Below are 288358 nucleotides of genomic sequence, written 5' to 3' on the forward strand. Positions count from 1 at the left end.
TGCTTTTCTCACCTCTGCATATTCCTTTGATGAAGAGGGCTGCTCAGCACTGATTGTTTTAGTCTTCTGGTCTGGCTCTGTCATGCCAAGTTGTAATGAATATAATGCAACATATCAATTAAAGGACAAAAGATCCAATAAACACCAACAAATTGCAAATTTCTGAATCAATGATTATATGAGGAAGAGATACTATTTTATTTCACAGCTGAAAGCATGAAATGGCTTATTTTGAACAGAGTAAACATGGGACATAGATTAATTATTTCGAACCTACAAAATCAGAAACACTAAGCTAAAAAGAAATCACTATGGAGAAAATACCATTGGGGCAAGATGTTCTGCTTATATTTAAGAATATTATTACACTGCTTAATAGAACAACAGCAAAAATTATGAGGTAATCACTGTAAGCAATAAGACAAGACCTTGTACAGTTGATATAATTATACAGATAGAGAAATGACTGTTCTTGTTTATGTGAGCTAGATCTTCATTGTGTGTAATCAGGCCTTGAGGACAAATTATGAAGCTTATGCAAGAAAAGAGTAACTAAAATACAACAAGAAGGAGAACTGACCATGAATTCAAAGGTATAAAATACAGGGTATGTTATGTAATTCCTAAGCAGAAGTAAGAAGATTTCAACATTTTGATATGGAAAACTAATAAATAAGTTACGGAGGAAAAGTGAAGCATGAAATGAGCTGACACAAGAGCGTGGATACATGCTAATTAAATTCACTCATAAAGTGAAGAAACATAATCAACACAAATAATGAATGGTTACAAATTAGAATTAATACTAAAAGAGCTTATAGCCTAGACTAATAGAAATGAGAAGAAATTTCACTTATATGGAAATGTGTAGTTTTGTGCTTAGGAACAAATAACAACACTATGTGCTAGAACCTCAACAGTTTTACATGACAGAAGAAGAAACCAAAATATACTCATCAAAGTCACGTTTTCTAAGAACTGCTGACCTGAGGCACTTATGAGGAAATAAAATATAAGCCTAAGCTGCCATCAAGAGATTTGTTTTCAGTAGAAGTATTAAAATATTTTTGCTGTGTGAAACTTCATCTGGAATACTGTATAAAAATATTAATTGAATCTGAAAAAGATGCAAAGATGGGCTCTTGGAACGATTAAGAAACATATTCTTTATTCAAGGGAAAGCTTACAGAACGTGACTATTCTAGCCCAATAAAATGAAAGCTGAAATGGGCTAAGATTGCTCTGTACAAATGTGCTACTCTGGAAATGATCATTGGATAAAAAGGCAAGTGCTGGCAGAGAAACAAAGGTATACATTGGTAAATGCATTGAGACTGCAAATTAAAGGACAATTAAAAGAAGGTTAGAAGAAGCAAAGTACAACTGTGTTAAAAATGGAACACACTCATTTTACAAAGGTACTTCTGTGACCCAGTGCCTGTGATAGCTGGGCACCAGAACCATGAGCCCATCAGGCTCCCTTTAGTCCTATATTTGTAACAGGGCTCCCGTCCTACAACTTTTTTTCAGCCAGTCTGCTGTTTCTAATTGAGCAACAACTTTCACACCTTTAATATCTGGTTCCTTTCAACAAGTCTATCCTGTACAAAATCTGTTCTTTACTGAGCTGTTTTATTTTAATCATATGATCCAGACAGCCACATTTCTTAAATGATGTGATGACCTAAGCCTCACACGATCAAGTTGTAACTAAGCTTCCGTCTTTCCTCTTAAAGAACCAGTCCACCCTACAGCACTCCGCACAGATATCAGCCATTCCTAGCAAATGTTCTTGTCACCCACAGGTTTATTGCTATACTCAATGTACTAAAATGCAATTAAATGTATTGATATGCCAAAATGCAGTTACATCAGAAAATTTCAATAACAAAGAAGAAAGAAAATATCAAACACAAGTATCACTAATATTGAGCTGACAGGACTCAGCACAGTAGCCAGTACAGTTAAGAGGTGTTTTAGTCAATTTTCTCAAAATAAGGAGTATTAAATTAAGTTTCATACTTTGGATCTCATGACAGGTATTTCTGCTGCTTTTAAGTGACGCAGCAAGAATGCAGAAAGAGAAGTCATGTTTGTGTGTAGTCATGCAGTAAAAGATAAGAATCAGCCAACAGGAATCTTCAACAAAGGGAAATGCAAAGCCCTGTACTGAGGAGGAATAACTCAATGCACCAGTGCAAACTGGGGACCAACCAGGTGGAAAGCAGCTTCATACAAAAGGCCCTGGGGATCCAGGTGGACAGCACATTGACTGTGAGCCAGCAATGTGCCCTCACACCAAAGAAGGCCAACAGCCTCCTGGACTGCATGAGGAAGAGCATTGCCAGCAGGTCAAGGGAGTGGATCCTTCCTATCTGCTCAGCACTGGTGAGACATTTCTGGGGTCCCAGTAAAAGAGAGACTGGGACATACTGGAATTAATCCAGCAAAGGGCCGTGAAGGTAATCAAGTGACTGGAGCATCTGTTGTGTGAGGACAGGCTGAGAGAGCTGGGACCGTTCAGCCTGGAGAAGAGGAGGCTCAGGGGGATCATAACGGTGTGTATAAGAACCTAGTTGGGGGAGTGAAGAAGATGGAGCCAGACTCTTCTCAGTGGTGTCCAGTGATAGGACAAGAGGCTACAAACAGAGATACAGGAAATTCCATTTAAACAAAAGAAAAAAAAAAATATTTTTTTTTTTAATTGTGAAGATGGTCAAATACAGGCACAGGTTGCCCAGAGAGTGTGTAGAGTCCCTGTCCTTGGACACTCAAAACCCAACTGGACAAAGCCCTGGTGAACCCACTCTAGGTGGCTCTGCTTTGAGCAGGGGAGGGTGGACTAGCCAATCTCCAAAGGTCCCTTCCATTCTATGATTTAGCAATTCAGTAATCTTTACGAAATATACATTGTAATCCTAATAGTTGCTACTGAAAATCAAAGAATTAGCACATTAGCATGGAAAACATACAGAAGGTAGCAGGATGCATTCAATTGCAAACAATATATTTGTTACCCATCCAGTTTGTACACCAATACTTAATATGTGTTAAATATATTCAGGATTAAATTTTAAAAACACTCAGAACATTAAATAAGTATGCTCAATCATTTAATTCATTAGTAAAAGACAAAAGCAGCACTTCACCAAAACCAGTCTTAGTTCTTTGGAGAGTAAAATTGTAAATTTCCTCTCCTGAGGTGTTTGCTCTGTTTTGAATACAAAGATATATTTAAATATTCTAACTAGCTTTAACACACAGCTGAAAATAAGTTCCTGGACTTTTTCTAAACTGGTTTAACTACTTTTGATCAGACCCTTATCTTTGAACTGTAGTACCTCAAATTAGAAAACAAAGTTTCAACTGTATTAGTTACTGCTCATACAAAGCCCCAGTTTTGAGCTTCTGTAGAACTGTATCTTTTGTACCACGTCACGTACAGAAATAAGTTTGCAAATTCCAGCCTATATTACTGTGGCTGGAACGCACTGTGGCTTGAGGATAAGAGCTGTTAACACTCATAACATCATAAATACACCCTTTATAAACACCTTTTGTAGGTATGGCTGTTAACTCCTATCAGCGTGAGCACAAATGAAATATTATGGGAGTGTAGGTTTGCTGAACAGAAACTGCCTGTGCGCACACTTCTGGCAGCACAGGAAGTAAAGATTTTTGTTGACTCATCTTTTCACTAAATGGATTGCATTTAGCAAGAAATAGAAGTGAGCCTCGCAGGTACCTAGCCTGTGGTAAATACATGCCTTAGTTTATGCAAAAAACCCCACTCTTCATAGTATGTCCGCAGCTGACTGAACTAAAGATACAGGCCTATTGTTTGCATAAACCCAGTTCTGTTTCTGAGGTATATAGTGATGAAGTTATGCACAGAGAAACAAAGTTTCTATATGAACACTGCTCCTGTAGCATGGCTGTCATTTCTAGTGACGCTTCATGGTTTTGGTCTGGCACTTGTCCTCTCTCACTTCTGCCAGTGACTCCTTTTTCAGTTTCCAAAGCAGGGAGTCTGGGGAACCTATTCAAGGGCAGTGGATGCAAAATTAAAAATTTCTATGGGTCGGCCAATAAAAGGCACAAAGTGCTTACAACTCGTGGCCTAGCTTAAAATTGGAGAGATGCAATGAGGAAATCTCTGGAAGATTCCTGTGAATGAAATAACTTGCTAGTATTGCTTAGAAATGTGCACCAATTTAAAGATATGAACTGCATCTCTTTTTTTTTTTTTTTTCCCCTTTCTGATTGTGAGTATGGGGGTGTTTGTTTCGTACTCTAACAGGTAACAAACCAAGATTTGGCCTTGCAGGCACTTGCAGTTATTTACCTATAGATTTCTATAACCTTATGTGACACTACCTCTTTGTATTGGGTAATAGAATTTCAAATAGTTTTTGTTTTTTAATATTGGCTAATGCAAGTCTATGTTGGGTTTTTTAATAATTTGTTCAGGGTTCCCAGACTACAGCATGTTTGTGTTAATATCTTCTAAGTTTTTCCTGTGATGAAAAATTCACAATGCTACCTTGAATAACCAGTTTGGTAGGTTCTTCAAGAAGCAACCGTATGTGACTACATTAAAATGCAAGTGCATCGTGATACTATGTCACTATGATGTTTTCCTGATGATAAATAATTTAGGAGGGATAAATTAATTGTGGCTTTGAAAGAGTAATCTGGAAAAAAAATCAGATCGTTATGTCTCACAGTATCCCCACAATTTCTGAGGCTGAGATCCTGAAGAAGTTTTGCAGCATTGTAAACTCATGCTGTATCATTGCGATACTCTGCTTTATCAATATATTTTGTCCTACTGCAGTGTAAGACTGCTTCAGACAGATAATTGTGCATTGCAACATGTTGATATTTTGAGTTCACTGAACAGAACTGTATACTGCACCGATGATCAACACAAACCGACAACAGTGTGCTCCGAATACTGTATTTTACGTTCCGATGGCATCTGAAATAATTTTGTGATACTGTACTCTGCAGTGTTGCTATTAAGTCAGCTTGTGGTAATGCACATATTTGATGTATGATGAAGGCACGGTGATCTTTTCAACAGAGGTATGGAGGTCATAGAACCCACAAAACTGAAGAAAATCTCTGACTTTTATGTTGTGCTTTGCCACTCAGTTAGAAACCACACTCATTAGGTATTTTCAGCCTACAGAATACATGCTTGATAACATTTACATCTATTTTTATGGCTTTCCCATATTCTGCCAAAAAATTTGGTAATTTATTATAGACAACATTTAAAGCCCTGACATTTTTCAGCTGTTTTCAAAAATGAGACTGGACAAAATACACTGCTGTGCCCACAGTGAAATATTACTACTATCTTCCCCATTACTTCCATTTAGTGTCACAGGCACATTTTACAAAGTGACTTCTGAAAAATGCAACCAAATTAAACTTCTGTAATAATTTGAGAATACTTAGGTTCTAGGTTTAAGTAGTATGGAGTAGATAAATAATGAGAGTACGTATCTAGCAATAAGGATAAAAACATTATTTTAAAAATAATTTTTGAAGTCATTACTGGAGGCTGGGACAACCCCTGGCTGGAGGATGACAGGATCAAGTGCAGCATTGCGGAGAAGCACTTGAGGGTACTGCTGGATGAAAAGCTGGACGTGACCTGGCAACGTGTGCTTGCAGCCCAGAAGGCCAACTGTATCCTGGGCTGCATCACAAGAAGCGTGGCCAGCAGGTCAAGGGAGGTGATTCTGCCCTGGAAACATTCAAGGCCAGGATGGACAGGGCTCCGAGCAACCTGATCTGCTTGAAGATGTCCCTGCTCCTTGCAGGGGGGTTGGACTAGATGACCTTTAAAGGTCCCTTCCAACCCTGACGATTCTATGATTCTCTGATTATTGAGTGTCTGAGGATTATGTGAGCACAGCTCCCATTCTCATGGCCTGGACCAGGCAGAAGCCATTCTGAAAAAGTAACATGCAGTTGCATAAGCAAATACTTTGTTTGCAACAATTCTCATATAATACTTTATATGCACTGTAATCTGAATTAATATGGGTTGTGTAAGCTTATATAGGGTATTTCCTAACTTTTGAATGCTTGATGGTTTTTTTTTTAAGCTGATGCATGTCCATCTGTGCAACATTTAGTTGTGAAACAAACAGCATACAGTGAGAGGGCATGGCATAATGGCATGTTGCTTTGTAACCTAGCAGTATTATTTGGTAACAAAACGGTGAGGTAGGTGGAGTGCAATGATTTTTGTAGCACAGATACAATGGGTATCAAGAACATGCTGATAATATTGACATTGTGCGTGTAACACTGCACGGAGTCCTCAGGCATTTGGCTTGTGGGTGCAAGCTGTGAAAAACATCTCCAGCATCGCTGCTGTGGAAATGCCAGCTCAGTGGGAACGGCTCACCTCTGGCCCGGGGGTTCTCCAGCTCCCCTAACAACGGGGCTCGCTTTCATGGTTGCTTTCTACAGCATCAGTTGTTCTTGACCTTTCGTCTGGTTTCAACTGGAACTGATTTAGTATCTCAAAAAAATTTTGAGAAAAATTTTAAGAAATTTCATAGGAGCAAGTGGAATCACTGTGGCAATTGATGAGTTGGTCGCTATCGCATCTCAGGTGTCAGACGTACAAAGCAGCCACACGCATGCACCCGCACCCCAGGGGGATGGGCCCCCGTCTTGCCCGTGAGTGGCGTGAAGCGCCTCGAGCGGACACGGGCGGGCTCCTCCGGTGGCGGCCTGCCCCGGGGTGGGTACAGCAACGAACCAGCCCGCTACCAGGGAGCAGCCTCGCCGGGTGGGCCGGCGGGGGAGGGGGCGGCACAGCCCTGCAGAGCCGTTTCGCGGGGCTGGAGGCCGCTACGGGGCGGTTTGGTGCCTACCGCGCCGCCCCCGACAGTGGCCAGGCTGCCCCTGCGGTGCCAGGCCCGCGGGCAGGTCGCACGGCGGCGGCCGCTGGCGGGAAGCGCCCGCGAGGACCCAAGCACCGCGGGGGCGGGGAAGGGAGGAGCAGGGGCGAGCGCGCGAGCTCGAAGCGGCGGCGCAAATCACAGCCGCTCCCGCCCCGCCCCTCGGGCCCCCCGCACGCGCCCAGCCGCCCCACCCGCCGAGCCGCTGCACTTGGGTGGGGCTCCTGGAAGCCGCCGACCAACCCCCGGCTTCCTCGTCCCTTCGAGCGGCAGAGCAAGGAGCCAATAGGCGGGCGGATACCGTGTGCGTAGTGGCCAACGGGAGCGGCTCTTTTAGGACCGCTGTCCGAGCCCCTCAGAGCGGCGGGGCGCGGTGTGGGGAGTGGGGCAGAGAGGATCGGCGGGGGGCACTGCCCGGAGCAGGTAGTGGCCGTCGGAGCTGCGGCGGGAAGTCAGGGCGAGCTGGCGCGGCTGGGGGCCACGGGCCGAGCCGCTCCATCCTCTCCTGCGGTCCGTGAGGGGCGCGCGGAGGGAGCCGGCCGCCGCCGCGCGTTTCCGGGAGGCTGCCGGCGAGGGAGGGGGGGTGGCGGGAGCCGCCGGTGGGGGCGGGAGGGAGGCGCTGGGGACGGGGAGCTCCGAGGCGCGTGGTGGTGGCGGGCAGGCCGGAGGCTTGTTGCGGGCGGAGCAGCTCGTTTGGCGGGACCGATGCTTAGCAAAGGGAACCCCAAACGCTTCTCCAGGCGGCTGTGTCTCGCGTGGGCGAGGCCGAAAGCGCCGGAGTCCGCGACGGCCGGCTCCACCTGCCGCTGGGCCCGGAGCCGCAGGGTACCACCCATCTCCCCCCGCCTCTCCATCTGCTCTGCCCTGCCATCGCCGCATGGGCCTCTTGCGAGCAGCCGGCTCTTCCTGCGAGGCGGCTCGGGCTTCCCCCAGCTCCGGCCGTGCTGCCACAGTAGTTCCCCTTTCCCAGAGCCCGTGTAGTTGCGGCTGGTGCAGATAGGCTTACAGGAAAAGGCCGCGAGTTTCACTCCCGCTTAGAAGAATGTATGAGGAAGAGAACCGAAGTGGTCCGTTTCTTGGGGCCCAAGAACTGGAGTCCCCGTTCGGTGTGTCCATGCATCAGGAAGTAGTAGATGGCGAGCTGGGATAGCTCTTAGTGCAGACCCCGACTCTGGGTAGAGGCTTGGAGTCCTGTGGAGCAGGAGCTGCGTGGGTCTAAAGAAAGCCTTTCTTGAGCGAAGTTTAAAGTGTGGCCAACTGCAGAGATCTACTGATGGGTAGCAAACTTGTATTTGAAGCCAGTTTGAGTCCCACGGAGATAGAAACCTTTAATTTCATTTAACCTACTTCACAGCTTTAGCAACTGAAAGGTTTTTTTGATACTTTAATAAATGTTTCAATAATAATTAAACCAGAAGTGGAGCATGTAGGTGTTCTGCTGTCTATGATATCCATCTGTACTGTAGCAGGTTGGAATTTCTTTACCCCAGACTTCCCCAATTTGTGTGTCGTGTCTGTGCTTCATAACTGAGATATACATAATCTCCAAATTGTTGAAATAATGCTAGGTATGTATTTCTAGGATCTCTATTTTTTTTTTCCTTGTTTTTTTACCCTCTCCTCAAATATAGATGGCTTAGGTTCTCCACCCAAAACCTCTTACAGCTGGATATGAAAGATTGCCTTTGCATGTATTTTTTTTTTCTTTTTTAAGTTGGAGGACTATAAAGTAATATGCAAATCTAGATCTGTGACTTTCTACTGCAAGTAATTAGTCTTTGTTTATTTACCTTATGCTGGACTGCAGGTCTAATGACGCTTTACTAGAGAACATGATTTTAGCAGTAAAAGCACAGTGGGGCAGTTGTTCTCCGTTAAGTTTGACTCTAATGTAGAGGTATATGATAAACATTTTTCCTTGGTATAGTTACAAGTAACTGATACTTGTCGATATAAAGTTAAAAGTTTAACTTTTATACTAGCGAAGGATTTCTTCTCACTTGGTTTTGTTCCTAGGACTTTGAAAATGTGCAAGGTATCTACTAGCCAGAGGAGAGCAGAGGGTATCATGAAGTGTCAGTTTTATAGTGCAGCTCTTGACAGTATGCCATGAGTCTGCTTAAAAGAATCATCTTTGAAAGCTGGGAGTAACGAATGTCTTGAAATACCTGTACTAACACTTCTCCTGCGAAAGGAGAATCAGTCCATGTATAGAACCTCTTAGCTCCTGAGAGGCCAAACTGAATTTCCTCCTCACTGCTGTAAAGCAAAGGGTCCTTTGTCAACTTTCGGTTTCTGAGTTCTCGCTCTTGTAGGAACTTGCAGTTTCTCACAAGCACCATGCTTCCAGTGCTTGGAAGGGATATATAACAAATCAAAATGGTTATACGGCAATCTGGAAAGTTTAAGCAAGTGCTAGGAAAAGTACTAAATGTTGTTGAAGACACGGCTGTGTCACTTAAGTGATTTCTGGTTTGGTTAGCTTCTCCAGCCAGAAATTGTGTGTGTGTGTTTTGTGTGCGTGTTCATTTTTTTTTTTTTTTTGTCATAAAATAGTCAATGTTTGAGGAGGGTCTGTATTCCGTACGGTATACCTGTTACTCGCCTGTAGGAAGCAGAGCTGCTGGGTGATTTAAAGCAAACATATACTTCTGAAAAGGGCCAATATAATCAGAACTTGTACTTGGTTAGTTTGTTACTTTGTCTGTAGGTGGGGGACTTAACTCATGTAATCCTATAATGACTGCGTGTAGTTAGTGTCTTCACACATCCATAGTGTTTCTCCTAGTTGCTAACTCTGAGCCTTGCAGCAATTGGGCAGTAATGCAGTCCTCCATCTAGGCTTTATTTAGCCGTAACACTTTAATAAAAGTTTGAAAGTTGCAAACAGTCCTAACAAATACTGTCTTTCTGAATAGACTAGGTATTTGTATTTACCGCTTTTTTTTCTGAGTGTCTCCAGGCTGGGAACTCCAACTGTTCTTTGCTTTTGTTAAACTCTTTCCAAACTTTCTCAAAGAATGTGTGACTCCATTGATGTTCCCTGTTACTTTTGCCCTTTGGGTGTGGTTAGAAAGGCTATGCTTAGTAGATCTTGCTGAGCTGCTATTTCGTGTTGGTAGCTGTGTGTTCACTACATCATGCCAGCCTTTCCACGTCATTGTTCAGCTTGATGTTTGTAACTTCTTAGGGCTTCTTGTGCAATAGGTGTAACTGATAGATCCAAATAATGCATCCATTAGTGTAAACAGGACTTAAGATTGGAGCCCTTAGCATCTACATGATCACTATGATCTACATGATCCACAGGAGTGGAGCGAATACCTCTGCTTTTCTAAGAAGAAAGAGAGGCTTCATGCATCCTGTTTAATTGTCCTGTTTGTAGGACAGATAGACCATCTGTTAGTAGAACTTGCTTTAACTATGTGTTTAAGCTATTTCTAAAGATAAGAAAGTTGTGAAAATGAGATTTTAATTTTTTGACAGGATTTTTGTATTTTTCCAATACACGTGTTGGAAAAAAGGAAAGGTAAACTCTTGTGGCTTTGGTTGTGGTGTGGTGGGGTTTTTTTTGTTTTTTTTTTTTTTTTTTTATAAATAAGGTGATTAGGCTTTAAATACAACTTGGTAGAGCAGTTGTCAGATAAATTAGGTTTTTTTAGACTTCAGAAGAATTATTGGAGATTTCTGCGGGAACGTAATGGGAGAGATATTTATTGATTTGCATTGAAAAGCCATTGAATTGCACCATGTTAAGAAGTTATGTTGTTTGAGTGTGGTTTTGAATGAAGAACTTTGAAATAGCTGACTTGAACATTAAGGAGTCAAGTTCTTGATTACAGTTACAGAGGACTTGACTGTAATTTTAATGGAGAGTTCTAAAATCTTAACTATTTTTACCGCTGTTGAACAATCAGCTTGCCAGCTGTGAGTATGCTTCCTATGGGTGCCCTTTACTACAAAGGCACTTAGAAGTTGAGATTTGGTGAAACACAATCAAGGGCATGTAACGATTTTCTTACAGAAGTACAGTTAGTAAATTAGTACTAAACATTCACATGTATCTAACAAATAATACATTGTGGTTTTTTTCCCAAGTAAATATTTCTTAAACTACCTGAAAGTCTTCAGTTGAGAGGAGCTGAGAGCATCAGCAAGTGATCATTTTGGATTATCTTTTTTCAAAAGGTAAAGAGAAAGTAGAAGGAATCTGGAGGTGTTCCTAGGATTTCAAATTCACTGCATAATATCTGCTGTAAAATGTGACTCAAGCCTTCTAACTCTGTAATAATATGTAAAATTTAAAACAAGGGAGGAATGAGAGTTGGGTGTTTTCTTTTTGATTAAATATTCAGACTGTAAATGCTTTGTTAATAAATCTAATCGTACATAGTAAAAGACTAACTCTGATGGCTTGTCTTGTCCTTCTGATGTTTTGAACACAATATAATTGCAGGTATGGTTTTTGGGTACTTATCTTTGTCCTGTCAGATCAATAGGGGAATGTGAATCTGGGTTTTAATTACCTTGATTTGTCTCACCTGTGAAACTAGACAAACTGATGAACTACTCACGTGCTGTTTGTTTCCCTTCCCTCTATTTGGATTTTGGCTTTCCAAAATACTTTGAACCATAAACCTCCCCCACACATCCCTTCCTAGCAAAATGACAGTATCAAAGTAACAACTGGAGCAATAATCCTGCTGTTACTGCTAAGGCTTTTCCTAGTGATAACCTGGACTGGATCTTGACGTACTTGTATGAAGGCTAATTTGATGCCTTTGGCTTATTTTCTTAATGCAGTGAATAAGAATTGAGTGATCTTGTACCTTCAGCAGTTTATGTGGCAGTCAACTGTGTTACTCTGTTCATTATGATGTAGGTAGGTTCTTCAGAGTGGTTTTACTTTCCTTTCGAGGTTAATTCGAGGGTCATGATTTATGCAAAGTAAGAGCCATGATTTATGCAACTCCCTTGATAAACAGTGTAACCAAAAGCACAAGTGAGATTTCTAATCAACCTAGATAAAATGATCTGGAACTATGATCCTGTTCAGTGAATCTTGAATCTGCCTGCCTCTTGTTTTCGTAAAACTTGTTTGAAAGCTCTCTCTGGATGCAAGCGTTAAACATGTTTCCACGTGAACTGGAGATGGAGCACAGTAAATGTTCTTATGTGGGATGTGCTTTACTGTAGTAGCTTAATTCTAGACTGATCTATGCCTTCTGTGCAACTTGGAGAAATTAGGTTAATTATATCAAATGAGATGACTTTTTCCTTCAACGTGCACATGAACACTAAGCTCAAACAGTAGACAATTCAGAAAAACATAACCTATAGCCTAATTATAAAGAGATAGTAAAGGAGAAGTATTGCTTTTTAGAAGCCAGTCTGATTTATTTGTGGACGTGAGGCTATACACTTAGTTATGTAAACTTTGACTGAACTATATTAGTTACTCTAACTGGTATTGTGTTTCAACAGAGAAATTATTTTAAGGAGACAAATCTCTTCATTGGTAGGAGTCTCTTTGAACATCTTAAGGATTGAAGAATATAACTGTTTTGAAATGTTGATCTCTAATATACCAAATGTCAGCCACAGGTTTGCCATATTCCACAGACAACTCTGGGTCTTCTGGTGGCACTTGACTGCAGTTGTGGTGACATAAGTATAATCTTTCAAATTGATTTAGTTTGGTTGAGTTTCACTTGTTTGTAGAGACTGTCAATAAAGGCATATTTGGTGTACAAGAGAGAACTTAATATTACCCTGAATGCACTCCAGTTACTTGACTGGAAAGTGTGTAGCGAGACGTTTAACATCTGGCATGCTACCAGTCATGAGACAAAAACTGGCTAGCTAATATTTAAATCAGTGGACCCACTTTGATAGTTCTTCAGAACTTAATTGTTTTAATTAGCTTCCAAACCTGGCAATGTGTTTTCCAGCTCCTGGGGATGTGTTAATTTTTCTTGGCAGATTTATCCTGCAGGGGACTGTGGCTTACAGCTAGGAAAGAAAATGACCTTGCAGAGGGTAGATAAGAAGTAGATAAGAATGGATAAGTTTGTCTTTCTGCTAACTGTGGGAAGAATTCCAAATCTTCCACATGATTGTGAAGTTTGGAATAGGTATGCTTTAAGGTTAACTTACACCAAAAGCGGTTTACAAGAGGAAATGCTCTGTTCCATCACTTCAGTTTCTACTCGTCTTCTAAAGCGATATCTTTCACAGATAAGGTTTCTCAATGGATGTAACCTTGGACCGTGAAGACAAACAAACTATCATCCTTTGGTGATATGCTGGATAGTTATTGTCCAAATAGGGCAGATCATTGACCCTTCTGGTGGCTGAAAATGTGGACATTCTGCAGATAGCATTCATTGATTTACTTTTGTAGAAACAAGGCACCAAATGAAATGAGACGTGATATGACCCAGACCTGTCTTTCTGGCAGTAACCTTGTTTAAATGAGTTAAATATTACTTCCTTTGTTGCCTGAATCTCTCCAGTTCTTAGACTTTTTTTCTGGTTTGCTGTAGTGTCCTTGCAATGTGGCAATTGAAGCTCTATAAGAGAGACTTCTGTAATGATTTTTTTTTTGTCAGGCATGGATGCATGCATATGTGGTATTTAAGTATTTGGTACATTTGGATTTGATTTCTAGATGGACTTCATCTCTGTAAATAAAATGTTTCTTCTACCTTTTAGACCTTTTTCTGTTGTACTGCTGCTAGTACTAGGTTCAAGTTGTCAGAGAGAAAGGGGGAAATTAGTTTATCAGGCTGTATTTTTATAGAACTTCGTGGCTTGTTGATGACGCTTGAGAAGTTGGGAAATACATGTTTTCTATTTCCTGTGAGTGATAATCTCAATATGATTGAATTTGGAAGGAGCATGCTGTTGACCTAGTGTTTGCCAGTGATAAACTAGAAAACAGACCATTTAATCTCTAAGAAGGATATAACATGCACACTCATTCTAGTTGCTGGATTTACCATTTAAACATTCAGTGGAACTGCAGCAGGCTTTCCTGATACTTGGAAAGCAAATCTTTAAGCATCTTGATCTGTATTGGGACAAATCTCAGAATCGAACTGTTTCGTGTTAAAAACAGAGTTGTCCTTGTTTTGAGAGCTATAGAGACCTTTGTTTGAAGCAATGAGTTAAATATTGCTACAGTAACTCTGAAGGCAAACAGAGCTGCCATTGTTTGCTCCGTAATAGCACTTGCTCAGCCTTGGACACTAGAATTTTTTTACAGGATGGGGAATGCTGGCTAAGATCCTGGAGTGTGGGGTGTATGGTGGGTTGTTTTTGTCTTTTTCTTTTTTTATTATTATTATTTTTTTTTAATAAAGTGCTTAGGAGCTCTTGATTTATCAAAGGATAGCACCCTTCAAATAAGCAGTATCTTCAAAGTGTCACCATCGGCTTAGCCCTGTACCTGTGAATTCAGAAGTATCTTAGCATCAGTTTCTCTGTAGCAGCTTAACAGAAGCTTCGTCTACCAAAGGCTGTTTATCCCTACAAGTCATCTGGTAATTTTGATTGTCCCTGTTCTAGAGCAAGAATTGTTTGCAGAACTGTTATTAATCCTTTCAGCTGTCAGATTTTTTTTTTTCTTGACTGTTATTAGCTCAAAAAAGTAGCTACATTACAGGGATTCAGATATTCCAAAGTGTAGATTACAATTTTGTATTTGGTAGGAGTTATCTGTCTGCATGTTTTAAAAGGTAGCTGTTAACAAGTCATTGGATAACTGGTGAAAATACATATTGCTTGTTAATAGCTACAGTTCAGCTGTTGCAAACACGCAACAAGTTGCACTCTAAAAACTAGCTAAAACAGTTGCTGACATTTAAATATCAATGTTAGAAGGCTAATTTTGATTTTGCTGTTAGGTATCTTTTTCTGAACCTACTGCTGCCTGTTATCTACTTATTAACTTTTTTTTTAAGCACAGTTATGATGTAGTTCTTCAGTAATTTGCTGCCATAGAGAACTTTATAAGGTAACATAGGTAATATATACCTATGAGATATTTCAAGCTCACCAGTGACTTTAGGAGTTGCCAGCAATGCTGTGGTAACTGGCATGAGGTTCTGCATTCTCAGAGAAGGCAGGGAAAGGTAGGTGGAGAATGGGAGCATTTTTGTCCTTTCCTGCAGTTGAGATAACATTTCTTTGTAGTAGGGCAAAACATAGGCTGTTTATTTCAGGATTTCTTCATTCACACCTAAACTCCATACATGCTTTTTGCCCTTAGCTCAAATTTGGAGCTTCTATGCAGTTCCCTAGCAATCCCAGTATTTATTGCTGTAACTTTGGCAGCACTGTATAATTCTGAAAAGGTCACCAGTCCTCTTCTAGCTGGAATGTTCTAGAGCAATGGAAGTAGAAGACAAACAGTGTGGAAAATCGCTATGAATAAAGTCTACCAGAGGCTAGTTGTTGGAGAGCAGGGTAGTGAGAAATAGTGTTGAGAGTTTCTCAAAGGAAGCATTTCTGTAAATCCTTTAAAAAAAAAAAAAAAAGCTTGTATACATATTGGTGTTGCTGCATCTCCAAGTGTGAATGTATTTGTGTATATTCATGATTAACTGAACTGTTTTCATCATTATACTTAATCATAGCTTTAGATCTGGATGTTTTGTAGGTCTGGTATTCTGTAAGAGTTTCAGGAGAATAATAGAATTATTTTTTATCTGATATCAACCTCGTGCTCAAAAGAGTATGGTCAGAAATAACTAAAGCAGGAAACTTTCTGATCTATTCCAGCTTCTAGTTTTCTTTATATCGTATGACCCTAAATATTGTCAGATTTTTTCAGTTAGCTAAAAAGCTGGACCATAGCAACACAGATACTTCCACTGTCAGCACAGCTTTTTTCATTGTTTTAGCTTTTAGAAACAGATGTTGGACTGTAGCCCATGTACTAGGTGTTGTAGCAAGGCTCCTGTGTTTACGTAGCCAAAGACTCTCTGCCCATGTGAACAGGTTTGTAGACTGAGGGTACGGCATTATGTCAGTAGTAGTATTAAGCCCTCTATTGAGGAAGGGCAAGTGAGCTGATGGTATTAAAGTACTGTCATAGAGTCTGGAGGGGTAAAAGATACAAATTATGGCTAGGCAGGTAAACTAGTAACAAGATTATGTAGGAACTGTAACAAAACTGAATTTCGCTGACAAAACTGGTATGGCAATGGTTGCGTGAGTTTCCTCTTCCCTCTTTGGGAGAGCAGAAGTCCTATATGTGGGAGGAAGCATGCAGAATTTCAGGAGGAAATGTAGTTGAATGGTGTATGGAAAGACAAGGAAAATGAGTTATGAGGAGGACATAGTTCAATAATAGAGAGTATTAATTGGGACTTCAGGGGCCGTAATGAGGCATATACAGGGCTCAACAGACCTGTATCTTGCACTGATCAGGAAAAAAAAATTCTGATAAGCGTGCTGTATCTTGCTCTTAATACTTTATTGTAGGAGGTGTGCTTTGAAATTTGTGTTAAGTCTCTTTAATTATGTGGCAAGAGTGGTTTAATGTAAACAGCTTTTTCTCTCTGTACACCTCTTTAAGTCTCATCAGTCTTCAAAGAAACAATTTTGAATGATGTATTGTGGCCAATGGAAATAGTAATGCTTGTTCTGTTCTAAACTTGCTACTATATTCCACCATCAGCTTTTTAGATGCCTCACTAATAAATACAGGAGCTAACCTTGTTAAAGAAGGGAGTCAAAATAAGATTTGGAGTGCTGGACAATGAAACAAAAGACTTTGTACCCAGACTACTGAAACTGTGGCTTGTGCAGGTGATAACTCATTTCTGGCAAGTAATTGTTTAGAGCTTGTTCAGCAGCTTTGTAGTGGTACGAGCACATGAAAAGCATCGCACAACTACTTTAATATGACAAGTACCTGAGATGTAGACAAGTATTCCAAAAATACTTACTTTTCAAGCAAAAAAGTGCAAATTAAGCCTGTAGTTCTTCACTCCTAACATACAACATCTCGTGTATTCCCTTGTAAGTTCCTGCTTGCAGTAGTGTGCTGTTTCAAAAGAAGTAAGCATATTTAGAAGTTGCATTCCTTTATTCTTGGGTGGTAGGTGAAGAAGGGCTCTCATCCTGTTTAGGTATTCAGTATTGTAATTCTTACTTGATTAAGAAACACTCTCCATCTATATTTAAGGATATGCTTTTTTGTGTATGTATGTGTATGTGTGTGTGTATATATATATAATTTTTTTTTTTTTTTTTTCTCTCCATACCATGATTTTGTGAAAGTTGTCTGTTTTGGTAGTGTTTTGGTTATAATGGTTTGTGGTGGATCTACTATAGGAGACTACAACTAGGCTTTCACTACATGAGTTTGTTTTTATAAGTCTGATTAGAAAGACTAGTACAAATGGTGGAAGTGTATATGCATGCTACAGTCTTCTACAGTAAAAGAAAGCTGGTGAAGAGTTACAGTAACAATGTTGGTCTAGGGGACTCTAACAGAATTGCTTCAAGTTAGCATGAGGCACAAATTGAGCTCTAAAGGTCACAAAGGTCGTGGTCCAAAGACGACATTAGTGTAAAGTTTAGATAGCAATATTATTTGTCCTTAGAATGTCTTTCTGTTTCCATTATCTAGAATTAAACATAATCTCCAAGTGGTTGATTAAGGGAGGGGAAAGAAAGGAAGTTAACTATGAGAATTATTCTAACTGAAGCAAAACCTACAGCACTTCTGAGCTTTGTGCTGGATTTGAGTAGCAATCCCTTGCCCTTCATTTCATTAGGAGGCATATTTGTGGCTCACTTAAATCTTTTGTTTGTGTAAGAATTCTAACTGCTTATTTGGGGAAAAAAAAAGACTTAACTGATTAAAAGGTTGGAAACTTTTACAATCTGTAAAACTGTATGTTTTTTTTTTTTTTGTTTTTTTTTTTTTTTGTAATCAATGTAAAACGAGCAGGTCTCATGCCAAGAAACTAACTATATCTTCTCTCTGGCCTGGCAGTGTTTGTAAAAAGGCTCAGCCTAACGCTGACAGGGTCCTCTGCTGGCACAGAGGAAATACCAGGGCCAGCAATTGGCAGGTGCCAGGCTCTGTCTTCTGTCAGCGTATTTGAAGTATCTACTTGTGATTATATTTTAATGATATGACCTTTAATTTACATGGAACAGCCACTTAGAGTGGTAAAAGACCATACACACAGAGAGAAAAATAGACTGAAGTTGAGCTATTTTCCTAGACTGAGCGGCTGCCTAATTCCTTAAGACACTGTTAACAGGGGCAATTTACAAGAAGAGCTGACATGACTATAGTGACTGTGTAGGATTCTTTTACAATGTGGTGAAAAAAGACATCTTTAAGGTTATAGGTAAAAAAAATGTCTGTTAAGCATTTTTTTTCAGGTATAAGGTTAAATGTTTGCATCTGTGCCATTTATTTATATCTTCTGCAAATTTGACCTCCTAGAAGTTCTTTAATACACTTTTGTCTTTAACTTTTGTGAAGGTCATAATGGTTTCCATCCCTGAATACTATGAAGGAAAGAATGTTCTCCTGACAGGAGCTACAGGCTTCATGGGGAAAGTGCTTCTGGAAAAGCTGCTCAGATCTTGTCCTAAAGTGAAAGCAGTGTACGTATTGGTAAGACACAAAGCGGGGCAGACACCTGAAGCACGAATAGAAGAAATTACCAGCTGTAAGGTATGTGTTGTATGTTCCCAAAGTATGCTTTTGTTCTTCTCTATAATGTTCCCATTTCATTTTGAGAACTTTTGATTTGTCTGAAGCAAAACATTGTTGTTAAATGTTTTTCATTCTAACAGAAATATAAAATCCAAGACCAGGCAGTGCTTCTATGGCTGTTTTTCAAGCTGTTAGTCTCTAGCAAAGCCAGTAGTGGAAAATTATTCTATATTTAATTCAGGAGGAGGATGTTCAGCTGTAATGAAGAATTGAGAAGTAAAACACCAAGTTAAAACTTGTGAAGAGAATGTATAGTCAAGTGCAAGAAGCAATGTGGACTGGGAGTTGTACGATGCGATTGAGTCCCTTTTTTAGATCTCGAGGAAGTAACTTTTTCTCCTTGTGTCCTATTTTTTTTTCTTGAAGATGAGACTTAGTACTTTCTTGAATGTGCTATTTGATCTACCAGTAAGTGAGAACAAGTGATCTAACAGATTGACAGACACAAGCTATTTGAACAATATCTGTGTTAATAGATTCTATTATGGATTTATTAGTCATACAATTTATAATAAACCTATGACAAAAAAGGAAAGGCACTGAAATTCTGTGCTATGGAAATATCAAAGTGGTTATCTGAAAGCCTTTTCTGTGCGTGCTGGGGGAATACTTTCCTCCTGAAAAGACTACCTTAATATTCCAATGAGCTAAGCTGGGCGTTCTTACTACATGCAGAACTCTCCATGAGTGTTGCCCCTCTCTCTGATACAGAGTAGCCTGTTTATGATAAGAAAGATGAACAGGAAGGAGAGAAATTTCTAGCATGAACTTTGCTAACGCAGAGCTTGTTTATTTCTATCTGGGTCTTTCTCTTATGGGACATGGGAGTTGGCAGTTTAATTTTTCAGACATAGGAACTAAATTGAGATGCAATGTAGTCTCTACAAAGTGTGTGCTTAGAAGGTGCTTAAAGGGAATCAATAAGAAAGTATGAATACATTTAGGCTAGGAGGGGTAAGTTATTTAAAGTAAGGCAGTGAATTTCTACAACTGACTATTTAAGATTACAGCAGACATGAGGATAACTGTGTCCCTAGTAAACTATTTTCTGTAACCATGTCAAAACTCTAGCTAATTGCTCAAAAGCGTCTGCTTGCAGTCCCATGCAATGTTGTAGAATGCAGCAGAATGAAGTACAGTGGGATTCTGTCTTAAAATCAAGTCACAAATTCTCTCTACACAAACCCCTTAGTTTGTCACTCAATGAAACGAGGATAAGATCTCCAGACTAAGCTCTGAGATGAGAAGGGAAAAGTTTCTCAGTCTCCTTTTAGTATGCACTATTAACCAAATAAAAATTGAAGAATATTCAGGAAGGAGGGAGAGTAGCAGTCGTGTGGGCTGACTTAAACTTCAGTAAGAATTAAGCCTCAGTATACCTTTTGGGAAACTTGTGTTGTAAAAGGCTTTTAAATTTGAGTTCAAATCTTCTGCTTAGTCTGTTATCTTGGTAGGACTTAGTCTAATCTGATGTGTTTTTGAGTTTCGGTGAGTACTTACTACTGGAACAGGTTCACAGTGGAAGTCCTGGTAAGCAGGGCTATTGATTATGGTAGTCCTACATCTTAGAGTGAGATCATGAAGGGATGGTGTTGCACATCTATGTGGAGATGTAGATAGGGCCAGATGTTTGTTCTGTCGTCATCAAATGGTGAGACAAATTAGATTGAAAGTGCACTCTTTAAATGGCATTAATGTAATGAAGAATCCTCCAAAAGACTATGAAAACTTCTAATAGGATATGTTGTCTTAAGTTGTCCAGTTACAAGGGCCCTGCCAGTAACTTTTCCCAGCTTGGATGTGCTCATCAATTGTTCTATGGATGCTCGGACATTCTGTTTCTTGAAGACTTTAAAATCTAAACGGGTGAACATGATAATTAAAATAAATTGAGCTGCAAATAGCCAAAAAATGTTGAGTTTTCTACTTCCTTTGGACTTCAGATACCCAATTCTTCTGTTAATTTGCTGTATTATAAGTGCTCTAGGTGTTTGTTCTTGTTCTTTGTACTGGTGTCAGTGCTAGTATGAGGTATGTAGCAATAATGTATGGCTATGGATGTGAAAAGGGGCAGAACAGATAAAATGTACAAACTGAAAGTACCAAACAGGTCTTTGTTTAAATGCTTATGCATGGGACTGCTTTTCTATTGTAATGCATACCACACATTCACACAGTTAAAAGGTAGTTGCTTCAGTTACCTGGAGGCAGGCACCATCATTCCAACTAAAAACATAGCAGGCTTATTTCGAAATGGCAAAAGGCTTCCTGCCCTTAAGTAAGCACTGTTTGCTTTACCATGTGAACTAAGACTTGCAGAGGCTTTAAATGCTCTCTTGGCTGCCTTGTCCTTTAGGGTGAAGCTTCATGTTTGGGAAATCAATTCAAGACCTCTATCACTGGAGATGTCCCATAGTCTCACTATAGCACTGCTACTTCACATTGCCAGACAGTGAGCTGCATTAGCTCACAGTTGAGCTGAAAAAACACCGACAAAAAAACCCTGGTTTTTTTCAGCTGACTAGCAAGCTCATATGTTCTCACAGGTATTGGGCCACTTGCTGTTGCCAGTGCGGGAGAAGAAACATGGAAATGAAGAATGTAGAGGGTCAAATCTATTTGGTAGCAGTACAAATTTATATTGCCTTAAGAGTTATGAAACTGCACCTTTAGGTGACTTAAATTACAGTTGGAAATGAATGGACTCTGTTCTGTAAGGAAATAGCTCTTAACTATTTACATTCAGTATAACTGTATGCTTGGAGAAGGGGAAAAAGTGCTGCTGTGATTTTAATAAATTTTAATTGACTTGCATTGAAGCAATTGCTAAGATACTGGCCCCTGAACAATTAAGGAGAGGGGTCTGCTCCGCTGAAGCTTGCGAGTGTGTTTTATTCCCACAGTACTACTTTGCGCAGGAAACCTTGCATATTAAACACATGTAAATAAGATGAGGCAAGAATTATCTGTGTGTATTAAGCTGCATGATTAGAACTTAGTTAATTATGAGGAGGATATATGATGGAATATAACGTAGATGAGTTTTTTTTCAGTGAGAATAGTTGAACACCAATTTTGTAAGACTTGATCAGATGTTCTAACATGGTACGCAGTCTTTAACCCTACCTTTTTCTTTTAACTAACCAGAGAAATAATTTTTTTTAATCTGGAAGTTCCCCAAAATGGGCGTAATTCCAGGATAACACTTCTTGAATCACTGGAGACTTGTAAAGCTTGATGAAAGCTTTCTAAAGCTAAAACCCAGAGTGACTTGTGCAAGTCTACAATAATTTGAACAGCTACTATTAAGCTGAGGAAATAGGCAGAATTTTCCCTTTCTTTCTGTTGAAGGAAAAGAGATTACAGTATTTAGTCTGCTACTTAACGTATCCTTGAGTCCTAGAGACCATTCCTTCTTTCTTCTGATATCTATACAGATTTGGCTTTAAGGATAAGGATGAGTATTAAAAAGAAAACTTAAGTGCCAATTAAAATCTTACTACCTTCTCTACAATACTGCTTTCACTGCATGAGATAAAGTGTGCACAACTTCGTCCCTGAATATATTTGTGGGACGTCACTAAAATGTTGTATTATTCCTAACTTATTGATCATCCTGAGAAGTAAGGAGGTATAACTCTGTATAGGCAGAAAATGTGGGTTATTTCTTCACTTAAATGAAACATATATCTCTTATCTTCATTGGCTATTAGTTTGAATTTTTAGTCTTTTTTTTTTTTTTTTTTTGGCAGCTCTTTGACAGGTTGAGAGATGAGCAGCCAGACTTCAGAGCAAAAATAATAGTAATTACGAGTGAACTTACACAGCCTGATTTGGACCTTAGTGAACCAATCAAGGAGAAACTTATAGAATGCGTTAATATTATATTTCATTGTGCTGCTACAGTCAGATTCAATGAAACACTAAGGTAAGTCTAAAATTCTGTATACTCTGGTGTGGTAAACAAGTGGTACTCAAAGGGAGGGGACAAATCAGGTGTTTGCATGATCTTGCGAATATTCAGCCTGTCAGACTACTTCATGTATTCTGTTTGTGTGCTTGGCCATTTTCATGATGCCCCTTATGGTAATAATCTTTCACCCCAAACTTATCATAAGCTGTTGGGTTTTCATTTAATCCTACAAAGATGAAAGCGTATTATTTCAGCCTGCTTTGCCAGATGTTAGAATTACACCATTCAATATGGAAAAGCTAATATCTTTTTAAAGTTTTAGGCAAAAAGGAAATTCATTATTAGTATTTATAAAACAAACAAATTATTTTTGTACTTTTGTTATAGGCCTCTTAAGTTTTGTGTATTTACAATTTTTTGCTGTTTGTGGGTTTGTTGTGGTTGTGGTTTTTTTTTTTTTTTTAACTAAATCCTTGTGCCTGAAATTCAAAGTCTCTTTGAAGGGAAGCTGTTGAAAAGACTAGGGAACACGGTGCTATTCTGAGTCTTCTAACATCATATGTTGCTCTGATCTTTGCAATGGGTAGAAAGGATACGAATAAGCTGTAGCTGTGTGAACTGTGCTCAGTAGTAATGTTAGAACTTTTTTCCCTAGTGTGTAAAAGGGAACACAAACTATCCCTTTAGCCTTCATTATTAGAAGTGGAACGCACTTTCAGGGGATAACTTTTTGGTAAAACTGTGTATGAGGAAAGTTCTAGCACTTGTCTTCTGCCTGATGAACAAACAGGTGATTAAATACTGCTCAGCTTTCTCCATGTCTTCAGAAAAGTCCTTCATTAAGAAGAATAGAGGTTTGCATTGGAGAGAGTAGGGAGAGGGTGATGTACAGGGAGAAAGGTGAAAATGACAAGTTGAGTACTTTCATGTTGTACACAAGTCTATGAAGGAAATAATAGAGCAAGGAGTGCCCAAAGCAAGAAAAAATTATATTTTCCTTTTGCAAAAACAGTGACTTGATTTAGTGTTGAAACACTTGAATAAATATCCAGTTTGGGTAAATGACTTTGTGAGAAATAGCTGCTATTTGAGGGGGGCAGAGGAAGGAAGTAAAGGACCTTTAAGCTAAAACGCTTACCAACTCAGACTTTTGTTTGAGTTATTACAAAGGTTGGTGCTACCTCTCTAAGAATGCTATACTGTATGCTGAAATGTCATGAGGTAGCCCATGTTTATCCCTGTTTCATGGTCTTGAAGTGTTAAAGAACTGCCCAGAGAGTCTTTAAAACCATTTGAAAGGCTGGTAGAATGGACTCTTGGTACAAAAAGCCTCTGGCAGTTTGTGCTTTCTTGGCAGGCCCAGTATGTTGTTTAGCAAAATAGAAAATGCGAGCATTTTGTAGGTGATCTGGGCTCAACTCCTTCCTGTCAGGTATACTGGAATGGCTGGAGGAATCTTACAAATATGAAGACCACCTAGAGCAGCCTTCATCAGATACTTAACAGGAATATCTAATGTAAAATTCTGAATACTTGGCTTGGAGCAAGTGGTGGGAATAAAGTCAAGAAAGCAAAATACTTGGGCTTGTTTTGGAACTTTTCCTAATTTGTATTTGCTATACACTTACGTGTCTTAACATGGTGTGTACAGATCTGTTTATGAACTCCTTCCTTTGACTTCTTGAAAGAGGAAGTGAAGAGAATAATACTTTTATCTAAAAAGAAGTAATTTATTGGGAAATAACATTTTTTTTTAATGTTAATTGCTTTGGGATAGTCAATCCCCCCCTCTCCTGTACCCCCAACACTTCAGTAATAATGTGTAATAAAGCAGTCTTAAACTTAGTCCTTGTTTGAGGGGAGACCAACATTTTTTTTTGTTAATATAACGCTTTATTGCAAAGATTTTGATAAAGCTTTATTCAGCTGTATTCTTGACACTTAATTGATTAGTACACTGGATACAAGAAAACTAGTACCCATAGTAAGTTTTTTATAGTCTGTAGAGAATCTGAACTGTGTAATAATCACAGTAGTTGGTCAGTAGGCTGTGTTTTGGTGGGAATTGTAGAGATATACCTACTCTCCTATAGTGTCCTTAAGGACTATTTTGATGAGAAGCAGTGAAGTTGGAGGATGAAATTGTGGTTCTTGGTGGTTTCCCCCTTTTTTTTTTTTTTTTTTTTTTTTTTTTTCCCCCCTTCCTGTAATCCTGTTGTGGTGTTGAGCCTTGTGCTATCCTACAAGAAGATGCTAGTCTCCAACTTACTAGCCCTCTGATCCTTCCTTATGAGTTTTTGACTTAACTCAACTTGAACTAGGAAGTTCAGAGATGCTGTTAAAACTGACGTGCATCTCGCATGGCAACTAGATGTTGTGTTGCATTATTTTCTTCACATTCTATTAAAAATGTAGCATTGGGATTTAGCTTGAGGAGATCAAAGGTATGCTGACTTGGCCACTCTAGTCATGAAGCGTGAGGATGACAATAAGAACACGGTAAGACTTAAAAAAAATATCCTCAACATTGAGATATTCTAGATTAACTGTGGCATGTTGTTCTAAACACTATCTATGATGCTTTTTTGGAGAGGGTGGGGTCTTTAGGAATAGTTTTATGTACCCATCACTGAGGCATTTAGGAGTGAATAGACTAGTTATTTCTTTTTGCTTGTTTTTGTCTTGCTTTCTCTCATCAAATTTCTGTTTAATCAACAGAGATGCTGTTCAGTTAAACGTGACTGCCACACAACAGCTCCTCTTCTTGGCACAGCGAATGAAGAATCTGGAAGTGTTCATGCATGTTTCGACTGCCTATGCGTATTGCAATCGAAAACAGATTGAGGAAATAGTTTATCCTCCTCCTGTTGATCCCAGGAAACTCATAGATTCTCTCGAGTACGTGTTGTATTTTATGAATCTACTTCAGTAATCTGTAACCACTTGCTTCCTAGGAATGAAGTACCAAAAAATGGTTAGGAACCCGAAAGGTGAAGAAATTAGCTTGTGCTGTCCTGTGAGTCTGACAGCATGGCTGACACTTCCCTTTTTCTGTAAAGGAGATGGGCTAAGGTATTATAGTCACTTTAAGCTGAACTAGGTGTGAAGTAGTACTGAATGAGGGGGATGATCATATCTATTCATGACGTCTCCTATATGCTGAGAGTTGCTGTTTTTCAGCTGTATGATGATCTGATTCAGGAGTTATTAAAACCAAAAGCTGTGCTGTTACAAGTATGCTAGCACAGCATTGTGAAGGAAAAAGATAAAAACAAGACAGTCCCCTTTAATAGCAGCCTCCACTATATCCATCTAAACATCATAGCAAGATCAGTCTGAGATACGGAAATTATATTACTTAACTGCTCAGAAACAAATGTAGAAGTAGTTCCATTAGGTACTTTGAAAATACAAATGTTAAAAATATCTACCTTTTTTTCTCTAGCTTTTTAGCCTTGAATTGGGCATTACTGGGAGAAAAACTTATTCATTCTATATTTTGTTTTCTATGTATATTAGCTATCCTGTGGCTTATTTAGTAGCTGTCAAACTCTAACTGAAACAGGTAGCAAATATGGGATAAGTCAAGTGTAATGGAATAAACAATAGTCTCATCTCTAAGTCACTCTTCCCTGTCATATGAAATATCATTGCTTGTAAGAGAAAAATGAAATGAAAAATGACTAATTAAAAAGCAAAATACCTTCGTTAACTTCTTATTATAGATGGAAGAGCACTAACATTAAAATCAGATGAGCTACTGCCTAGAATGCATGTTGAACCAACATTTTTTTTAATAATGTTGACTTTAAATGAGATATTCAGAAACAGTCATATTTTTGTCTATCTTTCCTTTTCACAAGCAGGATAAATATAACTTAAAACTGCTTGGTTTGGGCTTGGACAGCTGTCTGTGTTTTAGAACTCATGACAATGAGGGAAGGCTTTTGTAAACTTCCACAAGAATGATCTCTCTAGCCAACAGCTGACTGAGACACATAAAAACAAACTTGTGTTCATTTTTGGGCTCTTCTGCCCCTCTTCCCACCCCAGTTCATATCATGAAGGCACTCTGATGCAAGTCAGCTTTGATTATAACAAAAATTAGTGTAAAAGAATAACAGTCTTGGCTATATTTCATTTACGTGGCTGAGGCAAATAAAATCAGAGTCTTGGTTTGAAGTGGAGAACACCGAAGTAGCAATAGTTCAAGAGGCATATATCTGTTGTACTTGTATGCTATAACTGAAGATTATAGCAATTCTATATACAAACTGCTGAATTAATTGGGAAGCAAGATCAAATTGCAAGACTTAACTAAATTCAGGGGAGAAACATGGTGACCCAGCTTTGCTTCAAAGGTGTGGGATTGCTTAACAGCACAAAGGTGGAGGTGATGCTAGCAATGCAGCTGGACTCCTTTCCAAAGGCATCACTTTCTGGATCATTTAATGCTGAGGAGCAACGTGCCTGTGTCCCAAAGACTAACTTGGTGTGCTGGCACTTCATGTTTGAGAATTTAGTTGATAGAATTAGGGTTATTGTAAAGGAATGTACTACTTGCTCTGTAGTTAGTGTGTAATAAATAAATGACTTGGGGGGGGAAGTAAATAGCAGTATGCTTCTTTCAGTTAACAGGACTGAATGTGCAACCCTCCTATGTTTTACTGATAAACTTCTTTTAATTTCAATCTGTATCCCTTTTTTTCTTTAAAGGAGAAAAAAAATAATTGTAACTTCAACAATGAAAGATAAAAAAAGTTACATTTACAAACTTTGTTAAGTATACTTACTTTCTGCAGTACACCATAAAAAGTAGTTCCAAAACACTTTTAGAACTGGGCGCATTTTCTGGTCAAAGATTATTATTTTGTTGTTGTTCTTGGCATTTACTCTCAAATGCTGAAGTTTTATGGTTTAATTTGAAACAAAATGAGCATAAAGTCACTATAAAGAGTCTTCTGTGAGTTGGTAGTAATGTCCTTAAACAAACCAGTCTTAACTATACTGCTGCTGTAGAATCTCAAATATAACATTCTTCCTTAAGATTCCTTTTCAGAAGGGGTCTACATAGGCAGTTGCCAGCTTAATTTAAATAGCAGCTTATAATCAAAGTTTGTAATAGACAGGCTTTAAACTTGATTTTTCTGGCCTCTGGGATTGACCTTCATTTTAAATAAGCAAAAAACCTGTAACTCTTATATTTTGATGAATAGTATTTTAGGAGGCTATGTGGTTTTAAAGTGAAGTGAAGTATAAACTGTTAGCAGACATTTACTGTTTGATGTGCAAATGCTTAAGGAAATGTTTTACAACTTCCAACTGTTTAAAGTAGAAAAGTAGGTGATGTGCAAACTACAGTGGGAGTTGGTGTTAAATTCTGAAAATCAAGCTGAGATTTAAAGTATACCAGTATTGTAGTTTAGCCCTGCTCAGGACCAAGCTATGCAGTCTCTTGCTCACTCCCCCCACCCTCCAGTGGGACAGGGAGGAGAATTGGTAAAGAAAAGAAGGCAAAACTTGTGGGTTGAGATTGGAAGAAAAAAAAAAAGTTTGAGAGTAACAGAAGAAAACAAAACAGAGATAGAAAACAAACAAACAAAAGCCAGTAACAGAAAATACTGAAGCATGTAATTTACAGTGCAATAGCTTGCAGCAGATCCTGATGCCCAGCTTCCTCCAGAGTAGTAGGAGGCTCCCCTTAGCACCCTCCTCACTTACATACTGAGTGTAAGGTCACATGGGATGGCATGGCCCTTTGGCCAATTTGGGTAAACTATCCCAGCTGTGTCCCCCACCCACAGGTGTCACCAGCTCCACTTCCTCTCCCCGCTCAGGTGAAAATTAACTTAATTCCAGACAGAACTAGGACAACCATACTGGAGTTGTTGCAGAAGTGTGAAATACAGAACCAAGTTTTTAATTATTGCTGAAAATTTCTTCACAAAAATCCCACTCCCACCACCCAACACCACCCTCCCACTCCCCCGCCCCTTCCTGGTAAAGCAGTGTGCAGTAATTTACACTTGCCTCTCATTTTGTTTCTTTAGGTGGATGGATGATGGCCTAGTGAATGATATTACTCCTAAACTGATAGGCGACAGACCTAATACTTACACATATACAAAAGCCTTAGCAGAATATGTAGTACAACAAGAAGGTGCAAAATTGAACACAGCCATTATAAGGCCATCTATTGTTGGTGCTAGCTGGAAGGAGCCTTTTCCTGTAAGTCATTGAGTTTTCACCTTGCCCTCTTGCCTGTAAACTGTAGTACATACTGACAGCCTGTTTATCTAATCTTGGTAGAGGAAATAGTCTTTTAGACTATGAAGTTGGTTTGGTTGCTTCTGGATAATAACTCTGATACAAAGCTGCCAAATACAGTATTCTTATGTGGGAAACTTAGCAATTAATTACTTCTCATCATAGGACAATACATTTCTATCACAATGGGAGATATTATTTCACACTAAATGCATTATTCGTTATTCTCTGTAGCTTCATCTGTTTTTCCCTCTTCAAGATGCTTTGGTATGTTACTAGCTGCAAAAGATGACTAGGAAAACTGGGGACTGCAGGACATAAGGATATTGTGGCTCTGCTTCTTTTAGTCAAACTCTGTAAGATTTGCAGAGGATGACATAAGTTTTATGTGCTGTATGTTATTGATATAGGGCATATATGCTTTCTCCTGTATGGGAGATTGGTGTTGAAATAGCTTCTTCAGTTCAAGACCGCATGTCTCTCAAGCCCTTAAAATCCATATAATTGACTTTGCTTACCTGCTTGAGTATGTACAATGTACATGTCAAACCAGTAAGTATATAGTGTCTAAATACTGTCTTAAGATGAGCAAGAGTGTCTTCTGTTTGAAAAATGAAAAAACTAGTAATCAATAGCAAAATTGCTTACCTGTTTTCTGAATTGCTACAAGTTGGTCTAAAAGTACTTGTAAACTTGAATAGTTTCAACATAAACATACTTACTCAGACAATGACCTGCAGTTTATTGACTAAGAATTAAACTAGTATCTCACTTTGAAAGACCGATGAGAATCTAGAGATCAATCTCTTGTCTAAGTCATAGCAACTTGTTACATCACCAGCTTTTGCTATGGAAGTTCATTTAGAGACATGGAAGTGAATGTCTTTCTCCTCTTTATTCTCTTTTCCCTCCACCCCTTACGCTTGTGAAAATTTGAGAAGTTTTTACTTGAAACTGACTTTAGTGTACTCTAACCAAATCTTTTCCCTCCAACCTGTTCATAATAGGGATGGATTGATAACTTCAATGGACCTAGTGGTCTCTTCATTGCTGTAAGTAATGAATATACTTAATTTTTTTTCTTCCTTTTGGAAGGCAACAAAGCTTCATATGTTTTACTGGTGGGTCTTCTGTCTTTTGTTGTTGTTGTTTTGTTCTTTAAGGCAGGAAAAGGAATTCTTCGAACAATGAGAGCTTCCAACAGTGCAGTAGCAGATCTTGTTCCAGTAGATGTTGTTGTCAATACGACACTGGCCGCAGCCTGGTATTCTGGAGTTAATAGGTATAACAGGTGACAATAGAGAGTACTAAGTGTTTTGAAATGATACCGTGTATTTTAATAAATCAGTCTTCTATTGAACTTCTAATCACTGTCTTGTGGTTCCCCCAGGATACAGGAGTCTAAGGCTCTAACAGCATTAGTCCCTCAAAATGTAACTTCCTTATGCCAAAGAGGAAGACATCGCCTACAGTTACTGTTGTACAAGCTATGCCTGAAAATTCTTTCCTGGGCATTGTTGTAATCAGTACAATCTACATTAATGTAGGTGACGCCTTCTCTGAAAGAAAAGAAGTAGGATACTTAGAGAAAAATACTGGTATATAGGAAGCAAAAAATCTTAACACAGAACTGACACTTTCTGCAAATTATGCTGTTGAGGAAAAGGATAACTTTTTAACTTTGGGTATGTCTTTGGTCTGTGTTCTTTAAAAGGTTGTTTGTCTTCTAACCCGCTTTTTGTCTTTTTCCCTTCAGACCAAGAAATGTCATGGTATATAACTGTACAACGGGTGGCACCAATCCTTTCCACTGGGGTGAAGTTGGTATGCCATGTTTCTTTTTTTAATAAGCTTTAATAGAAAAATAAGATCAAACAATAAAAGCATAGGCTATAATCAGTAGGTCATATTGCATTTTTATTTTAGAAACTACTATAATAGCCATACCTCTCAATTTTGCAGTGTATTTTGCTTTTTCATTATCTTCCATTGTTAATTCTTTCCCTCTGTAGCATTATCATTGTTTCATTTTATTCTTTGTTTGTTTTTTATTCAATTATAACTTAAACTATGGGAGAAGTGAGATTTTTTGTTTGGTGCTGCAATGACTTAACCTTTAGAGTGTAGGTAGTGTGCAGAGAAAAACATTGCTCAGAGGAGCAGTAGTGATGTTGGGTTTAGTGCCAGCTTTACTAAATACATATGGATGAACAGCCCACAATTAGACACTTTGTACATCTGCGTAATTGAGAGGTATGATAATAGTTCAGCACTTGTGCAGCTCTTTGCTGTGTATGACTTAATTGTTGGTTGAGGTGACTTCTTAAAAATATTCTTTTAATCTAGCTACATGAGACTTCAGCTATTCAAATAGAGGGAAAAGTAATCATTGGGACAGTATGGCCACCTATTTTCAACTCTTGGATATCCTGACTAGAATGTAATAAGCATACCAACAGCTTTGTAGTGGTTTTTGTTATAAATAGCAATACAAGCTAACTGGCATGGTAAAGCTGTTTATTAGCATTCAGTTTTTTAGAAATAGTTCTTGCATTCAGATTTTTTTTCTGTTAACTTAAGTGCTAAATCAATTTTCTCTTGACTACTTTCTTCATTATTTTTACTTGCTTTTGGCCATTTTAGTATGTCTGTATTTATAAACCTTGTTGCTTCAGCCAAACTTGGAAGACTCCTAACTTAATTTGTATCGCAATTTGTATCGGGATATTTAAACACTATCTGTAACGACAGCATAAAATTACCAGAGATGATTACAAAGATAGGGTAAATTTCAATGTAACTTTTTAAAGACACTGATCCTGCATATCTGTCATGTACAGAGTTTTCAGGTGTCAGCAGGAGAGTTTCTCACGGAGTCCCATACCAATAACTTTTTTCTTAATGCTTAAATCTGCATAAGTTGTTTAAAAATGTCATCTGAAGAGTATTTCAGATATTTGCAAAGTCCCCAGTCTGTTTTAAAATTATTCTTCACACAAGAGATTAGAATAGCGGCCTTCATGAGATAAAGATGACTATTTAAATAGCTTTACATGCTATATAAAATGAAATTGCTGTGAATTTTTGAAATCAACAATTTCTAAGGTGTAGGGAAGAGGAACAGAAAGAGAAAAGCTACAATAAAATGTGATACTGAAGATGAAGGCATGAAAGACCTCTTGATTATAGTAAGAACCAGTTTAACAGTATTTTACATTAAAACCTTTGACTTTGTAGTTTCCATGGATTGTAGAAGAGTTAGGGTGGCTGTTTTAAATAAAGTACAATATTTACTTCAGTATGTTGAAAAACATTACATTTTACATGGTTATTATCAAAGCTGTTACACAACTTTTTCTTTCTCAGAATACCATGTAATTTCTACTTTCAAGAGGAATCCTCTCGAACAGGCCTTCAGACGGCCCAATGTAAATCTAACTTCCAATCACCTTTTATATCACTACTGGATTGCTGTAAGCCATAAGGCCCCAGCATTCCTATATGATATCTACCTCAGGATTACTGGAAGAAGCCCAAGGTAATGGTGACTAGCTCAGTCTTGTCTGTCCCTCTGACTTTTAAACAAAGCTATGCTTACACTATTATGTATATTGATTATTTAATTTTTTTTTCCTTCACCTGAGTGCTTTGTGACTAAAATTTTTTTTCCTGAGAACAGGTCCTTGAATTCAAAGTGACTTTGAACTTTCTAGCAAAAACAAGGATGTTTTTGTTGGATAGTTTGAGTAGTCAAGGTAAACAGAATTACAGGATCTAGAAAATTATGCTTGTTCTTTAATAAATATTCAAAATATGTTGATCCTTATTTTTTCCTACAGGATACCACGTTAATTTGAATTTCAAGATATATCCATTAGAAGGTGCAGTAAGGCACCCTAACCTTAGTTTACAATCCAACCCCCTCTTGTGTCAATGTTGGACTGCAGTCAGCCATACAATGCCTGCATTTTTGCACGATCTTGTGCTCAGATTGGCAGGTCATAAACCATGGTAAGAAGGACAGGGCTAAAAATATCTTCCTGGTAAGGTGGTGGAGACTTGTGAAGAAAACATGGCATGGGCGCTATCTAGATTTACTAACTATAAGCAATAACAATCCAGTGGTGGCATTTCTAAGAGATTAATGACTGGCTCAACAATGTTGTCCAAGATGCATCTTGGATCAGAATCCTAGTCAGTCATTAAACTCTAGAAAGTGGCTTGCATTAAGATTGTGGTTGCCATTATAAACTGAAAATGGAATGGGTGATGGAGTTAATTGCGGGTTATTCCTGTAGATGATACAACTTGCTCTGGTTTGTATTATCTCAACATTCCATTCAATTTATAATATTTACACTGGTATCTATCTAACTTCTTAAGTGACGAAAAGGGCTTATCTCTGCTAAATAGGCTAAGTTTAAATTATGTAGAAGGAATATAAGATGTCACTTCAATTGGTTTGAGATTTGCCAAGCCATATGATCTTGCATATGTTATGTTTTCAAAAGTATTTGTCTTCAGACTACAAAATCTTCACTGTGGTGACAGTGTACTAACACAAGTGAGTGTTCATTCATTGTCATCTAGTCTAGGTCTGTCTTACAAGGAGGAGAAAAGCTATATAACAGACTTGGCACTGGATCGGTAGATGGAAGCCATGTAAGTGGGTTGTAGGAGAACACTTCTAGGCTGCCTTGGGTTCTGTTGTTCCAAGCCTACTGAATAGTGCAATGTGCACAGCAGCAGTAGTGGCAGGAGGCTGTGCCCATACAGTAATCATCCCGTGTTAAAAAGATGTAAGCTTTTCGGATCAAAAGAAGGTTTTGAATGTACAAGTTCCTAGCTTTTAGGTTCTCTTGGAATTTTAAGTTATTATTAATAAAAACTAATGGAAATTCCCTGACAGACTTCAGGGAAGACTTCATCACTTACTAAAAATAGTTACACTGTAAATATCAGCCTGCTGTCTTTGAAATGGTTAGGAAATAATACTGCCAGAATTCTGTCAGTCTTCAAAAGGTGTCTAGTTTTAGAAGTATTTGACCAGTGGGAGTAAAATAAGGCTGTGAATAATCACATTATTTAGAACATTCTTAACAGTTTTATATTATAACACTGAGAACGTTGAATCTTGTTTTTTCCTTTTTCTGGAGTTCTTACTTGATGTATTTTCTAGCCTGTGAAGTATTATTGATATGATTATTCCTAATTTAGTTTAATGTAACAGTGGGTGGGTGAGTTTCCTATCCTGCACAAGATTTCCAGTTTGGAGGAAAGATGGGAGAATCAACTAAAACAAGCTATTGTTCAGTCACTAAGGTTACTGAAATGCACTTGAAAGAAAAGCTTTTAAGTTTTATATCCATCCCACTTACAGAAATATAGTGTTCATTATTTTTTTTAAAGCATTTTAAAAATGTGAGCGTGCAATATGAGCAGTAGAAGCAAATATATAGATGCAAGCAAGATGTGATGTTAAATCCTAATGGACTTCATGTATTGTTTAATAATACAAGAAATTTGAGAAGTCTTTACTCTTTCTAGTCTTCTGGCTCCAAGTACTCTGAAAGCTGCTTTAACTGATGGCCTGGAGACAGTCATGGTACAGGGATGTACTACTGTTGCTAAGGTCATGCAGTTGACAGAATGGTTTTAATAACTAGGTAGCATGTACTGGAAACTTTCAAAGACTTTAAAACATTATTGCAGATTCTTACACTTAATATAATGCTATTCTGAATGAAGAAGGGCTGGCTTAATCTAAAATGTGACTTTTCCACCAGAAAAACTTGAGCAATATAGTAAAAATGTAGTAAAATCAGCACAAGGAAACTCAAATACTGTGCAAACTTGACTTCACATGGTCAATAGCCTGCCCTCTGAACACAGCGCTGAATCTGAACACATTTCTGCCATCTTTATTGTGTAGAATATAGGAAAAACTCTAAGCAATGAAATTTCTGTATAGGTTTATCTGCAGTGTTGTCATACCATCAAGATACTGTACTGCGACTAAATGAGGAATCTTTAACAAGTGGAAGAAATGGATCAGGCCTATGACTGTTCTGAACTACAGGATTATGTTAATAATAATATAAATCTTCCTGTTCAGGATTTTTTGAGAACTTATCAGAAATTGTTCTGCAATATAAAATTATTCTCTGCACCTCACTTGTGGAAGCAGTATTTTTAGTGAGATGGAATTCTTTTTGTTATGTTTGCATCTAGTTGAAGGTTCTTGAATTTAACATTTCTCTAATAATATTAACAGTTAAGGAAAGGAAGAAATAATGCATATACTATTTCTTCCAAATTTTATAGAGAGAACATGTACAATAAAGATTGGCATATTGAAGATATAATATATTATACTACATGCTTAAAAATTATAGCATTGTGTAATTACATAAATAGCAGTGATAATACTTAGCATCCAAGTTTAAGGATAGTGTTGTCAGTAGCTTGCCATATATACTCTGTGTAACAAAGCTTATTAATTGTCTAATTAATTTTAATATTAGGCATAGTTCTCTCTTGTAACTTTGCATAGTGCTTAGCACAACAGAACCATATTTTATTTAAAAACAATTCAGTATATTTGAAATCCTAAAGCCTTTAAAAATACACACCCAGCAGATCTTTCCAATTAGTCTGGAAGAACAGGATGTGGCATGAAATATTTGAAGTTGTGATTCAGGAATTTCTCCAGCAATTCATTTTTTGTTACTGCTTCTTAGAAAGCTGAAGGGAAAGCGTAGGTTGATGTATGTTATATAAAGGACATAATTTCATATCTGTTATTTCCATTTAAAGCTACTTAAAACTTAATGTGAAGCACCTTTCACATAGTTACCATCTTACAAAGCAGAAATGAGTAAAGAGTACACTTTTATTGAATAGATGGAGATGGTTTTTCCTTTTGGAAGCATGTAAGTTGCACACTTAAAAGAACCACAGAGCTGCTGGAAAGATAAGAATTCCAGTAGTACATTTTACACTTCAAAATTTTGCAGCCAAATGAAAATCTGAACAAAGACAACTCTGAAAGCTTGTCTTACATATTTTAGAGGAATCTTTTTTTTAAAAAAAAAAAAATTAACTGTCTCTAATGCTTATACAGACTTGCCTGTAGATCCACTGAAAGATCAGTCTGTATGCTTTTTGGTCTTGAGACAGTAGGTTATGTGTAAGACTTCTTTAGAATGTAGTCATAGCCTTAAGTCAGGTCGCTTTCAATTGTCTTGTGTAGAAACATGGGTAACTGAATTAATTATTGCTTAAAACTTTTAATTCCTGTGATGTGCTTCTCAAACTGTTGTGATGTATTTTGTGTTAATGGCAGTAAGGACTGCCTAGTAGAGGCTAAATTCTGCTTAGCATCTAGGTGAAAGTCTTGCATGCTTTAGCACTGGCATGCTGACTGCTGCTAATGTTCAGTTCTTCATGATGATCAGCAGGTCTGACTTTTTTTCTGTCTTCAGCTTATGAAGAAGGTGTGATGCAATGCTTGATGTTTTACTGACTGGTTTTGTATGGCTTTAGTATTTATGACTTGTATCCAATGGCTGTCTCTGGAACAACCTTTGAAGTGCGTATTTCAAAACTTCAGGTTGAGAGATAAAGTTCCATTAATGTGTATTCATGCTTTTTTTTTTTTCTTTTGAGTTGTGTGTGTATTCCCATTTGCAGGAGGAATATGGTGCCATTGAAGTTACAAAACTTAGTCTGCCAGAGCTACACAAGTGTCCACTAAATGACACTCATTGCTGACATCTGGGAATATGAGAGACTGTCACCATACTTCTTTTTCTTCTCAAAAAAAAGTGTAGTTTCATGTTGACTTAGTGCAAGCTAACAAGCTGTCCCTGAAAGTGGTCCTCTTCTGCCAAATCTGTAATTGATCTAGCAGTTGAGAGAATGTGGAGAGATCTGATTCTTTTGGCTGATACATCAAGAAACTAACCTTACAAAGAAAAAAATAATTTTCTACTGATGAATTGAATCAGCTGGTTCTGTGGCCAGTCACTAAATCCAATTTGAGTTGGATGGAGGGTAAAAAGATCTACAGCTGAGTTAGAAGAACTCTTTCTAGCCACTTGTGTGTCTTTTTTTTTTTTTTAATTTTGTTTTAGTCAGCTTAGCTGTGCTCTAAAACCATATCCCTAAACAAAGACAGCAAGATTCTCAGCAGAGGTTAGCCTTTACATTATTTTGAATTTAGCTTAGTTTTCTGTTTACAGAAAAGAGCAAAACCAATGCCAGTGGCCAGTAGCAGACTCACAATCTGCACTTTTATAATCAATATTCATTTGCACTCTTCAGTGTTTTGCAGTGGCACAAGTTTTCTTAAACTGTAACAGTTTAAGTACTCTAAATAAAACTCAACTGTTCTTCCAGCTTAGCAGATGAACACAAATTGGGGAGACACAAAAGGGCGAGTCAGCTAAGTTAGATAATCTTAAGACTGTAAGTGGACAGACCTCTGCAAAATCTCTAAGTGCTTAGCCACTGTGGCCTGTTTGGCACTATTTTTATCCAGACACTTTTGCTATGAGGTCTGACTAGTGAGATCGTTGCTTTCCAAGTTTTGAGTTAGTTTCTGAATTTTTTTACTATTATGCTTTTTGTTACGTTCCATTCAGTCTTGTAAGCATAGGATATGCTTTGGATGCACAGTCTATATTCCTAATTATTTCTGAATCAGAGGAACTCTGGTTCAACTCAGCTCCCACTGTTGCCTCCTTGCCCAACTGGTGAAACTATAAACAGGTGTTTGAAACATCTAGAAATGTCTACTAATAAAATTAGCTGGTGGTCTAAAGTTTGAATACAACTCCGAATATAGATTCCTATGGGATTTAAGGAAAAATATTTGTCCTTTTTGTACTGTAGAGATACTGTGTTTCTTCAGCGATCTCTGCAATTTATACTACTGCATTTCATGAGAAGAAAAAGAGGCTATTTTGATATTCTCTTAGATACTGAGATGCCATTATTAGTGACAGTAGGGGACACTAATGTGATGCAAAATGCTTTCTTTACAAGAGTTTCTGGGACAATGTGCTATATCCCTTCTACAAGTATGAATGCATCAAAGCAGCTTTTGGAGAAAAATCATTTGTTTTTACTGCTTATATGAACTTAATTGACAAAACTCACCTTCCAAAAGCCATTTCCTGTTAGTGCTGGGTTGTTCTGCTTTCTTTGCCTTCCTCCCCACACCCTCACTCTGTGGTTAAAATGGTCAGTGTGTCCTGCTGTAAGGATCAAATTGGAAGCAGTTCTGTGAATTGGAAATACCTCAAGCACCCAAAGCAGGAATTCAATAGCATTCAATTATGTGATACTAATTAGTACTTATTAAAATTGAGTGACCATCTCTAGCACTATAACACTTAAAGCAAATTTCTTGTCATAAATGTGGGAACTTTGCATTTCAGACTGAATGACTCGCATTTTTTTGATCCACTTCAGATAGTCTGATAAAAGAGAAACTTGCCCAAATTGATCCTTATAACATAATTTCTCTGTACTCTTAAGTGATGGTTTTGTAAAGTTGCTTCCTCTGCATTATAAGGGATGATGGAAGGTATTTCTGCATATTTTGAAGTAACGTAGAATGGATCACTTAACTATCAGGATCTGCTACAGTCTATCTGTGCCCATAAATATTTTCCTACCCTTTGGCTGCAGAAGCAGTAGAGTTAAGGGGCTAAGCCGTATTTCTGGTAATCTTAAGCCTTGATCTCTTTGTGACCATAATAAACCAGTTTTGGTTTGGTTACAGAGATCTAGTCTTGCACAGTGTGCGGGAAGATCAGGGAAACTTACTCCCTTGCTTGAAGTTGTCATTTCCATGTGTTCTGCACTGTGCAGTCTGACTCTTTGATCAAGTCAAATTGCTCAGTACAGCTAGATATTCCAGTATGCTGAAGTGAAAGGTGTTTTGTATTTGTGTCCTAAAATAAGAGTTACCAACAGAAGACAACATTTTACCATATTTTTTTTTTTTAAGGGAAGAAACTTACTATTGTACTGGGAAGTAGGATTAGGAAAAAAAACCTGTCCTATAATGTCTGATTCTGTATAAAGATTGGACAGCCAAAGTCCACTTTAATAATATGCAGAAACATCCTATTGATCTATTATAACATGCTTTGGGTACAGAGCAGGATGGGGATATGTTAACACAGGAATGCGGGGTTGGAGGGTAAAAAAACTTACAATCTTACTGTCTATTTTTCTTGTTTGAACTAATCTTTACCATTGTAACCTGTACTTCCCATGCCTTGCACTGTAGGATGATGAAAACAATAACACGTCTTCATAAGGCCATGATGTTATTAGAATACTTTACAAGCAATTCTTGGATCTGGAATACTGAAAATATGACTATGCTAATGAACCAGCTAAACCCCCAAGACAAAAAGGCAAGTAGCTGCGTGATGTGCGCACGGGGACTGAAAGTGAAAGATAAGCTCACTGATTTGAGATTGAATAAGGACATGAGCTGCTAATGCTGGTTACTGTAATGCAGAGCTAATTCTAGTATTAACTCAGCGCTGGAGATTCCTGTCACCCTTTCAGTTGTGTCAGGGCTGTGTTTATGAGCTAGATCAGTGACGTGATCAGATATGAGGAAGGGCGGGACCCTCTTGAAGGAGGCCTGATGTAAAAGATGGCTGTCTTTGGAGTGGCCTGACTAATGTTGCCCATATATCATCCAAGCTCTTATGATTTTACCTACACCATGAATAAAACAAGGTTTTACTTCTTGACTACTGTCACTTTTCTGAGGAACAGGAGGTGAGTTTTGAGGGACTTTTTGCTTGGTTTTTACACTAGTAACATCTTTCATATACCCTTCTTATGCTTTGACCAGAGAGCTCATGTATTCAAAGAAATGTAAGTGTAAATTCTCTCACTTCTTTCTGAAGCATGCTCATGCTGTGTGACTGAAACTGCCGCATGCAGGGGGGAAGTGTAACAGAAGCAGGATGATAGAAAAGCCCTGAAGGTTTTTGAGGAAGAACAAAAACTGTTGAGTGCAGATTCTGAGAGTAAGAGTAAATGAAAGAGCTCAAAGGAAAAGTCTTTCCACTGTGTGTGGTTGTTGACTATCTATATGAGTCTCTATTTTTGTGCTCTGTTTACTGTTCTCAAACTAACAGAAACGCGATGTGGCTAGCTGGTTCACCTTGGTGACTAGTGTTGACCAAAGCTATGTTCCTGTCTTGCATGTGTGCCTGTGCTGCCAGATTCCCTCCTCTCCACTCCTCATATGGCTGGGAGTAGTTATGCAAATATTACTGGATTCATTCCAAGTTATTCAAGTTATATTTGTGCAATAGTGAAGCTGTAATGGAAATAGAGTTGTTCCCTTCCCCCTACAATATGTCTCACAGGAAGATACATGTACATATTAAAATAAAGTAGTACTGCAACTGGGATCAATTTTTGCTCCCCACCCCCACAGACATTTAACTGATTTTTAGACTCCCTGTTAATATTCAGCAAGATAAAAATAATGTTACAGTTTTAAAGACTCAAGTTTCCTTGTGTGTTTGGAACAGTTTTGTCATCTTTGAGATGTTTTTCCTGTTCAAGTGTTTTCCAGAATCTAGTTCTAAATAGTAAGAAAAGCTGCTAAACTTATCATAGGATAGTTTGGGTTGGAAGGGACCTTCAAAGGTCATCTAGTCCAACCCCCCTGCAAGGAGCAGGGACATCCCTGACTAGATCAGGTTGCTCAGAGCCTCATCCGGAATGGCCTTGAATGTTTCCAGGGATGGGGCATCCACCACCTCTCTGGGCAACCTGTTCCAGTGTTCCACCACTCTCATTGTAAAAAATTTCTTCCTTATATCAAGTCTGAATCTGCCTTCTTCTATTTTTAAAACTGTTACGCCTCATCCTATCACAGCAGGCCCTGGTGAAGAATTTCTCCCTGTCTTTCCTATAAGCCCCCTTGAGGTACTGGAAGACCGCTATCAGGTCTCCCCGGAGCCTTCTTTTCTTGAGGCTGAACAGCCCTAACTCCCTCAGCCTGTCCTCATGGGAGAGGTGCTCCAGCCCTCTGATCATCTTTGTGGCCTTCCTCTCTGGACCTTCTCCAACTGGTCCACGTCCTTCTTATGTTGGGGGCTCCAGAACTGGACACAGTACTCCAGGTGGGGTTTCACCAGGGCAGAGTAGAGGGGGAGAATCACCTCCCTTGACCTGCTGGCCATGCTTCTTTTGATGCAGCCCAGCATGTGGTTGGCTTTCTGGGCTGCAAGTGTGCATTGTCAGCTCATGTTGAGCTTCTTGTTCCCCAGCACTCCCAAGTCCTTCTCCTCAGGGCTGCTCTCAATCTGTTCTCTGCCCAGTCTGTATTTCTGCCTGGGATTGCCCCATTCCACGCAGGACCTTGCACTTGGCCTGGCTGAACTTCATGAGGTTGGCACGGGCCCACCTCTCCAGCCTGTCAAGGTCCCTCTGGATGGCATCCCTCCCTTCCAGCATATCGAGGGTGCCAATACACTCTGTGCACCACACAGTGCACCCTCAGCAAGTTTGACACCAAACTATCCCACTGTCCATGTTCCCAACAAATACGTTAAACAGGGGTAGTCCACATTGGAAATAAAATAGCTTTTAGTAATTCTTGTGTGGGGAGGATTTCCATCCCTTTCCCTCTCTCACCTCACCCCTTGCAACTTCAGTTAGGAAAGGTTTAAAAAACAAAACCAAAATAACCCCAGAGCTTTGGCCTCTTAGTATTTTCAAATAGTTGAACTTTCAAGAAGATGTGCATACAGAATAAAGAACTGGTTGAAATAATGGTTGAAACTTTACTTTCTTTACTTCTACTTTCTTGCTATGATTATATATTATGGAAAATAAAGTTTAATTGAGAGATTCTGATAACTTTACCACTACTGGAAGGCTGTTTAGTATGTATCTGTTATCATGACTAGAACTACATGCTGACCTTGAACTTACAAACAATGCTGAATTACAAAGACTCACTGTGAGGGATTGTCTTCAGAACTGTAATGGGTTTATTTTTCATCATATCTTATAACACACCTGCCATGCTGTTAAGCAGCTTATTTGGAAGCATGGACTTAGTGTATGTATAACAACTTTTAAAGCTGGATACAATTTCACTGCACAAAACTGTTTACTTGTCCCTTGTTCCTATAATGATCTTGCTTATTCTTTTACTTAAAACAAAATTGGCGGAGTTAAAAACCTACTAGGAAAATGTTATTTATTGGACTTAAACAGCTGTAGAATCTTGATATGAGGAATTCAATACATCAGTGAAGAACTTGAGTTATGAATTCACCTTAGTAACTTCCTCTCCTGAGGAAGATACGCGCATAGTTCTTTCTACAATAGCTGTACAACTATAAGAACAGGTAAAAGAACTCTGCATTTATCAAACAGTGAACTTGGCATAGAACAGTGTTTATTCTGTAACATATTAGACTTTATTTTATTGCTTTAAAATGAAACAACATAATAGGAAATAGTTATTTCTGAAGTGGAATTCCTTACAGACAAATTAAATGGGAAAGCAGTGCACTTAAAGTTGAAGGGAAGACTTACTCTTGAGGAGGAAAAATAAGGCCTGAAATGATTGAAATTTGCGAGAGATGGTATAAGAAGCCGGTAGTTGAGTCAGAAAAGGGATATAAATCTGGATCATTTTTATGATTAAGGACAAGATAACCTTCATGAAAGACAATTTGGAATTATCTGGTTATAAAGGCATTTATTATTTTCCTTTAAAATGTTATATATAGCAGGTGAATTTTTAGGCAATTAACAGTGAAAGCTTTTATTTTATGCAGACGTTTAATTTTGATGTTCGACAACTACATTGGGCAGAATACATGGAAAATTACTGCATGGGAACCAAGAAATACGTACTGAATGAAGAAATGTCTGGCCTCCCTGCAGCTAGGAAGCACTTGAATAAGTAAGTATAATTTTATTATTTTCCTCTGCTTATATTTTCTGTGTTTTCCTGCTATTATTAAGTTTTGCTTTTCTCTGTTATGACTTAATTGTTCTGGAGAACCTGTTTAGGTTCTCCAGAATTCTTTTGTTCCGGTCCAGCGATCTGAAGAGTTTTCTGAAGAAGTCAGATTACACCTTTCTTGTTTTATTTGTTGGTCCTGAGTTGCTTTCAGCATTAATAGTTACTGTATTAGTCTGGGATTGTGGTTGTAGCTCTGATCACTAGCGTATATTGTAATTCAGGTTTCTGATTTTACCCAAGTATCCCTTGGAAGGTAAAAAGGTGCACAGTAACACAAGGTCAGAATGGCTTGTTCGGTTGAGGAGATTTGATAAACAATAGTTGTGTCTTCTGGGAATGTGATCTTTTGAAGTAGGTGAGTAAATGGACATAGACACTCCACCTTGGAGGAGGAAACTTTAATGTTGGTTCTCTAAGATGATTCTTAGCCTTGTATCTGTGGCTTATCTCCTCCAATTTGAATGCAGTGTTACTGTCCAGAATTTTACTGGCACAGTTGCACTTGTTTTTGTTCTTGGCTGATTCATAATGCAGTTGTGTACTTCTTGATTTGTCCCTTTAAAGAGTGAAATAAGTGATTAATCTTGTTCAGCGATACTACTTCACATCTGCTGTCCTGATAGCAAAAAGAGAAGTGATCTGGGTTGTTACTTGTGTCATCCTTCTGAAGACAAGGATTTGCAGTTGTAGAGAGGATTGGCATGATATGTTACAGTCTCAAATATACTTTTGAAAGATGATAGTCTTTTCTAATGATGGAGATAGCTGAAGTGTACCCTTCTGATTAGGATTTTTTGTCAAATAGAAAAATGGGCTATAGTAATATCCAGCCTACCTGTAAAACAAGATAAGGACAGTGAGTATTTCCTTACAAAGAGCTGCCTTTAAATACAAATTGTCTACCGAACCAGAGAAAGTGCTCTTTTTCTAAGAAATCTGAGCAAATTCTGGTTCCCGTCTGTCTTGAAGCATCCATGTTTACATGCGAGAAGTTTGCTAAAAGTCATAGTTGCCCTAAAAGGACATTTAGTTCCTTCAAATCTTTAAGTACAGTTCCCTGAGAAGGAATGAGTTTAAACTGCAGTGAAGACTCCAGGCTTTGTAGCTGGAAAATCCTATGACAGAGAGACTTTTTTTTTTTTTGGTTTGTGGTTTTTGTTTGGTTTTTTTGTCAGTGGCAGTTGGAATTATTTCTACATATATATGAAGTTTTAAATACATAGAGGAGGGGAGTTCATAGTATTAAGTATTGGGATGGATAGCAGCCTTCTATAGGTAAGTTACTGTGTGTGTGACTTTGGCTTTGAGGCTTCCATCAAGAAGCTATAGAGAAGTACATGTGGTTAGCTACAGGGCTGGCTCTGCTCCTTAGTTTCCACTTTTCAGCAGCAAACTATGGAAAAGCCTTCTCTGTTTGGTCCTTTGCTTATCAGCTTACTTCCCTTGTTCACTTAATGCCACTCATGTATCTTGAGATGAGTAGATGAACAAATACAATTGTACATTAGCAGTTAACTTTTAGTGTTCTTTTTTTCCTGTATGTCTTGGTACCTTGGCTTTTAATTATTTCTTTTGTTTTTCCTTAGGTTAAGGAATATACGCTATGGCTTCAATACAGTTCTTGTGATCCTGATCTGGCGTATCTTTATTGCAAGATCACAAATGGCAAGAAATATCTGGTACTTTGTGGTTAGTCTGTGTTACAAGTTCCTCTCCTACTTCAGAGCCTCCAGTACTATGAGATACTGAAGAAGAGAATTTAGCATTAAGGACATCTATGCATATGGTGGTCTAACTGCACAAAGCCTGTAACATGTAATCATCTCACATTTTGTAAAAGCATAATTTCATCTTAAAATTGGAGTGCAAAATACACGGTATGGTATATGTAATGTTAGTTGTTTATCTTCCTGGAAACAGAAAATAAAATGGTCAAGTGCCAGGTTGAATTGGCATTAGACAAGCATTTAAATAACTTTAACTCATTGACCTGGGGAAAATATTTTAGACCACTGACCAACATAACTGTGCAATTTGGAACGTGTTTGACTGAAATCTGCCTTAACATGATATTTTTTTTTCTTCTAAGTTTTACTCCATATTAAGCAAGATAAATATTGACTTAGTAGTTGCTGTAGACCTATTTATTTGAAATTATTCTAAATTACAGAGAGTTTTACAAGTTGCAAAAATGTATAAATAATGGTGGTAAATGATGGTGGATCTCCTAAAAAAAAAAAAAAAAAACAAACCCAAACCTATTTGAGGACTTTTGTAACTTGTCTTTACTTTTTGCCACTTCTTCCCTTCTCAAAGTAGGGATGCAACAATGGTGCCTACTTTGTTTTAACAGAAAAAAAAAAAAAGAAAAAAAAAAAACACAAATCCACAAAACACAAAAACCTCAACCTCCCTTAATTACTGAAAGGCATTTTATCTGATCTGGTCTTCAGAAATCATTTAGCAGTTCAGTTCTGTGCTTGAAACTGGCTGCATTCAACTTGCATTTATGTCAGCATTTGTCTCACTGAAAGCAGAATTGATCCTGTCATTGAGTAGATAAAAGGAAATGTAACCCTGAGGGGGCAAAAATAGTCATTGACCATCCCCTTTTTTAATGATTTTTATTGAGAACACAGAGCCAGCACTTGATTATTACACTTCTGACTTCAAAAAGTAAATGTATTTGAAAGGAATTTATTATGCTTAGTTGCTATTTATATTACTGGTAATACTAGCTGGACAAAGTATAGGCTTTCTTTAAGAGATATACCTGTTTTTTAAATTCTAAGCAATGTTAGCAAATACTTAATGAATTAATATTTTTTAAATCTGAGCTGTGAAACTTGATGCATGAACAACACCAATACATAAGCACACTTTCTTATCCCTGCCCCAATAAAACATCATTTCACTGGGCAAGCAGAGCAAAATGCACCTTGCTTCAAAATGAAAGTACGTTAACAATTCTTCCATCTATCTTTTATCTTAAATTATTAGGTTTAAATCTGAAGAAATCTGTTCTTTCCTGCATGTTACTTTATTTCAGTAGGGAAAACATTTGTAAAAGTAACAAGTTGTAAGAAAAGATTGAATCCCTGTTTAAGGCAATACATGAAGATCCCTTTATGTTTTGGTGGCACAGAATTCTATCTGAGAACACTGTTCCTGTAATTGATGCACTGACCAGCACCCTTGCCCAGTGTTTGTTCATTAAAATCAGTTTATACTGATATACATTAATATCAGTTTATACTGATGAATATGTTCTCGAATCTGCTTGGAAAGGCAAATACTTAATTACAGAAGAGCTATATGACACTTGCCCTTGGTAGTTTTTTGTCCTATTTGAATTAAGTATGTAAAGAACTTATTTTGCTATTCTTGTGAAAATTATTACTTTAAAGAGAACACCTTTCATGCAGGTGTATATCTCATTTTGAAAAGATAATGGCTTCCTTGCTGAAGCTAAATATTCTGTAGTAAGTAGTTAAGCTGTAATTCCTTTTTAAAATTACCTGTGTATATATAAAGCTAGTGATGAAAAGCCTAAATGGTCTAGGACCACACCTTGTGTGAGAGACCTTTGACTGCAGCTGAAAATAAATTATGGCTTCTGTGAATGAAGATGTTACACTTTAACAAATACATTAGGTGTATTACATTTTTAGTTGCCTCTCCAAGTATCTTACTAGATCTGAAATTATGCTTAAGCATTCCTGCATTGTAGATTTTTTTTTTTCCCAGAGGTGCCTACTATCCAATGACACCCCTTGTCCCATGTTGGCATGTGGCTGAAGTTTGCAAAAGACAGATGCATCATGTTCTGAAAATGATTCTGTGAAGCAATTCACTTATGAATTTTGGTTGTTTATAACTATTGTACATTATACTTTTGAGTTGTTAATACTGAGAACTGTGAAGCCGATGAATTGATTATTTCTGGTCCAAAACACTGCGTAGAAATCTATTCTTTTGAATAAATAACAAGAAGAGGATTACTTTCAACGTAAGGATATTGAACCTCTACTCTTTAAACAATTGCCAATTTAGAAACCCAATTTTTTTCTCCTCTTTTGGAAGCTGTGGTTCTGTGCACTATCGGTATCTTACACAAATACTTCAGTCATCCCTTTTAACTGACAATAGATTTGGTGTCACACTTATTACATTAGTTTTGTCACTTCCTGGGGTCAGTCTGAAATTCTATCTGAAACTATTGGGATTTTTTCCATATCAGTACTCTGTTCTCTTGCAGTTCTTAATACCAGTATTTGTGCATAACGGATGTTGATTAAAAATATACTGGAACTATATTTTGATATAGCAATCTAGACTTACTCTTCTGACTAGCAAGTTACAGGAGGTATTCCAGTTGGTTAAACAGGAAGAGCAGTCTGAAACAGCATGATCACTTAACAATTACTGGTATTTAAATTTGGGACCAGGAAAAAAATTACATTTTCCTGTAATGTTTTTCTCTGCTGTAGGAACAGATATTTGGAAACAAATGCTAAATCCGCGAGCTTTTATAAGACATAAACAGAAATATTGGGTGCCTTTGTTTGTAAACCAAAAAATAAACAAATCCCTTGAAAGTGTTGTTAGTGTTTATTGTATTTTTGCATGGTTTTAATCTAATTTGTGGAAGGTATCTAGATAGTGTAAATGCCATCTTAATAATATACTTTGTTCCTTTGTGAGAAACTTTGAAAATCAAGTTAATGACTAATACTGCATTAAAACAAACAAACAAACAAACAAAAACCCCACCACTAAAACAGGGCAACCTTCAGAATCACAAAATAAAAAACAACAAAAAAAACCAAACAAAAAACCACAAACAAACAAAAAACAAAAAACAAAAACAAAAACCTCCACAATCTAAACCTTCATGGAGTGATATTGAAACACTTGGTGAAGCATACTTGGTCATAGTGACTTTCTTGTATGTCAGCTTTCTCCTTGCTGTCATTGCCTGTTCATTTGTAGTATTAGTTTCAAATGTACTTAAATAGATGGGTGCTTTTTCATATGTTTTAAAAGGGTATTGTGGTTTGCAGTAGCTTTTGGATTAACATTTCAAGGAATTGCAAGCAGCTACAGCTATTTGTAGTATCTGTGTTTTATGGTGGGGGAGGAAAAGGTAGCATTAAATTAGTGCATCACCAAGATGGCCTGTTTTGTTTTGGTTTTAACCTCAGTTTCTTGGAATGTTCAGACTTCATGAGTTCCTTCTTTTATCCAGAATATAGTTGTAGAAGTGATGCATGATCTGTAAGCTGTGGAGTGGGGTTCTACCAGCTTTAAAGTATAACCTTTCCTTTACTTGACTTTAAGACTTAAACTACCAAATATAGATGGGTTTTGTTGGTTTCTTTAGTTGATTCAAAACTGGAAGTAAGGAACAAGAAAAAAAAATTAACATGTTATCCCTTATGTGTCTTGTGCTGTTAAACATTTTGCCTTTTCTTCATAGTACAGCATTACATCATGCATTGTTAAAAAAACCAACAGGTTTATAGAGGTAACTTAGATCTGAGAAGTACCCTGCACAGAGCTGGGAAGTATAACTTTTTATGATATTTTTCCATATTTCACAGTCTGCTGAGCAGACTTTAAAACAGAAATGAAGAAAGTCACCAAAGAATGGCTACTCTGGAGAAATGTAAGTGAATTGCTTTAAAGTGTGTTGTTGCTGTTTGTCAGTCTTTTAGTGCTGAAGTATATGCAATTTATTTTGTCTAGCCTGGTGACATTCACTGTGTGTTTGAGTAAATCTGTAGAAACTGTGAAATAGTTCCAATGGAGCCGATATCACTTGTCTGCTCTTACTTTTAATATGTGCTGTACCATCATAAATTTAGAAATGAAGGTTGACAGGTCTCATCTAGCACTTTAAATTCTAGGTTTTCTTGCTGTCTTTCTAGAGTATTCTTCAGATCTTCAGATAACTCTGTCCTCCTTTCTGTCTGCAGATGACTGCAAGTTAAAGGTTACTTAACCAAACTGTGAGCTGCTTCTCTGCCATCTCAAACTAAATTTAACCCTGCTTCCACTTTCAAGATATTTATAAATGCTTTCCTCCTTAATGTTGTCTTAGTACTTTTCTTCAGTGCAGAGTTGACATTCACTTTGGCTTTCCCTGCTCTGAAACAAATATGACTCACTGATAGATAATTAGTAATTATGCAACTGTCTTTTCTGGAGTACGGAACAATGACAGCTTTGAGCAGCTTTTATTCTTACTCTGAGAAGCAAGAGAAACTGTGACTAATTGGTAAAGCAAAAGTTCCAACACATTAATGCAGTGAATAAAATTGGAATTCTTAGAGTCATGGGCTCTAGGTGGGGTGAATCAAACTTTTTGACTCTTGATTCAGTTACATCTATTAACCACAAATGTAGTGATCGTTACCAGAAGCTTTTAATTTTGTTCTGAGTTGCTAACACCTTTCAGAATGGTAGTTCTGTAGCCACTGTCACTTCCAAAAGATTAATATCCTGACATGTAGGAGCAAGGCTTCTTTTGCTCCTTCGTAAGCATATGAAAAAACTAAAGTATGAATGTATCAGAAGATTCTTTGAAATGAAAAAATTAAAACCACCACTTGGTTAAAACTTTCTGGGATGTAGAATGAACATTAAATCTTAAATTACCCTTGCCTTGTATGGTAGGAGTTTCTGCTACATCTTCTGTGTATGCCCTATCTCTGCTGTAGGAACAGCAAATTAGTCTACCACCAGGCATGTGAAAAACTATTTTTTATATTCTTGTTTTAATCAACAGACATCTGATTTGCCACTTAAATGAAAATGATTTGGTACTTAGCCACTATTAACTTCTGTATATCGTGTCAGACTTAATCCAGATTCACTTCTCACTTAATGTACTCTCCTAGGACAATGCTTATTCAGCTTAAAGATTCTGATTCAGTTTGGAGAGGGACAGCAGCTAAATTGCTGTTTGGAATATTGCTGGATCTATATGATGTAGAGTCTCTGGAAGATGAGGTTTTCTTTGTGATTTACAGGATGGAAATCTGGCAAGTTAAGTTATTTTTACATGTCAGGAAGTGCAGCAGTATCTCCCACAAATACACATTAATCACTCCCACTCTGTTCAAATAGGCTTTAAAAAATTTCTTGTACTTCAAGGAGGTAATTAATTTTGAACAAATTGCATAGGCTAGAACAACAGGACTTGGTAGCTACTGTTAAGTCCTTAGCAGAAAGAATGGAAATTTCCTGATCCACTTGCTGTGCTATACAATTTTTTGCTTCATGTTCCTGTAAGGACTTATTTGATGTGCTTAATTTTTAAGTTCTACTGAAGTTAATAGTTACGTATAATTCTCTACTTATGTGAAATTACATTTACTTTGAGAGACACTAGTTGGTTTTTGTTTGCCTGTATCATTCAAACCCATCTTATCTTTCCTATTTCATAAAGGCTCTCCCAATGTAGGTCAGAGACCTGCTACTTGTTCCGTAAAGCACACAGCACACACTTTCAGAATCTTGTGCCTGGTAACTAGGGTAAAGATTCAAGTCTGCTTCAGGCCAGAGTAGCACAATCCTCCTGAAGCTGTTGAGCTTTCACTAAGTAACTGTGAATAACATACGCTATTCTGACAGTTAATGCAGCCTTCTCCAAGCCTGCAAGTGAAACAGCTCTCTTGCAAATACAATAGAGAAAGACCCATAAACTGATTTCCCCAGCATTCTGTTTGTTTGCTGGCAGAGCACTTGCCTATAATCAGCTCTGTAACACAGTCTAATGTAGGACTCATAATAATCACCATTTCCCTCCGTATCATGTTGCAAGAGCAACAATCCAGTAGGGTACTTCCATGTTTGGGCCTTAGGTTTAATCTCCTCTTGCTGAAGGGGCCTTTTTAAAAGGAAGACCAGAGCTCTAGATGTAACTATGCTTTACTAAGACCTGGTATGTTTGGAATATTTTATGGCAGGTTAGTTTGCACTGAGCAAACAAACACCTAAAAAGGGTTGGCTCCTTTGTTTTCCTCCTCCACCCAGATGCTACCATTGGTTCCTCTGCTCTTGCCACGTGCTCAACTGATTGTAGTTGTAATGCTAGGCCTCTTGAGACTTAAAAGATTGTATGCTTTTGTCTGTAAACACTTAATTAAATGCCAGGCACTGTAATTTTCTTAAAAAAGCAGAGTGGCCATTTCCCTAATATCTAAGTTTTGATTCTTGGGAACAGATGAAAAGCTTCTCATTCTCCTGTGACAGCAAGTATCAGTCTAAACTATGCACTTGTAAGGTTACTTAGCGAGCAGGGTGTCTCTCACCCCTTTTCAATCCATGTGTGTATTTTAAGCCACAACTAACCTTTCCTTGACAGTGACACCTGTGGTTTTCCTCTGTTAAATATTAATTTGGAAAGAAAAACATGCAAGGTAACTTCCACTCTTTGTGACTCTAATTTAAAACCAAGTCTATCCATTTTTAATAGGAATGTGCTGCACTTAGCCTAGTAAGTAATCTTCTGGATGAAATAGCTACTTCTGTGCTGGTTTCTGCATTTCAGAGCCAGGAGGTGCTTAGCACCTACATAGGAGTTCAAAGAGCATGAAATGTGACTTGAAATTCTACAGAACATTAGATGGCTGAAGATCTATTGGAGAGTAAGTCCCCAAAATTATTCTGTGCAGGCTTTCATTGAAGCAATCCTCTCTGGTTAGAGAGAAGCAGTGAACAGTTCCTTTTTTTAAATATTAAGTTATCTCACTGTTATATCAGTCTCTACTATTATTGTAGGTAAAGAGGTAGGAAATAGTAGCTACGTCTGAATTAATGAACTAAAATATTTTTTTATCAGACTTGATAAAAGGAGAAGTACTGGAAAGATTTAGAGCCATGGAATATAGAAGCAGTTGGTGCTTTTCTCTTTAAAGGATGTGCTAATACTTATCCAATAACCTTACTTGTAATTAGAACTTTACTGTAACTTTTCTAAGCAAAAAATGTGAAGACCCATAAAGCAAGTGCAAAAAAAAAAGTTAGCTCTTCTTGGCTCTTTCTTTCTTTCTTTCTTTCTTTTTTTTTTTTTTTTTTTTTTTTTTTAGAATTAAATGCAATCTTGTAACTTTAGTCATTCTGTTGGAAACTCATGGGTTTTGTGCTCTTCTTGTTTGTCTTTTGTTGAAATGTCAGGAGTTGTTACCCTGGGTGCCAGCAGTGATCGCTGTAGTTGGTGTGGAAGCTGAATGAGGAATCTGGAAACAGAAACAGATGCTCCCTTCACTCATGGTAGCTTTACAGGTGCCTGGCATGCAGGTCTAGTTATTAACCTTTTCATGACAAGCATCTTTTAGGGTAAGTTGGATATGTGGTGACATGGTAAGATAGCTTGCCTGAAAGGGCCATTTCTTCAGGCACTCAAAAAAAAAAAAAATTTAAAAAAACAACTTTCTAAATCTTGAGGTGTTGTCACCACATCAAAATGTTTTGTTTCAGGTTTTTTTTTTTGCATTTTCTTTTAGAAAGCCATTAAAACATGACAAGTGAAGATGATTACTTGCATCTTGATGAATTATTATAATCTTTAAAGCATGAAATCTGCTTACAGGTCATCTTTCTCTTAATTCCTCTTCCCACCTATGAAACATTAGGTGGCTCCTATTTTTAGATCACCTTCTTACAAACCTGGGTGAGAGAGTTTAGAACAGGTAGTCATTTGCAGAAAGACCCAGCTGCTGCACATTAACTGCTTGAGGCTTTGGAGTAGGTGAAGAACTTGGGCCTCAAGTGATGCTGAAAGAATGGGCTCGCACCACTTTAAACTGACTGCACCTGCTGTTAGTCTTTCTGCCCAATTTGTCTTCAGTTTGTTTCGTAGGATTTTCAGGGTTGATTGTTGCTGTATCCTCTTGATCACTCTTCTTGATGCTTTTGCTTGTTCTCTTCAGTAGCAGCAGTTTGACAGGATTCCTTAGGAAGTTGGTCACAGATGGAGATGGGCATGGACTTCAGGGAAAAGTACAAACAAGCAGTTTCCATAAGGAGAGAACAGAAAAGGCTCAGAGGTTCCTCTGAATAGCAGCTTGTTTCAACTGACCCACAGTGAACTTGCTGCTCTACTTGTTCATCTCTTCTGCATCATCCGTGTGCCCCTCTGCTCACTTGTAGGCACTTGCTTCCAGAGGATCTGCTTGCTGCTTCTGCTTCACTGCATTTAATTAACATATTTGTCCTCAACTGCTTTTTGCAGCTGTAGTTCTTTCGACAACAGACAGCAATTTTTCTTTTTTTCTATTGGAGCATATATAGTGTGTTAGCAGATGTTCAAATACGTTTCACAGCTTCTGCATTTTGTAGAATTTCTTGAATATCCTATTAAATACACTGTAAATGGCTTTCTTTGTATGATACTTTGTCTTCTCAGTACTTCAGTGTCCTTAGCCTGGGTAGTTTGGGAGGCTAGTGCAAGTTCCTAGACATAGCTCACCAAGAAGACATTGATGTGATTTCACGTGCACACAGTCAGCACTCCAACTTGTAAGGTAAAATAAGTTTGTTTGGTGGGGGTTTTTTTTATGTAAAATGTGTGAAGTAAAAAACTACTGGTGTTCTTCCTTTTTTTCCTTCCAGGTATCTGTAATACTGTACTTTCTATTAATTGTTGGATCTTACAGGACTACTCAAACTATATGTATATGTACAGTGCACATGGCTTCCGTTGTCCAGCCTTCTGCTTTATTGCTAGTTTTATGTTCCGTGGAAATAGTCTTTTTTTTTTTTTTTTTGCCACCGTTCTATTTAGAACAGATCTATCAACAGCAGATATGAGTCCTCATGTTTCTTTAAAGTATTACACAGTTGTGTTAATCACATTATGAACATACATGGTAATTTGCAAGTGTTGCGTAATCATTTGAAAAACTTCCAAAGTGTTTAATGTGTACATGACTCATAATCTCCGTATACATGTACATATGTATAAAGAGCAATATTGGCACTCGTTCCTCTTCTACTCTGTTTTTGTTCATGATTTCTGATTTGCTGTTCTATCTGTGGCTCCTTTTGAAACTTAGGGAGGAAACACTTAACTATTACTATTTTCAAAACATAACTGCTTTACAAGAAGGCTAAATATAGAATGCCTGTGCAAACTTGTGCCATCTGTTGGGTGCTTGGCTTGCATCAAAACTGCACTAGTCCAGTACCTCCTTAAGTCCCTTTGCTATGTTGATGCCATGGTGCTCATGCTGGCTCTATGAAGGGGCACTGTTTGGTTTGAGGAGAAGACATGAAGCTAGTCTGGATACAGCATTATTTGAAATTCTTTGGGGTTGCTGACAGTTATGCTATAGAATTAAATACTCTTAGGCTTGTGTCTGCTGGTGAGGTTCTTGACATAAATCTAGAAGATGAGAAGAAACATTTCATCATTATTGCAAAAATTACTTCTTGAGCCTCGTCTAAAGCCTTCTGCCCTGCTGCCTTTTGAAAGCAAGAAGTACATGTGCATAAAATAAATGGGAAAGTGTTTTTTTAAAGTGTCATTTTATAGAACTGGATTAAATAAAAAATGGATAGCTTGTGGCAGTATTTGAATTTGTCTGAAAGAGAAGTGGAAAATGAGAATTAAAATGGAATGTGGATGAATCACTGCTATTAAAATATTTCTGCTGTTGTCCTTTTCTTTAGGGTGGAAAGTATAACTGCTTCAGAGATTGTGGTTTGAAAGCAAACACTGATTTTTGCTCCTGCAGGAATTGGTTATTCTTCATTGGTAAAATTGCTGTAGGATTATGTCTCTTGGGCTGTTTAACTCTATTCTGCCGAAATGAAGTATCTGAGGACAGATAAAAGGCACAAAGGCTGTAACTGAAATGTTGGTTGTATTGCAGGTTTTGAACAATGGATTCCTGGCCACTGGATGTCTTGGAGCTAAAGTAATTTGAATACACGTGATGTTCATTGGTAAGCTTTGCTTAGATTTAACTGCACTAAGATTTTTAATTTGTTTGCAGTGGTAAACTTACTAGAAAAGCAATATTCAGTGTTCTGAAGTCACACAATTACTCTTTTTATGTGCTCAGACTGTAAGATTATCGTAGCAGTTTTTCTGACACACCTGTTCTTTCACCTCTTTTTCTTTAGAAAAGACTGACTGAAGATTAGTTGTTTCTTGGAAACTTAAGAAACACAGAGCCCAGATCTCTCTTACCTGGCAATTAACTTCTTTAGGAAAAAGGCTTGCCTCAAGAGACTGATTGTAAGTGGTGCATGTCTACCAATACAGCATTTTTAAAAGTACTAAAGTAAATAATTATACAGTCAATACTTTTCAAATCAATTGAAGTTTAACACTTTGGACAATACCTGTTATATTGTGATATTTAGGGGGATAGTTCTAACTGTAATAAAAGTAAACAATTTCCGTGTCATTATTGAAAATAAGATTTAAATACTAGCTTCAACTTAAGTATTACCGAATAAAAATAATCCAAAGTTGCATGATTTGTTTATTTTTTGTGTAACTCTACAAGCATATATGTGTGTATACACATAACAAATATATGAATGGCTTTTCAATATCAGTCTCTGTAGCAAAAGTTTAAGTACTTGCAGTGCAATGTGTATGAGAAGATTTTTTTTCACTGCTTTATGGAACTGAAAGGTTTATCACCCCCATTTCATCATCATAGGTGTATTAAATGCAGTATGCAGTTTGAAGCCTTATAGTTCTATTTTTAAGTTGTTAGTTACTGCACATAGAGAAGCTGGTGCATGTATTGTTGGTAAGTTCTGTTCAAAAAAAATTGAGTTTTGAATAGAAAGAGACTGAAAAACTAAAAACTGTCATAAGATCTGTTTTTATGACTGCATTAAGATGTGTAAGGTTTAGTTTGTTTACTGTTGCGTTTGAAACCTTGACAACTAGTAAAGGAACTTGCAGAGAGACGGTATCAGAGTATTAAAAATACTCTCTGCACGTGCTTCAGCAGGTAGCAATAAATGGAAAGGTGAAAGATGATGAGCAAGTTCAATTGCATTCCATGAAAGGCACTTTCCTCCTCCTGCCAGTTAATGAAAACAACCTGGGAATTTGTAACTGCACACATTTGAGAGGGGGTGGGGGGGGGGAAAGCAATTCCTGAGGGGAAAAAAACAAATAGACTGACAATTAATTTGAGTAGAGAGAGCAAGCCAAAAGAGGAGATTATAAAACAGGGATCGTACAATGGATTGTTGTTGCATGCAGACTGTTAGGGTAAGCAGTGATAAATAGGTAGGGTGCATGTTGACAGCAATTAGTATGCTCTGTTTTTGAAAACTTAATTGTGCCTTCTGACAAATAGTTTTACTACTGCAGGGGCTGCTGTTAGCCTGTTGTCTAACTTCACTTATGTAATATAATTGCAGTTAGATGCCTTGAGACACAGGTATCTAATATTTTGGTTCTCACACCTATTTCTCTCTCTTGTTACATGGTAATACTGCACACTATCACTGTTGGCACTGCTGTGAATGCTCTGTGTGCAGAGATTGGAAATACAGGAAATTCTGATGACCAGCTCTGTTTTTCACATTCCTGCAACATCGCTCAGAGCCCCTGTTGTTAGGAAATTGTTGCTGTCGATGTTTCCATAGTAAACTCTAGGTCTGCAGCCTGAAGCTCATCAGAGTGGAACCTAGCAAATGGGCAAGCCTGATTTTGCTGCATTGATCTCAACTGCAGGATCGCAAACTGAAAGAGCATAGTGAGTCTTCAGGGGATCTGCATCAAGGATACTTTGGCAAAACCAAATCTTTACAAGGATTATTGTGTATGTGCACACACTTGATGGAAGAGGATCATTCTCATTAAAGAGATTTTTTGCAGTCTAGTTATAGCAAATCAGAGCTTCCTCTGGGATCAATTGTTTTGTCAAAAAGTCAAGATTATTAGCCTCAGCTGAACTCAGGAGTTTCAGATATTGAAGTTTCTGGATATTAATATGGTCAGAAATGTTAAAAATGAATTTATTTTGTTTTTTTTTCTCTCTGCTTTTAAGTTAATTTAACCATTCTGCTGTTCTGACCTTTGCAGTGGCCACTGATGCAGTGTTAACTGAGAGATGAAATTTTGGTTTTGTTTATTCGGTTGTATCACTTAATAATAGATTTTTTTTTTTGTACAGCAAACATATTTCAGAGTGAGGAATGAATAAGAGTAACTAAAAAATTTAAACAATCTGAATTTTAAGAAGTTTTAAGCCAAAGTGTACCCAAATTATGTTGTCAAGATTTTTCCACCTTTATGAAGTCTAGACAGTTGCTTTGTGTGTCAACTTTATTTTTAATTTAATCTAGGAAGTAGGAGAACTTTGGTTAAACACAGCTCACAAGTGATAAAGGGTGTGAAAGCACAGAAAAATCAATCTGCAACCAGAAGCTTCTTGTGCTCAGTGTATGGAATCCAGGCCCATAGGATAGGCTTTGCGACGTGGCAGTGTTAAACTCTAATTTATCTAGTGTTTGAAAATGGCTCACACTGAACACACCTGGAAACATTCAAGGCCAGGCTGGATGAGGCTCTGAGCAACCTGACCTAGTCAGGGATGTCCCTGCTCCTTGCAGGGGGGTTGGACTAGATGACCTTTGAAGGTCCCTTCCAACCCTAACCATTCTATGATTCTATGATTCTAAGTAACCAGTTTCTGTAATGATTCTTTCTTGTCTGTAACAATGAAAATATTGGAGACTACTTGAATTATTAACTCTTTGTAGCCCTAAATCTGGCATCCTTCCTGCAAGTTGAGATGGGTTATGAAACTGCAGAAACCTTTTGGTTTGCTTTCTTGCTACCTGGGAACAGTTCATGATTGCAAAGAATATACAAGGCCCATGGAGGACCTCTAATATTGCAGGTAGAAGTACAGTGCAGAAAAGATGACTCTATTAATCTCAGTGGGGAAAAGCATGCAAAAGATGCAGAAGCTGCTGAACTGAAGGAATTGCCTGTTGGTAAGATGGTCTTGAATGTCAGCATCAGAGATTCCATTGGCTGGCTTGTGATGTGAGTCCACAGCCCTATTAAATTTCCTATTCTCAACACCATGCATACTTTCAGCCTCTGGAAGCATATTTTTTTGGTAGATTACTCTGGAGGTTAAGATGTGCCTCACTGAAGTTTGCTGTACTTGGGTTGCAAATTTATCTATCCTACCCCACTTCTTTTCATCCATCTGTCCATACACACATGTACCACTCAAGCTTTGTATGTTGGTGCCTCTTGATCTCTGTTCTGGGTTCTGGAGAAGGCAGAGTTCCTAAATCATGAATTAGTGATGCCACCCCCATGCATATTGCATTAGGGCAAGGAACAGTGCAGCAAGTGATGTGTGCTACTTCAATATAAACTAGCACAGAGTGGCACAAAGCTACAGTATTCTGCAGTATTTGTGAACTGCAGCATTCTGAGGGCTTGACATGGCACTTTTCTACATAAAAAGGGTTGCATTGTGAACAAAGATGTGAAAGAAACACTGCTATTCAGTGTGTTTTGGGTGTTTATCTGTAGGGAGTTAGTATTTGCTGTCTACTTTGGTTTTTGTTGGTTGGTGGGTTTTTTTGGTGGTTTTTTTTTTTTGTTGTGTTTTTGTTTTGTTTTCTTTTTTTTTAAAAAGAGGCCAGAGATCTTGCATGATCAGCAGAGTGATGCTGCTGACAAATATGTGGCCAACCCCCATGGCAATGAAGTCTTAAGCATGTACAGAATTTATATGTGGATTAGTTCTAACTCTTGTTTACATCAACTTAAGAATAAAGCTTGTTCATTTTAATATAACACTATGCCTGTATTGGTTGAATTCACATCTATTTGAACCACCAATAGACACACTGACCAGTCTCCTAGTGCCACGTACCACTATGTTAGAAATAACTGTGTCTTGAAAAGAGCTGACCTTTAAAACTTTTGTTCATTCAGTTGTTCTGAATGGGAACAATTTGGTAGCTTCAAGTAATGCTCATTGTGTGGAATATCATGCATTTGCTGATCAAAGGCCAAAGACACTTTCTGGCTTTGAGCATAATGTGGTTTCTGCAGTGTTCTGTGGTCTTCACTAAAGGCCTCTCTTGCAGCCTGTATTGCTGCAAGAGAATTGACCAGCGGCATAGTTCAGTTTCTACCTACTGAGGTTTCACATTGGCCCTGGAACTCCTTTAATTTCATTTTCTTAAGCTGTTAAGACTCTGCCATGATCATTTCATTGCAGTACGCTGCTTGGAGCTTCCTCTGGCCTGTCATTGCAGATGTGATAGTAGTAACCTAAACCCTCAAACTCTGGCAGATCTTGCTGGAGCAGCTGAAACTTATCCCTTCCAAAGCAGAGGTGTGATGGAATGGCTGTGCATCCATGTCTATTTTTCACAGCATGCGTATTTTTCCAATTACTTGTGTACAACAATGATTTTGTGTTGTTTTGTTTTAGTAGCTCCATTATTTAAGTGTGGAGTTTCGTTTTTTGTTTTGTTTTGGTTTATCTCTTCTCCTTGCCACAATTATTTTTACAGAGGCTTCAGTTTTGTTTGCACATTCAAAGTTCTGAATATTTCGTAAGGCAGACTTCTCATTTGCTACTTGGTGTTTAGAACTACATCTACCCTTGCACAGACAAGGAATCTTCTCAGTTTCAATAAAAACTTTTCTACTTCCTCTCTTTCATCCTACTGTATGATATTTACTGTAGCACAATGTATGTTGCATCCCTCTCTAAAGCAGAGAACTAGTAGTTTCATTGCTGGCTGGTGATGATTAAATAACATCACAGCTTTCTTGATTTCCTTAAGCCTTCTCTGCAATCGTGAGAACAGTTTAAAATTTATTTCTGCAAGATCTATTGAAGATGATTATAACTAGACTTCCTGATATGACGTTAAATTTCTCACTGGATTTGAATGAGGCTTGTCTTGTGGTACAGAGGGGAAACCATTGATTATTATTTCTATGCTACTTGCATGGCTGCATGTTTGTTGTATCAGGAATACTAAACTGTCAGATGTGCATCAGCGGCCTCTCTGACAGAAATGGTGTTACTCTGCCATCTCATGGCAGAGCTGAGAACAGAACACAGCGCTTCCTGCGTTAGTTCCAATGGGGATTACTTTATGCATATTAACGTGGGGCAGCTCCAAGAATAAATATGAATGCAGTTGACTCTGTTATTGACTCGATTTTAATTGTAAATAAAGGAAATATCCCATCATTGTTCAGTAATCCCGTTTGACTTAACTTTCCCCATCTATCTGAAGTTGCTTTCTCTTTGGGCTTGGGCTGACTTGCCCTGTACTTTCTCCACTCTTACATTACTCTGCTGGTAAAATAGAGTAGACAGAAGTCTAAGTTCTGGTTTTAACTTTGTGGCGGACTTCCTCTCTGGCTCTACTTTTCTCTGTGTCTCCATTTCAATATTTAAAGGTGGGGACTGTAAGTCTTGCAGTCTTTCACAAAGAAACCTGCTACACAGATTATACCATGGAAAGTACCCCAAAGATTTTAAAATCCATCTTTCTACAGTTCTGGCACAATATAAATAGCTTTATGCACATCCTACTTTGTCACTGTTCTCTCCTCTTTTCTGGCTTGACCTCTCAGCCTAAATGAGTAGCTGAGGGCTCTGAACTTGCTCTCTGGTTCTCCCTGTGCTGATTGCGTTTTCCCCTGGGTCCTGAAAATAAGTTATTTAGCCATGGAGACAAGCCTAGCCAAGAGCAAACTGCGGTTATGTGCCAGGTTTCTGTAGCAGTGGAAGCTCGTCTCTGTTGACTGATCAAGAGCAAATACATGGATTACTTTTGGACTTCCTTCTCCTGGACTTTCAAGCTAGTTTGACAAATGATTCATCTCCAATGGCCTACCATTTGGACTTAGCTTCATCTCTTTGTAAGGCAGTGGTACCCTCTGTGAAACAGGTTGTGCAATCAGACCAAGAGCTTTGGACTTCCAGTGCTGAACCTAGCAGGCACCTAGAGTGCTGTGCTTTTGTGTCCTGTTCTTGATGTGATGTGAAGTACAGATGCTGTCCTGGCAGCACAGCCATGCTAACATAATACACTTCTATCTTCAGTATGTTTCTGAAAAAGCATGTAAGAATTAATTGTACGGCTGGCTGCCTGAGATGGCATATTTATGTGTATCAAACGTATTTTTTAAGTGCTGTAATACTGTAAATGTTTTTCCCGTGTCAAAATCAGACATTAAAATGTATTCACTGTGCTCTCCAAAAATCAAATAAATTGTTGGATTTATTTTGGACTGTGTGTCTCTTATGCATCAATTTAATGAGATGTGCAACTGATTCAATATAATGATTATATAATTATTATGAATGTCTTCTATGTAGCAGGTAGATTTTCCTTTTATACCTTGCTCTGTTATGATATTTTGAACCTTATTGAAAGTTCAGAGTTTGCTGGCAAAGGTGTTTCTGGGGCAAGAGTACCTAAAATTGGGAAGGGGAAACAGGGTAGGACTGTAATCTCATTTGTATTTGTTTCGCAGCAATGATAGGGAAGAGGTTGTATGTCCCCTTCTACCTGATCTTACTGTTGCATCTGTCATTTATCGGTATATATACACCTCATTTATAGTATCAGTATAAAAAAATAATGCAGTCGTCAAAAGGCTATACCAAAGCTGTTTCCGTACGTTCAGGAATTATTTGTGTTTGATGATAAAATGCTAAAGCTGTCATGCAAATGCTTCATCAGAATGGATGTTCAGACCATGAAAATCTAGCACGTCCAGTTACGATTTCCTAATATTAGGTCCAAAGATGAGAGAAGCTGTAAGTGAAGCGCAAGCTAGTATTTGTATAGCTAAGCCAGAGATTTATTCCTATGAGACAGTCAATATAAATATCAGAATGATTCCTGTCAAGAGGATGGTAGGGGAAAAAAATAATAAATCTTAACTGGTGTATATATATATATTTTTTTTTTAAGTGACTTAACTAGTTACACTAGAAAACATTTGATTCTTTATTGTTGGTCATGCTGAGAGAAGAAATTACATTATTGGAAAAAACATTCTGTCTCCTAATCTACAAAGCTTGATGAACTTTTTTTCAGGCAAATCATGCCATGTTACACTAGCATAATTTCTGCTGTCCTCGCCCAAGTCTAGCATGCTATAAAAATGCTCTTATTAACTGGCGTACTCATCTTGCAGCAGTTAGGTGTATGGGGCATCCTTAGAGTTCTGCTCCATGCACACAATACCGACAGTGGGAGGGAGATTGAGGGGGGATGGATGGACTCGACAGTTGTCTGTCTGCAAAGCAGTGCGGAAAGCAGTGCAGAATAGCTGGAATTGCTGGGAGCAATGGAGAGCCTGTTTCTCCAGTGCCTTACATCTCATATCATCAAGGTGCCTGTTGAGTGAGGAGAGCTGGGACCTCACACTCTCTGTGCTCATAACTGCCTTGTAGTCCAATGCCTCGTGAGCTCAAGTTCATTGCATTTCAGGCTTTATTCTTCTGGATATGACAGGGTGTGAAATCTATGGTCTAGATACTTGCAGAAGAAAAGCAGTAATTGCTAGTATGTTACCATAAAATAGTACAGTTACATGAAATCAATGCTTTAGTGTTTCTCTATTTTTAATTTATGTTTACGTTGAGGAGCTGCCACTGTGCTAAGGACTGTTTCATTAGCAACAAAACATTCCTGAGAGGATGCTACATGTTTTGAACCTGAGCGGCCAGCACGCTTCTGACTGTTGCTGATTTGCTTAATCCTTATGCAAGTTTTCCTTAGCTGAAAATCATTAGTATTAATCTTCCCTTACAAAATATTTTGAGAAATTAAAGTCAAACACTTGAGATAAGCACGATTTTGTTCCTTTTCTCTTCCTTCCTTTGTCCTTTCCCAATAAATCAGTTATAGTGTAGATGTAAGGGTGAACTCTATCCAGGGGAAGGTTTGGACTGTATCTTAACAAACTCTGCATTTCATAGGCTGCAGTATTTTTGTATTTGTTGATATTGTTCTTTTTGTTTGGTTTTGTTTTTTTTTTTACCTTGAAGACTTAGCCTCAAAAGGAAAATGTATGTCATAGCATTGCTGATTGCAGATGCACGTAACTGAGCCTGTATCTACAGTTCTCATATATCGGTGAGCTCTGAAACCAGGAAAAATGGAGCTGTTGTGAAAAGTGGGAAAAGGCCAGCAGGTGTTGTTTCTTTTAGTTCTTGGTTACCAGTTACTTTTGGCTTTTATAGCAACTCTTGTGTTTTGCCTTCCATAATGAAAAGGAGCTTAGTCCATTTTCCTCTAAAGTTGTGCTCCTTTTTTGCACAGGAGACTCAAATAGATCTTGATGCATATCCAAAAGCCTGAATTAAAGATCAAATGTTCTGGGAAACAGTGTCTTGGGGGGGGTTTCTGTGGGTTCTTACTCCATCAAGTGCTCTTTTGAACATTCTTGCTATTGTATACTTTGTTCTGTGCCCTGACAGGTCAACTGAAGAATTTAAGAGGATGTGGCAAGTTGAAGTAAAAACATTATCTAAAGCCAACCTTTCTTGTTTTACTGCTCCCTCTGAGTCCTTACTTTAGTTAATTAGAAGCAATAAAACATAACTAAATGTCTCAGTGAGGCAAGAACACTGGCCCTTTCAGTTACGAGGAGGGCTGTAATGGGAACACAACGGTAGCGGGGGAGGAAATGTTAAAAGTGCAAAGTCTCGAAAGCAATCTGCATCCAGAGGAATCTGATATATTAGGCTGACTAATACTTGAGAGGATGTGGAGTGGACATAAGTTGTGCAGGGGTGGTAGCAACTTTCCTGTTTGAACTATGGAGTTACTAGGTGACTCTGTCTTTTAACTTCTGCTGTGCTGCTAAAAGTCTATAAAGATATTTGGCCCTTCCAGGGATCTTCACACCTTAAGAAAAGTGACTTCATAATCTCCAGAGTGTGGTAGTTGATACTTAGATATAGCAGAATATTTAGCTGAGGCATGTTTACTAACCAGAACTAGATAGGAGGTCATAACAAAGCATGGAAGAGAACTGAAAACTCTGGGTCTATTTTTAGGGCAATACTGTGTCTAAAACCCAGTCTGGCTGAAGTTTCATGACTGCTTTAGGTACTTTAAATTGTAAGTGGATGCTGTAATCAAAAGGAATGGACTGATCTTTCTAGTGCATGCATTCATTCCTGCTCCTTTGCATTGACACTAGCATTCAAATTTTGAGTAACAACTTTGATCAAGAAGCAAGTCCAGCTATAAAAGCAAATCCAGCTACCTAAAAAAGAAGAGTATTCAGCTCTCCACACAGGCTGACCAGAACTGAAGCTAGCACGAGGGGAATAGCAGCCACAAGCACTTTCATGGGAGACGGGGGACAACTGCTCTCTTGGTAGCAGCCTAAACTTGAGCTGGTTTAAAGCTATCAGGAACCTACAAGCACTGTGGGAACATACTTCAATTTTTTGGATCACTTGTGAAGCATTTGCCTTGTATATTTTCAACAGTTACTGTTTATCCTTGGTATAGTAGCAATCAATCATCAGCACTGGTTTTATTAATAGGTGGGAATTAAATGAGTTCAAAATGGTACTGGCTTAAAACTTTTGTCTCTCACCTTTTTATAAATGTTTATTTGCTTAGTTTTTAGGCAAACATTTTGCTTCCCAAAAAATGTCCCAGCGACTGAAAAATCATGGGTATGAATCTTTCTGGAAAATTAATTGATAGCATTGTGAGCATTATTACTGCAAAATTTGTTTGCAGATCTTTTCTGCAGTGTTTACCCAAACCTCGCTTATAATCCTAAACTGTAAAACTATCTTAACTAAGATTCATGTGGCAATATTGAGGTGAAATTCTGTGTTTTGTCTTTTGCCAGAGGTCAAGCAAATTTATCAATGATCTCTGCAGGTCTAGAAAAGTACATGAATCCCAACCACATGAGTCCCAGCTAAATGGGTTGGGATGGGCAGAACAGCATGGTTCTGCTCTGAGATGAGACTGTATTTGTAGAGAGGGAGAGGGAAAAATATGTTTGTGAGTTGAAGAATTATTTAATATTTTTATTCCAGGAATGGAGAATTTCAACAAGGTAATTCCCTCAGCTTTTCAATATGTTGATCTTTGAAGTACTATGAAGGTTTTGGCTGCAGAAAAGTGGACAACAGGTTAATCTTTTTCAATGTCTGTGTGTTTGGGAGGGGGTGGGTTTAGGCATATTAAAATAAAAGTGAGTTTTGGGCTTATGCTATTTAGGGTCTTTTATATGCAGCTTAATGCCTTCTTTCATTTTGGGGAAATGGTAGGCAATAATGGGCTTATCTTGAGAATTAAACTTTATTTTCCTGTTAGATCAAGCTCAGGCATAATTTGAATCAAGTAACTGGAATTACAGCAGGCTAAAACTGATGAAGAATAAGTTTGCTGGAACATCAAAATTCATGCACAACTATCAAAACATAAATACATTTAATCCCTATTAAAACTAAATCTGCTTTCAGTTGAGAACTCCTGGATTTATAAATGTAATACATGAAAGATAAGATTTATGAAGTTTAATATTTCAAGACATTATATCTTTTTAAAAATATTGAACTGTATTTTATTGACCTAATAGGTTTTCCAGTTTTCCAGCAGTGACCTTGCAAATGGTTCAAATGTGATCAGTGACCCTTGAAAGCACAGCTCATTGTATTTAAAATATAAAAACCAACCCACAACCAAACCTAACAAAACCCCCTCCAATTTAAATGTATCTTTTCTACTGATCTTCTAACAGGTTAATTACTAACCAGCATTTGCTGCTTGTTTTACCCTCCCCACCTTCTGTCCTTCACTCCTCGTTCCCGCTTCTCTTATTCATCTAGTGACAATGTGCAATTTAAATTTTCCACCTTTCTTCCTCCTTGGACAGGAGGAACAACATGAAGCAACTTTTCTAGTAAGAACAGAAAGTGGTTTTTTACATCTTGCAGTCTGCCCCTAACCTTCACTGAAAAGCAGCCTCTGCTCCCTCCCACCAGCCCTTGACTCCCTTTAAAAACCCCTCAAAACCAGAAGAAAAGAGAAACTATTGTGGAAGGTTGTAATGATGAATATTATCTATATTCTTTGCTTTCTCTTGGTATTAAACTTATTTGTGTGTGTGCGTGTGTTTGTTTGTTTGTTTTTTTTTTTTTTACTATCATAGGAAGAAGCAGCTAAATATTTCTACAGCATCAAGCATACTTTGGGGTATAAAACACTTGTAAATTAAATGCACAGCAAAAGAAGAGACAGGCCAGACTGACTAGCATCAATTAGTGCCATTATTTTGGGCCTAGGGACTCACCCTACCTGCTAAAACATGGATTGGGCCTAGATGTCAAGTGCGTGGTCATTTTAAACGCTCGGTGATTTGGTGGCTTTGATTCGCGTTACTACAAAGGTACAGGATGCTAACAGGATACGAAGCCAGCTCTGCATTGAGATTCAAAGCACATGCATGGATGGAGATCAAGTCATAAGATCTGACCTTTGCCTTTCTTTGAGGAATGATGCTGTCGGGGCTGCCTGCCAAAGCCGCAGGGGTTTAGGAGCAATAGCAGCTATCCAGCAAGGGAAGTAGGTGTAGTCATTAGTGCCTCTGTCTGCACGCAGGATAAAGACAACAGCTTCGGGAGAAAGATAAATAGGTAGCAAAAGAGGAGAACAGAGAATAGTAGGGTAAGAAAGCCTGCACTTCTGTTTTGCCATCCCAGACAAGGAGCAAGAACGTGCCCTTTCCTTTCCTACCTCTTTGGCTGCTGCACAGTAAGTGTTGCCTCTCTGTCATAAATTTGTGAGTTTATTTCTCATCAATAATGTGACAAATGTAGTTGGCACAGTGTTACTTATAACTGCAGAGATTGCTTATCTGTGTTTTTATATCATCCTGTTGGATGGCATAATTCCAAAGGATGTTATTGTTGTGGGTGATCAGAGAGCTCTGCTGAACATGGAACTGATTTAAGGTGTTTGGGGTTTTTGTTCGGTCCCTGCAAAATACAAAGGAATTAGTGAAGGAAAGAATCCTTTAAAGCTTTTGATTAGAGCTGGGATGATATTGGTAATGCAGGTTTCATAAGTTGCAGAATTGGGGATCTCCACGGGACCAGAAGGAAGACTTTATATGTTGTATATTTATTACAGAAAAAACTGCAACTCAAAGTTTCTAGGGCAGGGTTTGTATTCAGTTGTTTGTTATGAAATTGCCTATTCAGAGTAAAAGCTTTTTTTTTTTTTTTTTTTTCCTATCCTCTGACTGGCAGAGGAAAAGAACAACAAAACCCTAGAATTTAATAAATACATAAATGATTGTTGGGATGTTGATGGGTGGTGGATCGGGGGAGTTATGAAATCCTTGGCCAAATAATAGAACATATTTAATAGACTGGAGCTAATAGGTCAGTTGTAAGATTTGTTTTCTTTGGGACCCTGAGCTGAATTAAAAAATATGAGTCTTGTCCATAGTGATGGTAACCACAAAAAGAGAACCTGTTTAATTACTGTTGCAACTCATTTTAAAATAATATGTATTTTGCATTTATTTGTTGCATCTTGAAAAAATGTACTTTAAATAGGTTATAACTATGAAGGTGCTCAAGACTGAAATTTGTATTAACATGAATGTATTTTTTACTTCATGTTTCTGTCTTCAAAATTTGATGCATTTCCTATGTGAAAATTATGTTTCTTGTGGGAATATTGAAGGTAGAAATACTGAATTATTTTTTACAAAGAGAGGGGAAGCTGAGGAACTCAACTACTTAAGCCAAGAAAACAAAGAAATAATGATTTTTCCCTGTCTTGTATAAATATTTCTTTGTTCTCAGGTATAAATATCCCTTGTGCTTTCTGGTACAAAAAAAAAGACTTGTGGCTTTTGTCATCCAGGGTAAATCTGTTGCTTCTCTTGATGACTTTAATGTCTTGCTTGATGCTTATATATTTTATACAAATTCAAGATAATTAAAATAGTATTTTAAGTGTATTTATCACTTTCTTCATTCATTTCCAAGTCAGGCAGTACGTGCTAAAACTGATCAGATGAAAATTTTAAGTGGTGAATTCACAAGATAATTTAACTTATGCTTTCTGTTTTGTGAAATCTCTTAATTTAGCTGCCATGTTCCTTATTTAGGATTTGAATAGCCTTCTAAGAGACTTGCACTTAAATTGCTATTATAAGTGGAGCTTAGCTATCAAAGTGACTCAGAACTGGCTCTGCTGATTGCAGCAATACCTAAATATTTTTTAAAAGCTGAGCCCTGTCCTCCTTAGTTGCCTTTCAAAACTGGCATTTAACGCTGCTCTCTTGAAAAAACGACACTTTGATGCAGAGAGCTATCTTTGTCTCATACAACACTGAGCATGCTGCCCACAAAACTGTAAACTCCTGGTATGTTTCTCAGGTCTGTGAAATTGGAGAAATATAAATTGTGTAGGAAATATAAAGCATTGGCTCTTCAAGAGCTGTACAAATTGTAAGGGCAAATAGCAGCTGACACTGTGTTCATGTGTCTTCTACTTGAATGTGCAGATCAGTCTGGGTAAGTGTTACTAGCAAAGCATGCAATACTAAGTTCATTTTGTCATTTTGCCTGAAAAAAAAATAGTTTTAGGGAGGATTTTAGCTAGTATTTTACAGCAAAGACTTCAGTAATGGCATATAGAAGAATCATGCTCTGTTAAATTTGGAAAACTTACTTGTGCAGGTAAGTGCCTTATGGCTGGATTAATGAGTAACTTCTACTTCAATTAGTTGCTGTTCTCCTGCAGTATAGTATTAGGCTTCTTTTTCCCTCTAAAAACTTTCCTTGTTTTCACTCAGTCCTGTAGCACCCCAAGATGCGCAGTGCCCCCAGAAAGCTGCCGTTATTCCTGACGGCGATAGTTTGTATTACAGGGTTTCGTGCTCTGCCATCCGCTCTTCAGAAAGGTAAGATGAAAATGCCACATCTAGCTTTAACAGTATTCTGAGTACTAATGGTTTTGTTCGTAGGCAGGGACAAGCCTGGGAGTCAGTGCTGAAATAAAGAAGCTGCACTGGTTTCACCCCTTAAGTTTTTGACCCTAAGAGCTCGTAGACCTAGATGCGAGGTAGCGTTACAATAATTGGTCTAGTTTTCATTCTCTGCTTTTGTTCCACTCCAAGTCTGTAACTGAGAGTTATCTTTTAATGAGTAATTCTTGTGAAACTTATATCTGATTCCTTGATGATTCAGAATTAATAACATTAAATAAATATGATTTATAATTAAATAAATAAAATTAAGTACTCTTAGATTTGCAGCAAGTTAATTAAGATCTTGGCTTAGCATGTTACCCATGGGCTGCAAACAAAGTAGAGTGAGTTCTCTATTCTGTTGTCTTACATCTTAAAATCCAGAATATTCTTGTTTTTCAGAGTAATTTGTGATTGCAATTGTTCCTGTTTCCTTTGTGAAGATTTACTGATTTATAATGAACCAGAATGGAAATTGGATCTTGGTTGTTTGCATAACCATTTTCTTTCCATTTTAAATTTCCAGTAGTAAAAAAGGGAAATTTACAGCTTGACTTCCTAAATTCTGCAAATCACTTGTTTTCATTGTAAAAACTCTTTTGGCTGTCAAAACAGATGTGGTATCTGAATCATTATAAGTAGTTCCTCACTTAAGCAGCGCAAAGCATAGTATTCTGTAGAATGCTATTCTCTTGCTTCAGTGTCTGCCATGCAGATGGATGTGATGCAGTTTACACAGAAATCTCTCATCTGACCAGTGAATGACATTGGTCCTGAAGCAGTCTGTAAATCAGGCAGGAATCTCTTGGGTATCTAAATGCCATGGAGCAGATAAATTTAGAGTTTGTCAAAATATAGATAATGTAAGTTTGGTATAATATTAATATAAATATTAACTTGTAACTTTTAAACTACTCATATATATGTTAGGAGAATAGACTTATTCAATGCTGAAAGAAAAAAGGAAAGTTTTAGTTTGTGACTCCAATTTCCCCCCCCCCCCCAACACTGAATTCCTTTTGGTAAAATCTAAATCCTATTTTTTTTAAATTTTGTCTCTGTTTCCTCTTTTCTCTTTCCTCACTGTATCTTTACACATGGGAAAAAGGTGAGTGCAGTGAGAATTAGGAAAGAATGAAAAAAAAAAAATCAGGTAAATTAACCAGATCATTTCTATATAAAGCCTTTTTCATTTAAAAGCTAGGGTAAGTAGCATTGTGTCAGCATTATTGTGACACTGTAATCATTTGCACCAGCCATGCTTGTCCTGAGGATTATTGCAAACTCCTTTTAATAGGTGTTGTAAGCTGCATTTTACCGTTCGGAGGATTCCACGTTTTCTAGATAGTGTATACAAGTATTGGTCTTCCATCCTTTGAATACAGCTACCTATCTACCAGAACAACAAGCTCTTCCAAGTTCATGGATGCTAAATTTTTCCCAATGTGGTGTTTAACAGAATTTGTAGTGAAATGTATGAGAAATGTGTTTGGCTTCATTGAGTTTTCATACAGCTTTAAGAAAAAAATAATTCTGGCCCCTGCTGAGTTTGGGAAGTGCACTACAAAGAATTCCTCTGTTACAATGTGCTGCTTGGCAGAATTGGTTTCTTTGCTTCTGTCTTTCTTAAAATACTACCAAATCAGTAGTTATCACCACAAATATTTGTTTCTATAAATATATTCCTTTACCAGTACATAAATATTATCAGCTTTACTTAGCCATACTAGATGATAACAAGAAGCTAAGAAGAAATAAAGTCAGTCCAATAGTAGATGTTCTGGAGAAATTTAGCCACTGTTGTTGGTCATCCAGGTGTGTATACTGTGCGTTTTGACCCCATTTGTTCAAAATATTTTAAGTACAAATGCTGAATGTAAAAAGATTTCTGAAAGCAATAATGAAACAGTGATTTAGTCCTCAAATAATTCCAAAACTTGATTGAAAACGACATTCAGAAAGTTCAAGTAAGCATGGACCTAATCAGAACATTAACATACACACATGTTTTCTCATAGAAAGCAAAATTTAATATCTGTTAGACAATTAAACAAAAAAAATGCTTATTTGGAGAATTTCTGCAAAATAAAGTACATTGCCTTTTTCTTAGCCCAGTTTAGCCTTAGTCTGGGAAGTTTGTATTAGGAATTTTAAGAAGGTTCCGTTGTGGCAGAGAGATTGCACTGACCTCTATGCCAGGCTATGCCTTCCACTTCTATGTTACTAAAAAGTAGAAAAATTTAAATCCAGACTAAATCTTTCCTACTTTTACTCCTCAGATCCTAAGTGTGGGCAGAAAGTTGAAGAGACAAAATATTGGAGTTACCTGAACCTTTTCACTCGGATTGTTGGGGGAAACCAGGTGAAACAAGGCTCGCATCCATGGCAGGTTAGCACAAGCAAATGTGGTTTCATCTTCAGAAGAAAACCCTGACTTTTCGTAGAAATGAGAAAATAAGAAAACAGGTATATTTTGTGCTTACTGACACTTAATGGTGTGCTGTTAAGCTCCACTCTGCTTTTATTAAAAGCAGTAAAGCAGGCGGGGAGGACACAGAACCTATCCTGCTCTCCAAGAAACTTTTGCTTATTGTTTATTATTTTGTTTACCATTCTTTCTGAAAGAGCATCTATAGATTAGTCTATTGTAAAGAGGTGTAGGTGAAACTGCTCAAAAATAGAAGGACACTGAAGGACACCAGCTCCAGTCCGTGACTACTCAGGCATCATGGATTTGCACTGCTCCCAGTGACCTGCAAAGGAAAAATTCTCAACTAACTGGTAACCTTTACAGCGTGTCACCTCAGTGACTAGGCATTTATTACATGTGTGTTGCTTTTGTCCAGGTACCAAGTCACAGCTGAGGGGAACAGCAAGCTTTATGATCTCTTAGATTCAAGGACCACAAGAATGCCATGAAAGTGTGTTTGCTTGAAATGCAGCATGTACTTTAGCAATGTGCATCTTCAGAGAGTACCTGCATGTACTCTCCTTTCTTCCCCAAATGACATCAGAGCAGATATAAAGATTTTCTTTATTTGACACGCCTTCTTTATGTGATGCAGGTTTCCTTGAAACGAAGGCAAAAGCACTTCTGTGGAGGCACCATTGTTTCTGCTCAGTGGGTGGTCACGGCAGCTCACTGCGTCTTAGACAGGTATGGATGTGATGTTTCAGGGTCAGGCTGCAGGTGCAGAAAAACATTGATTGTAAAATTGTGTGTGTGATGCAGCATCTTTTTATGGCGATTACTTACAAGTGCTGCCCTTTCATTTGTAACCTGTATTTTCCATGTTTTAACAGAAGGGGAGAAAGTACTAAACCTTTGAACATCTCAAAAATAATTAAGAGTAAAATAAACTTACAGGGATTGGTTGAGACTGATCTTGAAAGTGTAGATAAAAATCTGTACCTAACTATAATTTACAGGTGACTGCAATCTTTTTTTTTCCAGAAGCAGCAACTGACAGAGTATATGCAATTAAATGGTGAATGGATATAGTACTGACCTCTTGCGTGCTGATGACTTTCAGCTTTAGTGCTAAAAAAAAAGGAGGTCTATGAATGTTCTATGGAAGATTTCAGTCCTAATTCTGTGGTGGCTTCACTGAGATTCTAATTCCGTATGATTAATGCTGAATCTTTGTACTAATGGATCACCTGACAGTATAAATTTGATTTGTATCTGACATTGTATGTGATCGCATCTTGGTCAAATTAGCCAATAACTGCAGAGTTTATATTAATTATAGAACGGCAAGGAATATCAACACAAAGCCTCCTGACAGAAGTAAATCTTCAAGTTTGGTGAAAAATTTGAAGCGGAATAAAAAGTTTATAATGATTGCTATTTGTTTCCTTGCTGCACATTTGATCTGATACTAGAAGCCCTAAAGCAGGATTCACTATGTTTTTAAGGTATAAACTGAGAATGCTAGGGAAGTGTTCTTATTTTGTCTGTACATTCCTATGTCCAAATCTTTCCTTCTCCTTCAAAAAGCAGTGTGACCGAACATTTTTAAACTCAGTAAGAGGACTTGATTCCTTAGTGGACCACCAAATCACAGTCAGGAGTGTAGCTAAATGATCTTTCTTCTCAGTCCTTTTCATCTCCCAATTTCTACTGCAGGGCATACTCAGCTCTTGCTGACCATAAGTCTAAATGTGAAGATTAAATGTATCAGTAGTAATACCTTTTCTGTTTAAAAACCCTATTTTTTTCCTTTCATTTTGAAGATTCTGTAGCTGAACTTTTATTTTTCTATTCTATAGGAACCTACTCCAGTATTTGAATGTCACTGCAGGAGAGCATGATTTGAGGATCAGGGAAAATGGCGAGCAGACACTCCCTGTTAAATACATCATTAAGCATCCAAACTTTGACCCTAGAAGGCCGATGAACTATGACATTGCCCTTCTGAAGCTGGATGGAGCATTCAACTTCAGTAAGGCCATAGTTATCTGTGATCTTTTTCAGGGGGGAAGGTAAGGCGTTTTTCTCCCACATGCTGTAAAAAAGTATTGAAACTCAGTTTAAACACATCTCCCAGATGTCAGATTATATCACTAAAAATCTCCAGAGTATTTTGCAACTGAAGTATTTAAAATACTAGAGATATGTCAGAAAAATGTATCAGTTGAATTAAATGGTCTTCTTGAGACCTAATCCTCCCTTAGATGAAAAGCTGCTGTTCTTTGTACGCAGGAGATTAAAATTTGACCAAATAGGTGTTTTTATTTTTTATCTAAGATGTAGGTGGAGATTTCTGCCTGTGGTGAACGGTAAGGCTAGTCAAAAGGCTAGACCAGAGCTCAGAGTGTACTGTCTGTGCCTGACACCTCCTCTGCTATTTGTCCTCTTTCCCCTTCCCACAGACTGCAGTAGTGGCAGGGTGCTTCGCCCAGGGGGCTGGAAGGGGAAGGTGAGCGGGGACAGCTCTTACTTCCCTGGTTCCTGGCCTGTGAGCCATTTCTCAGCTGTACACTAACTTTACCTTACAGTCAGGTTTTCTGAAAGGCTACTTCACATCGGTTTCACGTAATCTGAGATGCTCAGGAGAGTCCACCTGACACTTCGCTCTTCCAAAGACTCCAGCTCACGTCACTAGGTTGCTCTGTCTTTGCCATCACAAAGCTGAGTGACAGCTTTTTCTAAAGGAAGTTTGGATCATGATAGCAGCCAAGTTTAAGCTGAATGGCAAGGCCTGGGCTGAAGCTTGTGATGCTCGTGGCTTTCTTTTTCAGATCCAAAACACTACAAAGGGGAGACACAGATAAATTGTTAAATTCCAGATGCCACAAAAATAACAATAGTTTTTAGTTTTAAAAAACTAACTCAGAAAGGAAGCTTTTTGCTGCTGTTCTTTCAAATACTTACCAATAATATTCATGTCCATGTGTGGTAGGTTCATCAGTTTTACCAGCATGTCTTCCTGATCCCGGTGAAAAGTTTGAGGCAGGATACATCTGCACTGCTTGTGGTTGGGGCCGTTTAAATGAGAGTAAGCCACTCGAGTCACTTCTTTGACATAAAGGTTTTTCAGTGTCTTATTTCTGAAGCTGAGAGCTTGATTGCATAGATCATAAACAGACCAGAAAAAAAATATCGACTGGTCATAAGAATTGTAATCTCAAAATGGGATCTTTGGTAGCTTCTATGCCTATCTGTGAATTATCTCAAAATGGATCACTACAATCTGTAGGCATGTATTTCAGTTTTGAAAGATTTTGAAATTTATTAAAGTAAAACTACTTATATGGACAAAACTGGATGTTCATGTAACCATAAAATGACTCGGAGCAAGTTTAAAACTCTTTTTTGGGGGTATTAGCAGTGACATTAAGTTCACCTTTCAGTATTTCTTATGAACAATTTTTGTATTTCAGATGGAGTACTCCCTCAGGTCTTATATGAAGTCAATCTACCAATCCTAAACAGTGAGGAGTGTTCAAGAGCATTATCAACTTTAAAGAAACCCATCCAAGGTGACACTGTAATGTGTGCTGGATTTCCCGATGGAGGAAAAGATGCCTGTCAGGTCAGCTGAACAGAGGGCCTTCTGTACCTACAAGTGTTTCTCAGAAGCTCAAGGCTCTGTGTGCCTACATGAATAAATAGACTGTAAAATGCCATAGTTCGAGTGTTTTTATTCTGATTTCTTAATTTTTCCAAAGGTTCTGTATGGGGCACTGCACTTAAATATATGATTCCTTTTTAATTATTATATGAGTATTATGGCAGGCTCCTGAGAGAAATTTTGCAATGTGTCCCAGTGCAATAATGCTTAGGGCTTTCTAACTTAGGAACACTTGATAACTTAATTAGTTAATATTGGTAAGATCCTAAGGAGGAAAGTAGAAAGTATTGCCTTGGATTACAGGAAGGATAGGAAGCGAGATAAAGGTTAAAGTGATTGTTGCTTGTCACGGGGGTAAAAAAAAAAAAAGCTCCTCATTCTTTTTTACATGCTAAAACACAATAGATGTGTACCCATGAAGGAATTAGTCTCTCTCTCCCCCTCTTGACAATTCTGACAAAACACAATTAAAAAGTGTCTTTCTTCACTTATTTTTTTTTTAAATTACTATTCCTTATGTTGCAGACTTCTTAGTGTGGCACAGAAGAGGACTCAATAAACTCTTTAAGGCTTGCTCAGTGGTATGCACACATTTTTGTAAGCTATGGGTTGTGAGCTTTCACTTGTTTTTTACAGGGAGACTCCGGAGGTCCTCTTTTGTGCCGACGTAAGCATGGTGCCTGGACTCTCGCTGGTGTGATCTCCTGGGGGATGGGATGTGCTCGTGGCTGGATAAGTAACGAAAAGAAGAAACATTACCACAGAGGATCTCCGGGAATATTCACAGACCTCAGTGTGGTGCTTTCCTGGATTCAGGAGAACATGAGTGCTGGTATTAAGTCTCCACAGTAATGTGTCCCTCATTTTTGACAACTCTTTTGTCTCATAATAGTATTTCATTTAATTGTATCTTTTTCAAGATACAGCACCTATATTTTCCCCATTTTTCCTGGCAAAGCACTATAACATTTCACAATGCCTTTAAGTATATGGTACTGATAGACAGTTGCCAAAAACACATTGAAAGCCCTGTAAATGTTTGCTTCTCTTCCACTTTACCTCCTACTTGGACTATACATGTGTGTGTATATATATTTTTTTATTATTTACTAAATTTAAGAATGGTCCTTTTATTTGTCTAGCCAGTTAGCCCGATATTTTTGTTTTTAAGTGGAAATTCACCAGTTGAAAGTGTCTGAAATGCGAAATGCACCTCTTCAAAGTCACTTGTCATTTTTCTCAGCTAAAATGTGTTGGATCAGACATTTGACTACATGGGGAAATGTCATGCTCTTGGAAGCATTTTTGATTTCCTCTGTGCAGGGGAACAGCATGAAAATTATCCATTGCTTCCAAAGTCATGGAGCTGGAGATATAAATGACAGTCTGTCCAGGGATGAACTTCATTCAGAATGTTAAGAAAATGAATTAATATTTTCTTCCAGTTTGGGCTGTTTTTGTTAAAAAGTATTGGAGATTGTCTTAAAATTTATGCAAAGATCTGAAAAACTGAGGAGGGGTGTTTAAGAGTTTTTGCTAGTTAATGATAAGAAAAAAAATTGAGGGGGGGAAAAAAAACCTTTTCCATTAGAAACTAGCTTCAAGTGGTGATTGAAAAAATAAACCCTGATAATGTTGGAGAAAAATGAAAAGGGTTTAGCTTCTGAAAAATATTTTGGTTCTCAAAAAAAAAAAAGAAAAAGACAAGAGAGACAGGGTCTTTTTATTAAAAAATTACTGGTTGGCCCATTTTATTATCAGGGAAAAAAATATGATTAGCTATTGTGGTAATTAAAGTGTGTGAGCTCCCGCAAACAGAAAAAGCGATTTGGTAGGTAAAGTGTAAACACAATTTTGAATTGTATTGCACTACGTTTTGCTTGCTTGGTATTTTATGCTGTCACACTGGTGCAGAAGATCTTAACTGTAATTGCTGTCAGGCTTAATGTCTCTGTGCCCCTGACGTGATGCCAGCAGTTGGATTCTGCTAACCTTACCTGAAATGTATAGCGATTACTCAACATGTACGTAAAGGAGCGTACTGTGCCACTCACACTGATCAGTGGCCTATCAATGTATGATTAATTCCAGGAGTGGCTACTCCAGAATTGTTTATTGCAAAGTCAGCATTGTCTGAACAGGCAATTTTGTTTTCATTCTAAGCCTAATTTATTGTAGGCACTATGTCCCGAAGAAGCATTTGAATTTGCCTCAGTGCAAGCTGTGTAAAATTACCGTTTCAAACGGATTTAAAAAAGCCTACTTTGTGAATATAAAATGACAGTAATTTATTCTTTTTCCACCTCCTTCCCTATCCCTCCTTTATTAGATCTGAAAATGAAAAGCTCCACAGGTGAGTACAGTATTTTTTCACTATATTCTATCTGTATTAGAGCATAAAAAAACCCTGAAATAGTCTGATAAATAATCTATGATGGAAGCAATGTAAAGAAGCTTGACTCATCAAAGCACTTTTGAATGTATACTTTGAATACATACTTTTTTCCTCCTGAGTCTGTAAAAAAAAATTACTGTTGTAGTTCAGCCCCGATTGGGACCAGACTACGCAGTCTCTCTCTCACTCCCCCCACCTTCTGAGAGAACAGGGGGAGATAATATAAGGAAAAACGACTTGAGGTTTGAGATAAGGACAGGGAGAAATCCTTAAAGTTACCGTCACGGGCAAAACAGACTCGACTTGGGGAAAACTATTCATTTATTACTACAAACAGCAGCACAATGAGACAGAGAACAAGATAACCTCCCTCCACCCCTCCCTCTTCCCAAGCTTAACATTATCTCTACTACCTTCCCCTCCCGAGTGGCACAGGAGGGAGGAGGGAATGGGGGTCGCAGTCAGTTCATCACACGTTGTTTCATGCCGCTGCTTCATGGTCGGGGGAAGAACTCCTCACATTCCTCCTGTGCTCCGTTGTGGGGTCCCACCCCTACGCCACAGTCCTTCCTGAAACTGCTCCGGCGTGGGTCATCTCTTTCACGGAGTGCAGTCCCTCCAGAATGGCTGTCCCAGCGGGCCCTCCACAGGCCACAGCCTCCTTCAGGCATCCACCTCCCCCGGTACGGGGTCCTTCACAGGCTCCAAGTGGATCTCTGCTCCTCCGTGGACCTCCATGGGCTGCAGGGGGACAACCTGCTCCACCGTGGTCTTCACCACAGGCTGCAGGGGAATCTTGGCCAGGAGCCGCATTACTCCTCCCCCTCCTTCTTCACTGACCTTGGCGTCTGCAGCCGTTCCTCACAACAGGCTGGCAGATGTCTCTCAGGATCTTTTTTACATCTTATTCACTTCTCATCTCCTCTCCACTTCTTGCAGCTGGGCCGGACCGAGTTGGGCCCAGTCGGCCACCTGGCGAGAGGCCAGAGGGTGAGGCCTGCAAGGCCCATGAGGCCTGCGCCTCCCCCTCTGCGCTTGTGCCCCCGCTCAGCTTCTTCACATCTTCTCTTCTCTCTTTTTTTTTTTTTTGTTTTCCCCTTCTTAAATATGTTATCGCAGAGGCGTTATCATGGAACATTCTGCTACCAATTGGCTCGGCCTTGGCCAGCAGCAGGTCTGCCCTAGGCCCAGCTGAGTCCACTGAACAAAGGAGAGCGACTTCTAGCAGTTTCCTACAGAAGCTACCATCTTAGGCCCCCCCCTCACTAAAAAAAACCACCACAATTACTTATGTAGGGTCATACTTATGTACTGGTGACTTCGAAACAGATTTTTCCTTAAGACAGCTACATATATTAAAAAAAAATTTTAATTGAAATGCAAATAAAATTAATGGGAAAAATGTAGAACAAAACCTCAATAATGCATGAAATCTAGTTAATGAAGTTGATTCTATAAAAATATAGATTTTTAATAGAAAGTATGAGGTAAATTAGTAGCACTTTTGCAGTCTATGATGACTTGTCTGATATCTATTTTACTGAATAAAATGCAAAAAAACACCCCCACAAAACCCAGTCTCGAATGTAACATGTTTTAATTGAAGCCTTACTTTGATTTTGCCATGTTTATGCTCCTGTCGGACACTCTGTTCCTCTAGGTACACGTTCACATAAAGATACTAGAAACAACTCTTGTCAACTAGATCGTAAAATTTTAATTTTAACTATCTAGAGTGAGATTTCTCAGGTGATCAATGAGCTTGGGCACACAGTCAGTTTGTATAAACTTGCTGTGGCCAGTGAGAATTGGGTATGTAAGTGCTGTTTGTGGCTTTTGAAATTTTGTACTGGTCTTCCTTGGACCCTTCAGGTAAGATAATCTTGTAAGTATATGACTCCTTAAATTTGTTTTCATATACATAGTTCTTGATAAATGTCTTACTGGGTTACCTTGCAAGGAGATGGAAAAGCAAGAGGAGATATTTTTTGTAAGTAATTATATTTCTAGTGACACTTCTCTGGGGAGGAAAGCTTCTTCTGTTAAAGTGTCTTTAATATCATATTGTACTGTTGCAAAAGTCTCCTGCTATAACATAGCAATGAACACTTTTCTTATGTCCTGAGATTTACATTTTTCGTCACTGAAAAATATTTATACTGAAATCCTCATTTAATAAATAGTTTATTTAAAGTAAAAAGCAAGCACTGCCATATTTAAAATAAAATATGATACTGCATTGGCGGTGCTTTATTTTTGCTCCCAAGTTATGTGTTTTAAAACTGACTTACCATAATTCAAATAAAAGAGAGACCAGAGAATACTCAACATCAGTCTGCTAGCAGAAACAACGTGCAGCTGAGCACTCTTGAGTCTCACAATATTCTGTAAGTGTTTGAGATTTTTGGTGGAACAGATGACTTCCTATGTGTCAAACCTGATTCCTTTAATTTTGTTTTAACTCTACAATGCAGCATTTTGTAGCATTCAGGATGGCAAACTCCCTGACAGTGAAGGAGAATTACATTTTCCTGGCAGTTCCAGACAGTTCTATCAAAACCACCAGTAAGTAGACAAAACATGATCTTTCCCCATACCTGATGTATCTGATTTTTTTTTTGTTGTTTCAGTTTTGTGAACAGGAACTAATTTGTTGTTCCAGATTGTGTATATGGACTCTATTTGTACCAGAAGGGAATTATATATTGCTTCGTTTTTCCCATTTTGATATAGAGCCAGAAACATATTGTGCCTATGATTCTTTATCAGTCTATTCAAAAGATGACAGACTTGTTGGTGAGTTGCTGTCTCCTTACTCTTTGAAATAATCTGTCAGTGTACTCTTTAAGTATAGCCAACAGGGACATTGCAGTTGGTTATGTTTTACATACATTTTCATGATGAATACATTGTGACATATGATCTAAACTAAACAGGGTGGGAGGGGAAAAGAATAGAAAATGCCTGGTAGGAAATTGTATCAGTTGTGTTCTTAATTTTTTAATCACATGCATCTTTCATTTGGGGTAATGGATTAATAGAGAATATAGAGGAATAGATAGGCAATTTCCTTTTAATCTTTAGAATTTTATAGCCACGTACTAAAAATGGTACATGTGAGTATTCTCAAGTGACTAAAGGTTTTAAATGGTGATTATTCTCTAATACTATATTTCAGGAAAATTCTGTGGAGAAGATCTTCCATTACCTATTTTGATTGGCTCCAATAGTATAAGGCTGAAATTTGTTTCTGACAACAAGGATTATGGAACTGGTTTTTCTATGACCTACAAAGCTCTTACAACAGATATTCTTCCTGGTAAGTCTAACTCTAGTTAGACCTGTCTGCACTCCTGGGTGGTGGCCTGAAAAAAAAATTCAGGATAAGAGAAATCAGAGGAAGCTACTATGATTTTTCCATGTGGATGATGTTATGAACAAGGGAAGTGTGCTTAGGCTGCTGTGTGACATTGTGGAGAAACTGGGATGCCAGAAAGAGATAGGGTAGATGCTGTTCAGAGGAGCCCTCCTTTAACTTTGCCTCTTCTCCATCCACTTTATACAAGATCTCATTTCCTTCCCTACTTCTGGAATGTTTTAAGACTTAATTAATAAGATTAGTCAAATGAGCAGAATTTCCAGTTGGAGGCTGCTTTGCTAGTCCCCAGCATGCTTTCCTGGGGGGAGCATGCTAAGATACATGTAGTACAGAATTGCTTCCAGTTTTGCTGTGCAGAGTGGTTCACCATCAACAGGCAGCAGGCCCAAGGGCCATCTGCTAAGTCTGGACAATCCAGTTACAGACAAGCATCTGTTGTTCTTGTTTCTGCAGCTATTCCAATCAGTTTCTTTCGTTTGCAGAGTGTAGCGAGGAATCCCCTCTGAGGGGCCTTGCCACTGCATAGCCCATCAGGAAGACACATCCACTAGTTGCATTTTGTGTCTCCGTTTCTAAAGAAAGTTGGCAAATATTCTTCTGACATGCCTGTGTCCTGCTCTTCTGTCACCCCACACAGGTACCTGTGCCTGCAGTGGCACACTGCCTGTGGCCAAAGAGAAATGCTGTAGTCATGGATGGAATTGCTCTTCCACCTGGGAACAGATTAAAATTTTTCTTTGCATCTTTTTCATACTGAAGGCTTTGGCTTCTTGCTCTTGTCCTATTCTCTTTCTCAGCTGTGTGAAAGCATCACAAGAGTTTTTCTGTTGTTTTTTTTTTTTGTTTGTTTTGTTTTGGTTTGGTTTGGTTTTTTTTGGGTGGTTTTTTTTTTTGTGAATGACTTAATAGAAAATCACAGTGACTCCATTTTTGTTTTCCTGGATTTCCAGATTCTGGCTGTGAGTCCTTAGCTGTCCTTTATGAAGAAGGAGTGTTACAAAGCATGCACTACCCAGAGCACTACAGCAACCTGGCAGACTGTCAGTGGATTATTTGTGCACCAGAGGGCCATGTAATCAAGGTATAATATGAGCCTTTCCCGTGTCTACAGAATGGAAGTGGGCACCATAGAGTTAACCTGAAATTATGCAGCTAAAGACAAGCAAGATCAAGTAACACAAGCTTGAGTAATGCTGCTGGATGCAGTTAAGAGAAATTACTTTTCATCCCAAAAGCCAGACAGGTTTTGATTTGTCCTTTAGGTTATAGTAAAATAGAATTTCCTGGTTTAAATTTTATCATGATAGATTCTTCTAGCAAATGTAATGTGCTGTGTATCACCTGTGAGAGGTTTGAATGTCACAGAAACCAAGCCCCAAAGGAATAAATGAGAATACTAAAGACTCTATAATAGATCTTTGAAATTGTTTTTGTGAATTTAACAACAAGGTTTATTTTTTTTTTTAATTTAAAGCTTACTTACCAGTCTTTTGAAGTAGAAGAGAGTGAAGATTGCTCTTATGATGCCGTGACTGTGTATGAAGATGTGGGAAAAGAGGAGGAAATTGGTTTGACTTTTGGTTTTTGACATATTTTGGGGATGATCTATTTCTCTTATGGCTTTTACTAGCCCTGTTTTACAGTCAAAAATCAAATTTGCATCTAGAGTCTCAGGTGATGTTATAGATACTAGTTTCAGTTCCTTGAAAAATACTTGCAGGTATTGCTGCTTCTCTTGCATTTATAGAGGTAAGACCACAGAGAACAGAACAATTTCGTGTATTAAAGTCTATATGAAATGCAGTTCTGAATTCATGTAAATGAAGAAAAGGGCATAACACAATAATTTGGTTTTATAGTAATGATCAGGCACACAGAGCACCCAACAGATCTCCTTTTCAGAGTCCAATTGTTCTTCACTCCAGATGAGCATTCATGTAGTTCTTGCCACCTTGCTGGAGATTCCCCTGGCTTACACTAAATGAGAGGAAGACCTTTCCCAATTAATTGATTTTAGCACTTCTAGCACTTTGCTGGCTCTGGTGCATAGATTGGCACTAGCAGATGCTAGTGCTGAAACACTAACAAGGTGAAATAAAGTTTCTAATGTGTTCTCTATGTAATGGCAACCTACGAGCATGAGTGCTGCAATGGTCTCTTGTGAAATAATGCAAGAGCCTCCTTGTCCTTATGAGGTAATTACTGAATAAGGACAGATTGACAGAAATAACAGAAGAGTTCTTCAGCCTCAGTCTGCTTGTCTCTACTCCTTTCCTGTGCTTAGTCATTTTTTAGCCTCCTGTGTGAGAGCTGGCATAGACAGAATATTGGGTACCCACTGTTTTAAGAGGTAAGGATGAAAAAGTACATGTTAATCTGCAGTGAACTTTTACTTTCTCATCTTTAGCTAAATCATGTGGATTTGCCCTACCAGCGGCTGTTTTGAGCTCCTCTGCTATGATGCTTGTTGTCTTTAACTCTGATGAAACAGAGACCTTTGAAGGATTCAGGGCTACAATCTCTTTTGTTCGTGTGACAGGTAATAGAAGTAACTTGGGAAGACTGCCTCTATGGGGCAGCACAAAGGGCTCTTTAGTGAATCTGAATATATAGAATTATTTTGCTCTAGGAGATTCTCCTCTGATAAATTGTTTCAGTGAAGAAATGGTATTGTGAACCTATCTATGGAGGCATTCAACAAAAGACCTATTGAGTGTGTGAAGAGAAACGATTAATCTACCCACAACCTGAGAGTTTTGTTTTGTGTAAGAGTATTTTAGTGCATTTTAAATGGCACTTTACTACTATGTGAAGATGCAATAGCACAGATTCCTACCACAGAAATCTATTCCTTCTACAAAAATGATAACAGAGTCAATAAAAGTGATTTTGTAATAAAAATATCACTCAACACAGCCTACTAACACATTTGCTATTTTCATTTGCTAGATTTAGATACTTTGAATTCAACTAGTGAAGAAGAATTTGAAGATATGGATATGACTGAAGAAGAAATACAGGTTACAACAGGTAAGCCAACTCAAGTTATATTTTCTTCATGGGAAGAGGGAGTATCTTTTGAACTATAATCCAAATGGTGTTTTCTCCAAATATTTAATGGATGCAGTCTGAGTTGTCCCAGAATTTTTCGTTAAGATATTTTGAGGGAATAAAAAGATTAATAGTAACACTTCTATGCTTTAGCTTTAGAATAGCAGAACCTAATTGTTCTTATTTCCTTCATCTTGTTAAGTCATTTACAGCAGTGCAATGATATTATTTCAGCTTGTATGTCAGTTTACACCTACTTGCTGTGGTGAAAATAATTGCAAAAAGAGTGCAGGGGAGTTCAAAACAATAACCAGTGTTGTAGAACTTCCCCTTTTCCCTCCAGTATTTTATGGCGAATGGGAGGAGTCCATATTCATTGTAGGTTTGAGACTAAAACTTTTGAAGGTAAGAAATTGCTTTAATCTTGGTGAAGCTCTGTTTTTGCTAAGATCATCTCCTCATGCTATCTCTAAACATTTGGATCCTTTATAATGAGGGAAGTTGAAAGATTTAGCAAAAAAGGAGAGAGGGGGAAGCCTGAGAATCTGTGGGGTAGACTTCTTGAGACATCAGTGCTTTCTATTTCAGATGATATTTGTGGAATGCCTTCAAATCAGCCCAGGTTCATCTTCAGTAGGATAATTGGAGGTGAAGAAGCTGTACCATACTCATGGCCTTGGCAGGTCAGTGTACAAATTTCAGATGAGCATATCTGTGGAGGAGCAGTTCTTGCCAAAGAATGGGTTGTCACAGCTGCTCACTGCTTTAATTCTAAGTAAGTATGTTGGGATGAACCCTTCCCTGGGAATGTTTGTAATTGCACAGTGCATCTCAGCAATGTGGTTCTGCCCAGGGTGACTGGCATAGTTTCGGTTACCACCTACTTGCAGCTCACACTGGCATAGGATTCTTTTGATCCACACATAGGTATTAGGATCATAATGGATACTTAGGAAGCACGTAGCCTACTTCTGTAGGCTTGGTTTTCATTCAGATCAGTTTTCAGAAGAGATGACAAGATACAAAGTCTCTTGTCTTCCATCACTTACGTAACTTCTTTGTGTTTGTGCCATTTACAGAGCGTATTTTCATCCAGGTAGAATCAACCGACCTGAAAATTCAAAATTATTTAATTTGTGTAGATTTTGGAGGACATACAGGAGGTTTTTGTGCCCAGAGTTCATGCCATTCACTTATTAAGAACCTATTAATCTGTTAAATCAGATTACATAGCATTTTTTCTGTCATTATTGAGAGGAGCCAAAAGGATAATGTGTGACATATGAACTCTTTAAATACTTTCTCAAATGCAGTTTGTTTATTAATCTCTTAGGCTGAACACTACCTGACTCTTTAAAATTTCAAATTAATCACAAATACATTAATTTAAAATTAATGTACCTTGGGTTATAAAAATTTTTTTTTTAAATCCTCCCAGGATTGCTGTGATAATTAGGTATTTCTGGCCTGTTTTCAAATAAAGTTGAATTTACTTCAAAATGAGTGTCAGCTTTCAAAATCCCTGAATGCCAAAGATGCCTAGGCATTCTTCATTTCTTTGATTCTCTTCCCCACCCCAACAAAACTGGAGGTCTGAAATGCAACTGCTGTTTTGAATTTTGAACTTTGCCTTCTGAGTTTCTAAATATTAGTTTGCAATTTCATCAGGGAGTTATAGTAGGTTTTCAGAAAGCAAGAGGGCTCAGTTAAGAAACTGAAGGGTGAAATGAAATGTTCATGTTGCATTTCTTTGTATAATTTGACGGGTAGTTAAGTTTTAGAGGTCACCTACTTTTTTCTTTAAGAAGTTAGGGACCAGCACTGTCCCTCAATGATGTGGACTGTGCAGACCTTGTGTTCTGCATCAGGCACCCATAGGCCGTATAAAAATGATGGCTTGATATGTGTTTGAGAGATCCTACTTGCCTCATCATGAGAGTATTTCATGCCCCCTAGAAGACAATGGGAATTCTGTAGATTTGTATGGGACTGTGGGCATCAGGAGCTGTTGGCCTAGGAATGTGTAGGGCCCTAGTACCTATTTTGAAGCAGGGCGGGGGTTAAGAATTACAGGTTTCAAGAATGCTGTTATACCAGCCTGAGAACATATTTACTTTTTTTTTTTTTTAAGGGAATTATACAGAGACTTATGGATGGTGGTAACAGGACTTCATGAACTTACAGAGGAAGAATACAGACAGGTACTATAAGTTCTGCTCAATAATAAAACATAAATCAGTCTTGCAAAATAGTTTTTAATGTAAATGCATCTCACAAATTGTTCGTGATGCAGCAATCGAGCAGCCTGCATACTGACCTTAATCTGCATTTACACAACAGCTTTTGTGTGACTGTCAGAGAAATTATATCAACACAGACCTGTGCCTTCAGCAGTAATGAACTCCAAAGCTGGAGGACGCGAGTGAGGAGTGTATTGTCTCTGAATTCTCTGGTGACTGTTACCAAGACAGGAATAATTGGGGCACAAATGTCCCTTTGTGCAAACTGGACAAATGTTTTTCCAAGACTCTCTTCCTACACTTACCTGATGGAGTTTTCTGCATGTTCCCTGATCCATGTCCAAGAGGCATAATCTTGACCTGTTAATATTAGAAAGCTGATTCACTGAATAGCTGCTTTGAAATGTTTCCTCCTCTTAAGGCATCTTGCATATGCTTTGAAAATTTTATAAACCCAAAGTTACTTAAAGACTCAAATTCCTAAGTGTTTAAGAAAATGTCAATGTCCTTGCTTTCCTAGAAAAGGTCAGTAAAGCACTTTATTATACATCCAAGTTTTAACAAGACCACTATGGACTCTGATATCGCCTTACTGCAACTGGCCGAGCCCTTAGAATTCAACCACTACGTGCGCCCAGTGTGCCTCCCTGCCAAGGAGGAGGCGGTTCAGCCCTCAAGGGTGTGCGTTGTCACAGGATGGGGTGCACATGAAGAAGGTATGCGCTGTTTGTCGTTTTGAAAGTAGAGCATGCTGTGTTTTAAATACTACATTCTGTGTTATAACATTCATTAAGTCTATACATTTGGTTCCTAGAGAACAGACACGTTTAAAAGTTTTCCTTTGTGTAAGATCAGCTAAACATCCAGGGGAATGGGTGGGAGGAAAGAAATCAGATAATTTTGAGACCGTTTGAAAAAGAGAAGAGTAAAGCTTCTTTCTGGAATCACTAATTCATACCTCTACTACTTTCTGAGATGTCTTTTATTTCAAGACAGAGAAAAGGGGAAAAAACTGCATCAGCTGGAAGTCCCCATCCTGACACTCGACACATGTCAGAGCTATTATGTAAATTTTCCCAGTAAAGTGACCCAGAGGATGATCTGTGCTGGATTCCCTCTGGAAGAAGGCAAGGACTCATGCACAGTAAGTTGCACACATCACCTATGCCTTCTGACACTTGGGCTTGTTGGAAAAGGGGAGCGTTAAAACCTTACTGAGAACTGTTTTCTTGCAAACAAGCTGTAGGTGATTTACAGTAAAAGATTCCTGAATAGTAGGATTTTAATTAGACATATTACAAAAAGAGGTACTTCTCTTGAACAAAGGTTATTTCTTTCTCTGCCTTTTAAAAACAGAAACCCCCAAACACACAAGAAACCGGAACCTCTCGTAGCTGAACTGGTATTTTAAAAACATAAGGAGTGATGTTAGCTCATAACAAGATTCCTTTGTCCTTGTGCAGGGTGATTCTGGTGGCCCATTAGTTTGTCCTTCAGAAGATAACTCGGGATTTTACACTCTTCATGGAATCACCAGCTGGGGCTTGGGATGTGGAAGAAAGAGCTACCCAGGAGTATACACAAATGTTGTTGTTTTTGTTAACTGGATCAAGCAGAATGTTAATAGTAGTGGTATGTATGAAAAAAAATGATTAAATGAATCCTTTAGATGTTGCTAGATGCTTAATTTGGGGTCTTTTCCAGGGTGCTATTTTTATATTTGGGTGTCCAGCACTTCCTGAAGTCTTGACTGTTTAAAATACCCCTAGGTGAATGCGTGGGAAGAGATGAATCTAAATCAGTAGTCACTTCTGAAAATCTTATTTCTTCCGAATGTATTATTATTCCCCTCTCTGTTGCTTTTCTCATGTTGATGAATATGTTTTCCTTACTGCTGCTTTGCTGCTTCATTTCTCAGGGTTGGGAGGAGGTAGGGAGACATGAACTGACACATGATGACAGCTGGATCCACTTCCACAAGTTTACAGGCTGCCTTTGTTGACGATCTTTGCAAGTTTACCCTGTTCTTTTTTTCTCCTTTTTGTAGATCTCCCCATTTTCATGGCGTGACCATCAAAAGAGCAGTCTGATGGACCACATTGTAAAACACTTCCAAAGCACAAATGTCATTGAAGGCAAAATTTGGTGAAAGCATGTTAGTTCATGACTGATGAACAGATTCCAAAGTAGCTGATACTTACCCTGGTGAATTTACTGCTGATCTACCTGAATTGAGAGTTTGGCTTTACATGTGTGTGCTTGGGGCAGACACAAGTTACTTGCAGGCTTCTGACACTGTTAATCTACCTTAGAAGGAAAGAGGGAAATTAAACCACCACATACCATATGCCAAGCATGTCCTTGAATATAGTTCTGGAGAGCATAAAAGTCCTGCAGAAATGAGATTAAATAACTGTGTGTGTAAAACAACTGAAGGGGCAGTCACTCATCTTTCCATTAAGGTCAATGAGAGTGTTACCTCTGGCTCTGGGAGCTGGGCAGCGGCAGTAGTAGTGCATTGCTGAGGAGCAGAAAAACGTTGTCTAGTCACTAGTGATGTGCATCAATCCAAATGCTGGGAAAAAAATATTTTAAATATAGTCATTCCTATTTTAACAAATTGTGTGTTGTTTAAACAGATAGAAGTGTTTGAAAAGACAAATGTTACAGGCCCAGGGCCTTTGGCACCATGCAAGAACTGACAGCTATCCCAATTAATCTATGCATATAATAATCCACACACTGCAAACTGAGTGCATTTACTTGTAAATAGCAGTTTGTTTAATGCTCAAATGGCTGCTTACACAAGACGTTGTGGTGACAGGCTCCAATTAGCTTTGCAGGCTGTTCTGTGCACAGTCTTAGTGTTTAGAAACCAGATCAGTACGATAGCAGTATATGTAACACAAGCATAACCCTTCTTTGACTCCATGGTCCAGAAAATAAGTAGAATATCTCATTTTGTTTCTGTTGATATTAATGGCAAAAATCTTGAGATGTGTTTCTCATCCATGCATCTGGTGCCAGTAACCCTACTTTTTTGATTACATTAGTTTAGGACTTCTGATTATTTTAAAGATACAATTTTATTCTGTAGCTGTGGAAAAAAATAATTCCTCCACCTTATTTTCCAAACAACTATGGTAAACCAGTTTCTTCCTTTGTCTGTAAAGTTTTAGGCAAAAGCCCACAAAATAGTCAGAAGCATGAGCTTTCTGTGGAACTATGAAAATATTTCCTGGTGAAGTATTACAATTCCTTTGTAATTTTTTGTTATGGAAGCCTGTTAATGTTCAGTTATGGTGGAAGTTGCTATTAGCTAACTATATCAATTTAACTGTGCTGGGAGCAGATGTGTCAAATCATTTGGCTGCTCTTCTTGTTTGCTTAACAGGAACAAGATGATTTAAAATACTTGTAAAGTTTTTATCTGCTTATTAATCTAATACAAGGATATCAGTGGGTAAAAATGTGGAGGGAGAAATACAGGTGGTATTGGCTGTGCTACCCTTTTGAATGCAGTGGTTATATGCCGATAAACTGATATAGCTTAAAAAAATTCTTTTCGGATATTAGGAGTGCTATCGTTGATTATTTGTTTTCCATTTGATTGTTAGGGTACTTACTTTTTGCTTCACTGCATGATGTTGACCTTTTGTGTTTCTCCTAGTATGGTTTTACCAAGTAGTCTAGTTTTCCTTTTGATGTTATATCTTTTTAGTCTATTGTAAGCTGCCAGTATCTCTTAGCAATAATGTGAACTGTGAACTGTTTTGCGATGCAAATTAAATCTGATTTAAAAAAAAAAATAAACAATCACTTTCAATGAATTTCATGTAATGGAATTGTATTTTAGTTTTTACAAAACTTATATGAAGTCCACTTTAATTCTTAACAGTTATATGAGACTTTCCTGAATCCTGAATCATAAGGTAGGATACTAGTAGACTACCTGACTACTCAGGTAGGTTCAGGTTCCCTACGTGCTTAAAATCTGGATATAAACCTTCTTCTGTTGGCGTTCAAGAAAAAATATCTTCTTTATAACATTATATGTAAGCAAATGAAGGCTTATTGCATTATTCATTGGCACTGTGCAAAATATTTAGAATAAAAGTCTATGTCCAAAAATATTTTGTTCTGACCTTTGGTTAACACGAGCATCTGTGACGGTAAGTCTTCCTGCTTAGCTCTTCCTGCTCTGTATGTCTGCATGGGCATGCATGCTGGGAGTCCAACTACATTGCCAACAGTGCACCTAGATAGCCTTTGCAGGGGTGGTTACTAGAGCATTTTTGTAACTTCCATTGGAAAGGGAAGATCTTCATCAGAAAATAGAAAAGTATGTGTCCACTGTTAAAGCATGTCTGGCAATAGCACAGAAGAGGAAGCAATTGTCTGAAATTTGGGTTCTGACTACACAGATTAAAAAAATGTTAAAAACATTGTTGATCTCTAACTCTATGGCATTACCTGTGTGAATTCTTGGTTCGTAATTCTTTTACTTTGCCATCACCTCCTTTTCCAGCCTAGGACAGCACAGTGGCTTACTGCATCGTACTGTTCTTGATTGCTTCTATTCCTGTGACCTCCTCGATGAAGCCAGAGGAGCAACAGCACAGCAGCATCATTATCCTTCCTTAGAGGTACTCTGCCTGGAGGTACGTGTGCCATGTATTTCCTGACTCTCTTTCCAGAGTGGGTCTGCCCAAAAGGATCATAGTATTTAGGTGTGTCCTGGTTTCGGCTGCGATGGAGCTGATTTCCTTCCCAGTAGCTGCTGTGTTTTGGATTTAGTATGGGATTTGGTATGTGAAGAATCTTCATAATACACTGATGTTGTTAGTTGTGGATAAGAGATCAAGGACTTTTTCCAGCTTCCCAGGTTTTGCAGGGCCTGTTGTGAAAGGATGAGGGGTAATGGTTTTAAAATAGAGGGAGGTAAATTCAGACTAGATATAAAAACCAAATTTTTTACAATGAGGGTGGTGAAACACTGGAACAGGTTGCCCAGAGAGGTGGTGGATGCCCCATCCCTGGAAACGTTCAAGGCCAGGTTGGAAGAGGCTCTGAGCAACCTGATCTGGTTGGAGATGTCCCTGCTCCTTGCAGGGGGGTTGGACTAGATGACCTTTAAAGGTCCCTTCCAACCCAAACTATTCTATTAGCATTATTTATACTTATTAGTATTATTATATTTTCCTTTACTGTGCTAGTAAACTGTCTTTATCACAAGCCACAAGTTTTCCTTTCTTTCTGACTCTCTTCCCCATCGCCCCTAGGGAGGGGGAGTGAGCAGCTGCCGGGTTCTTAGTTGCTGGCTGGTGTTAAACCACAAGAAGATGGTACTACAGACCTACATTCTCATGTGGTCTTCCCATTTTTCTTCTCTTTCCCTCGACCCTTTTTCCTTTGTACTTTTTAAGGAAAAGTGGCAAAAGGGCAGGTTTTTTTTTTCTCATTTAGTAATCCATTTATTGTCATGTGTTATATGTACAGAAACACTGTTGGTTCTTCTTCTGAAGTTACTAGGCTTGGTTCTTTGCACGCTTTCAAAAGAGTGAATTGAGCAGTAATGCCAGAGGAACTGTAGATGTTGCATCTGTGTCAGACAAGTTAACAAGAAGAAAGAATTAGGCTTAGTACTTTGAAGGGGAAAAAAAAAAAGAAGTTTTATATAGACCAAACCCCTGTCTTAGGCTCAAAAGAAAAGAAAATAATCAGCAAAAATTGAAGGAGCATTGGGGATAGTTAATACAGAAAACAAGAAATACCTCTAAATGTTCCTCAAGCTCTACCTTTACATGTCCTCAGACGCCATTACTTGTCAGTCTTTTACTAAAGGCCAGGAAGAGTCCTGTTCTTGAGGGACGATTAATGCTCCCTATCAACAGTGCAATTCACACAACCACTGGTAATTGCATAGCTGTGCAGTTATTAGTCATAGCAAAGTAGACAAAGACCTGTCTTAAAAATTAAAAAAATAGGATAAATTCCTATTTATCCTTCACTTGATCCTATTTATGCATCAGGATAAATTCTGACTCAGAGATCTGAATATTTCTTGTCCCTATTATTTTTGTTCTGCTTTATTTTCCTTGCGTTTTGATCCTTTTGCCACATGGATATGTGGTAGATCATTGAAGAAAGCAAAATATGGAAAGCCATGCCATTACCATATTGTCAGAAAATAAGAAGTTGCAGCACCTCAGTGGAAGAATCTAGCTTTTTTTTTTAATCATGGAGAATGGGTCATTCAGCCTGGAGGTCCTGGGCTCAGTCACAGTACTCTGAGGACAGTGGTTCTGTGTGACACTGATGCAAGGAAATAATTTACTTCAGGAAAGGAGCTGTAATAGATAGTGTTTTGGTAGTGGTTCCCTTGCTTTTGAGGTCAGGTGAGGAAAAGCTAGTATTAAAAAAAAAGAAAAAAGTGTATCATGGGGTGCTAATTCTCTGGTCTTCCATATTCAGTACTTCAGTAGCACAGGAGACTGAATGTGTTTTTCTTTCAGTCTTTTTACAACTCACATAAAATACAAGTATTCCCAAAACCTAACTTATTGTCTCCTCCTTGCATCACCATCTACAGCTTGGCACACTGACATTATTCCTGGTGTTCCTTCCTTCCCCATAGGGTTGATGAATTTGTTTTCTTCTGACAAAGATGTGTCTGTGTGATTGGGTATGATTTTATTTTATATAAACTGCTTAGAAACTTGTGGCGTGGACTTGGACTTCAAGGACTTGTATTTTCTTTTAATTTACTTTTGTGTCTGTCCCAAACTGTGTGCTCCTGTCCTGCACTCTTTAGAGGAAATAATGATACTTGGTCTCTTTTGTGTGGGTTTATTTTTTTTTTTTAAAGCAGTTTGAAGACCATAGATACTAAATACTTGGTTAATGCTGCTTGTCACAAAGTAAAATTTTGGCCAAAAGGATAGGGGAGAAATGAGGAAATAATTTCTATTCCCCCAGTCACGCTCGCTGAAGTTCAGCTTTCTTCCCTTCCCCCCCCCCCCGCTTTGTTATTTTACAGGACAGACTGTGGCAAACCGGGACTGGACCAGAACTCCCCCATCACTGTTTTCTGTTTCTGTTGCCGAACACGAAGGAAACGAGAATTGAGGTAGGAAAGTGCAGGGGAGGACAAGGACTACAGCCAGCGGGTGTCCGCCCCGCCTAACCGGATTTTGTAGCTGTTTTGTCCCGCTGTTCTGTGCGAAGTGGGTCTGGTCGCTCGCCCGTGGTGTAAGCAGTGGGCTCCCTTCCAGGGGAGCAGGGCCTGCTGTCCAAATCGGCCCCGCAGCCCCCTCTGTTACCGAGATCCGCGCGCAGGACGCGTGCAATGCTGGTAAACCGCCAAGAGTTCCGAAATTTGCCTCGCCTCACTCGGTAACCTGTTTCACCCCGGCTGGTGGGAGGAGCCGGGTTTGGGGCCGGCCTGACGCGCCTCCTTTCAGAGATGCTCTGCCCCATATCCCCCGCCCCCACGCGTGCCCGGCGGCACCCGGAGGCGGGACCGGTCCCGCGGGAGTAGCGGGGCGGGGCAGGGCGGGCAGAGTGCCCAGGTGGAGCGGTGGCTGCTGGCTGGCGAGCGCGGGCGGCCGCCATGGAGGCGCTGGCGGTGAGGGGCCGGGAGGGAGGTGGCGCGGGGCCGTGTGGCGGGCCGTTCCGCTGACCGCCTGCGCTTCTCCTCACAGGGCGCCCCCGTGGCCATCGCCGTCGCCGTGGTAGCTGCATCCGCCCTGCTGCTGCTGCTGCTCCGGAGGACAGGGCGGGGGGGCAGCGGCCTCGTCACCTTGCAGGACCCTCTCGCTAAATACCCGCTGCGGCTGCTGGACAAGGAGGTGACCGGGCGCCCGTCCGAGTCCCCTCCGTCGGCCCGGCTCTGCGGGCGGTCGTGCCGGCCCCTGTGCTGCCCGTCGGGGGCGGGGCCGGTTGGTCGGTTGGCCCGTGGGGGGTCTGAGGGGCGGTTGATCTGTTGGCCTGGGCGGCTCTGAGGGGCGGTTGTTCCGTTGGTGAGGGGTCTGAGGGGCCGTTGGCCGCGGGCTGCCCCAGGCTCAGGGCCCTCGAGGGGCGGCTGTGACACCCGCAGCCAGGCTGCTGTGTTTCGCTGGGGTACGGCAGGATTCTTGGAAGCATTTATGCCTACGCAACGGTGTAACGGTTGTTTCAGATGGAGAGTGGACTCATTGCTTTGTAAGCTTAAAGTCCTAGTTTAGAGCTGTGCTCCTGCCGTGATTTCTGTCGAGTGTGCACCAGTGAGAAGTAACGCCAACAGCCTGTGCTTCTGCGCGGCCTGTCTTGCCTGATCGTTGGCTGCAAATTATGAAGTGTGCTCACTGGCCTTGGGCAACAGAGGCTTCCAGACTTTCTTGATGTAAAGTTGCTGTAGGAATTGCACACACAGCAAAAGTCACTGCGAGTGGAATTAAAGAGGAAAATACATTGGTTCTAAAATTTCTGGTCTATTTAAACTTTATTTTTCAAAGCCATTTCTACTTCCCTTCCTAGCATGCTAACAAAGAACAGGGTTGCTAACGCTTATCTTGTTAAGTAGAGTTTGAAATTCAAAGCAGTGGTGATGTTGACCTCATTCTGATATTGCTTGTTTTTTTTCAGGAAATCAGTCATGATACCAAGAAATTCCGTTTTGGGCTACCTTCACCAGATCATGTACTAGGATTACCTGTAGGTAAGTACTGAAAACACTTGATTACATGTGTTTCTAGTTTTTCGGATTTATAACTGTACTCGTAGTTCTTGGACTTCTGACTGGGAGTTCAATGCTCAGGAAAGCAAGGAGTTAAAGCTGCATCTGAATGCTGCTGTGTGAGAGAGAAATGTCAGATTTCCCGAAGGGTTGTATTTCTGATCTTTTGTGTGGGTGCTTTGTTCTGCTTGTGTTAAATTGTGTAGTGTAGTTTAGAATAAGAACAGTGAAACTGAACTGAGTCTGATGAATTCGGCACCGGTCAGGATATAAGCAAGAATGGTGTCTGTCAAAGCTTTTTCATGTTTATTTGCATTCTGCTTCCATCTGGTGCCCTCAGTTTGTTGTTAGCTGCTCTCATGCTTTTGACAAATACAGTCACACTTGTAGATGAGAAAGAGAACAACTCTTCTGCCCAGGGAGCTTGTAACTGTTCTGTGCAGAACAAAGGGGAAAATACAGGTACTGTATACAGAAGATGCTGCAATATTCAGAGCGTTTTTTTGTGCGTGCACTTACCTTTAATTTACATACATGCATACATGTACAACTTTGTCTTCTTTCTGTAGCATGAAGTTCAGTTCAGATTAGCATTGGCACAGTCTTCTTTCCTGTACCCTGCAAAACTGATGGCATTGAACTTTGGACCTTGAATTAATGGTAATCTATGCAGGGGAAAGTCTCCCTTTCAGATCTGCAGATGTGGCAGATGTCGCCTTGTTTGTGTTGTTGTACTGTGTTTTGCAGTTTCCCTTGCTGTATGGCAAATGTCAGGGTCTTTCCCAGTCCATGCTGTGAGCACATCCTTCTTGCATGCTGCCTGTCAAGGGCAGCAGTCTTATTCCAAACTGTCTTCTGGCTTGTATGGGAAAGTGCAATTGAATCGTCCACATTAACTAGACAAATGATAAATTAATTGAGATGTGCTCTGCAGTGCTTATGTTTGTCCAGACTTAAGAATTTAGGAATAAGATCCTGAAACTTTATGGACCAGATTACGTCCTGGGCAATTCCTGCCTTCTGCTTTTTACCAAGATCATTTTGGTAAAAATAGAAGTGTTTTCTGCCAGCACTGTCCCTGTTTTTTTTTTTTTTTTCCATACAACTCCTCTAGGTTAGTGCTGTCTGGCTGAGGAGACTACTCTTGGTAAGGACTTTCAGTTCTTTTAATCATCAGAAATAAACAACTGTCTCTGCCTATGGGAGCATTAGGTTGGGCAAAGAGCTCGCAGTGGAGAGCAACATCCAGTGCTGTGGAAGCCGCAGCGTTATGGCGGCAGGAGTTATGGAGAAGGAATATGGCCCAAGGCGTTGTTCTTGATATCTTGATGCAGAATCTCTGGGAATTTTGCTCTGAGAGATTGTTGCTATTAAGCCAGAATACTTATTTCTTTGCCTGTGTGAATCGGTGCGTCCTTACTTCATTAATGAACATGAGAACAGCAGAATCCCAAAATACAGAGAGCACTTGAGAATGAGCAATAGACTTTCTATCTCAGTATTTTACTATAAACTTTCTACTTTCCTGGTATCTTATCCTTGATTTTGTAATGTACTCACTTTCCTCAGTTACCTCATGCACCAGGAACTCTAGCTGAAAAAATAAGAGACTAGATTTTTTTTATACAGCATTTATATCATAAAGATTTTCTCCGTCATTGCTTGTGTTTAACAGGTTACAATACCAGATTTTCTCTCTTGTCTTGTCCTCCAGGCCTGAGAAATGTTTGAGACCGAGGATGAAAAATAAATAATCAGATTGTAATTCTTTCTCCCTAGGCCAACACGTTTACCTTTCTGCAAAAATCGATGGTAATCTGGTGATTCGAGCCTATACCCCAGTTTCCAGTGATGAGACAAAAGGTTATGTTGATTTAATTATAAAGGTAAATTTTGGTTTCCTTTAATATAGATAAATTGCTTACTTGAAGGAGGGAAAGTACTTCATTTTGGTGAAATACAGAGTTTATTTTGTTTGATCTTCTTTTGAATAGGATGACTGCATGGCAAACAACTCATTTCGCATTATCCTTGAATAGTAAGTTGAATCCTGTGTATGTGCATGGATGTGTATGTCACTGAGAGAGAGCAGAGGCAGGGTAGGTGGAGAAGCGAATCACTTCTTTGGCAGTACTGCAGAAACTTCCCTAGTGGTTTGTTTTTGGTTTGTTTTTTTTTTTTGCAATACGCGAATAGTGATTGCTCTCCCTCAAGCTGCCTGTGCTGCTACTCGTACTTACTGCTAATAGCTGTAAGTAGAAGACAAGTCAGTGAGAACTGCTATATTTGGTGTCGCTACAGAGATTGCAATTACACGTCTGCAAGTGTTAGAAATTGTGCTTATGGGTTTATTGATTAAGAAAATGGGATACAGAAAGAAGAAAAGTCCTTTATGCAGGATGATCTGATCTCAAGACTTCTGGATTTTCTAATCCTTTTCTATGGTAGAGTTTGTCCTTAGGCTAAAATCTGACCTTTTTTTTTTTGTGCACTTTGTTCTTCATGCTACAAGGATGGTGAATTGTTATTAACTACTTATTATGTGCTTTGCAAGGTGAAAGAGCTATCGTGTCTGAAGTATTTGGGAAAGTCTTAAAAAGAAAAGATGTAGCAGTGCATTTATTTCAGACAGAGCGGTTTCATAAATGGGGTAACATAAGGTCCTTACTGGAGGGACAGTGAAATGAGGGCATCAGTACATAATCTGCTTGCCACCTAGTCCTGTTAGCCTGGCTGTTTGCAGAGCGCATAGCAATGTGTGCATGAAGAGAGCATTTAACTTACTTTGGCTGCTTCCTGTTGCAAGGCACAACAGATAACTGAGGGCAAAGAATTGTCTCAATTTCTTTCTCGGATGCTAAATTGCAGACCTGCAGTATTGTGTTCTAAAGTTTGTAATATTGTCCGCAGGAAAGCTAGTGATTGATATACTACAAATTATTGTTTTTATAGGTCTACCACAAAAATGTGAATCCCAAGTTTCCAGAAGGTGGGAAAATGTCCCAGTACCTCGATGACTTGAAGATTGGAGATATTATTGACTTCAGAGGGCCAAATGGGCTCCTTGTCTACAAGGGCGCAGGTACTGGGATGTGAAGGTGGGAGAGCAAAAGGCAGGAACTTGTACTGGTTATTTGCAGAGGTATTTTATAAAACTTGACAACTTTGTAGAGATTCTTTTTTTAAAAAAATTGGAAAAGAGAAAATCTACCTTTCTTGGTCTTGACCAAGAGCCTATCAGAGTTGATATGATGGGAGAATACTTTCTGTTTACTTAGTGTGAGGAATAGCTGGTTATTGTCTCACTCCTGGGACCATATAATTCAATCTGAAAAAATTGCTATCGCATTGTATTAGTAACAGAAGACTGCACTGGAAATAATACCGTAGCTATATGTATGGAGGGAGATGGTTCTTAAACAAGGGAGGTTGTGGTCTAAAATGCCCTCTGAGGATCTCAGGATTGTTACTGAATAACCCCGCTGAATGAGAGCCAGCTCCATGTCAGAATTAAACTAGGTCTGAGTTGACTGGGAGGAAATAAGTTCAGAGAACTAATCCTCTTTCAAGATGCAAGGGAAAGATTTTGCTGTGATCTTGACTGAGAGGGACTGTGCACTTAACTCATACTTCGGAGGGTTAAGAGCTCAGCGCTTCTCTGGCTCCTGAGCTTTTATGATGAGTAATATAGTGTTGAATCCTTTATATCTCAGAGGAAAGGAGTGATGCATGTTTTACAAACGTTCCTTTCTGCTCTGCTTTGCTGCCATAAAGAGTAGTAGCTAGGAGAGCTTGTTACTAGTTACAGATCTCTTAAGATTGGAATATGACAAGTGCTTTTCATATAGGATACTTTTCATGGGCTTTTCGCTTTACTTCATCCTTGGAGATTCAATTCAATTCAGTTACAAACTGTCTGCTTTTGTGGCAGTTCTGAAGCAATGGTATACTCGGGTGCAGAGCAGAAATCAGCAAGGTTTTCTCATTACAGGAGGCAGTCACCTTGCTGACTGTGAGTGTCATGGGGATCTCAGTAATTGGAAGTGAATTGCAGTAATAAAGTGTTTGATAAATGCATGCAAGGCTCCAACATTCCTGATTCAAATCTTTGCAGGGGTTCTTGCTTGATGCTGGTTTAATACAACTCCATTGACTGTGGACACGCAAATGGCTAGATCCATGGTATAAGTGAGGATGATGAAGCTGGCCTAAGAAACCTGCTTCTCTGTAGCAGAGGCTGTGGTTACCTTTAGCTACCACTAACGTTCACAGTTCTGAGTTGTGTTCTCAGCAGTGATGTGGGAATCCTTGAGTTCATTATAAATTATGTTGAGGAGCAGGAAAGGAGTAAATCAGTTGTTCAAAGCTAGAATTGGAGTTTACAGAGACAAAGGTTTCTACTCTTTGTGCTCAGTGCTGTGCTGAATCCATTTAGCATTTCCAGAAGATCTCTCCCAATTAATTGGTAGGCTATAGTAATTTATTCACATGGAAATTGTATCAATGTTTGTTTGGGAGTTAATGATGTGCCTATATTTGAATATTTCATCTAGGTAACTTTCTTATCAAGCCTCATAAGAAGTCCGAAGCAGAGAAAAAGTTTGCAAAGCACATTGGGATGATAGCTGGAGGAACAGGTAAAACTACTCTCACCATACGGAATGCCTAGAGGAGGAAGACAGATGTCTTTATGGATATGTGTGAGGATGTCAAACACTGTACTTTAGTAGCAAAGCACTTCCACCTACATTTCTTTCTGTGAGTGTTTGGTTACACTGAGGCTTTCTGGAGGCTTGAGCTCAGTCCTGGGAGCTAGCAGCGTCAGAGTTTTAGTCTTCATTTACATGCAGCCTCAGAGGAATCACTTCATCTCTCTGACCTTCAGTGTTAAAGATAAACAAATATTTTAGGAGAATGTCTTGAGGGTAAAATTACTGTATGTGATAGGGAATGCTGAAGAGGAAAGCCCTAGATACAAGTATTCTGGGTTTGTTTTTGTTTTGAAATGATTTGTAATCATAGAAACCCCCAACCTGTGCATTTGGCATGGGTCAGAAATTCAGAGGTATGTAGCCCTCTGCAACGCCTGAAGCTCCCTCTGAAGACTGAAGGAAGGCAGCATTAATATTGAAACTGTAGCCTTATGTGGGTTGAAAAGAAATACCCGTTTTTTAACTGCTTTCTGTTTTGTCAGGAATAACTCCTATGCTGCAGCTGATCCGTCATATCACAAATGATCCGAAGGACTCCACAAAGTGTTACCTTCTTTTTGCTAATCAGGTGAGTATACAGACTCGTCTGTTTTCCTTCTTAAATGGCCTACTTTTTTTGCTAGCCTCTGAGCTTTTTAAACTGATGCGACATTAACCTCTGGAGAAAATACTGCTCCACATGTTTCATACTTCGCTAGTGTCTTTGGATTTGTATTTTCACCCAAACATTTATGAGAAAATATTATCTCAAATAGGACATTTTAAAATTATCAGTACAGGGAGGAGCAGAAAATGGTTATTATGTAAAGTTTTTAATCTTAATTTCACTTACACTCCTTAATTCCTGTATTAGAGAATAAATAGTGTGAACAGATCCTTATGCTTCCACTCATTTTTATCCTTCACTGATTTCAAGGAAACAGGATTTTGCTCCATTAATCCATTTTTGCAGTTAGCCTTCACCATGCTGGTACAGGGCTGTATTTGCCAGGCTCAGAGACAACGCCAGCTAATTGTGATTTTAGCCTGGATTTAAAAGTTGTTCAAATTACCATCTTTAAGACAGTGTTTAGGTGGCTATTAAGTCTCATAGTTTGTTGTTCTTAATCTGAATTTACGGAAGCCTGTGTTGGTAACAGCCTATCATGCCTATCATGTAAAGGGGAGGGGGAACTTTCTTAGTTTGAATGAGTTATCGTTGCGTTTGTCTTGTTGAATGCCAGATGAGCTCACGTAAGAGGGCATCTTGAGATGGTCTGGCGCTAAACAGCAGTCTCATTTTGCAGACAGAAAAAGATATATTACTGCGAGCCGAACTAGAAGACATTGCTAAGAGGCACCCTGATCAGTTCACACTCTGGTATACACTGGACAGACCTCCACAAGGTAAGTTATTGGTACACGCTGGAAATGCCCTTGCTCATCGCTGTACAACTAATCAGAGTTTCACTGTTGTTCAAGGGGCCATTCGTAGAGTATCAGTTCTTCTTGTCTTACGCTTTTAAACAACAAAGACCCCCCAGCCCCTCAGAAGCAAGCCTTGCTACACCACCTCTTTTGAATAGTGATCTAAACCAGGTGGCCCTTAGAAAGTGTGAACTAATAATTGACTCCTGTTGGGTCAGGCGTGTTGCTCAGTGGATCTTTTGGTATATTTCAGGATGTGCCAGTTTGGGGCACTTTGAGCAAAAGTTACAGCACTCTTTTGGGCTATCTCCCAAATCAGGTTATGTTAGCATTTTGTTGGCAGTAAATTGCTTAATGCCTGTAAATAATACATGCACATCTTGTTTCGCAGCAGCTCTAGATTAGATTCTGGTGAAACAGAGCTGCCACGTGTATAGATTAAGGCATTAACTAGGCTGATGTAGCACTCAATTAGAAATGGAGGGAGAGGTTGAACTCCGCTAAATCTCCTTTGTAACTTGAGTATTCATGTTTGCTGATGTTGTAAGTGGTAAGCTTTTATTTAACAGGCCTAAGAGCCAAACTGAGTCAGGTCAAAGTTCTGTACCTGTTGTCAGCAATAGCCATGAGTGGATGGCCAGAGAAGAGTGATCAGCGGGCCTTGATACTCTTTCAGTCTTAAGTATTTCTCAGTTCTGAGCCAACTGTGTCTCTTCAGATACAGTAAATCTCAGTGAACCACTTTTGTATGAACTTACTGCGTCTCCTTTGGAGCTTGTGTGAGCTTTATGGCAGTCTGTTAGTGGTTCCATAGGATTAGCACTTTTGTGTGAAGAACAGCTTCCTCTGGTTTGCATGTGCCTCTTAATTCTTGTGCTGGAGGAGAGCGTGAATAGGTCTTCATGGTACTAATTATACAGACATCTATCAATCACCCCTGCTGCCCCATCTCTTCTGTCCTGAGGATTGCGGGTATTCCCCACGTAGCAGTGGTTACATACCTTTGCTCATCCTTGTTCTCTCAACCTTTTCCAGCTCTACTGTGTCCTTTGTTGAGCTGAGCAGATCAGAACTGAAAAGCAGTAGTCAAGATGCAGGCGAGCTCTGTATTTTAATTTGATGTGGTGTTCCCTTTTCCTTTCCCAATACTTCTTAATATTTCATACGCCTTTTCACTGCTGCTGTTTCCATAACCCCAATATCCTGCTCGTGATAAATGAGCTTAAAGCACATATTTTTATATGTGAAGGCAGGATTCTTTTTTCCTGCTTGGTTCACTTTCAATGGCAGTTGCATTCAGTAATATTAATGCTTGAAATAATTTAGCATTTCTTTGACCTTTTTTCTTTTCTCTCTCATCATTTAACTACAGAACAGAACTTTTGTCATCATCACACTTTGTCGCCTCACCACTCAATCTCTTGTCCAGGTTTTTGTTGTTGTTTGTTTTTTTTTTTGTTTTTTTTTTTGTTTTTTTTAATGTGTTGGATGGTACAGGTCGCAATACCTCTCTCTGCACAACCCCTGCTGGGTGACCTTGTTTCACTGGAGAAGCTGATTGACTCTTCCTGTTTATTCTTGCCTGCCGTCTGATTTCTTTTAAATCTATAATTTATTCCCAGGCTTTCATGTCTTGTTAACCAGATCCTTGTTATACACATGCTTGTTGTCCCTATGAAGGGGACCACTAGGTTTGAGCTCAGTGAGAGATTTAACCTTCACTTGGCTTGCAGTGATGGTGGCAAACTTTGTTGTACTCACAAAGCAGCTGAAAAATCAGCATACCCAGTTTAAAAAGGCTTCAGACTGCACAGAGATTCAAACTAGTAGTTTAATGTCTTTGTTTCAGATTGGAAGTACAGTTCTGGCTTCATCACTGCAGACATGATTAAAACCCACCTCCCTTCCCCTGGCAGCGAGACACTCATTCTCATGTGTGGGCCACCACCTATGATTCAGTTTGCCTGTCAGCCCAACCTGGACAAACTCGGCTATCCCAAGAGCAGTACCTTTTCTTATTAACACATTTCTTACCTGATGTCATCTGATTCCTTTTTGTAAGTAAACAAAGTACTGCATATTTTTCTACAGGAACAACTGATATGTAACTGTGCAGTATTTCTTTTTGTGTGTGTATTTTTAACTGCTTAATGTAATTTCTGTGGTTTATAATTCATAATTACCTTTGTGTGTTTTAATACTAAGAAGTTGAGAGATCACCTTGAATTGTGTGGAAGTAACTTGGACTAACTTTTTAAATTAGTATTAAATGTTAATTCTGAGGAAAAACAACAACTGAGTGTAATCGGAGAGGTAGGACAGAGATTAAACCACTTGTTTGTTAACATGGGTATGGAATGTGGGAGAGGGCTATAAAACTGGACTAGAATTATTTGACTGTGTTTTACAGGTAATTCATTTAGTGCGTCCTGGGGAAGGAAAGTGCAAAGAACAGTTTTGGCTTTTTTATTGGTTGTTTTGTTGTTGGTTTGTTTTTGTTTTTTCTTTTAATTAAATGCTATTTTACAGCCCTTTACTAGGAACTAAGCAAGAAGTCACAGTATGCTATTGAAAAGTGTCTGAGCAGCATTTGGGTAACATGCAAATTGCTTATTACTGTAACAGAAATTCTCACTAGTGTGAAATTTATTCAGGAGGATTACATAACTTCATGCTTTTTTCCAACAGCCTTAACTAAACAACCACTGCCAACTGCATATGGAAGCTCCGGGCTGCATACACAGACATAACTATCCAGTGGTGTTACATCATATTAATGTCATTCTCTAAGTGTAGAGCTTGCTCTTTTGGTAGTTTCAGAAATTTCCTTTGCTTAAGAGAAAACACGGCTTTTTACTTCTATTGTAAGCTAAGAGATCAACCACACTTATTTGTGTGAGAATCAATCCACAGTCAGCAAGAGATGGAGGAACATTCAGAATTTATTCTTAACAGTAAAAAAAAAAATAAGCATTTATGCCTATGTTATGCTAATTAGGATTTCTTACTCTAGATATATTAAGAAAAAATCAATAGTTTTGTAGATTGACTATTCACAGCCAAGTTAGCACAACACCACACTGAGTTATAAATACACCATGAAAAGAAATCTGAAAATCAGAGAATCATAGAATGGTTAGGGTTGGAAGGGACCTTCAAAGGCCATCTAGTCCAACCCCCCTGCAAGGAGCAGGGACATCTCCAACCAGATCAGGTTGCTCAGAGCCCCGTCCAACCTGGCCTTCCAGGGATGGGGCATCCACCACCTCTCTGGGCAACCTGTTCCTGTGTTCCACCACTCTCAGTGTAAAAAATTTTTCCTAATATCTAATGTGAATCTACCTCCTTCTATTTTGAAACCATTACTCCTCCTCCTTTCACAACAGGCCTGACTGAAGAGTTTCTCCTCCTTGTTCCTGTAGAGGCCCCATTTAGGTACTGGAAGGTCTCCCCAGAGCCTCCTCTTCTCCAGGCTGAACAGCCCCAACTCTTTCAGCCTGTGATATTAAGGCTGCCTCTGTTGGAGCAGCTCATCCTATTTGTTGTGCTGTAATAAGCCTGCTGGCTAATTAACCTGACAAAAGGTATTTCAAATGCCCATAGTACATGATCTGGTCACTAGTGTTGATGGCATTGCCAAATTAGAGATGTACTTGACTGATACCTTTACTGCCTTTTATTAAGCATTTTCAGTTTGCTGATGTGTAGACTGACTTCTCATTCCATTGTGACTTCATTGTTCAATGACTGAAAAAAATTTGCTGTAGTTTTACAACGTGGACAACAAAGTCATGTGTTTAGCTTTAAAATCTGACCATACAGCACAGAATAGCAACAAGTCTATTTTGTCAAGTGTTTTAAAGAAAAAAAACCATTTGTTTTATTATGGTACTTGCCTGATGCTCCTTAGTCACATTTTACACATCACAGAAGAATAATGTTTGTCTCCTATTGCTAAATATTCTATGAAAAATCTAACACTAGCTGGAATGAAGAAAGAACTGAAAGTGACAAGCAATATTGTTTACATCACCACCAGTTCTCATGCAACTATTGCAGAAGTGTTTTTACTGCAGTCTCCAGTCCTCAGGGCTGTTTGCAGCCATATGTTTAATTAGGTGTAGCTATGGAAAGAAAATAGGCTTATTACCATCCCCATCTTCCTGAGAGCCTGTGCTGTGTTTCAGACCAACCAGGTACAGGGCTCAGAAACCTCTGAACCATTCCGCCTACTCAGAAGGCTGATGAGCATCCTGATGCTTGCACATGTATGTCAGTACTAGCCAATCCAGACAAAATGTCAGTGTACAGAAAGAGTCCACCCAATAGTTTAAGTTAAAGAACTGTTGTTTAAAACCAAACAATGGATCATGCTGGAAATCCTGTTGCGCTTACCCTAAGGAGCACAGCGAAAACCATTCTTAAAGTTATATTAGTTAAATGTTGATTTTTCCTTGAGAGTGAACATCTTTGTGCACATGTAAAAAAAAATCACACAATAAAAAAAAAAAAAATCACTTCAAATGAAGCACCAGCTGTTGAGTCCATCAGTTTTTCTGGAAGTCTCGAAGTTACATTTCCCGCTACAGTTGTTCAGCCTCCTTTTGAATTAGGAAACGACCTGTGACCATGCCATCTTGATTGTCATCCTGATAAAAGCAAGGGCTTGATGGATAGCATTACGTTCCATTCTTCCCATTCTACACTGCACTTAAAGAAAAAGAGGGCAGGACATGTGCGAGTGAGAGGGATGAAAGATTAAAATCCTTTTATGGGAAGCAGTATCTGGCAAGATTGCAGTAGTAGGTTGTGAACCATTGCCACTGCACTCACCAGCATCCATCTGAATTTCTAGGTGGTTCTGATTCATCCATGTGCTAGTATAGAAAATCAATGATTCCTGCATTACAAGTTAATTATAAACATAAAAAAATTACAAAAGCTATTTCACATAACAGTACATAAACATACCATGTAAAATATGACTGAATAAAAGGATAAAACACCTTGCCAGTCTTGGCTTTCTGGACTCTGGGTAGGAGTACCACTTCTCTCTCAACACCTGCTTCACATTACATAGTGTGGAAAATAGTGTGGAGGAGAATTACCTGTAGTGCATCGCTACGCTGACAATAGTAAATGCTATGTGGTAAGTCTCATTGCCAGAAAAGAGGTAAAGCTTTTCTGCATCACGGCAGCAAGCTTCTGTCCACCCCGCTGGACAGGCATGAGGTATTATTAGTGTTCTTGGTCATGCTGAAACATCATCTCCAGTCTTCAAAGGTAGGTGTTAAAAATCTGCTGTCATTCAGCATCTCATCTTGGCTTAACATCGTCTGAAAAAAACAAGATATGAACAAGTAAGCCTGTTCAGTCAGGGGCCTGCAGTTAAAGAAATCAACTGTAATGAGATCAGATTCACGACAGAGGGGGTTAGAGCCACATAAAATTAAAAGGAATTTCTTGAATGCAGCTTCAAATAAACTATTATTTGCTTGAGGAAATTCTTACAGAGATTTTGTGTGTGGCATGTGGCTCAACTATGATACACAATTCTTCACTATACCTTTCAGTCAACTTCTATCTATATATTTTTAAACTTGCTGCTACGGAGTCAGGAATTAATAGTGATTTTTTTTTTTCCTGTAGTTGTTTTCTGTGGAGTTTTAGCTCATGTAAATTTTCAAGTCTGTACCTCTTTGTTAGACTTTGCTGTGACTGAGGCATTTGATGGTGACTACTTGCAAAATCTTTGAAGAATTGTTTTTATTTAAGAGGATGAATATCTGTCATTGGGTCAAAGAGATAGCAGAATTCACGAAAACTTACAATAGGCCTAAATGAAACTTAATTTCTATTGTCATTTAAAAATGGGGGCTTTTTTGGACTGTGAATGTGCAACCAGGCTATAAAGAGGTATTTAACAAGAACAGTGACCCACTGACACGTAACTGCCACCAGCAATGACCAACTTTCACCAAATTCTAGCAGAATACATTTGTGACTTTAAAACAAGAGAGAAATCAGTACATACCGTGAGATGGCTTATGCCTTGAGATAGAGCCCCTATTTGCATTACTGTTCCTTCGGAATGTTCCATCTGTAAAAGTATTCAGGAACTAGTTCAAATCAGACAGTATGTGCAATTTTATTCACTCTACATGCATCTTTGGGAGGTATCTGTGCCTGGACAAATGAAGTTATGATAAGTTTAAAAGCTCCAATTTCTGCACATGAACAAAAATGCCTCCGTCCTGTAAGGTATGTGAAAACGCATTTAACAATAGAGGAGTGAATCCTGATTAAGAAAGATCGATTCCGTCAAGCTTCAGCTGTAATTCACACAAGAAAATAAAAAGCTTAACTGTTATTATCAGTGAAGAGTAGTATTTTCCTGCCAGTGTAACACTCATTATACTTCCGGTAGTCATCTTCCACAGGCAAGGAGTAGGAGTCCTTCATGATACAGTCCTACCTCTTCTTAGATAAAAAGGTGATCAATTCTAGGGCACTGAGATTTCACTGCATGACCACATGCTCAGAAGTTATTAATAATTGAAAGACCATGCTCCTAGAGAAAAATCCTGTATTTTTGTAATGCTTGAACAGCTGCATAGCGTAAGCTGTTGGCTCAGAGTCAATGCATTCACTTGCAACTCATAAGTGTGCAAGTGGACATCCACCCTAAATTGTTGTCAGGATTTGGCACTGTCCCTGCTTAGGACCAGTACCTTTTTTGCTAAGGTGTACATTGAAAAGATTGGTTAGATAATGAACACAAATGAGATGTTAGATGCAGTAAACCATGCAAATGAAAAAAAAAAATTACTTTCACAGTTAGTCTTTTCAATTTTGTGGCCATTCTCTTATTAGGCTTAAAATGTTTTATCTCACTAAGGTCACTGAAGATAGTACAGTTTACCACAGCTTCCTCTGTCTGGCTCTTGTGTGTTGCCAAAGTTCACACAAGCCTCCAAGAGCTCCATTTTTCAGGGTTTACATCCCTTACACAACAGCAAAGTTGAATAAAATTTGATAGTTTTAATCTTCATCATTTGTCTGTATGATGTCTAGACACTGCTTCATTCACAAGTTCACTACTCCATAACAAAAGTGAATTATTTAAGTATTGGTTTATTAATAATTTTGCTCATTCCTGATGCATTGTTTTCACATATACTAAGCATAACTACTCCCCACTGTACATAATGAAAGAAAATTCAGTTGTATTCTTTGATTAATGTCTGTTAAAAATATACAATCCAGTTGTACTTTAATATATAACTTGATAGCTTTGTACAAATTAGTCCAAATAAATTTATTACATTAAAAAACACCCATAAAGATAATGACAAAAAGTAGCGTGCCATACTGAGATTATGAAAGCTAGAAGTACAGAAGTCTTGTGTTTACTGCAACCTCCACCTTAATTGTCAATATACATCGATCTTCATAGTGTAAAGGTGTTATATTCCTGAAAAAGGGCTTGAAGACGGATGAGTTTATTATGATGTTGATTAAAAAAATGAACCTGACATTTTTAGTACAGAACTTTCCAGTGTCCATAGCCAATACTTTCTCAATGAGTTCATGCGGTATTTGCTACATGCTAACATTTGGTTATTTGCAAGCTTTGGAATGCATGGAGAGGATGAGATGACAACGGCATCAGTCTGTCTGTCCCACCTGATCCAGTTCCTTATCAGTGAGTGGACTAAGTCCTTTGTATCCACCATAGTTTTTCTGAGTACCATTCGTAGCAGCTGGGTTTGTATCCATAGGACAAATGTAGTCCGTTGATTCATCAAATTTCTTTTTTCTTAAGTTTCCAAAATGTGAAAATCCAAGTTTCTTTGGCTAAAATAAGAAGACAACAACTTTTAAATAAGAAAAATACAGTTGTCCTTTAAGCATTAAAAAACCTCTCCTTTTTGATGTAATGCTATACCCTAGTCCTTACAGTACGTACATTCTTAACTAAATGCATTTTGTTGTTTTCAGATTGGGAGTTAGAGTTGATTTTAAATACATTTAGACAGCATTCCTTCTAAGCAAAGACAGAAGGGATTGCGTGCTTATTTCAGAAGCTGACTTAAACAGATACAAATCAAATGCTTTGGTATCTAGAGATTATAGAAAATGTAACACTCATTCTAGAACTGACCTCTCCCTGCCCATGTTTGTCCCTTATTTGTTTGTTTTCTAAGACAGGGGAGAGGAAGTCTGAAATTCTGAAATATCTCCTTTTTGAAAGCAGTACATACTCGAACTTTGGCAGTGGTGGTCAGAGGGGTGTATGCTGTCAACTCCATTATGTCTCTTTTTTCTTGTTGTGCCTCTGGTCCAATTAATACATTAAAATTGGTTGTTAGGTGGCGTCGCAGCAGGGTCTTTTGAGGTGGAATATTCAGCAGCATTGCTAGTGTGTCACCATTGAAGCGAGGCTCGAGAATCTATTAAAAACAGCAGAATATTTATTTTTAAATGGTTAAATATTTGTAATAGTAAAGCATTACAGTACTTTTCAGAGGGACTTCTCATTCTTACAAAGCTATCTATCTACATTAGACCTTTTATAACTAACTCACTAGAGTTGCAATGGGAAATAGATGAAAGTAGGCACTAAGAAATGCAGAGCGTGATCAGGCAAATACTTAATTCTATTTATCGTCAAACCTTACATTTGTTTGAATAAATCTGTTTTCATAATTTTCTGCTCTACTTTTACAGCTGTAACTGAGAGCATAAACATAATCTTAGCAAAATTTTTTCTATTTTCTTTTTGCAAAAATTCTACGGCACTAGAATCACACTATTTCAGAACTGACTTCACTAACCTGCAAATAATTCTGAATGTTTCAAATTAAAAAAATGTCATTCCTGATTGCTGGCAAGACTGCTGCAAGTTCAGAGCAGTTATTTACCTTGGCTCAGAATTCTATTAAAAGCACTCAAAGAAACACTCATTAATGCCGTATCAGTAAGTAATTTTCCCTTGGTACAGTGTTTTTTATTTTTACGTACTGCTGTTAAACACTCGTGCACAGCTCAGCTTTGAATATAAAAAATAGCAGTTCCTTTTTTATTTTAGTTTTCCTTTGTAAAAGTAAGATGCATGCATCAGATAAAGAGGCCTGATTATGCTGTCATATTGCAAATGTCAGTATTTTTTTCCTCCTGCTTGACAAACACCAGATAAAAGATGTTCTCTATTACAGTCGGTCAATTTTTAGTAGATATGTAGTAAAATGTTAAAAAGAATTCTTACAATCAGGCCACCGTGTACTCCACTTCCTCGAAGGTTTGGTGCATATTCTGCCAGATCGACTGATCTGAGCCATTCCATCACTCTGTGATTGGACCACTGAACCACTTCAGAAGGTGAAACGTTATTCTGTTGAAGTAACCAGAAAAGATGATGACAGCATAGCCTGCATTGTCACTGCACGTTCACAATATATATCCTCAGCTCCATTCCTCCTCTTCCTCAGAGTATTTTTTCCCTGATTCTAAGGTATTGTTTCTGTTTGAGGCCTCTTTCAAACATTCCCTGACAGGATGGCAGGCATATTCTAGTACAGATGAAACCCCATACATTGCACCAAGTACTAAAACAATAGAAACTACAGATGCTGAGTGTAAAAGAGGGAGCATTTTGAGAACGGTATTTAATACTAAAAGAACAAGCTATGCTGACCACGTAAGGCAAAAACCTTACAGTCTTTGAGAGTTAAAAATCAGGACAGGCAAAGAAAAAAACATTCCAAATCATTCTCTCGGAATTTCAATTAATTTACTTAAACTAAGCAAATAATTTCTAAAGGGAAGTGCATGAGATTCAACTAATAAGTGGCTCAGGCACTTATGGACTGAGCAGATTTTTTTTTGTTATGAGTGAGAACATGTTACATTCCATAGCTGGAAACCAGCATAACTACTGCTTTAGATGCAATTCCCTAGCAGCAGTGATTAAGGTATCATTGCACACTGCTAACTTTCTATACCCTTTGGCAGGAATCAGGTAATTAGTGCATCTTTAAATTAATTTATTTAAACATTCTTTTACCTCCTCAACTGGTCTCCTGCGTAGACAATGGGGGTTAAAACCGTTGACGTGCAGCACATGAATGGCACATTTAATACTCAGATGATGCAGCTGACTGGTGACTTTCAGAAAGAGGAGGTCATTCTGTGAAGGAGAGAGCCTTTAAGTAGCACAGAATACGTATCAAAAGAGGCACTTTCCCCAGGAAGAAAGATTTTAAGTTTGCTACGTTTTATATAACCCACAGTAAACATGGTTTAGATAAAAATTTATATTTTAAAGAGGGTTTTTTAGGGCGGAGGTTTTGGGTGTTTGTTGCTTCTTTTTTGGGTTTTCTTTAAACACTGCACCATAGCAAGACCTGACTAAAAAAAATGAAGGACAGCTTGTAGCCTATTAAATAAAATCCCAGCTCATGGACAGTTTTACAATACTTGGCTTGTTTCTGATAGGGCTAAGATCCTGCTGTGGATCTGCCTGATCTTAAAGGATCACTGCAGTTAGCAACACACACCTAACCTCGGAACAGCAGGGACCATGCTCCTGTAACAAAGGCTCCTTAAGCAGCCTAGGCAAGGCTGTACTTTTGCTAACAGCTAAATGAGGCATTTTTTTTTCATAGCACAGTTAACAAGGACAAATACTTAATTATCCAAACCTGGACAAGGAAACTGTAAGAAAACACAGTAGCTATATGTAGTGCATGGTTTGCTGCTAATGTGGTCCGAGCTGTACAAATTACTGCATTTGCTGCTTATCTTTAGCTTACGAGTATTGTTGCTAACTTGGCGTGGAGAACAACACACTCCAGAGGCTGCATGCAAAATACATCATTTGACCTTTAATCGTGGTGTGCTATATGATACTGAAAGAAACACTTTGCAGAAGTCAGCTGTAACATATCCTATGACTTATTTTATGTACCTTAGGAATAGTAATCATGGACTAAACTACACTAGTTACTACTGACACTATTTCTGTCTTGCAAAAAATTCTTTAACTGCTCACATCCAAAGGAAAATTGTGAATTTCTTTGCTCATTCTGAAGTTAAATGTGGTTAAACTGAGGAAAAAGGATTTAAGCTTACCACAGTTAAGTACTGCAACATTCTCCCGTCAACTCTGGATTCATGGAACTGGTCTTTGTACTGAGGTAAACCAATATCATCAAGCCATCCTGCAGATACATCAGTGGTGTAGCCACATCAAGATCAGTGACAAGGAAGCCCCTCTCCCCTTCTTGACTGAACTGTCTGCTTCTGAGGCATTCAGGTAGCTCATTCTACTTATTCACCTTTCCCAAGGACAGCCTCTTACCAGAAACCTAAAAGCAATTCCCACCAAACAGCTTTGTCCATACTGCCTCTGCGGTATTTGACATACAATGTGTGACTGAGCACATACCTTCTGCAGCATAATATAGCTCTTGCTAAATTGAGCCCTCCTCCCCGTCCTTACCTCCCTGCAATCTGAATGACAGAGCTCCCCTTGGAAGATCATACTGTATAGCTGTATATTCGGATGTCAAGAACAACACAAAAAACCCACAAAATTTTTCCTCATTCTGTGGAAAAATTTACTATGCTAAAACTAAGTGCTCTTAGAAAGATGTTTGGTAATTGCTTTAACAAACATATATCAGGCAGCCCATCCATAGGGGTGGGGGAAATTCCTTCCCAAACAATTCCATGACAGTTCAAACACTTACGTGTCACCCAGATATGATCGAGTTGTGCAGACTTCTCATCTTGTTTTGTGTTTATTGATTTAATGGCCAAAACTAATTTCTTCCTGTGCAATGGATGTTTTATTCCCATTTCCTGCAACAATAACTGTTATCAAATAGTTTGCCTTGCCTCTTTTAATCTCGTTAGGTCTCTACAAAAATGATACTACATATTTCAGAAAGGCAGATCTGCTAATTGTTTCAAGGCACCTAGTCATACAGAATCAACATGTATGGTTGCTTGAGAGAAACAGTTACAGATTATTACCTTTTCCATGTCCTGAGGTGTTGCAGTTAACAGCGTATGGCCTGAAGTCACCCACTGGCGTGCAAAAATGACATACTGACCAAGACCAAAGTCCTCGAGCCAGTTACAAACTCTTTCAGTGCTCCACTGAGCAAACGGAGCATTGTAGTCACTGAAAAGTACAATAAAAGTTTGAAAAATCTAAAAGGAATGAATTACAGTTATTATCAGAAAGCTCATTGTGTGCCAGAGGCAGTATTACAGCCTATGTATTAGTCTGCTTTGTTCCACGCAATAACAAAAGCCAACAGCTATCCTTGCAGTACATGCCGTCAGAGTAGCGTCCTGTTAATGTGGCTGTCCAGCCTAACTTGTGAACAGTTACTGGGTGGAGTGGAATGAATAAGAATTTCCCGTTTTCTGTTTAAAAAGAGGAAAAGGGGAATGGCTGAAGTCTCATCACTTTGCAGATATTCCCACTGGAGGTGATGGTAAGTTTTATTCTTTTTTAACAAGGTGAAATTTTTGACACTCCACCAAACAGCTAGTGCTGCAGCCTGCAGTATAACGAGTGCAGACAGGTGAGCTACTGAGGCTGCATTTTCTACGAGAGAAGTTCTTTCCATTTGTTGTGGAATTCCATGTATAATGAAGGGTGCTGGAAAAAATGTATTTCGAAGAGGAGGGTTTGGCAAATTTAACAGTACTGCATAATATACTGTGCAAGGTAAAGAAGGAACCATTACCTTTTCTGGCCTTTGGTGTCCTTTGATCTGGATAACCGAGGTCCGGCTGTTGCACGGAGACCACCTCTTCGAAACTCTGCCAAACCCAGGTCGTCTGCAGGGAAGTTACCTGACTGAGTTCTTCTTATTCTTTCAAGACAAGAGTGCCAAGATAGTACCATTAGCTTGCAACAGATAACACTTGTTTCATATGGAAACTATAATGACAACTAGAAGCTGTATTAATCTTCCTGTAAACCACAAATGTATAATTCAAGTGGTAGCTGAAGAAGTTCCAGGCAAACACTGTCTAGACCTAACTCTGAGGAAAGAAAAAAGCTCTGCAGAGCAGGGATAACCCTTCAGCCCACATAATAATCCACACCAGAGGCCAGACTTGTAAGTCTGCTGTTCTGAAGCAGGCAAAGCAAACACAATAAGACTCAGTCCCTCTGCTTTTTGGTGTTTTTTTTTTTCTGTTTTCTCTCATTTTTTACCTGATAACTTCTGTAATGAACAACTTCCTATCATTTGTTTTTTCATAGCTAATGAAACTTTGCATTCTAAAGTTTTGGCGTTATAATAAGACAGCAGCGTACTATTTCTTCCAACAGCATGACACTATGAACACTACCAGCCGTATTTCTACACCCATGTGTACACAGACACACCTGTACAATCACAGAGCTGCTTTCTCTCCTTTTCCTGAATTTTACTTTATTCTTGCTGTAGGTAGTGTAGCTTTTGCTGAGAACTAGATTCATTCTCAGCTGAAATGCTTTGACAGGAAACAAGAAAAAAAAAAAAGAAGAAAAAAAAAGACCTTACTTTCCCCAGATTTTCTTGATCCCTTTTGGATTCTTTCTGTTTTCTGGAGACAATGGAGATTGTGGACCTGAATCTGTGCCCGAAGAAAGAGGTGAAAGGTCATCCGAGACTACTGTACCATCCACGTTTTCTGTTTCTCCTAAGTTAAGAACAGTAATAGTCACATTTTATACCAATTCGTAACAAAGTTGTTATCTGGGAAAATAATGTTTAAATGTAAACATAATTATAAAGTAAATATATCTATAAATTTGTTCTTGTATTAAAAAAAACTATGCTCAGAAGGTGAAAAGATAGTAGCTGTACATTTGATACAAAAAAAAAGAAAACAATAAAACATTGGACAACATAGTATTATCTCAGTCACTTGTATTTATATACATTATTTTAATTAAAGGTCTTCAGACTCTTGCCTATACTTAATACCAAAACTCCTTCATCAAAATCAGTGGGAATTTTTCTGTTGACTTCAGTGAAAACAGAATGAAACAAGGAATAAGTATCTTAAAAAAAGTCCCATCCAAATGCCATACAGCAAAAAGCTGTTACTTCATTTCAGTACTGCATTTAAGGAATTCAGTCTGGATGGCCCACTTGGTATTAGTATTTCATGGAGAAAAGAAAAGGAGGGGAAAAGGAAAGGAAAAAAATAAGCAGCAAAATTCACGTTAAAGTTGCATCTTATTTGGATACAGTACCTAGCACTGGTGCACTGACACTCCTGATGCGATCTTCAGTCATCCCAAGAAGCAGAAAGCCAGATGAAGAAGCAAAGAAGATGTAAAACACCAGCAAAATAAAGTTACAGAAGAGCAAAGTAGTAAGCTAAGCATTAAAAGCAGAAACAAAAAGAAAAGAAGCAGTTATGCTTGACATGAAAGTGAATATGCATTGGGGCACAAGCCCCAAGAATTCTGTACATCTCATGTTAAACAGATAGGGATGATCATTTATGTGTTATGGGTTTTTTTTTTTAACTGTTCTTAGACAATTTTAACACATTAAGCATATACTACAGAGCTCCAAAAAGCCTGCAAAACATCTGAAATGAAGCAATGTCTAAGATCACATCTAATTCCTCTGAAACAAACAAAACTGGAGGTGTAATAAGTTTACTGCACATGCATGAAACACACCAACCTGCATTAAAAAAAAAATTGTTAATTCAGTGTATTTAGGAGTCATTGGTCGTTTCTAGAAAAATAATGTTTTCCTTTACAAGATCACCCATCCTTGGATAATCCTGCGGTCAAAGACATAAGAGCACGTCTTTAGCATTGCCTACAATGTTCCAATCGCAGAAAAACTCAAAAAAAAACCAAAAAAACAAAAAAAAAAACCCCTAAACAACCCATAACCTATTGAAAACTACAGAACCCTAGCAGCTTTTAGGACAATGAGGCCTTAAAACCACAAACAAAAAACCCCACCGCAACTTTTAAAGTGTAGGAACACTTCAGCATTGCAAGGGATACTCTTCTCCCTGAGCCCCCAAGCTCTTCAGTCCTTGGCAAATACCTCGTTCTGTGCCTCACTGTAATAGTTTTGTCAATAAATCCATGCTTAAGATGTCACTAAAAACAAATTAATATAGGCTTCCACACATGGTTGTGGAATAACAGTATACTTATATTTTCAAAATCCACTGATGCTTTTTGGCACCTAGCAAGTTAATTTTTCACTTGTCAGTCCTCACAAGGTGCAGCGAGAAATAGTGCTGATAATAGGATTTTTGTCTGATGTGCACATTAGTATGAGTTATATTGTAAAGTTTCACACACTAAAATGCAGCGTGATGGCAAGGGATGAGTTTGTTTCTTTTAATACACCAATCCGATGTACATTTTTGAGAAGTATTGATGTACTTAGCTGTGTGTTTTTGTTTGTTTGCTTGGGTTTTTTAAAAAAAAAACAGATCAACGAGCTCAGGGGAGCACTGGAAGTGTGTGTGGAAAACATACTGTTTATTCTCTAGAAGTTAATCATTTTTAATTACAGATTTGTTGACTTTCAGAATGCTCTCCCCACAACCTCCAAAACAGTGTTCATTACTTACGCTATCAATGATGTCAGCAAATTATATCAGCACGTGCAACAGAACAGAATGCTCTAACTTAAAACCATCCTTTAATCTGCAGTGGGATAATGTGGAATATTTTGGAATTATTTAAAAAAAAAAAAAAAAAAAAAAAAAAAAAAAAGCAGAACTTTGCCCGAATCATGTGAACTTGATAGCCCGTTGTTCTAGCACAGCAGATTATATACCACATTACGTGCCAATCCCTCTAGACAGTTTGGTTTTTTTCCCCTCTACGTGACCCTCTCAGAGAGGCACGGATACATACTTAGGCCCAGGATGCTGTTGTTCTCATTGTCATTCACGCCACAGCCATCTGGCAAATTGTATGTTCCTTGCTCTCCATTCTGTAAAGGTCGAGGCAGCTTTCCTGGCAAGGTTTGATACTTGCTGCCTTTCACATGTGGCTTATTCTTTTTAAAGAGGGAAAAACAAAATAGATTAAAAAAAAACCCCCAACAAATATCTCATAGTATCTGCAATCCAATACACAATATTTGAAAAGCAGAAAGTATTTGACGTTCATGGTTCAAACTCGCACCACTCCCTCCATGTTCCTTCTTACAGATAATTACATTTAAATCCAGTAGTCAGCTGACAAAATTTTCTAGCTAAGACACAGCTTTCTTTCCCTCATATGCCCCTTCCACTTAAGCCCAGACTGTACATTACATTAAAATAGAATATATATTGAGTATTACGTGGTTTTGTCGTAAGAATTGTTCTAGCTGTCTACCTTTCCTCTAGGGCCCTGGCACTACATCATAATTTGGTCCTTCCAAGGTCAACTTTGACAGTGCCAGAAATGCATTTAGTTACTTCTCAGCCCATTGTCTGCTCTCAATTTTTTCCCCTATGTTTCACCAGACTGTCTATGTTTCTGCCTCACAATTGTATCTTGCTGGAACTTAAGCCAAAAGTATTTGTATAACTCAAATTTAGTCAAACATATTTGCCCACCGCCATTAATAACAGTAAAAGAATAAACAATGAAGTATGCTACAGAAATTTCAATTTTCTAAGAATAAGAATCTCTTTGTATAGATAATTATAGCTAAATATATAATTGGCAATTTTACTATAGAACCTAAGCACAAGGTATGCTGTTGATATATGCTAGAGAAAAAAGCATAGACTGAGCCGTATTTTAGGTCTGAATGGCTGCTGACTCTACAATTTTTGTCCACGTCAGGCTAATGTATGCTTGCCTGCAGTTATGGTATACATACACAGTGTCACTAGCATGAGTGAGATTACTTACACTGGGAGGACCTTCCTCCAGCAACACAGCCTACAAGAGGCGGTCCTCAAAGTCTCAGTATATTGTATTGAAAGGGAACTGGTACGTAGGGTCTGCTAAAAGTAGAACATCTCTGCATTCAATTTTTCAGTGATAGCTACTTTGGGATCTTGCTTCTTGTACAAGGGTAGATTAGAACTTGCATATAACTCTGACAGTTTTGAGCCTAACAAGACACTTTTCGAGCCCAACTATGCATTTCACAGAGGTACTTTGTCTACAGGAAATGGCATGCTGAGATTTCTGCATACTGAATCCAAATTAAAAGATGAAGGAGCCATCACTCTGGATAAAAATCTATATCCCACAACTGTCAAAACTGTAGAAATGTAGAGGCTTTTCCAGAGAAGCAATGAATCTGCAACTCCAATTCACATTAGTGGGAGTGTTAGAAAGGAGGTTATTTAGGAAAACTTTGTACCGAAAATACGCAAAACATATTTAGGAAACAGAAACATATAGTATGCTCCTATTTAGTAACTTCATTCTAACAAAATTGTTTTAAAGCATTGTTTGTGACAGGCTGATGCATAACATATTTAATGAGATAACCACTGGTTTATCTATTTTTACTTCAAGGTCTAGAGGGATATTTGCAATACTGTAACTGCAGTCCAGATTCCTCAGTTCCTCAGCCCCTGTTCCTGTTTTTGCAACTGCAGGAGTACATCCAAAAATTATATGAGTAGAGAAATTGCTTATTACATTAGCTACTTTCTGAAATTGATGGCCTTCCGCTTCTAAAATCACATAAAAGCTTTTAGATAAACAAAATATTTCCCTCTCAAATCTTTACCCCTGCTCTCAGACTTTGTCAGTACCTGAACTACGGAAACGATTTATAAAAAGAAAATGAATATAAAATGAAAACACAGCCATACCATCAGAGCACACCACAACAGATAAATGTTAAGAGAGTTTACAGTTAATATACCTCTTGTTCTACAACAGGCTGTACTGGTTTTCCGTCTACATACTACGGAGTTGCAGGGAGGGTAATTTCAAAGTTTTATGGAAAAAAGCAACAGACAAATGTTAGTATTAACATACATACACAGAACATCAATTGTAGTCTTATTACTATAGTGATGCTACTTAATGCATGGACAATATATTACCAGGTCTGTTATCTCTTCATTTCACTCTACAAAATTCGGGCCTGTTTAGGATCTGTTGTGATTAAAGGAATTTTTCTATTTTCAGGCTTCTGGGTCGTCCTTTTAGACTTACTTTAAGGAACGTAACAGTTGTTTAACTTAAAACAATATGAAAATGATTGACATAAAAAAAGAACATGCACAGTACTGTATATATCCAGCTGAAACCATAAAGAGCTGTGATAGAAATGAATTGATAAAAACACCAGCACAGCTAGGTCAGAGACATCAATGTGTTTTATTGGTAGTTTATTGTTTCTCTGTAACTCTGAGTGAAGAGATAGAGCAGATTTACAGCCTAAATGTGTAGGTACAGCCTTATCATATCATATCATAGAGACAAATTAAGATTTTGAATTTAAGACAGGAAAATAATTTTTAAATGATGAAAAGAAAAGAAAACAGACCTTCATAAATTCCACATGGAATGAAATGTTAGTTCTGAACTGATTTGTCACATGAATGACCACAATCAAAGGGGTGCAACACAAATTTCAAACATTCTGTTTGGTCAGTGTCATCTTCAGAGATATTAAAAAAAAAAAAAAAAAAGAAAATCTGAACAACTGGAACAATCACATTACTAGTATCCACTTTAAACGGCATTACTGGGTGTGGGTAATCTAGTATTAAGCCTAATTTGAGTACAGAAAGCGTCAATAACAGTCTACAAAGCCTAACTTCAAGTGCAGAAAAATGTCAGCGTACATAATGACAAAAAAAGCCTCTCAACCATAATGTAATGAGACTTTGTAAATTGGAAAGTCTTTATTCCAGAATGGAATTAAGCCTTTGAATTAACAAAAGTGCTTCTGCTGTATTAACTAAGGCAGCATCACTACCATCTTCAGCAGTGTCATTTATATCAGAAGTCTAAGTTAGGGACCGATACTTGTATTTACATGCAAACACTCAAAAAGGAACCCTATGTGGAAATACCCAGTCCCGGTATTTAATTACTTTCAGGATTTTGCTGCCTTAACATTTTTAGCAATTTGAAAGTCAAAATTATTTTAAAAACACCTACCTATGAACAAAATAATGCTGCAGTTCAACAAAATGACTCCTCATTAACATTATTTGTTGCATTTCTCTTAAGTATTTTTCTTCTCTTTCAGCTGAAAAGCTGAATTTGAGGATATGTATGTATGTATGGGTGTGTCACCTAGTTTGTTTAGTCTAGGCTTGGCAATGGGGTAAAAAAAGAAGTTGAACTGCATTATCATTGAGGCTTTCTTCCTACCTACAATGTTAGTGGTGGTTAGGGTTACTATATGTGAAACAAAAATATTCCTTATACTTGACCTTTTTTTTTTTTTTAGTCATGATATTAAACACCAGAAATTGCAATTATAAATAAACCAACCTTTTCCAGGGATTCACTCTGCAAATCTTCTAAACTACTTGACTTTTTTTTCTGTGGAACCCTTAAAACAATGACAGGCAAAAAAGCAACAGTTATTACAACATAGTATGTGTGCACATGCCACAACTGTATCATATGACAGATGTATATATCACATAATGTCTGCATATAACAGATAACTCAGAATTAGAGGTTTCATTTCTTTTGTTGTATTTTTAGCCTAAAACTCACACTATTGGGAACTGCAATACAGGAAGTCAGAAACAGCAACCAGACATCCTCTGATCAACAATGAAAGGTAAGAAGGTGCAATGTGTAGTTTTAAACCTTATATCTATAGATGATGTTTTAGAAGCATTTAACAAGCAAAAGTAGGCAGTAATAACTCTCTATGGACAGTGTGCAACATTAAGGGCTTTTAAAAAGATTATTAAAATGGAAAAAGGCAGAATTATTAAAAAATTTTCTGGCTATACGTTTTACATTTCAATTAAAGTCACTCATTCTTACCTATTTATGATTTCCACAGATTCTTCTTGTGGAGAGGTTAAGTTAGTTGAAGATACTGGAATGCTTCCACTTTAAATCAGAATAAAGTATACAGTTGTAAGTACCACAATACATATATCTTCTGATATATAAAAGTGCTAATTTATTGCTGTAATTCAAACTATGTCAAACTAAATATTGTAAACTCCCATGGCAAACACTGCTTTCACAACTACTCAAAAGTTCTTGCAAAGCCAAGAAAAGGCAAGACAAAATGCCAACAGTTAAACAGGTTAAATTTTACAGACTTAGGACAATCCACATGAAAAAGAAGGAAAAAAGGTCTTGCCTGATTTCCACAGCTTTGTGTGGCACTGGAGAGAGCACAGCTGGTGACAATTCTCCTGAAGAGGCCTATGTGAAAATATAACAGTTTCAAGTCTGTAACTTTAGTGTCTGATTCTGAATCTGCAGTGCCCATACCAACAGGCACAAAAATTCAGCCAGGGCCAAACCGTCATCTACATTACTTCAGCTACTACAGAGAAATGAATACAAACAATTCATATATCATAGAATCATAGAATGGTTAGGGTTGGAAGGGACCTTCAAAGGTCATCTAGTCCAACCCCCCTGCAAGGAACAGGGACATCCCTGACTAGATCAGGTTGCTCAGAGCCTCATCCAGCCTGGCCTTGAACGTTTCCAGGGATGGGGCCTCCACCACCTCTCTGGGCAACCTGTTCCAGTGTTCTATAACTCGCATCGTAAAAAATTTTTTCCTAATTTCCAATCTAAATCTACCCCCCTCTATTTTAAAACCATTACCCCTCGTCCTATCGCAACAGGCCCTACTAAACAGCCTATCCCCATCTTTCTTGTAGGCCCCCTTGAGGTACTGGAAGACCGCTATCAGGTCTCCCCAGAGCCTCCTCTTCTCCAGGCTGAACAGCCCCAACTCTCTCAGCCTGTCCTCATAAGAGAGGTGCTCCAGCCCTTTTATCATCTTCGTGGCCCTCCTCTGGACCTTCTCCAACTGGTCCATGTACTTCTTGTGCTGGGGGCTCCAGAACTGGACACAGTACTCCAGGTGGGGTCTCACTAGGGCAGAGTAGAGGGGGAGAATCACCTCCCTCGACCTGCTGGCCACGCTTCTCTTGATGCAGCCCAAGATGCGGTTGGCCTTCTGGGCCGCAAGGGCGCATTGCCTGCTCATGTTGAGCTTCTCGTCCACCAGCACTCCCAAGTCCTTCTCCTCAGGGCTGCTCTCAATCCATTCCCCGCCCAGCCTGTATTTGTGCCTGGGATTGCCATGACCCAGGTGCAGGACCTTGCACTTGGCCTGGTTGAACTTCATGAGGTTGGCAGCATATATACAGCAAACTTGCTTCTAAAACACCTTTACTAAGTACCTCTGTTTTAATTAATTCTCCTTGAGGATTATTAAAAAGATTCCACTTCCTTAAAGTCGTCTCAAGTTCCTCTTCACTGCCACCAGAGACGGAAGAGCCTGAAAGGATTAAAGAAGTAGAAAGAGAGAAACAGGCCAAAACCCCCCTCAACATTTAGGACCATATCAGACAGTCTAAATACTTCAGTCTCTAAATTCTCCTTCCATCATCTGATGCATGGCGTTTACCAGCCTCTCTGCTCCCCACCCCTCCTTCAGGCTCTGACTTACAAGTGAGCTGATTTATACTACAGCAACAAATTCACCACTTCTAGTTATACGCTGTGCTCTGTTGTGAGTAGCTGAGCTGCTTATGACACAGCTTCTGAACCACTAATTCATCATTTGATGTTCTGAGACAAGTTCAAGTTGGTACCATTTTCTCACTCACAGTTTATTGCTTTACAGGTAGCATGCATGTTTGACATCATCTGTGTCATAATGCAGTGCCCCAAGCTCAGTTCAAGGATGAACATGGTACACACACTGCAGGTTTTTCTGGATATCCCAGATCTAAACAAATACTGAAATACTCCAAATTCATTATTTAGTAGAATTTTTATTCCTAAGTTATCAAAGCTGCAATACTAGATCAGGATCTGAATATCTAGTGCTCAGCAATCTTCCAGAGTATTTTGGGTAAGAATTTTTTCTGAAGATCTCTTATGCATAGAGTTGCATACAGGATGCGGAAGGGCTGACACACCATGATGGAGAAATTTAGTCTGGCCTTTAAGCACATTAATAATTCCTAATTTATGTGACAGATGCATAACAGCTCTAGGCAGTCATGAAAAAAATAGCAAATCTTATGGTTAAGTCTTGGCACTATTAGAAGAGAGATCACTTGAAAACTCATTAGACATGAGCCTGGTTATCACGCAGTTCAGCTACAGAGACTGCCAACAAACCCGATACTGACCTTTGGCCCTTCAGGATGTGAAGTCACACTTATGCTATGGTTCCAGGTACACAGCCCTTCAGTTAGCACGGATGACTAAAGCCAAAAGAGCTACCTACAGTCGAGTTAAGACAGCGCCTTTACATTTTACTCAACTGTCAGTGAGTTGGCTGTTTCAAGCAGCTGCCCTACTTCAATCGAAAATGGATTTTGTTTTTTTTAAATGTATGTGCTACTTATGGTCAAGAATCAGTCATCTTTTGTCAACATGACCTGTAGCTTCCCTTAAGCAGAAATAAGAAATGCTTACGATATATTGTGTTTCTGTCAAGTAATTCTTTGGAACAGTTAGAGACAAAATTTCAACCCACTGATTTTACCAAAAGTTTTTAAGCAGGGAGTACACTTCAAAGGAAACCTTTAAAACACACCTCTAGAACTAAAAATAAATAATCAGCAAGATATTTCTTGGGAATCTAAACATGAGACTCCCACAAACACACCTAAGGTAGCAAGCTCATCAGGGCTGTGATAATACTGTAGCCATCACAGCACACACCTCAGTGTGGACAATCTCAGTATACACTCTAATTCCCACACAGGTTTCAGGCTTTCTTTTTGTTTTATTATGTGAATTATTATTATTACAGAACGCCTATACTAGCATACATTAATGTCATCACCCTCCTTGCAGCACCAACTTAATACTCCAGAGTGTCATGGCTTGCTTCTTGCTCATGCACACAAGTGTTCTCCAAAAGCTGTGTCTCAGGACATGAGACAAGCCACCTCTCAGGAGAAGAACTGCAGGGGTTATACTTGGGAGCACCTACTCTCAGGGTAACGTGGTGTTGCTATCTTGGAAGTTAAAATCACTAGGTCTCCAAAAGCTACAATCACACCTTTGTATTTCCTTTCAGAATACTTTCAAGTGAGAGAAGTTTGGTATTTTTTAGTCTTTAAATGAACATTCAGAGAGATTTACCTGACTCTTGATCCCTATTCTTGTGTGTTAAATACCAGTTTCCATTCTGCCGTACAAGACCTGAAAATAATTGTGTTTGTTAATGTGATGATGTACGTTCAACAAAGCTGTCCTTTCAGAAGGTCAAGTTTCCCAGACTAAATTTAGCACTGAAAACTAAGATGGCAACTTAAAATGAGATTGTCCTAAAACCCACTCCACTTCCTGCAGTGTAACTGATAAATGGGACAAAGATTTTTTTTCCTCAGATTTTGGAACTAAATATATCATACTGTGTGCACCAAAGCAACCACGGGTTTTCAGTTGTTCCCTCCAAACTAGAACTTGCCTAGTCAGTTGTCAGGATTTTTCTTAGTGGAAGTGAAGGGCAACAGAACTTATTATATTCATTGTAACACATTTTAGCAAAAAAAAAAAACAAAACCAAACAAAAACCAAGTCCTCCTAACAGTATCAAATTGCAGCTGAGATCAGGTTCCCTTTTATGAATGTCGTATAAGACCATGACATAAACGGAAAACATTGTGTTATTGATGCTAGCTGGCTGGCTGTCAGCTGGTTATTACTTCCATTCCTGAATTGAACTATGGTGTAGGAAATCTGAATATGGCATGTATTTAATTAATTAATGTTCATAATCTGCTAAGGTATCCTGATATCATTTTACACTGTAAAAAACAGTTATGCATAACATAATGCTCACAGGAAACATCATACAAACTTAATACCTATCTGTATACTTTATTAATATCCTACAGATGGATTAATTTAAATGAAACAATGTAATTTTAATTTTGAATAATAGATTCTTGAGAGGGATATAATGCAGTTTAATAAGAATACTGTAAACTCATGCCTTTTGCTAATTTGAATGAACTTGCCTAGTTGCCCCTGTGTAGACAAATTCTGTCTACATGAGTGTCCTGCTGTTTGCTCCCTCCTTTTCATCCTTTTTGCTGTAATTCCTTTTGGTCTGGCCTTTACGACCGGTGCACAACTGAGGGGATGGCAATCAGCAGCAGTGAAAAAGTAAGTATGAAACTTTGGCCATGAAGGACATAAATCACAGGCCTGCACTGTGGAAGGGACTTACAGGAGTCCCATCAGTGAGGGACAGGATTGCATGAAGTTGCTAATAAAACCATAGCCCCAGCTGTTCACCCAGCCATCACTGCATGGATGTAGGAGTGCTGCAACCAAAGCTCCTGCCCCAATGCAGTATATAGCAAAGTGTTTTAAGGAGAGCAGTTGCTGATTTCAGATGGCCTCGGCACAAAAATGCAGTGCTTCACACCCAACTGACGAGCAGTTCACACAGCTCTACAGCCAGAGCAGTAATCTCATCAGTCATCCTCCCTTATCAATCAGAATCCTTAATGACACCATCTAAAACAACATATAGCATCAAAACTAGGCTCCAAGGAGGGATTTACTATTAACTGATGTAGAACAAATTTTAGGTTATGACTTACAGAGTCAAGCATAATATTCAGTCACAGAAGTCTTGCTGAATGTTGTCACTAAATCTCCAGACAGATTTGACTCTCGTTTTTATACTGATTACAGCATAGGAAACAAAAGGAAATCTCCACAAACTACAGGCAGTAACACACAAGTCTTGTCAAGACATACTGTGGTATATATCTGAAAGAGTGTATACTTACTCTCATAGCACTCCAACTCAACACATATATATGCATAATGAAATATATATTACTATACATATCTATTTAATAGGACAACAAAAAGCAGTTGTGCATGCAGTTTTTAAAAGATCTGATATCAAGATATTATTCACAAGACATTTTACCGTGAGCTGCAATCATTATCTCTTTGACCCTCCTGTACTGGCTTAGCAATAGCGTTAACTCCTCTATTCGTCGATCCTGTGAAAAGCATTAAATGAAATAATATTTTAAATCCTACATTTTTAACCTTCAGAAACACTGTATTACACATTTATTTCTGTGATTTTGGCCTGGTCTTTCTCCAGAGAGCAGGATGTCGTGGTTTAACCACAGTCAGCAATTGAGTACCACACAGCCACTCACTCATCCTCCCCCTCTCCAGGGGAGGGGGGAGAGTATGGGGAAGAAAAGAAAACTCGTGGGTTGAGATAGAGACAGTCTACTAGGATAGCAAAGGAAAAGATTAGAGATATATATACACACACATAAAAATAACTATAGTAATAACAATAGGAATAATAATAATAATTAAAAAAAAAAGATGCACAATTTCTCACCACCCGATGGCCCGATGACTGATACAGCCCGTCCCGAGCAGTAATCACGGAATGAAAAAAAACCTGCAAACAATCCCGGAACTATTCTGAACAGCAAAAGAAAGTGAGACAGCTCACTAGCCCACCACCACTTATATACCAAGTGTGACGTTTACAGCAGGGAATATTCTCTTTGGCCAATTTGAGTCAACTGTTCTGGTTATACCTCTCCAAGCTTTCTGCACCTGCACATTAGTGAAACCTGGGAAGCTGGACAGTATCCTTGGTCTCATTAGCAACAACTCATAGCATCAATGTTTTTATCAACATACTTCACATATGAAATCCAAAACAAGTCTGCTACTGAGAAAAAAAAATTAACTCCATCCCAGCTGAAACCAGGACACAGAATCAGGTCATACTCACATGCCTTGTAAAGAATATTTCTTGGCTTTTATTTGCCATCATACAGCCCATCTGCTGGACAGTGTGAAATTACGGATATAAGGAAACCAGAATGTTTGACATTACTAGCAAATGAGTTATTTACAGAGGCATAATGTGGAAATCTGCTTTTACTTCTAAGAGTCAAGGGAATATTCTGGAGTTGAACTTCAACTGCCTGAAGTGGGCAGTGTTTGTTTTTTGCTAGCATTCTACCTGTAATCGTAAAGTAAATCATGTTTATGTTTTGTATAGGTGAACTGTCTAGTTGTGTTCTTTAATCCTCTCTTATAGGACATGTTCTGCATTCCCACATCTACACTTACATGAGTTTTGAACACACCTCTTTGAACTTAGGCAGTCAAACCTGTACAGTATCCAAGAAATGAGATCTCATGAATGTCCGAGGCATTATCCTACTCCACTCTTTCTCTAATACCTCATGCTTTTCTATTATGTACGGAAAGTATCTTGAATTCAGGGAGTGGACTTGCCTTTTGCACAGACACAACATAGCAATGGGTAGTAATCACTATTTAATTGTTTGGATCTGTCACTTCTCCCATTTCCATAGATGATATTGTGTCTCCAATGATAATAAATTCTTGCTATCGGTTACTAAGTGTGCCATCTTGCAATTCGCACTCTTATAGTTTGTCCTGTTTCTTTGACCCCAGTTCTGAACCATTTGTGTGCCATAATCTTGCCCAGTGTTGTCACTACAGAGCACTGAATACAAACCCAAGCAAGTAATAAAGAACTAGCTTTCACAAGTAGGTGTCAGAAAAGCCACAGAAGCAGAGAAGTGGGTGCTGGAAAAAAACCCCAAACCTTTCAGGGGTGTTGGCAAGTACTGAAGTGATTAGCTGATACTGAGCTGCTGCACTGCTGTAGCTAGGTCAGTGTCAGAGACACTGCAATGAAAATCTCCTCCAGTACACGTACGCTACATTACAGTCACAGCAGGTATCAACTGAGTTGTAGGAGTAACTGCACAGAAACCAGACCTTTACCACATCACAGAGTGGTAGATGATGCTGATCCTCCCTTCACGTCTCAGCAAGTATACACAAGCCAAAACAGGCCTAAAACAGATACACAGTTATCCCAGCTATGGATAGAAGCAATAGGTTCCTCTTCATAGCAAAGAACTGAGACTAAGATACTTCGTTTTTTAGAAAATAAGTATAAGCATCACTTACTAGCAGATTAGTTAAGCATTTTCTGTCCTAAATGACAAAAGGAATATTTAGAATTATCCCAAAAGCTATTTAGAACTGTTTTCCCTCAGGAAGAGTATTTTTATTTTGCAATATTATTGAAGTAAACAGCTCTAAATTAAACATGTAAGAAGCTGTGGGCCAACCACCAGTCCACTAGTTCGAACACTACAGTACCCAAGGAAACAACACTCCTTTCCCTAGGAGTATATCCAGGTATTAGGACATAAGCAACAATATTTTGTGTTCTCTTCAAATGCAAAAATCTTATGCAGACTTGGAATAACTTTGGCAAGAGATAATGCCACATCTTTTATTTTCCAGATGTAAATCCTGGCTTTTTGTGTTTTTAAGAACTAAAGGTTATTATGAGTCATCTTCATATTCTCCAGAATTAACTCCCCAAATACTAGAAGGAAGGTTTTAGGGATGTATATTATTGTCTATTCGATTGTACATGAGTGTGTCACCATAAAGGAAAATCCTGTGGCCCGGTTTATTATCTTAAAAACAAGAATTAAAGTCTCCTGAAGAATTAATCTCCCTCAACTCCCACCCCCCGCTCAAAAAATAAGGAACAATTCATGTAGTAAGTCAATGGCATCTGATGGTGGAGATTCAACATCCTCTAGCTCTGGAGCCCAGTTAGCAAGGTCAGTCACAATTTCTACTTAAAAAATCAACCTTCTGTCACAATAATAAAAAAAAAAAAAATCAGAGCAATACCATGTTTACAGAAGGCAGGTTATTCCAATCATTACAGGGAGTCAAAAACATTATTTCATTCTTATTATATACAACGAAGATTATTTTCTCACCTTTTCTTCATTTGCAGCCAATAACGATTCCATTCCTATCTTCAACCGTTGAACTTCTTGATCTAGAAATGTTTTAAAAATGTTATAACGAAAATACACTTACTATATTTATTGTAAACAATATATGTTTGTGATATATTGATGCTCTTATGAGTAACCAAAACCATGCCAGTGGCATGGCAAATGCACTGTTAAACTACATTTAACTTTGAGCTTTTCAAAAGCTGAACTACTAAAAGCATCACAACCACAAACATGCTGGTTTTGGTTATAAAAAGATACATTATATTATTTTACACTCTAGAAGTCAAGTAATTTTAAAAAAAGAAACATTGATGCTTTTTCTGCAAAAGATGAGAGGTCATTTTCTGTAATACATTTAAGGAGATAATTTTAAGTATGATTGAAAATTAATTATATCCCATCTGGAAAAAAATATTTGCCAGCTTATGAGAAGTAATTTAGGGACACTTGTGAAACTTGGAAATGAAAAATAACAAAAACTAGTTTGAGATGAGAAAAAATTGTAATATTTTTCTTTTTCTTAAAACATTTCAGTATGAATAACTGAGTTAATATCTACATCAAGGGCTAATACAGAATTGCCTCACATACAACTTATTGTTACAAGTTGGAGGTTATTCAGGAACGTTATACTCAAAAACAATTAAAACACACTCTCTGAAAATTTATGAGGTTGTTAATCATGCCATCCTAAACATGCTGAACCAATTTTTTCATTTCTTCTCCACACACTATTCCTAGCAAGTTCTCCACTACCAAACTATACTAAATAAAATCTAGATGATAGAGACAGAACCTGAAATACTTTATCTGCTGTAACTGCCAATCAAGAAATTCATGCTTTGACATTAAAATAGACCACTTGTTCCACAAAAGACTATGAAAAACAGATGTGTCAAGTATGAAGTGAGAGAGAAGAAAGAAAATCAATACTGCTAAAGAGCATATTTAAAAAAAAAAAAATATTTTACAACTAGATGTTGAACATACAATGTCAGATCTAGACTACTGGCAAAAAAACCCCAAGTAATTAGTTTTTCCTGTAGTGATTCTGAAAAATACACATCTTGTAATGATTATGTTTTAAAACACTTAAATGAACTTCGCAAACATTTCCCTTGCAAAAGAGAACACTTAGTAACAGAAGACATGCACAGACACAGCGAAATCAAAAACTAAAGCCAGCAGGCAGTGAGCAAGCAATTGGAAGATTTTTAAAAAGCCATTAAAAATCACAGTCCTACTAATTTCTCTTTATAAATACTAGACTTCAAAAAGAACTGTGTCAAGGTATTTTTAAGCACATTAAACCAAACTTTACTTACAATATTTATAACAATATCAAGGATGGAAACACTTTTATTCTGACTGTTCTTTTTAAATTTAGTGCACTGATTAAAAAAACAAAAAGCCAAAAATCCTTCCCCTCCAAGCAAGGAGGCTTTCAATTAAAGCTATCTTTACAATATTATATGGGGTTTACATATGTACAAATAAAAAGAGGAAAAGGTTAAGTTTTGGCTCTGTTAACCTTGACAATGTCCCTTTGAAGACCAACTATCCCATTGGTGAACCTCTGATTTCTTTTTGTCCTGAAGTGAAATCTTACTAAGCAGGGCAAGTAGCTGTCTCCTTGCTGCAAGCAATGAAAGCAATGTCTCATGTATATTACAATTAGACAGCCAAATCTAAACAAACATTGAATTATTCCTGCATAATGCACTTGAGTTATAATTTGTGTGAAAGAAACAGTGAGATAAAGCCAAAAGTGAATCGCAAGGCTTACGTTTTTCTTTTAGCCTTCTCCTATAAACTTCCTCTACGATGGTAAATGGTGAGAGTCAAATAAAGTATGTAGAAAAAGCACATATTAGATAAGTTTTGCAATTTAATTAGAATATGCATTCTACCATACTACAAGTACATTGACATTATTTTTCAACTTTATTTGAGAAGATCACCTAGAAATCTGACAAATCAGTAAATTTTTTTGCAGAAGAATTATTACTGCTGCATACTGTTTCCATTCAAATATATTCTACGTTGTTTCCTTAAATGTAGCCTAAAGAATCTGTACAGGGTTTGATTCTTCTCCCACTGGAATCAAAGGACAGTTTCACTCATCTTCAGCATGAACAGGAACAGACATACTACTAGAAGTCGAAAGTTGCTCTGCTCTCAATGTATTGTAATCTTTCCCTTAAAATATCATAAATTATTGGGGAATCTCACAGAAAATACAAAATTCTATTAGTAGAAGACTTCCTCTACAAAAGACTGCTGTTAGACAAACTAATTTTCTAGTTAGACATGCAGTTCTCTACATGCAGAAGCTCTGCAGCTGAGTGAAATCAGCACCAAGTATATGTTAAGTCACTTGTTTGGAATAAAGAACAGTCAAAATACAGAGTCTTCTAAAAAAGACACATTTGCATTAATTCCACTAAGGAGATTCTTGGTCAGCTCTGAGAAGGAGATAGCTCAGCACCTAAAAAGTCACATCTCAACAAGGGCACTCTTTGGAGGTGTTAGTTAACATCCACAAAAGAAGTTCGTGCAGCTGAAATGATGCACTGCGGTAAACGACACACAAACATTCCTGCATGGCTAAGTGTTGGTATTATAGAAGAAAAAGGTCACTTATATCATATTGCTCACAGCCCAGCAATTGAAAAAAGCTCCAGGGAGTCAATATTTCAGAAAACTGTGACATGACTGTTTGAGACCAAGGGCTAAATGAACTGGTTTATTTGCCATTGACCTGTATCAACAATGCAGATTTAAAATAGAAACCTGCAATACTACAGAATCATGGATCAGCCCAGGCTGGAAGGGACTTTAAAAGACCACCTGGTCCAGCCTTTCATAGGAGAGGGAGCCTAAAGGGGATATAGTCCCGAAGAAAGGAACGATGTCGATCAATGACTATGTTTTAGAATGTTTGGACATTTAAATATGATGCTTAGCCACTACCATGACAATTTTTTCCTTAAAAAACAGAAACTAAAGATTTTTTTTCAAAGAAATTTTTAAGGTATACACAAAAAATATATTCCCACTGAATCACAATGACTCTTTCAAATTAGAAATAAAATTCCAGTAGAAAAAGTTGCAGTATCCTTAGGACACTTATTTCAATTTGTGCTCCCTCTGGATTGGGATAGAATTTCACACATTAAAGGTTTCTACTCTACCTGAAGACAAAATAAATTTGCACCATTCTTCCTCCCAAAATAAATTCTGTAAGTTCATTCTTGTATCTGCTTGTATTGCTTTGAAATACTAAGCCAAGCTGCTGCCAAAGTGAAGTTAAAGTAGGGTTTCGGATTTTTAATTTTAATTCCCCTCTTACCTCTTTCTGCCACTTCACTATGTGATGAGGTCCTAGATAGCTGACTTTGTAAGCGTTCTATTTCTGCGTCTTTGAGAGCTAATTGCTCTTGAAGCTGGGCTATCTCAGCCTGAAAGAGAGTACAACAAATTCAGAATAACATCATCACCGATTCTCTGTGATTTTTTTACCATGAACTGGAAGACTTCTAAGCATAACACTGATGTGTTTCATTGATGTCCTGTTCCTAATTCAGGACATTTCATAAACACTATAACAACCTTATATATTTCATGGTGTTACTATCCTATTCCTTTTACAGAAGTTCACTTTTTCCAATGCAATCACTTTTTGTAGAAGAGAGACTTACAGAAAGGTAACATTTTTGAGGATTCATGTAGGTAAAAAAACTCTGGAAAGCTCTAAATGCTACAATACTGGTCAGATAATGAGTATTACAGGGCAACTCCTGAGTCTTGCATGAAGACCACTGAAAGACAACAAAGCATCTTTACAAAGATACTTTTTTTTGGTCCTAGTTACTACTTGTTAATATAACAGAGAATCTATTAATGCTGAGCCCTCTTCTCCGCAGCATGACAAAACTGTTCTTCCTCATATCAGATACCACAGCAAACAAGCTAGAAGCAAAGTATGGCTTGGAAAATAACCACATATATGCCACAAAATATCAGTGGTTCATTTACCTTTACTGCAGTTTGTGCTGCCACTAGACTGTGATAGAATATCACATATCACAGATCTCAACAATACACAGGGAAAAGAAATCTGTGATTGTCCAGCCTGAAATACAGTAACTCTCATTTCTTTTTCCCTCTTCATGAGACAAACTGTCAACAGCATACTTTCCTAAGTCAGTAGCTTCATTAAGATTTTCTTCAGCAGCCTTAAAGCCTTCATATATCAATATTCTGTATTTCCCCAGCAAAAGCATACCAAATCTCCTTCCAGTTACGGGGGGGGGGGGGGGGGGGGACGGACACACCAACAAAAATCACTATTATAACCAGTTTCTCAAAATTCAGCAAGAAAAATTGCAAAACATCACACAACATTATCCAAACAGGAAAAAAACATGGACTAATTTACTCTAATACATAAACTTATTTTGACCAGGAAGCAAGTGGCTGGATGGCAGCAGCAGATCACCACTCTGCCTGCAATTCCATATGGAACAGAAGAATCTGCCTTGTTGCTTCTCTGAAGGGCTCCTACACTTACAGTGACTAACATGCTTTTTATATCTAGCCATGGAAATACTCCAATTTCTCATCTAAGAAGATGGAGTAATAGGAAGACAAAAGCTGCAGACTTCTTTATACCAGATTTGGATTTGCCTCCCTGGTCTATTTGATCTCATCACTCTTTTAAATGCTCCGTTTTCCTTTAATGTCTCACTCCTGTCATCTCTACAATTATTTTTCTTCTTCCTCTCTCCTTCCCTGTCCTTTTTTCCTTTCTAGACCTGTATCTTCTCTCACTCAATGGATTTTACAGTACTTTCTTATTTTCATTTTGCTCCTACACTTTCCATAATCTTTATCTGTCTTGGCAGTTGGCCACACAGTGCCTGAGAAAATATTTTCCCAAAGACTGTTCATTTCCACCACGTCAGAGAAAACATTTTCATGGATACAAGAGCTATTATCTTAATAGGAAAAAAGACATGATAGCAACATTTCAATATTTATTTAAGAACTCTCAAAAGAAAAAAAAATGCTAATACAAATAATAGTTATCTGTCATTCCTGGATCAAGCTATCAAGTATTAAAAAGAAAACTCAGTTTAATAATTTGAAATATGTTTTTCCAAGACCCAACCACAACTCAAAAAAGTTAGTCATTAGTATGAACAGGGATTATAGTACTACACAAATGAAAGGACATTTGATTACAGCACAAAAATGTACCTCAACAGGGAAAAAGAATGAGGTGCTTTTTAATCTAGAAGAAAATGGCTAAAAATTCAAACTAGAAATAAAATCCAACTGTTTAACAATAAGAATGCTCAACTTGAAAGATTAACTACTGGGGAAAATGATAAATGTTTCAAATGTTGAGTGTCTCCACATTAAGATCCAACAGCTTTCCAGGATTTAAGGTGTCGTGGTTTTGTTAGTGAGGGGGGCCTAAGGTGGTAGCTTCTGTAGGAAACTGCTAGAAGTCGCTCCCCTTTGTTCAGTGGACTCAGCTGGGCCTAGGGTGGACCTGCTGCTGGCCAAGGCCGAGCCGATTGGTAGCAGAATGTTCCGTGGTAACGCCTCTGTGATAACGTATTTAAGAAGGGGAAAACAGGAAAAAAAAAAAAGAGAGAGGAGAGAAGATGTGAAGAAGCTGACCGGGGACACAGGCGCAGAGGGGGAGGGCGCAGGCCTCATGGGCCTTGCAGGCCTCACCCTCTGGCCTCTCGCCAGGCAGCTGACTGGGCCCGACTCGGTCCAGCCCGGCTGCAAGAAGTGGAGAGGAGATGAGAAGTGAATAAGATGTAAAAAAAGATCCTGAGAGACATCTAGCAGCCTGTTGTGAGGAACGGCTGCAGACGCCAAGGTCAGTGAAGAAGGAGGGGGAGGAGTAATGTGGCTCCTGGCCAAGATTCCCCTGCAGCCTGTGGTGACGACCATGGTGGAGCAGGTTGTCCCCCTGCAGCCCATGGAGGTCCACGGAGGAGCAGAGATCCACTTGGAGCCCGTGAAGGACCCCACACCAGGGGAGGTGGATGCCTGAAGGAGGCTGTGGCCCGTGGAGGGCCCGCTGGGACAGCCATTCTGGAGGGACTGCACTCCGTGAAAGAGATGACCCACGCCGGAGCAGTTCCACGAAGGACTGTGGCGTAGGGGTGGGACCCCACAACAGAGCAGGGGAGGAATGTGAGGAGTTCTTCCCCGGACAATGAAGCAGCAGCGTAAAACAACGTATGATGAACTGACTGCGACCCCCATTCCCTCTTCCACCCTGTGCTGCTTGGGGGGGAAGGTGGTAGAGATAATGTTAAGCTTGGGAAGAGGGAGGGGTGGGTGGAGGTTATCTTGTTCTCTGTCTCATTATCCTGCTGTTTGTAGTAATAAATGAATAGTTTTCCCCAAGTCGAGTCTGTTTTGCCCGTGACGGTAACTTTAAGGATTTCTCCCTGTCCTTATCTCAAACCTCGAGATGTTTTTCCTTATATTTTCTCTCCCTGTTTTCTTGGAAGGTGGGGGGAGTGAGAGAGAGACTGCATAGTCTGGTCCTGATCGGGCCTGAACTACGACATAAGGTCAACTGAAGGGTAAGGCAGCTATGCACTTTGATATACACGAAGTCAAAGCAGATGATCTCATGGTGTATTTTGGGCTTAATGTCTATTAAAATAAATTCCATACTAAGTGAACACCCAATCAACTTTGCATGTCTCTTCTCTTCAGTCTGGGAAGCATTTTTCACAAAGTCTTGTCACCATTACACAAATAAAAGACAGAAAACCTTCAAAGAAGCCTTTTTCTTTTATAAGTCAAAATGCCTTTAAAAAAAAAAAAAAGAATTACAAAAAGGTAGAAGACTGGAAACTGCAAGGAGGGAGCAAAAGGCACAAAAAGAAGTTACAAAATCTATAAACCAAAATACTTATTCCAAAGATGGTTCAAGAAAACTTGACTTTATAGTAGGCCCTGACAGGAGGCAACTCTAAGTACATATTGATGAGACATGGAGCCTATCCCTTTCCAGCTGAAACAAGTCTGTCATTAGTAAATGCCAAGTATTCTGCTTACTTTAGTTGCTTTTAATTTCCACTCATATTGATTTCTTTCATTTTCCAGTTCTTCCACTTTAATTTTGAGGTGTTTAAGTTCTTGTAGCAAACCCTGCAAAGGAAGAATAGCAGCCAAAAGTAAGATTACTCTGGTAGATATTAATTTTCCACAGTCCTGAATTAAAAATGATGCATGATCCACATAGTAATGAACACTGAACCATCACATTCAAAACTGTGACCTAATCTAAGATGACAAAACCTATTTTGTACTGTGAGATAAGGAATACTTTCTCAAACACTCCACCTGAAATTATGAGCAAATTTCTTAGTCATATTAAGGAAGACAGCTGAGTCTGGTGAAGTCATGTGTGTCTCAGTGAAAACGAGCAGAAAAATCCACAACTGCAGTCTCACATAACATTAACTATTGTTTTTTTTGGGGAGGTCTTATTTCTTGTTTTGTTTTTCAGCCATCTCAGAAAGTACGCAGAAACATGCAGCTAAAAGATTACTAACTTTCATTAAAGTGACAGTCCTCTCCCCAAAGAGGTGTTTAAGCTACTTAACAAGAAAAACAACACTCAGATTAAGTATTATCTAGCAAGTTGCAGGCACTTAATACCACACACATACAGTAAAATACGCTACTTCCAGCAGTGATGTCTACCACTTTGCAAACTGAGCTGATGCAGCCTAGAGCTGCAGTCAGCCAGGGTTCCTAACATTCTCCACTTATTCCTCTGACAAAGTTGTCTCTTAAATGCTCATCCTCCCTTTCCTTGATAGAATTCTATCTTACTGTTCATTCTGAAGGACATTATTAAATCCTTGATGGAGCTCTCATGAGACCAAGTGTCTTAAAATGAATTGAGGAAAGGAAAAATTTGGAAGTGTAACCCAATTTGAGGATCCTGTATAGTATCTACATTAAGCAACCATACTAGTATCTTGATTAAATTAATGTTTATTTTGAATGACTCCCAGATTTGACTCTCAGATTATTTTTCCAATATGCAGCTTGTACTATAGTCTAATAGTTCACTAATTAGTTCTGAACAGAGGCAAGCTCAGAAACAAAAGCACTATTTTCAAAATAGGCATCAAACCCAAACGAGTTACTTTTGTAAAACAAACCTATGAGAAAAATTAGTGAAAAACTCTCTCATCATATAAGCAGATTATTTATAAAATGAATTTTGGGGACCCAAATTTTAACCGAAGAGATGTGGCAACCTAAGCAAACTGATTTAAAAGCAAATATTAAAAAGGACTTTTTCAGGCATACTGGTATCATTCCACCTTCAGTAAACTCAAGTAGTTTATGCAAAGTAGCTTTTGTTTTGACATGTGACATAGTTTTGATCAAATGCAATTAAGATCTGTAATGTAAATTCAAAAATGCTTTTCTGGTAACTGCTAATGCCAGAGAATAAACAAAAATGTGTTGGATCTGTTGTTTTAAAAGTATAAGTAGATTATTTTTATTATGGCTCTTTTAATTCACTTTAATGTTATAATTAAAAAAAAAGAAAGGATAGATTTCAGATAATCTTACCTGAAACTGTATTTTACACTTGCGTTAAGCTTTTAAGATATTCAGGAATTAACAATCTGTGTTCAGAGGACTGGCTGGGGTACACCACCATGCATGGCTAGGGTGACATTATTGTGAGGAAAATCAGCAAACTACCAAACCAAGCTAGCATGCTGCATATCAAACAGACAAATCTCAACTAAGGAAAAAAAAAAAAAAAAAAACCCAAAGCCAAACAAACTCCAAAATTTAAAAAAAAAAAAAAAAAAAAAAAAGTAACAAAACCCACACCAGTAGTACAGAGCTACAAGTAAAATGAAAATCACAAAAAACCTGAAAGAGGTGATTGGGTCTTACAGACATCTGTGCTTTAGTAGACAGATATCAACGGTGATCAAATTTGTCCCAGTAATCGGGGGTGGAGTGTCTGGGTTTTTTTTTGTTTTTAGGTTTTTATTGCTGTTTTTGGTAATTTTTATGACCACCTCACTCTTTGCTAATGAAAGCCACAGAGATTAATGCCAATAATTCACAACATAGCTCTGGTTAGTAGAATGTAGTTTCTGCAAGAGAAGAGAAGAGGCAATACACAGGCTTCTGCCAAGGTGTACTTCTCATACATCACACTGAGAGCAATTCTTCTGGCTGAGAGTCTCTACCACTGATCTTGGACTAGATTCAGGACCATTAGGTGTCAAGTCTGGATTCCTATCTTGAGACTTTCTTTCTTGGATTCTACTATTAATTTCCAGCTGCAGTTTACACATCTGCTCCTGTAGCTCACTGATCAGGTTCACTACTGACTGAAAACATGGGAAGAAAGGGGGGGAGGGCGAGAAAAGACAAGTGAGAAAGAAAATGAAGCAAAGATGATATTTCTACAGTTGCAGCACAAAGAAATACATGAAGCACATCAAAGGCAAACTAAAAAGAGACAGATTATGTGTTTCCCTTCTGATAAAGTATATGTGAATGGGTATAAATCTGGAATATTGCACAAAGCTACAGAACAGAATCTATATTCCAGACTAATTAATTATTCTAATCCTAATGTGAAGATCAGAATTTGGACCCTCATTTTTAGAAACTTATTCAGTCACATGAAGTCATATATCAGGAAAAACTGGAACATGTTTTAATATGCTAGGTCAGAGGCACATTTTTGTTGAAATTGACTTAATTACATTTATTTACACAGCCAAATCATCTACTAGGAAGAAACTGCTGGCTCCGCTGGGGCCATAACCTACTCTTCACAATTTATACACAGAATTTACTAGTGAAGTAATTCTGTTTCCAGGTGCAGCATAACTCCATTACCTAGCTTGCTAGCTAGGCAGTTGACATGGAGAAAGAATTAAGCAACATATATAGCAGAAATCAAAGAATACCACAGAAGAAAAAGTAACAAGTTTAAAGTGCACCGATTTGCTGGCTGGCTTCTTGGATTTGTATATATCAGTGATACACACAAAAACATCCAGCTACAGAAAGCAAACCAAAGACAAGTATTAAAATCTATATAACATTTCATTTAAATTTCTTAACTCAGTAGCAGAAAGTGCTGGGTATTTTCTCAGGTGTTACTAGTTTGGAGTGCCTTTCTCTTAATTTTCATGTACATTAACAACATATGTTTTGTGATTTCTCAGTCTTCTCAAGTGGAATACATTCGATGAGATTAATCCATCTCCCAAAGGAGTAAAAAAGATTTCAGTGGACAGAAAAACAGAAAACATGGCATAATTTTTTTATTGTCTTCATTACAAGTCACAACAGTCCTCCTGTAATCTCTCTGATGAACCAGTAACCTCAAAGCTACGGAACTGCTACTGCAAGGACAGGACACTATTCCGACCAGGTAAGTATTTAACACAACCAGTCTCAAACTGTATCAGCATCCACAGACAACTTTACACATTCATAATGATTCCCTTTCAAAAGCACATGCATCAGCTAGGTAAAAGAGTTTCACATCAGTTAAGTATTTTTCTAGAGCACTGTGCTTAAGGTGAAATTCAGAAAAGTAGTTGCATATATCTCACTTTATGCATATTATTCTCAATCAGGATCATAATGTCTGATGCTCATTCTTTTTTGTTCAACAAACCTTTTGTGCATGTAAATAAGGATTAGCTCCATAAACAATCATAGAATCATAGAATGTTTTGGGTTGGAAGGGACCTTTAAAGGCCATCTAGTTCAATCCCCCTGCAAGGAGCAGGGACATTCCCGACTAGATCAGGTTGCTCAGAGCCTCATCCAAATAAAAAAAAAAGAAAAAAATAGAAAGTGTACTGGGCCCCAGCATATCAACTCTGCAATATCCAGTCTTTTATAGGCTGACATCTTTTGCCAGGGCTGCGTAGGTAAGAAAAAGATAGCCTTCTTCAGTATCAGCTTCCCTAGGTGAAACCATATCCTTCATACGTTCAGAGGCTACATCAGCCACTTGGCAGCAGTACAGAAGGACAATGGTGAGGAGAACATCCCCCTAGCTAGCTCATTCTCTTACCAGAGCACTGTGAAGCAGAACATCCATAGGACTAGTTGTACTATTTAGGTACTATCCACAATCCCTCCATCTTCCATGCTTTGATTTTGTTTCTTTTTAACATTATCTCCACAATCAGATACCTCACTGAGCAGTAGCAACTGGAGACTGGACACACATCTATCTCCCTTGCTTTCTCTTAAGCACCAAAGCTTTAGTCTGTGTTCGTCTTTGACAGAGAACACAACCTATACAAGGTTCTGAAGAACCACTGCTCTAACAAGATGCACAGACATTTGAGCACAAACTGACAGCTGCTCTAGCTGTGGCAATGTGGGAGAGTTCAGAAACACTTCTGCCGTTGCCTTGTAATTCTTTTATTTTTTTCCTCACATTAAGAATGGGAAACACTTTGCGATGACACAGACTTCCCTCAGGGCAAACCTGACAGTACAGAAATGGCAGATATCCTTATCCTGGTGAAGGATCCTGGTCTGAGGAGGAGAAACAGAGGAACTGCAGCTGCAATATAGGTCTTTACAGTTGTTTCTAGTTTCAAGCCAGAAAAGGCTTCTCATTTTTGAGATTCTTTCACAGCATGCAAATTTATTAACACTAACATACTATATCTTTAATCTGATTCAGGTGAGACAACACCCCAAATTCTCCAGTGGGAGTCAGTGGCTCACTGGCTCAAGTTTCTTTGAAATTGCAGCTAACTATGCACTACATATTTAATTCATAAGTGTCCACACAAGAGCCAAAAGCCACTTCCCAACAGCTTACAGCAAACTTCAGATCCTCAGTACGAAAAAGCAAAACCCACAAAACTTATCCCATGCTAAAAAAGAAAAAGTAGGACAGAAGAAGGGCTCTTAAGCAAGCTGAAATGGACAATTACTCCTCCAGTCTCCTGATAGTGACAGAAGGTGTCTTCTATCTGTGTTCAGGTAGAGCAGGCATCTGAGCTGCCATTAATCACTTGATAACACTTCTCTCTCATACCTTGCTACATTAAGAAAACACATTTCCAAAATTTCTAAGGCTTCTCAGGTAAGATAAAAGCTACACAAACTCCCTCATGCGGGATTTCAGAAACCTCCACAGCATCACTGCGACAAAAGTAGAGCATTATTCTACAAAAAAGGCATTAAAATAACAAAGCCAAGAGTGAGACAGTCCATTTACAAGCAGATAGTCTCCTGGCCCCTGTGTTATATATATAAATAAATGGCACTTTAAATTTAGCATGTGCTTTTGAAGAGCCAGAGACAAGTTGCATTCAGTGTGAAATTAATACCTTTGAAAGGAGGTTAGAGATGCTTGATAAACTCTTTGCTGCTAACTAAAACCAATACCACAGCTGCACAAGATAAAGTGAAACGAATCTGACACATTAAAACCTGCTCATATTTAGAAAGACATCTTAATTTGTTTTGTTCCTCCCAACCTAACCAGAGAAATAATTCTACAGATAAATTCTATGTGACTGGAAACAGCTGCTGTGAAATAAGCCAACATAAAATTAGAGTACAGAACAAATATGTTTTATCTGAATTACTCTGCAACAGCATGTTTAATTTTAAACTTTAAAAAAAACCTGTTGTTATATTTAGAAATTGCAGTCAGCTATGAAGTAAAATTAACAGCCTGTTTAAAATGGTTTAACTACTGGATGCCTCTGTAACACTACTAGGGTTAAAACTGGGGACTATGACTTCTGATAATAGCAAATCTATCAAGTCCCTGTTCTGCTCACCTCTGTCAAACCTAAACTCAGTCTTGAAAGCAGTAACTGGCCAGCTACAGTCTATAAGGAGGGCTCTAGCTCTGTCACCCATAGCTTTGTTCTATTTATGTAAAAATACTAATTGCAATTTCATTTGAGGCATTATACACTGGAGGAGCGTGTTGTAGTAGCCATGACATTCAGAGATACCATTCCAGCAAGATTAATTTCATTCAGGCACTGTCAGTGTGGAGAACTGTTTCATTCTGAAGCACTTAGGTCACCACAACACAACTGTGTATGTATAAACAAGAGCAAACTAAAGACAGAGTGCTGGCATACATAAGAGTGGTTTATTCACTAGAAACATGTAGTTGGCTAGCGGAGGCAAGGAGTTCAGAAAGACACTCAAAGCTATTACCAAATTTAAGCAGCAGTCGTAGCCTAATAATATAAAGAAAATATATTAATAAATTTCATTCTGATGTTTGAAATCGTGTTTGTATTGAAAATTAGTAAAATTTACAGTAAAAGGAGCTGAAATAGGGTTAAAGTATTAGAATTCAAATAAGTATCCAGTTTGACTGAAAGCAACCCCTGTTTATCTTAATAAATTGGATTAATGCTTATTCAGGACAGTCTGAAATAATTTTGAAAATGACTCAATGAGCAAACCAAAAATGCTGTTTATTTTCCATAGCTTTACACACCACCACTCATTTTCCTTGCTTTGTTACGCAGGTTTGCCACTTTCAAGAGGCCAGAAATCTAATCACATCTTGGGTTAGTTAATAATTCAGGGCATACTTAACACAATGATTCTCAACTTTTCCATCAGATTAGAATCCTTCTGCGTCTCAGCAGGAATGTCTCCTATCACTTAACAATACAACAAAGGCTTCCAGGCCAATAAAACTCAACTTTTCCATGAAAGGGGGCCACACACCTCCTTGCAGTGGCAAAACAATTTCACAGGTCATAGCTTCACCCTCATCACAGGCCCAGACCTACGGGGTACTTAAGAGTCCTGTCAACACAAATGCACCCAAAAGCTTTGCTGCTTTACAGGAGTCAGGCTGACTGTGCATATCCTGCAACAATTCAAGCAGCCTCCTCCTCCTTGTATTCGCCAGGTAATGGGAAGTGCTGAAGGCCTCTCAGAAGATGGCTGCTGGGAGCAGGCTGCCATCTGTAGCAATTAGGCACTGCACAGACCTGTTTAGATTTTCAGGTAGTACGAGACTGCTTAGGCCTTCTGTACACAAGGCACTGACAATTATGGGTGAAAGAGCCTGAGAGAGCCACAGATGGTAAAAACAGCAGCTGGTGCCTGTCTGGCTTGCAACCTCTGCCAGAAATTGCTCTCTTTAAGCTATCTTTTAATCTCTAAAGAAAACTTCAGAGGATAAGTAAAAAAAAAAAAAACACACACACCCCAAACATATTATGTCACTGCAGGTAAATTACTTATGCATAGTTATCAAATATTCCACTAGCAATGTTATGGAGAACAAACAGTTTTCTAACGCTGCCCTGGATTTCAAATTCTCCTATGTCAACGTGGAAGATGAAGTCTTTTTTCAATCAGCAATGTATAAATCTTGGACCTAGTAATCTTCACTTGCCAGGTAATCCTCTCCTGCTAGTTGGTCACCTTACAGGATCACTAAGTAGGGCAAAACATGGCAATTCCTACGTGTTACTGTATTCCATAACTGCTGTCCTTCCCAGCTCCCACCTGCTGCTTGTTACCATTGGATGTTGTTCACATGGTTCCCCATTTCATACACTCTTTCTTAACCAATATGGTAAAAAGCAAAGCTTCTTTGATGTTTAGAACTCTCCATATCTGAAGGGGAGTAAGGATTAGAATTTCCTCCAATGCATGTCACTTTTTTTTTTTTTTTGCACTATTTATTATGTAACCATAACGGGAAAAACTCACTTGAGGAAAATGCCCTGCCCTTTGCCTTTCCCTTTCAAGTGCCAGAATGCATTAAAATCACCAAGTGTGATCATCTAAGTGTTTGTAGCATCCCTGATACTACTGAGCTGACAGTCTGCCATATAAACGAAGAAAGATAAGAGCTCTGGGAGGCCTCAAATGGCCATGCCAGTCCAGCTCCTGTGGAAAAGAAAGGGTTAAGTGAATGCCAATTGTAATGTATGCTTCTGGAAGGGACTTTGTGCCTTGATTAAAGCTGAACAGCAACCTTTGAAGTATAATGAGAGAGGGGAAAAGAAACCGCATCCCCAAAATGCATAATCATATTCCTCACTGAATTCACAGGATCAATGATACAGACTGTGCTGTAAACATGGAAAATCCTATTGCATGCTGACTTCAGCTCAAAAGCTCAGGTGAATGACAGCATACCATAGACACATGATAGAAAAAAAAGAAAAAAAAAAAGAAAAAAAAGACAAGCTAAGGAAAGAAACTCACCTCAGCTTTGTTCTGTTTCTCTTCATATTCGCTCTGTTCCTTTTCCATACCAACCAGCTTAATCTTCAGGTCTGAAACCTCAGCCATTAGGTCTAGTTTCTGAGTTTCTAGCGATGTTCGACTTAGCAACTCCTGAAAGCAAAGCAGAACATTTTTTCCAGTTATTTATTTGAATACTGACAGAATACTACATGATTTACAGGCAGATCCACAGAAAGGTCTCTACCCCAGTATTTTAACACTTTCACTGTGAAAGCAAAATTATTCTCTTCTTCCAAAGTCACTACTGCTACTGCTTTACAATGCAAAAAGCGCAGCAAGATAGATTAGATGTAAACGTTTACAGAAAGCAAATTTCTCTACCTCTCTTCACAGCATATATACTTAGAACTCAAACTGTACGTTTCTCAAGGTCTGCAGCTATTTTCACGTAAACATTCTCCTGTGTTAATCACTAAACCACTGTGTCCCCCTCCCTACTTCAAGAAAATGTGTGGCAGAGTTAATCCCTGGGCAAGACATGAAATCAGAAAACAATACTAAGGCTGAACAGACACAAACCTACACAATGCCATAGAGACCTTCACATGACACATTACAAAACAGTTGGCTACTTCCCAAAATACTCATCAGACAAAGCTATGTTTTAGTATTACAATGAAACATTTTGTAATTTTTTATAATGTATTATTCAATAAAGGATATATTACAGCATGAGCACTCTAACCAAAATAGAGTACTGATGACAAGCAACGTTTCTGCAGTCATGCTAATAGTCCTTGAAAGTTTACGCCATGTAGTACTTGTTAACTTTTGAAGGCTACACACTGTGGAGGGAACAGCACTGAATGAGAAGTGGTATGCCCCAACTGAAATCTAAAAGGTAACGTCTAAACTGAGTAACAGCGTAAATGAGAAACAATTGGCCATGATTTTTGCTTGTGTGCCTCAAGTTTGTTTTTCAGACTGAAGAGAAAGGCATATTTTGGACAGAGTAGTATAACTTCATTGGGAAAACATTCAATATTGACACCTTTATTGCATCTGTCAATTTCCAAGAAAGCCAAAGCAAAAAAATCTTCCAAAATTTAACAGGGTGTATTATATATATAAAATGCTTCTGCTTGCCTCCATTTTCAGTGAGAAAAAAAAAATAATTCAGGAGTTCAAGCCTTACTGGAAAGTTAGATTTTGATTTTTCAAGTGCCTAATTAATTTTTGCAAAAGAACATAGGTTTCTAAATGATTAAAAATTTTTGTGGTAATTCATAACTCACATTGGTGTTTTGATTATATGAAATGCACTGCGGAATCACTGTAGATTCTGCTTTGAATTACATGGAACTGACTTAATTGCAGTTGTTACAGTTATTCTGCATCTATGCTGATGTTACTGAGTGATCAGAAACTGCCCTGTCCATCACGCTGTCCTCATCTTTTCCTCTTCCATGAACTGTACAGTTATGTTTTAGACTATGGCTTGGAGCCAATGAAGCCACAAAGGTTATTTTAAAAATTATACAGTTAAAGTTTATTTAGAACCCAAATCTGCACTACATGTGAATTGTTTTAGTCTGGTGGGGAGTACTGCCCACATTAAAAATAGTACTAAACTTGCATCTGTATTGCAACACTAATTATCTAAGCCAGCCACTATTCCCAGTGCCATGACCATTCCTGCTGACATCGACAATGATATTTGTGTATGGATAGGAAAATAAACAGAAATGTAGCTTCACGGTTTGTTTTTTTTCCCCTCCAAATAAAACAAATAAAATGCTAATCAGGAAAAGACACTGACTTTTTTTTTATCAAGAAACTCTAAGAGACAGTCACCTAATGAAATCCCAGTATTAATTGCTTTCTGTAAAGGTGATTACAAATTACAATTACAAGTAACTCCTCTGTCTTCCAGAAAAACACTAATTTGCACAAGCTCCAGATGCACATTCCAGTCCAGACTGAACAGGCTCTGTACAGCTGTTAGCACAGCAGACTTTCGGCTATTAAGACATAGCTATAAATGAGAACTTTGGTATGACATAAGGCCATGGAACATCAAAAGGCTAGCAGGATGAGGTGACTGTGGCCCCATGAACAGACTCCATTCACTGCTGAATTGAAAGAATATTTAGAAGTTTTTTTTGACACTGACATGGTATTCCACAATATGACAGGAAGATTTCTTAATAAGGCAAGCATATATGGCATCCCTCTAGAGATTTTTAACAAAAGATCTATCCTTTGAGTGCACCATCTGGCATTACTCCTTACTTTTTCTATAGACTCCCAAATTACACTTAGTTGTGCAACGCCTTACTCTTCTCATTATGAGTTCAGTAGCTCCATGTGAACATGCTACCTGCTATAAGCGAGCATGAAGGCAGCTGACATGTTTTTTTTTTTAATCAACTCAAACAAAATTTTAGTTTGCTCTGAAGCTGGAGAATCAGATCCTCAGCTAGTGTAAACTGGCATAAAACTCTTGCCTTAAAATAGACAAAAAAAGTTAACTATCCTTAGTTTGTTTTCAATGGAGCTACACTGATTTAAAACAGCTGACAATTTCTCTTGCATCCAGAGAGTCTAACTTTTGCTTTGAAAGAAAGTGCCGTTTAAAGTAAATGTCCCCTCTTGAAATGGTAACATCTGGAAGCAATTATTTTCATCTTCAAGCAGATGCTCACAGTGAACAGCTCATTAAGAATGTGACCTATTTTTTTACAAAGAAATTATAGTGTATTTCAGTGGTACGATGCAACTTGAATTCAGCCAGAATAAATATGTAATTGTAAGAAAAGAAAATACAAATTTATGTTATTGTTTTTTAAAGCAAAAAAGATAATATAAGACAGGCAAAATGGTAATTTGAGCTGTAGCAGCTTTGGGAGGATCTTAGAGAGCTGAAATACAGAACAGAAATAGAACATATTCTAGGGATTCTTATTTATGAACAAGATACAGTACATTTTAAAATGAAAAACAAGTAAGTACAATTTAATTTCCTTCAAGTTATTTTGTTAAACATCAACTTTTACCTTTAAAAATTAAGAAAAAAGAATAATTACAAAGGTGAGTTATGCAGAAGCTACAATATGCATAGTTGAGAGAGACAGACAGACCGACCAAGCTACCTACCTGGTAAGCAAAATTCAGCAAGAGCCACCGCTAATGAAGACTGTACTTTTCAAGTGCTGTGTGTCAGCTGTGGTAGAAATAAGGTATTTGCTTAACTGAAAACACAGCTGAGAGCAATATACATGTGTAATCACCATGAAATGGTGGAAGTCAGTAGCAGAGAGTGAATTACAGCTCTCCGGTTCATCATTTGCCCATTATACAGTTAAGCAACGGAAAGGACAGAACTTCCCACTGCACTGCCAATTTGAACAGCCCTTTGCATATGCCTGACGAGCAGATTTGTGCCTACGTTAACTATAAAATAACAAAGCAGTATAATGCTCACCTGCATAGATAAGCTGCACAACTTGAGAGCACGCTCTGAAAACCTTATGCCTCAGAACCACAGCAGCACAAAGCACACTTCAAAATCTGAAACTCTAAGCTAGCTGCTGGCAAGAGGTTACTGCATGCTATAAACAAGTGCTGAAATTCATTTAAGATCAGATAACTCAGGCAACTGAAAGTTGAAGGAATGATCCTTGCCAGCCAGTGAAGTTCCTGAGAAGCAAGCAGATACACACTAGATTCATACTCTGCAACCAAGATAGGATTCTGGCTCCCCTGAGTATAAGACAACTGCAAAACCAGAACAGGTACACACTCAACTGCACTGGATTCAAGTTCCTACTCTCATACAACTCCTCCCTGTATTCTTCTAATCCACTGGTTTTTAAAAGATCCTCCATTGTGCCTCACAAAGGGCACTGTCTGGCACACTTTCCCCTGCTCCTTGCAGCCGGGCAGAAGTTGCCCGTAAACTGAGATGAGAAACAGAAATTCACTCTTGTTTGCATTTAAGCACTTCAGTTTCCACGTGTATTTTTAAGACAGAAAGAATCCTAAAGCCAAGTGCTTTGTACTTCACAAGAGAATTTACTTGGTAGAAGACACAACCGTGTTTACACAATGCAATTGTCTGACAAGAGTCCCCTAGATTGCTTCTTACAATTGTGTGTCAGAAATAAGACGGAAGGTGGAAACACATAGACAAACCACATCTAGAATTTGGTACAGGCAAGATGCTGCCACACGGACTAGCATTTTAACTAGCAGAGCAAACTGTACGCTGTTATACTTGATGCCACAGAGCTTCAATAAGAACTAGTATCTGTTAAATAAATCAAACACAGCACTGGAATAGCAAAGAGGTAACTAACTATTCTAACTCACAATAATTACCACAACAAATGCACTTAAACTGTGGAGGTGAAATCTGTATGTGCAGAAAATTCACTTTTCAAACTGACTTAACACAGCTGTCAAAATGACAGCATAGATTCCATAGCACCAATGTGTTTACATTATGCATGGCTGGTACTTTCTGTTATGGGACAATCAATGCTACTTCGTAGAGCAAAAATTACTTTTGCTTTCCAATTCTGTTCTACATTTGTACATAGTACAAAGGAAAGAAAGGTTGATAGCAAAGTGATAGGAGGTTCCTCCAAGGCTAACAGAGAAGATGTCCAAGACACTCTCTTCTCTTGAGAAAAAAAAAAAAAAAAAAAAAAAAAAAAAAATTTCTTTCTTTAATTGACTGGAATAAAGTACTTAGAAATGCCACAGACTAACTTAGAACAAGACACATACACATTATTCTTCTCTAAAACTGGCTGTAATTTTACATTTTAAAGCAGCTGATACAGGAAATGGACTGTCACAGTATAAATTGTTTTCATAGGATAGTTCTAGAATTTATTTTTTTTTTTATTTCAAGACATTCATCACAATGTGCTAAGGGGCAAGGCAGGTAACTATTCACACAGGCTGGCATTTCCATACCCTTTACGCATTCGATGGCAAGACAGAGATCCTACCGGAAGGCAACTCAGTAAGACCAAACCGACACCCTGCTCCCAGTTATGCTCCAGAAAATTTTCTCTTAATATTTACTATGAAGGATGACCAGGGAAATGTGTTTCCTGGACCAAACTAGAACCATACTTAAGGATCGATTTAAAGTTTTGCCGTTGACTTTCATGAGTTTTTGAAAGACCTACTTTGTTTTAAAAAAGAACATGTACAGACCTTAAGATGAAAAATGCTTTTTCTTCATTAGAGTCTGTTGCGGAACAAGTATCCCTACAAAAGCAAAATGTTGTTTGACACTGTAAGCATCACATCTCAGGAAAACATACACACATTATCTGTAAATGTGCACACCAGGGCATCTCTGCATCTGTTACACAGCATTCTAGTTTCTCAAATGCTGCTGAACCCTATTTTCTTTGGCTGTGGTTTCATAAACAGCTAGGTCAAATGCACATCTCACCACTGCCCTTATAGCATACCTTGACCTTTTCTGTGAGCTGTTTCAACTCACTAAATCAGCAGAAAAACATTCTCTTCTTTTTAAACCCCAAGTTATTTTTCTCCCAGTCATTGAGGAAAAAGTCTGATGAGCATGAGAGCCAGTATAAAATAAGTTACAGAAGCACATGGTCAGGAACAGGGAGAAGGATGAAAGAAGAAAGAGGCCTTCTCCTTTTTGCAGCAGTAACCTTTAGATTGGCTCAAGTCATTTCTTAAAAGTTAACATTTTCACTAAAGGATATTGCACTGTCCTCTTAAGAGTGATGAAGAATCACGATTTCCTGCAAAGCAGCAGTAGTGTCTGTTGCTACTATTCCACATTCAAGATGTCCACCCAAAATGCTGAACAGCCATTTTACCTAATTCATATACAGTTTATTTTAGCTGTTGTTTCAGAAGTGTTTCCATGATCACTTTGTAGCAGGGTTCAAAACAACTGTGCATAAATCATAAGCCAGAAGAATTTTAGCCAGTAACCGCACCCTGACAAAGTGGACAAGTCTCTGCTAGCATAGATTCTGCAAAAACCATTTTGCAGGGTAGCATTACATACCCTTTCTGTTGTGGAACTACCAGATATTGTCATTAAATAATCTTAACAAAGTGTATGATTTTTGTTTTTATTATAGCATTTTGGGCTCAGAATTAATTAAGAGTCACTTTTCTTATAGTTCCCAAAATTTAAAAGATAGGGCTTATCCTGGACTCAGCTATATGGCTTCCCAGATAAGGAATAATACACTTATTCATACTGCAGTTAGCTTAGTTCTACTAATATACATTCAAGATTGTTCAAGCTAGGGAAATTATCTTTCCATTTAGAAGAAGCAGTCGACAAGTTCACAAAGGTAAAAATCCATGGAGTTCAATGTATTGTAAATAAGCAAGAAGAACTATGAAATATAGGATTTACATGCACCTCAGGAAGATAATAGAAGTCTTTCTGGAGAGCAAGAATATTTATATAGGTACACAGAGCTAGATTTTTTTTTTTCATTGGAAATAAGTTAGTTTACTGCAAAAATAAATAAATACTGTCTTGAAAGATCCACTAAATAGTTTTGAATGGAAAAACTCAGTGATAACACTAGTATCTTTCATCTCGTTGCTAAGCATCACGACCACTTGTACGGGACACTGGCAACTGCTAGCTGAGAAGATCTGAACCCAACTCTCCCCAAAACCAGACTACTGAAGTCTCTTAGGCCAGATATTCACTCTACTTTTGACAAATTAACTGCAAGAAGGCCTGTTGGCCATGTATCTTACATGAATGTCCTAATCATCACATTATCAGATCATTCTCTTCTTTCTAAATCTCAACTCGTTCCCTGTAGAGGGTAATCTTTTCAACAAGATGAACTGAGAAAAGAACCTTCAAAATAAGTTACAGACAACTAGAGCCCTTTCCTGAGCCATAATAAGCGTATAATTTATCTGACTGTTGAGATTGAGATATGGGAAACCCAAGTTAGATCTCTCACTGTCTACTGAGGAATATAAGACACCCCAGCTACCACTCCCTCATTATCCCCTAGTATTTCACTTAATTTGCTCTTCTTATCATTCACAAAACTAAAATGTTAACTCAGCATCATTTTTAATCTCATTCCAGTGAGAAAATAAATGTTAAATACCTCAGTTCCACACTGAATTTATTTTTTAATTTTGGTTCAGCTACTGACAGTATATCACTCACATTAACATCAAAATACTAAGCATTTGTGTTTGTGTATATGTGCCTGTCTCTGTGCAAAGTTCAAATGAGCAAACTCAGAGAATTAAAATGAAGCACAAATCTTTACCAAGCTGTGGCCCAGATAATTCTTTCTCTTAAAAAAAAAAAAACCCACAAACAAAAAACCTATCCCAAACTTGAGCTATCATATATGCTGTAAGCATGAGATCAGGCACTTAGAAATTTAGCAATCCACAAGCAAGCTTGTCAGTATTTCTGTAAGTTACGTTCAAATGCAAGATCGAAACAATCAACATATTTGAGCTTATTGCTAACTATTTAGTATATGTACAGGAAAGAAAATATATTTGAAATTACTCACATTTGGCAACAACTAAAGCAGGTCAACGTGATCTCAAAATTTAGATTTAAGGTTTATGTTAAACGTATTTGGAGATTCTCTGACTTCCTTAGCTTTAGTACAGACTTTTGTAGCTTATCAGTTTAGGATCAGCTTTGTAAGCAATTTGTGCACGTGCCTAATGCCGGACGGGTAGATTCAGATGTTTTCACTGAAATAGCAATGCACACGCATCATTATATTCTATTTGCACATGCCTCAGAGTTCTGTTAAATCAGGTTTTAAATTCACAGTTTCCGCAGAAGACTATCAGAGTAGAAAATTTGAAGTCAGAGAAACAATAAGCCATTTTAGTAGAAGTCTCAGAACAACTATCTAGTTTTAGATTGAAGCAGGAAACTTCTACAATCTATTGTGAATGCCTTCTTGAAGTTTGAAACCAGATTTTCATAACTAAAATAGTTATTGTTCTTTGAATTTCACTTCAAAACTCTCTGAATACATTCGCTATTTGCCTTTTAAAAACGTCATCTCATTTAAGTATGAGAATAAAACTTCTCCCAGCTGGAAGCATTTTGAGCTGCAAAATTTGTGTGAGAGCAAGGTTTTTTTAGAGAAGCTTGGAGAATTGTAACATTAAGAGGTTTAGGATAGAAGTTTATCTTACAGGAACTGCTACTCTTTACTTACATATGTACATGGATTCATATCACAGTAAAATAAGTTTATATAGATTAACACAACTATAATTTAAAGCTATTAATAGTTCATAGAAAGACTTGTGTGTTTCACATAGACTAAAACAGTAACAGGGGAGAGGAAGTATTGTTCATCAAGAACAATATTTATTCTGCAAATTTCTGGCATACATTTTGAGGATCATTTATAGTTTCAAATCTATTCTTGATATCTATGTACTGTATTACCAGTGGATGATCTGCCTCTGTAATAACTGAAAATTGCACCAAGAAAAGTTCTTCTACATCGACAGACCTGCCAGCTCTGCAGTAACACATGAAATGTAAGGTATTTAATTTATCATTTGTTCTCCTTCCTCAACATATAACATGAAAGAGCAAAATTAAATCACATAGCCTGAAACTGTTGATTGAAGTAAAGATAAATGTCTTTATATACTAATTGTCTTTCAAAAATAAGGGGAAAACTCCTAAATTAAGCAAAAATGGTTATAGAACCAAACTTTATAGAGTTATACATTTCAACTTACTATCTGTTCGGCTTCAACAACATATGAAAACAGAAGATATTTAAATAAAACATCTTAATTCTCAAACTCCTACATGTATTACATACATTTAACCTGTCTAACCAGTTACTCAACCATGTTCAAATTCAGTTCGTCAGCACAGTACAAATAAGACACAATAGTTTCATTTTACATGCTGCCACGTACAGTATTACGCAACCAGCTAGTAAAACATTTCTGCAACAGGAAAACAAAGAAACATTTATTGCAAAAAAAAAAAAAAAAAAAAAAAAAGCAGCAAGAGAACAATGAAAAAGGCTTTTTCCCGGTTTTAGCTTGTTGCCAATGGCACTCACACAAGCAGACAAGCTGACCATGTATGTTCACCCCTCTGTTGGAGATTATGCAAGAAGCTTCCCAATCCAGATTTTTACCTGTTGAAGCATTTCTTCTGTAGCATTCAGTTTCAACTGATGCCCCTCAAGGCAGATTTCCAAGTCCCGGATTTTCTCTCCTTGAGCTTCCACCTGGTCTGTAAGAACACTCACCTGTAATTTGAGAAGCACAATGCTACTGAACTGACTGTAAATAAGTTTCAATTACCTTATACAATTAACATTCAAATGAACATTTTAACAGCAAGTTCTCTTGTAAGAGTCCTCAATGGTTTAACATTCTTGTGCATTGCAGCAACACACTCTATCAAGATAGACAATTTTCCAGTCTTACCTATATTTTGCTTCAACCCCACCCTCTGAACCCCCTTCCCCCTCAATTATTTTGTTTTAATATAAAAAAAGAAAGAGCATTTCTAGAAGAGACAGAAGACTACCTATAGGTAGCCTGAGTCAGTTCATGCAAAAGTCTGAAAAATTAGAAAGCACGAAACAAGAACATAGGATACTGAAAATATTTTATGTGGTTTTGGAGCATGCATTGCCATTTCAGGTTCCACTGGCATTTGACTCCCTAAACTGAATAAACAATAAAACTGTTCATTCAGAAACCAACCAATTACTTTACTTCTTACAAGAACAGAAAAACAGCTTACCTATCAATAAAGCTTTCTGAAGTTATAAAGAATGCAATGAGTAAAAGGCATGTTTTAGCAGCAGCAAAGTTCTATTCCAAGAAAAATTCCCAGGCTTTGCAAGCCAAAACATGAAAGCAAAAGAAGTGAGATACAGACAATGAATCCCAGGAAAAGAAACAATAAGCAGTACTGGGAAAGAACTGTGGGAATGGTGGCACAGTGAGCGTGTAGTAAGAAAAGCCCAGCAGCCTAATTCAAAGCTTGCAAAGCTGAAAAAACTACACTCAGGATAACATTAGAAAGATGTTAACAAAGCCAGTGTTAATTCCTACGTTAAGCAGCACATACATCCTGTATATTAATGTTTACTATTTACTTATATAAAAGCCTTGATTATACTAGAAAAATGTTATCTCAGAGAAGCAACCTTAGCTGTTTAAACTCCAGTTTGAATGAATACGCTAACAAAAACAGAGGTGCTCTCACATCCAACCCTGCAACACATTTAAAGGAAAAAACAAAATTATAGTATGTGGAAGTGAAATCTTTAAGATGTACCCACTATGCAGCATTTCTAAAACCCAATCAATGAACAACTGAGTTCACTTCAGGGAAGCTGCAGAGGGAGTGATGGTGATTTGTGTTTGTTTTACCTGCAAACATAATGACAAGCTGGCCTGGGAAAGGAACATAGAAAAAGAAAAAAAGAGGGCTAATTTATTTTTATGCATTTAAAGTAGTTGTCTTTAAGGCTCAGTACAGATGAATATAGGATGAGAGATGACAGGAAGGAGTGGGTGGAGGCAGATGGCAGGGGGCCACACATCCAAGCTGGGGCAGGGAGAGAACCCTCTGCAAGGAAGTCTGTTGCTTATCTACTTTTTCGGTTAGGCCCATTAAATGAGTGATAGGCACACAAAAACACCCCTGTGAGGTCAGAAAGTGAGAAGAAACACACTGAATCCTCTCCTTCAGCCTGATGCAGGTTCCAGAGAAAGAAAACAAGCTCTACCTAAGGGGACAGGTTAGGTTCCAACTAGCATTGTATCCTGGAAGAAAAACTCTGTATGTTAAAGGTGACCTGCAAAGGAATTCAGTACAACCTTAGCAGCTTTAGAAGCATGAGTTGGATGTTCCAGTAGTTAGGGTGAGGAGCACATTAGCCACTTTGAGCTCATATTTTCCCCTCTGTTCAGGATCACATCTGCCAGACTCTTCAGGGAATCAGTAGGCTGCACACAGAACATAACCCCAGCATATGCTACGCTGGCAAGACCATCTTGCCTTAGGAGTGCAACACCCACCAAAGTCAGCCCACAGATAACATATTTTCTGTAAATATCTATAAAAGTGAGGTATACTGAACAATTATCTAAAAATCAAGTGGTAGAAGGGTTTAAAATGTTGGGGGGGGGGGGGGAGGTAAGGGGCGGGGAAACAACCCTAACCAAACTCCTAAAGGAGGACATTAGCTCCCATACACAGCACTGAGCTATAAGAGGGTACCCCTGATGTTGTAGCATCCCCAGCCTCCACTACAGACTGAACAGCAAAAGCAGGTTTCAAGGTGCACTGTTTGACACAGCCTTGGGGGACAGAGACGGTGGGCATTACTTGCACCCACTACAAGGTGCTTTGTACTGCTTCTTCTGCAGCAAGTCTGATGCAAGACTGGAGTGCTCCTAGTCTCATATTCCCTACAGATTACAGCTGTGGACCACAGCCACTGACACAATGCAACACGAGCCATAGAATAGAGGTGCTCTGTTTTCCATCACCTTCTCATCCTTCATGCCAGTGGTAACACCCAGGAGCCAGGTTTCTACCAACAGACTCCCTCAGGCCAGTGTAACCTCAGCATGGGACTTGCCTGTGTTTCTCACAATTGACTGCCTAGATAGAGCATACAGAACTGGTGTAAACCAGGTTCTAACCCCAGCTCCATCTTGGCATCTTTTTTTTTGTTGTTGTTGATATTTATCTACCAGACTGAGGTTTTCCTCTATCTTATGTGCCTAGAGTTTCTAGAGTTCTACTGTAATACTGTGTAGTGGGATAGGGAAATGAATAAATATTGACTAAGCCTTTTGATTTGATGGGGGTCTGATAGGGGTAAAGGGCAAGAGAGAGACAATTTCTGATTTTCCTACACTTCTTTTGAGGAAAAACTCTAGACAGGTCTGCAAGCCATGTCATAAAAACCCCTTCTTTGCAAGTTTGGCTGGCTGCGTTCTATGGGTACCTATCTGTGTGGATGAAGAAACAGTTACTAAAAGTCAACAGGACAGGAAACAGTACATACTGAGCAGCAGCCTGGAACAATCTTCAGGAACTTACAGTGTTGGAGAATAGTGGTCCTGTTAAATCCACAGAAGCTGATATACTTTCAGCACCAAGATTCTGCCAATCCTGTACAAGCCCACCAGCACACTTGACCATCCACAGCTGGCTGTATAGCATGAACCATATCAAAGATTACAGTGGCTGCTACATACAAACAAAGATTACAGGACTATACACACATGTGATGAAATAAAGGAGGCCTTCAGGGACAAAGCCACAGGTGCATCAGTACAGCCCTCTGCTTCTGAGTAAACAGCTGGGTTTGGCCTCCTAATTGTTGCTCATGTGTGTGAGTAGTGACTGTACTCTGTAAAAAGTTGTTTACTATTATTAACAGAATCAAGATGTTACAGTTAATAACCACTTGATTAATAAAAGGTGTTCTGTAAGTATCAGTTGTGATGTTGTCCTCCTCCCAGAAAAAACGGAATTTGCAGTACACACTTAAACACTAAAATTCCAACCAGAGGTTCATTTTTCATTCAGGGTTTTTTTTTTCCTAAATTTGGTAATAGCAATTTTAGTTTAACAGTAATGAAGAAATCCAACCAAGCCTAAGCTTATGTCTCACAAACCATCCATTGTTTATTTAACAACAGCTGTGAGAATTCTGCTCAGTAAATTAACACAAGTGTGAGCAGAACATACAGGATAAAACATGCTTACAGAAACTAGTAACTGAAAGCAGGGAGAACACCTACCCAGGATAGTTAAGTTTTGTTTGACATAAATATATACACATATAATACGTTTTTGTAAGCATAAAGACAAAGAACATGCAAAGACCATTAAAAGAAATTCCAGTTTCAGTTTTAAAAAGCATGTAATGTACAGTTTAGTAATAATGAAAATATCCAGGGAAAAAAAAAAAAAATTAAAATTTAAGTTGTACAACACACATTTTCTCCAGGAGGAAAACTTAAATGGAACAGGGGATCTGTTTGAAAAAAGCTTGGTAAACAGAGAAATGGGAAACCTGGAAGAACTGAAGCATGCATTTTACCATCAAATTTTCTTTTTCCCCCTTTACCTCTCCTTAAGCTTTTTGGTGACGTAAAGCAACTTTGGTACACAAGCAGGAAAGTATCACTTCTATCTACCTGACAGTCTTCCAGTTAATTAAAAATGGTGGCACGCAGAACCAACAAAATCAGCTGGTAGAACCTAGCAAATCTAGAATGAGAACCACTACCACAGTGGGTACCCAAGTGAGTACTTGGGACTTCACAACCTTATTTTAAAGTTCTTTTTCTTCTTTTGTCATTCTTCTCGCTCTTACTGTTGTTACTCCCCTCTCCTCTACCCAGTTACCTCACCATGAAATCAATCAGATGGATTATACAAATTATAAATTAATTGCTGATTTAATATCAGTTACCTTTAGTGACCTGCTAACATTTGTTTAACAGGAAATACTCTGTCACTTCAGCTTTTATTCATTAAATATCAACCACATGGACAACGTTCTCTTTAAGACATACCTGCAGTATGAGTGACTCTTTATCACCTTCTAATCGTGCCAATCTTTCTTGATAGGTTTCATTATTAGATGAATGATGATTCACCTGTGACTGGGGGAAAAGAGTGCTATGAGAATTTTTGCAGTTAATATTAAAAGTTCAAGCAGTAGTTAATAAAAATGGATATAAAGCGAATGGTTGTTATAATGCAAAAATATGCAAAAATGTGTCTACAGATCAAAACTGTTTATATCATATGTATTAACCCTTTCATATGTAACTTTTTTTAGGTGGATTTTGAATACATTGTAATTTCCAGCAATCAAGAATGGTACAGGAATAGATTTGATATTTTCTAGCAAATTATCATTTCATTGGGTAATGCCATCTTATCAAGACAAAAACCATTTAATTTGAAATATCAAGTCTCAACAGTCTTTTGCCAAAGTAAAAAAATCTTGGTGTTTATTTTTAAATGGTAAAAATCACCATATGTATTACAATATTCCTAGAAATTACTGAAAGAAATGGATCATTTATTTGGTCTTAAAGTTAATTTCTTATTAACTTTTGTAGTATTATAATGAAAATAAGGAATCCTCATAAGTAAACATCATGCATTTCTATACATCTGCCTCCGTAATCCTTTGACTTCAGCTATGCATCCTCTATCATACTGCCAGCCATTCTGCCCGGGTTACTCAACTTGTAGAGCCAAGTCTTAGTCTTATACTGTACTTTAGAATCCAAAATCTTTAGCCTCAGCAGCTAGGTTTCCATTAGGATTAAAACTCAGTTACAGACCATTAAATGAGTTTTCTCAATGGAGAGCCAACAGGCTCCTCCCAGTATGCCGCTGGCCCACACACAATGGTAGGGGAGACTTTCGTGCACCTCAAACAACAAGTATTCAGGGAGGAACAGCACGCTACTAGGCAGGAAAAGATTGTCTTAATGACAAAAGTTAGTGATGAAGTTAGTCTAGTCAGGTAGATTTTGCACTCTTTCTCCTGCCGTCATTTGTAATTTTCCTGTGCTAGACTTAAGAAATATTCCTGTAACCACTTGTGTTACTACTCCTCCCCAGTCTTACAGGCACAGTGAGTTAAATTACTGACAGCACATTTTTATATAACCAATCTGTCATGAATGCAAAACAGAGTTCAGCATTTTATATAACCAGTAATTAAGAATTAGTTCAACATCAAATCACAAATAAGATACTTCACTACACTCACATTTACCAAATGTATAGCCTCCAATGATGCCTGCTGCACTTAGTGACTGAAATATCCTCTGCTGAAAGTCCAATACTCAATACCCATGTAAAACCTAGTGCATCACACTCATGTGAACAGAAACAGGCACGGGGGGAGGGAAATCAACCCTGCCAATAGGTCAGACAGCGAGTGCTCACGTAAGTACAGGAAAGTACAGTAGACAGAAAATGACCTGCTAAATAAAAGTGGCTGACTGACACACAGCAGTTGTTTAAGACTTGGGAAATCTTTGTGGCATGCATAAAGACAAGATAAAACAATGTAATATGAACCAAAGCCATCTGTGGATGGTTCGAGTGCATTCTGCAGCTGTGGAAGTCAGTACGGAGAAGAAACCAAGCAAGTGTAATTAGATATCACACGTATCTGCAGCAACTGAATGCAGGACCTGTAACACTAAGTCATAAGACTACAGACCGCTCGAGTTTGGGTAAGAGCTCACAAACAAACACTAGACTTATGTAACCACATGACAAAAAGGCTGAATCACCAAGATTTTCCACAAAGATGTTATTTCAGAAGATGTAGCCTTAAAACCCAAAAATCATTACCTGGGCTCCACAAATTATAAGCTAAGTATATTAATTATATTTCTTGCAATGAAAGAATGAAAAAAATTGCATAAAACATGTAAAAAGTTTATGATAACAAAAGAGAAGGAAAGACATGCTAAGACAGGGTGGTTGAAACTACCTTGATGATAGTTCCACTGCAGATGAAAAGTCAAGTGTATACATAAATACCCTACCTAAGCGAGCTGCAAAGCAATATCTTGACGCATTTGCCTCCAAAGAGATTTTAGACATAGTTTAATGCCCATCAGATTGCATCAGATATTAACATAACATGTTTCCTCAAACAATTCTAAATCAACTGTTTCTCCCAGATGTAGAGGGAAAAGAAAAAAAAAAAAAAGAATTTTATCACCTGCTTCAACTGCTTCTTCATCTTTAGTTCCCAAGTCTCACTTTGGAATATGCTCTTTACTCTAAGTCAGACATAATATTAGTAGCTGCTGGAAACTTGACTGTCTAAGTATCACTTACATGATCAAATCATTACAGAGTCCTTTTCCAATAAAAAGGCTTAAATATTCCTCCAGAATATATGACAAAAAAAATCAGACTTCAGAGCATGATTCAACAGCTTTAATTTAAAATGGGGATAATCAGCAAAAATATAAAAGGGCACAGCAAGAATGGGAAGAAAGATTTGATCAACTCAGCTATCTTAATTTTCAACAGCCTTCTCAGCCCAATAAGCATGGAATGTTATGTTTTCTTGCCTGCTATTTTAATACAGATGCAATTCAGAATGCAGCTTATTGACAGAACAGAATGACAACTATTGTATAGTGCTTCTGTACAGATGTTCTGTTCAGAAGCTTCTGTAATAGAACTTCTAGCTGAATCTTGACAGGCTGCAAAAGTAAGCCCCTTAAAGCAAGCACATATGCAAAATAATAAAATTGAATACAGGCCAGTTTATGTTTGCATGTGTGCTGATACATTCAGCTCAAAGAATCTCCAACACAGCTAGTTTCAAAACAAAAAATACCAGCTTCTGAAGCTGATAAGCAAGCTGCTGCACAGAAATGTGTCACTAATACCATGGATCTCATATTGGGCTGTGGAGGGAGGAGGAGGTGGGAAAAGAAACCTGGCAGTCAGATAGAGTGGTGATTTGTAAGCTTTTTCAACAAGTCACCCGCCTCTTTTAGAAGACAGATTATGTCATAACCCTCCTCTCTTCTTATTCAGTCACATGAATCACCTTCAGTTCCACTGATAATTGAATAAGATGCCTGTGGCAACTATAATACTTGCATTAATAGGGAAGATTAGGGACATGCTTGATGTATTGTCTTTTGTTGCAGTTTAGAAGCTGAAAACAAGGAGTACAGCCAGCAGAGTTCAACCAGTTTTCCCGCAAACTACTAGCAGCACACAGGTTGCAGTATTATATTTCAATACAAGAAAATGTACACTATAGACTTTTTCCAGCCTATTTGGAGTTGGTAATATTTAGAAGAGTATGGACTTTCCATCTCTTTATGACTGTTTTGGGTCAGCAGAATTGATGTTATGAGTCACAGCAGTTGCTATTGTGTAGTGATGAGTGAGTAGCCCACACAGTAAACATCTTTATTTTGCCATCTGACTATGGATGTAATAGAACTTTAATCTTGGCATGTTAGCTCTACCTCTGATACACACCCATCTGAGTACATTTACATTCACTCAGTGTACTTGAGGAGGAAGAGAAGGCTGGAACATGATTTCTGGATCTGCAATTCTTGCCTTTCATCCAAAGGCAATAAGGAAAGCAACAACAGGATTTTCTATTTGCCATTGTTCCTTGTTGGTTAAGTAAAAGTGGCAGTCACTTTGAAAAAGCTAACAGCATATAGTCTGAAATTAAGTAAAGACAGAGCTAGGCAAACTTATGTAGTCCTTAAAATAAAAGATTTTTTACCAAATATTTATACTCTATCAGGATATTTTTTTCCTAATATTAATACCTGTTTTCTCTTCCTGACAGTTAGATTACTTACAGGAAGATATCTTTACAGAATTCACAAGATTCACCCTCAATATCGTGAGCTTAATGGCTATAGCATGCGTTTGCTCCACATCTTGCTAGGACAGGTTGCAAATAGTATCCAGAAGAAAGGAAAGGAAAGTGTAAGAATAGTGTATACCTATTAGAGGTCAACCATCAGTTCTGTGCTGCGTGCACTTCAAAAGGTAAGTATAAAGCAAGCTACAAGAGTCATCAGACTTCTCCATTTCATATGAAGGCCTCTCTCTTTCAAAATAAGACATCTTACTACTGTACAAAGTTTTCCAGAGGCAAGAGACTTTCCATTTTGTTACACTCCATCCACTGCAGTTCAAATAGCTCAGTTAATTTACAATGTCCTTAGCCCATAATACTGTTTATAATAAATATTAGCACTTATGTTTGTGATGTTCGTTAGTAATTTGTGGTTATACCTACATGCCTATGTACCAAAGCAGGGGTTGTGCCATTTTTATTCAGAATGGTGTGTTCCAATTAAGGCCAGATGGAAAGACAAGAATAAAGCAAGAGGGCAACAGATGAAATAGTATGTGGACCCTCTAACCCAAATCCATTGGAAGGACCAAAGAAAGTTTGCTAAATATGAGACACTTTCAGCTTCAGATATAGGGTATCTCTTAGGTTCCTTAGCTTGCAACAGAAACAGTGACAGATTTATGCTTACGCCCTTTAAAAGAACTCAACATCAGTTATCTGCAAAACGCTTCCCACAAACTGCGCACCAAATACTTTATGAGAACTACACAAGAACTTTTCCATATCCTTCTAGAAACAGACTGCTGAGAGACATGCCCCCCTTGATAATTCCTGTGACCTCCTTAGCCGAGCTCTGTGTCTTGCTAACAAGGTATCCTTGAATATCTGCATTGTTACAAACTCTTATAACACTGCGTGAAACCAGAGCCATACTATGTGCCCGTGTCAGATACGATCCAGCTTCTCAGACAGAATGAGCTGACCGGGACAGTTCTGAAACCACCATCACAGTATCACATGCCATGAAGTACAGTACAGCTGTGCCCACTGCAGAGTTTTGTCTTTCTGGTATTAGGTAAGAAATTATCAGAGAAAGTTCTTTCTCTTGTGAGAAATACTATTGCAGGCTAACAATTTTTACTACTGGCAAAAGACAGGAAAAAGTCAAATGGAGAAAAAACAGTAAATGAAGGAAAACCCATTAACTGTGCCTGATACAAAACTGAGACAAGGCTAAACTGGTTTTTTGCTTTGTCCATCTCCTCTTATATTTTGCCACCCACTCTGTCCATACCTATGGCCATTCTTGGCACAGTACTTTTCACAGATCATGTTAACATCAAGAAATTCCCATGGAAAGAGCTGAAGTCTGGTGACATCTTATTTCTGTTTGATCTAAATAATGCTTTGTCCCTGCTGTTGTTGCATGATGTGACTACTGCTTAAAACCAGATCCTCTATTCTAAGCATCTGAAAATAGCAATTGTATCTGTCATTTTGCCTGCTCGGATCTTGTGATTTTTTTTGTATTTGTTTGCTGCCCTAATCCGGTCCAAGCCACAGACACCATGCAAATCTAGCTTAGCCAGCCAACTGCAACATCAAAACTGATCCTGGTCTCTGAAGTGATTTCTGCTAATGATGAAATTGGAGCCAGCTCTGGCATACTTCACCAAGGCTTTATGGAATTCTGTTGCAGTTACTCTGTTAAGTGCCATTTGTTACCCTGGAGGGTACTCATACTTTCATTATCAGCCAAAGAGCAACAGTTTATGATTGCAGGGCCTAAAATCTTTCTATGCTATCAAAGTCAGTGCCAGACATGTGACATTAGGTTTCTCAAGCATGAGAATTAAACAAGCGACTTAGATTGTTTCAATTTTTTTTTTTTTTTTAAATCACTTGTCAAAGGAATTTGGAAGCAGATTGCTTAAGTTCTCCTGGGAACAATGCAAGATCATTTTCAGTTCTCTTCCCTTCCCCCACATGTGTTCACCCCCTTGAAGAGCTTGCAAGGAAAAGCAGTGGTATTGATCTTCTCCTTTATATATCCTTCATAAAAGGAATTGCATGAAACAACAGTAACAGTGTTATTAATTTCTGTAAAAGCCTGTGCTACATGGAACACAGTATCCTTTCTGAACACAGTACTTGAAAATCATCCTAGAGACACTGTGTAAACCCCTTCAAATCTCTGAACGTTCCAGGGTCAGACTTTCTTCACTGAAGCTATTTCTTGAGCCCTTTCTCATTATGTTATTGTTCTTAGTGTATCCGAAACGCCACACAACCTGGTAACAGCACAACTTAGCCTTCTGTTAGCAAATATATCTTCTAGAAATGAAATTTAATCCAGGAAGCAGGGGTGGCAGACATACTGTATCCAAAACCTCATTTAAATAACAAATTAATGTGTGATCGCAAAAAACAGTAAGGAGTTATTTAGCTTTAACTGCACAGAGCACAGGTTAAACTAATAGTATAACGTTAGCAACTGCTACTTCCTGTTGTCTCCTTCACTACCAACTCACTCCCCATTTAATCCCCTCCCTGTCCACACTGCGGAACTGTAAAAGCTTCCAGAACTCATGTAAATATTTTGTAAATTAACTTCCAAGATTTTCCAGCTTTTATTAAAGACTGACATTATACCATGAATATTTTATATTCATTCTAGAAAAAACCCAAATTAAATTTCTTAATCACATTTCATTTAAGTATTTACCTACCTTTTATGTTTATAAAGCTAGTAGAAAAAGAGAGTGCATGTGCGTATGTATACATGTGTGTTTTTAATCCAGTGCCATATATAAGTACTAACATAAATGGCATGCGTAGGATTTGCAAGAAAAGTACATACAGGTTAAAAAATATTTTTAAAGTATAACAAGAGGATATGCTGCTTACATGACACACAATTAAATTAATATTGTAATTTAAAAAAACAGTATACTGTGAAGGATCTATTCATATCCCATTCACGGATTTTTCAAACACTGAAAAATAAATACTTAGAACCTAAAAAAAAAAATCTGAAAGCTGACAAAAATGAAGTGATTTTTCAAAGGTGATGAGACAATTTTTTTCTTTTATAGCAACACAAAAACAAATCTCATGCAGTTAATTCATGTTCAGAAAGTTCATCACTGAATTAGGATTTTAATAACACTGTCTTTTTTTAAAAAAATAATTTAATCAGAGTAACATGCACAGGAAAAAAGTACCACCATTTTTATCCAAAACAAAGGCATCCTAAAAGTTCTTATACAGTCACACCATTGAAGAACTGATTAAGTGAAGAACTAGTGCAAATAATTTTTCATTTTAAAGCACAACATGGTAAACAACATATTCTCCTTTTTTTGTCATACAGGATTTGCTTTGTTGTATTACAATCTCAGGAAAGTACAAGCAGCACTTGCTAGAATCTATTGCCATTTGTTCAAAGTTTGATCCCAGAGTTTCATTTTCAAAGACAAAGACAGCTGATTCTCTCCCCCCTCCCTTAGCCTCCTCCTCCTATATGAAGAAACATCTTTAATTTATTTCTCATTAAAAAAACTTAGAATTTTTTTTTATGTCTGAAGCCCTCAATACACTTCCTTTCACAAAGCTGAGAATTCTGGCTAAGATTTGCTAAAGTGCATTTACAAAGAGAAAACAAAGCCCAGCAAATCACTTACCCTCTTTAGCCACGTGAAGTGCTTGTAAATATCAATCTCACCATCCATGCTTTGGGCCCATCTCAGCAGTCACATTCCCAGGGTTAAAAGAAACGTTTGGAAGCAAGCGCACTGCTTTGTTCTACAGGATATAGCTGTGACTTCTTCCCCTGACTTCTAAAATCTTGAATGCCTGTTCACATTTTAAGCTAAATCTTCTGCCTCTGTCCCACAGTCTCATCCCAAATGCTTCTCACAGATGTATATATAACGCACAACTGTATAAACTTCAGGCTCTCCCCCAAACATCTGTTTTTTTTAAAGAGCAGATCGGTCAGTAATAAGAACAATGTAACTCTAAAAACGTCAAAAATACAACTTGCTGAATGATCTTTAAAAAAGGATCTTTCAAAAATAGTATAAGTCTGCAGAAACTGTTCCCTTTTAATGTTGAATAACAAGCTAAAATTATTAAGCTGTCACTGAGAAACTATTTTCAAGTAATGCCTTCTTTGGCTTTCTGTTTCAAGAGTGGCTGGAACTCATTACCAAAGACCCCTTATTTCCTGTCTCTGTTTTACTCCCTGTTTATCGTAACACTGCTCAGCCTTCTCAGTTTATTTCAGGCTCAGACTAAACCTAAGAATAAGTTCTGCTCTTTGAATTACTTGTCCGTCTTTTCAAAAGACATTATAAGAGTGGAGGAACTCAAGGACGATCCTGTGGATAAGTTAATTATCCCATAAATACAGCTATTGCCAAAGAGGCAATTTTCCATCTTAACAGATGATGATACACTTCTAAGATTTTTGCCTGCCCCTGCTGAAGCTGAAGTTTCATAGCATGGCAACTTTTCAAGCTTGCAACACCAAGATAAATGCATATGTAAAGCAATGCTCTGGCAAGAAAGGAAGTTTAAAAGTGCTGCCTGTTACTGTGGTGTCCTCTAGTGCCTCCACACAGTAGCTATGATTAAGCTCTATTTTTTTCCCAATAAACTCCAGTTTCCAATGCTGTATCTCCCACTAGTTAGAAGTGCCTTTGTCCTTAAACTGGACAACTGATTGTTCCACACACAAGGACAACTGCTTGGGCAAAGCCTATTAAGACCAAAGAGAAGCTGTCCCCATGGGATTTTTGTGATGATGTCCGAACATTTACTTATTTCCCTGTTTTCTTCGGTTTTCACAGTCAAACCTGCTCTTGTATTTAAGGCAAAGTAAACCAGCAATTTGGAAGAGACAGTGTCAAAGATGCCCATCATACTAACAATATATACAAAGAATTTAGTCTGAAGCTCTATAATGATCTGAAAAGCAGTTCTTACAGGGATCTGTCTCACTTAGCCATCCACCCACATTTCAAACTGAGGAAGTCACAGATACATGAAAAGAGTTTCTGAAAGGGATCTGGAGTTTTATTATTTCAACCATTCTTATTCCTTTCGACCTGAGGGACCTCTTTTTAGACTCTTGCATGTCACAAAATAAGAGGGAAGGATATAAACCTAGACTTCCAGCTTTCTCCATGTATTTATTACCTGTTGTTACTTAAAGTCACATGATAAGAAAAATATTAATGTTTTTTAGAAAGTTAGTGGTTCAAGTCTTCTAAAGGTGCTAGCATACATAAAACCACCAGTAAATGTGACAAGACAAAAGCACTGTCAGTTTCCAAAAGTGAACCATGCCACAAGACAGATCTGAAGAGGACTTGGGCTGCTCTGTACATAAAACACATTTACTCTACACTGCTTGTAGAAGTTTTTATGCTATCTTCAAGTTGACGAGAGCAGCTATTTCTTGAATAGCTCACACCATCTGGCAAAAGCCTTAGTACATCATTAATGGTCCATTTTTAAAAGAAAATCATAAACATTAAGATGCACTTAATACAGTACACCTTTCTATGCATGACAACCTCTGTCATGGCTGACAAGACTGAATAGAGGTTCTCTTAACACTAAAACATTAACTCCCTACAGCTTAAGGCATTTTTTTCCACCAGAAAACTAGTTATCTAATTATGGAGAACAACAAATACATTAAAGTTTATCTCAAAGTACTGTGTATCCCATAGCACCACCACTACTGAGCCTTAAGATCCACATTTCATCCATTTCAAAAGACAGGCTACAAGACTCTAATTTCAGGCTTATTTAGGGAAGGAGGAAATATGACTCTCTTAAAACATTCCACAACACAACATTTCTTAATGATTTTGTTCTTGATTTAAAAAAAAACTACAGGAAAACTATATTACTCCAATTATTAGTGCCTCAGTGTAGTACCTGCAGTTAGGCAAGTATCCTTTTCTCCTCCTGAAAGCATTTAAAATTACAAACATACCTCACTTCTGCCTTGTCATTTGTCCTGGATTTCATGCAAAGGCCTCTTGATTCTGTTACAGTCATTCTTCCTGATTAAAAGGTAAATGTGTCTGAATTTTCTGCATCTTATCAGCCACAAATGTTGACAACACACATTCCACAGTCAGTCACGTGTTCACTTTTAGCCCGTCACCTGCATGCTGAACTTTACGTCCTGCTTGAGCTTTGGCCTGAAAAAGTTTCAGACACCAACTGAATGCAAATCCATTGCCCCAGATTTGCTTAGAATGCTTTTCTGTTTCACTGGAAAAGCAGGTTAACTTCTCCGGGCAGTGTGAAAATAAGGAAAATATGTTGAAATCTGAGGATTGCTTCATTGTTCCCCCCCCCCCCCCGCCCCCACCTTATTTTTAGGAAATCCATGACTGTGTGTAGTTCTTCACTGAGCACTGACTTCTAGCTCAATGAAGAATTAAGAAACAAACAAAAATTCCCCACTATCAGTGCAGTACCACCACACTCAAGTATGATCCCATGGACAGAGAATGATTTGGCTATTAACTCCCTTTCCTCATCAAATTGTTTATTTTCTCCAGAACTGTCTCCAAAAATGAATGAAAATGCACATTATGGCAATATAAACGCAATGCAGGGCATTAAAATTTTAAAAATTAACAAAGTTTATATACTCCACAAGCTGTATGAAAACCCTTAGGATTTCTTTGCCACAGAAAACTGCTGACTACCGTCACTGCTGATAGAACTAAAAACTGCATTTGCCAAACAGCAAAGGTGCTAGCCACATGAACGTCTGCTAATATATAACACATAAATACCACTCAGCTAAGCAGCCCATTACTTTATTAGTCAGAATGTCAAATAGTTCAAATGAGATTTAAAATCTGTTTCAAATAGTAAACAGACCTGCTATAACTGCTTTGAAACTGAAAGTAAAATAATGCTTTGAACAATCAGTTACACTTATGTCCCTCCATTCCAGATCTACGAAGAGGCAAGAAAGCATCCACAAATTCTCTTAGAAGCATGGAGGGAAGGGAAATCTGACTGTCTGGTGTGTTACCCCTTCTTCCACCAACACTGGAGCTGAGTAAGCACAGCGTTGTTTGCTTTTCCACCATTGTCCCTCTATGTCCCACCCAGCTGAGGCCCTATGAACATTATAAAATTTTCTTCATTACTGTTATTTTAGCAATTTTATTTTCTAATCATTTAAGCTTTTGCTAAAACACAGCTTTTTGTGATCTTTCAGAGCAGCACAAATGCAAACTGTTGACAGCACTCTTGTATTGGCACTGTGTTGCCTGGGATGTTAGAGGGCAAGGGAATAGAAAGCAGAGCAGTTGTTCTTCAGCCTCAGGTCCAGGTCCCTGGAACACAGAACCTCTCTTCCTTTTCAGCAATAACTTTTAGATCATTTTTGTTTCAAAACCCATCAGCCTCTGAAAACACTCAAAGAATGTACAGTTGGCCTTTGAGGCCAAGAACTGAAATAACCAACTATGCATTTTTTCCAGCCTCATCAGGAGAGTGCAGCTGAGTATGGACACGTAACAAAAATTTACTCATTCCCAAGAATTAGTATCAGCTTTTCCTACACCCATTACTCTGGGCTATTTCCAATCCTAGTGCTTGGGCTGCTTTGGAAACAAAGGGATTAGGACCAGATTTTAAAAGGGAAAAATTTCCTCAGCATGCCAATTCACACACCTGTCACGCTGCAGAAAAATGCAAGGGCTTCAGAGTAAAGAAAGAGAGAGAGAATATGAGAATACGCCTGCACAGGAATACTTGTGTGAAAAGAAATTCAGGACATTCGTGCAAAGGACAATGGAGAAAGAAATCCTTTTTTACATAGTGAGGAATGGTTTCAGAAATCTAGATTCAGCATGTCCAGCAAGATAACTTGTCTTAGAGTCTTAATAATCACTAACTGATAATACGTAAGTGACGGAGAAAGATGAAACTCTTAGAAAAAAAAGGAGAAAAAAAAATACTGCATTCTGTATATGAGCACATTTGCTTTACTTCTGATAATTAAAAAAAAAAACAAAACCAAACAAGTGTCCCAGGAAAAAGACTAGAAACAATGTTATGATACATGAAGAATATTCCTTTCCCAGAATAAAATGCACTCGATCCAAATGGGTTAATTCTTTGCTTACAATCTGTATTTCAGAAATAATCAGACTTAGATGGCCATTAGTTCCAAGCCAGCATGGTTAACCCTCATCCTTATTGCATATTTGGGGAGATGGGAGGAAAGGTAATACTTCAAACAGATGCTGATATCATTGGAGTCATTCCCGTCTGCAGGCTGTACGATGTCATACCACTATTCCTTTTTGGTTACTGCTTAAGTAATAATCAGCTCTCTTCCCTTCGCTTGCGTAGAGAATGTATTACCAATCCTTAGATGAAGTTACTGTTTTTTAATTCATCCACAGACATTTGCACATTCTCTGCAGTTTCAAACATTCCTTGCCATATGCCGAAATACTTTTTCCAGCCCAAGTTCTAGACGAGCTATAACTTTTAGCATGAAACTCATTTAGAAGAAAATGTAGATTGTAAGAAACTTTAGTACCATGTTTGTGCATAAAAACTAACCAATGTTTTCTACTTAACAGAACAACAAAATCACTGTGAACACTCTCCTCCTACTTCTACAGGCAAGAAAAGAGTATACTGATATGTAAAGAAAATATTTAAAGAAACATATATACATTCTACCACACAACATAGTACAATAATTCAGGTTTAGTTTTTGGTCTGAAAGGTTTCAAAGCACTGTTGAAATTACTAAATACACAGTAAATCAGTATATGAAACAGGTTATTTACCAAATATTTGCACATACATCAATGACATTACCAGGTAACATTTTGCCTCATCTCAGTATGACACACATCAGATTTTTTCTTTTAAATTTCATAATGGAAAAAATTGTAAAAAAACCAAACCAAAACAAAACACAACAAAGAATAAGCTGCGGATAAACCTTTGCAAGCCCTGATTTCTGATAAGGAATATACAAACATTCATTATTTTCTTCTTAAGCATTTCATTATTTCAGGAAAATAAAGCACATGTTTATCTGCTTACAATGAAGAGTAGCATGCCAACATGCTGTATACTAAAGTATAATGTGTTTCCATTTTTGAAAGATCACAAAACTGAAAATATATTTAGTTGCATTTTAACTAAATACAGGTCTGTGTACCACTATTATTAGCTTACTGTTCCAAGAGAATAAAAAAGAACTTTGTTTTGAATTACATTATTACTATGTTTGTCATAACTGACAACATTTATCAATTGAGATGGTCAATATAGCAAATTCTGTGAAATCTGAAAAAAGTTTAATACAGAAATATTTCAAACTTATGCCCTCTCTCTAACACTTAGGTAATATCTCCAAATCAATGCAGGACGTTTAAAAGGAAAATTTTGCCCTTACCTTGTTTACATGACCATTATCTGTTATACCATTGTTTAATGAAATAATTCTCTTTTACTAATACCTGTGTTAATTACTTTATGGAAAACATTTTCTCATGTTTCCTTTAGCTACACTTAAAAAAGCAGATACTTCATAGCACTTACATTTATATATCAATGTTTGTTAAATGAATACAGTGTATCATATTTAAATAAGTGAAAAGCATCGTAGCTGGAAATTCTAGTGGCAGATCATAATGTGATACAAAAAAGGGACACCATGCATAACATTAGACACAAAAGGAAAGACAAACTAATTCAGTCATTTAGTGCAAAGGTAGGCACTGAAGCCAACAGTTGAAAGACTCTTAGATAAATGGAACTGAGTAAGTTTTATTAATCCTTTTGAAGGCTAACATGCACCTTCTGTATACAATCATGGCTTCCTACAGAGCACTCCTCTATTTCCTCTGACAGTATCAAGGTGTGGGTAGCCCAGGCAGGTCAGGTTTGCCTCCAGGGCTAAACTTCACAATATGTCAGTAGACTACCTTGAAATCTTAGAAAACTTAACATATACAAACCCAGGTCCTGCTACTGTAACAGCAATACCACCTTTCTTCCCTGAGTACTCTAATCCTAAGGCCATAACACAGTTCTGTTTAACCGCTCCTGGTCATTGTAGTTAAAGGTGGCTCTGGTAAGTGTTACTGACCATCATAAGGGTGAAAGAAAATGCCGAAAACTAATCTTACCATGTCATTTTAAGAAGGAGATCTAAATCAGTCCTACTCACTGCAATGCTATTTTAAGCTTCTCTTAGTTCTTTGTGCAGAGAAAACTTTCCTACCTCTGCTGACAGCTACTAGAGTCAGCAATCACAGTCAGACATGATACTGTTGACTCCCAGACAAAGCAACCCCACAGGACATTAAAAAAAATTATGCCTGGCTTAGAAAACTTCCATGCAAGATGTGTACACCTCTTTTCCACCGGCTCCAAGGCACTCTTTAGTATTCATAAATAGCTGCACATATGAAAGACACTTCTCTGCTATTTTTCATGTGCTGTGAATTGGTCTAATATGCTTGGGGAACTCCGAGAGGACCAGATCTTCCAGTTCAGGGCTTCCTTCCATCATCAACTCATTGAAAAAGAGCTGAAGCACAGCAGAGGACTGGGTCATGCAACTTTCATCTCTGACTAATGCTCTGAAAACACAGCGATCTAATGTTTCATGCTGGCAAAAATAAACACGAATGCTTATGGAATGATGGCTTTTCTACACTGTCCCAAGCAGACTCTTCTGGTCCATTTTCAATTTCACATGTGTTAATACCACTTGGCAATGTGAAGATTCAGCTATATATAGCTCCATTGTGACTCTCAACAGTTGAGTCCCACAGTCAAATCTACCAGCAGACAAATATACTGGCTTTAACTGGCATTGCTCAGAATATATTCTCTTCCCACTCAGCTGTTGCTGAAAAATTCTATTGATACTTTTATAAAAGCATGTTTTCAAGTACATTGAAGTGCCCTGTATTGCAGTCATTTTCTGCCTCTGTTCTGCACAAATAACTCTGTAAAATGAATCTTAGACAAAAGTAAAATAAAGAGACCAGTGATTATGTTTCAGCAGAGCACTTTAACACATGCTTAAAATAAAACTTTGAAGTCATTTCAAAACTTCACAAACTTCACCAAGTAAGAATTTTGAACTGGGGTTTGCTGTTTTAATCCAAGCCTTTGTGAAGACACTGGCGGGGGCTGGGGGTGGGGCAAATCCTTGATTTTAACACACAGTGGAAACAATCTCTTCTAAACATTAATCATGACCAAATGGCAATCAAGACTCTAAGAAATTGATCCTATTTCTGCTAAAAAGTCTGGTTTTACCACTATAAAAACACAGCATGAAATGACACAAAGCACAGCATATATCATAAGGCAAATCACATTACTTCAACAAATTACCGCTACCACACATTCCTTTACTATTTCTCCTGCTCTTCTCCCCTTCCAGTTTCCTCAAATTTAGAACATTTAGAAAGATTTTCAGAATTAGGCTTCTGAGAAAAAAAAAACAAAAACATAATCAGGAAAACACTAATGAGTTTTCAAGAATCAGGATTTTTAAGGGTCAGTACATGAAGCTACATGGTGAGGTAGCTTGCTTTAAATATAAACGTTGCACTGGAAAGATGATCATGTTTTGCAGTCTTGGAAATGAGACTTTCACTCATGCTTAAAATCATTTTAGGACCACTGTAAGAACACAACGGTTCCTCTTCACTCAGAAAAGGGTTCCATAAAGATGTATAGAATATTAAAAAAAGAATTAACAATGTAGAAGTTCATTTAGAGTTATGAAATGAAACTGTAACTAAATACATTCTCTTATAGCTCACCGAGTCAAACACTGTCAGCTGCTACTGCAGCAATTAATTTTTAATGCTGAAATTACTACCTGCTTTGTGATATGTCATGTGGTCACTAGCAATACTAAAATATTTAACAAGAAGCACTGAAACCATACACAAAACTGTTTAATATGAACTCTCTATGACAATTCCCAGGTCTTTCTGTTCTGTTTTTAAAAGCCAAAGAATTTACAATCATAAAGCATGTAAAACACTCCAGACATTCACTTTGAGGCAAAAACTTTTAATAAAGTTCTTAAGTCTATAATTAATGATTCTTTATTCCATTTTACTTTTGTCAAAAGATTTGTGCAGTTAAAGCAACTATTAAATCCTCATTCTATGATACACAGTAATAGTCTTTCTAAATTCAGCGCCTTCTCAAAGCTATTTTATCTATCTCTAAGCAGTGGCAGCACAGTTACAGTGCCCAGCTATACTGTAAAATCAAAAATCTGGTATGTTCACAGATCCCAGACCACAGAAATGCAAAAAGGAGCCATTTCGAAAAGCACCTTTTGTTCCACACATGGTGTGCCGCCTCTTTAGGGGATTGTACACGATAAGCACAAAACCCAACTCCCACCAAATCTCTGAAACACCAAATCCCTACCAAAGGAATAAAGCAGAAGCTTTCAAAAGAGGAAGTGAGCAAAGTAGCATCAGGTATGAAACACAATGTCTAAAGCTTTCACACGCTAGGCATATGCAAATTTTCCCACGTCTTTGGTTTTCACACACACAGCAGACAGGCCAAAGAACATAACATTTTTAAGTGTTTCAAAAAAACCCCAAAAATAAACAAAACAAAACCAACCCCAAAACCACAACAAAACACACACAAACTCGCCAAAAGTCCCTGCAAACAAACAAAAACAAAAAAAAAAAAACAAAAAAGCAAAAAAACAAAAAAGCCAAAAAAAACCCCAAACAAACCCACAAAACACAACTTGGTGATAGAACCATGTCTGATAAATTCCATAGTCTGGTACTATGGAAATGAAGGAACTCTAGTGAGACCAGCTGTATCCTCATAGAAATCATCACAGAAGCTTCCTGACTGATCAGTAATAAGCCAGTGTGCCACAGATCTGACCAAAAGGCTACAACTCCACACTCTTATTTATTTAAACACCAGGTGTAGTTCAGCACACTTAGTGGCAATTACCAAAGCTGCAAAGCTTCTTAAATTAGATATCCAAGGGGCAATTTTCTACAGAAGGTATTTTTCCCATTCTAGTACAATTCAGCTCTAGTTTTGAGATAATACTCCAATACAAACAAACAATCAAAGATGGTTCAGTCACTTGCTGTCCTCTAACCTGCAATCCCAACTACTGCTGCATAGCACAAACAGAACCAGCAGCGACATATGCTGCCTCAGAGAGCTCTTCAGGCTGCATTAGGTTATGATTGCCAATGCAGAAAGAGCAAGAAAATAATTAGGACTTCTATTCCTTACTTCTGCTTAAATCAAAATGCTAGCTATTAAATGCTATTGTTTGATACTGTCCAGCAGGAACTAGTCTTGAGCCATCCTTCTGATTCTCCTTTCTGTGGTTTCCCATACAAGCCAATATAGGGCAGTAGCAAAATACAAATTCAAATTATTTCCATAAGGCACATTGTTTGTATTCTTGATTAAGCATGGCAGATGCAATGATTTTCAATACAATTTTCAAGTAGACATTTAAATGAAAAAGTGAAGAAGAATCATAAAATATCATTCTTTTCTTGAAAGGAGCACGCTTATCTGTTTTTGAAATAAAAGTCAGATTGCTTTTTGTATCTTTAGTTTCTAATGTGTTTCTAGTCAGAGAAGCTGGGAACGGTTTTGACCTCACCTATTCCTATATGTTAGAAACAAAGCAGTTGCTGTATCCTCTAAAACCAGTGGCTTAGTAGATGCTAGAGCCGCCTCTAGCTTCACAGGAAGGTTCATGGACACCAAAAATAAACAGATGTGGAATTAACCACCCACAAAAGACAATCTCCCTCCAATCCAATCTATAATAGCTCTGAAAAAAGTTCAAAAGCATCAGTTCACTCCACAGTTTGTTACAATTCAACTATAGCTACTGATATAAAACACTGTTTTATGAAACATTTCCGTTGATATAACAATTAAAATATATTCCAAATCTCTGTACTGAATTATTAGCCTTCACTACAAAGAGAATGCTTTGTAGCAAATTCCACTTGAGAGCATCTGGCATTTTCTATGTAATGATGTTTTACCTGATAGTTCCCAGTTGCAACAACTGGGGACCCACACCTCAGGTGTGCCTATGTGAACCCGTGGGGTGCTTGTTCACCAGCACGTGGGTTAGCAGACTGCAGGGAGGGATACACACACAAGCTAAAGCACCCACGTGTCCATTAGCAGATATGTGTAAATAGGAGAACCCACATGCACAGAAGAGGCTGTTCTAACACAAGCTGTGAGAGAGGAAATGCATGTATGTAACTGCAAATGTGTATGTGTGCACGTCTGTGTGATTTTGAAATCAGTCATAGCATGGCATTTAGAAACTTGTAGGTGCTCCTTAACATTTCTTAAGCATCTTGTATTCTGGTTTCTCTCTTATATTGCTGATGTTGATCCTAAATATATAGTTGACTGATTTCTAGTTAATTATGTCTTTAATAAATCAGCAAACTGCTTCAATCTTGATGTGTTAAAACCATAGGAATTGAGCAGGGTTTTCTGTGACATTGCAACATTTCATAGACTAATGACTACCAAACTTTGTTTGAAGCCTCCGATGTGAATGGATTCATTGAGCTACAGAGTTCTTCTCATTCTCTACAGCTTACTATCTTGGCTATCTATTTTTAACACAATGAGTATCATGTTTCACAGCTCTGGGCTGGAATTAAGGAATTTTCAGCATGGAATATAACTACGAAATACATATTCCATTTCCCTGAACTGAATTTTATCAGATTTTTCTCCATTTCCAAGTTAAACTGCTGCTTGTCAGTGGAGAAAGTGCTTCCAAATTTGAAGTCCCTGGAAGTTATGTGCATGCTTACAAATTACTCACATTTAAAAAAAAATACAAAAAAGGCCTACAAATACATAATTACTATAAATTTTCAAATAACAGTCACAGCAACTACACACTATCCTTCCTGTGCATGTCTTTAAAAGAAGTGCAGAATTCCTCAACACAGAACAGTGCAAAATATTTAAAATACAGTGATCTCAACATACTGCACTAGAGATACTCTATACTACCAATTTTCCTGTTCTCTTGGTTCTGAATCCAGACTGCCCAATTGCTTTATCAAATGAATACTACTCTTGATACACTAGACAAGGCTTTTAGGACATCAATAAACTACAAATCTAAGAGGGAACTGTGGTTCTGTTTCGGCTGGTTTCCCATGAAAAAGAAGAGACGCACATATATAGATTATATATGATGAGTCAAAATATCAAGTGTTACCTACCTTGCAGAGCTGAAAAGCTAGCTTAATATTTCTGCACCAGATTAAAACTCTGCAACTTGGTGGTTCAGGGCCAACTTTACTGTGAACAACTCTGAAAATTTATGTCTTTTATGCATTAAAAATATCTTTTAGCTCTTGCAAAGATTTGAAAAAGCATTAAAATTTCTCCTAAGGCAGTAATTCATTAAGAGCCAGTCTGAGGATCTGGACTAAAAAAATCTAATATTGTAAAACCAAATTAAATATTGCTGCCTCCTTTTGCTTTCAAAGCTGGTACCAAATTCTTATTCTTTTCTCTTACACAGTCGCAAACAGGACTTTCCAGCCACATGGAGAATGTGAAAAAACCAGCAGTGGCAAGTTCAAATAAAAGCAGCTACCTTTCCAACAACATTAAGTTACAATAGGCACAAGGCAGCGATAGCAGATGATAAACTCTGAACCAGAAGCTACAGACACGATTACATAAAAAGGTAACACGCATTGACAAAGTCAGAAGAAAACTCATTCATCTAGAAAACTTTCCTGAAGTTGAGAAAGTGATAGGTAGCTTTTACTCTTTAGGAAACCACCATTCACTTGCCATGACAGGTTTGGTGAAGAGGAGTGTTCTGGCAGGACCTGCTGTTTCTCTTCCTTTACATCCAATGGGTCGTTTCTTTTAACATCTGCCTGAAGATCTGCTCCTCACTCGGTAAGCCTCTATCTTTTCCAATATAGTAAAATGTTTATTCCCCATCCATCCCGATATGAATGTCTCACACTCAGAAGCTAGAGCTTTACTGCATTTAGCACCACTGCCTGATGTACAAGATGCTGTGCAGATTCATAATATTGATAGTTAAGGTAAAGGAAGAAGGAGATAGTTAAGGTAAAGCAAGGAAAAGGACAGGAGAATCATCCACGTTTTTTCTACTTCCCCCTTCAACAGACAATGCCATCATATTCCAAGTTGGTGGTTTAAAAATGAAAAAATTTATAACTAGTTATAAACCTGTCTGTTATCTCCAGCAACGGACCAAGAAACCAAAACAAAAAAAACCAAAACACCAAGCTTTTTTGTTCGTTCATTTTTACTATTCTTTTCTTTCACCAAGGACAAAATAAGGTCTTTTACGAACTTCTTATACTCCTATACCTTCATTGCTTTAGTAATCAGCACACAAAATGGCAATATCCTCAGCTTTCTATGACTGCTCATTATCCCTTGCAGTTCTCTAAGTATGCAGATTTCAGTTATTATAAAAATTATTGAAGTCTAAAAATACTTGGACCAATGGTGTTTGCAAACAAAATGGAAAAGCTGTAACTACTCACCAGATTTTCTTCAAACCACTCCCGTATACACACTGCTGTGGCCCCTGGAATTTGATTTCGCAATGCTTCTTTCTCTTGAGGATCCTCTAGCATTTCCAATGCCATCTTTAGATCTTCCAGGAGATGCAAAATTTGAAATGTGCCCAAATATACTGATGGAGCAGGTGACACAATATCATAACCACCATTAGCATACTCTGTAGCTGACTTTGTACCTAAAACAATTAAAGTCAGGAGAGATAATAATGTTAAATAATTGTTTTGTAAGTAACAAATATATAGGTACTACACACTACAACATTCAGACTTCAGACACTAAATGACAAATATCAGTATTTCTTCAGGCTTAAAAATACCCGAGTTAGTCTCTAGATAAATAACGAACACTGCAGAATTAAATGTGAGAGTATGTACAAGCATATTAAAAAATAATTTTGACCTATGCAATGCCCGTCAAATTACAATTTCCAAAACCTTACCACAAATCACCTGTAATTTTCGTGGTTACCATGAGATGTCACTAACTTTTCAGCTACGTAGTTAGAAGTCCCCAGACAGAGCAGTGTTAAGAAACCTGAGAAAGATTGATGCAGTCCTCTGACAAGAAACTTAGATGAAAATAGATCGTGTTCGCAGAACTAGAAAAATATGTGACCTTGACCAGGTTTAAAATCCTCCCACAGAAAACTAAATCCAAAAAGTTAGCAATAAAAATGGCTAATGAAACTTTGCTAGCTCTGTGAATTACAAAAAGTTCTCTAAATTACAGCATCTCCCTCCTGCCAGCCCTCCAGCAACAATATTTTCTCAAGAACAATAAGCAGAGCAACAAACATACTCACTTAATGGAAGAATTATAAATAATAAAAAGATTCAGAGATATTAGAATTTATGTCTTAATACCCTGTGTTTCAATGAGCTGCAAACTGAAATGAGCTGTATTTTCTCAGTCCTGAATTTCAGACCTTGTTTTCATTGAATATTCCTTTGTTTAATAACTAGTCAGATGGAAAACTTCTATTTGTTCTACTTTTCACATTTTTTATTTACAATCCATTGCCTCATGTACATAACAGGTTGTACTCATGTTATGTCTTCATTCCTGTTCTCTCTGGCATAAGCAATCACATTTTCCCCCTTTATTTGACTTAATGGGAGATATTTTTTTTTTTAGGCTTTTGATCATTCTTACTGTACTCCAATCAATCCTTTCATTTTGTAACATACTTTACAGGTGTACGTTGGATCCACACAGCATACAGTATTCCTCAGAAGACTGTATTATTGGTCTACACAAGGGGATTATAATATTCTCCATACTATTCTTCATTTTACTCCTGTGTTAAACATTATTTACATCTTAGTTATGAAAAGAACAAAAATCTTCAATGGGCCTTTGAAAACTATTTGCTAAGTTTTTTTCCTGAACAGATGTATGTAATTTGAAAACCAAATGGGTAAGTAATTCAAATTTTCTTCTTGAATGCACACTACTTTGCATTAATCAATGTTAGTTTGCCTGCTATGGTTATTTATCTACCATGACTCGGACATCACAAATTATGTTTGAACCCAATGGTTCATTTTACATATAGTCTGATATACAACTAACATCTAAATACAACTCGTGAATATCCTGACACTCTAGGTCCTAGAACACCGGAACACCTAGATTAGCTTTTAACCAAAATGCTACCTGATCATTTATTCCTAATGTTGTTTCCCTCTCAATCAATTTTTGATCCAATACAGTATTTTGTCTCTCATTTTGTGAACACTTAACTTCACTCAAAGGTTTTGGGAAAATTCTAAATAATATTAACAAAGTCTTCTTCAACCACTGCTTTAATGACATAAAGAATTAATTATCTTTGAAAAAAAAAAAGTGTGGTTTGAATTCTACTGTACAATTTATGTAGTTTTTTGTTTGATTGTTTTAAACAATGCAAAACTTTCCCTAGAAATTTCTAACATTTTGCAAGGCTCAGTAGTAGGGATTTTACTTTTTTTTTTTAAAGCAACACTCTTATTTTCACTACTGAAGTATTTCATACTGTCTCAACCTCTTTTCAAACTCAAAATACTCCGTTTGGTCCTCTTGACTTCCACTGCTTATGAGTTTATTTTAGTACCTCAAGTGTGAGATCTCATCTTAATTTCTGGCTAAGATCATGTCCAAGATAAAGTTTCTTCAATATCCGGTGCTACAAAGACTGCTACACCGGACAACTTCACCTCGTAAATCAACCTTGTCTTCCTGAATTACTTCCCTTTGAGGACAGGATCAACTAACTGTTTTGCTGGAGTGGAGTATTCTAAACACTAAAAGACATTTTCTTGTGTATTTCTATACTCTTCAGCTACTCATGCCAGCTTAGTTGTTTCTGTTTATGTGCTTTCTAATGCAGATTAATATTAAAGTCTAGCAACTAAAAACAGCACATTTCCATATTGTGTAAGAGCCATTTGGATCATATAACCTCTTAAATCTTTTCATTCAGCCCGAGTGGCTCACTAGTTACTTTCTAAAGGAGATACACACACAAACACAAATCTGCCATTGTCTTCTTAAGTAGTACTGATGCCATGTTTAAAGATGTGGCTTCCTTGGCTCTCCTGACATTAGGACTTTTAAACTAGTTTTCTCACTCTTTCTTTTGGAAAACTCTACGCTAAATTTTTGTGTCTTTTTGCTTAGCAAGTACTTTTCACACCAGAAAAGCAGACAGGATCCCAAAGCTATTTAATGATCAGCTTTGGTAGCTACCCCTTCAATGAATTTACAATTTAAAATAGATATGGAATGGGAAAAACCTAATAGCACATTCTGCTATAGCACTCTTCATGTTACTTATATGAATACTTTTTATATACAGACAAAAGAGAAACAAACAAACAAAAATCCAGACAACTAAAACAAAACTACACAAACTTTCAGGCCCACAACCAATACTTCATATGTGAAACAGAAGACATAATCTTTAAGCTTAAACACAGATTTAAAACAATTGTTCAGGAGTTCAGTTAATTATACTAGGTAGTCAGTTTATACAGCCACATCATACATACCGCTGTAACTTTCTTGAGGATGGTATTGGTGACACCTCTCACCAACCTAAATGCCTCACTACATACCACATCTTGCCTCCATCCTTAAATTATCATAGCTACAACACTACTGGTAACATCTACCTTCTACAGAAAATAAATTTAAATTCTGTAGGAAAATTCAGTGACAGTGAAATTCACACATTTTGGCATGCCTTTATTTGATTTTCCTCCATCAAAACAGTAGGAAAAAAACCAGATATGCACACTCTTTAATCTTGGTAAGTGAAAGAACTGTCACCTTAAGAAACTTGGTTCTATAAAGGTAAAAATTCTCAATTGCTGGACCAGAGGCAGGGCCAGCCAGGAATTGTATGTTATGTGATTTCCTGAGACTGGTCATACTCTACATGCATGCTTCAGTTATCCCAAGCTCTTCAACTGACTGTTCAGACTGGCAGAACCTCAAAGTCTCAGAGGTTACACAGCAGTGGAAGGTCATTATCCCTCAGAACTCTCAAGAACTGGGTCCATGTGCAAGACGTGCTGAGTTTCCATAGCTGTAGTCTAAGGTGGGTCTTGAGGACACTCCTGTCCTGTGTAGGGATATTAGGAAGATGATAATGTGTTTTTACTGGGAAAGAGCATCAGCTTGATGTCTAGTGATTGAGACAAAGTCAATTTAAGAATTTTCAGGTTTTTTTCTTACTGTTTCCTTTTCCTGTCTCAAGTTTTCCTCTGTTCAAGTTGGCATTAAATAAGAGACAAAAAAGAAGCCTCAAGAAGGAAATATTTTTCTATTCATTGCTAACAAAAAGACGTGCAACGAATGAAAATCATCAAAGATGTTCTTATAGCAAACTCATGTTCCCCGAACCACCTAATAACACATAAAAGCTGGTATATGTTATGACTTACCGCATACTTATGACTGGGAATTCATTTTGAGTATAAATAGCACAGGGCTTTAGACTGAAGAAGACAATAAAGTACTACAAATTTTTCTTAGCTAGTAATAGTAAACAGCACAGTATTCGCTTGCTTACATGAATAAGGATGCCATGATCTTACAAGTGAACTGTCTGTAAATTCTTATAGACACTAGTTTCATTAAACCTTGGAAGAAAAAACATCTCTGATTAATACCAACTAAAATGAAGTGAAGGCAGTAGAGATGAAAGGCTCAATTTCATTTATAATTTTAAATCTTTCAACTGAGGTTATTATCCATTAAAGAAATCCTTAAAATAAATAAATATATATGTATATGTATCAGTACTATTCAAAATTTGTATTTAGACTTCAAAAAGCAGGCACTGGTGAGAGAAGAATGTACCCATGTTTGATATCACCAGAAAGACAAACAAACGAAACCCCAAACCATATCTGTACCCTTATCATGCCAATAATACAAGGCATAATTCTGAGATGTGCTAAAGATTCTAGCTTTCAGCAATCAAAACTGCACTAGCTCCAAGTCAATGGGATCACAAATACTAAGCAAGGACTTAAAAGTGCTTTGCTTTGCTGGATTTGGGCCAGAATACTCAACAAAAGTTACAAAACTTTCCATTGAGTAACTTTCCTTGTCTGGAACAGGACATACCCACAGATCTCAGTACATCACTAAGCGAACATTACCCTTCACACCTCCCCATCAAATCCACACATACACTCCCTCCTTTGTGGAGTTATTTTTAAACTAGTTCCCCATGGGTTGCCACTGTAGTCCCTTTTATTCTCCTGGCTGAAATGGAAAATGAAGAATTCCTCTGAATGCAACAACTAATGCACTTCATACTAGATAAAGAAGTGACATAAATGCAGAGTTCAACTCTGTGTTTTAATTCAGAAAGCTTCCTGTTTTACTGCTTAAATTCAAATGAATCACAGGCTTGCTTCTTTTATTTGCTTTCCACGCAGTTTCGTATAAGGATATATATTGCTCACCAGAAGGACAAGAACACACCCTAAAAAACAGAAGTAAAAGTGCGTAGGAGTAAATAATTATATTTCTTTGCATTAGTTTAAACCTTTACATCATCATGCTGCAGAGCACATGAAGTTTTATCACCAGACATTAAGAATTTTGATCTCCTTGCAGGCTGACGCAAAAAAGAGATTCCACAGTGCAAACAGAACACCAGTATACTCTACCGTTAACAGCAATTATTTGTGTGTAGCTTTATTATAGATAGCTGAAGTGGGGAAAAATGTGGTTCAAGTACTAGAATTTTATAGATAGTCAGGAAAAATTAGTTTGGTTTTGAACTCTTGCAAAAAGACATTGTATAGCCTTGAGCAAGTAACAGTCTTCCTGTGCCTCACAATTGTCATTGTGTTTATATAAAACTCAACACCGTGGTTTTCTAGTGCACTACTGGAACACAAGTAATATCATAAATGTCCACCTTAGAGGAGTAGAAAGAAAGGAAAAAAAAATATTGGAATTAAGCAATTCCAAGCAGTTCAATTCTGGGTTCCACAGACAGCGATGAAGGAAGTTAAATGTTGCTGCACAGTAACGTGTGGCAGGAAGAATAATACAAGTAATAAAAAAAGGAAAACAACTTTTAAGTTACACATTTCCTACACCCTGACCACACAAGCACATTTTGAGTTCAAAGTTCCTTGCAATTAGCTGAATGGCTTCAAAGAAAAATTCCTTTTGGGCAAATACATAACCGATTCAGAAAACAGCACTACTGGTAACTTACAAAAATAAGTTACTAAGCAGAAGTAAAGAAAGAAGTAGAAAGCTTTGCCAGTCTGAAAATCTTCTCTCCTCAGTTTATATTGTATACATTCATCTATTGCCCAACTTTCATCACTCTGTGCAGTAGATACCATTTCTGATCTCTCACTTTTCCTTGCCCCTTAACTTCTGATCCCCTGCATTCATTCTTATTATCTCAGTCTTTTAACTCTAAAATTGCTTGAGTTTTAGAAAAAAATTCCTAGTAATACACAACTCAACCATCAGTGGTTAAAAAGAGATATTCCTAAAACTGCTGACTCCTTTAGTTCATAAAACAGCAAAAACCAACAAAAGCCCCACAAATCCCAAAAGCTACTTCTATGCTGGGGTAAGGATGACTTTCTATAAAGCTGAAATACTCAAGGGTAACAGTTTTGATATCTGATCAACATTATAAACATACATTTTCTCTGGCCTTTCAGTCAATCATTACACTGCTAGAGAACTCTTTTTTTTTTTTTTCTTTACCTGAGTTTTTACTCAATGAGCATATAGGTTGTCCAAGTTCTTCCTCTCTCCTTCAAGACTACAAAGTGTCATTTTCTTTGAAGCACAAGTCTCTCTTTTCATGAAGACAGCCTTGAAAATGTGAATTTATGTAAACTAGTAGTAAAGTCTGGATGGGACATAATTCAGCCTCCTTGTTCCTAAGCCTTCTGTCAAAGGAGTGAAGAGGTAGCTCACACAATCCTTTCTTCGAATACTGTAATGCAAAATACATCACAAATGGTGTGTTTTGAATCATAGCTTAGATTAGCTTCTCCTCAAATCTCTGCTTTCAGATCTTTAACTACAAGGAACAGTAATTGTTGAGCTGGATTAGCAGGAAGCCCTAGGAAAAAATTTCCAAGCCTAGAAGCATTAATGACCACGTTTAGATGCAAGCTTCATGCAGCTCGGATGATTTTCAACCGAACTTTATTTACAACCACATGTGGAATCCCTGAGACAACTTTCAAGAACTATCTATAATTTCTTATACAAATTAGCTATGTAATTACTCAACCTTTTTCCTTTTAGACTCTAAACTGTGACGTGCAGCACATTAGGTACTGTATACACAACTGCAACAAAAAGATCACTCCTACTCAAAAACACAAGCTAAGCAGCCTTACAGCTGGTGAAAAAAGGAAGACACATTATGCAGCTGTGATGGAGATTTGAAGCCAAGTCTACATCACACAAGAAAAACAGGATCAACACATTTTATTAAAGACAACAAAGAACAAATACTTGCACCAGTTTTTCTTTTTTTTTTTTTTTTTTTTTTTGTATTTTTATACACACAGAAAAGTGTATTTAGGGCCAGTGAAACCAGTAGTCTAGTTAAAACAGTGTTGTGAGACAACAAATACATCTTTCTGTACAAAATCCAGAATTGTTTGTAGTAAGCAGTAGTAAGCTACTAGTAATATGAATACTGTTTCATGAAAAAAATGAATCTCTGAAAGCATAGGGAAAATAAGGGCATTCAGTTTGTGAGGAAATAAAAGCATCTTATTTCATAAAAATTACACAATTTGGATTTTTTAAAAGACTTTTAAAAAACAATTTCATTGCCTTAAAGTAGGAAGTTGAGAAGCTATGATTTTGAATTTAAAGAAATCCAGTGTTTGATAACACTTGCTTGAATTTAAATCTTAGCAATCTGTTCACTAGCCTATTAAACAACTGCGTGACTTGTACTGAAAAACAGATCACATCACATAAACCACAAAAGAACCTTTGCATCTCAGATTTTCAATCCTATGGGGTTTCAGCCATCATGGTTTAACTGCCTTTCTTTGCTACATATTGTATCTGCAGCTATTTACATTTCTGTTTCTTCTCCATCCTTTTTCAAAAATTGATACAAATACCTACAACATATGGATTTTGTTTTGCATAAACACAACGCAGTACTGCATTTATGGTATGTTGATGTAGGTGTCTAGGTCATTACTGTATTTTGTTGTTTTAGACTGACAGAACTGTTTATTATATAGTCAAAGAATGTAAAGTAGCATATTACAGTTGCAAAGATTCTCCATTTTTAATTTTTTTAATTCTTATTTTGAAGAAAACTTCTAATTTTGTTGTTTTGCTGGAAAGGCAGGAACATAAGCAAGGGAAATCAAATATCAACTTGATCAGTAAATCACTGTTTGGCTTGGACCTTCAAAGGACAATTTTATCTTCCACAAAGTAATTTTAAACAACTATTTTTGTAAAAGATAATTACGTGTTTATACAAAACAAGGTCTCCATGCTTTCAAGCTCTGTAAGATTCTGTAGTACTGCCCTGCTTCCAGAGGGAATCCATCATTACTACAAACAGAATTCAGGGAGTCTTCACTCTCCATCTTGTGCTCGGACCCACACTATCTGTGAGAAAATATCCTTAGGAGAGTGAGACTATGGGAAGTATGTTTTGGGACAGTAGCCGAAATAGCTAGAATGACTTCTTGCAAGGTTAAGCACTCAAAATTGAGGAAATTCCAAACTTCAGGTTGCTCTAGCAACCTTGGGTAAGGAATGAGTAGACAACACTGCACATGCACAATCAATATGCAAGTTGCCATGATTTTCACTTGCCTTTTTCACATAGATCAAACTGCACCAGAAGTGTTACGCAAGGTCTTAATTTGAAGGCTATTGCATGTGTAAAGCCCCTGCAAAATACAGTATCAAATGGCTGTAATGATTATTAAAGTCTGCATACAGTTTGTAAGGCCACATCTTAGAATTGTTAACAAACCTAAAGGAAAGACCAGAGATAGCTGATGTGAAAAAATATTTATTAAATCAATAGAAAGACAGTGAGCTGCTATATTTTTGAAGTTTTAAAAGGCTTTAAATTGCTATAAATCTGTTACTGCTGACAACATCTAAGAAATGAACTAGCTCTTCCAAAGTTGAGTATCTGAAGCTAAATGCCAGCTGTTAGAAGTGTTATAAAACAAAGATAAATGTTGAACTACAAATTATATACCCTAAATATTGGTGTTGACTTTTTATATTTTGCCCTTTAATTTCCATGATGGTTAGACATCACCATTTTTATCTTTTTGTCCCTCACAATATTCTTGATACATGATTTTCTAGAATTGTTATGACAGGAAGTTATATATTCCTCTATCAAAGATCTGATTTCAAGTAATTTATTACTTAATTTCCTTTCTTATATCTCTATTGCTGTAAGATCTATGCATATATATGCTCTACCTAATGGTTTCAAAAATCACTATAGTATAGTACAACTTCACAAATGTTCACTGTAACTAATGCATACCAGTAATGAGATAAACAAGTGCTGTAGGTACATTTATTTTGTTCAGAAAAAAGGCTAAATTATTGATTGAAAAATAACAGAAAATGAAAAAGAAATACACTAATTATAAATAAAGCACAGCCTATTAACACAATTAAAATTTATTTAGAAAATAGAATAAAACAACTGCAGCTGTTGTTGTTCAATTACTCCAATCTATAATGAAAGAAATTGCTCATTATTTAAATTATTCTGTTTCTGTCATGATTATTTCAACTACAGTGTGTGTCAATTCAGTGTTCTATAATGAAATTTTACAAAGATCTCTGTATTAAATTTACAATAAGTTATACACCTTTACTATAGAAACTAAATTTTGAATTTGAAAATACTGTGAACCTTGAATAGGACATAATTGATAAAAACATAAAGCCATCTGGAAGTATACAGATTGAAAAGAAAAAAACAGAAGCTATGCTCTGGTCATTCTAGACAATCACGAGAGGCTTGTACTGTCCATCAGCTCCATGCATGTATTTCAGATAAGACCTACCCACCAACCCCCCAACACACACCACAAAAAATAGGATTAAGTGCTCTCTGTCTGGTCTGGACAATTTCAATTGCTTATGAAGCGGAACAGAGTTGTCTATCTTCTTCTCTTACAAGTGCTGTGAAACTAGTCCTTACATTCTGAATGAATTCTACGATGTATGACTATTCACAGGCAAAGGATGAGGTCACTAGGAAATATTTTGATTTGCTATTATTTATGTAGGTACTCGGTGAAAACCTTATTTCACAAAACCTAAAATTCACCCAAAGGGGTTCAAATGAGAGTGTTAGTATTTTTTGTCCACTCCTGCATTTTTAATCCAAGTTCTAATCACTTTACTGGAGACGACTTAGTAGTCTAAAATCCAGGAACACAGTGTAGCTCTGGAACTTTAACTTCATTGTTTTCATAGAAAAATTATGATAGTGCACAACAATAAAAGAAAAAAAAAAAAGAAGAAAAAACCCCACAAACAAGTCCTTCTTCAAATTCTGGCAAATAGATCCCATGAGGAAAATATATTAAATTTGAATTAAAACATTAATCTCTTAAGTGGAATTTCCTCTAAAGGCCCCTTTTTCGGCAAGGGTGTGGGAAGTGGCTGGGTTTATAGCACACTGCCAAAGCAATGAACTGAACACAAGCATTCTGCCACCTCAAGAAAAGGGAATTTAAACATGCATACTCCTTGGAAATCTTATTGACAAACTTTTAAATTATTTATGTTTTTTATATTTCACTATTAATACTGAAATATCAGTAGACACCCATGTGACAATATCATTTAACTTTCTCATTGTTTTCAGTAAGCAATAATTGCAGGAGCTCTGGTTAAAAGGAAATTCAATAATTATGCTGATTACTTGGTGAATTTGAAGAGACTCTGGAGCTGCAGCAGACTGTAATATTGCAACAGGAGTTTTTAGATCTTACAATTATGGTCCTTATTCATAAAAGGAAATAATGGATTTCCAGATTGTTGATAGAGAAAAGCAGTTTGATATAAAAGTAAAATAAATATTTTAATTCAGTAGGATATATTGCAAAGAAAAAATAATCAAAATCTATAGTCCTATAAAGAAACATATTTTAGTAAATGGGTACAAGCTGAATAAAACAGAAAGTAATGACTTGGTCAAACCTTAGAGGGAAGCAATGCCAAAGTCACACACCTCAATAAAGAATGCACAGACAGATCTGACATACGGGTGCTTTCTTTAGAGAAAGCCTCTGTTTGGAGTGCAAGTCATTCTAGCTAATGGATAAGTCATGTTCATTGACAATCACATTAGCCCTTTTTGCTATTTTAGTCAAATAAGGCTAATCATTTAGCATGCCTAATTTATATAGCTATGAGGGTGGGTTATCAGCACAGATGTACTGAAGCATAAAAGACTTGGGAACGCTGACCTATCTGTCAAATTTGATCAAGCCCAATGAAATTCAATTTGTTAATCTTGCTTCATAATCCTACCCTCGTGCACTCTAAACACTAATACATTTTGTATTGCACTGAGATGCACAGTCTACAATAAGACTTTTTATTTGGATTAATCAGAATCACGCATGAGCCATGTTAACATTTGGAGTAAGGGATATGACTTTAAATTAGAAGGCTAAAAGTAAGACTACAAATTAGTATTTGTAATATGTATTTGTATGCCCAGTTCTTACCTTAAAGGACAAGACCACAATGTAATATTTTAATAACAACTATGGCTAATAAAAGAAATTGGGTCTGTTTTTTCATTAAACAGAGAGCATGCTGATTTTACATGTGTATATATACACATCTACTCAAACTCCAAAAATTAACCAATGCAAATTATGCATCTCAACTTCTCACTTCTCTAAAATAGTGTTTAATGCTCATTTTGTGCCTAGAGCAAAGGTTTCTGAGGCCAAGAGAAGAGCATAGTACATACTTAGGCCTCATTCCAAAGGAAAGATCTTTTTCGTCAGCTACATAAGGTTCCAACTGTCATTAAGGTTAACTTCAGCCTTTGAACCCAGCGCTGCCTCAAAATATCTATGGAATCTGTATACAGTGAAGTGAAATAGCAAAAGCTCTGAACAGTTGATTTTCTGGTGTTTCCAGTGTACTTTAAGAAAGCTACATTTGCACAGATTATTTGTCCAATATTTGCATAATATGGTATATATACATCTGCAGTTAGAAGTCTCTCAGTCCTGGTTTGTTTTGTATCAGTCTTCCTTCTGAATGACTTTCCTATTTTATTTGATTCTTTTGCCATACAGAACAAGAGAACATCTGTTTTCCAGTCCCTGCCCAAACTGCGTACAGAAGCTCAGTGGATTGAATCAGAGAGAATCAAACTTCAATAACTACTATTTTCCTCAACTTGAGATGAACTGGGATAATAACCATATCCAAGTATAGGTTCCTAAAGATACATTTGGTCCTATTGTACCATAATATTCAAGAAACAGTTTTGGAACACATAGAACATTAGCTAGAACAAACGACCAGAACAGACTTGAGTCAACCTAGAATCATAGAATGGTTAGGGCTGGAAGGGACCTTCAAAGGTCATCTAGTCCAACCCCCCTGCAAGGAGCAGGGACATCCCCAACTAGATCAGATTGCTCAGAGCCTCATCCAACCTGGCCTTGAACGTTTCCAGGGATGGGGCCTCCACCACCTTTCTGGGCAACCTGTTCCAGTGTTCTACAACCCACATTGTAAAATATATTTTCCTAATTTCCAATCTAAATCTACCCCCCACTATTTTAAAACCATTACTCCCTTGTCCTATTGCAACAGGCCCTACTAAACAGCCTATCCCCATCTTTCTTGTAGGCCCCCTTGAGGTACTGGAAGACCGCTATCAGGTCTCCCCAGAGCCTCCTCTTCTCCAGGCTGAACAGCCCCAACTCTCTCAGCCTGTCCTCATAACAGAGGTGCTCCAGCCCTTTTATCATCTTTGTGGCCCTCCTCTGGACCTTCTCCAACTGGTCCATGTCCTTCTTGTGCTGGGGGCTCCAGAACTAGACACAGTACTCCAGGTGGGGTCTCACCAGGGCAGAGTAGAGGGGGAGAATCACCTCCCTCGACCTGCTGGCCACGCTTCTCTTGATGCAGCCCAGGGTGTGGTTGGCCTTCTGGACCGCAAGGGCGCATTGCCTGCTCATGTTGAGCTTCTCGTCCACCAGCACTCCCAAGTCCTTCTCCTCAGGGCTGCTCTCAATCCATTCCCCGCCCAGCCTGTATTTGTGCCTGGGATTGCTCCAACCCAGGTGCAGGACCTTGCACTTGGCCTGGTTGAACTTCATGAGGTTGGCATGGGCCCACCTCTCCAGCCTGTCCAGGTCCCTCTGGATGGCATCCCTCCCTTCCAGCGTGTCGACGGCACCACATAACTTGGTGTCGTCAGCGAACTTGCTGAGGGTGCACTCTATCCCACTGTCCATGTCGCCAACAAAGATGTTGAACAGGGCCAGGCCCAGCACGGACCCCTGAGGGACACCACTCGTGACCAGTCTCCACATTGAGCCGTTGACCACCACTCTCTGAGTGCGGCCATCCAGCCAACTCCTTATCCACCGAGTGGTCCGTCCATCAAAGCTATGCCTCTCTAGTTTAGAGAGAAGGATGTCATATGGGACAGTGTCAAAAGCTTTGCACAAGTCCAGGTAGATGACGTCAGTTGCTTGTCCCTTGTCCACCGATGCCATCACCCCATCATAGAAGGCCACCAAATTGGCCAGGCATTATTTGCTCTTTGTGAAGCCATGTTGGCTGTCACCAACCACCTCCTTGCTCTCCATGTGCCTTAGCATGGTTTCCAGGAGAATCTGCTCCATGACCTTGTCAGGCACAGAGGTGAGGCTGACCGGCCTGTAGTTACCTGGGTCTTCCTTATTCCCCTTTTTAAAAATCGGGGTTATGTTCCCTCTCTTCCAGTCACCGGGGACCTCACCAGACCACCACGACTTCTCAAATACGATAGCCAGTGGCTTGGCAACTTCATCCGCCAGTTCCCTCAGGACCCGCGGATGGATCTCATCAGGACCCATGGACTTGTGCACCTTTAGGTTCCTCAGATGATCCCGAACCTGCTCTTCGAGTACAATGGGCGGTTCTTCATTCTTGCAGTCCCTGCTTGCACCTTCTACAGCTTGGGTGGTGGGACAAGAACTCTTGTCGGTGAAGACTGAGGCAAAAAACCTAAAATGTCTTATCTATTTCTAGTAATGGAAAATAATAAATAAGTAAGGTAAGAAATCTTCCCACCCAATTGAGCTTTTTCTTTATAAGTAAAAATAAGTAAAGGAATAAAGCAATATGCTTTTTTAATTGGTACAAGTAGATATAATTCTGAAATCATATGGGAAGCATTCAGTTAACATTGATGAGACTTGACAGATGCATTGTTTGGGGAATATCTTGGTTCTTTTCCCCATTAGGTATCTTTATATAAGCCTGTTTTTCATATTATACTGAATATATCAATGGACATTAGACTATAAGCGTAAGTAATGTGAAGTCATAAAGTTAACTTTCTTGAAGAGGTTGCCTATTTGCTCACATCCTATCCATGCACTGTGGAAACAAAGTCTACATACCACTAGCACGCCTGTATCTTTTTATTTTAGAGCTTGGGTACCGACACCACTACAAAACAACTGTGAATGGGACATGCAATCCACTGGTTCACACAGAATATTCCTTACATTAATTGTTTTGCTTCTCTGTATCACTGTCTCCACCATCATGGCAACTAAATAAGGATGGTAAAAGCGATGCTGCTTGGAAGCCTGCAACAATTTAATTCTATTGCTTATTTATCAAGCTTAAACCCCAGAAAGTTCTGGCCACATACAATCTAAAAAAAGGAGTAGGGGAAAAGAAAATAATATTAAAAAAAATAAAATCAAACCTGGCTTCTGACCTTAATTATTTTTCTAGCATGAAACTAGAATGAGCATGTTATTTTCTTAGGCAGTCATATATTGCCATTTAATCAGTTATGCCATACATTACAATGGAAGAAATACCCAGCACTAAACACCTATCCTCTCATCCAGAACTAGCCTCACAACAACCATTTTTCAGAATTTCACGGAAATGCTACTGAATAGCAATGTTATCCTCTCAGTGGAAAAAAAATATACAGTCTGCAAGTCTGTAAAACTCTTTTGAAGGGAATATAAAATGGCATCTTGAGTAAAAGTGAAATTTTTTCTAAACAAAACATAGCACTGCTCAGATAAGCAATGTGATAGGCCTGTTTGTTGAATATATGGTCTTTTACTGCTCCTAAGAGGACAATCGAGATATGTTGGAAGAACGGTCTGTTAACAGAAAAGACTGAAGCAGATGAAATCCTATGTAATGACAAACCTGAAAATCTTTAAAATCACTACAAGTTTTCTAAACTTTTCCTTGAAATGAAAAGTGACCACAAAGCCCTGACAACTCTTGGAAGAAAGTAAGTGTCTAATCTGAAAATAAATTTAAATAGAATATGTCTATTATTCTTTCTATTGATTTTTCTGAAGAATGGAATCATCAGTGCATCCACGATATCACCAATGTGTGCTGGGCTATGTATCATCACAGAAGAGAGATAATGAGTTAAAATTTCCAGATGTATGCAGGTGATTCATGAGCACAGGTTTCGTAGCATAATTAAAGGGAGATGGGCTTCTATGTTACTTTGACTCCTTCATAGCACTGGCCAGGATCATAACCCAGAGTTTGCAATGGTGAAGAAATTATACCAGTTCCCTAGTTTATGAATTATGATTTGGAACTTGTTTTTCTTGTTCTCTTTTTACATATCTGAGGGAAGTTCACTGCTTCCCTGACTACCTGTTTACATTTTTATAGGAAGTGAAAAAATAAAATCCCAATTAACTTCTTTTGGTTAAAATCTTTTTTGAATAAGGTTTCACATTCAGAAAACAAGGGAGAAGGAAATATATATCTAAATTTTCCTATCTGCCTGTAACTTGTTCCACTGGTCTTAAAAAAGTTTGTTGTGGAGTTATATCTATCGCGTTCACATTTACACTTCTGTATATCTTAGCAGTCTATTAAAGCTTGCACATTTAGAATAAAGTGAAGACTCATAGGTCCTGAACATGGGTTGTGGCAATCCCAGGCACAATACAGGCTGGGTGGAGAATGGATCGAGAGCAGCCCTGAGGAGAGGAACGTGGGAGTGCTGGTGGATGAGAAGCTCAACATGAGCTGGCAACGTGCCCTTGCAGCCCAGAAAGCCAACCGCATCCTGGGCTGCATCAAGAGGAGCGTGGTCAGCAGGTGGAGGGAGGTGATTCCTATTCTGTTCCTCTACTCCACTCTGGTGAGACCCCATCTGCAGTACTGCGTCCAGTTCTGGAGGCCCCAGCATGAGAAGGACATGGACCTGCTGGAGAGGGTCCAGAGGAGGGCCACGAAAATGATGAGAGGGCTGGAGCACCTCTGTTATGAGGGCAGGCTGAGAGAGTTGGGGCTGTTCAGCCTGGAGAAGAGGAGGCTCTGGGGAGACCTCAGAGCGGCCTTCCAGTTCCTAAAGGGGGCCTACAGGAAAGACAGGGACAAACTCTTCAGTACGGCCTGTTGTGACAGGACAAGGGGTAATGGTTTCAAAACAGAGGAAGATAAATTTGAGCCAGCTATTAGGAAAAAAATTTTTACACTGAGGTTGGTAGAACACTGGAACAGGTTGCCCAGAGACGTGGTAGATGCCCCATCCCTGGAAACGTTCAAGGCCAGGTTGGATGGGGCTCTGAGCAACCTCATCTAGTCAAAGATGTCCCTGCTCCTTGCAGTGGGGTTGGACTGGAAGGCCTTTGAAGGTCCCTTCCAACCCAAACCACTCTATGATTCTATATGTGGATGAGAAAAAAATAATCTAGAGATTCTTTCAACTAAAAATCCTGGGTAACAGCTTCCTGCCTAATCACAGCTAGTCTGATGGTAATATTTGAAGCTCTGTATTAGTCTCTAGATACAAAACTTCACTAGAAGAGTGGGAAGAAGAGCAGGAAGAAGTACAACTGCAGCAACAAGAGGCTGATGTCATCTTCTGCATCATGAGGGGGAATAAAAAAAAAAAACCTCAAGCACAGCATGGGTGTCACTATTTAAATTTATAAAGCTTTAGTGAATGCTTTCCCATTGTGCACAAGTGAGATCATGGCCCTACCCAGATACTTCTTTTAGGAGCTCATACTGAATGGTATGTGAACACAAACCCCAAGGCTACAGAGTCCTAACCACAGAAATCAACTTCACTTCTTGGATGCTGTAATGTTGAGAGAAATTTTTTTGTGAGAAAATTTCTGGTGCTCTCATGCTGTACCATAAGAGTGCCAAAAGACAGCAAATTCTGTTTCGCATCATATGCCTTCCTAGTGGACATCTGTGTAAACAAATTCATAGCTCCACTTTTGGATCTAAATGTCAACAAAAAGATATGCATTCTAACTCATTAGGCTGTGAAGGTAATTAATAACTAAGCTATTTTAATAAATAAAGAAAATTATGTATATTTTTTTGTATATATATATATTAACATGTATCTGTATGTGTGTGTGTGTGTATGTGTGTGTAAAATACCGACATTACTATCCAGCTAACTGAAAGCCTCGGTGAAAAGTTTTTTCAAAGATGCACTGAAACAAAAAACTAACACATACAATATGGAATGTTACCACATGAATGGGGATGAGTTTAAGTTACCATATAGCACTACAGCTAAGTAAATCTCTCTTAGTTCAATATTCACATTTGAGGTGGAATTGTGGGTTTTCTTCCTTTATTTTACTTTAAATTTTCTTCACATAACTGTTGAACCAGAGAAACCTCTGTGTCACACAGAACTTGACAAATTGAGAATAATAATTGAAAAGTAAAAAAACAAACAGGAGAATTGCAGGACAGAAAAAGACAAACCTAGTAAAATCTCAAAATAGTTTGGTGTAAAATAAAGCATTATTATACCTGCAATGATGTCATCCATCTGCTCCAAAGCTGCTTCCAGCACATGACTAGCGTCAGAAGCCATCATCTGCAATTTCTTCAGACCTTTACTGTTTCTACTGAAAAGACAGATGAAACCACTTGTATTACACTAAACCAGACCTGACAGAAAATATATATCACTGTTACATTATAAATTAAGCCACACAAGCAAAAGTCCACAGTAGCAAAAATACAGTCCAGTAATATGAAAACTAACAAAATTGGTCCTAATTTGGACAGATGACTTGGGATTTCTGAGGTATTGATTCATCACTGATTTATTTATTTTAAAGAGATTTTACTAAAACAAGGAAATGCAGATGGAAACAAAACCAAAGAACCTCAAATACTGGGAGCTTGAGATTCCCCTGCCCCTCATCCTTACCAATGATTTCCTAGATTAAAAATTCAGTGCATTTCAACCTTTTGCTTTGTGGGGAATAATAGGATTGACTAGGTTTCAATGAAGGAATGAACATATAGTGAAGAACATGCTTAACCTATAAGCAGAACTCTGTAGGAGCTCTGCTTTTTGACTGCTGCCATAAAAATAAAGAAAGAACAGATACAAACCAGTTGCTGGCTCAACCCCAGCAGTAACTGTATCTCATTGGCTTCCATGTACGACCTCTACATTATAGCACCCTAAGTCCAGCAGTTCTGAAATCATTTTTACTCCTCCTTCCCCCATTCACTCTTTCTACCACTTCTTTCATGACACTGAAAATACAGTTCTTTGTTCCAATAATCAAAATGCCTCAAGTATGAAACTTCTGTTGAGCAGAATGAAACTTCTGTTTCATACTTCCAAGTATGGAAGTTACTGCTGCCTCTTCAAAAGAGGATTAAAGACATTCATGTTACCATCTGACATCAAGGATAATAAACAAATTTTTCCAAAATTAGTCTCTGCTTGTGAGTTGGTGTTGCCGGACTCTCAGTCAAGTAGCAGTCACTGTTGTCAACAGACAACATTTTAAGGGGAGGGGGAAATTTACACTGTCCATTTCACTGCCAGTGAGAAAATTCTCTCTGAAATAAGGCCCTTTTGCACATCACTTCATCACTGAAGTATCAAACAAGTGCCCACACAGCAACGAACAGGGATCGTAGATGTGCATAATTTTTGCAGTGCTCTAACATACACCTCTTCCATGAAGGGTGCAATTCAGTCTTTTGACGTTCAGTCTTCTGATATAGCAAGTTTTTAGACCTGTGATTCAAAACCGCTCAATTTTGACAGCCTTCTGAGCTCCACAAAAGATATTTGTCTGACAGTCGCTAGAGATATCCTTCAAATGATGCAGGCTGTAGGTACGTGTACTGCCAATGGCCATATGTTTGTGGGGCCGATTATTCCAATGCCACGGAAATTTCACTGATCTGTATTTATCACACGATTACCTATGCTAAGAATTCAATGATTTTTAATTTAAATAAATATTACAATAATATCTAACGGCAATTCACATAGATGAAAATATTTTTGTACAGTATTCATCCAGTGACAGTTCAGACACTGGCCACATGACCAATGACATGACTGGCAGCTACACCACGCACATTTCCTCTCACAGTTGGAGTCTGCCCAAAGTCTAGGATGTGAAATCAGCAGAGGATAAAGTCAGCTTTAAAATAAAAGCTTATCCATTTTTTGGTTTTGCTACTGTGTTATCAATAAGGTGTGTGCCCTATGTCCATTCCAGTCAATGTATATAGCACCACTATCTAGAGGGACAGATGCAGCAATAAGAGTCAGAAATACTACGTTCTAATTTGAGCTCTGCCATTTATAACTTGTCATAACAGGTAAGTCATTAATTAACTTCAGATCAAATTGATCTGAAAAGCAATATGAGAACGCCTTATCAGAAAATGTAAGAAAAATCTTTACTATCACCGAAGGCAAAGATTAATGGCTTTGGTCTCTCAATTTTTGTCAAAATAATAATAATTATTATTATTTAAGTATGAACAATGCAAAATGGAAATGAATTTCACCAAAATGCATCTGATCCAAATATTTCATTTAATGGTATTGGGAACAACAGAAATTATGCTCAGAATAATCTGGAAAGTAATTAAGTCAGCTGATATAAACTTAACATTTCAGAATGCTTACACATGTGCACGCTGCAGACACTCCCTCTGATTCAGTTGCTTCATTTTGTTGGTTTTGGTAGAGTCTCATCTTCTGCTGTCACATTTACCTGCCAGTAGTTTAGTAGATTCACTAAATACTTTAGAGATAGCTGATTCTCAACTGCAACGTGTCTCTTTCCTTGCAATATTTCCCCTAGTTCACAGCAACCATAACATTGATAATAATCACCTCAGTGAAAGGAAATCCACCTATAGTCAGCAGCTGCCAAAGAGGCACCTAGGCTACCTTGCTCCTTTGGCAGATGTGGCCACCAGTCAAGCCTGCAGAAATCTACAACCACCAGCTGTGTTGGTAAATCAGGACATTAGACTGGCTCAAAATTAGAAGGGAGAAAGAGTGAACAATTCTAAAACCAGCACAGTTTCTATTGCTAGATTGCACTGCATGCTCTTATTTGTGCAACAAGGTACTGCTCCATGTGCTTAAAGCAGCTAGAACAATACACAGATGTTATTAACAAGAAAAGCAGGATTACCATTTCTTCTAAACATCAAATATAGTATTTGACCATCTGTAGTGAAAAAGGTACAGAAAATGCTGATAAATTACATTACAAACTTGAAATTTTACTTAGAGAAAAACCTTCAGTAAAGACCTTGGCACAAACCAGAAAGTTTTAATGAAAAATACCACCAGAACTAAGTCTTCTACCTACTCCCAGCCTCCACACTCTGCCTGTTTTCTCACCTGTATCCACTGTGTATTTGCTGCTTAACTGCATTAAGCTAGAGTAAAACCTGCTGATCAAACAACGATTTATTAATAAAAGCAATGTTCTTTGCTCCAGAGTGATAATGTAATATTACTTGCTTGACATCTTTTTCTAGACAGACCTGTTGCTTGTGCTTCAGGCAAGTCTTACTTTCCCAGACACTCCCTTCTTGCAGTTCGACTGTTCTGAGCAATATTATGAAAATAGCTTGTTAGATCTCATATGCTTTCAGTTACCATTTCTGATCTAGTTCTATAGAAATATTTGCAATTGTGGATTCGTTTCTTATCTTTATTAAATAACAAGACACTTGTATCAAATCCAAGGCCTGCTGAGTGCCTTAAACAGGATCCATCTATTTGCCAGTATTTTAATTGCAATTCCTTTTACAGTTTTAATTTCTGAACTACATCAACAGATGCAGAACAACATGACTTATCTACCTACTACATAAAAATATACATACATTTTGAAAAGTAAGTTTTTTCAGCATTGGTAAGGGCTGAACAAAAACCATCTCTAACATTACAGTACAACCTTTAATACTAGCAAATTCTAACCTTCAGGATTTATAAATTAATTTTTATACCAGCAAAATACAAGAACCAATCTACTCACCTTTTCAGGTCCCTAAGAAGAAAAGAATTTACTTTTTTTGCCTGATCAGTATATTAATAGCCGAAGCGTTACTGTTAGACAGACATAAGTCTAAATTATTATCATCCCTTCTAAGCCACACGCTCATACTAATTTAGAGCCCAGCCCACAGATAAAGATATTGCAACCCTGTTTGTTATAATTACCTAAGTAATAAGATCTTCCAGGAAGTGCAGACAGAGCAAACTGGTCTGAATGCCTTAAATTTATTTTGCTTAGCTAGCTTTACCCTATAAATCGCAATCTGAGATTTGCATTTCAAATAAAATGAAATAACTCTGGTAGAACCATTGTACTTAGACCCAATATCCCTTGCAAATTTCTTAACCTATTTTCCATATGTAAAACTATAGCTTACTGTGTCCAAAAAGAATGTAATATTTAACAGATGTATGAGCAAGATGTTCTTCAGAATTATGAAAAGCCTTAATTAAATTTCAGTCTTTCATGGCTGCCTTGAACCAGCAGCTGTCCAGAGATAAGAATGTGAACATTTAGGCAACTCATAAGTCAGATATTTTTCCAAGGTTCCTCCTAATAATGAGGTTGCCAACTTTATCAGTTACGGAGAGGGGTGTAGTTTTTGACAAGAACTCTTGAAATCCAGATCTTGCCTTAATATCAATGATTTGGGTGGTCTACAAATTCTTCTTACATTTAGAAGACACAGCTAATAAGTACCCACAACTCCCTTTCTTTCCAGGATGAGTAAATACATGTTTGCAAACTGTTTAAAGATTCAAATTCAAGTATCACATTGCTTTATATTTAATAGTATAATGAAATATCAAGTGGCTTGGGTAAGCTTCAGAAGTCCTCCATTCTTTTTTCAGCTGCAAGATTACTCCTCAGCTGTAACGCACAAGTGTGCAGTTTCCACCCCTGTCATTTCCCACCTTGCTTCTCCCCCAGCCACATGCTGCATTGTACCTAGTCACTCCACAGGAACACAGCTGCTGATTCATCTCTCAAACTCAGTAGTTCTCATGACACCATCAAATACAAAAGTTATAAACACATATTTGGATCCTGGCCTTTTAGAAGCTGGCATACCTCTCTCTAATTAAGTTAATCCTTAGTCCTAAATAACCATCCACAGCTGCTGGGAACAGAAGAATTTCTGATGATCACTAGAATGACTGCCTAAGGAACATTACTTCTACAGCTTATACTTATGCTACTTATACTGTCCTCCAGGACTATCCAGCCAGAAATCCTGTTAGTCTGATTATAGCTTAAATTTAATTTACTTGTTAATGCAGACACTACTCGCTCTATTTCCCCTTCATATGCTTCACTGGAATAGGTAGAAGGGTAAATAGAACCCTTCCTTCATTGATCACACTTTATGTAATAAATACAAACAAGACTATAGACATTTTTTAAAGAATAACTAGAATGGGAATAAAAAAAGAAAATTTATTTTCAGCTACAAAGTGTGAAGGTCCACACTAAGGGGGAAAGAAATACAGATTAGCCAAAGCCGAAGGAAGACCTGATACTGAACTATTTCAGGTAGACGGCAGAAGAACTGGTAAAGTCTCTAGTTAATGTATTGCTGGGAATCCTTATGTGAAAGGACATCCTTGGGTGAAGCACAGTACTAGTATGATATCTCCATGATGAAAATGAGCTAAGCTCATTAACTAAATCAGCTAAACGAACTTATGCAGGCAGCTGGATATTACCCTGGCACTGTAAAAACACCACGTTTGTGTGCTGCTGATAAAAGTTAGTGTGACAAACAGTAAGAACTATGCCACTTTTAAACACATTACAGTAAATAATTTGATTTAAAATATGAAGGGAACCGAACGTAGTTAAATTTACTGCATTATGAAGTAGCAAAGTCAAAGCCAAACATCTGTTTTCAAAAATAAATCCATTAAGTTTGCTAATACAAGTCTTAATTTCAATTTTGGGAGAAGGGAGGGGGAGGAAAAAAGAAAGCACTCTTAAAAATACGCTAAATGATCTGACTGATACTTTATGATGCTTTAAGAACACAAATCATCTCACAGTAACTCCTCCACTGGACTCATGGATATTAAGTTACAGTTGCTATTGGTACCATAACTGAATTTCCTGACTTATGTTTGTACAAAGTCTCATCCTTACTTATAAAAGCTGATGCCGACAGAATGGCATGTGCAAAGTGAGGTTTCTTCAGCTCCTCTCTGTAGCAGTTTTATCAACTGTAGAAAGCCCTTCATTCCTTCAGTGTTGCTTTAAACATTACTCATAAAAGCTTAAAAAAGCACTTCATAACTTAATTTTAAATGGTTATCAGATATTTTAAGGTTTCAGTATAAAGGCAAATGTTGTAGCTTCTGGCTTTGCAAATCTTAAAACCAAAACCAAAATTGCATTCATTATTTATTATTACACTATGTGAAAAAAAAAACCAAACTAATTATTGTAGTTCAGCTAACTAGTTCTAATTTCTAGCTCGTTAAATTTAAAAAAACTACAATGAATAAATGCTTTGGATTTAAGCTTCAACTGATTAAAGCATTACCTGGTAAAAAATTGGTTCAGAAACTTTCCTCTCATAATGTAAACATTTCTGGTCATAAAATAAATGCAAAGATGAATGGCACACAAAAGTCAGATTTGGTACTAGAGTTCACATTTAGTTATAAAAGTATTACAATAAAGAAGAGTTAGACTCTCAAAATTCTGACATTTAAAATGAACTATGTTTTTTCCTTTCCCTTCTAATCTCAGGTATTCACTGCCCTTAAGGTCACAGCTTCAAATCTTCTTCCATGAAGGTCAACATTTCAACTAGGTCTTCTAAATTACTTAACTCCAGATCCAGTGCCTGGGAAACTGCATTTCTCCCCCGCCCCGCCACGCCAAGAAACCCAACAAAAACATACAAGAGTTGAAAAACGGAGGCCGAGAAATGCTGTAATGAATGATCCTGTGAAAGTAAATTCATGCTCTAGTAAATTGAAAGCTGAGAAACGGTAATAAAAGTAAATACAGAATTAATGCACAAATGAACTCTTTGTCCTAAAGTAAACCAGACAAGACCTCCACAGAAATTGAGAGAGATTAGGTATATATGATTAACAAAAGTATTCAAAGCCATCCTTTATAAAAACCCTAAAACATTAGACAAACTGCTGGAAAAAACCCACTATTTAAAATTTGAGAATTAGGAATAATATTTCTTATGATTCATAAATAGTTCTCAACTTTTTAGAATCTCTCTGAAGCAAATGCTTTTCAGCCTGGCCATAACAACCTACTGGAGATCAGGCCAGTCCCTTATGGAAAATCCTAGTGTTCAATTTTTGTTTGTCTTTCTGCATTTCAGTAAGTTTTGTAAATGGAAATAATTCCTTTTGCCCATTAAGCTGTTATAGAACCCAGTCAGCAGAATAAGCACTACTAATAACTCACTTTATTAATCTATTAAGTACATGTATATAAATCCCACTAGGGATACAGAAGTGTATATGAGCACTGTGAAACAGAGATTTTGCATTACCTTATGCAAGTACCATTTGGAATATTACTCTGAAAACACAGATGTTTCACTGAAGGAGGCCAATGCTAACAGAGTGCCAGAGGAGCTGGTATCTCAGAAAAACTAAGGAGGTCCAATTTTCAAATCTGCTCACAGTGTCCATTTACTTCAGTTCCTTGATGTACACAGAGGATTATTGTAAAAGTCACCCGCTTTACCAACAGAGAGCAAACACTCCTCAGCCAATTGCTTCGTTTTTAGAACCTATACAGTCCTTGGTCCTAGTGCCCGGATTTCTATTTATTATTGCCCATAGTGTAATCAAGACAGGTATCCATCAAATTCATATGACTCAGAAGCAGAAAACAGCTATGTATTTCTGGAACTCTTACAACACCCTAACAATAGTCATGCTCATTCAAACTAGAAGTCTGTCTGGCCCAGTGCTTCAACCCTAATGATGTTCAGTGCAACACAGGTGCATTGTGATCAGTCTCCTGCTCTATCTTTCCTCTTTCCCAACAATCAGCAAGCACAGACTTCACGAAACACAGACTGGATAGGAACCATCACGTTTCATAGATGTTGAAGGACCTACCCCTCTGTAGACTTAGCTGATTTCTTTTCAAATACATTTCGTATAATTTTTTCAGTGATTTCTCTGACACTAGAGAAAAAAAAAAGCCACAAAACAGCAGTTAATCACCGCTTACTTTTTCATGCCACCATCTTATAGTCTCTTTCCAGTCCTATTCCTGTTTCTCCCCTACAACATCCCTGTTTAAGTGAAGAGTCGTTACCTGGCAAGTCTCCCCTGAGAGTAAACCCAATCCATATTTTTCAACACACTTGCTGCTTCTCCATACACTTTTTCTTGTTTTATGTTAGCATTGTTAAGATGAGATGACCAAGGCTACACATAGCATTCAAGTTGCAGGGTATTTCTGACCTTTAGAAAAATGCCACAGAAGAAATAGATGATGACACAGGTGAATATGTGAACGTTTCCATGTAGAGTAAAAGCAATGGATCTTTACAGAAATAACTCACTTCAGAGTATTAGAAGAGTTGAGAGCTCTAAGCATTCCTTAAAATGGACAGATATGAAAGTATGTGAGGAATGGTAAAGGAATTGGCACCAGTGAACACTGAGATACTTGAGATCTGTTTTTCTGCAACTGAATCTCAGAACAAAGAGAAGGGTTAACAAGCTAGAAAACTGATTTCCTGCAATCAAGAGACAACTTTCATCCATAAGATTTCTAAGGTAAAAAGCTGAGGTATGGGTTAGACATCACAGAGAAACAGTCCAACACAGACAAAACTAAGAGAGATATTTTGTATTATTATTTCTCATTACAAAATTATCTACTCTTGAGTTACTCAGGTTACAAAGCTCAGTTCTGAATTTGCCTCAACTTTATTAATGCAATACAAAGGCTTTTGTGAGTCTAAACTCAGCTGTAGATATAAGGCTTAAAAACGAATACTAAAAAACCAGCTTTTTTTTTAATTTGTAAAATTTAACTTCATATTAGTATTTTTCCCTTTTTGAAAAATTTTGTGCAGCAATTTATAAATAACTGGAAACATCATCAGGCTGGTTTAATACGACCCACTCTGCATCTGTGAACACAAACATGCCGAATTCACACTAACAGGAATTGACAGTATCAAGTACTTCTCTATAAATTTAAGCTTCAGCAGCTACTTTGAGGAAAGTGTCTGTGGGAAACAAAGAAAGGAAAAATATACTTCTGCTAGAAACAGCAAATTCAACATAAATGAATCTGCTTGAATTAAAAGCATTAAACTAGGAACAACAAATGAATCACTATGAAAAGCACCGTATCCCACATTACTCATCACATCAATGAAAATATAAATTTTAACAGCTGTGTCAGTTTAATGCTTATGCTTATAAACAAAGCTTATATTCTTAACACTCTTCTATTGATTGCTCCCTGAAGATTAATGAAAATATCTTTGGAAAAAGCTGTCTCTAATTTTTTCTCTTTCTCTGCCTAAAGAATAGGTGTAACCAAGAGGCAAAAATTCTCCACAGCAAGTTAAATCCTGATCTAAAATGACACATTTTGTTGACTTTGCTCCTCCACTATTCAGAATATGGGGCATCTTACTCCTTGCAGAACTGGCCAACAAGTAAGGAAGTAGCTGTATCAAATATTGTACCACAGCTTATTTCTAAATCAGAGAATGTTAGGGAAGAGTTCTGAAGTGCCTAGCATGCTCTTCTATAAAGCAGATACATCTGATGGCCCAGGATACAAGAGAGATCCTGGAAGTCTACTATTACATATAGCACCTTCTATTATCAGCTAGGCATTCGCAAGCTCTTGCCAACCACAAAGCCCACCATGCTGTGTCTGCCAACCATTTCAAGGCATTTATCCTCAGTTCTACACAAACGTAAAATGAACACGTTTCTGTGTCAAATCATGTTATCAAGGGTAAGTCAAACCAATTTAAATGTCTCCTACATATGTAGGACTAAGAAAGAGATAAGAAAATGCACAACCGCAGTTCCATGCAGCAGAATGCCTATTTGAATTTGCAAAATTTAAAAAGTATATGTCATTTATAGAAAGAGACTAATTGCTCAGCAAAACTAGTTCCATGTATGAGCTTCCAAAGCTACAGTATTCCAGTTTAGACATTCTGGATTACAGGTTTGCTAGGACACTTAATTCAGAAAACTTCTGGAAGCTTTGCAAATCAAGAAATGCCCTTCTCAACACAAAATGAATGCAAGAACTGGACCCAGAAACAGACCCATTCATAAATTCACTATTCTTCTGGTTTTCACAGACATGTTTACATCTGAAATTCAGGATGCTGTCAGCATAATTCATCAATGAGCTAAGTATAAAGGATCAATACTGAACTACTATCTGTTCACCACCTGAACGTGAACAATGACTCAAAAATATTTGCCAAAAAATAAAACTGTAGCCTAAAATTTGTGCTACTATGTGTTTCTTCCAGTCCAAAGAAAAACTCTTTCATATAATTGAAATAAATTTAAAAATTGCAGTTGTTACTGCAAATGCTAGACTACAACACTACCAGAAGCAATATATTGTTATAGTAAAATTTTACTGGCTCTGAAATAAATGAATTAGACATCTGTACTGACATAGAAGACAAACAAAACAGAATTCTTATCTTACTTTGAAGGGCCTGAGCAAGGCTAGAAGTCCTAAAGCACACTGTCACAGTCTCAAATAGCAATGACACCTGAGGAGATACTAAGTGTCAAGCTTTTACACATCCTGCCTTACTTCAGAGTATTTCCGGTTAAAACTCAGAGTAGCTTTTTAGAACTGTTTGAAAGGCTTACTACTCATATTTGGTCTGACTGTGAATAAACCTATGGAGTTTCCAGAGGTAATAACTTAATCAGATATTTTACTGTTTTATAACAATGCCCTTATTAGACCTGTTTATTAAAACAATCACAAAATGAAATTATTTCAGGGTAATTACTTGCAAAGTCCTTTTATCCCTAACAGCTACCAGCTGATTTGACTTTATGAAAAATACGTCAGAGGTTTCTTACATCTAGGGCCAAGTGACAGTGCATAAAAATCAAAATAAAAAAAAATAGAAAAAAAGGATTCAACTATTCAAATGACTGTTTACTGAACTAAGATTTTCTTCTATTTCAGGAGAGAAAAGGAGATCGGAGTTCACTGTCAGTTTCTTCATTTTATTTCATTTTCTGGAAAATGGATCAAAGTTTGCTCCCATATCAGTGATCATGACATCTTTATACCTTCATCCTAACTTCGTAAGTAAATTTTGATTTACTATCATATAAAGAGATTTAGTCCCCTGTGTTTCAGTGGTCTTCAAAAACTCCAAATGGAAACATTCAGGACAGTTATTAATTCCTAAAAATACATATCCAGTCTTCTCCTACTTGAAAAGAAAAATAGGCCATGTTAACAAACACTGAAATACTGCTCTGTAACAAGGAAATTGTTTCTTCTCTATTAGTCCTTATGGATAAGGGATAGTTTTGCTCCTTGACAGAAACAGTACTGTTTACTTTGTTAATTAAGAAAAGCAAATAAAATACATTCACTGTAAAATTATATTTACAGGGATACTGCCTGGCAAACTAGGTAAGCTGCCTAGCATGGCGGTTTTATTAGTCTCAACTAATTTGGAATCTCTGCTTCTAAGTACCCGGATCTGGGTTTCCAAAGGAAGTTAGCAGCTGCTAGTCCCGTTCTTCTCCATTAGTCCCTGGATAATCAGAAGCTTTGATTAAACAAAAACCTACAAACGACTCGTGAATCTAAACTAAATTCATTCTAGAGCATGAATTTTCTTTGTATCAAATTATTTACTCTGAACATAAACTCCTCTCCCCATGTTAAAAAAAAAAACAAAACAAACAAACAAACCAACAAGCCGAAGTCTTCTACAGTCCGTCCTTTTGCAAGTAGGTTATGTGAAATGAAAACCAGTTGTGCTTCACAAACTACAAATGAAACTGAAGAAGCTACCAAATTTCCTAATTAAAATGGAGAATACAATCAAAGCAAACCAGATTTGGATCGCAATTCTTGCAACAGTTTTCTAATCCTTAGCCTAATCTACAACTATTATGAAACGCAGCATGCACTGGACAAAGTATAGATGAGTAACTACTGTGGACGACTATTAAGTATTTTTCGCAACTCTACAGTATGTTCTGCAAAGCAGGCCAGAACATATATTTTCCTTGCACAAAAGCTTGTTATAACAACTCTCCTTTCTTCTAGTGACAAATGATTCTAATATGCTTTTCCTTTGGTACATCTGAAGTTGGCTAGATCAGACCATAAATTGCTCTTTTTAGTTTCAGGCAAAATTACTACGTCAGATACATTCAGCTTCTTAGACTGAAGCACATTTTAATTCAATAAATATTTAACTAATAATTTATAATGTTTATGACCAAGACTTTCAGGTTTAATATAATCTGTACTAACACCAAAATACTTTGTACATATACTTTTCATTACAGAAGACTACTTTCAAGAAAACAAAACTATTCACTTTTTTTTTTAGATGCAATACATTCTTTAAGAGAATTAAAGATCCTATTTTCTTTGATATTTTACAACCAGTCTGTGTTTCTGTTCCATACAAGTAGCTCCAAATTTTAAGATTTGTTCCTCTTCCCTTCTTGAAACAATTATTAAAGTATGTATTACAAAAGAGCTTACAACAGATCCTTTGCTTATATATACGCATATGCTCACATAGCACTTGCTTAAAAGTATCTTCAAGTTCACCTACAGGAGTTTTTATTATTTGTTGGGGAGGTGGTGTTTTTTGGTTTGTGTTGGTTGGGGTTTGTTTTTTTTTTTTTTTTTTTTGTAATTTCTAGTAGTAAGTACATTTAATGCACAGTTAACAAGGGTAGCTGGGGCCCATGTCCGAGTACCTGAGTTGACGTTACTACCACATTTCCTACAGACTCACTGTTTCTGAAGCTGTTAGTGCATGTCCTGAACACATCTCAAGATTCAGCGACTTGTTTTGCCTTTTTTTTTCTCCTGGTCCTGCTGAGTATCCATAAATCTGCTAGGAGTGATGGTAAGGCCACTGGGAGAAGACCCATGCTTATATGATTTTTCACTCATACCCTCACTGCAAAGTACATAAAAAGGTTACAATCACAAATAAACCAAAGCACAACTTCATACCTTAGATCAGGCACAAAAACTTGAAAAAAAGAAGTTTTCCACATGCAAATGGAATGGAATTAATAACAAATTTCAGGTAAGAGCTTATGGTAACGGCATTGTGAAGACCTGCACTTAAACCTAATGAGACCAGTTTTATGAAGCATATAGGAGTGTTATTACAGAATAATTGAGTTACAGCATAGTTGAGGTTGGAAGGCACCTATTCAGATCACCTACTTCAATTCCTAAGAGCTTGTTTTCATTAGTATATACATCAACGTTGTCTGGAATGTCATCAAGGCACCGAATGTATAGGACAAAGATGATTTTACAAAAATTTCACTACGGATTACAGAATGATAGAACGTTTTTAGTAAAAGATGAAGAAGTCTTATGCAGGAAGATCTTAATAGATCCCTTGTCTAAAACTGCACACAGCTAATACCATCCAGATGAAATGCAAAAACTTTGCTTCCCAGAATGGTTGGTGCTCGTTTCCTATCTAAGATATTGGATTTATCTCCCCAAGGTCTTTCCTAGAGAATGTTTTTGCTCTGGAGTGAAACATCAAAATACTTCCAGTTAGGAGCTGACTGGATTACACGCATTACAGAAACACATTCATAAATCTTACTGCAATGTCATTAGAATAAGATGTTCTGATTATGCGTTATTAAAGCAGATGTTACCATCTGCAGTGTACTGTACTGTAGTGGAATAAAAATACGATTCACTACATTCAAGGGACTTTTGGCAAATACTTTCCCCTGTCAAACTAAGACTTCTGAAATAAACTTTGAGTTGAAAATAGCACAAATTGGAAACAAAATTACTTCTTTGTATGAGCAGTAGAGACAGAAACAAGAAGGCATTCCCAGCTAAGTCATCTCTCAGTGTGGAGACCAACAAGAATTGTTTTCAGAAAAGAATAAAGTAAAACGGCAGTTCCCATACTGTCAGTGCTTGAAATATAGATTATAGTTCAGTACCTTAGATTTATCTTTACTAATTACTTTAACTGGCATACAATCTGTTGATCTTAAAGGGTATGAAGACATCGCCAACAAGTGAATCATTCTCTATGAATATTCATACACGTTACTCGTTACTGTAACGAAAACAAGACTCACAGTCAGCATTTGATAAGCAACACTCAAAACAGAGCCAGGCTTTGGACCTGTCTTGACTTTAAGCCTTCAGTCTTATTTCACCCCTCCAGCCTAATTCAAGATTTTGCTGAAAGAGAATCAGGCCTGCTGATCTCTTTTCTCCAAATTCACATCTGGTTCAGGAAACTATAATCAATTTAGCACCATGTCCTTGGGTGATATGCAAAAGATCTCTCATACAGTCAGCAGTTCATGCTCTGTCATTGCAACTTTTTGAAAGTCAAATCCATCATGTACCATTGCTGGCATGTTGTCTGCCACATACTATCTGGTCACCGTCAGGTTTCTTATCTTTTCCTCTCTCTAAACCACAAGGCACTATTTCCCCTGTATTCAATTCTCAACTTTTATCCTCAGTTACTTCAGGTTTTACCTGGATAATTCAGCTAGACAGATGAACATATATTTATTTTATATCAACATAAAAATGTAAGAATATGTTTTATATATCACATACACAGAGTTCAGAAAAACACTAATGGCTCCCCGTTAGTTTGTTGATCATCTGGCAGAGAAATAATTTTCTCCTGTCTGGTCAAAGAATATGCTGAAAGATGCATCCTACGTAACCGAGATTGTATCATTTCTTTGATTCCTTAATTCAGGAAGCAGAATAGGGAAACCACATGTTAGTACTGTCTTATGCATGTGAAGATATAGAATCTTCCTCTTTAATCATTATGAAAACATACAGGTCTTTCTGCTCAGCAGCTTTGGGATACAGGTCTTCCAGAAATAGTAGTAAGCTACACAAGATTCATAACAATCTTGCTTCACAGGTTATCACATTAGAGTTTAAAATCCAGGTCATGCTTATAGTCCTTTAAACCACTACTTTGAAACTTGGCAGAGGCACAGTATAAACATAAAATCCACAAATTGACCTAGACTGGCAACTGTGCCATTATGATTTACTTTTTATGTTTCTTTCAGAAAGGAATTATGTTTGTAATTGAACTTCTTTGTTCTCTGCACCAATGAATTGTCAAATAAGAGCAAAGTGCTATTGGGAAATGGCTTTATAGTAAATAAATACATGAAGATGCAGGGAAACAAAAGAAGTAACAAGAGGCTTGAAATAAAAACATTGAGCTAAAACATACAGGCAGAGGCATCTAGCTACAAAAAAAAAAAATCCAACCCTTATTCTGCCGCTTAATATGCATCTATTTAAAAGTAGAAGAACTATAAAATACTGTAAAGGAGTGGCAAGAAGACATTCAAGCTGCCACAGTTTATCAAAAACATGTTATTACCTCAAAGCTGGTGCTTAGACAAAGTTAAAGAATGGATTGTCCAAAGGTGGGAGTCTCAGTTTCTTCAGTTCTTCAAAGTAACAGGTGAGTTGATAGCACAAAAGAGGTAAGAGCAAACTGGAGAAAATTTAGAGAACTTAAAATAGTTCATGGCTTAAACTCTCCAGTTTTCAAGAAATCAAGGTACCAAAGCTAAATGATTTCATATGCATCTGCTGAACTCTGGCAACTGATCAAGCATGCCTCCAAGGGCAGCCATTGATAGCTAAACTTTATTTAGTAGCTTAGGAGAATTTCAAGATTATACCTCAAGAAGTTGAATTTACTGAACTCTGAGGATGAGGTGGCAAATTGAAACTATAAACATCTCCAAAGACTTGAATGACGCAGCTTCACTAACAGAAGAGTGACTTTTGAAGGTTCTCACCAACTACCCTAAACTCTCTTCTGTTGCATTCCTATTTCTACACTGTTAGGTATATCTGGAAAACACAGAAAAGTCTTGCTTGGTATGGTATGTTGAATGATAACGTTTGCATCTATGCCAAGTGGTCATTATCACAAAGCATATTTCCCTATGCATCATGCTTTGATAAACACTAAATCCTCTGAATCATACTTTAGACATCTAAAGCAAGAAGACTGTTTCATCCCGTTCCTGTAAATATCTTATTTGGGGGAAGAGTGGAAGGGGGAACGTGGATTTTATGCTAAACAGCAAAGCCCCACTGAGGCTCTGCATTACCTGTATGAGCATAGTCCTTTGCTAATCTTACCAGGTCAAGGCCCTTGTTTGTTTGAGCTGAAAGGCTCAAACAAATCTCTAGCTGTGGGGAAAGTGAGTTAAGTTTCTGGACCGTCTCTGAGAAATCTAATAAGAGTGAGAGGAGCACCTAGGGATAAGTGCTTTAGAGGTTTTTGTGGGAGTTTGTTTTGAACACAAAAAGAGACAAGAAAGAGGCAAACAGGAAACAAGTTAGTTAAATGAGGGCTAGAAGCAGAGCTCCACATGGAAAAAAAAAACAAGGTGGGTCATCATCTTTTGTTCTTTTTCATTTTCCCACGTTTTGTACTCATAGCACATTCTCCCTCTGCCTCTCCCCCTTGTTGCTGACCCGATCAAAGTATTCAGGGAAGGTGACTCTTAAGGTCTTCACTTAGTCTTTTCCATGTGTTCTCTTCCCATCCTCCATCCAAACACGCTCTACCACATTAAATCACATTATGCTGCCTTAGAGCCTGCACGGTCTACAGTAACAGAGGGACTCAATGTAACAGAAACATGACAGAGGAAACGGGGAGATTGACACAAGAACCCAGAAAGCACTTCTCTAGTCTATGCCTACACTGCTGTATTCTCCCTTTCCTTACACACACCCTCCAATCATTTTTCCACATCAACAAACCAAGATCAGATACAGTAGGAGTGAGGGGAGGATAGTGTTTATTATCCCATCTCTACTTACTCCTTCCCTACTTCCTTCCTGTCCTCCCTGCTTCTAGCATAGTCCTAATATGGATGGGATTGCTGGAGTGAAGTAAAGATGGTAGTGCCCTCCGTCACCATTCCTCTAATTTCTCAACTTCCTAGGGCAGGAGATGAAAGCAGCAAGGGAACACGGAACCAGGGAACAATGCTGCCAGCCCAATTCCTACCATGCTTCAGCCACACAGATTGATCAGTTTCTGCCCCCTCCCTTTAATTTGGTGCTTTCCACAGGGCAGAGTTCCACACGTGTGATAGATAAACTGCTATTAAGTTTGCAAAGACACTTGATTATTACCTGGCATAGGTCAATGAAGCATTAAAGTCTTCAAAAGTGATGCTAACATTAGTTCAAAACAGTTAGAGCCATAACATGTGTGTCTACAACAGGTATAAACATCAGCAGTGTCAAGATTAGTCTTGAGCTATCCCTCAGCTTAAGTCTTGTTACCGGGGACCTGAAATTATTTTTATACATATATATATATATTTTTTTTTAAAACATATTATTTTTCCCTCATATTCTGGTACCAAGCTATACTTATCCAAAAGACAAACCTAAAGTTCTTTTGAGTTCTCCCTCTGCTCTGAGTTTCCTTCAGTTTCAAGAGGCCCTTAAAACTGCTTCCAACTGAAACTATCAGCAAACAGAGGGTAAATCCATATAATTTAAAAAACAACCCATATTTGCTTAGGTTTATCCCAATTTGTCCTTTCACTTTCACAGTATTTTGAGTTCTACTCCAAGCTTTTCTCCATTAGGAAGATACAAGGGAGCATAAAAATTTATTTGTTTTAGCTAAGTTCATACAGCAGACCCAATTCAAAGTCAGGAACACAAACAAAGTAAATCAATAAACCTGGAAAGCTGAAATTCAGCCGTTTTTGCTCTCCCATCTACTCTTTCCACATTTCCATACAAGTTTCAGAATGAAGCCCTTCATGCACCTGTTCACATATTCCTGTTTAAAACAAAAACTAAACAAAAAACCCCCAAAAAAGTGCTCCTCATTGTTTACTCTCCTGCCAAAACTCTGCAATTAAAAATCTTAAATTGCAGAAGACCTTCATGACTATGGAAATACATGTTGTACATGCAAATGTTCAAAGCACATATTGCACTTCACCTACACGCAGCCAGATCCACAGTTACTGACCTACCAAATTAATGCTTAACATCTGATTCTGCCCCATGCAAAACTGAACAAACGATCGTACACAAAGGGGTGTGATTCCTCATCCTTCTTGTAAATGCTACAGGGGAGGTATTTTTATCACAGCAGCACGATAACAAGAGTGCTGAACGATGAAACTGGGGATCACCCGACATCTCCTCATGTTCTTACCTCCCTTATCTCTGTACTGGTAAAACAGCCCATAATAGCCAGTTTCATCTTCCAGCTGTTCCTTTCTGAACATTCTTTCAACTACCCTATTTCCCCCACATACCTCTTCTCTGAATTAATTTTCAATTACAAACTGGGGGTGGGGAGAACTGCTGACTTCCACTTTACAGAACCTGGCTGCAACTGGGTGCCCTTACTGGCAGCAGAGTTTCTGAATCGACTGTTCTATGTCAATAAAACGGTTTATTTACTGAACTGCAAGTTGAACTCAAGTTTCAAAGCTTTGCTCACTGTGAGAATAAATATTTAACTTACAGGAGCCGCGAGTATTTAAAAGTCTTCTCAACAGCACGGAGCCCTTAACTCTCACAGCAACAGCGGAGGTGTTAACAAGGAGAAGCAACAGGCGCTGCAGTCCCATCCGCAGCAGGATTCCTGGAGGATCCCCTTTTCAGAACGGCCGAAGCGCCCCAGCAACCCCCAGGAGCCCGGTGCCCCGCTGACCTGCCCGCTGCCTGCCGCGGCCCCTCGGGGACGGGACGGGACGGGACGGGACGGCGCGGCCCAGCGCTCCGCCACCTCACCGCCGAGCCCCGCGCCCAGAGGACACCCGACACGCCCGGGGCACAGCGGCGAGAACCCTGCCCGCCGAGGCAGGACCCTTCCGCCCAGCACCCTCCCACGCAGCCCGCCCCCGGCTCAGCACCGCCCGCCCCCCCGCGGGGACCGACCTGCGCGGCGGCAGCGCCTCCCGCGCTCCGCTCCCGGCCGCTCGCGCCTCTCCAGGTGCGCCACACGGCGGCGGCCGCGCCGCGCGCGCCCCCAGCTCCCCTCACGCGCGCGAGGGACGCCGCGCGCTCGGCCCCCGCGCCATTGGCTGCGGAGACCGGACCGGCGGCGGCAGCGGCTGCCACCCCCACGTGACAGCAAGCTGAGGGGCGGGGGGGGGGGGCGGGGGAGAGAAAGTGCGTCGGCAGGTGCGAGGGGGCCGCGTCCGGCGCGGGACAGCCGTTACCTCGGCCCCAGGGGGCGTCGCGGCGGGGGCCGGGTCCGGGTCCGGAGCTGCCTCGGTGCCTCCTCACCGCGCCCCGGGCCCGGTAGGAGCTGCCAGGGAGCTTCGGGACAGCCGCAGTCAGTCTGGCCCGCGCAGCCCAGGTGGGAAGCGGTGAGGCTGACAGGCAGGTGGGTGCCCTCCACTTCCCACAGCAGCGCCTCGGCCTCGGTGTGCGCACCTGTAGCAGTACAAAAATGCCTGAGGCCCACTGCCAGCCCCTCATGTCAGCGTAAAATCAAGGCTGCACCAAGGCTCCCGACTACGGAGTGCAGCCTGGTCCCTAACAGAACAGACAGTAGAGGAGAATCGTTTTTCAGGGTTTCTGGAAGGTTCCTGGCTGGGCAGTACCTCAGCTTCTGCAGTTTCTGTGTTCCCTGCAGGAACTTGGTGAGGTCTGGCTTGCTGAGCTGCAGCCTTCTACACCTTGACTCCCCAGGAACCTTTCCCATCACCTCACTGCAGAGATGGAAACTGGGTATTACCACCCCTTCAGTGAATTTCAGTGTGAAGGGAAGGGTTTGGACAACTTGCCCCCCCCCCCCCCCCCCCCGAATTTTATTCTTTGTGTCATTATTGCTGGAAGTAGAACAATTTATTAAAACTATGCTGTTTTAAATAGTCCTACTAAGCATATTTTTGGTGTATAGTCATGCATACCAGGGATTTTCTAGGTTGACAAAACTGTTATTAACTGAGAATAGCAATACTCTCTTTTTCCAAAGATTTAAAAATCAGGTATTTTTGAACTTAAAGCACTTCTTATCTATTTTAATTCTGTTAGTAAAATAATAGCATAGGCCATTTATATTCCTATAAGTGTTTTATATCATATTTCTGTTGACTCCTATTTTAAAAAAATTTCTTTAATGCTATGTTTATGATTGCAAAAGTCTCTAGTACAGGAAGTCTCCCAGGAAGTAAACACATAAAAAAAAAAAGACACACTCTAAAGGTGTTGGGTTTTTTTCTGTCTGTAGAGATTCCAAGATTACTTCTAGAAATATGAAAAGTGCTTCAAGTTTTGGTCATTGGGGGTTTACTGGTCTCTTTGAGTGCCTTGCTGATCTGAAATCTCATAAAGGTTTCTGTTTTCTTGTTTTTACCCAAACAGCTCATCCTACCTGTGTGATACTGACACATTTCTTTCACAGAGTACTTCTGTCACTTTTCTAGTGAGTTGGCTAAACAACAGAGAGTATTTAGCAGAAAGTGAGATAAAGAGTTTCGAGTACTTGTACCATCCACAATGTAATTAACACACGCTTTTTGCTGTTTGTGGAGTGGTTGTATTTCAACCACCACTGTTTGCTGTCTTTCCTCTGCAATGATGTTGACTTCCATTTAAATAGTCTAAGCATGTTTTAATGAAATTCTCTTACTTAGAATAATTGTCCTCAATTTTAGAATTTTGCCTAGCGTAAGCTTGTAGTGTATTTGGAATGATGAAACATTTTGTTCCCTGTTACCAACTGATGCACTCACTGACCTTGTGAAAGTTAGGTATGATTTCAGTTTTCTTTTAATCTTATGTGTGAGACCAAGACCGTGAATCACATACTAGATATTCCAGATAAAGAGTTGGACCTCACTTACAGAGAAAAAATGCCTAAGGTGGGAGAGGGAGAAAATGGGAAGAGAAGCAGAACTTTGAAACATCTCTGAACATGCTAAAGGATAATTAAAACTGGCAAGAATCCACAGGCTGTGTATTAATTTGGCTTGCTCTTGAATTTTTCTTGTCTTTCCTCTCAGCTTTGAGGTAGTCATCTTAAATAGGTCACATAGAGGAGTGGTCAAAATTGTAATGGTTGATAACATTTGCATCTTTCGTAATACTGATACCAAAGAGTATTATTGCTATAGCACCACTGTTTGCAGTATTGTTAAACCATTTGGGAAAGGGTCAGTGGAATTTAGAACAATCTGGGCAAAGCTAGGAGTCTTTTTCAACACCAGCGTGGCTTCCCCTCCCTTTCCCCGGCTAGCCTCGCTGGGTGTCTAGGACAGGTGTCTAGGTGACTTTCCACTTGAGGAAACCAGCATCTGCGATGTCATTTACTCCTTTATGACCATGTAGGGTTGTTACCTACTTTCTTGTTTATTTCTGATCTGAAATAGCCTGGACCCTGCTGGTGTATGTTGTATTTTGTTGAGAAAAGCGGTGTCAGCCAGTGCATGGGAAGACGAACATGGCGTTGTCCTAGTGCTGTGAAGGGAAGAGACCTGGAACAGAGAGGCTGTGTAATTACTGCCACTCCCTTGGGAAGCAAAGGCAGAATCAGAGGGAGGTTGAGCAGCACAAACCAGAATACAGCAGAATACCAGCAGAATACACAAACCAGCAGAATACAAACCACTGTCCTGCCACTGCTGCAGTATTCATGAGGAATCATTTTACTATTCCCTATTGTTTGATATATGTAGTGCTGATACCACTATAATATTATTGTACCACCAGAAAGCAGAGAGAATCCTAATTTTGGGCTGCCTTAGGCTTGTTGATCCTGTCTGTCCTGTTTAATATATTTTTAAGTGGATTAAGTGGATTAATTCTGCATCTCTCTCTCTCAGCATAGCGGGTTTCAGAAGCACTCCCTCAGCTGTCCTGGCCTCTTGGCTAATTACCATTCCAGAAGTCCCCCCTTCAATAAGAGTGGTTTGTTTCTTTTCTGCAGTAGTGCAGACACATTACTGTCACAAAGCTGGCATTGTGTTAAGTCTTTGCCTCTCTTATATAACAATGAAGCTTTTTCAGGCAGAGCAGAACCATCCTTCTCAGAAAAGACCTATGAATAAAACAAGTTAGGAACCCCAAAAGAGAACACTGCCAGGCACTGCTTTACTGACCATCTTATTTTCTTCCATCTAAAAATCAGTGGAAAGTTACCTGTGAGGTCCTACATGTTGCTCTATGACTGTTTATCTCAACTAGATATAATGAACAAGGTATATTTTTATTTTGTTAAAAATCATTGAGTGGAACTATCTGAGTTTCACTTCCTCAGTGTCATAGTCACATTGTGGGTCACACTGACAATGCTGAGAGGCCCTATATTTGAGTTCAGGCCATGTTCCTCATCCTGCAAGCATGCCTGAATGGCGCTTAGGATTATGCACGTTAGTGGTTTTTTCATAGTGCCCTGCTTGGTCTGTTACTGGATTGTACAGAAAAGGGACAAAATGGTTCATAGTCACTGAAGGGTAAGGACCAAACCAGACACGTAGATGAAGGCTCTAAATGACTGTGCTCCCTACATAGAAGCTCATGGCTGTAAGGCAGGAAAAAACATTCACAGAACCATAGAATGGTGTGGGTTGGAAGGGACCTTCAAAGGTCATCTAGTCCAACCCCTCTGCAAGAAGCAGGGACATCCCCAACTAGATCAGCTTGCTCAGAGCCCCGTCCAACCTGGCCTGGAATATTTCCAGGGATGGGGCATCCACCACCTCTCTGGGCAACCTGTTCCAGTGTTTCACCACCCTCATGATAAAATTTTTTTTTCCTTATGTTTAATCTGAATCTATCCTCTCTCAGTTTAAAACCATTACCCCTTGTCCTATCACAACAGCCCCTACTAAAGAGTTTCTCCCCATCTTTCTTGTAGGCCCCTTTTAAATATTGAAAAGGCTGCAATAATGTCTCCCCAGAGCCAGGCTGAACAGCCCCAACTCTCTCAGCCTGTCCTCATAGGAGAGGTGCTCCAGAGGTGCTCTGATCATCTTCATAGCCCTCCTCTGGAACTGCTCCAACAGGTCCATGTCCTTCTTATGTGGGAGGCTCCAGAGCTGGACACAGTACTCCAGGTGGGGTCTCACCAGAGTGGAGTAGAGGGGGAGAATCACCTCCCTCAACCTGCTGGCCATGCTTCTTGTGATGCAGCCTAGGATGCAGTTGGCTTTCTGGGCTGCGAGTGCATCTTGATGGCTCATGTCCAGCTAATATATTCATGTTTTGATACATCAGTTTGCAGTATGTTCCAAATTGCTGGTTTATTTGCTGAAAAGTTTTATAAAGCTTTAATTTTACTGTTTATACAGGAGAGTAAACTAACTGCAACTAATGTAGTCTAAATTCAGTCTCAACCATTCTGTTTTTTATTATCAATTTACTCAAGAACTCTCACAACAGCTACTTAAGACCTCATGTTCTTCTTTATCAAAAGCTTTACTCCAACAAGACTACAGCAAAGGTTAGTCACAGTGTGATTTCACTGTTTTCTCCATATCACAGTGCTCATATTCATAGACTGTACAGGCTATGAAACGCTAGCATTAAAACAATTAATAAACATTGTGATGCAGTACTGTGAAAGCTACAAGTAGTGTGTAATATCTTGTTTGTGAAAAAATGATCCATTTAAATACTCAGAGATTTCCCTTCACGTAAATTTGGTTAAATCAGCTCCAGACAGGAAATAATGGATTGGCGAATCCTACCCCTTTGACTCCATACAGCTAATCCATTATGTCTCATTAGAAAGGGTAGCCTGCCTTTTCTTTAACAGAGATTTGTGGCCAGTCGTGTTACCAGTCTCCTCTGGTAAGGTGAACAACCTTCTCTTATCCTTTGAAACCTTTTCTTTAACATACATGGTATACTATTTTTCAGTGGCTAAGATATGGTTGTGTGGTTTTTTCCCTGTCATTATTTGGTGGAGTTAATGTGAAATATTCAAGATGATAGTTTAAATAAAGATATTTTGTCTCTACCTAAAATTGCACTTGACATTTTCTTGGAGTCTTGCAGGACAGCTACAGCCACTTGATACTAAAATGGAGCTTATTATTTTTTTTCTCTCTCACAGTTTAGAGCATAACTGTTCTGTAGCAGTACACATGATATAAAAGTCTTCTTTTCAGATCTTTCTTACTCGGACAGATTAAATACTTTTTTTTTAGAAAATCCCTTGATATATAGTTTTCTTAGAGAGTACTATACTTGTTGAGCTGTTTTTTTCCAGTCTTCTTTTTAAATTCTAGGAGTTTTTATGAAAACATGCAGTTCTTAAAAAAGGCTTTCAGGAACCTACTGTTACTTTTGTTCAGCATTTTTAAAGACTTTTTTAAACAAGCCATTGATCTGGCCGCTTGTATGTAAATAATTGGAATTGTAGCTGAAATAGCTATAGCTAGCTAAATTTAACTAATGGTGCTACAAGGACATAGCTCCATCTAGTGTTCAGTTTTTAAATCAGACACAAGTGATCTTGAGCGTTTTTTTGAATTCTTGGCTCCCAAGTAAATACTAGCTCCATATGTTGAGGCATTTTATAAATTTTTGCGTTGGCAAGCCTATCATAGTAAATTAAAAGCTAATAGAGGGCAGGTGCAGTCTTTTTAGCCAGACACAGCTGTTTAAAACATCTGCATTTACTCTAACTGTCAGGCAAAGGCCTTCTTATTCGAGCTTGGAAAACAGAGCTTTTATTGTAAGTTACTGCATGCTTATGTATAGAGAATACACGACCATATAAGCTATTATTCCTTCTCCTTTACTGAGGCAATTTTGAGTCATGGGACTTGTTTGAGTTAGACTGAACTCATAACATTGGGGGATTTGGCATTTGTCTAGATTTGTTGCACTAAGAAATTGTAGAAAAAAATACATGCTAGAAAGTATTGTGAATTACATAAGAGATTATTAAGCTGTTTCTTGACTCAAAAGATATCCATTGTTCTATTATCATTTAATGAAAACTTCTACTCGGTGTTTACGTTTGATTCAAGTAAGATGCATTTTTTGCAATATCTTTCTTATTTTAAAAATACACAGAAAATCCTGTACCTTCAAACACAGGAGAGACCATAACAGCAGAAAAATTCCAAATTCATTTTACCTGCAAGTTTTGAGCCAGAAGACAAGGGTCTCTGTCCACTCTTTTCCCTGGATAACGCTTGTGATTGCTTCTGTCTTTGATTGTTACAGCTGCTATCACACAGTTCTTTTTCTCATAATCATACATACAGATGCAATAAGTCATGCCTTTACCTTCGTTTTAGAGGCAGACCTTAGGCAGCTCCGCCTGGCGCTGTTTCCTGTTGTGATTCAGTTAGTCTGATATAACAAAATACTCTATGCTTACTTAGCTTCAGACTGAGCCATGTTGTGTGACTTGTTGTAACTCTCAGGCAGTGAAGATTAGCTTAAGCCACTTTCATCTGACCTCTACATTATCAAGAGCAGGCGAGGTCAGTTACTGTGACTCAGCTGATATGCAGGAACTCAGTCACATGCCTGAGCTCTTGATTTGTTTACTGATTGGCTTTCTTACATTGTTTTTTGACATTTGCCAAAATGTGTCTTCATAGAGGACAAATTATACCTTCTGTGGAGATTAAAGAAAGATGGACAACATATCATTAAGTATAACTGAGTCTTTGCTGATACACACCGTAAAATTATCTTAAGGGTCAGCTTGCAAGCAGTCACTAAGATCTATTGCAATAAAACCCACAACAACCCAACCCCCAAAACCAAGCAGCAGGTCTCTGTCTCTAATGGTTGTCTTGGATCCAGTAGCTGATAACCTGTATGTGTGGACCATAGCGTGCATAGCTTGGAAATTATGAGTAGTTGGCCGTGATTGACATGTGCAACAGGAACTCCTAGATTTACACATTCCCTGGGGGCACATAGCCTGTTTCTATGCAATACAAGTTTCCTGTCAAAGAGCCCTTCTTGACTCTTTCTGTAGTTTGAAATTTAGCTGTTTCCCTGTTCCCTTTGTTCTTCTCTCTACCTTCAGAGATAAACTTTGTGTTTTTCTGAAACTTGATCTAGCACCTAAGACTTATTTTGTCTATCTGCCAGACTGCAGGTTTTCAGCAATTATTCACTTGTACTTTTTTTTTTTTTTTTTTAAACGCTAATGTGTCTCCTTTCTCTGCCCTGACTTTGAACTGTAAGCCTAATTTCTAGATGGCTGCCCACATCCTGGTCACTATACTTTCATTAGATTTTAGAAGTAACCAGAAAAATATCTTCTGATATGTTTTTATTTTTAAATTAAGTAGCATTATTTTTTAAGTTAAATGTTTCATACCATAAAGCCTGACTACAGCCATGTTTAATTAATTTTCCAATGTATTGTCTATAAATTTAAAGCTAATTATCAAGAAATAAAGTCAATATAAGATGATGAATATTTCAATTCATGGCAGATTTTGTGTAAATTTGAAAGTATTACTGAGGGATGATAAATAGTATCATCCACTTTAAAATTCTGCTTTCTCTTGTATGGCCAAAACAAATCATCTTGCCCTCATCACTCAAATTGAGACACATGTGTAGTGTACTTCATGGTCTCTGCATAGATGCATGGATCTTACCACAAACTGAAGTTTCAGGGTGTATTTCCATGGCTGGAGGTAAAAAATCCAAGCTGAAGTTTTCAGTGTGAGCTGCCTATATATATATTTCCAGTTAGGGAATCAGAGAGACATTTGTTATGAGTCACATAATTCCTGCTTCTCCTTACTTGTACCATTCTGGGAGAGAAACTGGACTACAACTTGGAGGGAGAAGCTGTACAGCCTTCATGCACCTTTATACCTCGTTAGGACTGGAGCTGGTAGGGAACCAAGTTAAGTACCAGCATGAGGCCTTTCAGAAGAGTTGTTTTTAGGTTGATCGCAGTGCAACAGCTGCAGGAGTTCTGGCTGATTCTGAGAAAACCTGTTTTTCACTGCGAATGACCTCTAAATCCTGTTGTGATTTTGCAAAGATTGCAGCTATATAAGCCTCTAAATAAGCTTATCTCTGTTGAAAAATGAAAACAATTTCTTCTGTGCTTTATTATAATTTCTATTGATCAAATAAAAACAACTTATAATGGAAAAAGTTATTTATGAGCACTGTGAATGCTGACACTTGGACAGTTTGCTAGCCTTTTCAGGTAATTTGCAGTTTAATTTTATTCCACACATTCAAACTTAGCGAAGATTGTGGCTCTGATACTCATTCTATCAGAAGTTCTCTGCTCTTGTTATGGAACTAGATTTCTTTGCATATTTTTAATCATAATGATTCTTAGTTTTTTCCTAAGTATGAATTTATGTCACACGAAAAGAACTTGCTTGCTGGTAACTTGCTGGTATGATAATGACTGTATTCCTGTCATAACTGTAGCTTGAGACAGTGGCTTGCTGCATCCAGGCCTAAATTGTGACTCACAGGTTCAGCCTGAGAGAAGTGTTTCACTTTTTGCTATTGTAAGCAATTTTTTCCTGCTATTAAGATCTGTTGTGTGCTTTTTAGGTGAGGTATTCTGAAAAAGGTTTTCTTCTTTTAGACTCCCTTAAAAAACACAGCTGTATTGTTTGGTCTTAAAGTCGAGTTCACCATTCATAGAGAACCTAAAATGCTAACTTCAGTACAACGGTTCACAGGTGAAATATTTGTTTCCTTGAAGTAATGGAATGAATAAGGATATGAATTTAGCTTCTCCTTTGTCTTACTTGTGCATTGTCAGATATCAGGATTCTATTTCTGTGAACATACTGCATTCCTTTATAAAAAGTATTCTGTCTTGTTTATGAACGTTCCTTCTTGTTTTTCTTGGATAGTCAGTCATGTGATGTTGTATTTCCTCACTAAACAGTCAAATGAATTATTTTAGCATAGACACAAGGGTGAAATTCAAATGTATTTTTTATGAACACTAATACTTACAGCATTGAAATAAATTTGACGTTGTGAGTAATGTCATGAAAAATATAATGACAGCAAATGTTAATATAAATATTTCACCAAGAAGTTTGCTTTATCTGGAAGGATATGATAAGCAGCACCTTCTCTGCCTTACAGCTCCATTAGAGGGAGTCACTAAAATCATAGCTGGTAAAATAAACTGCAACTTAATTGTGCCACCTAGATTTCAGTGCTGTGCTCTGTCTGATAAACCTATGGAGATTTATATTGCAGGAGTAGCTTGATGGTTGTGAGTGGGGAAAACTAAAATCTTTTAATTTAAAAAAATTAGATCTCTTCTGCTCTTCAAGAAAAAGTAGGTGCTTTGTTTCAGGTTATGAAATAAGCTTAAGATACATGGTTTTATAGTTCTGATTTCACCTGGAAAACTACAATGGCATATATGAATTGTTTTATATTTGTACAGTTTTGTGCCTTTATTTTTTTCCTGTTTATGTATGTGCACATATACATGCCAAAACATAAACATGCAAATATATGACCATTGCCAATATATTTTAAATAGCTTAGATAGAAAAAATGTACATCCTTTGTATCTATTGGTTAAGATAAGAAAAAATTATGTATATTATCATATTAGTAAGTTGCGAAATGAATTATATTTATTTGAAATTTAGTAAGAAATTATTTGTTGACAGAACTGACTAGGAATGTAGTTGTATAAAATGTGCAACAAAGATGAGAATATGTTATTTTTCTTAAGATACTAATGCCATGAAAAGAAAAGTATGCAGGGTAGCCTGGAGGCTGTTTCTGTTTGTCTACATGTAAGACCTGTAAACTCAGCAATACATTTTTACTTTATTGCTGTTGTTAATCCTGCCTGTTTACGTTAGCATTTTGTGGCCAAACAGTTGAATAGGAAATGCACTTTTCTGGATGTAGTCATTAGCTTACAAAATGGTGGAGAAAACAAGCAATTCCTAGCATTCAGCAAAATTGTTTCTGCTAAAAAGATTACGGAAATAGATTTTTTTATTATATATACTTTTTAAAGATGCTGATAGGAGATAACATTTTCACAGTGATATGAGTTCTGCACACACTTCAGAGCTGACTGCCTCTGGGACTGTAATGTCTCATTTTGGATGGTTCCCTCAGTTTCCTGGCTCCATATAAAAAGAATTAAGGCTTTAAATCAGGTTTTGCACCTATTCTAAAGAAAACCTTTTCTGTCAAAGTTGTTTTTACCAACTGGAAAGCTGACATTAAATCAGCTTGCATCTTGCAAACATATTAGAATTGCTTTTGGAAAAATACAGTGTGAGCATAAAGCCAAAGTAAATCTTTGTAGCTCTTATGGGGAGAGCTATCCGTCCACATGGCACAGTATTGATTTCAAATTGAGTGTGTGTATAGGAAATTACGTTGACACTTTATCTTCTAATCCTCAGTTGAAGTAAATGGACAGTGATAATGCAAGCAGTATAAGACTGGGAAGTTAAAAGAAAAGGCAATTGGCCATATGTGTTGTTTAAATTAAATATTCTGATAAAGCACATGTGTTGTTTATATTAAATAGTCTGATAAAACTATATTTAAAAATACACAAAAGTTCTAATTGTTCCTGGATATTTGTTAATGGTTACAGATAATTTCAGGCATTACATGGGATCAGAAAAAAAGTGCGAAGTGTAAGATTAGTGCTCATCTCAAAAATACTAGAGGATTTATTAATACTTATTAAATAGTATTTGAGTAACAGACAAACATGTAAGAAGTTTATGATCTCATTACCTTAGCAATTAGTGTTTGTATGTTGGATTCTTTCCTTTTCCAGCTGACTAAGAATAAGAAAATAATGATTAATTTCAAGGTCACAGAACAATCTAGTGTAATAATCCTCCATTTAAATGATTTTTACTTGCACATTCTAATAAAAATATGCTAGTCTCATGTATCACAAACACAGGAGAACCCAGGTAAGAGTTATAAAATGATATGTTTTTCGATGGTTTTATACCAATCCGATATCTCAAAGCATATGAATACAACATCAGGTCACACAGACTGAGTATCCCATGTACAAATACAGAAAGGTTGGTCAAGTCAAAGTGATTTTTGTCAGCTTTGGAGGTTCACCAGTTTTTGGGAGGGGTACAGATTTCCAGAGACCAAATAACAATGTGCTCATTTTTCTCAGTTCTAACTTCCTAGGATGGCTTAAATAGTGCCCAGAGACCACTCTTACTCTCTGCTCTGCTGGTAACTACTGTTGTGATCAACCACTTGTCAACATACAAGATTATCCAAACATATATTGTTCTTGACAGAGGAAATTGTGAGTCTCCTGTCACTGGAAGTTTCTAAGATAAAAAGGTCTGTGTCAACGTTCACAGAGATGAATTAGAAGATGTTTACTCTGGGAATAAAAAACCAACTCTAAGTAAACTGGTTTTTCATTTTATGGGGGCAGAAACATTTGTGTAGTGCCTACATTTTCTACTCCCAGAAGTTTTAAGTAAACAAGTAGGAAACAAAGGTGTGTTTTTCTTTACAGGAAGATATAGTCCCAACGCATTCAAACATGGGTATTTCTACAGCTGCTCCCAACACTGGATCTTTCAGACTGCCATTAGTTGGATGAAGGCAATATTGGGAAATACAAAACCAGTTCAGTGTCTACTAGGAACTCTCAGAAATTACCACCTCAAAAGTATTTACTTTTTGAGATACTTCTAAAGGTTTATCAAATTACAAAACATCCTCTACATGTATTTTTTCCCTTGTTCCCCTACTCTTAAGAAGCTGCTGAAAAAGGAGAAACAAAAGCCCCCGTCTTGTGGGGTACAGATTGGCTCATTCCATGGATCAATTTCACTAAAGTCACCTCAAAGGAGAAAGGAAAAGCATATGGTAAACTTTAGTAAATACAGAAACTTGCATGGAGAACATTTAAGAGATTTTTTAAACCTTTTCCAAAGAAAAATTTTACTTAGTTAAAATTATTTTTAAAAAGGTTTCAAGTAAGAGAGTATTTTAAAGATATTTTGCAATAATTAACTCCAAGACAAATTAATATTATGCTATCAGTGTCAACAGTGGCAAAGAAGACTGAGTAATCCCCAGATACAGAATCATAGAATGGTTTGGGTTGGAACTGACCTTCAGAGGTCATCTAGTCCAACCCCCCTGCAAGGAGCAGGACATCTCCAACTCAGAGCCCCATCCAACCTGGCCTTGGATGTTTCCAAGGATGGGGCATCTACCACCTCTCTGGGCAACCTGTTCCAGTGTTCTACCACCCTCACTGTAAAAAATTTCTTCCTTATATCAAGTCTGAATCTACCTTCTTCTATTTTAAAACCATTACCCCTCATCCTGTCACAAGAGGCCCTGCTGAAGTTTTTCCCTGTCTTTCCTGTACGCCCCCTTGAGGTACTGGAAGGTCTCCCCAGAGCCTTCTCTTCTCCAGGCTGAACAGCCCCCACTCTCTCAGCCTGTCCTCATAGGAGAGGTGCTCCAGCCCTCTGATCATCTCTGTGGCCCTCCTTTGGACTCGCTCCAACAGGTCCACGTCATTCTTGTGTTAGGGGCTCCAGAGCTGGACACACTAGTCCAGGTGGGGTCTCACCAGGGCAGAGTAGAGGGGGAGAATCACCTCCCTCGACCTGCTGGCCACGCTCCTTTTGATGCAGCCCAGGATGCGGTTGGCCTTCTGGGCTGCAAGCGCACATTGCCAGCTCATGTTGAGCTTCTCGTCCACCAGCACTCCCAAGTCCTTCTCCTCAGGGCTGCTCTCGATCCATTCTCCGCCCAGCCTATATTTGTGCTTGGGATTGCCCCAACCAATGTGCAGGATCTTGCACTTTTTAAAGAATATGTTCATGTGTATATGTGTGTGTGCACATACGCAATTCAAACATATGAAAAGTTCAAATAACTTAAAGAGCCACAGGACCCAGTTTTTGCCTTCAGGAGGAGCTCTTTCTTCAGTATTAGAAGTGCTGTAACTTAATGGGTTTGGTTCGGCAGTTCTTTTCTAAGCTTCCATGCACGTCTTTGCAGCAGTGTCCTCTGGTGACAAGCACACAGGGTGTGAAACAGCACATGAGGAAAAACATGTACTGTTATATAGCAGGATGACAGGAAGCATGTAATAATTGCTCAGTGATAAACCTATCCATAATAAACCTGTTTTGTGTGTTTTTCTTATATGGTAACTGCTTGCATGAGTGCTAAAAGGAACTCTTATCCTCTAGATCCAGGCAAATATAAATTAAGAAAAAGAGAAACAGAGATTATTTTCTGGGAAACAAGCATATTTCTGATGGGAGCTGTAAAAATAAACCTAATTATACTGGCATAATTTACACCATGCCCCTTGTGTCAAGCTCTGCTCTACTAGTAAAGCAGTTGCTTGTAGCATACAGTCACAGATCCTTGCCATCCACAAAATCCAAAGAAGAAAGCGCACTGATGTCAGGAAGCTTAAATTCATCATACGGATGTCAATAAATCAGAGAGGCCTGAAAACCCTCCTATCTATGATAATCCCAATTGCTCAAGTGCAAATGGGACATAATACTTTTAGATTATCCTCACCTGAGCCAGCCGTCTGAAGAAGAGCTAGTGGAAAGAATGGAGGGCATGGAAGATGGGGAGTATCTGTGCCATGAAACCCTGCTATCTGATCTCACCATGGGAAGGGGTGATCATGATTTAGTGCACAAAAAGGACAAGGTAACTGGCCTCAGTGAAGAGGAGAGGGACCTTTATCATAGCCAAAGCATTGAGGAGTGCTGCTATTGTTATGAGGATGACAATCGTGCTGTCATAGCGGAGAACACTGGATTCCACTCTGAGAGCTGCAGCGAAGCAGAAGAACCAACCCAAGAGGACCTGTCTATACAGCCTGAAAATTAAAACGCAGCACTGAAAAAGCAAAAAGCCAATGATTCATATGAGAGAGGCACACAGAGAAAGTGCATCACGAAAGGACTTAAGTCATAGTGGGTGTTTTCTAGATGGTGAAGGTAGAGGTCATAAACTGTCATTGGAGTATTTTTTGTTCCTGATGAAGACTTCTCTGTGTTCATCTCCTTGTACCATTTTCATTCCCATGGTAACAAACAGTCATATCATCTACCTGAACTGGAAGCCAATGCCCTCTTTCATGCCATCTTGTCATGGCTTACTACTGCCTTGTCAACAGCACTTCATCCTTGCTCTTTGGAGTCTGGTATCTTGGAGCACATTATTCAGTTCAAATATTTGTGATTCTTTCCTTTCCAGTTCTGAACAGTCTTATTTTTTCCCTTTGCTGTCTGAGAGTTAAGCAAATGTCTCTTCTGGCTTTCTAAAAAATATCTGTGTGCCACCAGTTATGAAAATTAATCAAGTCTGTATATATTTATGAGATTACCAGGAAGCTAGAGGAGAAAGTATGCATTCTTTCTCTTCCCTGAATGTTAACTGATCAGCAAAATAGACCGTAGTCACACACATGACTCTCTCACTTGTGTCATTGCTGAGGTAAGACCAAGAAAATGTTGTCACTACAGTCCACAAAATTCATATGCTACCCCAAACCACAGCCCATCTCCCAGTTTATTGCTGGGGAAATAGTAGCCTAATCTATGTTGTGTTCCAGGAAGAGCAGACTGAAGCGCTGTGAATTTTCTTTGTCTTTGCCATAGCCATGGTGAAACATCTTGGTGAAACGCCCAGATGAGTGCAGGAATTGGGCCATACTTTGTTTTAGAGAAGAACACTGAAAATATCGCCAGGGATTAAGAAAAGAAAAAAAAAGGCAGTGAGAAAGTTTGTCCTTAAAACTAGAAAACAGAGCAAAGGTTAACCTCAGACTGAAAAGAAACCTTGCCACCTCCAGGTGCCAAGGACCTCCCTCGGTGGCCTCTGACAGACTCCTCACCTGGTTCTAGCACAAGGGCCCAAAGGACGCCAGGTCCTCTCTTCTCCTCTCCCTCGGGGCTCTGTGCAGAGGAGATGGCACCTTCACATGCTCCAGGGGGAGGGCCAGGGGATGGGAAAGAAGGGCCCATGCAACACTTGGAAATCAGCAGTTATTTTATGGAGTGCCGGGAGACCTTGCGCAAGCTGGCTGTGCCTCCCTTTCCCACCGGCACAATGTCTGGATGTGTCACCTCCTCACAGCCACTGTCAGGCATGAGGGGCTGCGCCACTTGCAGGGAGCCAGGTTGGTGCGGGTCACCGAGGACCCCCGACCCTCCTGGAACGCCATTGCCACCATCTCATCCAGGGGAGCCCAGGCACAAGAATGAGGAGGGGGCTGGAGCCCAGGCTCATGAGGGGGAGTGGAGTGCAGTCCTTATGTCCAAGGGGCAGCAGAAGGGCACAGGGGATTGATCCCCAGGAAAGGGGCCTTTAGCCCCCCTGACCCTCCTCCTTCTCTCACATGAGGCCCCTCGACTCCCAGAACGGCCGTATTTGGCCACATGCATTGCCATCGCTGTGGCCTCCTAATGTCATGAGCTACTTCACTGCCATTTGTTCCGGATCCTAGAAATACAGGGAGTATAGCAGCTGGCCCACAATTTGCTGAGCTTCAAGGCCCTTGAATTCCAACAATGACTGGAACAAATGGGACCCACAGCAGCAAGGTGAATCGCTGTCTGTGTTTGTGTGGGAAGGCAGAGAAGTGGTTGCAGGCAGAGGAAGAGGAGGCAGCATCAGAGTGGGGACACCATCAGCTGCATGGTAGCAATGGCTGTTGCTCACATGGCTGGTGGTGTGGAGCCCACGAAGGTGGATCCACCGGAAGACGAAGAAGAACCGATGGAAGTGGCTCCACCTTCAGCATGGCTTCCCTGGCACCACTACACCATAGCAGGGCTTCCCTCCATGACACCATCAACATGACATTGCAGGAGCACCTCGCCAGCACCCTATTGGCCCAGCCTCCACACCTGGCATTAGATGGGAGGCCCAGCCTCCATGCCTGACCATCCTGCAGGCTCACCCGTTCCATCTCCCAGCATCAACAATTGTTTTGTTGATTGCCTCAGGCGGTGTGAGAACCTCCTTTCCCATCCCTCACGCCCTCCCACACCCCTCCTGAAGGGGTCCTCTGCTCTGAATTCCAAGAAGAGGGATGAGGTGACCTGGCTTCTGCTGGGCTGCTGCACCAGGGTGACAAGAGTTGTCCCTCAGAGGGCCACCGAGGTCCCAGGGGCCTGCAGGTGGGGTTTCTTAAGACTGAGGGTGAGAAGATTGCCCAGCAGGTGACTGAAGATGAAGCCAGACCCTCTGCAGTGGTGCACAAAGAATAGCAACAGATCGAGCAAAGAAGTTAAGAAGTTGGGGAAACAACTGTTTCTTTGGAGAAGCAGAAGACTGCAGTTCTGCCAGGAAGAAGCGCTGACCTTCAGCGTGAAAGTCCCTTCTACCTGCTTCATGAGGAGTTCTTTTCAAAGTTGGGCAGCAACTAAAAAAAAACCCCAAACAGTAAACCAAGAAAATAACAGTGAAAATGCGTTCCTCCTCTCTTATTTGGTACTTTGGTGACTGCAGCTGGACTTCTTTGTTCTCTCCTGGTCTCCTCAGTTCAGGAAAGCCACTGATGCATGGGACGTGGGCCCAGCCTTTGAGATAGTGAGAGGCCAAAGCACACAGCACACAAGGGCAGGCTGAGGGAACTGCCTCTGGTCATGAGGGTGGTGAGACACTGAAACAGGTTGCTCAGAGAAGTTGTGGGTGCCCCATCCCTGGAAGTGTTCAAGGCCAGTTTGGCTGGGGCTTCAAGCAACCTGATCTAGTGAAAGATATGTGTCAGCTTCACCTCTGTGCCTGGGAAGATCATGGAACAGATCCTCCTAGAAGCTATGTTAAGGCACATGGAGGACAGAGAGGTGATTTGAGACAGCCAGCGTGGCTTCACCAAGGGCAAGTCTTGCCTGACCAACCTAGTGGCCTTCTATGATGAAGTGACTACACAGTGAAGGGAAGAGCTACAGATGTCATCTATCTGGACTTCTGTAAGGCCTTTGGTACGGTTCCTCACGACATCCTTCTCCCTAGATTGGTATGGGTTTGATGGGTAGACTGTTGGGTGGATGAGGAATTGACTGGATGGTCACATCCAGAGAATAGTGGTCAATGGTTCAATGTCCAGAGGGAGATCACTGATGAATGGTGTCCCTCAGAGGTCCATATTGGGACCAATACTGTTTAATATCTTCATCAACAACATAGACAGTGGGATCAAGTGCATCCTCAGCAAATTTGCAGATAACGTGAAGCTGAGTGGTGCGGTTGACACACCTGAGGGACCTGGGCGAGAAGTGGACCCATGTGAACCTCCTGAGGTTCAATAAGATGAAGAGCAATGTCCTGCACCTGGGTCAGGGCAACTCCCAGTATCAAGACAGGGTAGGAGATTAAAAGATTGAGTGTAGGCCTGAGGAGGACTTGGGAGTACTAGTGGATGAAAAACTGGACATAAGCAAACAATATGTGCTCACAGCCCAGAAGGCCAACTGTATCCTGGGCTGCATAAAAAAAAAACATGGCCAGCAGGTTGAGGGAGGTGACTCTGCTCCTCTACTCTGCTCTGATGAGACCCCACTTGGAGTATTGTGTCCAGCTCTAGAGCCCTCAGCAGAGGAAAGCCATGGAGCACGTCCAGAGGAGGGTCACAGAAATGATCAGAGGGCTGGAATACCTCTCCTGTGAGGAAAGGCTGAGAGAGTTGGCATTGTTCAGCCTTGAGAAGACTCCAGTAAGACTTTATTTCAGCCTTTCAATACTTAAAGGGAGCTTATAAGAAAGATGAGGACAGACTTTTTAATAGAGCCTGTAGTGATAGGATAAGGGATGATGATTTTAAACTAAAAGAGAGCAGGTTCAGACTAGATAGAAGGAAGACATTTTTTACAATGAGGGTGGTGAAACACTGGAACAGGTTGCCCAGAGAGGTGGTGGAAGCCCCATCCCTGGAAACATTCAAGGTCAGGTTGGATGAGGCTCTGAGCAACCTGATCTAGTTGACGGTGTCCCTGCTCCTTGCAGGGGGTTTGGACTAGATGACTTTTAAAGATCCCTTCCAACACAAACTGTTATTTGATTCTATGAAATTCATGAAAGAAAAGTCTTCGGTGATACTGAGCACAAAGACAGTAACTCTGGCATGAATCACTGAAGGGAGAGATATGTGTTTGCACTGTTCTTATGCTCTTCCATATGTATTCTTTCTTGGTACTTCTTTGAGATTGGCTATTGGGTTTTGTAACTCTTTGGTTGATTAAATAAGTCTACTCTTATGTTCTTATGCTGGACAGGACAAAAATCAATGGGGCTGCATTGCAGCAAGGAAAACTGAAGTTGTGCTTTAGGAAGAATGTTACAGTGGCTGACATGTGAATTGATGGAGTAAATTCCCTGGGAAAATTGGGGAGTTCCTATCTATAAAGTTCCTATCCTGTAAAGTTCCAGGCTTTAAAAAATGGTTGAGCCAGGCTAATTCAATGATGCCTCCTTCTGTCCTTGTTTTCTTATATTTGTACATAAATGGTTTGCCAACAAGTCAGTATGAGGATTAACATCTTGTAATTCCAACTTTTCAAATTGTTTGATTGTTCATACACATTTTTGAAACAGGAGGCTTGAAATTTGCCCCACCTTGTAACTAAATCTCAATTTTGAGATTTGTGAAAACTTTGTTACTCTGTTTTCTTGTTTTCTTTTCTTTTGCATCTTCTACAATATGAAATAATGTAGTGAAGCTTATCCATACAAAACTTTCTCCTTTTATCAAAACTAGACAGTACCTTTAAGTCACTATGAAGCTTGGATTTCCAGGGCAGCAGGGTGCAGAAAGCACTCTGCCTGAACTTTTGAGGATTGCTTATTGAAATCTCTGTATAGAACATTGGCTTTCTCTGTTGTGTAATAGTAGTGTGGCACATAGCATATTCCAAAAATGCCTTTTCTAAAGAGCAGACTCAATCCATGTTTTAGACCAAAAGCCTTTATTTGTTAAGTAAAGAAAATTACACATCCTTTTTCGGTAAAATATCTCAAAACATTCCAATGATGGTTAATACTATTTTGTATTTTTGTGTTTGTAATTTTACAGATGAGGAATAAAAGGCCAAATAGCTGAATCTGCCTTTGACCCATGGTCACACAGGAAATCAGTGCAAGCCCACCTTACTTTCAGCCTGAGATTGTCTTTAACTGTGCTTCCTATGGCTTCTGTAAAACAGAATTAATGCTATAGTCATTAAGGCTACTAAGAATGATATAGTTTCTTTTGCTAAAAGCAGAGTAGCGCTGTTGCAACTCAGCAGTCCATACGCTCTTAGTTGTATTCCGGAACTCCTTTTCAAAATAGTTCCCTGATGTTTGGCTGTTCTGCTGAAGCTATTTTTAAACAGAACAACAGCTCTTTCAGTGTAAAGAATAAAATAGGCTTTCTGTAGAAACAGCTGTGGATTGCTTTTCAAGTACCACTTTTTTTGTTGGGTTTTTTTTTGTGGTTTTTCTTTTCTTTTTTTTTTTTTTTTGGTTATTAAACAGAAATGGAGCTGTCATTAAAATTCCAAAACTATACCCAGTACCTGTATTTCACAAGTAAAAGTCTAGGGTTTGCTTGGGCTTTTTAAATATTATTTTGGAAACAAAAATGTGTTTGTATTTACCTGGAGTTTATCTGTTATTTACCAAACCAGGACTGACTTAGTGGCATGCCCTCAGTTGTACTGTTGTACTTGTCAGGGCCACCTTTTCTGTACAGGTATTTTGCTGGAGTCAGAGAACAGGATAGATTCCACTATGAGCAATTGAATTGGTTTGAAGTACTGAGAAAATGCCTCACAACTAGATTCTGAAAGAGGACTGATAAGAAAGGAAACAATTAAAGAGGGATATGTAAACATTTAAAAATAGTGTATGGTACAGAACAGATCATCTAGGAACATTCCTTCTGACACACAAGCAGTGATACACTGAAAAAAAATTTAAAAGTGGCAAATTGAAGCTGATAAAAGTGAGTATTTATCTGTAGCTAATGTATTAGCAGGATCAAAAGTAGACTGTACAACTATATGGTTAATAAAAATGTGGATATTTCATGTAAATAGTCTAGAAGTTCAATGATTAGGAATAGCCTTGGTGTAATATACAAGAATGATATGTTAAAAATAAACTGTCTTTGTGAGAATGTATACTCTTATGCTTTGTGATATAATAAACCTCTCCTGTTAAAACTTTATAGATAATTTCTCTGAAAGCGTGTGATTTTACAGTGCTCGCAAGAAGGCTTCCTACAGTGAGCTTCAGGGCAGTGAAGGTTATCAGATAATGTATATTGGACAGGAAGGACTACTGATTTGATTTCCATAGCACTGAAGCAGAATACATAGGAAGATAGGATAAGAAGAGAACATGTCAAAGATGGATTATTATTTTCTTAAAATTAACTTTAGTCTTTAAGACTGATTTGTGTGTGTGGAGAGGTTACACATTGTGTGTGGTATTTAGTCATAATGTGATTAGTATTAATGGAGTCTTTATGTATTCTTAATTGTACATTAATTTAAGATCACTGGAGTATGAAAGCCTAAATTTATGTTGAATAGATGAAAGCTGTAGCAGATGGGAATAATGTAATTTTAGTACAGTTTAATGACCAAGTTGACATGGGACTGCTAGCTTTTAAGTGTATTTGAAAAGTTGCTAAAGACTCTAAACTTTTTGCTTTGTGTGAATCTTGTAAATGATCTGGGATCCATCACCCCAAGCAAAGAGTTGCTTTTCTTTAGGATTGTAATGTATGGTGGAATGGCTACCCTGACGTTTTGGAAAATGCAATACTGGGATTTCATAAGTATTTACAGCATCCAAAACATCATAAACACATTGTATGCGAGAGGTGCCTCCACTAGGCAAGTTGTACACAACATAGAGTGTGTTGCATGCCATGAAAGCTGCTTCAGCGTCCTTGCTGTTGCATGATGTGTCCCAAGTGTGCTCTACTGCCATGGTTATGTGGTTGATTTTAGTGATTACAATGTTTCCTCCAGTCTCTGGTTCTGCATGGATTGCCCAGAGCCCATGCTCATCAATGGCTAGATCTACTTTTGTAGATGGAGAAAGCTGATAGGCAGGAATCCTTCCAGCCCCTGGCAGTAGCATTTGGTCAGTTATAGTTCTTTTCTGGATATTGAATTTAATTATTTCATTTAAGGAGCCATACCTATGATAGAACAGGAAACCCTGATATATGATGTGGCCAGTTCCTTCCCAGGGAAATGGCAAGATGACTCTGCGAGCTTTTAGTGTGTGATTGCTTTCCATGAATATCATGATATTTGCAAATTCCAAAATAACATTATTTACAGAACCATTTAATAAATAAATCTTTGTATGCTTTTTGCCAGGATCTTTCATCCAAGAGCCATGCTTATCTCCAGTCTTCTTGACTATCTTTAGGGACTTAATACCTGCAAGCATGTGGTCACAACCTGCAAGGAAACACCCAAAGACAAAAAAAAAAAAATTAGAATATCTGTGAATTTTCTAGTTTCCTTTCTTTAAATTACTTAGTTTCCTTTTAATCCAACTATAAGGCCAGGGTCAATATAATAGTAAAGGTGTCAGCAGCGTGGCTATGGTAAGTAGTGTTGAAGCTGATTTTATGCAATATATTCAGCATCTCCTGCCAAGGAAACTGCATAACTTCAGCTATACATAGTGTATATTCTGCTCTATCAGACTAGCATTGACCAAAAGGGGTACTGTTTGTGTACATGAGAGGAGACCAAAAGCACAGTTAGTAATTCTCTGATTATTCTTTTAAGTTCTTTTACAGAGCTGTAATTTTTACTTCAGAGAAGTGGCTTCAATGTAGCAAAATAATCTAGTTTATTTCTTATTGAAGGCATACAAATTAAAATCCATTTTCCTGATATGCCATGTGTATAGTATTTTTGTTTCAGGAGTTCTCTTATCCTCTGTTAGCCTCTTTTTTTTTTTTTTGCATTTATAATATGAAGACAAATCAAAATAGATTGTCAGAAAGCCAAAAGACTGGTTATCTTCCCATTCCCCTTTCTAACACCTGCAGCCCAAAGGAACTATAAAAAATATATAAATCACAAAATTGAGGTGATCTTTAAATGAACTGGTATGATGTCTGTGTTATCAGTTCTTATACTAGAAACAAAGCTGGTGGAACTACTTAGCTGTTTACCTCACTATAGGGATAAAATTGGCACCAGCAGAGAGCAACTCATAGTTTTGGCTTCATTACATTTTGTATGCACTTCACACATATGTTTAAGACCAAAAAGCACTAAGCTTGCGAAGACTCAGGTATTTAGACTCTGAGATCTTTATCAAGGACCGTCCTTTCCAGGAAAAACTCTACTGCAAAGCATATTAACAAGTGTGTTTACTGAAGGCACTTATAAATTACAAGAGATACTATTTGAAGTTTAAAGAATTGCCTTTAGTGAAGTGCAGCCATTTTAGTAAACAGAACAAACAAAGCCCTAAGGCAGGAAGTTCTGGCAGTAGATGAAATGGAGAAAGAACAACCAGCCTCCCTATTCAGCCTGATACGAACTTATTGAAGTCAGTGGCAAGATTCCAGTTGCCTGTAGAAAGCAACCTTTATGTTATTTCTGTGTACTAATACCCTCTAACCGAAGCGCTTGGATATTGCTGCTGCAGCATGTATTTTTTTGTTGGAAGTCCTCATTCAGGATGCACCTTCCCTGAGCAAGTCACAATAGCTTTCCCCAAACTAGTGTTTATTGATTAGATAGATTCTAAAAACTTAAAACTTAAATTGAATCAAAATGCCTCTCCAGCCTTAGCAACATCTTCCTCTGAAATCTATGAATAGTGTCTCTCTTCTTGAGAAAAGGTTTTAAACTCTCCTTGGCTTTCATAACAGTTTGGAGGAAGACTGAGAAACTGACATTCACAGTGAGCAAAAGATTTACCAAAATTTTTCCACAGTCTCCACAATGATACTTTCAAACACTACTGTTTCTGATCCTACCCCAAAATGCGCAGATCATTTCCTGTTTCCCACACAAAGCAGGATGAGGGATCAATTACTGCATGTAAGAACAGTGATTCTGCTTGATTGTTATTTTCAAGTTTGTGTGAACTTGAACCAAAACCAGTAACAAAGTTGGACTTATAAAAACATTTTTTTTTTTGCTAGAGCTTTGGAGTCACTGAGGAATAGTAATCGTAACTTCTGGTTGATATATGATAGCGTAGGAGCAGAGCTGCTATTTGCTGGAGTTGAGGGTCTCGCTACTTTTTCTAAGTGTTGTAAAATCTACACAGGGACTAGTTTTACCATTGACTTCAATGAGACAAGCATCTGAGTAGTATTGACAAAAGCAAGGTTGCTATGAACTGCTGCAGTAAAATTGAAAGTAATGATTTCCATCAAGGGAAAATGGAAAGTAATTTTTCCCCTCTGAAAATCTCAGAAAGATATATTTTTTAAAGTGTCCCTACCCCAGTCAGTTTAAATATCCCTAAATTTTTTAGCCTCTCAAAAAATACCTAATGTTAAAAAAATCTATATATGGAAAAAAGAAATCTCGATATTCAGAGCACTCAGTTGTGGTGTAGGTTTAGAGCTTAGAAGCAGAATAAATGATTGTTTCTGTTACCATCTACCTTAATACACTTTTGCTGGTGAAGTTCAAGGAACAAATCGTCAACTTATTTGGAAAATGAAATTAGTCTAATTCTTTTGAAGTTAGTGGAATTGTACAAAAGATCTTTCACCTAGATTTTTAAAAAGATGGCAGTTTATATTTCTTATTGTTTATTTTTCATTTCTTACTACCTTTGAATGAAAATGAAACAGACTACTTGAAATATATCTATAATATGTAATTTACATCAATAATTCAACTTTTAAAAGGTAAAGATACTTATAATTCTAAAACATAACTTGTTTAAAAAGAAGTATAGATTGTGTATATATTCTTCATATTAGGTACCTTAACTCTTAATTTTCACATCAGAATTGAGCTTTGCTTGTGGCTGTGCCAGTGTGCTCTCTTGATAAAGCACATGGAGCGGAGAGGGAGAGAAAGAGTAACAGAGAAGGACAGTAAAAGAGGTGCAAATTGTAAAAGTGAATTAAGTCTTTTTATTAACTCATGAGTTCAATTTGACTTGCCCACTGCAAAAACCAAGAACCACTGTTAGTTCCTTGATATAGCTGCAATACCTAGAAATGCACTGGTGTTTTTTTTCTGAAGCTTTGCAAGAGCATACCTTCAGAGGCTTTTTCGTTACTTTATAATAAAAAGCAGCTTTCAAAGAATCAATTTGACATGCAGTAGAGTATCTGCAAAATAAATGTTTGAATTGTACTTTCTTCCCTCCCTCTCCCATATCTTTTTTTGTAGGTGTTTTGTTTTGTTTTGTTTTGTTTTTTTAAGTCTAGTATTTACACAGCCAAAACTGCATACAATCATCTGTGGTATTCATATAACTTCTGAAAATCCCTATGTAGCAAACATGCACTGGCTCGGGAACTGGCCTGTTCAGGTCAAAGTTCTGGAAAGTAAACTGTTCTTACTTGCATTAAGCATGAGTTTAAGTTTCTTTTTTTCTTCTGCTTCTTCAAATAGCTGCTGTTTCACCAGGTCTTCATGTACTTCTATACATGTATTAGAATCTGTGACAGATCCAAAATAGTCAATGTCCCTTTGTGCTCGTTCAATTCTTGTTAGCAAATTCTCTACTTCACTTTTAACCTCAGCCTTATAATTGTTCAGTCCTGCCAGGCGTGACAGTACCATCTTTGAAAAGTCTCGGAATTCTTCCACGTAATCCAGTATGTCTTGGTTGCATTTTTCCAGCCTCTTCTTGAGTTGGAACACAAGAAGAAAATACATGGATATACGTGTATATTCTGCATATATTACAACCTCATTTATGATTACCTTAATAAAGTACTATTATTTCCTTTCTAGTCCCCCTGCCACCCGTCTACTTCAAACCAATGGTCTGTTGCTGTATATCTACGTAAAGAGGATGTAGTAGACTGGCTTTAGCATCATGGTTCTGCACAAAAATACACATTTTTTTTTTCCCTAGTGAGGTTACTGACAACCAAATACTTTGTTTTGCTGCCTAAAGAGAGAAAAGTGCTCTGGTGGAGACAGAGAGATACTTAAGGGCACATGATCTCTGACTACTTGCTTTCCAGAAACTTTTCAGAACTCCTGTAGGACCACCAGTGAAGCAGTCTCAAAAACTTTTCTGCAGGAAATCTACAAACATGAACATTTCACATAAATACACCTCTTCTGACCAAGACAGCATCTAGTGTGGCTATTTTGCATCCATTTGAAATGGAAAATGGAAATACTGACGTGTTTGAGAAGGTTGGGGTTTTATTTTGTCAAAGTGTTGGCTGTGTTTAAAAAAATTACAGATGTTTCTTTGTACCTAGATTCAAATTATCAAAACTTTTAAAGGTGAGGAAAGTGATTTCTCAGTTGTAATGCAGCCACTTCCGTAAAGATCATAGAAGCCAAACAGCCGCTTTAGGAAGATGAGGTAATACAGCCAATATTTAAGCCCAAACACACAATTGTAGTAGATCTAATTGCCATATTAGATGTTCTGATTTGGTGTGTTATACACAGATTTCAAGTGTTTTGTTTTAAGGTGGTGTTTGACTAGGGGATGGCTGAGTTTGCTGAATGACTAGTGCAGTACGCATGTGTTCCGTGTAAACTTGGTGTTGGTTGTTTTTTTGTTTGTTTTGCAAGATATGGTTTCTGTGTGTACTCTCCCCTCCTTCATTTATCTGTGACCATAAGTCCCCAGGAAGCTGTTTAATTACTTTCTACGAAAACTTTCTTTTAAATACTTTCAAGCATTCTCTACAATATCTGCCTCTCCCTTTTTCCTGTTGTCTGTTTGGTGCCCCTTTGCACCAAATGCCACATCTGGAATTGCATCATTTTTAATGTGTTCCCAATGAATGGAAATTGCCATGTGAAGTTATTCCTATAGTGGTTAATAAAATTTACATCTCAGTCTACAAAATGGGAACAGAATACCAGCCTAAATCCTTCAGTTCTTTCTGTGTTCTCAAGTTAAGACCAGTGAGAGCTTTGTACAAAGAGGGAATGCGAGATCAGGCAAATTAAAGCTTCTCTAAGTCTGCCAGTGCATGTCAGGAACCAAGGACGTGCTAATGATTTAAGATAAATAATTACAGCATGCCAATACTGAAAAGGTATTTTTCAGTACTGGTAGGTTTTTTTTACAGCAGAAAAAGAAGCAAGTACGGCTACTTTTATATAGTTAATTGAAAACAAATACCTATTTCAGTCTCCCAGCTGTAAGGGGATTATTTCAGCTCTTGATTAAAGTGCAGATACACTGCTAGTTTACACAAATGTGTCTTAAGCTACTCTTCTAGGTAGTTTCATTTATACACAGAAAAAAAAACCCTCATAAATTTCTGTCTCCTTGTTAATACTTGACAGCACTTCTATTGGTGACGATATGGGTGTATTTTTCCCCAGGATGGACTGACAGTACTATAAATATTTGCATATTAAGCTCAGTTCACTGAAGTTGTAAAAAATACAAGTGATAACAGAATTAAAATACAACATGCTGAAATTATATCCTGCAATAAATAATAATGTGGTAATTAGGAATTGTTATATTAAAGGTTTAGCTACAATTTTACTTATTTATTTGAAAAAGCTGGAAAATTATCTTCCTGATATAGATTAGCATACAGACTGTTCTGTGATCACAGATGTAGAATGGCATTCATACATTTTCAAACTTCTTTGCAGTTAGGCAGTATTACAGAATGATACAGATAGCACGTACCTCTAAAGATAGGAAACGCCGGTCAATGTAGTTCATCAGTGCTGCATCTTGCATCATATATTGCCCTGCTCCCAAAATGCTTGTGAGGAATGGAACTAATAAAAATTGGAGTGGCAAGACTACCATTGTTTCACAAAATTTTGAAGCAAAAAAGAGGTGAATTAATTGTGTGTGTGTGTGTGGAGAGCAATCCCAAACACCAATGCCAGTCCAAAATTAAATGAAATTTAATTCTGTCTGCATCTGTCTGATGCTGCGATGTGAAAAAGTAATACTAAAAATTACTAAAAAGTTAAAAATAACGTGGCTGCAAGTATTAAAAAGACTTAAAATGGCTGTTGCAGTTTATCATTAAAAAAATAAAGTTGTGAAAGAGGAATTGAATGTGTTTATTTCTCGAAGCCAGATGACTGCTTTCCAGTTTGAATCCTATGATGAATCCCAGATGTTCAATACTGAGTCACATAAAGCCTGTAGGCCAAATTTTATTAAATACAAATAAAAATAATTTATTTTCCCTCCTTTCTCCTCCCATCTGCTTTCCCGTGTGACCAACACAGTGCAGTGTATGCTTGGTGTAAGTCAGCGTAGATTCAAAGTCAGGGAAGTACTGGTCAGTCTTTCACAGGAAGATCCTATGCATAATGTCTGTAGCTATTTCAACAACAACAGCTGTTACAATCTAAAGCAATTGTTTTCACTTCCAGTATTCAAACTATTCACAGTAGGACTGAAACCCATAGATAAAATTGTTTAAAAATAAAGATCTTTTTCCTTCCCCTCTTCTCTTGCCAGTACTTTTCTAGCTAAAATCAATATCCTTAACACAGTTCTGTGTCAATTTAATGGAGTTCTTGATAGGTCTCTTCTTTCATAATAATAATTCTGCTTAGGATGACTTAAAAATTAATTATCATTAACTTACACGAGTCTATTGCATTTGAGTCAATTTTTATTTATTCTTTTTCATCATTTCCATGACTGAATGTCTTGTCTGGAAATATATGTGGCTATGCTAACGTTGTGTTTACTAGGAAACCACATGTTAGGATGTTAGAAAGCTCCCTTTGTATCTGAAGCCAAACTTGATGACTCTATTTCTCTTTCTCAGAATTCTCCACCTCTTCACTCCCCCCCCGCTTTTCTTTCTCTACAGTTTTTTTTCCTCACATTTACACAGCTTTCCTTTTCTTTCTGACTGCCTTGTGTGTAAGCATGTGACTTGTGACAGAATTAATGAACATGTGTCACACCAGGCAGATTTTTACCTCCATTTGTTTAATTGTGGCAAGTTACAGTTATGCGTGCTTTACAGGCAATTTCACAGAGGTGCACAGATAAGTGTCTTTTTTTTCTTTTAATATTGCTTTATCCTAAGAGGTGTAAACAATTTGCCAGTTCCAATTCACAGGCAAAATCAGTGATGCTCAGAGTTCTTGTACTTGGTTCTCCACCCCAGTGTCATTTCACTTTACTCCAGACCTCTTGCCTGGGAGGATGCAAAGCTAGTGCTCTTGGGTCCTTGAAGGATTAGGCACTGAGAATAGGCACCCTAGGAAGTGTATAATCTTCCTTGACTATGTCATATGGAACACCTTGACAAAGTGCACTGTGTTCTTTTCCACATAATAATCAGCTTCAACACTAGGGAATAACACAGAAAAATGATCTCTTTTTCTAACATTCTAGGTAAACCTGGAATCCTTCAGAGTTGTTCTCTGAGTTTAGTATGTATACCACAATAATTTAAGGCAATGATCAGGAGGTGAAGACTGTGGAATTCAATAGGTTAGTGTCTTCATTTAGTGCAGGGAGAAATCGTACCTCTGTACAAAACAAAATCTGTCATGATTTACCTGCAGCTTGGAACAGGCTTGACTCAAGTTATATAAGCAAGTCCTATTTTAAGGTAATATGAAGTAACATCTTAACTTTATGACTTTTAATATTCTTTGTCATTGCAGTCATTTAAAAGGTTTCCCTTTTAAAATAAGGCAGTAGCCTCTTTGAGGAATTTTATTGGATTATGTCAGAGTATCAGTCACAGCAAAACTCCTTACTAGAAGTTTTTTCTTAGAAAGGGTGTTATAGGTTGTATCTGCATTTTTTATTATCACAGACAATTGTTCAGACTTCAATCAATGAACTGTTTATTAGTTTCAGAGCAACTTTATTTCTATTTGAATCCAGACTATCTAAGTAAATAAAATACTCTAAGCAAAATATTACAAACTTACTATCAAGAAAGAATACTTAAAAGTCAGGATATAGATATATAATTTGTTTTCTTCATCTTAAAACAGGGACAAATTATCTACAAAGCAAAATATATTTAAGTGCTCACCATCCTGTATAAGCTTAAGCATGCTATATAAGAAACTGGATTTTGTAGTGTCACTCTGTCATGTCTCAGAATTACCAGCAGCTTAAAGACCAGCAGCTTCCAATGATTTCTTTTAATGAGACATTCCCATGCTTATTAAACCATAATCTCATGGTAAATGGCAATGACGTCCCTGTCAGATGCAGTATTCTGGGAGGGCATGCTATAGCATCTGGTTAAGAAGTGAGCTTTGGTTGTTGTTTTTTTTTTGTCTCCTTTAGTTGTTGTAGAATCATGGAATCATATAATGGTTTGGAATGGGAGGGACCTTTAAAGGCCATCTAGTCCAACCTCCCTGCAAGAAGCAGGGACATCTCCAACCAGATCAGGTTGCTTAGAGCCCAGTCCAGCCTGGCCTTGAATGTTTCCAAGGATCTACCACCTCTCTGGGCAACCTGTTCCAGTGTTCCACTAGCCTCATGGTAAAAAATGTCTTGCTTATATCAAATCTGAATCTAACTCCCTCTATTTTAAAGCCATTACCCCTTGTCCTGCCAGGCCCTGCTAAAGAGTTTCTCCCTGTCTTTCCTATAAGCCCCTTTTAGGTACTGGAAGACCACTAGAAGGTCTCCCCAGAGCTTTCTCTTCTCCAGGCTGAACAACCCCAATGCTCTCAGCCTGTCCTCACAGGAGAGGTGCTCCAGCCCTTTTATCATCTTTGTGGCCCTCCTCTGGACTCACTCCAACAGGTCCACGTCCTTCTTATGTTGGGGGCTCCAGAGCTGGACGCAATACTGCAGGTTGGGTCTCACAAGAGCAGAGTAGAGGGGCAGAATCACCTCCCTTGACCTGCTGGCTGCGCTCCTTTTGATGCAGCCCAGGATGTGGTTGGCTTTCTGAGGTGTAAGTGCGCATTATCGGCTCATGTTGAGCTTCTCATCAACCAGCACTCCCAAGTCTTTCTCCTCAGGGCTGCTCTTGATTCATTCCCCGCCCAGCCTGTATTTGTGCTCTGGATTGCCCCAACCCACGTGCATGACCTTGCACTTAGCCATGTTGAACTTCATGGGGTTTGCATGCGCCCACCTCTCCAGCCTGTCAAGATCCCTCTGGATGGCATCCCTTCCCTCCAGTGTGTCAACTGCATCACACAACTTGGTGTTGTTGGCAAACTTGCTGAGAGTGCACTCTATCCCACTGGCCCTGTTGCTGACAAAGATGTGAAATAGGGCCAGGCCCAATACTGACCCCTGAGGAACACCACTTGTCACTGGTCTCCACTTGAACATTGAGCCATTGCCCACTCCTCTCTGCGTGCAGCCATCCAGCCAATTCCTTATCCACTGAGTGGTCCATCCATCAAACCCATGTCTCTCCAGTTTAGAGACAAGGATGTCATGCAGGACAGTGTCAAATGCTTTGCACAAATCCAGGTAGATGACATGAACTGGTTGTCCTGTGTCCGCCAATGCTGTAACCCCATTAGAGAAGGCCACCAAATTTGGGAGGCACATTTTGCCCTTCGTGAAGCCATGTTGGCTGTCACCAACCACCTCCTTGCTCTCCATGTGCCTCAGCATGGTTTCCAGGAGGATCTACTCCATGACCTTGCCAGGCACAGAGGTGAAGCTGACTGGCCTGTAGTTCCCTGTGTTTTCTTTGTTTCCCTTTTTAAAAATGGGGGCTATGTTACCCCTTTTCCTGTCAGTGAGAACTTCACCACACTGCCACGACTTCTCAAATATGATGCACAGCAACTTGGCAACTTCCTCTACCAGTTCTCTCAGGATCCATGCATCTCATCAGGTCCCATGGACTTGTGCATCTTCAGGTTCCTGAGATGTTCCTGAACCTGCTCTTCTGCTATAGTGGCCAGTTCTTCACTCTCCCAGTCCCTGTTTTTGCCTTCTGCAATTTGGGTAATGTGGCTAGAGCCCTCATTGGTGAAGACTGAGACAAAAAAGTCATTAAGTACCTCAGCCTTCTCCATGTCCTGGGTAACCAGGTCACCATGTCACCCATTTCCTTTCAGAGAGGGCTGAAATAATGAGATTTTGTTTGTGAATGCAATTTTGTTTAGGTTACAGTTGCCTAACTTGGTAGGTTTTTGTGCTGATGAACCGTAATTATGTTTTATATTAATAGTATCTAGTGTATCGCTGTCTTCTGGTGTATTTTCTAATTTTGTTCAGACTTGGGTCTATAGAATTAAGTTTCTTGTTAGTACTGGGCGTTACTTGATGAGGTTGTCTAGTGCTGAGATCTGTGAGGTTAAAAAAGATTTTTGTCGTAGTAAGAAATCAACACTTAATCCAACTTTGCCTTATTTTTTTATAAACAACTTTCAGTTTTATATCTTAGAGAATTGTTCACATTGCTGTTAAAAAGTTAAAGGTATGAAATAAAATTGAAGTCCTTTTGTGGTGTTCAGCTATAAGAGCAGTGTCGGAAGTGTTACCAGTAACGGATGTAATACACTGTGATAAAAAGGAGACTTTGCTGAATTTGGGGATTCAGACAGACGCCTCCACTAGGCGGCTCTCAAGTCCTTAAAACTGAAAGGCAAACTCTACGATTTACAAACTCCCGGAATGAGATAAAACATACAGAAAGAAACGTAGTTCAGATGGTCCAAAATGACAGAGACACACGACCGGAAAGCTATTAGTAAGCCAGGTGCTAGTAGGCTTTAGCAATCTGCTGCTGTAGTAACAAGCTCACAAGTGTTAGGGGTCTGTGCCTACCAAAATGGTGAAAGCCAGTGCTTCCTGGAATCTGCAGGAGCTTGGATAATAATCTCATGAGGACTGATTTTTAAAATGAAGTCACAAAGACAAAATGAATATCCATTTTATTTGTACTATTTTAACTAGCTAGAGCTAGTTAAATCATAGAACCACCGAGTGGTTTGGGTTGAAAGGGGCCTTTAAAGGTCATCTAGCCCAAACCCCCTGCAAGGAGCAGGGACATCTCCAACCAGATCAGGTTGCTCAGAGCCCCGTCCAGCCTGGCCTTGAATGTTTCCAGGGATGGGGCTTCCACCACCTCTCTGGACAACCTGTTTCAGTGTTTCACCACCCTCATGGTAAAATTTTTTTTCCTTATATCTAATCTGAATCTATCCTCTCTCAGTTTAAAACCATTACCCCTTGTCCTGTTGCAACAGGCCCTACTAAAAAGTCTGTCCCCATCTTTCTTGTGAGCCCCCTTTAAGTATTGAAGTAATCCACAGAACTTCATCTAAACACAGATCATTAAATAGTCTGAGGTAAAAAGCAACTATGTGCAATTATTTTATATGGTCTGTTTGTTTGTTGTAAAACAACAAAAACTTACATGTTCTGTTGATCGAAGACAATCCCCTGTACCTTGAAGCTTATATTTGTATAACCCTGAAACTAGACGACCTTTGAATTGTACAATTCAAAATAAACTAGTGTTAAATTTTTTTTTGTGCTTTTGGCTTGTTTTAGAGTGCAAAATCCACTCATTAATATTCTCACTAAAATTTGTTTTGTTTCAATATTACTGTTCATTAAACCTATTCACAGGAGTACAGCAGTCAAAATGACATTATTGTACTTTCAGAGTGTTTACAGGAAATGATTATGACAATTGTCAGCTCAGTTCAGTTGGCAATGCCAGTTGTGGTTTTTTTGGTTATATTTGTTTTTGAAACAGATATTTTGGGTGTGATGCATGACTTCTGTTTGTTAAATATCATATTAAAGCTTACCAGGGTGAAAATCTGAAACAATGGTTTTTAAACTTTAAATGCCTATGATGATGTGTTTTACCTTTTTTTTTTTTTTTTTTTTTGTTTGGGTCTGTTCTGGTTTTGTTAGTGAGGGGGGGCCTAAGGTGGTAGCTTCTGTAGGAAACTGCTAGAAGTCGCTCCCCTTTGTTCAGTGGACTCGGCCGGGCCTAGGGCGGACCTGCTGCTGGCCAGGGCCGAGCCAATTGGTAGCAGAATGTCCCGTGATAACGCCTCTGCGATAACGTATTTAAGTAGGGGAAAACAGGAAAAAGAGGGGGAGAAGATGTGAAGCAGCTGAGCGTGGGGCAGAGAGGGGGAGGCACGAGCCTCATGGGCCTTGCAGGCCTCACCCTCTGGCCTCCCGCCGGGCAGCCGACTGGGCCCAACTCGGCCCAGCCCGGCTGCAAGAAGTGGAGAGGAGATGAGAAGTGAATAAGATGTAAAAAGGATCCTGAGAGACGTCTGCCAGCCTGTTGTGAGGAATGGCTGCAGACGCCAAGGTCAGTGAAGAAGGAGGGGGAGGAGTAATATGGCTCCTGGCCAAGATTCCTCTGCAACTCGTGGTGAAGACCATGGTGGAGCGGGTTGTCCCCCTGCAGCCCATGGAGGTCCACGGAGGGGCAGAGATCCACCTGCAGCCCGTGGAGGACCCCACGCCAGAGCAGGTGGAGGCCTGAAGGAGGCTGTGGCCCGTGGAGGGCCCGCTGGGACAGCTGTTCTAGAGGGACTGCACCTGTGGAAGAGATGACCCACGCCGGAGCAGTTCCACGAAGGACTGTGGCCCGTGGGAGGGACCCCACGATGGAGCAGAGGAGGAATGCGAGGAGTTCTTCCCCCGACGATGATACAGCGGCGTAAAACAACATGTGATGAACTGACCGCGACCCCCATTCCCTTTCCCCCCACCGTGCCGCTCGGGAGGGGAAGGTAGTAGAGATAATGTTAAGCCCGGGAAGAGGGAGGAATGGGGGGAGGTTATCTTGTTCCCTGTCTCATTCTCCTGCTAATTTTAGAAATAAATGAATAGTTTTCCCCAGGTCGAGTCTGTTTTGCCCATGACGGTAACTTTAAGGATTTCTCCCCGTCCTTATCTCAAGCCTTGAGCCGTTTTTCTTATATCATCTCCCTCTGTTCTCTCGGAGGGTGGGGGGAGCGGGAGAGAGACTGCGTAGTCTGGTCCCGATCGGGGCTGAACTACGACACTGACATTATAATATTTCATCATATTTCAGCGTTGTTTTGTTTCTTGTTGCACTGAAGAGGGATTCATAACCTGTGTACGTACATGTTGCAAAGAAGACAGAAGGGATCTGAATATACCTGGGAAAGCTGTTAAAACTTATTAAATAACTTCCCCTTTGAGGTGACTAAATGTCACTAACTGGTGGAAAAAAATATGTGTGCTGATGAGGAATAGTGCTTACTTTTGTAGTTCATTGGCAGATATTCAGAGTGTTTATAAGAGGGTGATGTGCTTTGAGACTACAGCAGTGAATTCAGGACTCTTCAGTTATATTGTTTAAAAGTAAAACTCTGACTCTACATTAAATTTCCAAGTGATCACTGATGACATGTTCAGAGATTATGGTGATAGCTATGGTACCAGAAACTTGAGCTGAATAGAACGGAGTTGTGCTAGCAAGTGTCTAATTAAATCTACCCAAAACCTAAAAGATAGGGAAATGTCTATGAACTGGGGGAACTAGGACAGAAAAGGCCCTGAAGCGGCCGTGCAGAAGTTGAAGAAGATGGTTGAGATTTGTTATGCTTTTTTTTCACATTACCAGTAAAAATGAGTCCTGTAAAAGAGGAGAGGCCAAGCCCAAACTCACGAGTCATGCTTAAAAATAAGGAGTATTGGTTTTTTTTTTTTTTTTTTTGTAAAAGATCAGAATATGATTAAAGAAGAAAATACCTGTGATTATCTTTCTTGCTATTTGTATCTGCTTGCTATCAGCTGAATCCTGGCCTCAGGGTAAGATTAATGAGGCCTGCTGTGTTCTCAGATTTCTACATGGGAGTCTTGAGATTTTTACTTCTGGAAAAGTTGTTTAAATTTTTACATTATTCAAGCATATTTCTCTGGATTAATTCAAAATTAAGAATTGCATTCAGGAATTGAGCCAAAGAGACGTACTCTGACTTTAAATGGAGATCCACAGGTATAGACTTCTGTCTCTTTCTAATCTGATATGAGACATAAATTTAATCACTTTAATCTTTTTTATTTCTAATTTTTATTTCTGCCAACCTATTTATGATTTCAAAATTTTCCCTGATGCATGCCAGCAAATCTAAGTAAAATAAACTGTTAGTAATTATGGTGCAGAGCAGTGAGATCTCAGCTAATAAGTACAGAATAAGTATATAATAGGAGAGCATGTTTTTCTCAGGCACATTAATCTGAACATTAGTTCAGAGAAATCTCCTGACAGACAAGCTCCAGGTCAGGACAGGGCGCATCAGGAGGACCTGCAAAGCAGTCAGCTTTCGAAACTACAGCTTTCGAAACTGACGTTTTTCAAAGCCCCATCATGTCAAGACCCTTTCATATTTTCATTTAATATAGGCTTCATATTATGCTGCACTCAATCTCTGAAAATGTATTAAAAAAAAGACATTCACAAAAGTCTGCAGATTAGAAATAGTACCTTCCAAACCAACAGAGAGTGAACTCTAAGCATGACACATATGGAAGAAATGGATTTTGTGGCCTTTATTCTCTCTGTGAGGTGAGAGCTATCACATTTGAAAGTCTGTGTATCACATGAGGTGGTCCTAGTGCCAGTTCATTATGAGTAATAAAGCATATGCACTATGCTGATCAAAAAGGACATAAAGATGTTAAGCTGTCATGAATAATAAATAATTATTTCTTTAATTCTTCTTTAGAAGACAGCCTGTTGTTTAGCAGTGCTATCATGGTTATACTAAATCCATTCCTCAAGCTTTGTTGTGTCACCATAGTTAATTATCTGCAGCCAGGAAAAAGGTCATATAGATCTGTGCACAGCATATCACATTCTGCAATGTTGTATCAAGTGGATTTGATCTGTTCCCTTTCACCCGTCAGGGCTCAGTGCACACTGAATTTGTGTGCTTTGAAATGAGAGTTTCTGCTGAAGACGATTCAGTCTTGTCATAAAAATACGCAACATATAGAGTCTTTTCTTAGAAAAAAAAGCGGAACACTTGTCTTAAGAGGAAAGCTGAAAAAGAACTGAATCCATTCAGTAATACATAATATATTGTAAAATTTTCCATCTCTCTAGCACTCTGTTGGCCAGACAATCGGAAACTGTTTCTATTAACTGATTAAAATAGAAATTCAGTGCCACCATCACGGCCTTTTACTGGGTTGTAGGAAAAAAAAAAAAAGCTGTTCCGCCCTGCAAGCTATCCAGCCTGGCTCTGTTTGTTTCTCTGAGTAGATAGGGCATGACTAACTCGTCCATATGTTCAAACATAAAATTCCTGCTGTGGTTCTCTGCAACAGAGGACAAGCAGCATCTGTACATAAGGGATATCTTTTCTGCACTTGAGTTAGTGTAGTCCTCCAGTGGGACATATTTATTCCTGACACTTGGGAGCTAGCACACTACTGCATCTTTTAGGCCTGCTGGTATAATAGCAAGATATTCCCTTTTCTGCACATGATATGTGAGTATCTCATCCAAATGCTCTACCATGAACTCAATGACTACCCTGTGCACTTCTGCCTCTGGCAGAAAGACTGTACAGTCTCTATAGAATTGTCATTGTATTGGGCCCGTGAACACAGTTGGGTTAATTTTGAGAATAGTCCTGGGGTAAGCAATCACTGCAGTCATTCTCACATGCTGTGCTGCCATGGCAGAGTTAGGCAGAGAATTTGTATATCTTCCTGTGGGCTATGTTAGTGTTAATACATGAATGGGTGTTATGTATATTCCTTTAGATCCTTTGACAAAATTATCTATGTATGTCTGCCTGAAAGGTGATTTAAAAAGATGTTACTGCCTGACATGGTATTATAAGTGACAAATTAGACTTGGCCACTAACTTCTTTTTTTTTGTGACTTTCTTCCTGGTCTTTGTTACAAGCTAGTTCCCGATCCTCCAAACTCTTAAGTAAATCTGCCATTTACTAATCTCACACCAAATGGAATGGCATAGAATGTATGAAAAATCCTATGGCATGTTTCTGCAGAGACTTTACAGAAAGAGACTTCAATCTTTATTTCTGGGGCTTTTTTTTTAAGGAAACACTATAACTTCTGTCCATGTTTGACATGTGCCAGATATTAGAAAGTATAAACACCTTGGTAATCTGTCTTGAATGATATTCCTGTGTACTATTCCTGTTACATGTATTATTCTTAGCTCCTAAGGGCCAAAGTTGTTACACAGCTGAGGATGTGCCATGACCTGTAATTATACAGATTAGGATCTCAGAATGCCTTTTCCTGCCTCCATGCAGGACTACATATTTTCTGTTTGTTTATCATGCCCAGGGAATAGGAATCATAATCTTTAGCTGGCTTTTCTCACTAATTAGTTATTCTTTTTCTTTCTTCTTTAATTTTTTTTCTTTCATGTAGTGACAGTTTTGCAAATAGCTTTCCCTTTCAAAAAACTGAATCATGTTTGACTCCAGTTTTCTTTTCTCCATGTGTCTGAAGTGACTGTACATGTTATACAGACAGGAGAAAACTTGAACCAACTAGAAAGTGATGTTTGTGTGGGAATTGTTGCTTTACAAACATGTTGGAAGCTAATGAGCTCTTCTTTCTAGTACTAAGCACTTCCAAAACCATTTCTATATAATAGTTTTGGCTCAAGTATCAGGTGGATGAATGTGGTATAGCAGATACGGAGAAAAATATAGCATAAGCTTTAGCTTGTCATTAGCTCTTTATTAGACTTTTACCAAACAAAGATACATAGTCGTACAAACAAAGAAAACACTAGAGAGTGAAAGATGAATCAAAAGAAAGCCGTGCAAGAAGATCTGGCAGCCTAGATAATGCATCTGGAGCCTTACTGAGTATCAGGCCCAAAGCTGCAAACACTGCTTTTTGTAGAGAAACCAGATGCTGCCACTGGAAAATGTCTCAGTTTGACATCTATGGCCAGATGGTCAAACCTGTGCCCTCTGTATATTGTAATGCATGCAAATAATTCTGCCAAGTGTAGAAAAACAGGAGTATGATCCAGTGATTGTCAGCAGTTAAACAGGATTACAGCAAATTCTTGCATACACAGCCAAGGGACATAAAGTTGTTGGTGATTGTTTATGCTGCATGTGTGAGCCAGTTGTGAGATCTAAGCTTTGGCTTGGCAATGGTCCTGACCTTCAGCAGCTGTTTCAGTTTAGGAAGGGCAGGTACTTGTCTCAGGAGGGAGGTAACAGACACTGGACCACTAGTATCATGGCCTCTCAGTAATCATGGCCTGCTGGTAATGGATTTAATTGTTTCTCTTTTGTTCTGCTCCAGTGTACAATCAAAGAGATTGAAACCGTCTCTTAAGCTAACATCTTTGACTTTGAAAGGGAGACAGGAACAGTTGATGAGAGCATATAGGAGCGGGAACTAAAAGCTCTGCCTCTTAAAACCAGTTCACTGCATAGAAACTTGAACTTCTATTGAGTTTGTCATGCTGGCTCTCTCCTGAGCAAACTGTTGCGAAGCCATCAGTGCACTAAGCATAGCTGCCGAGGTCGGCTGTGAGACAGGGTACAAACCTGGACTCAAATCCAGACGAAATAAGAATGTGGATAACCTTGCTTATTTCAAATGGGGATATGCACATCTGTAAACTCTCTTGAGCTGGTATGACAGCTATTAGGGGATGGTCTGACATTGTAAGTGAGAGCTTTTGCATAAATGTAGTTCACTAGTTAATGGTAATTACAGATCCAACTATATACTTTATAATATGGAGAGTGGCTCCAGCTGCATGGTCTGGTAAAAGTGAACTTCTAATAATTTCTTTCTTATTGAAGTTGCCATTGACTAAAATGAGTCAAAACGCATTTTCTGTTCTCCCTCTAAACTTTACCTGGTTGCTTGGCATTATTAAGCAGTTTTAATGTTTTTCACAGTTACTGCATTTCAGTCATAAACATGATAGGTGAAATACACTTTGGATGAAAGATGCCACAGATCACTGAGTGCTGTTATGGGACTTGTTTCCAAAGAAGTTACTGGGAATGCAATGGTACACTTGAGAGACTTTTTTACCTACCTCATTACCTAGTGTTTCTGTGTATAACTGGGCTAATAAACTTTAAAAGCCATGCAAAGATTTTACAATGCTAGTGATACAAACAGAACATTTGCCTTTATTCTTACTGCTCAAAAGCTTCACAAGCTGTGCTATCCCCATTACCTTTTTTCAATGAATGTCATCCCATGAGAAATTTCAAATCCCCTATGACCTAACTGAATGTAGGCAAAATGAAAAAAAATCAGTTTGCCCAGCAGGACTTTTGCACAGGCTAATTCTTAGAGAAGAATTTTAATTTGCTCCAAAACACCTAGTGTGATATCTTTGGGTAGCAATTGCCAATTTACGCTCAATGAGAAACACATTTTCCACGACTACCTGAGTAGTATAATATAGTTCTTTTCTCTCTAGCATTCCTTGACACTGTAGAATAGCTGTAAGCTACCTTTTTTTTTTTTTTTTCAGATTGTGACATATGGGTGATGGTTGCTGCTGTAACGCTTCTTTTCATAGTATCAGATGGGATTTACTTAGAGTAGCATTACGGGCAAGGGGAAGTTCTGCAGCCTCATAGTTGAGGTTATAGTCAAGCCTGAAATGAGAGTGGAATTTACTGTTTTAAGCATAGAATTGCAGATTACAAGAGTTAATTGGTGATGAGTTATTCAGAAAATGTGGCATTGTGGTTTAACCCCAGCCTGCACCACACACCCGCTTGCTTACTCTCCCCCTCCCCAGTGGGATGGGGGAGAAAATCAAAAGGGTAAAAGTAGAAAACTCATGGGTTGAGATAAAGACAGTTTACTAGGACAGCAATGGAAGAGATAATAGCAATGGTAATATATTTCAATAATAATAATAATAACAACAACAACAACAATAATAATAATAATAATACAATACACAAAATGAATTATGCACAATTCCTCACCACCTGACAACTCGAAAACTGACACAGCAGTGACCTCAGAACAGCAATCTCCTGAGAAAGAGGTACCCACAAGCCAATCCCCCTTATATGCTGAGCATGATGCCTGTGGTTTGGAATACTTCCTTTGGCCAGTTTTGGTCAACTGTACTGGCTGTAGCCCTCCCAACTTCTTGCACCTGCACATTAGCAAAAGCTGGGAAGCTGGAAAAAGTCCTTGATCTCTTAGCAACAACTAATAACATCAGTGTATTATCAACTTCTTCACATAATTGTCTTAAACTAAAAGAGGATAGATGCAGACTAGACATAAGGCAGACATTTTTTACAGTGAGGGTGGTGAAACACTGGAACAGGTTGCCCAGAGAGGTGATGGATGCCCCATCCCTGGAAAAATTCAAGGCCAGGTCGGGCGGGGCTCTGAGCAACCTGATCTAGTTGGAGATGTCCCTGCTTCTTGCAGGGGGGTTGGACAAGATGACCTTTGAAGGTCCCTTCCAACCCAAAGTATTCTATGATTCTTTGTCAAATCTGATACTGAATCCGAAACACAGCAGCTACTGGGAAGAAACTTAACTCCATTGCAGCCAAAACCAGGACAATCATAAATGTATGTATAGTGATTGATCTCTGGTTTGAACAGTTTAGATGCATATGGAAAACACATCACAAAGTAGTTCAATATAGAACAGTGTGTAAATAGTTTATGCTGGATTTAGATCCTTAGGGTGAACAAACCTTTCACGGAATTGTGTTTTTAAGCAAGGAGCTATCTACGGTTGGGAAACATTCTTAAGATGGTAAAGTATGCCCCAGAAGTCTATAGAAATAGTGACTAAATTTGGTTTTCTTTACATGGTTTCTATCCCACCACTACTTTTTCAGGACTAGTGTCCCATTAAGTTGAAATTTACTCCTCTCCAACTTCATTCTTCGTTCCTGCTTATGCCATTGAAATAAGTGGTAATTGTCCCTAGATCTGGCACTCTTTTCAGTTCTTTTTTTCCCGTTTGGCTTGAGTTTGACCATTTTAGGTGATGCAATTTAGTCAGGACTGCTTTGATGTCTGCAGTGCTCCCCTCATGCAGCTTTCTCCGGTCCTTTAGTATCTTGAGAACCAAGTTAAGAAACTTGTGAAAACTTGCTGAAATTTCCATTGTTCACTTACTTTTATATTCACACAATGTGTTCATGGGAATGATACAGCTAGAAATGGCATGGGAAAGAGTGTTGATGAATATGAACTGTATCATTATGCCAATGTATTAGCGTTGTATAAAGTATTTTTTTTAATCCAAAAGCAACTACTTTTCTTTTTCTCAGTAGTATCCATATAGAATGATTTTTCAATTGAATTTTAAAGCCTGTTTTTGAAATTTATGCCTACCTATTTTGGAATGTCCTGATGCTTCACATGTTCTGATTTCCTTTTTCTTCCCTTTCATAGATGCTTGTAATATTAACTATATACTCATAAATAAAAAAAACAACTCTCTTGCCTGAAGGAAGTTTATTGTGTGTTTGTAAAAGATTGGTTCAGGGAGTTGAATTCCGTTGGACCACACACACTTGCAGGAACAGTCATAAATTTTGCAATCGCAAGCATGGTTAAATCCTTTATTTATAAGTTAACGTACTTTTTATACTGTCAGAAAATAGTGAGCAGAATGTAGTTCTGATGCATCTGTCTTATATGTCAGGAATGTCTGCCAGTTTACAATTTTCAAACCAATAGTTTGTTGTAATCTCAAACATCAGTCTTCAGTGTGAACACTTGCGTACTAAATTAAACAAACAGAAGCCCTGTCTTACTATAAATAGCAGGCAAACATGTTTTGAGAAATTAACTTTAAAACAACTCTAACTGTATGCAAAATATTGTGGAGAAAATATAAATTGTGAAGGTCTATTTAGTTACAACTGGCAAACAGAGGGAGCTGGACAGATTGTGGCTTTTAATTCTCATCACTGCCTATGGGGGCTAAAGAATCTCCATTCTCCCAGAACTGATTATAATAGATCTGATGTAGCACTGCCATCTCAGAGATTGCTGAAAGATGTGAATTTTGCAGTAAAATTGGAACAAAACCCACTAAATTTGGACATAGGTTTGTGTTCTGTGTTTTTTTTACTCCGTCTGCTTGGCCTGTGCACATATATGTATATGTACACTAATTAACTTAGAAGTAAGCTTTATCTGTTTGAAAGCTTGCTTGTCTTTCCAGCTACATCACTTGATCTAATAAAAGGTATTATGTCCTCCAGTAAATCTTGCCAGGTTTATATCCTTAGGCTATTGTAGCTACAACAATGTTAGTTAATTTGCCAGGTTTGCACATACATTGCAGCCAGGTTGTGGAGAAGTATAACATAAGAGAGGCAGAATTTGATACATTAGGTAATCAACTACATGTTAGTATTTACGTTATTTTTAGTCTGGCTCCTGTGAAGAGTTGGCAGCCAGGACAGAGCGGGAATAGCTGGGGAAGCTGCACAGCAGAAGTGATGAGCAGGAAGGCTACTTGTTTATTTCCTAGCAAATAAATATGTAATTTCACAATTTAATTTTGCATTCTGCACAAGAAACAATCAAATTCTAAAAAGCTGTCTCTTCACAGCTTTCTGTGTTGAGTAGTTTTCAAATTATTAATTAATAGAACAGGAAATGTTTCTGGAATGCTTAATCTGAATAATAAATAAGCAGAATAATTTACTACTCACCATTTGCTAAACACAGTCTCAACAATTTCAGTTAAAAGCTACGTTCTGCTGCTGTTCCATGAATGCTGTATTGTATGATGTTTTGACAATAAAAATTACCAGCAGGAAATTCAAAAGGCATCCTGTAGCTCCATTTATATATTATATACAATTTATTGTTTTGCTAATATCCTTTATAGTGAAATAACATAGAAGTCCACCCAGGTATTAGGCTTAATGTCCCTGAAGGCAAAGATAGAATGGAATTTAATTGTTTGCTTTCTTATGTAAGAACATTTATAATATTAATTCATTATTGGCTGAAGTGAGGGATACCAAATCTTGTTCAAGATTTTCATATCACATGAATTTAAATGTAGTTAACAGCACAGTATGGAATCAGTAATGCAATAACCAAACAGTGATGGGCTTTGGCAGGAATGTTTTTTGGATATACAGGAATGTGATAATTTTTTTGCACTATTTTGCAATCTTTTTTTTTTTTCATGTATTATCAGGGAAGAAGGATGTATGATGTAGGAATCAGACAGCTGACACAACCTTGATACAACTGAACAATATAGAGAAGATTGCATTTGCTTTCTCAGGGCTGAATGTCTAATTGTTTTTCTTTATTATGGCTTTGTTTTGGCTTTGCTGCACAGTTGATTATCGTAGCAATCTTTGTGCCATCCACCAGCATGGTCTCTTTTATGACTGTGGAACTGGACCTTGTTCTGGGCTCTCACCGTGACCTTGTGGGTCTGAGTGCTTGTTCATGGACTGCCACTACACATTATTCTGTTCAGCATCGTCTGCTACCTTGCCTGTTTTGAGACAGAGTTGATGAGCCAAGTTGGGCTGCCCTATGAGCTCTTTTGTCTGCCAGTTGGACCAGCCTGCTGTATCAAAGTGATTCCACATATGAGTTTAGATTACCAAAAGAGTGTTCTGCTATTGAGCCAGAAAGAATAGCCACTTTCTTCTCTTGATTTAAAAATTTTACCACAAGTCACCAGTTTATTTTCTCTTATCTCTCATTATTCAGGGAATGTCATAGACAAATCAGAGTAGAATATCCATCATGGGATAGACCCTGATGATCTTCTACCTCTCAGATGTCCTTCAAACTAATTTGGACAAAAATAAACACTGGAATTTTCTGTCCTGAGTGCTTCAGACATGATTGGTTACTGACTGCCTCAAATGGGTATTTTGTCATTTGGCTTCTTCAAGTCAGGAGGATAAAAAATGGATACTGTCAGTTGAAAGCACTCTAAATAGCTTAATAGCCATTACCTTAGGCAGTACCTTTTACTCTCCATTTTGTCTTGATTCCAAAATATTATATCTTTATAATTTGTTGACTACTTTTTCAGATTTGCAGTCTCAGAAGATGAAGATGCCTTCCTGGACCCAGAATAGCTCCCACAAATCTGTCTGAAAAAGTATTTTAGAAATGCATCACTATAAATCATTAAATATTTGTACCAGAGGGGCATGCATAACCACCCATTAAGTGAATGATACTTCTTTCCAGTGTCTGGCCTGGAAAAGATATGAGTGTATTGATGCTGTTAAGTGGAGTGCTGATCTTTGGTTTCTACTCTTTCTACTCTTTTCACTGTGATATATGCAAATATAATGCATTCCTTCAGAAGGTGAATGCATAACAATGTGGTTAAAAGTAGTTAGTATCAGAACATATTATTTTCTCAGAATCTCACATGGTATTTAATATCCATAATAGATTGCACCTAAGTGCACTATGTGTCTGCCTGTTTATAGATGAGGATCTCAAAATATTTTATGAACATTAAATTGTGAACAATATGCAATAACACATATAGGGGAGAAATTTTATTATAGTTTTAATTAATCTTTCTCTGAATTTGAAGATCCTTTTATCTTTTTCACAAGCATCTGTAGGTAATAGAAGCAAGTTCTAGTGACAGGGATATTTATTAAAATCTCTGAGGACACAAATCATCTTGTTTTTTAACTTGAAAGTTAGTGCCCAAAACTTGGCTGTCAAATCCCATTTTAAAAACTAGAATATAAAAACTGAATTCCTAATGTAAGGCACTTCTACTCTGTCAAAGATGCCAGAGTTCAAATAATAAAATAAAATGTTATAATTTTACATTCTTAGATTTCTAGTAGTATACTTCCTGGACAAAAAGACTGAGCACTTAAGTGTCCTTCTTGAAGTGCTTCAAAATTACAGGAATTAGAAGAGTTCAGTGATAGAAACTGCTCTTGAGAGACTGAAAGTGTTCTGGAAGCTGTCCTAAGCAAGTCTTTCCCACTGTAAGCTGTACTAACACATTTTGGACACTTCCAATGCACAATATCAGTGCTGTTCTATCAGATTTTATAGAATATTGCAGAGGATTTTCATGCTGAGCTGAGCAACCTACTACTTACCTTGGACATGCTCTGAATAAAAATGGCTCTTTTTTAGTTGAGACTAGAAAATCGGCCAGCTCACAGCTGCACCTGTGTGAACAGGCATGTGTGCACACTAACAGATGGTTGGGTGGCCAAGAGCTCTGTGTGGGCATACAGGGTCATCCAAATCATCCTTTACAGAAGTGCTAGGACCTCAAATAATGGTGCACAGTGACTTTTAGTGACCTATTCTGACAACTCAGTATTTTTTCTCTGTATAAAAGTAATAGAGCTGGCATGGCTCGCTGAAGAAAAATAAATCAGGATGGCAGAGACAGAAAATCCTTGAGAGAAGGCTAGGATCAGTCAAGCTTGAAGAACGTGTATTATTTTTGTTTCTTGCAGTTGTCTGAGGGAGTAGTTAGTACAGGCTCTGAAAAGGCAGCCTGTACAAAACTGGACATATGAATATTTTGTCCAGTGCAAGTTGGGAGTTGCACTTGTTTACATGTGAAACCAAGAAAGGGATTGAGTGCCTGTATATCAAGCATAGAAAAACATTTGGCTGAAAATCACCTAAAATAGATACTGTGTGCTGGAACAACAGAGATAGCAGCAGCAGACTGTGCTACATGTACATTATCTGCACCAGTCCTAGTGCTTTTATGATCTGTATACCATTAGAGGAATGAGTGATTGCTTCTGTGTATGACCAGATGTCTTACTGAAGACCGTTAATCAAATTTCCCAAGGCAAAAGAAACATTAGGCAATTAATTAAGAAATAATACTAGTCTTGTAAGGGGATTCTGACTACACTAATTAATCACGCCAAGTTGGAAGATTTTGTTCAAGGAGCTCTGAAACACTTTCTGATATACTTCAGAGAAAGGAGCTGTGGGTATTGCAGAGGAGATGTGAACTATTCAAGACACCCATTTTGCACTCGTGTCTGCTGCTGGTATGATGGATTGTGTGTTAGAAAGTCATGGTGAAATCAAGACTTTTTTTGTAGTCACAAAGGCCTTTCCAATGAGCTGCAGTTGTGTGAGACAAGGAAGCCCTTCTTTCTCTCTGCTGAAATAGAAGAAAAATACTTTGAATTTTGAAAGTGAAGCTACGGTGCTGTTTTGATTATGCGTTTGGGGGAAGTATGAAAAGATTATACAGTTGAGAAGAGCTATATCAATGATTATTTTTTATGTTTAATGCAACAGCATCTAGGATCCATAGGTTGAAGGCCCTTTCTTGCGGACTTTGTACACTTTCTGATGAAGGAATTGTTCTGGTGTCACTAATAGAGTTTTAAAACTGCAGAAGATTCTGAAAAAGGTACAAATCAGACAGTAGTAGAGCAGTGACTAACAAAGATTACTGTCTTGAAGGACAAGCCTTTCTTAGATGCATGACAGTAGGAACAGAGTCTTTGTATGATGAGAATCCATTCCCACCTTGCCATATTATTAGGGTGTTAACTTCAAGAGAAGAGAGGCATGTATCCACTCCTCCATCTTCTTGGCAGTCGTGCAAAGGGGAAGAGTGTTCATGGCTGCTAGGAAGCATATGGGAACTTTCCCATATGTACTGATAATTGAAAATGTCTCATGTCAGTAGTTACTTGAAAATTGCAGCCTCAGCAATGTAGGAGGACACTGCATATTTTCTTATGATGGGAACATGCAGACTCTCTAAAGGCCAAAGTGAAGGGTTTTTCAGGTTGATAGGAGCATGACAGCAACCTTCATCTAGTGCTGAAGGTAACAAGGACAGTTCTGTTAGTTATTTTTTATCTGAAAGCTTTTGAAACCAGCTCTAATTAGAACTCCTACTCCTCAGTATGTTGTCTGAAGGGCCTGGATAGATAAGTTTATGAGAAGCCTCCTATGGTCAGTCGTGCAGGAAATAAAGTGATTAGAAATAGAAGATCAGATTATTTGAAGACTATATTTAAGAAAAGTAACCATTAGCTATGAAAATAAGTAAGAAAAGATCTCTTTTGACACATCAACTATAGCAGTCAGGAAAATTAATGAAATATTGCTGTAAATTTTCAGACTAACAATACACAAATGCATGTACTTGTTTCCTTGGTTACTGGAGCACGTTTTGGTTGATATATCAAGTGACTTCCAGAAACTGGCCTGACTGTTTGGATAGGCATTGTCTGGAGTTCTTTCCAGAGAGTATGCCTGTGTGTCGTAGTTCAGCCCCGATCAGGACCAGACTACGCAGTCTCTCTCTCACTCCCCCCACCCTCCGAGAGAATAGGAGGAGATGATATAGGAAAAAATGGCTCAAGGTTTGAGATAAGGACGGGGAGAAATCCTTAAAGTTACCGTTATGGGCAAAACAGACTCGACTTGGGGAAAAACACTTATTTATTTCTAAAATTAGCAGGAGAATGAGACAGGGAACAAGATAACCTCCCCCCACCCCTCCCTCTTCCCGGGCTTAACATTATCTCTACTACCTCCCCTCCCGAGCGGCACGGGGTGGGGGAAAAGGGAATGGGGGTCGCCGGTCAGTTCATCACGCGTTTTTTTATGCCACTGTATCATCGTCGGGGGAAGAACTCCTCGCATTCCTCCTCTGCTCCATCGTGGGGTCCCTCCCACGGGCCACAGTCCTTCGTGAAACTGCTCTGGTGTGGGTCATCTCTTCCACGGGGTGCAGTCCCTCCAGAACAGCTGTCCCAGCGGGCCCTCCACGCGCCACAGCCTCCTTCAGGCCTCCACCTGCTCTGGCGTGGGGTCCTCCACGGGCTGCAGGTGGATCTCTGCCCCTCTGTGGACCTCCGTGGGCTGCAGGGGGACAACCCGCTCCACCATGGTCTTCACCACGAGCTACAGAGGAATCTTGGCCAGGAGCCGCGTTACTCCTCCCCCTCCTTCTGAACTGACCTTGGCGACTGCAGCCATTCCTTACAACAGGCTGGCAGACGCCTCTCAGGATCCTTTTTACATCTTGTTCACTTCTCATCTCCTCTCCACTTCTTGCAGCCAGGCCGGGCTGAGTTGGGCCCAGTCGGCTGCCCGGTGGGAGGCCAGAGGGTGAGGCCTGCAAGGCCCATGAGGCTTGCGCCTCCCCCTCTCTGCCCCACGCTCAGCTGCTTCACATCTCTCTTTTTTTTTTTTCTGTTTTCCCCTACTTAAATACGTTATCGCAGAAGCATTATCACGGGACATTCTACTACCAATCAGCTCGGCCTTGACCAGCAGTGCGTCTGCCCTAGGCCTGGCCAAGTCCACTGAACAAAGGAGAGCGACTTCTAGCAGTTTCCTACAGAAGCTACCACCTTAGGCCCCCCCTCACTAAACAAACCAGAACACTGTAGGAGGTAGAGAAAAAGTTCATTAATCAAAAGGATCTAGAGCACTTAAAACTTGAAAATGGAGAGCCTGCAGTTATTAAAAATTAAGAAGTAAAAACTTTTAATGTCGTAGAAGATCTTTGGAAACTAAGGTAGTAAAATGGATGGGGTTTTGACAGACTGAGTCAGAGTCAGAGTCAGAGTTCAGGAACTGTATTATGTGGGCTTTATGTGAACTGTGGCTGTCAACCAAAAAGAAATCTGCTAACTCAACCAAGGTTAAACAAATACCAATCAGAACTAAGGGGCAAATAGTGAATGTAGCGTAGTTTCTCCAAAAAAAGATGGGCATGAGAGTAAGATGTCTTATGATGGTTAAGGGGAAGATACCAAAATAAAAGAATGTAACTGAGAGGCTAACTTGACTATTAGCTTGGGAAAGCTGCAAGATGTATGTTTCCATAGAAACAAAAGTGACAGATTTCTTTAAATGGTTGCTCCATGGGCCAGAGTCTTTCCACACTGCCTGGAGAGGATTCGTTGGCAATGGATAGAACAGGCAGGTGCCAAACTGATGAAATCATCACTGGTAATGAACCTATTAATTAAGATTGAAATCTTGCAGGGGAAAGTATTACAGTAGCTGATACATATGGAAAAAAACCCAAGCCATCATGCAACTCTCACCCTTCTTTGGCAGCCTGTCTTTTTAAATTGTGTTAAATGGTCTAATAAGAGATCTTACCTCTTCCCACAAACTTTGTCTTTCTTTGGTTGTTAGATTATCATGGACTGAACATTACCATTTGAAAAACAAAATAGTTACTATTTATTTGTAGCTGTTATAGTTATTTATAGCATCTCTTTTTTTCCTGAGATGTTTCAGGAAAAAACAGAAACACTGATTTTTCTTCAGAAAAAGAACAAGAAAGTGCAAAAAAAAAAAATGTATGTACACAAATATCTGTGAGGAAAAAGCTCATATAGGTTATTGAAAAACTTTAAAAAATTTGCTCTGATTTTTGTGTACACATTAGAGTGGCAGACAGACATGTACTTGATAGACAGATCACTCCGTGGATAAGGAATTGGCTGGATGGCCACACTCAAAGAGTTGTGGTCAACAGTTTGTTTTCCAAGTGGAGACTGGTGACAAGTCTCCATCCTCCCCAGGGGTCGGTATTGGGACTGCCCCTATTTCACATCTTTGTCAGCAACAGGGCCAGTGGGATAGAATCATAGAATCATAGAATCACATGGTTGGATGGGACCTATAAGATCATCTGGTCCAACCGTCTTCCCACTACCATTGCTGCCACAGCTACTAAACCATATCTTGTAGCTTCTCATCAAGCCGCCTCTTGAACACTGCCAGGGACGGTGACTCCACCACCTCCCTGGGCAGGCCATTCCAGTGCCTGACCACTCTTTGGGAGAAAAAGTTTTTCCTCATGTCCAATCTAAACTTCCTCTGGTACAACTTGTGGCCATTTCCTCGGGTCCTGCTTGTTGCTTGGGAGAAGAGGCCAAACCCCTGCTCATCCCAACCTGCCTTCAGGAAGCTATAGAGTGCAATGAGATCTCCCCTGAGCCTCCTCTTCTCCAGACTAAACAATCCCAACTCTCTCAGCCGCTCCTCATAAGACTTGTGCTCCAGACCCCTCACCAGCTTTGTTGCCCTTGTCTGGACACGTTCCAGGGCTTCAATGTCTTTCTTGTAGTGAGGGGCCCAAAACTGAACACAATACTCAAGGTGCGGCCTCACCAGTGCCGAATACAGGGGGATGATTACCTCCCTGCTCCTGCTGGCCACACTATTTCTAATGCAGGCCAGGATGCCGTTGGCCCTCTTGGCCACCTGGGCAGACTGTCTGCTCATGTTCAGCTGAGCATCAACCAACACCCCCAGGTCCCTTTCCTCTTCACAGTCCTCCAGCCACTCAGCTCCGAGCCTATAGCGCTGCATGGGGTTATTGTGGCCAAAGTGCAGGACCCGACACTTGGCCTTGTTGAACCTCATCCCATTCAGCTCAGCCCAGTGATCCAGCCTATCCAGATCCCTCTGAAGGGCCTCCCTACCCTCAGGCAGATCAACACCACCACCCAACTTGGTGTCATCTGCAAACTTACTGAGGGCACACTCAATCCCCTCGTCTAGGTCATCAATAAAGATATTGAACAAGATGGGCCCAAGTACCGACCCCTGGGGGACACCACTTGTAACAGGCTGCCAGCTGGACTTGACTCCATTAACTACTACCCGCTGGGCATGGGTCCCTAGCCAGTTCTTTATCCAAAGAAGGGTATACCTACCCAGTCCACGGGCAGCCAGTTTCCCTAGAAGAATACTGTGTAGAGTGCACCCTCAGCAAGTTTGCTGATGATACCAAGCTATGTGGTGCAGTTGACACGCTGGAGGGAAGGGATGCCATCCAGAGGGACCTTGACAGGCTGGAGAGGTGGGCCCGTGCCAACCTCATGAAGTTCAACCAGGCCAAGTGCAAGGTCCTGCACCTGGGTCAGGGCAATCCCAAGCACAAGCACAGGCTGGGTGGAGAATGAATCAAGACCAGCCCTGAGGAGAAGGACTTGGGAGTGCTGGTGGACGAGAAGCTCAACATGAGCTGGCAATGTGCGCTTGCAGCCCAGAAACCAACCACATCTTGGGCTGCATCAAAAGAAGCGTGGCCAGCAGGTCAAGGGAGGTGATTCTTCCTCTCTACTCCACTCCTGTGAGACCCCAGCTGGAGGACTATGTCCAGCTCTGGACCCCCAACATAAGAAGGATGTGGACCTGTTGGAGTGAGTCCAGAGTAGGACCACAAAAATGATCAAAGGGCTGGAGCACCTCTCCTATGAAGACAGGCTGAGAGAGTTGGGGCTGTTCAGCCTGGAGAAGAGGAGGCTCTGGGGAGACCTTATAGCGGCCTTCCAGCACCTAAATGAAGCTTATAGGAAGGATGGGGAGAAACTCTTCAGTAGGGCCTGTTGCAATAGGACAAGGGGTAATGATTTCAAAATAGAGGGAGATAGATTTAGATTAGATATTAGGAAAAAAATTTTACCATGAGAGTGGTGAAACACTGGAACAGGTTGCCCAGAGAGGTGGTGGATGCCCCATCCCTGGAAACATTCAAGGCCAGGCTGGACGGGGCTCTGAGCAACCTGATCTGGTTGGAGATGTCCCTGCTCTTTGCAGAGGGGTTGGACTAGATGACCTTTAATAGTTTTTTCCAATCCAAACTATTCTATGATTCTGTTTGTCCAGAATTTCATATTATGTCTATGTAAAGCTAATGTAACCACAAAAACATTTAATGTAGTAGTGTTTTTTGGTAACATGCCATCACCATTTTCCTCCACATTGTTGTGCTGTAGTGTGATTTTGTTTTCCTATCTTTTTTTCAGTATCTTTCTCAAAACTTAGCAAACTGTGTCTCATGGCTGCTCTGCTGCTATTACAGAATAACTTGCTAATAGTGGAATGATGTTCAGAAAGAAAAAGATATTCTGGGTTGTTTTTTTTTCTTTTTTTTTCATATGTAGAACTTAAATCCTATAATCTAGAAACTAAACAGAAATAGAAATTATGTGACTAATACTTTGGGCACTAATATTGATGAACAAACTTGAACTGTCATATGGCTATAGGGGGTTGTTAGTATTTATATTCTTAGAACACAATAAAAAATCCAATATTTTTCACACACAAAGAGCTAATGCCACTCGTATTCTGTTTAATATTTAATGGTTTTTGGTTTTCTAGTCTCAAGCAATTTTTTCTCACATAAATCATGTAATCTTTTTGACAAATTCTGTATAAGATTGATAGTTGATCATTTTGTCTTCATTGTTCTGATTAAATGTTGGGTTTTTTTATCATCTAGGTCTGCAGTATTCCAAACTTAGAAACATGCTACTGCCGCATTTGAGGAAGGATTAGAGCATATCACCCAATGTATGCAAGTCTGAAATGAGAGAAGATTGCATCAAGATATTGTTGGCAAGGTAATTTTTATCATATCCTGACAAACATGTCTATACGTGTTACTCAAATTAGTATTTATAAGTTGATTTTTTAAAGGTCATGCATGTTGCATTCTTGTTACAAAGTTAAATCCTAGATAAAATGTGTTGTGTGAATCCATAGTGTTCATTATTTCAAATTGAGATTTTTTTTTTTATTTTTAATTAATCTCTATGTCACTGGAATAAATAATCTCTACTCTGAATTGCAATATTTTTCAGACTAATGGGCATTATCATCATAGGCTTAAATAGGGGTTTTTTTACACTTCAGAATTGTATACATTATTATTTGATAAAATCAATGATCCTGTAATTCTAACTGAAGCAAAGCTTCAATGCATATGGTTATTTCTTTGAAGTCCATGAGGTCAAGATATTGTCATGGATATTTATCTTTCTGGGGAACTAGTGAGACTGAAAAGGAGGAGAAAGAATTCAGAGGAAGCCAAATCTGGACTCATCAAGGTTTGAAGCAAAACTTCACATAATTAGTGACAAAGTTTCATGAAAGATTCTAGCAATATTATTAATAACTGAATATCATGCCTTTTCATACTGTTTCTATGCTAAAACTACTATACGACCTTGATCCTGTCAGTTTCTGCTTTCTCTTCTCTTTGATACCCTAATGATTTATGGAACATGCTTACCTTTAAATTCTTGTACAGTCAAGTTGAATTAATTTATATTACTGTATGAATAGTAAGTTTGTCCCACATATCCTTGCAATATGAGATATTTGTATATTTTAAATGTACACAACTAATACAATAATGTACGTAAAATCAAACAAAAATTCTGGTACAAAAGCCATTCCTATCCAGAAAAACATACAGATATATAAACCTAGGATTCACTGAATTTATCAAATTGGATCACATGTTTAAATGTATGCTTCATTCCATGTTTGAATAGAGATCAACTTAGACCCATCCTTAAGTGTTTTCTTTAGGTAAGTCCTAACAGAGTGTAAATTGAAGTGTGTAGGTAATATACTTTCTGTATCTAATGCTGTATCTAAATTGTGGGTCTAGGTGTTTACAGGATTCCCTGTTAAGACAAGACTCACATGGAAGCCAGGTTTCCTTTTCCTCCATTTCTTGCTTTTCAAGGGAAGGAAACACCTATAAAGATCAGAGGACAGTAAGGCATGTGTCAGTCTAGGTATCAGAGTGTGTCAAGGAATAAGGACTGATGTGCCAGAGCATCGAATCCACAGAGTCCAGTAAACTCAGGTATCCCTTTCCTCCACCTGGCCGAAGGCAAAGTCCCTCTATTTCTGACTGGGGTCTTCATTACTTGGTTTTTGTAACTGCAAAACAGAAGTCCCTTCATCAGGGTCAAAAGTATGATCAGCCCTTCTACTCTCCCCAATGGACATTGGAGCAGTAATCTTGCTGGATGGATGCTTTTTGACTGTTGTTTTTCCTTGCAGTTCCTGTACATCTAGTCTCCAAGTAGGTTCACCATCCCACTTCCTCATGTTCTCCCCCTGGTCACACAGGAAGAACCACAGAGTTGCACGTGGTGTGCACCACCAATACCCTTTCCCTTGAACAGAAAAAGACTGACTCTTAATAGATGAGGCCTTAGTTGGAGTGCATGAGGAAGACCTTCTTGACTTACTCAGACATTTTTTGTGTCAGTCTGTCCACAGCTGAGACACAAGCCCATATGGAATAAATGAAATTACTTCTGTATTCTCGGAGTTGTCTGGCCAGCTCATTATCGCCAAGGTGTTGTTATATGATGGGGCATTTCATAAAAACTTTTGCCACATGGACCCTGTGCACCAGATTTCATCCAGGTCTTTGGATGCCTGGTCGTTATCTGGGTTGTAACAGATGACCTCCAACATGGCTAATTCCCTCAGATACTGGACACCTCCCTCAATGTTAGTCTACTTGCAAGTTCTTCACTGAAGGGATACCTGTCCTTCACATTTGGCAGGAGTCACTGCCAAAGACTGAGAATTCCTGCCTTTTTTCCAATCCCTTTGTCAATGGCCTTATCCTTAGCAAGGGATCCTAGCTGCCAGGTTTCCTTACCCTCTAATTCCTGACTACTCACTCCAATATCCCAGCATCAGAATAATCAGCTCAGAATTAGCTCACCTGGTTGGCGGCTAAAATCTTTTCACATATCTCGCGGCTCACTTAGGGATAAGGAGCTTTCTGTCTCATTTATGATAGCAGTCCCTTCCCTGTCCTGTTCTTGCAACTGCTCTGCTGCCTCTTCTGATTCTTTCTGCTACTCTTAGGAGAAGCTGCTTTATCCCTTACTAAATGAGCTGACTTCCACTTCCATTGTTTCTTTTTAGTTATAGGGGTGACTGATATAGTGTCTGGTTTAGCCATAGTGTCTGCTGGTTTGTTTTCCCTCTCTTGTCTCTGAGGGTGCTGTGTAATATCGAGCAGTGTTTTGTAGATACTGACCAGGACCCAGCACAGTGCAGTAAGTTGTGCCTCTTGGAATAGCCATGGCCTTTTTTTTTTTCTAACATTCTATCACTTCATGGGGATCCTGTAGTTGTTTGGCAGTGAGTTTCAAACCATTGGAGCTCAGAACTTCTCTACATACCTGCCAGTATTCTCCCACATGCTGTGCCACCCATGACTGTACTGTCATGGATACTGTCATGGAGCCTGGGTCATATTCCTAAATTGCTTGTTAACCTTGGACAAAACTGAAGCCATATTCCTGAGAAATACCAATAGAAGTATTTTAACTACCCAAGGATGTTCAAGATACTGAGAAATTATTGTAACAAGACAAAAACCATCACAGAAGTAGGTAGTGAGGGTGCTGTTCTGCCTTTTCTCCACAAAAGTACCTCACAGAGGAAGAAGTGTAGTTGTTAATTGTCTCTATGAGATGGTACATGAAATACAGTAATGGCTTTAGTTCAGAGCCCAAATACCAGATTAAGTTCAGGGTCAGTGTTTTAATAACAAGTCTCCTGGGCAAAACATCACTAATCTCTCCAGAGCACAGCGAACTGCAAAAGCCAACACCAATCTTTAATGCATACAGGAAAAAAACAGAGCGTAGCGCATATCAGATAAACTAATATCGACAACAGATGAATCAATATAGTGTCCCACAAATGTTAACAGATATAAATACATTCTAATACACTCTGGTCAATCTGTTATTATCTCAAACCCTTCAAGCCCCACGTTGGGCACCAAAAAAGACTGTCATGGTTTGACCTCAGCTGGTAACTAAGCACCACACAGCCGTTCACTCACTCCCCCCTCAGCAGGATGAGAGGAAGAGAATTGGAGGTGTAAAACTGAGAAAACTCATGAGTTGAGATAAGAACAGTTTAATAATGGAAATAAAACAAAATAAAACAAAATATAATAGCAACGACAACAACAATAGTGAATTATAATACAAAGGAAAATAAAAAAGAGAGAGAAATAAAACCCAAGAAAGAAAAGTGATGCAAATGAAAACAATTGCTTGCTACCAACTGATCAATGCCCAGCCAGTCCCTGAGCAGCGGCGCCCCAGCCAACCTTCTCCGTAATTTATTGCTGAGCATGATGTCATATGGTATGGAATATCCCTGTGGTCAGCTGGGGTCAGCTGTCCCAGCTGTGTTGTCTCCTAAATTTTTGTGCACTTCCAGCCTACTCACTGGCAGGGTGGTATGAGGAGCAGAAAAGGCCTTGATTCTGTGTAAGCACTGCTCAGCAGTAACTAAAACATCCCTGAATTATCAACACTGTTTCCAGCACAAATCCAAAACATAGCCCCATACTAGGTACTGTGAAGAAAGTTAACTCTACCCCATCCAAAACTAGCACAGGCATAAACCAGCAATTACTAGACGTGTCAGAGTGAGAGAGTTGGATAAGAAATAGTCTTTCAGGAAGTGATTGTTGGCAAGTTTCCCAGGAAGCATTTCCCAGAAATGCTTGATTCACCTAATCCCTTTCTGCAGTCCACATAGCACAACAATAATTGCCTGCTTACTAAATTAAGATCTTGAGATCAAGACCATTCACCAAATCCTGAGTGCTCCATATTGAGCCAGGAGATACTTTTCTTTACTTGTCCCATTCAGGGACAGGTTGACTTTATCCTACAGGCCCTTCAGACCCCAGTTATGATACTGAAACCTTTAAAAATATTCAGAAGTTTGTGAATTATGTGATCACATTGTGTATATGGAGTATATGGTATATGCAGAAAAATGATTACAGAAGGGAAGATTTTGAAGTTAATGCTTTTGAAAAGCTCAACAGAAACAGTGAAAAGCAAGAATGGTTTTTAAAAAGAGGTGGAAGGTTAGTGCTGTTGGTAGCATGGAAAAATCCTTTGCTGTCCTAAGATGAACTTTGTTAAATCAGATATTTTTTTTAAACCTCATTTAATGAGCAAAGAGAAAGCTTGATTAAAACAAACAAGATTTAACTGTGGAGAGGAAGATTTAAGTTAAGATAAGTAATATCAATGGGTTGCTTGGGTATTTATGAATGCAAAATTCTCTGTCTTCTATCCTGTTATTTAGCCTATGAACTTGCTGATATTTTATCTCCAGTTTCAAGTTATACAAAATTTAGGAGTTGTTATATATTATAGGTTGCAGGTAGGTCACCATCAGCTGTTTTGCAGAATTTCTGCACTGATACTGTGCAGAACCTTTCATTCACATGGAAAGAGAAGGAATAGTCCAGTGACTGGAGTTCTGAGCAAAGACTGGAGAACACTGCCACTGACCTCTTGTGGGAATTAGGCAAACCTACGAGACTACTGATTAGCTGCATATACAGAACTGTAATATTCAAACCCTTCATCTTTTCTCAGTCCTGAAGAGCTTGTGCTTACAAGCCTTGCTGTAATCTTTAATGTGCTCATTCTTGTAGCACTGCAATGAAATATAGAAGTACTGTTTACCCATTTTAGAGGCAAGGGCTATTCATAAAGATTAATTTTGGCTAGATAAGTTTAATTTTAGCTGTGCCATCTTTGGAGGTCTGCCTTTTTTTGGGAAGAGAGAGAGGCTTCTCCAGTAGTCATTTTACAGGAAAAGCCCAGCTTAGCTACTCTCAGTCATATAGAAGGACCCTTCTTTCATTCTCCATTGACTATAGTTATATCTAGATTCTGTGAAGTGAAGATAAGAGGACTTTTAGATTTCATAGCACTGTGTTGGAAAAAAAATTATTAGGACTGTATGGTGCTTAAATATTTTGTTTCAAAGTTCTTAGATGTTTAATAGAGCTACAGAACCTCTAAAGCATTAGTGTGATGAAGTCACATGAGGAACTTCATCATTTATTCATCATGATACAGGGTCTCACTGTACAGCATTCCAGTCCATGGGAATGGAAAATGTAAGTGTCTAAGCTGAAGTTTGTGAAGTGGTCTTGCTTTAGCCCATTAATGAGCTGTTTTATCTACTGTTGCAAGTGGCTGTAAAAGAAGCATACGTAAGTATTGTGTAGCAGTTTGGAGATCTCACAGGTACTTTTTGAAAAGGTAGAAGTGAACTAATGTTTCATCAGTTGTGACAATATGTCAAAAAGCTCACTGCCTCAGTGTTAATACTGAAATACCTAAAACTGTACAGCTAGATCCCACCTTCATTGTCAGGTTTATAGGTAGCCAAAACTAAGAAGCAGCAGTGACTCTTTCTTCCTTATGGCAGGAACCAGAAGCATTCTTAGATTTCACAGAGTGCTAAATACTACCTAAAATGTTTTTCTGCCCTTCAGTGAAAAAGAAAATGTTTGTACAATTTAAAACCAGGTTTAGCTCAACTTTAGAACATCCTTCTTAGGCTAACAGACCTGTGACTCAAGATCACTAGCACAGCTGCCATACCTAGCTTCATGCCCTGTGTTTGATCCCATTAAAAAGTTACGATGATTTGCACTAACAGAATCGGCACAGCAATTTTGATGCTTTTAGCTGACTACTCCTTTCGTCATTTTGTTAAAAAGTAATAAAACTGTAATAAAACTGTTAGGACTAGCATGTGAGGAAGTGAAGTAAGAGAACTGCTGTGCTGCCATTGTCCCTTGTCTGAGCCTTCATCATGTGGTAGAATGTTTAAAATTAAATGATTAGGCTGCTTGAGCCCAAAACTGACTAGAGCTGTTGGTTGCTGTGCAACTGCTATTTCATATTAGAAAATATATTCAGATTCTACCATGCTTAAATACATAGAGAATACCTAGTCTTGATGTGCAAGGTCTAGGTTATTTTTCTACAAAGAACCAATTTTCTAGTTCAAGAACATTCAGGGTGTGTTGATTCTAGTAAATTAAATAGTGCTAGGGAACACTGGCAGGTTTTGCAGCTTCATTATCTGTATTGGCACACTTTTAAAAAGGTCTCCTGCTCGATTTTGGCCAGAACTCACTGCCTCTTCCACAAACAATAGCTAGGCATGATTCAGGAGTCAGCATTGATCAGGGAGCCTTCCTGATATGCAGTTTGCATGCAACCTGTTTTGGTGGGGAAGAGAGTTTAATAGTGTGGATGGGAGCCATTCCATGCCAGCTGGCCTAAGGGCCAACAAAAAGGCTTGTGTATATTAATTTACCAGCATAGCCAAGAATTATTTTAGAAAAAAGACTTTTAATTTTTTTTTTTTTTTTAAATTAGTTGTAATGGAATTCATTTTCAAAGTTTCACTTAAAAATGAAAAGTCAAGACCCATTGTTTAAAAATGCCAAAATGAAATATTTCAGCATTAATACACATTAGCTATTTATTTATTCTTTGCTGAAATGACTCAAGAATTAATTTGTGTGCAAATAAAAACCCTTCTTCTTTGAAATTTTATGAAAAAAAGTTTTTGCGGTTTTAGTGCTTAATGTCCTTTCAAAGTGTTGAGCACATCAGCTCACACAGTCGTCAGATAGGATTTGTGTTCAACCCTAACTGAAGGGCTCTATTTTGAGACATGTCAATAATATATGTATGAAATAATTGACCTAGACAAGCACAGATATGCAGACAGGAAGTACAGTATCTGCCAGTATCAAAGAGAAAATATTTTTCTGTTGATTTTAGTGGCAGCTTGTTAGGTAGTTAGATATGTGTGTGATCTTTTTCAGTATTCTCAATGTTTAGGAATGTTACTATGAACCCATTTTTTCCTTTCCTTTTTCTTTTTACAACTTTGACTTTTCCATTGAGTGTAATAGTAGATGTGGAAAAACTTTTGGATTTTCAAATAAAACAGCTACAATGTTAGTTGGAATTTAAAGAATGTATATATATTTTGGATTGGGCTTTTTGAAACATAATTTACCCATTTTTTCCTCTTTCTAATTAAACTGTCTGTGAAAAAATGTATTAACTTGATAAGGGCAAACAGTTTCAGTTAATAGATTTACATAATAAGTTTTATTATATTTATTTTTAAACTTTCTTACTTGTACAAACCAATAATATTTTCTCTACTTCACCAGAGTATTACGTTAAAACAGAATTGCTCAAATCTTCTATGCTAAGATACATGCGTTCCTGAGATAGCCACATACTCTTTAACTCTCTCTTTTGTTGCTAAGGAAAATCGCGTATTATCCAGAACTCACAGTGAAGACATTTGGGCTTACAGATGCCAGTTATAATCTCTGTAAATTAAGGTACTGATGTATTTACATATAGCAAAATATATGAGTGCCTGTAACTAGACATATAAGAAAGAAACAATCCTTCTTTTTCATAGCTTGCTGTATGAAGTGATGAAAAAAGAATGAAATTTTTCTATGATTTTCTGTAACATTGATCATTAGTAAAATGACAAATCCAGAAAGATATTAATGGTCTGATGAAATAAAAGACACATTGCAAGAGATGACAGAAAGATGCAGATGGATGAAGTAAGGTGAAACTCCACTAATTTATATTTTTATAACAAAGAACAGCTAATCCCTTTGCTCTTAGCATTTTGGGATTTTTAGGGAGCCAGATCCTAGAGTGTGGCAGAACCTCCATCTCCAGGGAGTGGAGCAGAGTCCTAAATATAGCTCTGTCTGGAAAGTATTTGAATGGCACTGGGGTAGGGAATGTTTTATGAAGTTTCCATATATAAATAAAAGATGAATGCAATTAGTGCTCACGATAGGATATTTCCTTCTATGTGACCCGAATTTGTTTTTCCTATGGTTTTCAGCAGGAGATGTGTTATCAAATGCTTTTTGAATATCAAACAGCTTGAATGAGCTGCCATAGTCAGCTCCATAACCTTTTATAACCGTCTTTGTGGATGAAAATTTTCCCTTTGAAATCCATATTGGCTATTCTCTTTCAGGTTATTACTTCAAATATGCTCTGCAGGTCTCTTCTAATTAGTGATACCATCTTTTTTTGGTAAGCTACAGATGAACAGTGCTGTTCTGTTTTCTCCAAGTCAGGACTGCATGCACTTTATAAACACTGAGACCTCATCTTTGTACTTTTGGACTCTTCACACTTTATTTGTGCTAGTGATTTTTTTTCATGATGACTGCCACAACCTCTGAATTCACCCTGGTTTGAATCTTGACAGTCAGAATTTCTTAGAGCCTGAGGCTTCCATGGAGGTATTGGAAGTTAGATCTGCTCAATACTTGCAGTGATCATGCTTCATTTTCTTCAAAACTCTAGAATAAGATCAGCAGAGTTTTCAACATTATTAAACTACTTGTGTAAATTAATATTTTTGCTTCTGTTGATCATAAAATCAGTGACATCAGTATTTACTTGAGTCCACATTCAAGGCCAATGACTTCTCTAGGAGGTAACAATTTGAATGAACACTGAGGAATAATGAGAGTAAATTGAGGGGATGTTCTTAAGAATGCTCTACTCTGTAATCAATTAGTTTCAATAAAATTGTCCACCATCACCCTTCTAGAAGTTTCAAATGCCCCATTAATTGTATAGTGCATAGGGTAAAAGATGCTTTTTTACACCAGAAGGGACACTGACTTGAAAAAGCCTGACTTCCAATTCAATTGCAAAGCTACTGTCTTTGTTCATTTAGAATTTCTCTCTTCCTGATGCTAATTCCCTACTTGAAACAATAATTACCTGTTTTTGATATTGCCACCTCAGAAATCTGAAATTATTATAAGGAAGAAATATAGAGAGGCAAGGTAACTTCATAGTAGGGAATTTTTTTTTTGTGGTTTTGTATTACCAAATAATATATTGAAGACAGAAATAGCAAGTCAGAGCTCAAGCTATCACACAAAATCCAAAGCAAGATAAGAATGCACAAGAGAAAAAAAAAAGGAGATTATTTTTTCCAGTATATTTATTTCCATGTGCCTTGCATTCCCAGGGGCAATTTGAGTTTGGAAACAGAATTTATGAAGTCCCCTGAGAGTGTCTGTTCCATGCAGTATTTCCAGCCTGACCAGAAGTACATTTTCTGAAAGATCTGGAGAGAAAATCTGTTCTTTTTTTTTTTTAACTCAGAGGCTACTCTTTAATCAGACAAAACCCTCTGTTTTGTTAGTAAGGTTGTCCAGTCAACCAAATTTTGCTAACTTGTAATAGGATTTTGCCCTTTTCTGGTACTAAGCAAATTTTTAATGGTTCTCAGCCCTATCATTTCCAGCAGTGGATGATTAGTTTTAGTTCTGATAAACTTGTGAACTTTTACACTTCTGTAAATTAAACTGAAGTTTTTGAGTATTTCCCATTGTGCTAGAATCTTTAGTATGGTTCATCTCAAATACATTCAATGTGAGTGCTTGATGCTTAGTACCTTGGTACAGTATTCAATAGTTTACATGACTCAGTGTCTCCTGTCTTTGTAAAGGTGACTGAGAGAATGTATTTTCTAGTGGAAACATGCTGTACTCTGTGCTAATCTGACAGACATATGAATCCTAGTTGAACAATGTACTCCTGGACCAATCCATAATATATAGCCAGAGTGAGTGGCAAGAAAAAAAACAAAAATGTGGCATGGAAAATATATGCGTCTCCACTCAACTTTCCCTCTGTGTTCTTAAAACTTTCTCTGTAATGTCAAAATTAAGGACTGAGATACTTGATTAAGCTATAACATGTCAGTTGACCAACTGTAAGAGATGATGTAGATGCTTTTAGCCCGTAGCAGTGAAATAAATTCAAAGTGATCTATTTTACCTCACACTCCAATACTGCAATTAACTGAGAACCTGCAATAAATCAGTCTTGTGCCCAAGCTCTAGCCCAACTTGGTGTCCTCAGTTACAAACTGAATGCTTATAGAAAATGTGAATAAATCTCTAGTGCTCATAAATAAGCACCAAATACACCATACTCATGACTAAATTCTGGCAAATTAAAAACCAATTACTTGTGATGTTACTACTTTTTTTTTTTTAATCCATCAGTGTTTAGCAATTGCAGTCATGAAATGATGTATATGGTACTCTGCAGATGGAAAATATTATAACCCTTGCTTCTGAGGAACATCTGTGATAAAGTAGATAAGAACTCGGTGAGGTAAACAGGCAGGAGCCACAAAGTTGTGATAGAGTGGCTCTGAATGGTTTGATAAGCACTGGTCAAAACAGACCAAAGCTTAGCCGTGCTGTTTGAGACGTTGCAGAAAAATTAAGTTTGAATGAGATTTTTGAAGAAAAACAATAGGATTTTTTTTTTTATAAATTAGCAAATACACAGGTACACTGCTGCTTGAGAGAGAATACGTAGCAGACAAAATTACGCAGATACTGTCTTATTTTATATGATATAACCTAAGCTATCATGTGCATGTCACTCTATTCTTTAGCCCAATTATCTATAGGAAGAGTAGCCGTGTGCTGCTGTCCCTATATGTGGCTTTTGGAATGTGATTATTCAATTTCATAGAGGGAAAGCAAAGTTTTACAGTGGTTTTTTTTTTTTTTTGTCTAAGAAGCAATCTTCATAGAAGCATTATTTAGTAAGGTTATTAAATGCAATAGAAATCTGTCATACTGCTTCATATTTCCACTAATTGTTGTGCTACAGCGGTGGAACTGTTCAGTCTTCATGACTGGAAATAGTATTGTCCGATTAATAATCTCAGTAGTTATGATCTTCAAAAGTCCCTCGGGCTGACTGAAAACCAAGGAGAAAATAATTCCTTCTGGAGTGTGGAATAAAAGAGACTTGAATAGGGGAAATGAAAAAACTTTATATAAGGTAGAATCATCATCATGTGAAGAAAGAACATTTGTCACAAAGGGAAAATCTGTAAGTGCTGAAGTTCTCAGTGTTTCACTCATTGTGTCTTACCAATACTGCAGTCCCTTATATACTTTTGAGTAAATAATGAATTTTTATTTGATTTTGCATTTGATTACCATGTATATCTCAGTCATCATTTGAAAAAGTTTCTGTATCTTCATGTTTTTAAGAAAAGGCAAGAGTGTCATAGGTGACACTATTCATAGAATCATAGAATGGTTAGGGTTGGAAGGGACCTTCAAAGGTCATCTAGTCCAACCCCCCTGCAAGGAGCAGGGACATCCCTGACTAGATCAGGTTGCTCAGAGCCTCATCCAACCTGGCCTTGAACGTTTCCAAGGATGGGGCTTCCCCGACCTCTCTGGGCAACCTGTTCCAGTGTTCTATAACCCCCCTTGTAAAAATTTTTTTCCTAATTTCTAATCTAAATCTACCCACCTCTATTTTAAAACCATTACTCCTTGTCCTATCGCAACAGGCCCTACTGAACAGCCTCTCTCCATCTTTCTTGTAGGCCCCCTTGTAGGTACTGGAAGAAAGTGAACCTATTGAACCCAGCTGAAAAATCCCAAGTGTTATTTTAACAAATCCCAAGAAATTAAGGTGCAATTTCTTCCTGCATCAGCTTTTAAAATCTGGTTTATGGAAATTACAAATTTTTATTATTATCTATATTTATGTCACTTAAGACTGCATTCATGTTAGTACTATATTGTAGTCAACTAATTTTATATTATTTTAAAAAAATACAGATGTGCTCAGAAGGGCACATTTAAGCTCAGCAAGGACTGAGCATCCCTGATTTCCCTTGTTTTTTTTAAAAAAAGAAGGTTTTCCCTTTAATTTTGCCATCTCATTTTCTCTCTCTGTACAATTAACTTTGGAAAGGTCATTGCTAATATTGTGAGGTTCAGCAGTGCCTTGGTTTTTTTTTTTTTTTCCCAGTAGCAAGTTCCAGACTGAGAAAGTTCTGTGTGCTACATTCATTAATTTTTCTGGGAAATAGTATGATCATTCTCATTCTGGGAGGTAACATGTTGTGCAGTTGTATGGAAGCATAATGTATTAACTGTGCCATTCACAGTCTGGAATGGCTCCAGGAGGACACAATTTAGCAGCTTCTCTGTGGAAGAAGAGAATATCTTTATTTCTTCTCCAGTCAGGATGTTGATTCATTAGAAGTCTTTGTACCAGAGCCTGTATGCATCTGCCTGTCTTCTGTCACAAATGCCAGACTTGTCTTCCTTCCTTCCTTCTTCTCTTCCTTCTGTCAAAGGACATCAGAGAACCAAAAGTCTCACTGAGGTCTATGGAGAAAGAAATGCATGCATGAGTGCCAGTATCAGAAGTTCTGGTGAGTGCACACAGCTTGAGTATATCCAAATTTATGTGACTCAGGATAGTGTATTTCAGTGGGACTGAAAAGACAAAATGGCACTGAGGTTCCTGAGATAAACAATCATAAAATAATGGTCAAATGTTCTTTCTTTGGATCTGAAGAGCCACTGATATAATTTTGTGATCGATAGACTCAAAAAGAATAATTATGTTGAGTTAGTATACATTAAGAATTCACATAGGAGGATATGTGAAATGATTTGCCAGTATGGTACAATCTAGCACACCTGGTAGGTGCCAAGAAGCTTTCTAACAACCTGGAAGAGTCTTTTTTTCTACCAGTTACCAATACAGAATTTCTACCACCTGATACATACTTCTGAACTTGAACAAATAAATTAAATGTTTTAAATGTTAAAATTAAAACATAATGATATAAATAAACTGCTATCATATATATAGCAAGTATCTTGAGATATATTACCAGTGCACTATGTTGTCTAATCTGGCATAAATCTATCATTGACTTTGCTTTCTTATAATATTTCTAGTGTCAACTGCAGTTAATATGCCTTCTATCACCACTAGATTCCACCACAACATACATTAACTTCTGTGATAAAAAACTTGATGATAAAAAACTTGAATGGCAGAAGAGCACTAAGAATTAGAAATAAAATTAATTAAAATTAATATAAATTTAAAAGTTGGAAAGCTTCTTAACTTTCCCAGACTTTCATCTGTGAGGCAGAAATAAATTCCTTAAGTTCTGTTCACCAGTGAGTACAGAAATGTAGTCAATAAATTCCTGTTCTAGCTGTCCTCAACACCATCATAAATGATGGGAGGTTTTTGGGTCTTAAATGTATGTTATAAAACAAGACAGAAAAGGCTATGCAAGTCAACTAACAGAAATGTTGTTGGATGTAAAAATCTTGGCACAGAAACTGCCAAGGATTAGAATCAAAGGGATCATGACAATGGTCTGAACACGTATTTGAGCTAGAAATTCACAGATTTAGGGGGACTAATAAATAAGTTGAAGGCCAAGGGGTTATCATAGCAGCTGTATAAAAATTACAGATGGGCAGCTTCATCTCTCAAATTCTTGACGACTGCTTCAGACCTTACAGTATCTATACATCCATATACCTTCTTTCTGTGCATTGTTTTTCGGCATGCAAAGTATTTGATATTTTTACTCACATTGCCCAATTAGAAAAGGTGCTTAAAAAGAAAGAAAAAATTCTTGAAAAAACCACAGAGATTTATACCAGATAGTATAATTCAACTCATTTTAATGCCAGAGATGGTACTATGAAGTAGTTAGGAGAATGCATTAAAGCTCAAATTTGCAACAAACAGAAAAATTGAAATGATTGGAGGCTGTGTTTTGCTTTTACTGAGAGCAACAAAGGAAAAAGGCCAAAATTAAAGGGCTCTATGAAAAACCAATGAGCTTGTGTCTGTTTGAGTTAGTCTCTGCCTGTGTACGTCCTTTGAGACAACCTGCATCTGGGCACAAAAAAATAGCTGCATTTGTGGTAAGGATGGGAGAAAGTATTTTCGATTTAAAAATTCATCAGCAGAAAGTAGTAGAACATTATGTAATCAGATAATTTTCAGAAACTATTGATAATATTGATTATTTACTTTTTTTTGTGCTGGCTGAATTTGTTCACTGAAGATTTATTAGGAATATGTAGTTCACACTAATTTAGGTCTTTAGCGATCACATCTATTTTCCCCATTCTTTATATTACATCTCAATAATGATGAGTAATTCACTTGTAAATATCTTCTCAGTAATGAGTTTTGCTGAAAATTGAGATATCACAGAATAATATTCTGCAATTCTGGATGATGATCTCAGCATTTTCAGAACTGTTAATTCATTGTCTTTCCCTGCACAACTCTGTTGTTATCTCTGTTCTGGTGAGATAAGGAGAAAATGAAAGGAAACAGAGATTAGAAGAAAAAAATTGAGAAATTAGCTTCTTCCCGTGGGCTTTTTACCTCAAAACTGCTTTTCCAGCTGACTTACCCAACATTCACCTGCATCTCTAACTGCAGGGCTTTGCGACACTCCAGGTGTCACTGTATTTGTTTTCACATTATCTCACAAGAAAAAGATGTGCATTGGCAAATTTTATGTCAATCACAGCGACTAGACAGGAGCCTGTGCAAAACACAACCAGTGAGGAGGCTGGCATTGCTGACAAATTGTTGTGGCCATATGGGGTCTTCTGGGGAAATGAATGTAAGAGCAGGTGTGCTGTTGCAAACACTTAAAAACTGATAAGGCTAGTTTTGTGGGCGACTGGAGGAAAGCGAAGAGCGGTTTTGTCTCTGTGTGTGTTTGGCTGTGTGTTGCAGAAAATGGGGTGATTAAATTATGGTACTGTTCAGGCAAGTTGGGTTTCTTAGATGCCCTAGGAGAGATTGGTAGCAGATTGCTATTGAAAGAGCTGCTCCTAAAATCAATTACATTAACGTGGAAAGCTGAGAGTAAGGGGATGTAAGCCTTTTCTCCCAAAGACTATGGGAGAAAAAGCTTAGGGACAGCTATGCTTCTGCTGGTGTCCATCTGGGCGAAGCTAAGGGAAATTGAATTTGGAATTGGGTGCAGAAAACAAGGGCTGGGGTTCAATGTGGTTTCTGAGTATTTTTCAGAAAAGCTAACAACTAGTGGCTTTTAGAGGAATTCTTGAGATCAGATGGAAGGTGACAGCCTTGATTAGAGAGGGCATGACAGAAGGCCTTTTGGGAGTTTGAGCCTGTGCATCTTTAGAAAATATCAAGGTTCTTGTTCAACAGATGCCAGTGAGGCCCGAGGCAGCTGTAGCTGTGATTGCAGACCTTTCCCAGAGCTGGTCTTAACTCTGCCAGAGTTGCAGGAGTAGCCAATGTGAGCTATGTGACATGTGACAGTTTGTGGATCTGGGTAAAGTAACATTGTTTGATAGCTGAAATAATAAAGTGGATTCCAACAGTGTTTGCAGTTAAATTATGAAGCTGACATAACATATTCCCCTGCCTTGCCTGAAATACTCCTTGTACTCAATTGGGATTTATATTAGATGAGATTTGAGGCATAAACACCCAGATGGTTTTTGTTACAAATTTGAAGAATGTTTCTAAAATTGCTGGAATTCTGATGGCCTATGATTATTTTGGAGGCTGTAAAGAGTACAGGATATTCAACTTCACAACTACTGTTCAACCTGTTGAAATCAACAGCAATGTTTTTTTGGCTTGGTGTTTGTTGCTGCTGTCTAAATGTGCTAGAAGTGAAAGTTATATTAGAATTCCCCGAACTCTACAAGTAATATTCCTCTGAATGTTTAATTTGCGTTTGTTGCTGTCTTATCTCTGTACATAATCTGCTGCAGATTCCTTTAAAAATAAATTCCTTTTATGTCAGAAAGATCTCGGGCAAAAAAGATCTCATAACACAGTTGAGAGTTAGTTCTACACAAAACTCGCTCAGAAGCTTTGTATTTTGGAATTCAGTATCTGGGACTGTAACTCCAAAAGCAATCTGCAGCATTTAAAAATAAAGCTAGTGAATCTAAAAAGTAGTTTGCACAGGAAATGCGTGCCAGAAGTATTTAGGTTGGTGTCCATCTAAGTTAGTTTCCTCTTCTTATCACACAGAGACTTCTGCATCACCAATAAATATCTATAGAAAAATTTTAAACATAGGGGCTGAATCTTGTAAGATGCTAAACATTTTTGTGTCAGCTGAGCAAAATACTTTGTGACACATGCTTAGCTTCAGCAGATTATATGAAGTTCTACTTGCATTTTTGTGATGGGTTGGTTCAGGACCACAGGTCAGCATCTTGCAGGATTGGTCCTTGTGTTTGCATAGAGCATTCCTGAGCAATTTAAACAACAAAAACATTGATGACAGCCCACAGAAAATCAATTAAAAATATCTGGAAAACAATAACCAGCCACATCTGTTCATGTATCCTGTCTTCTGAAGGTTCGTCATGCCATTAATGAAAAAAAGTGATTAGGACAAAAAATGACACCCATGTTCAAATGTATGCTGCACCCTTGGTGTGCTGCAGATTTTTCATGCAGCAGGTCTGAATTACTGTGGGAAAATCGCTTTCAAGAAGACAGATACTTGCAGTTTTTTAAGTTTCTGGACCTTCAAGCCTCTTTCCCTCTGTGAAAGTACTTCCTCAGAAAATGACAACCAGATGTTGTGAAGTGCTCAGAAACTACTGTAATAAGGATTATCTCAGTACACCGTCCGATAAGTTTTGAAATGAAACCATAGAATCATAGAATGTTTTGGGTTGGAAGGGACCTTCAAAGGTCATCTAGTCCAACCCCCCTGCAAGGAGCAGGGACATCCCTGACTAGATCAGGTTGCTCAGAGCCTCATCCAACCTGGCCTTGAATGTTTCCAGAGATGGGGCATCCACCACCTCTCTGGGCAACCTGTTCCAGTGTTCTACAACCCCCCTTGTAAACAAATTTTTCCTAACATCTAATCTAAATCTACCTCCCTCTATTTTAAAACCATTACCCCTCATCCAGTCTCAACAGGCCCTACTGAACAGCCTCTCCCCATCTTTCCTGTAGGCCCCCTTAAGGTACTGGAAGACCGCTATAAGGTCTAAAACTGCTGGCTGCTTTGAAGTCATCTCTACTAATTTGTGTTTTATTTACTTAAAGGCTCAAAAGATTTTTCCATCCTCTGGACATTGAGGGCTTCAGACTTGTTCATACATATCTCTGTTTTTTGTTGTTGAACCTACAGAGCAAAATTTACTTTTCCAAATATGGTTATGAGGAAGCATGCAGTTGAAAATAATGAGAAATTAATGAAATGGGAAGCTCATTTTAAAGATAAGAGAATGTGTACCTGACTAAATATGCACTGTAAATAATTAATCCTATATCTATTGCATAAATAATAATGTATATCAGACTGAGCTAGCCTGGGGGTTCTGTAAGCATTATGCTGTGTGTGTATCCCATAGGGGCAGGAGAAACCAGCAAAGGTTTCCCATTTAATTAAACCTTTAGACAGTTTTGTATATTTCAGGCCTGCTGGGATGAGAGATTGGCCTTATGTGACTTTGTCAGATGAGATGTAGTGTAAACACTTTTCTTTGGCCACAGTTTTCAAAATGTTTTACATGATACTGGATATTCATGTTTGGATGAGCAGGCAGCTGGCAACCTGTGTACGCTTTGAGCAAATGAACTACAAGGCACCATCAGTCCTACTGTATACAGATATAGGTAAAATGTCATAATGGTAATATTCTGAGGAAAGTGAAGATGCTATAGTGTGTCCTGCATTTAGGCCATTGATGAAATAATTCATGTAATACATGTGCTGAAAATCTGTCAAGCACTGTAAGATCTAGAATCTAGTGTCCTGATTTCACTCTCTTTTACTTTTTTGTACATGTAATCAGTACAACTTTAGACATTTTTCATTATCCTGTATTAGCAGGATCTGCTGTGTTAATAACAGCTGAACAAGATCTGTAACTCAGGATTATTTTAGGTAATTTATCTCATTATTTCATAAAGAGGAGGGTAATCAAACATATCTTTTTTTTTTTTTCTAGGAGCAATAAAAATACAGTAGTAACTAATATCAACATTTTATTTTTATAGCAGACAAATATAGAGGCAGCTTTACTACAGCTGCTGAATATGCTTGAGCTAAAATCTTTAGTTACCTATTTTCTTCAGATTTTTACTCACTTAAAGCCATGACTCAGCAGTTTCCATGTCTGAGGGTGTCCACAGTGTCAATGATATTCAGCACTGGATAAAGCTAAGATCGTCTTGATGTCTTTCTTGTATGTGGTTGTAACCGTTATTGATTCTAAAGAAATGGTTGTGTAATTAATAAATAAATTTTAAATTCTGCTGGTACAATTTCTTTGTGTCTCCCACTCTTCAAAATTATGGAATTGTTCAATAGTATTTTTAAGTGATGGTAAGTATTTCCCTCTGTGTTTTAAAACAAATACTAAAAGAGGAATAATTGACAATACATGTTTACATACAAGTAACACCATAGCAGATGTTACAATAGTCCTTTAAAATTACTATCAGTGACGTACAGTTTGCTTTATTGCTCTGTTCCTTCATGTATCAGTTCCCTAAGCTTTCAAGATTCAGATGGTAGAATTATGCACTAACAGTGCTCAAGGGGCCCCTGCTAGTCTTTGATTATGATCTTTTCTGGGTCAGATTAATAATTCATACAATATTTCTCTGTGAAAAGAGATCTGTTGCCTGTCATCTCCTGTCATCTTTTTAAGGTTTCTTTCAGCCCTCTAACGGGACTGAGGCCAGATAAGTTCATTTGAGGATTAAACTTCAGAAAAAGGATAATTACTAGGTTATATGAACAGGCACCAAGTAAAGATCATTCTAAACTTGAATGTTTTTTCTGGATTTTTAGCTATTAGACTGAGGAGCAACTTCTCATGAAAAACGCAGGAAGATTCATTACATGAGGCACTTAAAATGCGATCGATAACTCCTGATGGGGAAAAAAATCACTGTGCGGTATAATTTTTCTCTGTGGAAGAACTGTAGATACAAATAAATTTTGCAAAATTCTTGAGGGAAACTTGAAATCTTGTTCATGTTCTTTGGGATACAAAAGGTATTTGATGAGGTGTTGTATGTTTTAGATTTTAAAAGTCATCTTTGATATAAGAAAAAATGGATCACTTTACTTCAATTTTTAACTGAGTGAGGAAATCCATTTTCAAGAAAGAGACTCAAGTATTTCATAAACATAACTTTGAATGGAACAATTCAGAACAGAAGGTGACGCCCAGGGATTTTGATTAGCTTTACCTTTTCTCATAGGTTGTTTGAGTTTTGTTTTTTAAGGGGTTTTTTTTGTTGTTTTTTTTTTTTTTCAGTTACACCCGTTTTGCTTGTAGTACTCGAGACACAGATAGTCTTGTTTATTATCCCTTTGCCTGTTGCCTACTTTTGAAAGAAAAAGAGGCAAAGCATAGCTTGACAGTCTCATTAGACTCCTTATTTTTTGAAATGAGGTTGAAGGAGAACTCTGGAAAGGGATGAGGAGAACCTCCCTGCGTACAGTAGGGAGGTTCTTGAGTAAGCTTGAGTATTCCTTCCTGCAGAGCTGGGGAACAGAGGAAGAGAAAGGGTTGTCCAGCCCAAGACGTGGCAATGCTGGTTGAAATCCTCCTCGTATAACAGACTTTCTGTATGACTTGAGGGAAAGTTGTCTGGCTTCCCTGCCCACTCATAAAACAGCCTAATGTGAGGAGAAATCTGTTACTCGGGCATACTCTGTACTAGAAGAACAGGGCTATATATGTTCTTGTTCTCCTAGAACCATGCTGTAAGATGACCTTGGCAGGGAAGGAGAAGGATTCTGCTTCAAAAGCAGTCATGATCAATTCTTTTACTAAATAATATGGCAATTCAACTTCACATTAAATCTCAATATCCAACTCTAAAATGATCTGGAATACTTTACATTAAATGGAATCAAATAGCTGAAATATGATGAATATTGCAGTTCCAAGATAAGGTCTTGATGATCCGTTGTTTGAAAGATAAATGAATGTATAGAAGAGTAATAAAGTTAATATTTTCTGCACAGATAATTGATGATTTCTGTGCTTTTTCTTTCACATTCCATCAGCCTGGGAAAGATTAATTTCTAAATATCAGCAAGGATTACAGCATAAAATAGACTAGCATAGGAGAGGCATAGTATTCCTATCTTTTCAAATGGTACGCTATGATTAAATTGCAATGTAAAAAGGTAGATGGGGGTAAATTACTCTTTGAGACACACATTTCAAGAACGTTGCACAATCACACTGAGAGAATAGCAATATAACTTGCAAGGAAAGTATTAAGGACAAATAAATTTGTGCGGAGATTTAAAGGTCTAGTCACACATGTAAGTACTTAATCTGTGGCAAAGCTTGAGACAGCTTAAATTGCATCTGGAAGAAAAGGAAGTATGCTTTGAGATTATCTGTGTTACAGTTTCTAAGTAGAACCCGTGACTTTCTTTTTTTTTCTTCAGAAAATACCCTGGGATGGAGTTGGAACCTGGGCTCAACAAAATCTGTTACAAATACATTGTTATATGGAAAGACAGTAAGCATGTGGAGAAGCATTGAGAAGAAGGATATGCAAGCCCTTCTCAGCTGGCAGTCTATTATGACAAACCTAAAGAGAAGAAGTGTGAATACCAGGAATTTATTTTCCAGATGATAGCTTAGAAGTACGACTGTCATTCAAAGAGAAAGATTAAAGCTTTCAGAACGGGATTTTCTCACTGATGTGATAAGTTGCCACAGAGCATGCAAATTCCCATGTTTCTTCCAGGGAGCATTGCCAATGCATCATAAGGAAACCTGACTTCAGCAGAAATACAGAGGAATAGAATAGAATACATGTTATAGAGCAAGTTCTTGAGCAAGCCTCTCATCTTTTAAATTAACTGTCATCAAGGCTATCAATCACCTTTGCATGATTTAAGATCAGGCCTGTTGGTAAGTGAGCAGGCTATATAATAACTTTTTTTAGTTTTAGCTATTACTTACATTGTCATCTAATTAATAATCTTACTTTAAAGATTCACTTTGGTGCATTTTTTTTTTGTTTTTATCCGATGGCCATAGTTGACCAAATTAGGATAGTGGCCTAACTGGTGCCCTAGTTCAGGAGGTTTCTGTTTTTTAACTTTTCTTGATGGCA

At 38.3% G+C, this 288358-nt stretch overlaps 5 protein-coding genes across 6 annotated transcripts; 3 read left to right on the forward strand and 2 right to left on the reverse strand.

The window, feature by feature from the left end:
- The first annotated feature begins 7289 nt into the window (after nt 1-7289).
- On the forward strand, nt 7290-45440 carry FAR1 (fatty acyl-CoA reductase 1). 2 transcript variants are annotated; one of them, XM_086748381.1, is made up of 12 exons: nt 7290-7352; nt 18442-18636; nt 22431-22606; nt 25310-25489; nt 28642-28819; nt 29866-29910; nt 30022-30149; nt 30615-30682; nt 32225-32396; nt 39162-39291; nt 42703-42830; nt 44480-45440. In XM_086748381.1, the coding sequence occupies exons 2-12, from the start codon at nt 18448-18450 to the stop codon at nt 44640-44642; spliced, it is 1557 nt and encodes a 518-aa protein (XP_086604507.1). In that variant the 5' UTR covers nt 7290-7352; nt 18442-18447; the 3' UTR covers nt 44643-45440. The 2 variants fall into 2 exon arrangements, with proteins under 2 accessions (XP_086604507.1, XP_086604509.1); XM_086748383.1 differs by having other exon boundaries at nt 30022-30140.
- Nucleotides 45441-68759: 23319 nt separating this feature from the next.
- Nucleotides 68760-88342, forward strand: OVCH2 (ovochymase 2). Its single transcript, XM_086749244.1, has 21 exons — nt 68760-68850; nt 71196-71305; nt 71982-72073; nt 73189-73361; nt 74322-74417; nt 74803-74954; nt 75630-75825; nt 77323-77346; nt 79863-79953; nt 80051-80184; nt 80567-80707; nt 81718-81848; nt 82242-82335; nt 83175-83306; nt 83717-83797; nt 84407-84593; nt 85950-86019; nt 86579-86774; nt 87051-87202; nt 87522-87690; nt 88106-88342. The coding sequence occupies exons 1-21, from the start codon at nt 68760-68762 to the stop codon at nt 88126-88128; spliced, it is 2535 nt and encodes an 844-aa protein (XP_086605370.1). The 3' UTR covers nt 88129-88342.
- A 5221-nt stretch (nt 88343-93563) lies between these two features.
- On the forward strand, nt 93564-105899 carry CYB5R2 (cytochrome b5 reductase 2). Its single transcript, XM_086749033.1, has 9 exons — nt 93564-93685; nt 93762-93908; nt 94684-94756; nt 96554-96660; nt 97727-97856; nt 99328-99411; nt 99969-100054; nt 100773-100872; nt 102743-105899. Exons 1-9 carry the CDS (start codon nt 93671-93673, stop codon nt 102913-102915), a joined length of 915 nt encoding a protein of 304 aa, XP_086605159.1. The 5' UTR covers nt 93564-93670; the 3' UTR covers nt 102916-105899.
- On the reverse strand, nt 103382-214609 carry PPFIBP2 (PPFIB scaffold protein 2). The gene is made up of 29 exons (XM_086749034.1): nt 214580-214609; nt 195855-195952; nt 178268-178482; nt 157804-157893; nt 153381-153494; nt 144205-144336; nt 136018-136110; nt 132272-132380; nt 130706-130738; nt 128896-128957; nt 126000-126075; nt 124190-124249; nt 122266-122363; nt 121203-121267; nt 120875-120943; nt 120365-120425; nt 118776-118817; nt 116810-116954; nt 114465-114603; nt 113658-113786; nt 112933-113083; nt 112647-112758; nt 112027-112115; nt 110960-111082; nt 110162-110287; nt 109158-109346; nt 108580-108750; nt 106928-106993; nt 103382-106229 (listed from the first exon to the last, which is right to left on the reverse strand). Exons 2-29 carry the CDS (start codon nt 195919-195921, stop codon nt 106158-106160), a joined length of 2898 nt encoding a protein of 965 aa, XP_086605160.1. The 5' UTR covers nt 195922-195952; nt 214580-214609; the 3' UTR covers nt 103382-106157.
- Nucleotides 214610-233545: 18936 nt separating this feature from the next.
- Nucleotides 233546-241852, reverse strand: OLFML1 (olfactomedin like 1). The gene is made up of 3 exons (XM_010129372.2): nt 241442-241852; nt 239157-239445; nt 233546-236058 (listed from the first exon to the last, which is right to left on the reverse strand). Exons 1-3 carry the CDS (start codon nt 241565-241567, stop codon nt 235280-235282), a joined length of 1194 nt encoding a protein of 397 aa, XP_010127674.1. The 5' UTR covers nt 241568-241852; the 3' UTR covers nt 233546-235279.
- Nucleotides 241853-288358: the final 46506 nt, after the last annotated feature.

This window comes from Chlamydotis macqueenii, chromosome 5, assembly GCF_036417535.1.
Source record: "Chlamydotis macqueenii isolate bChlMac1 chromosome 5, bChlMac1.mat, whole genome shotgun sequence".
In the NCBI taxonomy this organism is placed as follows: domain Eukaryota; kingdom Metazoa; phylum Chordata; class Aves; order Otidiformes; family Otididae; genus Chlamydotis; species Chlamydotis macqueenii.

What these genes read in the sequence shown, in the direction of transcription:
- OLFML1 (XM_010129372.2), bottom strand. Translation starts at nt 241,567, where the DNA reads ATGGTAGTCTTGCCACTCCAATTTTTATTAGTTCCATTCCTCACAAGC. An exon ending in GGCGTTTCCTATCTTTAGAG is followed by an intron (nt 239,446 to 241,441) that starts GTACGTGCTATC and finishes TTCCAACTCAAG; the next exon opens with AAGAGGCTGGAAAAATGCAA. An exon ending in TAAACTCATGCTTAATGCAA is followed by an intron (nt 236,059 to 239,156) that starts GTAAGAACAGTT and finishes GTTTCCTTGCAG; the next exon opens with GTTGTGACCACATGCTTGCA.
- CYB5R2 (XM_086749033.1), top strand. An exon ending in GATGATAGCTGGAGGAACAG is followed by an intron (nt 99,412 to 99,968) that starts GTAAAACTACTC and finishes CTGTTTTGTCAG; the next exon opens with GAATAACTCCTATGCTGCAG. An exon ending in ACCTTCTTTTTGCTAATCAG is followed by an intron (nt 100,055 to 100,772) that starts GTGAGTATACAG and finishes CTCATTTTGCAG; the next exon opens with ACAGAAAAAGATATATTACT.
- OVCH2 (XM_086749244.1), top strand. Translation starts at nt 68,760, where the DNA reads ATGCGCAGTGCCCCCAGAAAGCTGCCGTTATTCCTGACGGCGATAGTT. An exon ending in TCAGGAGAACATGAGTGCTG is followed by an intron (nt 75,826 to 77,322) that starts GTATTAAGTCTC and finishes CTCCTTTATTAG; the next exon opens with ATCTGAAAATGAAAAGCTCC. An exon ending in GCTCACTGCTTTAATTCTAA is followed by an intron (nt 84,594 to 85,949) that starts GTAAGTATGTTG and finishes TTTTTTTTTAAG; the next exon opens with GGAATTATACAGAGACTTAT.
- FAR1 (XM_086748381.1), top strand. Translation starts at nt 18,448, where the DNA reads ATGGTTTCCATCCCTGAATACTATGAAGGAAAGAATGTTCTCCTGACA. An exon ending in CTAGTGGTCTCTTCATTGCT is followed by an intron (nt 29,911 to 30,021) that starts GTAAGTAATGAA and finishes TTGTTCTTTAAG; the next exon opens with GCAGGAAAAGGAATTCTTCG. An exon ending in TTTCCACTGGGGTGAAGTTG is followed by an intron (nt 30,683 to 32,224) that starts GTATGCCATGTT and finishes TTTCTTTCTCAG; the next exon opens with AATACCATGTAATTTCTACT.
- PPFIBP2 (XM_086749034.1), bottom strand. Translation starts at nt 195,921, where the DNA reads ATGATGGCTTCTGACGCTAGTCATGTGCTGGAAGCAGCTTTGGAGCAG. An exon ending in TGGCTGCAAATGAAGAAAAG is followed by an intron (nt 126,076 to 128,895) that starts GTGAGAAAATAA and finishes TGCTTTTCACAG; the next exon opens with GATCGACGAATAGAGGAGTT. An exon ending in GAGTACACGGTGGCCTGATT is followed by an intron (nt 109,347 to 110,161) that starts GTAAGAATTCTT and finishes TGTTTTTAATAG; the next exon opens with ATTCTCGAGCCTCGCTTCAA.